This window comes from Hippocampus bargibanti, linkage group LG20, assembly GCF_051943395.1.
Source record: "Hippocampus bargibanti isolate YZ-2025 linkage group LG20, ASM5194339v1, whole genome shotgun sequence".
Classification (NCBI taxonomy): Eukaryota; Metazoa; Chordata; class Actinopteri; order Syngnathiformes; family Syngnathidae; genus Hippocampus; species Hippocampus bargibanti.
The window spans coordinates 5892757-6122652 of NC_142753.1; the positions used below are offsets into that span (position 1 = coordinate 5892757).

Genomic DNA, 229896 nt, shown 5'->3' on the forward strand with positions numbered 1-229896 from the left:
ATTAAAGAAATACAATCTAAATAAATAAATACATACATACATAAAGGGGACAGATAAATATACTAAACATGCAAATGAATAAATAAACACATTCATAAATAAAGCGGACAGATAAAGTAAATAAACAAATTAATAAATAAATAAATAAATAAAACTAATAAATCCAAAATAAAAATAAATACATAAATAGATACGTCTTTAATAAATAAATGACTAAATAAGGCAAATAATTGAAAAGCGCTGGTTGGCAGTATTTATGATCGTGCAGCAGGGGTACTAAAAAACAAATCTAAAAGGGGCTCCAAAAATTTTTTTGCATGACTCATAGATTAATTTATTGCGTTAATGATACCACTTTTTCCTAAACGACCTTTTCATTTGCAACAACAATATTATGTGCTGAAGTAAAATGCCATTTGCATGTCGACATTAATTATGATAAGCACTTGTACAAAAACAAAACATGACTGCCGTCATAAATGTTTAAGAAAATCAGAAGGAGGGGTAAGAACTTTTGAAAAGAAACACAAAGAAAGACAGGAGAGCAATTGCTGTGTCACAAGACCAATGTGTGTGTATGTGTGTGTGTTAGTGTGTTCACATTCGAGAGGGAGGGGGGAGGATTTAGTGGGACTCTCATGCAGACAGTGGAGCGGCTGTCAGTGTCCGACAGATACTCTCCGGCACCAGGCTGCTGGAGTCCACCTACGTTCCCTTCGCTGGCCACCTGCCTTTCCCAGAATAAAACAAGGCAGTTAAAAAAGGTCCATAGGAACTAAAGGAATACGGCTGACAGCAGTCCATCGCTTCAGGATCAAGTCTACTTCCTTTACCCCCCCCCCCCCTCCCTCTACTTGACGACGTTTGTTTGTTTGGGTTAGTTACCAGCAAATTGAGCAGCTCTCAGCAACCCCCGGGAAAGCTGGCTACCACTTGCATGGATGCACCATGGCCACGTTTGTGTGCAGGGTTCAGTTTTTAGACGACACCGATCCGTTCAACAGCACCAACTTCCCGGAACCCACCCGACCGCCTCTGTACACCTTCAGGGAGGACATCCCGCTCATCAACCAACTCCCTGGCATCCACCGGCTCCTCAAGGCTCCGCACAAGGTACCCTATACTTTTATTTGAGCAAAGTATACATAAGGTATCCTGTGCATATACATTATGTTATTAGCCTTGCCAGCATGCACTATTTTCCGGTCCAGGAAAAAAAAGTATATTCCGGTGTATAAGGTGCATCCGAAGGCCTGGATTATTTTCAAAAGATGGCCCTGCGCCTTATATGTGAAATAATATTGAGCCACAACAGGTCTCACAACTACTGTTAGCACCCACTGACTCCATTACCCCCCCGCCTACCCCCCAGAAGAAATAGTGCGTAACCCCAGTCTCTAATATAGCGCCTTACAGTATATGATAAAAGTTTGAAAATACAGCATTAATTGGGGGTGTGCTCTACTCTGGTGCGCCTTATACACTGGAAAATATGGTATATATTATATTAGAAATGTATTTTCATTCATTGAAGATTTGCCTTATAGTGCCGCTTATATGTGGAAAACGTTTGAAAAAACACCATTCATTGGGGGTGTGCCTTATACTCCAGTGCGCCTTATACACCGGAAAATACGGTAATTTTATTTGGATTGAGTATATTCCATTTTGCTGCTTATTTTTTTGAAAGTTCTACATGCGCGTGCAACATTCTCACCGTCCCCTTTCGAAACCGGCGGCGTTGTTTTCGCTGATATTTAGACCTGCATTTTGTCTTTCATCAATGCGGGCAAAAAAAAAAAACACAAAAAAAACAACGGTGAGATGAAGAAGAAATATTTACACCTGCACTTTTGTCATTTTCAGACGTTTATCTCAAAATATGCTGATGCATAAATATAGATTTGTAATTTGCCATTGACAGGTGCTAGGGCAGTCCTTATGAGTGTGACCACTTCACACCCCTGACCCCCACCTCGCCCCAGCTGCCTCGTTTAAACTGGACAGGACATGAGCCCAACAAATAGCCTGACACATTGGTGTGGAGTGGTCAATGTCAATTTATGACGGCCATGTGAAAAAAAGCAAAAATGCCAAGTTCAAGGTCCAAAAAGAAACCCGAGGGGGGAAAACTCCCAAAAAACAGCACATTCCTTCCCGGCCGCCCAAATATGTGACATTGTTTTTACTGGAAGACAAACATTTGAAGGTGTATATTTAAAAGCAAAAAAGTGAGGAGAGTCAAAAATGCCTGCACAAAACTCTGACAGCAAACCGACTTTGGACAGCAAAGTGGTTTTCCAGACCAACGGATCTTGAGCTGCCCCCCCCACCCCCCATATTTAAAAGCCGCAAAACAAATGAAAAATGGCCCACAGCGCAGAAAAGCTTATGATTACAACCTTTACATGGACAGATGGCAACAGCTTGTGTTCGTGTTTGCAATTTTGCTGCGCGATGGCAACTGGATACCGCCTTTAGATTATAGGGATGAAACTGAAAAGTTGAACTTTTTTTCTCTCACCCTCCCCCCACCCCTGTCCAATTGCATTGCTCGAGTATAAGAGCCTCTACTGGGATTAAGTTATTGAAAAATGACACAGTCACCAGTGGCTTTAACACTTTATAATGTTGATTTTAATTCATAACTGATAGACAGTGTTTTGTCAACACAAAATACCCCCCCCCCCCCCCCCCGTCCCTGACCCCTATCCCCTTTCTCTCAAAAAAGCTTCTTGTGTTATTATGTTGTGACAATGCTCACGGTCAACTGGGGTGCGCATAAAGTATAGGTCACTTGTCCCAAAATTCCTGCGTAGGCTGCATTAAGGCCTCAGGGGCAGGGGGTGTGTAGACTTTTGCTAAATGGGATTTTGTACTACAAGTGATTTATAATCTGCCATTACAATATCAAGCTGGGTAGTTACGTATAGTATTATATCATCTAATATTCAGTATTGAAGTGATGAATAATGAGATCCCCCACTTGTATTAATGCCGCACCGTTTTTTTGTCAGACGAGTGCATAGAAAGAATAGTCGGATTCACCTTTCGAAGGAGACTTCATAAAAGGAAATATAAGCATCATTTCATAGAGACGGTGTTAACGTTTTGAAGGAGATGCCCCCGCTGACCCCCCCCCCCCCACGAGTTATATAAGGAGGTCGTTTTCAGTGCGGGAAACACAAGCCCGCTTTGTGTTATTCTAACATGGAAATAATTACTCGTCTTTTTGGCTTTTTCTCCATTTTGGGGAAAGTTTGATTAAACGCATGTAAATAATACTTGCTCCCGTGTGTTTCTGGGCATGGCCCAGTAGCAACCTTCCAGTTGCTACTGGAACCGCATCCAGTCCACCCATTGGAGAGATTTCATAAGGTGAGACCCTTTGGATGGGGTTTAGTTCTGGGTTCAGTGTGCAAAACGAGTAGAGCGCAAAGAAAGACTCGCAGTTGGTGGTGTTCCGCCAGCGAGATTAAAGAAAGCTCCGCCCGTCTCTATTTCAAGGATTGAAACGCGGCCGCGAGGTATTTGCGGAATGACAGCGCGCGGTAAACGTGCTGAATCATTTTGGACATGGAATGGTGCACAAGAAACGCTTTTGTCTTATTTCAACTTCAAATTGGGGCAGTGGGGCAGGACGTGATTAACAGCCCCCTCTCTTCTCACCCCCCAAACCCCCTCACCCCCCTAGCTTGGTCAAACAATGCTGCATCTTAGCACACCTCACAAGGCGCGAACAATAACAGCACAAAGTTATGCAGTTTGGTTTCAATACAGGCGGGGCGGCACAATGGCTCTTATGTCACTCATGCACGGCAAGATTTGGATAATGGCCAACCGTCAGGTACTCACGAGCAAAAATTGCCTTCGGTTTGAAAAACTATGGCGGCAAACATGGAAACGCCGCCCAGCGTGCATTTTAACTCATTAATTGCCAGACTGTGCAAAAAACGTGTCTCTCACTCCAGTGCCAGGGTTTTTATCATTGTCACTCAAATTCCAGAACCCTCAGAAGATTGAGTTTTACGACTACAGCAACATTCAATGCAGCATAAGAAACCTTAGACTCTCTTATTTCATCAGAAAAAAATAATTTATTCCTAAATGATATGGGTCTGGAGTTATATGAGTGTGAAATGAGAGCTGGTGTCCAAAATAAAATGCAATACATACATATTGGTTTATATAGCGCGTGAACAACAACGGAAGCTGGAACAAAGCGCCAACATGGAAACAAAAATAGGGAAATGCTGCCCCCTTGTGGAAGGGAAAAACATTACCAGAGGTCTGGCCAGCGCTTTATCGGCACCCAAGCATGAAAAAAAAACAAACAAAACCTGAATAAATTCAGGAATGGCGCTCTACGTCATATTTTCAATTGCTGTATAAATATGTGAATGGCAGTGAATGAGGTATTCTGCTTGAACGATTAAAAATGAGTTTTTAATTGCGGTTGTGTCTGATTATGTTTTGCCTTTCCACTGTTGTTGGATTAGGATTTGGCTCAGATTAAAACGCAAGAGGAACTTGAACAAGGCCCAACGACGGCACCATTTTTCTCGCGGCCTGCTCTCAGTTCGGAATAATCTCTGACCACTAAATGCGACAATGTCCGGATAAAACTGCCCTTGGTTTCACGGACACACCTCCCCTTGAGCTCCCGGGTGGACGCAACCTCGAGTATATATAGCAGAGTTATATTTATGCTGTGAGGCCGACCGACGTGCCGTCTCTCTTTCCGAGTGCAAGGGGTGAAGGGGGCGAGACAAGAGGGTGCCCCAGAGTATTCACGACGGGTCTTGTGATCAACACCTGCCCGTCCCAGTGTGTCGTCATTCTCCTCAACTGTGCCGTGTTACATTTGGCATTGCAATTTCAGAGTTGCAGTCTCGTGTCTTAGTCATACAGGACTGGTTAATTGAGGAAAAGGTTTCTTCAACCATCATCTGGACTTCTTTGAAGGTGTCGGACGTCCCGCTCCTCATCCGAAGAGCTTCGTCAGAAATTAAAGTTGTGCGGCCCTATATCCCTAATGGATAGAGGTGGCTGTGCCAGATCTTTGCTCTCATTGGTCCCTGCTTTAAGGTTGGAGAATCAATGGAGCCAATCTGACTACCTCTATAATATTCTATCCCTGGCTCTGGTTTCACCTCATTAGCCAAACTTTAGTTTGCTGACGAATCTCTTCGGAAGAGGAGCGAAACGTCCTTTGCAACGGAGCGACTCTGACACATAAAGTACTCGGCGGTACTTCACATCAAGTAATAGCAGATGTCACAACTGCATTCAGCGTCTTTTTTACAGCGGGGGCAAACATTTCCGTACACACATTGACACCCGAGACACAGCCCGCATCTAATTCAAATTAAACATACCCCCCACCCCACCCCCTTTGTTCATTTCTGGTTTGTGTTTTATGGATGTACTGCCTGTAGTTGTACCCCCAACAAGTAAATTCCCCAGTACATAAAAACAAAGCCACATGAAAAAAAACAAAGCCCCCCGACCCCACCCCCCTGTTGTTTAGACCCCATCTGAAAAACACGCAACAATATAGTGGTGAGCGGGTATTATGTTCTCACATGAAAGCATTCTCTCTGCTGTTCGTACTGGGGCGGGTGGTGGGGGATGAGAACCACCCAAGACCGTGACCCAAACGGTTCAACACATTCTCCAATTGAATTTGAACTCATTCACTGCCATTGGAAATCTGTTCGGGTTTTGTTTTTTTCTTGTTTGAGTGCCGATAAAGCGCTGGCCATTTTTCATTTCCACAAGGGGGCAGCATTTCTCGTTTTTCCACATTAGTGCTTTGTTCCAGCTTCAGCTGTTGTTAAAGCGCTATATAAACCAATATGTATGCATTGCATTGTATTTTAGACAGACACCCTCATTTCAAAATCATATAACTCCAAACCCATATCATTTAGGAATTAACTCCAATTAACTTTTCTGATGAAAGAAGAGAGTCTAAGATTTCTTACACTGCATTGCATGTTTATGTAGTCCGAAAATTCAATATTCTCTGGGTCCTGGAATTCGAGTGACAATGACAAAAACCCTAGCACTGGAGTAGTAGACACATTTTTGCAAATTGTCTGGCAGTGAATGAGTTGATGTGACATTTAGTTTCCCTAAACCACCTTTGCTATTCTGATCTATTTCCATAGCTCGATGACTGCGCGCTGCAGCTTTCCCACAATGGAACCTATCTGGACCTGGAATCTTCCTTGGCGGAGCAAAGGGATGAGCTGGAAGGATTCCAGCAAGATGACACTGGGTGAGGCACTCTTTTGATCATAATCATCAATAATCGTTTGTCAACAAATCCTTTTAAAGTCGCTCACTAAAAGACGCGTGGATCAACTTGCAACATCACAATACAAAAATAGGAAATAATCATAAGCAGCTTCATACCGATTTCTTGGGAGGAGCAGTTGATGGAAACAATGAAGCACCGTGGAAAAACCTTCTTTCCAACCCAGCATGCACTAACTGTGCATTTGTAATATTGAAGCACCTGTCAGCCGTCTCTGCTAACGATGTGATTATTGACCTCATTAGTTGCTTTTTTGCTTCACCTTGATAAACCACTTCCATGCATAAATTAACTTATTCACTGCCAGACATGCAAAAATGTGTCCATTCCAGTGCCAGGGTTTTTGTCATTTTCACTCGAATTCCAGGACCCACAGAATATTGAGTTTTAGGACGACATAAACATACAATGCAGCGTTAGAGACATTTGACTCTCTTCTTTCATCAGAAAAAAAGTTAATTCCTAAATGATGTGTGTCTGGAGTTATATCAGCTTGAAATGAGGGCAGCTGTCCAAAATACTACACAATACATCCATATTGGATTATATAGCGCTTTGCTGAAGCTGGAACAAAGCGTTAACATGGAAACAAGGGAAAAGAAAAGGAAAAAAAAACATTGCCAGAGGCCATGGCCAGCGCTTTATCGGCACCCAAGCATGAAAAAACAAATCACGAAAAAATCTACATGGGTGAGATGTTATGTAATAAGGCAAATAGCATTCTTGCAGTGAGTGTTTGCAGCAGTTTGTGGTATGCCGGCGGCAACGCACAAAGCAAAGAGCAAATGACAAAACCCACGCCGACGTGTTCTTGTGTTTTCGTCTCGTGTGTCGCCTTTATCAGCCATGATTGCGGATGACAGACAGGTGAATCAAGGCGGGACATTTTATTTTTCTTAAGTGGCCGCGATCTGGAATAACTGGTTGGATGGGAACAACGTCGCGTTCAATCAATGCGGATTTCTTTTCATTTGAACAAAGGTCATGGTGAATTGATGACAGGCGATGAGTCATGCGACGGGGTTGGGTTGAAAGCAAAAATATATGTGACAGGTTTGGGGATGGCTTGATCGAAAGTAGCCTTTCACCTTCGAACTTTGTGTGGGTAAATCTTAAATTACAAAATAAAAAACTGAAATACGTTTGTATAGGCTCTCAGTGGTCCATCAAAGAAAATGGTTAGCAGCACAACTTTAGTTCACTGACGAAGCTCTTCAGCGAAACATCCAACACCTTCAAAGAAATACAGATGACGGCTGAAGAAACCTTTTCCGAAAAAAACCCCGAAATATTTGTTTCTCGTTCACTGTTTTATACACCAATTGATCAAAAGAAGCTACGTCGGTGCAGAAACATAAAATCATAAAATCTCCCACGTTTATTTTTAATCAGTTAAGTAGTTTCTGCCTAATCCCGATCATGTAATCCTCACGAGCAAAACAGAACCCAGGCAGAGTTTGTCGATCTCGCAGCTGAGTTGACAGTAAACAAAAGAAAAAGGGAGAAGGGCACAACATCCCCAGTGAAATGTTCCACAGTGGAAAAGAACGTCGGCTTGCAGAAGTGTCCATATTAATCGCAATGTGTATTCACATCTCTCAACAAAAATCGTCAGGTGTATTTTGGTTTGTGTTTTAACTCACAACGCCTTGTGGGTCAACAGGGGGGTTTTCTGAGCTCGCTGTTATCATAGCAATGGTTTCCCCGGGAATTCCCAGAGCGTGGAAATGATGCGAGTCAAAGATTAGCACCCGGTCGGATGATAACAGCCGGCCGGCTGGGATTACACCGGAGAGTTTGATTTGTTTGTGCAAAATATAACTGTTATGTACCCGTTTTGTTTTTTCTACAATATGTGACTATATATGTATGTCGACATGTCAAGTGGGTTGTGTTTACATCCTCTAATGTCTGATGGCTATCAACAAAATGACTAAATCCAGCAGTAAAAATATATTTCCATAACACACCAAAATATATAAAAATAAACAAATAATTCAATAAATAACAAAAAAACTAACTAAATACCCCTGTAATTAATTAAACAATTAATGAAAAAAATAATTACATAACAAACTAAACAAATAAATAAATAAAACAAATAATAAAATAAATCCAACTAATAAAATTAATGAAATAAAACTAAATAACTAATTAACTTTAATGAATAAATAACATTAATACGATAAATAAAACTAATAAAATTAAAAACATAAATAAATAAAATAAATACAATATATACAATAAATACAATAAATAAAATAAATACAATAAATCAAATCGATACAATAAATAAAATAAATACAATAAAAACAAACATTGAGATGAGATATCCTTTATTCATTTGTGTCTCATTGAAGAAATTCCCAATTCACAGCAGCAAATTTATGAAAGGTAGATCACAGCATTAGCAACACCACTCATGCTAAAATAGTACTCATGTCACAAAATATGGATAAAATGAATTCAAATACAATTTTCCAAAAACAAAGAATGTATTTCCAAAAGAGGCAAATAACAGGGAAAATTCAAATGAACATCATGCATAGTTGTTCAGCCACCAATTAAAAAAAAACTAAAACAAACAAAATCCAGGAAACAGGACATAAAAAAAACAACAACAATTGTGACAGTGGATGAAGTACACTTTCTGACAACAATATGAATGAAAAATTACAGGAAGGAACGCAGGTCCTTCAATACATACTGTGAGGGGATAATGAGGCACAGCTGGGCAAGACAAGAGAGAGACACAAGGAGGCCGATCAAAACAGATGAAAGTGAAAACCCAACATACGGGAAACAAAAAGCTAATTGCATCTCCACAACAACAACAAAAAACTCAGCGTGAAAACTCAATTTTTAATGACGCTACAGTGTTGATTAAAAAGTCTGCACACCCCTTCGCAAAAAATCTATTATTTTTGTTTCATTTTTTGTTGTTGTTCTTATCATCAGTTCACAAACCCCGAATGCCGTTGAAACGAACCAACAACGTATTAATGTGTGTTTTTATTCCCTGTCAGGTCCCGAGGAAAAAAGCACAGTGTCGTTTTACGAACCCAGCTGACCGTCCGCGTCCATGCCTGCATTGGTGAGCACCGTTGCAACACGCATTGATATAAACAAACGACCCGTATCCGTTCGACATGATGCTCAACGACACAAAATGACAAAAAGAAAACAAAAACAACAAAATAAAAAGAAGGAAGGCTCGTAAAAGCACATGCTGACGGCTGCCGACTCGGGCGCCATCTTGGACTCCTTGATGATGATGATGATGATGATGATGATGATGATGATGATGATGATGATGGGCAACAGATGCTTCCATATTGGTAGTTTCTACTCTGTGTTGTCCCCTTTTGGAAAATCCCATGCCTCTTGGCAGTTTCAGGGCTAATTTTTGATCGGAAAGAAATGCCGCGGCATCCGCTGCTGTGACTAAACTGGAAAAATGGTCGAATTGGAGAAGATAAAGTGTCTTGTGAAATGATAGCTTTCCGAGGAAAGTGGTCATTTCAACAACGCGGGGATCCTTTTTGGAATCGGGCTCTTGTCCATTTGTACGTCGCCAAGTGTCCATTGGTTTCTTTACCAAGGGTCCAACTTGCTCTTTTCATTTTTCAACATTGTGCCATGGAAAACGGTTCTTACGACGTTTGTGTAAGCTCTCAGTCGTACAGGAGTGGTCCATCGATGAAAAGGTTTCTTCAGCCGTCATTGTCGATACATTGTAAAAATGAAGATTGAAAAGAGTAATACATTGGGGAGATGAAAGAAATTCTCAAAAAACACTATCAGCATCGCATGGAGATTACTAGTGGGCCTCAATCTGCAGTACAAATGCACCTAAAAGCTAGCAACCACAAGTTAAAATCTTAGCGAAAGAAAATAGATGCTTTGAAATGGGAGTAAACAAAGCTATTTTTAGAAAACAGCAAAACCCAAAATCGCCATGGTGGTGTGAGGTTTAATTTGGATCGTGCTTCCAACACACTTCTGAGATCGTTACCACTACCACATAGGCTTAGTTATGCTGATGAGGTGATACCTTGTGCAAATGGGGCAATCAGGCCAGTTATAGACCATAATCAGTCAGGACAATAGAAGTAACCTCAGGAAATGGTCCTCTGCTCCCCCCAACCCGAGAGCAGAGACCTGTCATAGCAGAGGTCTGGCACCGCCACCCCTGGACAGTAGGGATATATATTTATAGGGCCAGAGCTACCAGCAACATTTTAGTTCGCTGACGTAGCCTCTTGGATAAGAAGCGAAAGATAATGGCTGAAGAAACCTTCTCATCGGTTCTTACGACGTTTAGTTTTCATTTTTATTTCCAAATACGTGGGACTCAGTCGTAGCCACTTAGGGGGAAAATTAAAAATCATTAGCATGATGATATATTTCCCTTGGTGCGTTTTACTTTTTTCTCACTCTCCGAAAGGAAATTCTCCATCGTCAAATTGCGTAAAGTAAACAAAGTGTATTTTAGCAGTGTCACGGAACTCTCCGCCGGCACACAGGCCATTTAAATATCTTATTACGGTACAAGGGCTTAAATCTCTTTTGCGCGGATTCTCCCGAGAGTATTTAGTTGCCGTTTCCTGCCCTCTTTCCAAAAGCATTAAATTAATCTCTATCGATGCTTTCCTTCACACAGCTGCTCTTCGTCAACCCGTCCACCACCAACGTCAGATACTTTAATGGAGACGGAAAGCTCCCCTTTGACAATTACTGTCATTGAAAAAGCAGAATCTTTTCGTTAGCAATTTATGTGTAAAAGCGGCCAGAAAATTCACTATAGAACAAAAGTAAGGCGCAAAATTTGACCGGTTTGGATAATTTTGGTTTAATTAAGATGTCCAAACACAGCATACTAAACATATTAACAACTAAAAATGACGATTATCATACTGCTCGATCACAGGTGTCCGAGTCAACGGCCAAGGGCTAAATATGGCCCACCACATCATTTTTTTTTCGGCCCGCGAAAGTAAATCAAGCGTGTCACGTGCCATGTTGCTTGCTAAAGTCTGAATCAAATTTTTAAATTGTCCCATGTAAGCCACAATAACAGTCCTTCAGGGTGCTGAATCCTATTTTTGTGCAACTCCCAAACCACAAATGTAAATTTTTCTCTTCTAAATAACAACAGATCAGAAACCTGTAGGCTGTTGTCCAAATATTCAACTAAAGCCTCCTAGTGAACAGGCCACATTTATATGACAGCCCCTTTGAGGGAGTTGATTGAGTGTAGGGATTGGCGTTGTTGGCTAAATCCTTTTCTTTCACCGCGACAGCGCGCATGCCCTGATGGGAGATTACGCAACGTACATTTCGGCTTTCCGAAAAGCGACATGGTGCTTGGAGTTTTTCAACATGACACAAACGCTTCCTCCAAGTGTTTTCAGATATCACATACTGGACAACAATCCTTCACTAGGACTTTGGATCCCATCTTGGTTTTAGCGGGAGAGATTTTTGACCAGCTGGAGTCAAATCTACAGAGTACAGCGTCCATTGCTAAAATCTGTCATGGCCAACAGGCTTCTAAGCAGCGCAATGAGGTCTGGTTACTTTGGAGTTCGATGGAGAAGTTAGCACGTCCACTCTTCTACTCCTTTAGCTCTCTGTAATCCTTCTGAGGTGTTGACCTTTAAATCGCTTGAGTAGTGGTCAGCATTTTATCCGCTAAATAAAAAAAATCTGTCACATTCAAAGAACGGCATTGCTTGTAGAATCAATATATGGTGTTTCCTGATGAAAGGATCATTTACGTTCAGATTTTTTTCTAAATGAGCAACGAAAATTGTATTTGCCGTGGATTCATTGGTCAGATCTGTTTTCCCAAATTATCTCTGGTAATCCCGTGGTGGGCACTGGCACTAGAGTGCCAGTTTTAAACCCCCGTTTAAAAAGTTAATTTTAGTTCTCCGGCAGGGTTGTTACAGGCCTAAAAACAGACCGGTAGAGAAGAGGTGGTTCCGGAACGGGGCTTGGAGTGGCTACGTTATCTTTAGAAAGCCACAGAAGCATGTGAAGAAGGTCACAGGGGTCGAAAGTACCTTGAGAAAACATGTCAATTCCACTCAGGATACCCAAGTAGAGTTATGAAAGTCCGGAACTCCACAGTTGTGACTCAGACTACCTACCATCCGCTGCCTTTATTGTGGGAAGTCGTACATGGTCTTTGATTTGCTCTGCATTTGCAAACAAATCAACAACTGAACAAAGAAATATACATTGGGAGAATTTAAAAAGATCAGTTATCACAAGGATATAAACTGCACAGGTCCAACTGAAACGGTGGTCCAATTCCAAGTGGCTGTTTGGTAGCGTCTTGTTGTCGAGTGCAGCCTGGCATTGAGCGACAAGGAGAGAAAACAGCTGGTTCTGACAGCGATTTATTGAGATAAGGCCTGGCAATGTCATGGTGTGACAGGGAGATAACGTTTGCCAATGGCTAAGCTAGGATAGGGGGCTGATGGGGAGGGGGGGGGGGATGGATGTTGTCGAACAGGACATCTGCGGCTTTGCGGTCAGACACATTACGGCAGAGCCGAATTGCTGCTTTGCAATAACGCCATTCCGAGGTTCGTTTGCATCATTCAGTCTACTTTGAGACAGTATGCAATTTGGTTCTGGGGTGGGGGTGCTTTTGTTGTCTGTGGAGAATTGTGGATTGTACCTCATCCATACATCCCATAGCAATTTCCACAACATAATGACGGGGTTCCAAATTCTGAACTTCCACTTCCCTGCTTCAATGGAAATTAGAACAAACTCCTGTCACGTTTCGGTTTGCGAGCAATGGGTGGCACTGTGCTGGTCGTATTTATCAGTGACAGTTAATAGGACTCCCGGGGCGACCATTCATTGTTGGGTTATTGTTTATTTCACCCTGCCAGATTTGTTTTGTCTTGCCATGGTTTTGTTTGCTACTTTGGACTTTTTTGTTCTGCTGACTTTGTCGTTTAAGATTTTGTTCCTGCTGACTTTATTAAATACAATTTGTCAAATACACCCCTCCTCCCTCCTGCCTGCTACGGTTGTCATTTTTATTTGCTATACTCTACTGTGTACCTCAAGTCATAAGTGGGGTATGTTAGTGTGATGCTATTTTAAGCGCGTAGCTTACGTAGATGTCACCATCTGCCTCACCCCCACCCCCCACAATCCACACACACATACAAATGCAAGCCGGATCAGGGTTTACCGAGCCAAAGAATTCCGTGTTTGAGCTAACATTTTACTATGATTCAAATCTGTCCAGTTTCAAGCCAGAGGGAAGATGATTTCAAGTATTTTCCAATATTGTTAGTAACTTTACTTCACTGGCTATATATTTGTACACTGTTTTGCATACTTCCGCCTTGCAAAGTAACGCCGTTGTGCGTCAACAAAGTTATTTTTGCTTGCATGACGTCTCTATCTGTTTTCCTACGAATGAGAATACAGGACGTCCTCGTCGACGTAGTGAAAAGGAAACACAGAGGGGGGAAAAATGTCTCGCATAGTTTCCCCTTCACCCTCACCGCCGAGCCGGGAGAGGCCACATGAGTCATGGTGAGGTATTATGGATGGAGGTGTAAAATGGTGGAAGTAGCGGAATCATTCAACGCTAGGCGGAAAGCTCCAAATATGTATCGGAACCGTTGCTGCTGGCTTGGTGCGTTCGTTTTCTGTCGTCGTTTTGCCATTCAAACAACTTCTCGGGCATGGCTGAAGTATTTTATTTTGTCATCTGCCTTTGGGTGGAATGACAATAACCCTTTTGGCTATACAAACATGTTGCATAACCAGGATACAGAATGAGAACGATTTGCTTCTACAATAGAAACTATTCCTGAAATCTGATTTAACTTGCCGTTAGAAGACAAATTGGATAAAAAAAAGTATACCACAAAGTTTGATGGAGGAGTATAATTTTTTCTCAGCAAATGTTTAAGTGTTGGGTGAGCCACCATTGTTTTCATCCAAAAAGTTGTAAAAATATATTTGTTAAAAAAAACACCACACTGGGTGTTTGTCTTTCACTGTCACTGCATGCAACATTTGAAATATCTCATCTCATCTCATTTTCCGTACCGCTTATTCCTGTTTTTTTTATATATAAAAATATTTTTAAATATATATTGGTTTTAAAAAAACCACCACTGTTGGGGTTTGTTTTTCACTGTCACTGCATGAAAAGTTTTTAAAGTAGTGTTGTTAAATATATTTGTTAAAAAATACATAAAAAAAATAATAAAACACCACAATTGTTTTTGTTTTTCTCTGTCACTGCATGCAGTGTTTAAAATATATTTGTTAACAAATAATAATACTAATAATAATAATAAAACCAACACACCATAGTGGGTGTGTGTTTTTCACTGTTGCTGCATGCAATTTTGAAGAAATATATTTGTCAAAAAAAAAAAAATAAAATGTCCTTTTGCACTATCGTAGCAGAGATTAATAACAATGAAAGCTAAAACTCCAAAACTTGAGGTTTTAAATCAGCGTCCGCATTGTATGGAAGAAGGACATATATCACTTCATGTGTAAAGTCTGCATTTTTACTCACAGCCACTGAGCGCGTCACTGCAAACCTCCGCCTCATCTGTTTTAATCATTTTCCAATGATTACATAATGCAATAAAACATCAGGATCACCACAAGATAAACAAAACCGAGCGCGCGCGGGACACGCTGCATGATTGGGGTCCAATCCAATAGTTGTTTTCTTTGTTTATTTATTTTTTTAAACTGATGATTGGGTTTAGGAGCTTTGCGAGAAGAGCAAAATGGATTGAGAGGGGTGAGGGGAGCTCGTTCTCAGAAAAACTGGTCAATCCGTCAGGAAAGGAAACACACATGAAAAGACAAAACAAGTACGAGACGCACCTGTTCGAACTTTGCAAAATTCGGGAATTGAAAAGCGCCATTTCCGAATTTCTTCGGTTTTTATTTTTTCTTGCTTGGGGGCCGATAAAGCGCTGGCCATGGCCTCTAGCAATGTTTTTTCTTTCCACAAGGAGGCACCATTTCTCTTTTTTTATGTGTTAGCGCTTTATTCCAGCTACAGGTGTTGTTAAAGCACTATATAAACCAATATTTGTGTATTGCATTGTATTTTGGACAGCCACCCTCATTACAAGCTCATATAACTCCAGACCCACATAATTTAGGCAATAACTCTTTTTTTCTAATGAAAGAAGACAGTCTAATGTTTCTAATGCGGTATTGAACATGTATGTCGTCCTAAAATTCAATATTCTCTTGGCCCTGGAATTTGAGTGACAATGACAAAAACCCTGGCATTGGAGTGGACACATTTTTGCACATCATCTGGCAGGGAATGAGTTAAAGATTAACGATTAAATTTAGATTAAAGAAAAACATGTATGTGCTCGTCATGTTATTTCCCCTCTGCTATTTGTCTGACATGCGACATCGATTTCCATGTAGGCCGAGGCCGGTCGATGAACAATGAGCGTGAGAAGTGCGACAGGGTGTGAGAGGCAATGACAAAAGGTGGGTGGGGGTTGTTTGAGCGACAACACTGGAGCGCTTGTTTCACACGTGGACACTAAAATCTGGGAGGGGAGCGTTTCCCACAATGAGTTGAGATTCAATTCTAATTAGGAGGCGAGACATGGGACGACGGTTTCGAATAACTTAGCGCGGCTTCGATTTCTATTTTAAAACAGGGGGATCTTGAAGGTTGACAAGAATTCATTCAAGGGAGATTTTGGTCCCTCCGCCCCTCTGCCTTCCCCCTTGGGGAAAGACTTCCAGAGTCTAAAATCGTAAACCACTTAAGCTGGATCCAATCGCAGGGTCGAAAGAAGCCTTACTGATTCAGTCCTGTCCACATTATGAACATTTGCATAGAAGCTTGCACATTTTTTATTTTATTTTGCATATGCCCTGTCGGAAAACTCCATCGCCATTTGCAAAATCAGCAACCTCCAGCTCTCCCCCTGATGGGCCAAGACCAACAGAGAGAAAATAGACGGTCGCAAAATAACACAGTTGTCCTCCCTCTCGTCGTCACGGCCTGCCAAATGTTCCTTTTCTGCCTGGCTTTGACATGAAAATGTCATCCAGCATTATGATCCACACTGAATTAGCCTCTGAGAGATGGATGGCTTATTTTTATTTCCCTGACTTCGAAACTACACGCTGGTGAACATTCGCTACTCGCTGGATGTTGACGCAACAATCCTCTGATCTCCTTTGGATTATTAAAACAAAAAAAATGTCATTTTAAAAATTAATGCAAGATGAGTTGCCGCAATAATTTGGACTCTCAAGTAAGTGGCATGAAAAGTGCAGTTGTTGGTTAAATATAGTCCAAATTATTTAGTCTTATAACTTCTTACATGCAAAATCAACTTTAATTTAATGTGGTGTACCTCTGGGCTCAATCTGTGATACACTTTCATTCACCTCATTGAACGAATGCTATTTTTTTTTCAATTTTAACAAAGAGACTAAAAAGGACACATATTTACCGTGACATCATAATTTAGATTCAGACTTTGAAGAATGCACAAATTTGGGCGCAACATTGGATCATTATTTTCCAGTGTATAAGAAGCATTGGAGTATAAGGCGCACCTTCAATGAATGAAGTTTTCCAAATATAATATAGAAATATATAAAAGTTTTTTTTAAATATAAGGTACAGCACATTATAAGGCACTAGAGTAGAGGCTGTGGTTACGCACTAGTTCTGCTGGCAGTAGTTGTGAAACCTGTTGTGGCTCTTTTGTGTTACTTCCCATTATAAGGCGTACCGGTGTATAAGGCACAGGGTCATCTTTTGAAGAATATCAACGCTTTTGGGTGTGCCTTATACACCGGAAAATACGGTATTTATGTATATTTTTTTTCTTTTATTTTGTCATTCCAGAACCTATAATGGGAACGGTGTGCCAACAATGTCAGCCTCAGTTGACTCGTGTGAGAAGTGTGAGTAGATGTGGTGTAAAATGCTGGGGGATTAGTCAAAGCTGAAGGGTCACCACGCTAATCTCATTAGGGTGGGAGAAGGAGGGATCTCAGCACTCCTGAGCGATTTACTGTGGCAGGGGCGGGGAAATCCCTCCCGCTGATCGTTCGGAGAGAGAATAAATCTTCTTTTGAAAATCAAACACAGGTAATAAGCAGAAGTGTTGCTAATTGTGCATCACTTCTGAATCCACTCAGCTGCCCAAGGTCACTTTGCTCGGCTTCTGTTTAGGAGTCACGTGACCAGTTTCTGGCAAACGGGCCTTGTTTTTATAGTTTGCCCCATGCTGAATATTCCGCTGTATCAATCAAAAGCTTTATCAATCATGCTTACATGAATTAATCACTGTCAGTAGGTACTATAGCTTTGATTGCATTTAACATTTATATGGTCAAAGGAATATATATTGCTGCATGAAAATAAAAAATAAAGTATAGCAAAATTACATTAGATATATTGTAATTGAATTGAATTGTATTTAATTTTATGTACTTTAATTAACAATATATTAATTTAATTAATAATAAAAAACAAAAAAATAATTTAATTTAATTAATACTAAAGACAAAATTTTAATTTAATTTAATTTAATTTAATTTAATTTAATTTAAAAACCAAAGGGGTTCTTGCTCAACCTCAGTTTAAAATGGATTACTATCCTATATTGGTTATTTTATACTCTGTGCAGTGGAGCATTAAAATACCCCCTGGTGCACATTTTTAAGGGAAAATGCCCCTTAAAAATCAACCACAGACGTTTATAATCAAACTCATTACAGCAATAGCAGCCCATTGTGGGGTTTTGTTTTTGTCTTGAAATTTGAAAATCTATTTTAAGATGGAATTTGGGATTAAATTATGTGATGAGGTTGCCACAATGCAGCCAGCGCCTGTGAGGTCGGGGTGAAGAACTACGTGTCCTTTCAGAGAGAAAAAAAAAAGACAGTCTGAGTTTGAACCCAAAACGTGTCATCCAGCCTGCATCCACATTCCGCACGCACATAAACGCCTCAAGTACAAGTACAAGTCACACTGACACATCGCAGCCAGTGTTTCAGGTTTCCTTAAGACAATAATAAAACGCGTGGCCGAGGGAAAAATGAGAGCCGGGTCTGTGTAGGCCACGTGGACAGTTTGTGTAGTTATTTTCTCTCTCTCTGTGTCTCTCTTTCCTGCCTCTTCTGTGTCTCCCTCCCCTCAGCATTTCTCATCTCATGCTCATCTCATGCGAGGGGAGAAACAAACTGTGCTTCCAGTTTAATTAAGTGTTGATCTGCAGGTATGTTGAGGAACCTGCATCGTCACACCTGTGATGTAAGGGGCAAAAGTAATGGGACACGTGGCCTTGAGCTTTCCCTGGCCTCCTTTTGCAGCTTTTTACAACCTCCGGGACGTTTACTTCCCATTATAAGGCGTACCGGTGTATAAGGCACAGGGTCATCTTTTGAAGAATATCAACGCTTTTGGGTGTGCCTTATACACCGGAAAATACAGTATTTATGTATATTTTTTTCTTTTATTTTGTCATTCCAGAACCTATAATGGGAACGGTGTGCCAACAATGTCAGCCTCAGTTGACTCGTGTGAGAAGTGTGAGTAGATGTGGTGTAAAATGCTGGGGGATTAGTCAAAGCTGAAGGGTCACCACGCTAATCTCATTAGGGTGGGAGAAGGAGGGATCTCAGCACTCCTGAGCGATTTACTGTGGCAGGGGCGGGGAAATCCCTCCCGCTGATCGTTCGGAGAGAGAATAAATCTTCTTTTGAAAATCAAACACAGGTAATAAGCAGAAGTGTTGCTAATTGTGCATCACTTCTGAATCCACTCAGCTGCCCAAGGTCACTTTGCTCGGCTTCTGTTTAGGAGTCACGTGACCAGTTTCTGGCAAACGGGCCTTGTTTTTATAGTTTGCCCCATGCTGAATATTCCGCTGTATCAATCAAAAGCTTTATCAATCATGCTTACATGAATTAATCACTGTCAGTAGGTACTATAGCTTTGATTGCATTTAACATTTATATGGTCAAAGGAATATATATTGCTGCATGAAAATAAAAAATAAAGTATAGCAAAATTACATTAGATATATTGTAATTGGGCACAAGGCGGGGGACACCCTGAATTGGTTGCCAGCCAATTGCAGGCACACAAAGACATACAACAGTCACTCTCACACTCACACCTAGGGACAATTTGGAGTGGAACGCGGGTCCGGGGAGAACATGCAAACTCCACACAGGGAGGCCGGACCGGGACGCGAACCGGCGACCTCTGAATTGTATTTAATTTTATGTACTTTAATTAACAATATATTAATTTAATTAATAATAAAAAACAAAAAAATAATTTAATTTAATTAATAATAAAGACAAAATTTTAATTTAATTTAATTTAATTTAATTTAATTTAATTTAAAAACCAAAGGGGTTCTTGCTCAACCTCAGTTTAAAATGGATTACTATCCTATATTGGGCATTTTATACTCTGTGCAGTGGAGCAATAGAATACCCCCTTGTGCACATTTTTAAGGGAAAATGCCCCTTAAAAATCAACCACAGACGTTTATAATCAAACTCATTACAGCAATAGCAGCCCATTGTGGGGTTTTGTTTTTGTCTTGAAATTTGAAATTCTATTTTAAGATGGAATTTGGGATTAAATTATGTGATGAGGTTGCCACAATGCAGCCAGCGCCTGTGAGGTCGGGGTGAAGAACTACGTGTCCTTTCAGAGAGAAAAAAAAAAAGACAGTCTGAGTTTGAACCCAAAACGTGTCATCCAGCCTGCATCCACATTCCGCACGCACATAAACGCCTGGCGTGCACACACGACGCTCCAAGTACAAGTACAAGTCACACTGACACATCGCAGCCAGTGTTTCAGGTTTCCTTAAGACAATAATAAAACGCGTGGCCGAGGGAAAAATGAGAGCCGGGTCTGTGTAGGCCACGTGGACAGTTTGTGTAGTTATTTTCTCTCTCTCTGTGTCTCTCTTTCCTGCCTCTTCTGTGTCTCCCTCCCCTCAGCATTTCTCATCTCATGCTCATCTCATGCGAGGGGAGAAACAAACTGTGCTTCCAGTTTAATTAAGTGTTGATCTGCAGGTATGTTGAGGAACCTGCATCGTCACACCTGTGATGTAAGGGGCAAAAGTAATGGGACACGTGGCCTTGAGCTTTCCCTGGCCTCCTTTTGCAGCTTTTTACAACCTCCGGGACGTGCGAAGTCTTGTTTTACCTCACAGGGAATCGGGCCACGCTTGAAATCTTATCACAACTGCTGACGTGCTTCTGATAGACGGCAGATGTTTCAGTCAAGGTTACCCTGACAGCTTTCGCTCACAATTGTCACCCCGACGGTCTTTGTGTGGGTGGCGAGTGAGATCCAGCGGCACAGACGAAGCGTTCCCGGATTCTGACTTGAAAGGGAACTCAGAAATGGTGGCAACAAAGTCATAAAAAGTGGTGCAGGCAAGCTTTTATGGTCCTCATAAGGAAATGATCACTATTCTAAAGTGCATAACAATTAGGGTAACGCTTTGACCTACAAGCCTGGCTGCCATCTGAGAGAGGAAAACAGTGTTTCGATGCTGCCGAATTTGACACGAACACAAACGGCATCCGACATGCATCTTTTTTGGGAAACGGGAATACAAAGCGATCCGCACAAACGAGACACAGGTTCAAATATCAAACCTCGGAACTACGAGGCAGATGTGCTAACAGCAAGTTTACCATGCTGCTTTTGTCCCCGACCGGTTTCATTTTGATCTTGATGCCTGGATCAATTATTTTTGTCAGCCGAGCGCCGCCTAGGCTTCATTCATTTCGAATGTTTGATGATTTTGGCTACCGTTGCCATCTCCGGCGGAGAACGTTGAGGCGGTTCAGTATCAGTATGTCAGAGTGTGTCAGGTGAGGGATCGAGTGTAAATCAGCATCAGCAATCAGCAGAAAAATATCATTTGTTTGATCAATAGTTTTTGTCTCCGCCACAACAGTGAAAGCAGTGTTGCTAACCAGGGAGTTAGCATGCTAGCAAAATAGGCTTTTTTTAACTAATAATAAGAGGTTTTATTGATAAGTGACCGGCTTTCAAAACCCGCAAGGACACTTTACAGTATCAGAATCAGAATCAGAATACCTTTATTCGTCCCGCAATGGGGAAATTTGTACATACATACATACATACATACATACATACATACATACATACATACATACATACATACATACATACATACATACATCTATCCATACATATGTACAGTACATAAATACCGTGCATACATACATACCGTACATACATACTGTACATACATACCGTACTTACATACTGTACATTCATTTTTTTGAAATGCTTGTCACAGAATACACAGTTTTCAACACCCGCGAGGAAATACAGGTCTCATGTCAAGTAGGCGTGTTATGCAAAGTGCCTCTTATCCAATCAAAATGTTTGATTGTGATTTGGTGCTTTTTTTGCAGACACACAGGCGCGTCATTCTTGGTGTGGAATGATAATGATTGTGACCCTGGCCGTGGGTGAACCTCACTTGGTTCAGTGATTCTTACCGCTCAGCTCCAGACGGACACACAGACGAGCGTCGCAACCTTGTGAACTTGTACACATACGGGATGGTGCTTTTTAATCTGCTTTTCGCAAAAAAAACTTTCCCTTTCTGATGTCCCAAAGTATCACATATGGTGTAACAAAGTCATCAATATCCTATTTTTGATTTCTTTTTTTAATTTAGGAAGATGGACAAGCTTAAGTAGCATTGGAGCGTTATCAGGACTGAATCCATTTCGTCCTGAGTACTTTCCATGTCGTGACCTGAATACCTCACTGCTGAAACCCAGCCTGCGGCTCATTAACATTCCATTACAACTCTAATCACTGCTGCAACGTGTACAAGTGCAAGTGTATGTGTATGTGTGTATGTGTGTGTGTACGTGTGCGTGACAGACTGGGGGGCGAGAGGTCATACATTGAGGCCACGGCGAAAGTGTGCGCCGTCGTATCGAGTGCCAGCGGCTACCGGGGCACTGACGTGTGCTGATGAATTCCATCCACTCACACTCAATTTATTGTCGAAATCTTTGAACATCTGAGCCTCATTTTTTTATTCCATTAAATATTTAAAGCCAGGGGAATAGTCGAAAGCTGCCAAAAAGAAAGCGCTATTTTTAGCTTTGTTGAATCATAACGCTTACTAAGCACATGTATGGTTTTTGCTCTGGCTGTGTCCCTGCAGAAAAACTGTACAACTCCAATGGACGTGACTTGAGGAGAGCGCTGTTTTCCCTCAAACAAATCTTCCAGGTAACGTGGACCGAAACTTGTTGTCGCGCCCATGACCTCTCGGTCGAATTGTTGGCAACGTTGCATAACATTTTGGTAACTGCGATGGCCGCGCTCCTCATCAACATGCTGTTTTTTTTAGTATTTCTTTTACTGCTTTGTGCTTTTCAGTTTACGTTTTATTTTTAATCCCGAACATTTGAAATGAGACATCTGTCCTGTCTGCTGTTAACATTTTTGAGAGTATAAAAGGTCAAGCTCTGGTGAGCTATTTATTTTATTTCTTTTCACAAGCCTGTGGGGAAAAAAATGCTTTGTTTTGATTGCATAAACGTCTCGTGAAGGCTCGCGAAGGCGATGGAAGTTGATAAGAGGGAAAAATAATGCTAGGGTAAATAACATAAGTCCCATCTCAAAACCCACCTATTTAAAATCACATTTTCTGTGTATCTCTCTATTTTGTTTCTATTTATAATTGTATTTTATTTATTGCATTCTATTTGTAATTGTATTTTATTTATTATAGTACCTATGCTTATCTGTGACTTTGAAGTGACCTTGAGAGCTTTGAAAGGCACTTAAAATGTAATGTATTATTATTATTATTATTTTATTATTAATAATCTGAAATAATATAAATAATTTATTACATATATATGTAATAATATAGAGGATTTTTTTTTATTTTACATATGTATATATATTATATTTACATTATTTTCAATGGATATATATATATATATATATTATTTTTCTTTTTAAAAGTATTATAATATATATTAATTTATAAATTGTTCTCTGGAAATAGCCTGTCTGTGGCGTATGTTGCTTTCCTGTTGGGTTTGAGAACTTCATGAACTTGTTGATCTTGTTTGAGTCATTAAGGTTGAAAAGGCAAGAACAAATTGTACAAATTGCCTTTGATTGGTACAAAAAAGAGTTTCTGCCCCCTGCTGGGATAGAGAAAAGCTGCAATTTGGAGAAAGAAGAAGCTTGTTTTGTGATGTTTTTCGTTTTTTTTTCTGTACATCAGGATGACAAAGACCTTGTCCACGAGTTTGTGATGGCCGAAGGTTTGACGTGTCTCATTAAAGTGGGCGCAGAGGCCGACCAGAACTACCAAAACTACATTTTAAGAGGTCCAGAAAACTGTTACATGGGGCTAAAATAAAAAGGACAAAGTCCACATGGTTTAATAGTTTTGAAATGGCTGCACTTGACTAACTTTATTTTTTTTATGGTATGTGTGTTGGTAGCTCTGGGACAGATCATGCTGTATGTTGACGGTATGAACGGCGTCATTGGTCATGCTGAGACCATCGAGTGGCTTTACACGCTAGTCGGGTCAAAGGTAATAAATAAAAACATTCCCCAAATCCAAAATGATTTGGTCCAGGACAAAAGTCATTTCCTGTCTTCTAGTTCCGCCTGGTGTTGAAAACGGCCATGAAACTGTTGCTGGTCTTTGTGGAGTACTCGGAATCCAATGCGCCGCTTCTGATCAAAGCCATCGCCACGGTGGATTCCAAGAGAGGTGAAAACAACCTTTTGGAATCTGGGTTGATTTTTTTTTTCGTAGGTTGATGATGTGAACGTATGTGTCTAGGTGTCACAGCGTGGTCAAATGCCATGGAGATCTTGCAGGAGAAAGACGGTGTGGATACCGAGCTGCTGGTCTACGCCATGACTCTCATCAATAAGGTTTTCCAAAGATCATTGGACACCGTTGAAGCGTCTTCTGAAAATATTTTGACTCGCAACGCTGTCCTTTTTTTTGTTTGGTTAGACTTTGGCCGCCTTACCAGACCAAGACTCCTTCTACGACATGGTGGACGGTCTAGAGGAACAAGGAATGGAGACAGTCACTCAAAGACACTTAAATCGGAAAGGCACCGATCTGGATTTGGTGGAGCAGCTTAACCTCTATGAGGTTTGTTTTTGAATCGTGTAAAAAAAAAAATTACAAAAATGAGCGGCGCTCCCCTTTTGTGAACAAATTGTTTCATTATTCACCCACCAGTCCACTCTCCGGCACGAGGATGGCGACGACGACGGCCAAACTCCGCCGACGGGTCGCCGAGACCGGCGGCGAACGAGCGTCGGGGGTGGAGATAAGCGATGCGGCTTAGAGAGGAGGCGAAGCCGCAGGGCTTCGTTGGTTCGATCCGGGCAGGCGTCCCCGTGCAGTCCTGCGTCTCCTCAGAGGATGGGTTTTCACCCCTTTAACGGACAGAGGCCTGAGGAGATCAGCGAGAGGTGAGGGAGATGCAGACAAAGGCGAATTTACCTCTTCCAAGACATGAGAAAAAGAAATCTAACTGTTTTAGCGAGTTATGTCAATCTTGTACAGGTGCATAACGATTTTCATTTTTTAAAGCAAACTCCCAGACTTAAAATGAGTTTTCCAAGATTTTCTATCGATGAGGAAGGCAGTGCGGAAAATGAGTTTTCCAAGATTTTCTATCGATGAGGAAGGCAGTGCGGGAGGTGTCCACCAATTAATGGTGTGTGATGGACGTCACAAAACGGAATGACTGGCGTCATATGTTCATGAAATCGCCGCTTCGTCGTCGTTTTATCTAACCCTGCCATGAAATGATTGCATCTTGAATGCATGGATGCTTCAATCAAGATCTGCCCAGATGTTGTTCTGTCACCCATCAAAAAATGCTAATTGCTCAGCATTTGTTATTTATTTATTTGTTGATTTGTTCATCTGTTTTTTTTTGTTTATTTATGTGCACATGTATTTATTTATTTATTTATTTATTTTAATTCATGAATGTTTATGTATTTGTTGTTTTTTATTTGTATTTATTTATTTACTTGTTTATTTTATCATTGTTTGAATAAGATAATTTATTTTATTTATTTGTTCATTTGTTTCTTTGTTTATCTGTTTTTTTTTTTTGTTCATTTATGTGCACATGTATTATTTTTTTATTGATGTAATATTTATGTTTTTTTTCATTGATTTACTCTTTGTTTTTATTTTTATTTATGTGTTTATTTATTTATTCATTTATCCATTGTTTTAATTCATGTATCAATTTATTTATATTTATTTATGATTGCATTTATTTATTTATTTATTTATTTATTTATTTATTTATTTATTTTTATTTATTTGTGTATGTGTTCGTGAATGTGATTATTTATTTATTTATTTATTTATTTATTTATTTATTTATTGATTGCAACTTTACCAATCCGACTGCCTCATGTCTTTACATATGCCTACCTATGCAGAGACCAGATTTGCATGACATGTAAAACCATCTGGTGGTACTCCGAATGGTGCTCGAATGATTTTTCCTTCATATTCTGTGATGTCACCATTTTTATCTCTTTGTTTTGAACCTTGCATCCACTCTCCCGCCATCCACCTGCGCATGTAATCAAACCTCCTGTCTGCCCCCCCCCCTGCTTCCTCCCTCCACCCGACTCCTTCCCCATAGAGATGAGGAATGTGAGGAAGCGGTGATCAAGCATTATCAAGAGGATGAACCTGCCTTGACCGAGACCGATTTTGATGAAAATGATGACGCTTTTTTGCCTAGTCAGAGTAGTTCCAGGTACAATGGGTCCAATTATGGAGTTAATCCAAATTAAGAAAAATTGGGAGCTTATCGAAAAAGGTTTTTCAGTTGGTTTGGGTTGCCATCGCCGCTGACCTCTTGTCCCAATTTTCTCTCCCTAGCCCGGTCAGGCATCTTCCGTCAATCGTTCAACGGACATTCCAGTCTATCACCATCACCTCAAAACCCGTACATGAGCGAGATGCCGGGTATTGGAACGCATCTCCACCGACGAGCACCCCCTCCACGCCGGTATCCCCTTCCCCGGCGCCTCCCCCCCCCGCGCCATCCCCCTTAAGCGCCCCCTCGCTTCTGGCCGCCCTGTTGGCCAGGAAGAGGGCGACCAGCACCGTGCCGGCCAGCAAAGAGATCGGCCCGCCATTGCGCGGCGGGTCCCGTTTCTCCCCCGAGCAGCTCCCCTACAAGCCCCACTCGCCCTTTCACCTCTTCTCCTACGATCTGGAGGACGAGACATTACCTCAATCTCCACCCAAAGCCTGCATGGAGACGGACAGTAGCACATTTCCAAGGTCAGAGGGACACCCGGATTGGAATTTCTCTTCCTGAGGCTTTTTCTTGGTCTTTTCTTCTTCACAATGTCCACTTTAGCGAGTGTCCACTGATCTTTTTTTGAGTCACCTCCTGTCACTGAAAATAAAATGGCTTCTGTACTTCTGCTCGAGGAATCACCTTCACTCCCATTCACTTTTTCCTCTTATTTTTTTCACTCTTCACTTGTGGGCCATTATGGATCTTCTCTTCACTTCTTAACATTTGCATTTGCACACCGTTTTTTTTTTCACTTTCTCCCTTTGCACTTGGATCTGCTTTTCAAAGCATTTTAAATACATATTCTGTCTTTTCTCGGAAAATGATGGATCGGTGCACCTGATTGGACACTCCAATGTGGAACGGCAAGAAACATAGCCACAGTGAAACTAATCTTGCACATGTATAGTAAAATGAAAGCAGAGACCCCCATAACCCCCCCCCCCCCCCCCCCGGCCTCCAATAACACTTTCTTGCATCGGACTGGTCAGTTGACATATTACTTTCAACGAATAACGTTTTTTTTTTTTTCTTTGTTTTATTGTCCCTCAGGCCTCCCCTGGGAGGGCTCCTGTCCTCCTCGTACCGGCAACATCAGGAGTCCTTGGCGGCCGAACGGGAGCGGCGGCGTGAGGAGAGGGAGGAGAGGTTACAAAAGATCGAGAGAGAGGAGAGGAATAAACACAGGTGATGTGCATACTTGTTGTTGTTTTTTTTGTTTGCCATTACCTTAATGTACAAGGGGGATATCGTACCACTTTATTATTTTATCATTTATTATTTACTTATTTTGCCATCCCACCCCTAAAAAAATACATACATACATACATACATACATACATACATACATACATACATACATACATACATACATACATACATACATACATACATACATACATACACACGTACGTACGTATGTAAATAAATAATAATCTGTGCATTTATGATAACATCAGAATTGATCACGATTTCCAAATTTTTAATTGTACTTTTTGTCACTGTGTGTGTCACAGCCGAGGTTATGTGGATAAAATGGAAGAGGCCAGGACGGCAAGGGAAGAACGGTAAGCAGCCAAAAAAAAAGAATAATAATGCAACATCCACAAGGAACTCACTCATGAGTTTTCCCATATAAGCACCGACAAGAATCCAAAACAAGTGCATGAACTTTGGGAGCTTTATGATCCTCAACTCCTTCCTGTTTATTTGCGGTATGCACAGATTCCCTTTCACAGCAGCATATTATTCGTCAGAAACATTTTAATAGGAAGTCGTACATAACGCAAGTGTTATTTTACACTCACAGCGGATTACTTCCCATTTATTTCTTTATTTATTCCGTTCATTAATTAGTTATTTAGCTATTAATGTATTTTTTTATTTTTTAGTAAAATACTTGTTTTGTTATTTATTTATATGTCGTATTTATTTATTATTTATTTGTTTGTTTGGTGTGAGCATCTTTTTTGTCCTTGTCAATTTGTAAATGCGTTAATCAAGGCCAATGTTATGCCAGCACAACACAAAAATTATTCTTTTTTGTATATGAATGAAATATCCTTGCAATACATCCATCACACAATATTTCATGACCCCTCATTTACATTGTGTACAATACGCTCCCTCTTTACTAAGACCCCCATGACTGCAATGAAACTCTGTGTGTGTGTTTGTGTCATTTTGCATGTATACGAATATTTAGCATACAATGCTACACCTTGCTAACAGGAAAAAACATACTGTATTCATGTATTGAAAGGGTTCTTTGCCGAGGTGTTGGTGGGGGGGGCAACTCGCGCTTCATCCACCACAATACAGTTGGCCACATTTCTTCCCTCACCGCACACTAATACACACACACACACACACACACACACACGCACACACGCACACACACACGCACACGCACACACACACACACACACACACACACACACACACTAAACAGTATCCAGTTCCCCCTGTCCTCTGAAATGGTCTGATGCTAATGAAGTCGAAACAGAAGCGCCACCTATTCATGGGAAAGAGAGGAGGGGTTAGTAGAAGGGGGCAGAGAGTGGAAGAGAATCCACTCAATCGCCAGGATGGTGCGGCAATTGGCGATCGGACGTTTGAATTTCTGATCAGTCTCCGCGATCATTCGAGTTTGACATCATCCTTAAAACGGATCTTCTGCGATCTTCCCTTGCAGGTATAAGAATGTAGAACGCCTGGCAGCCGAGGAATACGAAAAGGAACGTCTTCCCCGCGGGCCGAGGACTCGCCCCGACCTCGATCTGACCTTCGAACCCTCCGAGACGTGGCGGTCGTTGTCGTCGCGCAGCAGCACCCCGTCGTCGCGGGAGGACGCCGAGGCCGACGACGAAGCTGAACACACCGCCAAACCTTATCCGACTTCCCAAGCTGGTAAGAATCCCTTGTCAGGGGTCTAGAACCTTTAAAAAAATGCAAGATGGTCGAACTTCTGAATTTGCCTTGTTGGGGTGGGAGTGCACAACTGTCGGGTGTGTACAGTAGCTTGGTCGGGCAAACAGGGCCTCACAACATTGTTTTTCTAACCTCGCCCGCCATCACTACGCCGACTGTAGTCCGAGTTGTGTTTTGAAGCAAACAGGTTCTTCATTTCCTGTCCGTATTCCCGTTGCCGTTACAACCCGGCTTTGTGTGCCCGGGATGTGGTTTCGTATTAGCCAAAGTGCAAACAGAAGTCCCCTTGTAGCCCGCCAACGGGTTTCCGTGGCATTTTGATACGAGCGTTGCGGAAAATAAACGCAAGTGTTTTTCTCTGTGACAGAGGAGGCCAACGTCGGACCAGAAGACAAAGAGGCTGAAGAAGAAGAACCAGACGAGCAAGAAGAGGACGACAAAAAGGAGGAGGCCCGAGAAGAAGCGGAGACAGAAAGCGAGGAGGAAGAACCTCAAACGGCAAAGGAGAACGAGGAGGCAGAGGAGGACAGTGGCATCCTGAGCGACAAGGAGCGGCAGAATGAGGAGGTGAACGAGAAGGACAACTGCTCGGCCTCCAGCATCTCTTCAGCCAGCAGCACCCTGGAGAGAGAGGAGCGGGCGACCACTGAGAACAGTAAGGTTATTTTTATCATTCTCTTGTCCCCACGAGGGTCGCAGGTTTGCTGGGATGTTATCGCAGACGACTCCGGGTACACCCTTAATCTGTTTCCAGACCATTGCCAAGCGTACAAAAAAATAGGAACCTGTTCCAGGAACCCGCGATACATGTTTTCGGGGTGTGGGAGGAAACCACAATACCTGGAGAAAGGCCACACAGGCATGGGAAGAATGTGTAAACCCCACACTGGAAGTTTGCGGTCGGCATTGAACCCTGTGCCATCAGCGGGATGCTCTATTTGCATATAAACATCACAGAAAACAATAATATTTGAAAAAACTGTTACAAAACAACACACCGACAAATCAAGGACTGAAGTTTTGATACATTTTCACTTATGTACGACAGTTCGTTCATCGCCCTCCATCTTCTTTCCTTTCAGCAATCAAAGAAGACGACGTGAGCAAACAAAGCAGCAAGCTCAACAGTAAACTCTTCATGCTGGACATGTTGTACTCACAAAACACCAAACCCCGCGAGGAAGAGGAGGAGGCGGAGAAGGAGAAAGAAGAAGATGCAGAGGACAAAGAGGAGATGCTCAAGGACGGCGAGAGACAATCTGCTGATGAACCGGTGGACAACAAATCCGAGCAACGGGGGAGCATACGCCAGTTCGCCGAACGCTTCGGAGACTTGATCAAGGACATGAACTCCCCCCACCCCCTCTCGGACCCCCAAGGCGACGATGTGACGCAGCTTCTTCCTCCCAAAAAGGAGTCGGACACCATCTGGGACCAACTCTTAGCCAGCCCCCGAGAGCTACGAATCGGCGACATCAACTTCACAGACCTGACAGAGGACGACGATGTGGACATTCTGGACGCTAATTTGATGGGCAGCTGCGGCGATCTCCCACCGCCTCCTCCCCCGCCCCCTCCTCCACCTCCTACCCTCTCCTTCCCCTCCTTCCCTCCTCCCCCGCCTGTGCTGGGTACTTGCCCACCACCTCCTCCCTTGTCTGCATTGATGCTGCCTCCTCCACCACCCCCGTCATTCAACTGCCTAATACCCGGACCGCCTCCTCCTCCTCCCCAGCCACCTCTCTTCCACAAAAAGAAGAAAACCATCCGGTTGTTCTGGAATGAGGTGAGATACCACTAGTGGGGACAACAGGGACAAACAAAATGCAAGTAAAAGACGCTCTTGTTCAATTCATGGTATCTCGACTGTGTGCTCAGGTGCGTCCAGAATCGCCATGCAGGGACTACAAGAGAAACGGGGAGTCGGTTTGGTCCAAACTAGATTCAGTAAAATTAGACACAGCCCAACTGGAACATCTGTTTGAGTCCAAGTCCAAAGAAATACCCGTGACAAAGGTAAGCCTCCATGGTCTTCTCTGTGTTCTTTTAAGTTCAAGCCAAGTCGTGTGTGTTCTGATCCGATCAAACAAGTTAGTTTTTGAAGGTCTAATAAAGCCTACGTGATGATGTTTTAAATGTTTTAAAAAGTACACCTAAGTGTAACCGAGTGGACCGCAGGTGAACGAAAACCAGCGGTGAGCCTCTTGCTCTGCTTGCCTCCCTTAGAAAACGGCAGCGGATGGCAAACGGCAAGAGATTATCGTGCTGGATTCCAAAAGGAGCAATGCCATCAATATCGGGTTGACCGTCCTGCCCCCACCTCGCACCATAAAGACGGCGATCCTCAACTTTGACGAATATGCGCTTAACAAGGAAGGGATTGAGGTATGAACACTGAGATGGAAACCAAAGGAACCAGGCATCAGGTTGTGGTCTCCCCATCAAACAGAAAATTCTCACGATGATCCCCACGGAGGAGGAGACGCAGAAGATCCAGGAGGCTCAGCTGGTGAATCCTGACACCCCTTTGGGCTCAGCCGAGCAGTTCCTACTCACCTTGTCCTCCATCAGCGAGCTCTCCGCCCGACTCCAGCTGTGGGCCTTCAAGATGGACTACGAGGCGACGGAAAAGGTACTGTCGATGATAATCAACTCAGCCATTATCGACGTGCCCCAGGCCCCAATACCCTTGTCCGTCTGTCGTCAGGAAGTAGCTGAACCACTGCAGGATCTAAAGGAGGGGATGGAACAACTAGAGAAGAACAAGACCCTGCGCTATATTCTATCCACATTGCTCGCGATTGGGAACTTCCTCAATGGAACCAACGTGAGTCGAGGGTGGACCGCTGCCGTGTCTGGTCTATCTATTTTTTTACATTACATCCATTTTATGGTCCAGGCGAAAGGTTTCGAGCTGACATACTTACAGAAGGTTCCCGAAGTCAAAGACACGGTCCATAAACAGTCTTTGTTACAACATGCCTGTTCCGTGGTGGTGGAGAACTTTCCTCAAAGCACGGACCTCTACTCGGAAATCGGGGCCATCACACGTTCCGCCAAGGTGGACCACTCCTCGTGACGATTTGAGAAGATGACCCCATGTAAGATGATCATAACTTCTAAATAATATTTCTCATCGACGCATTGTTTTTGATGTCAGGTGGATTTCGACCTGCTGCAGGAGAACCTGGGTCAGATGGAACGTCGCTGCAAAGCCTCATGGGACCACCTGAAGGTGATCGCCAAGCACGAGATGAAACCACAGCTCAAGCAGAAGATGTCGGATTTCCTTAAAGACTGCGCGGAGCGAATTATCATCCTCAAGATTGTCCACCGTAGGATCATCAATAGGTGACGCCCTTCACATATTTTCTTAGAAGTATGACCCAGGTAAAACTTTCCGTTTTCATGTCTATGTCCTCGTCTTCTGACCAGGTTCCACTCATTCCTGTTGTTTCTGGGTCAGCCGGCGTACAGCGCGAGAGACATCAGCGTGCACAGGTTCAGTAAGATCCTTAGCGAGTTCGCTCTGGAATACCGGACGACCCGAGACCGGGTACTCCAGCAGAAACAGAAACGCGCCGACCACCGTGAGAGGAACAAAACGCGAGGAAAGATGATTGTGGACGTTGACGCGACAGTGAGTTGTCCCTCTAATGTCATCTCTTCGCCACACCCTCAGGTTCATTTCTCCTCTCTTTGTCTTCTAAAACGGATCTCGTGGCTTCAAACGCACCCCCTCTTCATCCTTTTTGTGCTCTTTGACTCTTTTTTCCCTTGTGTAGTCCGATGATGAAGACGAACGCGAGGTACCTACATGTGCATTTACGTGTGTGCATGAAATCACTTTCAATCTTCCCCATGTTCGATCGAAATTGATCTCACTGAAATATGATTGTATTTCCAAAATCACGTCGTCCCATCAATCCTCCTTGCATGGTCACCAGTCGATCTCATATCAGTCCCATGGACCAATCCGAGTCCTACGTGAAGCTAACATGCATGTGTGCATGTAACGTGAAAATTTAAAAGCAAAGATCCCAAAAGTCGTTCACAACTTCGTGAATGTTTAGCGACGAAAAGGTCCAAAGCGGAAGTACGTATGTCACTTCACTTCTGTCGGCATCTGATTCCATCGGCATGCAGTATAATAGATACATGCTAATACCCATTAGCATCCAAGTTTAAAGGTTTTCGGGACTTTGGTCATTCGGCAGAAGAATTTTCAAATTGATTCTACAGCTCCCTGTGCGAAAGGTTCACAACCGGAGCGATCTCCTGGTCCTGACCTTTACCCTCTTTGCATTTAGACTGGGAGATATGGTTCAAGCAACGCCCCTAGTGGCTGCCAGAGCGGACAGCAAGGTCTGGGCCACGCAGAGGATGCCGCGGAACACGAGCATATGAAAGCCGTGCTTCGGATGAGCCTCAGCTGTGGCGGTGAAAAGGATGGAAGCGGCGTACCGGGCCTGCGGACCCGCACACGATCACGACCGGGACGGGGAGGTGAGGGCCACTGCGAACCACGGACCAAGTCAATACAATTTTGAAATTGCAATTTGAGTACGTGTGTCTCCAGGTGGCAGCATGAGGGCGCGGACGCCGGCTGTGGAAGATGCTCAGGTGTGCGGGGATGACGCCGCCGATGAAATCATGGAGCGCATTGTGCGGTCCGCCACGCAGGCTCCAGGAAGTAGACCGCAACCTCGAGAGAGGAGGAGGTCGAGGGCCAACCGGAAATCACGTAAGCACCATCCAGTCGGAAAATAGCATTACCGGTGACACCCAAAGATTTTCTTGTGCTTCACTCGCAATCAGTAAGACACAGGAAAATAAATAAAAAAATAAATAAATAAATAAATAATACATTACCGAACAAAAATAAATAAATACACAACTAAATAAATGCACACATAAATAAACACATACATAAAAATATATATAAATAAACAAATAAATACCATAATATTGATGTTTCACAGGCGCTAAATAAATAAATAAATAACTAAATAAATAGATACATACATACATACATACATACATACATACATACATACATACATACATACATACATACATACATACATACATACATACATAGACAGACTGTTTACACTTGATGTGAATTTTCCTTCCTTTTCAGTGAGACGGACCCTGAAGAACGGTTTGACCGCAGAAGAAGCGTTGGCGTTAGGTTTGACCGATACCGGCGAGCCGCAGGTGTAATCCACGTCCCTCTGGCGGTCCGTCCTCGTCGTCCTCGGCAACCGGGGTCTCTGCCCTTCAGCCCGCCGGCTGCCTTTGCTACATGGTCTTCTTGTTGCACCAAGCCGAAGCTCAAGTTTCTGTCAGCTGCTAACCTTTGCCGGATGTGTCTGAGTGCTGAAGTCAGTGTTGTTGTTTTCTTTTGGGGTTGTCTTTTATTTTTTTCTGTTTAGTTTGTTTGAATGCTGCCCAAAGACAATTCTTCTTGATGGTGTTATGAACAAAGAAGAGGCATCGTGACCAGGAGGAAAAAGCCACGCTGCCACTTGCGCTCATTAAAAACAACTTTTATTTAATGACGTCACCATTACTCCCATTTAAGCTGTGAACGTATGACCCAAAGATGAACTGATCACTTGCACCCACTTCCAAAGTACCTTACGACAACGAAAATCAACACGAGACAGGCCAACCTGAAACGGTCGCTTGTGGCAACGAAAATGGTCTTCAATCGGCCGTGTGCCTTTCTCGGATGATAAAAAAAGGGACAATGCTGTATTGCTTTTGTTTAGTTCCTCGGAGTTGCGGGAAAATTTTTTGGGGCGAAAATATTCTCCGTATTTATTTGAAAGCATCAGTCTCATGCGCAAGCTTTTTGCACCCTTGCTGAGTCACTCTCACGGGAAAGGAAGTTTATATTTTTTGAGGAACTGTTTGTAAAGTGTAAAAAGTATTTTTTATTTACAATATTAAAGTATTTGAAAGATACGCAGCAAATATGTGTACATGTCATGTTACATTGTTCCAAGTTATGTGTAGTATATATAATATAATATATGTAGTATATAAATGGGGCCGATACGACCAGTCAGACTTTAGTTCGCTGACGAAGCCTCTTGGATAGGAGGCGAAACGTCCGAAACCTTCACTTTTGTACAGATGACGGCTGAAGAAACCTTCTCATCGATGGACCACTCCTGTACGACTGAGAGCTTACACAGACGTGTAGTATATATGTAAAATGTTGTACTATAGTTGGGGCAAAACAAACAGAAGAGCCTTATTTATTGAAACAGTTTAATTTTACTTTACTTTGTATGTTGCCAAATCAAATTGAACCCAATCTAATCGTTCTTTACGGCCGCCAGAGGGAGGTAATGCACTTACAATACATTCGTCCGCCAGGAGGCAGTGTCTTACCTGACGCCGTCATACCCAGGACGAATTAAATGTTGAGCAAGAAATTAATCTTATTAAGGCTATTTCGTGGGGTTTAATCGACGTGTTCTACGCATCAACTTTCGGAAAACAAGCCGACCATTCGTCAGTTCGTCATGGCCGCAGAGAACATGACTCTTTTTTGGGGCTCCGGCTCAGCTCCGTGCTGGAGGGTGATGATCGCTTTGGAGGAGAAAAAGCTGCAAGGCTACAAGCAAAAGTTGCTCTCCTTCGAGAAGCTGGAGCACAAATCACCAGAGGTTTTGGCTATAAATCCCAGGGGTCAGGTAAAAAATGGTTAAAAAATATTTGCGTGTGAAATCATAAAAGCAGAGCGATCATCATTCGTCATGGGTGGAGGTGCTTTTATGTGTTGTGAAACTCTGCAAATGTTATGTAATCGCCATCTTCAATCATAATTATTTCAGCTTCCTTCTTTCAAACACGGAGACAACATTTTGAACGAGTCTTACGCAGCCTGTTTTTACTTGGAGGTGCGTAAAAAAAACAAAAAAAAACACCATATGTCACTGTCGTTCTTGGAGCTTGTTTTGAAAATTTGCTTTGTTGACTGCAGAGCCAGTTTAAGAGTCAGGGGAGCAAACTGATCCCAGACGACCAATCAGAACAAGCCCTCGTGTACCAGCGCATGTTTGAGGGTCTGACCTTTTATGACAAATTGGGTAAGACGTTAAATCAGAGAGCAGTTGAAGACTTTGGACTTTTTTTTCCATGATTGCACATAGCTGTTAGCTGCTTTTTGAATTTAAAACAGATGATAAATTATTTTTAGTCTTAAATAGCCCCACGATGATGACACAAGCAGAAGAATTAGCCTGTTATTTGCAAATGTGTCTGTCTTTATTTTGTAGGAGCCGTTATCTACTACGAGTATTACGTGCCTGAAGGCGAGAGACATGCATCCACCATGAAAAGGAACTGCCAAGCTCTCGCCGTGGAGCTGCAGCTGTGGGAGGGTTACCTGGATAAGGTGAGCGCAGGCGGGAACACAAAAAAAAAAAAAAAACAGATTGTCTATCAATTTGCTCGTGGTTGCAGGCGGGACCTTACCTCGCCGGGACGTCCTTCACATTGGCTGATGTGATTGTATTCCCCACGGTCGCCAATCTTTTCAGATTCGGGTAAGTTGGCAGGCCACGGTATTTCACATAATCACCTCGAATGACCCCCCCACCCAATCCCAGACTGTCCTCAAAAGAGCATCAAACAGCTGCAGCGATTCCATTTGTTTATTTAAAAGTGACATTTGCGAACTTCTGCAATGGTTCGACCAACTGCAAAAACGAATTTCCACTTCTTAAATTCACATGTGAAATTTCTCCACGGTCAGCAGTTTTTTTTTCATTTTCTGAAATGGATTATTTATTTTTCCCAAATTTGAAGGTTGCCAGCTCTGCGTTACCCCAAAGTGGCGGCGTATTACGCTCTGCTGAAGGATCGAGCCAGCATCAAAGCCAGCTGGCCCCCTCACTGGCTGGAAAACCCCAAGGGCGAAGACACACTCAAAGATATCTGATGGCCCACGCGACACCCGCGTGCATCCACACGGGTTTTCCAAAACAAAAAAGAATTTTGCACTGTTAGAACGTCATCTGATCACATTTTCATTTCTGGGGGGTCAGGAGAAATATTTTATTTATTCAAAAGCAATTGAATCAAATTAAGCACTTAAAAAAAATAATTCATTCTTGTGCCGTTTTTCATTTTGTGCAAGTCACTGACTTCAATCGTCGCCCCGCCTAGTCTGGTTTTTTGTTGTGCAAACAATACTCGTTTTTTTTTTTTTCTGTCATGATGACTGTGTTTTTTTGTGTCACAAATATTGACACAAGCTCTACTTAATATTTCATACATGGGCACATGTTTGATTCTGCCGCTAGTGTCGAAATTGGATCGTCTTATGTCAGGCTAGCTTCAGAAGTATCCTAAAACTTCACCAGTGGACTCGCATCATGAATAACAAGCGTAACCCGATCCGATCTCGACAAAAGATACAAGAAAGTTAATCCGGGCGTGTATTGTAGCACGCTAGCATCGAGCCGTGAAAACATCGTATTCGGAGAAAAAAATCGTTCATGCTCGGCGAGGTTATTTTTGTCTTTAGCATGTGCAAAAAAAGTCATTTGATGCAACTTTGGGGGGGAGGGGAATGTGTGAAGTTTGTTTTTCAGTTATGCACAAATAACCGATTGTGCACGGCATCTGCAGAGCGGCTAAGGGACTGTTGGGGGAGGGGGGTGTTCAGGGATGCTGAGTCATCGTGATGTTCCATGAAAAAAGAAAAAACAGGACATGCAACTGCAATACAGACATAATAATCCTCTGCAACAATAATTGTCGTGATATAATCAATGGGAGTGATGTCAGGTTACTTTTTATTTTAATGTTTAACAGAAGCCCTGCCCCACCCCAGTCATAATCCCAACGGTTGAAAAACTAATCCATCCTATCAAAGGCACCCAAATACTTTTTTTTTTTTTACCGTATCTTCAAAAAGAAATAATGGAGTAGAATTCCAGGGGCGTGACTATGACAATGCACATCGGGACTCACCTCTGATCTACTACCCCCTCCCTCCCTCCTCCTTACCCAGCGCTTATTATATACATGCGTCAATTCAACTCAGCCCTCATTTTGAACACGCGATCCGGATTGTCGACCTCACTGCAAATCCAACCATGGCCAAGGATATGACTCTGTTCTGGGGTGCCGGTTCACCTCCCTGCTGGAGGGTGATGATCGCCCTGGAGGAGAAAGACCTCAAACAATACAACAGCATTCAACTCTCCTTTGAGAAGATGGAGCACAAATCCGAGAGGGTGTGCAAGATCAACCCCAGGGGCCAGGTAAGTTCGCTTGTAAAGAGCCGCCCAGATGGTGGTTTTATGTAACCTGTGACATGTTTTTTTTTTATGTTTTGCGAAAGCTCCCGACCTTCCATCACGGGGAACTGGTCATCAATGAGTCCTATGCTGCTTGCATCTACCTGGAGGTAAGGCAATCATTCTCACACGATGATTAATTCGCTGAAAATTGTATCCCTTCACACTTTAGAAAAATTTCAAAATAAAATTGCCTTTTTAAAGTGCATGTAGAAAAGTAAAATGTTTTTGCAATTTCAAATTAAAAGCAACTTTTCGAAGTGTGTACAAAAGTAAATATCCTGCAACTTCAAAATAAAATCACCCTCTGAAAGTGTGCATGTAGAAAAGTAAAATGTTTTTGCAATTTCAAATTAAAATCACCTTTTGAAAGTGTGCATGTATAAAAGTAAAAATCTTGCAATTTTAAAATAAAATCACCTTTTGCAAGTGTGCGTCTTCAAAAGTAAAAATATTGCTATGTATTTCAAAACAAAATCACCCTTTTAAAGTGTGCGCGTACAAAAGTAAAATGTTTTTGCAATTTCAAATTAAAATCGCCTTTTTCCGTGTGTGTGTGTAAAAAAGCCAAAGTCTTTTGCGATGTCAAATTAAAATGACCTTTTTAAAGTGCAAGTACCAAAATAAAACTCACTTTTAGGGGCAATAATTTCCAATCTTTATTTTTATGAATGATGGTGATGTAAATTCAAAGACTTTCAATCTTATTTTTTTCTGACAGTGCAAAATGACAGGAAAGATGCAAAATAAGAAATGTGGAAAAATAGGTACCTATACTGTCAGTATTTTTTCAGATTGGAATTTTTTTCAAGAGACAGGAAAAACAAAACACTTTCTGCAGCCGTTAAAATCAAATAATTGACATAAACGCTGCCAAATTAGGGGCCAACTATCTTTTGCTGCGTCATTGTTGAGAATGCTTGATGGTGCATGTTCCACCATGTTGTTCCCAACGCTGCCTCGGGATTTGCTGCTACAAGTCCTAAAACTCAACCGCCTTTGCCTTAACCCCCTCTTTATATAAATGTATGATTTCAAAAACATAACAAAAGCCATTTTGACAAAGAATTCAGAGATTAAGAAAAATACTCCAGTCAAGTACGTACTGACAAATAAAAAAGTTGTCGCTTCCCACCCACCCTGACTTTTCCTCAGATAAACCTGCGCTCAAAAAGGGGGGAATGTACTCCGCAACGCCCGAGGCAGCCAATGTTGCTCATGACAACAAGGGGGAAAAAAAACCAATAAACATTGCCTTTTTTTCCCCTTTCAGACTAAGTTCAAGGAGCAAGGAAACAAACTGATGCCAACATGCCCCAACGAACAAGGCTTGATGTACCAGCGCTTGTTTGAGACCGTCACACTGGGCCAGAAACTCGGTATGCAAAGAATTTGACTCATTTGACAGGTTGTCCCTGATCGCATCTTACGATTTTAGAGTTTTGTGCTCTCCCTCACCCGTATATGCTCACGACAAGAACACCACGAGACAGATTTGGGGCTGTTCAAACCTCAGAATTGCCTTTGTGGCGAGTCGCCATGCTGCTTTAAAAAATAATTAAGTAATTAAAAACAAAAAAGATCCCTGATGTTAATCCAACTCGGGATCACATGTGAGAATTGTTGAGTCAAATCACAAGACGTGGCATTTGGTCCACTTCAGGAATGAAAAAGACGGACATAATACCTCTTTGTATGAAACTGCCGCCTTGTGGTCGAGGCAGAAAATGTCAAAAAGTAAAAAAAAAAAAAAAAAAAAACACGTCAGTAAAATATGTTTGCAATACGTATTTCACAATGTATTTGTCATCACGATATACTTTGTGATGAAGAGCAATTGTTCATTGCATTTTTTCTCTTTCGTCAATAAAATAATAAATAAATAGATAATAAAATAAATACACAAATTAAGAAATAAAGAAAAAAATGCAAACTACCTAAAATAGCAGAAATTCATAAAATAAAAAAATACAAAAAACACAAACAAATCAAAAATACCCAAATTAAAAATGTGCTTTAATTTTGGGAGGCTGCTATAAATTAATGACATTTCCATCCAGCAAACAAAATACCCGTATGCCACAAATGCAGTACAAAAAAAATAAAATAAAATGCAGAAACGATTGTCGGCACCCATACGAGATCTCACCAATCTGGTTCGACCTGATTCTGTTTCTGATTTCGCAGGCGATGTCATCTACTACGAATGGAAGGTTCCGGAAGGGGAGAGGCACGACTCTGCAAAGCAGAGGAACATGAAAAATCTGGAGATCGAGCTCAGCCTGTGGGAGGACTACTTGAAGGTAAACCATGAGCACAAGATCATCTTGATCTTTCACCCTTGACACCCTTTTTCTTTTGCATAAAATGTTTTTTGAATGTGTACGATAATCTGCCGTTGTCGTTTTGCAGCGGAAGGGACCTTTTCTGGTAGGATCGAACTTCACTTTGGCTGATGTTGCCTTTTTTCCCAGCATCGCCTATGCCTTCCAGTTTGGGTGAGTGCGTCGAAGGCGTGATGGCAATCAGCACAGATAATCAAAATAAATAAATACAGACATACATACATGGATGGATGGATGGATGGATGGATGGATGGATGGATGGATGGATGGATGGATGGATGGATGGATGGATGGATGGATGGATGGATGGATGGATACTGGTAGCTAGGTAGCTAGATCCTGATGGATACAGGTAGCTAGGTAGCTAGATACTGATGGATACAGGTAGCTAGGTAGCTAGATACTGATGGATACAGGTAGCTAGGTAGCTAGATACTGATGGATACAGGTAGCTAGGTAGCTAGATACTGATGGGTACAGGGAGCTAGGTAGCTAGATACTGATGGGTACAGGTAGCTAGATACTGATGGATACAGGTAGCTAGATACTGATGGATACAGGTAGCTAGGTAGCTAGATACTGGTGGATACAGGTAGCTAGGTAGATAGATACTGATGGGTACAGGTAGCTAGATACTGATGGGTACAGGTAGCTAGATACTGATGGATACAGGTAGCTAGATACTGATGGATACAGGTAGCTAGGTAGCTAGATACTGGTGGATACAGGTAGCTAGGTAGATAGATACTGATGGATACAGGTAGCTAGGTCGCTAGATACTGATAGGTAGCTAGGTAGCAAGATACTGATAGGCAGATAGGTAGATACTTTTAGATTGATAGGTAGGCAGCTAGATACTGACAGATACCGATAGATAAATAAATAAATAAATAAACAGGTAAATATGTTTTGTCTTTCTATTGAAGGTTGACTCCTGGGCATTTCCCTAACGTGGCTCAATATTACAATTCGCTGAAGCAGCGGCCCAGCATCCAAGCAACATGGCCTCCTAACTGGGGAGTACAAAAACAGCTGCTCAGCAAGCTGAAATACAAAAGCCCGTGTTCTTCTGCAAAGCAGTGATCATGTGAAGAAGAGCCCACCCCCCAGTCATCTTGTGCCTCCCTTTAAAACGTGTGACTCTTGCGGTTTCCTGTACCTTGAAGCGGCAGCGTAGGCGCTGTGAAACTCAATAAAAGCTCTATTTCAAGTCAAGGCGCAGTCATCTGTTGCTCTTTTTCAAGGTCACCAGAGGTGACTTAGGTTTCTTAGCAACCGACTCGTACATCATTGCCGCGCCTCAGGGAGCCGCCGTCACAACGTAGGGGATTTGTTACGTCCCTCGAGGTACCTTGCAGCGAGCTCCGATCGTCACACCTTGAAAACGTGGATGCTTTTGTCCTCTTATATCACAAGTGATCCAATTTTTGTCCATCCAAGAATGGTTGTCAATATGAAGAATAAGTCACATTTTGACCCCCGACCCTTTACTTTTTGGTTGAGTTTGTGTATTTATTCATTTATTTATTCATATTTATGTTTATTCGGTTATTTTTTTTTTTGTTCATTTGTTTATCTACTTGTTATTTATTTATTTGGTTTTATTCATTTATTTATTCATGTGTTTACTCATCTATTTATTTATATTTGTGTTTATTTATTCCGTTATTTATTTATTTGCTCATTTATTCATTTATTTATGTATTTTAATTGCTTATTTATTCAGTTCTTTATTCATTTATTTATATTTGTGTTTATTTATTCAGCTATTTATTTGGTTATTTATTCATGTGGTTATCTAGTTTTTATTTATTTGTGTATTTATTCACTTATTTATATTTGTGTTTATTCGATTATGTATTTGCTTCTTAATTCATTTGTTTATGTAGTATTTATTTGGTTATGTATTTATACATTTTTTTTTTTCATATTTTTCTTCATTTGGTTATTCATGTATTTATATTTTTATGTATGTATGTATTCATTTATTTATTTATTTGGTTATTTATTTATTTAACATGGTAAGCCAACCGAGATGAATGTTCGAGTGCAGCTCTGCGCAAGTTGTCCCCAATGTTGTTTGGAATTGATTTTTGTGGTCTGTTAGCCAATCACGTTCGATAGGGAGGCCGCGAGCTATAAATGAAGCAAGAGAAAAATAAACACTTGCACAGTTAATGCTTTGACTCAAAACGGAACTATGGAAGCGCTTTTCGTCCTCATCACCGTCCTGGCGACAAGTCGTCTTTCATTAAGCCAAGGTAAAAAAAAATATCCTATTTTTTTATACGGTTTGTCGTCTCTATGTATTCTGCTTTTGTTGTCGACCCCCATTCTGACCCTTCCACTCCCATTCCCGTAGAATGTCTAAGAGAATTGCTGGAGAATATGGACTTTCCTGGAACAGATATCAAGTTTGAGTACTCTCCCAATGTGCACCACTGTCAGCAATTGTGCACGCACCACCCGTCTTGTCTCTTCTTTACTTTTATACGAGCTGACTGGACCGCTGATAAAAGGTGAGATTTTTGAAATGCATGGGGGGAGGAGTAGACCTTGCACAATTTCCTGTTTTGTCTTTTTTTAATTTAGGTAAATATATCTCACGGTGAGCTTCTCACTATTCCAGTGTCAGTTTAACAGCCATTTCCAATGTAGGACATGTTCTTGGAAGCATTTCAAAAGCGGGGGTGTGGGTTCGGGGGGTCTCTTGGTCAATTGTTAGGTTTGGCTTGATCTCGTGTCAAAAAATTGGATGTTTGAAGCGGCCATTTCATTGGTTCTTTCATGAGTCCAACACCTGTTTCCAATTTTGCCCTTTGACTCCCTTGTTGGAGAACAACATGTTGCGCAACGTGTCGGCCAATGTTGAGCGACCGCTCTGGCATTCAAAAGTTCACTCGGGAAGGTTGGCGACCTTTCATCCTCTAATTTCATCCGGGAATCCAATGTCTTAATTTGTTATAAATCGTGGAAAATAATCGTTTCCTGGACTTCTCTGCAGGAACTTCTACTGCTACCTTAAGTCTACACCATCAGGACAGCCCAAAGTTCAGAAGGTTCTCACTGGGGTCACCTCGGGGTATTCTCTGAAACCATGCGGCCCCAACCCACGTACGCCAACGCCCTGTTTTTACACAAAACTTGACTCATTTTAACTCATTGACTGCCAGACGTGCAAAAATGTGTCCACTCCAGTGCCAGGGTTTTTGTCATTGTCACTTGAATTCCAGGACCCACACAATATTGAGTTTTAGGACTACATAAACATTCAATGCAGCATAAGAAACCTTAGACTCTCTTCTTTGATCAGAAAAATGAGTTAATACCTAAATTTTATGGATCTGGAGTTATATGAGATTGAAATGAGGGTGGCTGTCCTAAAGACAATGCAATACACACATTGGTTTATATAGCGCTTTAACAACAGCTAAAAACGGAATAAAGGGCTAACATAGAAGAAAGGGAAATGCTGCCCCCCTGTGGAAGTGAAAAATATTGACAGAGGCCATGGCTAGCGCTTAATCGGCAAAAAAACAAACCCGAGCAAATTCGCGAGTGGCGCTCTATGTCATCTTTTCAATTCCCGAATAAATTTGTGAATGGCAGTGAATGAGTTAAAATACGCCGCTGCTTTATTTATTTATTTTCAAACCGTCTTTTCATGTACACAAGAGCCTTGCCTGTCCCGCGTCTACCCAAATGTGGACTTTTTTGGGGCCGACTACCGCACTTTGTTCACAAGCGACTATGAAGAGTGTCAGCGAGTGTGCACCAAAGACCCCTTTTGCCAGTTCTTTACTTTCGTCAATGGTGTCTTCATGCCCCAGAACATCAGGTAAAGAAATCGAGGTGAGACCATTGTTCTTTTTTTTTCACGTTTCAACCAAAGTGCTTTTTTAACAGGTTTAAATGCCACCTGAAATTCAGCTGGACTTTACCGAGGACCTTAAACGTAAACAGGAAGTCTGGTGTGACGTCCGGCTTCTCGCACAATGTGCAATTCAGTGAGCCCTCTAACACATGTAAGAAAGAGAAGAAAAAAAATATACAATCCACGATAATGCTCCATAAACCGGCACTGTCTTAACCAGAGTACTTTGTGGTGCCCTAGCGTGCTCCCCTAAACTTTTTCCCAGAACCAACATCATAGGGGGCGCCTTTGAGTCACATTCTGTCGGCACGCCGCAGCATTGTCTGGCATTGTGCTCTGCTAATCCACGCTGCACCTACTTCTCTTTTGAAAAGTTGTCAAATCGCAAGTCAATCTTTATTTTCTCATGATATCAAAAAGAAAAAAAAGACAAACATGTTTTTGTTTTCTGTGTATGTGCAGAAACTCCCTCATCTGTCACCTGAAAAATAATCCCAATGAACTTGTGATAGAGGCCAAAGAATTGGTAACATCGGGCCTTGCGACACACTTCTGTCAACAAGATTCAAGTGAGTCTTCTTAAGCAGAGATAGCTTCTTTCAATAAATACAATTTTCAATAAATACAGTAAATACATAAACAGATAAATAAAGAAACAAATAAAACAAATAAATAACAACATATTTAAAAATAAATAATACTAAATAAATAAATAAAAATATAACAAAATATATGAATAAAATATAAATCAATACATAAATACATAAATAAATACATAAATGAATATAATAATAATAATATATTTCATTTAAATACCAAATAAATAAATATATTAATACAAAATAAATATATAAGCAAATAGAAAAACACATATATAAATTAAATGATAAATAAATGAATGTAGGACTACATATATAAATACTAAATAAATAAATAGATAAATGGATGGATAAATACAAAAATGGATGGATACATAAATAAATATATGAATACATCTATAAATACAAAATAAATAAATACACAGATACATAAATAGATAAATAAATAAAAATATGAATCAATACACAAATACATAAATAATTACATACATAAATGAAATAAAGCCTTTAATAGTTCGACAATGGGGACATTTAGAAAATAGGCAAATCAATGTGCTGCTAGCAGAGCGCAAGCTTCCGGTTAGCCTCGGCAAGCTGCGTCCTTGCAGTTTTTATAAAACTGCAAGGACAATTATCGTAAAAGGGACATGCATCACTTGTGTGGCAACGCATACAGACGTGACAGCTTGGACACCATGTCTTTTCGCTTTGCAACAGACTGGGCAAAAGCGGCTCTGGACGGCGTCGATTTCCAAGGTTCGGACATTCGCTTCGAGCTGATGGACGACGTCCAAACGTGCCAGGAGACGTGCACGATCGACCAAAATTGTCAATTCTACACTTATGTCGATGAGAGCTTCCACGACTTGGCTTACCGGTACGCTATTACACTATTACGCTATCATGCTACTTTGACCGCCAATCTGTCTGCATGACATTGATGCATACGCGACTTCTTACCGACAGGCGTCGCTGTTATCTCAAGCGCTTCACCACCATACCAGCTCCCCCCAAAGTAACCACACTGGCCAATGTGGTGTCCGGGTTCACCAAGAGGGATTGTGTTTAAATAATTTTCATCCTGGCTAATCAGGACCGATGCATCAAAATTGTAATTTCTTCAATAATCCAAAATAAATGTCGCAGAAATGAAATGGTTTTATTTTGGGCGGTGTTTGATTTTCAGTCATGCCACTTCAGGAAGACAAAAAGTTGTCAATCATCTGAAGTTGCAAATGGCTGTGCTTTTTCTCTGCAGCAGAGGTTGCTCAACTCAAATCAACAGGTCTTGTGTTGTGTTTTGGGACTTTTGGATCTGCCATCTGCAAAACATCAGCCAAGTTTTTTTATTTATTTATTTGATTATGTATTTATGTATTTATTTACTTCTCTTTTTAAATTTATTTATGTATTTATTTTTGTCTGGTTATGTATTTATTTGTCTTCTTAAATGTATTTATTTGTGTGTTTATTTAGCTGCTTATTTATTTCTGTATGTTTTAATTTTTTTATTTCCATATTTTTTTATTGTAGTTGCCTATTGTTTATTTATTTATTCACACATTTTTCACACATTTATTGATTTTTCTGCATGTTTATTTATTTGTGTTTTTATTTATTTACATGTTTATTTATTTACAACATCGAGTGCAACTACAAATGGTAAGTATGCAACAGGCTTGGTTTATTTTCACGATGCAGCAAAAATGTGATACGTGTGTGTGTGTGTGTGTGTGTGTGTGTGTGTGTGTGTGTGTGTGTGTGTGTGTGTGTGTGTGTGTGTGTGTGTGTGTGTGTGTGTGTGCGCGCGCGCGCGCGCGTGTGTGTTTATTGCTATCCTTGTGCCTCGCATTTTAATTTGTTCTCACAGACACGCCCGACAGACACACAAATTATTGCTGCGTCTTCCTGACTCCCCTCCCCCGTGGGAACCTCCGTGCAGTGCGACTGTGGTGGCGCTCTCTGGAAGCTGCGGTGATGACTCTGGCTCCTCCAGTCCCAACGCTGCCAGCGACGCCGTGCGTGCGTGCTAGCTTGAGTGTGGCATGTGTGCGCCCTCGCGTCCTCCGCAAACATTCCGCCGCAATCCCATTGGAGCAACCGCCGTCCGTCCAACCTCGCACGAGAGCCGTGCCGCCACGGCGGTTCGGTCCTGACGCCAGCCAACCGAGACTCACATAATAGCCGCGCACGCACATGGCACGGCCTAAACAAAGCCCTCTGGAAGGCGTAAGAAGCGCACGGCGTCGACCTCCCCCCCCCTCGCCGCTAGCACACCGGCTCAAATAAACAAAATGCACATTGCGAAACACACACATTTGTGGACCGCAGACCACAGACATGGCATCCTGCGGGACATCAAAGCATTCTCCGGCAAGCACACAAGTCCCCCTCATCCCCCAGCGACTGTTTTCGTGAGGCACGACACAATTACGCTTGTCGACTGGAGAGGCGTCATCCATCACTGTCCGCGCTCAATCCCTGCGGGATTCACACTCTTCCTCTCATCTCGTCCTCGGATTTGTCATCGTCCCGCCGCACATGCCTGGCAAATGCGCGGAATCCTCTTCATTGTTTCAATTCGCACCGCCTTGCCTATTGTTGAGGAGACGGCGCCGCAGACAAACAGGGAGAGAAGATAGCTAGATGGTAAACCGCAGGATTGGATAAAAAGAAAAGTTACAAAACAAACAAACATGGAAACGGACAACAGGATACACGCTGATATGAGGGGAAATATAATTGCAGGATAATGCGGCGGCTTTGCACGCTACGGCATCCCCAAAATTTGTCCGGGGATATTTACTGTCCATCGCCGATCCGCTGTGAAAACTTCTGCCAGTGACATCGAGCCCGAACGTGATGACGTTTTTGATCAAATTGTGTGGACAAACCGCTAGGCTGATAGCGGCCTGATGCTAACCATTTGAACCGCTCATGGTTTTTATCATATGTGAGATATGTGTGAAAGAATCAAACATGAAACTAGGAGAAGTCAAAACACTGTGGAAACCAGTTCATCGTTTTTTATGGTGTTTTAAAAGACGTAGAGAGAAAAAAAACCAATACGATGAGAAAGAGGCCATCATAACACAAAAAGGGACAAGAAGGCTAAACATGAGGCTACAAAATGGCTCCTGAGGAGGGGCATCTCCAGTCTTCAATGGCTGCCGTCCCGCCTATTTTCAATGTGTCCCTCCTTTGATCACACCTGATTTCAGTCACCTGCTTCCCAGCGGCCTGATTCAGATCGTTTGAATCAGGTGTTTCGCAGAGAACCTAATTTGGGACTCCCCTGTCCACCAACCTCACCCGACAATTCTTCGAAACGGCAGCAAAATACACACCAAAAGGGTAAAGGCACTTATTTCATATGACGATGGCTCACCCCTGTCCATAATATTCTGTTTCCATCAACATTCATTTTCCGTATCATTGATTTGGAAACGAAAACATACAATACAACTGAAAAAATACATATGACTCTGTCGGATGTTTTTCTATTTGACAATCAAGGTCGTCCATTTGCTCACAAATGTTGTCTACCACCATTACCTGATTATCGGAAACTTTCAGTCTTATATGGCTCGTAGGGTTCTTGAAACAAAGAGGCGGATCTTAAATGTCATCGGGATCTGGTGTCCTTTGCATGGGTCATTTTGATTTTTTTTTCGTACAAAAGGGGGGGACTCAAAAAGCTCCGATTTCAGTGGCCCAACCTTGGGCTGACTTGCCCGATTCAACGATGCCCCGTCGCTGGACTGCAGAAGCCACCAGAGGCGCAAAAGGTCTAAAAGAGACAAGTGGCGGCGCACCGGTCGGGGAGGAAGCAGAAGGGGCGGGCGTAACGGGCGAGTTCCTGTTGCGCGGGGGACCAGAAGTCGAAGATGGCGCGGGGGCCGGCAGCCTGTGAACCGTGGCCAGAGCCGCTGGAGCCAGCAGGGGCGGCGCCCCCCGTTGGCAGCTGGCCAGCGGCGCGAGACGAAGGGCCGCTGCCGGTGGGTAGCTTCCCATCAGGGCGAGATCCCGTCGACCGCCAGGGAATGGCGGCGCGGAAGAGGACGACATCTGGGGGAAGGACACCCAGGGCCAAGGAGGGAAGGGTAAAGTGGAGCTCGGGGGTGACTGAAGAACCAGAGGGTCCAGCTCACTTGCGCAGTGGGACAGATGGGTTACCAGACGGGCACCTATCGGGTCTGGGGACTCTCCTTCCAGGGAGCTGAGGTACCGAACCACCTCTCCGACGCACTCCCTGAAACCCAGAGTCCTGTAATCCACCGCTAGTGCCCTGGCGTCAAAGTAACCTGGAACCATGTGGGGGAAGATTGTCAAAAGAGAAGAGAGTTCATAGAGCATTTGAAGGTCAATGAAGAAATCGCACCTTTGCCTCCCATGGCATGCAAAAGTTTGAGATGGTCCACGGTCATTTGCAGAATCTCGGCTTTCTCCAATTTTGAGGAACCCTGGAGGGAACAGAACGCAAAGTCCTCAGTGATTACATGGGATCAAGTACTTCAGACCTCCGACGACTTGCGTCGTGTAAAAATCAGCAGCTATAGATCTGGATGCCCCCCCCTATTTCACCCACGTATGTCAACAATCTACAAAACAGATCACCTGTTTCTCAAAGGCACTTGGTACTAGCCTTCTAAGCTCCGAAAGGCTGTGGTTGATGCGGTCCCTTCGCCGCTTCTCAATGATCTATCGGAGGGTAGAAGAAATTTTAGACCATTTGAACATCATTATATCATTTTGACCCCCCCAAAAAAAATAAAAAAAAATAAATATATATATATACCCTCTCATTTCACAGCAGTGGCACGGCAAGCAAAAATTTCTTGGCCTCAACATAGTTTTGCAGTCGGACAAGTGCTTGCCAAAATAAAAATAGTGCCATCTATAACTCACAACTCTGTGGCGTTTGAGTCAGTGTAAAACCTAAAGGAAGTCTTCTTTGGAGAAGACTGATGGAAACTAAATTAGGTAGACCGATGTCAATGGATAATTTATTTAATGGGGGATAAAAAAAACCTTAGTGGGCGTGTCCAAATGATTTGAAGGAAGACCTTCCACAACAACCCGGGCTAAATTTAGCTCCTCCCCCTCGATACACAAAGCTTGTCTCTCGGTTGCAAAGTTTCACCGCAACATCCGTCATTTCAATTGTGATCCTTCACTATTAAATTCACAGCGATGCCGCTAGTTTTTGGGAACTTTTGATGCTTAAAAAAGAAAAAGACCACCCAATAATATAAAAGCTATTTTTTTTTTTCAGGAGTTAAAAAAAATGCAAATTGGCCAATAGGGTAGTAATATGAAATTGAATGACCGCAGAGTTGGTATATGGGAAAAAGAGCTAAATCCAAAGCTGAATCTTTCTTTATTTTTGGGCGTTCAACCGCACTCACCCCTCTTCTCTTCTTTCGTGCCAGAATCTGTGATGTGCTGCCAGGGGACATGGACCCGGTGACTGGGCTGCATATCACAATATATGGTGAGTTGACATCTTGTTCCGGTTAGCATTCTTTCATGTAGCGCAAAACCGTCAGATGTCACGGGGGCCGTTTGCCGCGCGAGCGAGCGAGCATGCGTGCGTGCGTCCGCGAGCAGGCGCCATGACAGCTGGCAAGCCGGTTCGACTTGAATGCACTTCCCCCGAGATGAAGTTGCAGCCCGGAGGCCCCGAGCCGAGATGGTGACGCCGCGCCAATGTTTGTTTGCGCCCGGACCTGCCGCTGGGAGCGGCAACATTCCCCCAATTGTCTTTTTATTCGATTTGGAGGCTGCCAATTTGGGTGGTATGTTTTTGCTTAGGATGCCGTTTGATGGCTCCCACTTGAAAGGGCACGTCAGGCAGAGATTTGCTTAACCCCGGGGGCCCTTTCTCGTGCCACGTAATGCTTGCTGACGTCGTCAGAATTCCACCGATTTCAAACTGACAAAATAAACATGGGTGGGTTTGTGCGTGACGCCCCGGCGGTCTCGTTGCCTGATGTTTCTTTGTTTTTTTTTGTCTCTCCGATGGCGCTCGTGACTCGGCATCTTCAATCTCAGAGCCTTTGAGCCCTCACGTTGACAATTTGAACAACGCCTGTTAATGTCTGACAACATGCTTGCGTTGAGAATCCCTTCAGGCAGTTTCGCTTGGTGTGAAACTGATTTCAGAAGTTTTATTTGATCTCATCCTATGACTGCATTTTTATTTTTATGCACCGCATTCCGGCAGAAGAATTTTTGCCAACGTCCACAATCATCTTGCAATCTAAAACGATGTCACACTCTTTTTATAACGTTTGTGATAATAATAATGAAATAGTTAAATATTTGAAATATGTTGGACACCATATTGGATTTTATGTTGTGTTTTTTTGTGAGGGAATTTGAATATTATTTACCATTCAAAAGGACCATTACATCAATTAAACAATTGCCGTATTTTATCGTACAGCACGGTGGGAAAAGTGTCATAGCACCCCCCCACCCCCGTGATTTTTTTCAGTGAATTTTCAAGAGATGCACATTTGATTGTATGCAAACCACGACACATAGCGGTGATGCTAAATTGTTTGATGGAGGTCAGTCAGGCTTCTGCTTGCGTTGGCAAATCAGAAGTATTTCATCTTGTCAAGTGCATAAATAAAAAAGGGCTAATCCAAAAACGGGCAAAATTTACAATAACATTGTATTTATTTATTTGTTTGCACGTTTGTTTGTTTATTTTTATTGATGTGTTTCTTTATTTGTTTATGTATTTTCTTAATTAATTTATTTGTATGTGTTTATTCAGTTTTTTGGTATATTTATTTGGTAGTTTATGTATGTGTTTGTTTTTTATTGTTTTTTTTTATTGTATTCATTAGTTTTTATGTTATTTATTTCTTAGTTTATTTATTTATTTATGTACTTATTCATGGGTGTATTTATTTATTTATGATGCAAACATCCAATCTGGGCCACAAAAGTTTAAAATTATTTAGAGTAAGTGCCTGACAATAGCAAATTTTAAAGATGTTCAAGGCATGACAAGAAATCGTGATCCGTTCATTGCGATTTTTCACGTTCTTCGCTTTTGAATCCAAACGACATTGCATCACAACATATGTGTGATTAGGAGGCCTCCCCCCCCACCCCCGATACATTTTCTCTCAATTCCACATGCACTTGCGTTACCCCAATTTTGTGGACCCGCGACGGTGATGCTCACCAGTATCCGTCCTCTTGTCCCACATCGATCAGCTCGTCCGTGTCCGACTCGGAGCTGTAATCGTGAGGTCTCTTCATCTTGATCGGAAGCTGCTTGGTGGCAAGGGAAAAGGTTCCTCTTGCACCGTGGATGAGTCCGCCACGACACCCCCCCACCCACCCCTCCCCTCCTTCGCCTTCTCCTCCTCCCGTCTCCCTCCTGTTGCCTAGAAGAAGCCTGGTGGCTCGTGCTTGCGCTCCCAGCCGTTCTGTCTTCCCTACTCTAGTGGCGCCGGTGGCACTTGTTGGACCCCCAAGGTCCCATGACAAAGCGGGGAAAAATTCCCAAGCTCCTATTGGTCTCCCTCTAGCATGTCCTCTCCCTGTCACCGCCACCTCGAGACAGAGTTTGGCAGTTGAAGCGAGGTTGCCAGTTTTGGCTCAGTCCCCCCCCTCGTCCCCATGTCGCCTCCTCTTTGTGTCCCTCCTCCCTCCCTTTAATCTGCCCTTGTCACCCCCACTAACCACCAACGCCACCCTACCATTCCAGCCCCGAGCTCAGTCGGCCTCTGTCAATTAGACTCCAGTTTCATCCTGCTCTCCTTCCTTCCTTCAATCCTTCCTTTCCTTCCTTCTTTCTTCTTACACTCCTTTAATGGTGCGCTCATGTCGAACATAGGCCGGGTTAATTTGCGGCAGTCTGGGAATGATGAACAAGGATCTACTCCATCTTCATTTGTATGATGTAAGAGAAGCTCTTCGGAAAGGAAAGTTCAGAATCAAACAGTGAGAAAGTTTCGGACATTTTTGTTCTGACACATGAGACGGTTCCTGATCAATTATCTGTTCACATGAGGTGAGGGGATGACATAACACAAATGGTTTCCTTATGTTTTTTTTTTTTTTTGGGGTGGGGTGGGGGGTGGGGTGATTCAGCAAGGAATTGATAAGCAAGCGAGTGGTTCCAAGAATTAAATCACAGAGTCCATTTCAGATTTCCATCGCGGCGTTTCCGTCCAAGCGGCCCTTAAATCGAGTTGTTCACAAATCCAATGAATTAGTAAAATCTACCCAAGTACAAAAGTTATTTTGTACATTTGTCACAGAGAAAGAAAAATTGGAATTTTCACGTTACATGGTGGTGTTTTTCATCGCAATGGTTTTTAGGCTTACACCTCTTTTTCTAAATTAAGATTTACTTCTCAGAATATTACTTTTTTCTGATTCTCATCGTCCACAAAAAAAGGGGCCTATTTTGGAGTTCAAAAAAAATCGTCAGAAAACGTACACATACCTGAAAAGATACTCTTAAGTGTGCTAACTAAGTATTTGTACTTTGTTACTCGCCGTCAGCGAAGATAAGAGCCCGGTTGCCAAGTGTCAAAGCAAAGCGGCGTGACATGATAAGAGTCCCGGTCAAGGGCGCTATCAGCCCAGTGAGTGTCTGAACATCTGGCTTCTTCACTGGACAGGTTAGCACTTGTACATAAAATGCACGCACACGCAAGCTCACACACATGTTTGTTTTTCAACATAGTAAGGACTTAGTACTCCACACACACATACAGTAAAGTCTTGTTATATTGATATTGGTTATATCGATAGAACCGCTTATTACGATACTATTTCTATGAACGCAAGGAGAAAATTACAAGCGCGCAGGGTCGGATATATCGATAGTCCCGGTTATATCGATATTTTTTCCGACTCCCGAGAATATCGATATAACGAGACTTTACTGTATATGCATTTTTGCTGCATAGTGGGGACTTAGTGTGTGAAGAATTTGCACACACACACATGCACGCACACAGTAACCACACTCCATTCATTCACACACGCCGCTCTGTGCAACATTCAGTCATCAGTTCCACAGCCACCGTGGGAAGATCGCTAGCGCTGATTGCCATGGAAACACGAGAACCCGGCGCCGCGTGTATGTGTGCGTGTGTATGTGTTGTAAAAAAAGTGAGGCGAAGTGGCATGCCCCGTTGGACACAATGCCCAGCTGAGTGTGTTTCTTCCTGCTTGGCAGACTGGAAGGGTGTGTTCGTTTAAACATACAACGACGATTGTGTACGAGAGGTCGTCTTTGCATTTGTTTTAGGGGCTTTTCAGCACTAAATATCTCGCTGCAGATTGTGCGGCTATTCCGTTTTATGTTTTTTTTAACTGCTTCATCGGAACACTGAAGCACTTTTATCAAAGTCAACGTTCCAGGGCTATCTATTTATTTGAGGGGAAACAGGCACACAGAAGATCGTTTGTGTGTTCACAGGGGAAAATACAAAATCCCAAACGAAAACCACAGATGAATCTCCGTGACCTCTCTTTTTCTCTCATTCTCCCCCTCTCTCTCTCTCTCTCTCTCTCTCTCTCTCTCTCTCTCTCTCTCTGTACATTATGTACATAAAAGTACATAAATAAATAAATAGATAAATAGAGAAATAAATAGATACATAAAAAGATACATAAATACATATATACATAAATAAAAAGATACAGAAATAAATAGATACAGAAATAAATAGATAAATAAATACATAGATAAATATATAAATAAATGCAAAAATACATAACTAAATGCATAAATACATGAATAAATTAATAAAACACACACAAGTATATAAATAAATAAATAAATAAATAAATAAACAGATGCAGAGATAAATACTAAATAAATAACTACATAAATAAATAACTACATAAATAAATCAATAAATACATAAATGTGATGGAAAAAACAAACATAGGAATTTGTCCCAAAAAATATGGTCGTGCTTAATTCCATTTTTATCTACATCGACATATTAGGGACACCTTGCTAATAAATTAATAATCTCATCAAAATTTTCAACAATGATGAAAATAGTCCAAACATGATTCAAAATATGCCAGTTTATCAAGAATCAAATTATAATATGATGAGGGAAAAATAGTTGAAATAGAATGAGGGGAAAAGCTGCCATTATGCAAGAAAAAGTCACGTGGAAAAAAAAAAGTCATTGTAAAAGGTGAAATTTGAAATAAGGAAAAATGTAATTTCATGACAAGACAAGACGAATGGAAACATGCTGCGGCGAAGATCTCATTGGTTTTTATTCCCTCTTGAATTGCAATTCGACATGTTTTTTCTTTTAATATGCATGCACCCCCCGAATGTGCATTCGGGTTTTACTTATGGCTCTCGGCTGGCCACGCAGAATGACGCAACTCGCATGGAAAACATGCACAAGGACAGAAGTGATTAAGGAGATGAATGAAGAAAGTAAATGAGTTAAATATGAGAAGGGTTTCATCGCGTGGCGATTGGGGGTGCTGAAGACACACACGAGAGCCAAAACATCTGAGAGCTGATGAGATGGAATCCGGTGAGATTTCTGCTCGTCTTCATCTGCTATTTTAAGTACAAAAAGCCCGCCGCATCCCTCCAAAACCACAACAAGGCCACATTTCCACGCCCCCCCCCCCCCATCCAAATTAACAGGCTCATACATTTGCAATTTTCCACGCACGCAAACACACGCTCATACCTCACACGAATGGGGATACAATTCATCATGACAAACTCCCACCTTGATCAGAGATCAGAGCATTGTCATCAAGGTGAGTATAGTTTTTGCTTTTTTGAATGTTATGTACCGATTACCATTTTGTGTTTGGGAGGCTTTTACTGAGCGAGTCGCTTGGTCTGTAACCACAAAGGGACATATGTCTTCTTGTGCCGGTCCCAAGCCCGGATAAATACAGAGGGTTGTGTCAGGAAGGGCATCCGACGTAAAAGCTTGGCCAAAACAAACATGCGGATCAAACCTCTAAAGATGGAGGACACTGATTTGCTGTGGCGACCCCTTGAAGGAAAAAGCCAAAAGGAAAAGAAGATTATTATTATTATGATTACTATTATTATTATTATTATAGTGATGATGATGATGATGATGATGATGATTACTATTAATTTAGAGTCGAACCTTGTGATGAGGGACATAATAATTGATTTAAAAAGAAAATAGAACGAATATAGTCAATCGCATCTCATCAATTTAAATCTGGATAGATTTCGTAAATGAAGTTGCGCTGTTTCCTGACACATTAAAATGTTAAAAAAGCAGAAGATTCTCAATTACTTTTATGCGTTGCTATTGTATACTGGAGCATGTTTAGGCATCTAGACTTCAGAATTGAACGTCGTCATGTGGGACATAACGAGTCTGCATATTGGAACCGTTTCCGACAAAATGGCCACCGATTACGATAAAGTATTGACGCCTCGGATCAACTTCTGATTTGACGAGTTTGAGAATGATCAAAAATTATCAGCGATTTTAAGTCCAAAAGAAAGTTGGTCCGAGGCATCCATACTTGATCGTAATCGGCGGCCATTTTGTCGGAAACGTTTCCAATATGCAGACTCGTTATGTCCCACATAACGACGTTCAATTCTAAAGTCTAGATGCCTAAACATGCTCCAGTATACAATACCAACGCATAAAAGTAATTGAGAATCTTCTGCTGTTTTAACATTTAATGTGTCGCAACTTCATTTACGAAATCTATCCAGATTTAATTTGATGAGACCCCATTGACTATATTTGTTCTATTTTCTTTTTAAATCAATGTGAAGCTGGACTTTCTCCTGATACCTTGTCAGTATGTCATCATGTTCCGCATATGTGTCCAAAAATTGAAACATCAAAAACTAGCGTGTTATACTTACTCTTCATGCGCGAACATTGACACGGGAAATCAAAACGTTCTTGCTTCGAATCATCTCAGCGCTAACTTTTTTGACTCACTATATTTTAAAAACATTTTAGAAAATCCCACTATGCTCGGAGTGCCGCTGTCTGGAAATCCAGTTGTCAGTTTTTTTGACACCGATACGAACAAACAGAGCGCCAATGCGTATGTGGAACTGTCACGGCTTGGAATTGAAGGGGATTTATGTGGAACACGAGATGTGAGGCAATCTCTTTTTGTCAATGGATGCTACAGCTTCGTGTTTGCTTTCAATATTAAGCTTGTAGTTGACGTGCACATTCCACCATGACGTCCCTGATCCACTGCTGAAAAGGATGCTTTGATCCTCTCCTCGTTCATCTATAACTGCTTCATGTCACAAAGCGAGTACAGCAAGTGCTGAAGAATGAATGACTCCCTGTGTCTTTGTGTTGTCATATTATTTATTTAGTTTTTTTTGTTGTTTTTTTTAGTTCAAGATGGCGCCGCGAGAGTGGCTGCCTTTCCAGCAGCTCCTGCATTTTGTTTTTCTACTTCTTTCTCTCCTTTCCTCTTCCTTTCATAACTTTGCTGCTGTATTACTTACGGGTACAGTCAACGCTGGCGCGAATGGTTGCCGCTGTTCACCCGCACAAACAAAAAAGTTCTTATCCCGTTACTGTAAAGTGTCCTTGAAAGTTCTGATAGGCGCTTAGAAATTAAATGTATTATTATTATTATTATTATTATTATTATTATGAACTTGGCGAAAGTTGCCCTTCAATCCTATGAGGCCTTCAACTGTCAAGCAGTCGGGACCAACATGGGAACTGGCACCCGTGCCGGCTCGCTGATGTCCAAACTGGATCCACGAGGGAATGGATGTGTCTGTCGGGGCCGCTCGTCAATTCACTTTGTCCAGTTTGAGGCCATTATGTGAGATTTACACTTTGGCTGTCTTTCGGCCATGACGGGAGCGATTTTGGGATGGAGCAATACCGGCCCGAATGTGACGGCGAGATGTCACTCATAGAAAAGTTTCCTCACCCGGCTCCCCCTCGCGTAAAGATAAATCGAAAGGCTAAAAGGCGGCGAGGAGGCGCAGAAAGGAGCTTTTGTGGCTTCTGAGTGGGGTCTCTTTCATGGCCGTTCCCACAGCATTCAGCGGGATGACATTCACAATGTTTCACACACACACACACACACACACACACACACACACACACACACACACACACACACACACACACACACACACACACACACACACACACACACACACACACACACACACACACACACACACACACAATTTACTGATGGGACTGTGGTGACTTTCGCTGGTGCCGGGTCCCAGACGAGATGGCGAGGGCCTGAGGAGCCACAGGCAGCCATTGTGCTGTCGCCGCGGAAACCAGTCTCTTGATGTCAGACATGTTTTTCTGTTTGTTTTCTTTTTTTTGTAGCTTTAATGTGGGCAGGAGGGGGTGAATGTTTCCCCTCCCACCCCCCACTCACCGACCCTCATACACTTCACTGATCTGCGTCTCGCCCCCCCGTTCAAGTCCCCGTCTCACTCACGTTGTCCGTCATTGCTCCCCAGTGAAGAACAACATTTGCCCCGACAGTTTGTCATACAGTTTGTTTTGCGCCGTTGTGGCCCGTATCCTCATTGCAAGCTTCTTTATTTTTAATCTTGACAGCCTAACCAAAACACTAGCTTCGGATGTTGTTTGACTTCCAAGTACTTTTAATTCCAAACTTATTTTCCCACAGGAAATTATGAAGAGCCAATAGGGTTGTTCCAGGCCCGGTTTATCATCATCATAAATATTTTATGAACTTTGCGGGCCGAGGTTTAAGAATAGATGCCCAAAATCAAATCGGGGGGGGGTTATGATGTGTGGCTCGTTAACGGGAATCACAATATCATGCTCGTCATTGCTGCTATGTGGTTAATTCCTTGTCATAATCAATGTACGAGTTTAATTAATATTCCAATTTCTAATGGAACCTTGACTTACACACCAAATCAACATTCTCTGTTGAAATGAATTGCAATGCAATTAATCTGTTCACGCCTCAACAAAAATGTTTTTTTTGTTTGCATATTTGCATGTTTTTAATCATTACAATGGTAATAAGTGTTCCTTGAAGGCAACGCCATTTTTTTTGTCATTAGGGTTTCCTCTCAGGAGCTGTTATGAATTTGGGGAAGCCATTAGAATATTCAAACCCCTCCACCTTTTACATATAGAGTGTATGACAAATTAAAGAATAACTTGTTTTCAAATTTGAAGTCAAGAATAATGAGTGCTATTGCTGTTTACATAAGTCAATTTGAAATGTTGGTTCGTATTTAAGCTAGCATCATGAAATTTTCTTTCACAAGCCGAATAAAATGACATGGCAGGCCAGATTTAGCCCCCGAGCCTTGACTTTGAGAGGTGTGGCTTGCTGAGTGATAACTTTGGGGTGAAGGGGAAGTGGTGCTTCTGAGCTTGAGATTTCTCAACTGTGCACCAATCACCTAAAAGTTGTTTCTCTCTCTGTTATTTGCATAAATACTTTGGGAAAAGTTGCTTGAAAAAAAGTTTTCAGCCGAATTTTATTTAAACAACATTTCGTTCAGCTTCCGAGCTTCCACTAAACTTTTACACTAACAAGTGCCTTCCCCACGCCGTTCCTATCATAAAATCACAAGGACACACTGGAGAACATATGAAAGAATTGTATTTTTCAACTCATCAAAAAAAGGAGATGCCTAAATTTCCTCCAGTGAGCAAAATTATAAAAGGCAGAGGCTTTCTATTTTTAAGTGCGTGAAGAATGCCGCTCAGTGCCATGTCTCAAAGGCACGCCGGCCCCTAATCACTTCATTGTGACTTGCGCATCAACGTCCAAGATTGAAATCTTTTATGGGCCACACAGAACAAAGAATAAGTGAGAAAAGGAAAATGCCTGCGCTTAATTGAATGATTACTTACTTTTTTTACGACTTGGCTAATATTAAAAACGTTCACCATTGGATTTTGTTTTTCACGCAGTGCGCGGGATGGAAGAACTCAAAGGGGAAGTCCGCACTCATTGTCAGGAATGGATCCAGAATACACATTTGAAATGCCACGTGGAGGGTGGAAGCATCGTGGTTTTACAGCCCGTGCCGACACCCTTATTGCATCTCTGACAGCCTCTTTGTATCGCAAATCCTTCTTATAACAAAACACCTCCGATTATCAGGGAGGCATCCATCCACACGTCACCCTGCGTGGCATTTCAGAGGAGCTGCCATAAGCTCGGCTGAAAAAAATTGGCGTCCGAAAAAACTGAACTGCGCTGAAGGGCCATTTTTAGCTTTCCCAGAAAAGACACCACGTTCAGGGGACGTATTTTTGATCGTTTGGTGCTTTTGGGTTAAAATCGCTAACGCCGGACTGATTTTTACGCCGATGCGTATGTGGAACTGTCGCGGCTTGGAATTGAAGCGGATTTACGTGAAACAGGAGATGTGAGAAAATGTATTTTTGTCAATGGATGCTACAGCTTCGTGTTTTCTCTTAACATTTAGCTTGTTGTAGACGTGCACATTTCACCATGACGTCCCTGATCCACTGGTGAAAAGGAAACTTTGATCCTCTCCTCTTTCATTCTCTTCATACAACAAAGAGGGTGCAGAACGTGCTTAAGATTGAATGGCTGTCTGTGTCTTTTGGGTTGTCATTTATTTAGTTTTTTTGTTATTGTTTTGATTTCAAGATGGCGCCGCGATTGGCTGTCTTTACAGTAGCTCCTGTATTTTGTTTATCTACTTCTTGCTTTCCTTTCCTCTTCCTTTCATCACTTTACTGCAGTGAAATGTAAATGTATCCACTGCGAGACTAATGAAGGATAATCCAATCCAAACCATCTCCCTTTTTTTGCGCAAAATATGAATTTCAAACGTCGACACTCATGTGAAAAACAGACCTGTGGCAGACAAAAAAATATAATAATCCCGCTGAAAGGCAACACGTGTGCCACAAAGCCCGACGACACAATCTCGCTCACAAGGACCACAAACAGACAGTCAGTGTCGCATTCAGACAAGAGGCATGTTTGAGGTTAGCGTCTGAGGGCTTTTGGCTAACTGCATATAGCACAAAGGCGGCCTTTGATCGTCTCAATCCGCCTGTGGCATCACTTTTTTTTGGGGGGGGCCTTTGCTACCGGAAGTTTGTGGTGTGGGGAAGGCTCCGTCGTCCCCGCCGTGCTCGATATACCAATAATAAAAAGGCTGGCAGATGTATTTCAGTCGGGAATTCGTTTTTGTTTTATCCGGCGAGTGATGAAAAGAACGCGAGATGCGCCGGGGCCGTTGGTCTCACGACATGAAACGATAATTACAGAGAGAAAGGGAGAGAGAAGGAACGTTGGTGTCTCCCCCGAATAAAAAAAGGGGGCGCCTGCTGTATTAGAGTCCCAAATGATTGCTCATGAGAGATAAAAGGACAACACGCACCACATGCTTGTTGCTCAATGGCCAAAAATCACTCAAAAATATGTGGCGTGTGTATTTGTGTGCGTCTGTATATGTGTGTATGTGTGAGTGTGTGGTTCTACACCATCCCACCACAATCCGCTCTGGTGTTTTTGATCCCCGGTCGAGGGTCCTCGCTCGGAATTCCTGAGATTCTGGGATCATTCAAATGTTTCACGGCACATACTTCCTAACCAGCTGCCCCCTACCCCGGGACACTGCGCTACGAATGGAAAATGCCATGACGGCGGTCCCTCCATTGTCCCGAGCCTTTAATCAGGCTCCCAAATGTGGCTTGCGCTGCCACCGTGGTGTGTTGTCTCAGCCTGGGAAAAATGCAGCCCCGAGTATCGTCAGACCGCAAGCAGCGAGGGGGGTGATACGGGGCGGGGTGCTGCTGCTCCGGGGCTCGTCAGCGCCAGACTGCGGCCGCCAGTGCGGCTGGCGCACACAATGAGTGTGGATGCAAAGCGTACATGGAGGCTTTTTGGACATCACAGGCCGCGTGAGTCTGTCGTAAATCACAAGTATGTTTTTTTCTGTTCGGAAGAGGTTTCTCGGTATAACCGTAAAACATGTCAACAAATGAGCATTGAAAGATGCTATTTTAAGATACCTGGCAACAGCGCCCCCGCCCTCCCCGAAAACACTCCTGGAATGAATCAAAATACTATTGTATTGATTCCCTGAACGGCGTGGACATCAAGTGGATATTAAAATGCATACCATCACACTCTAAGCAACTGGTGTCAAAGTCAAGGCCCGGGGGCCAAATCGGGCCCACCACCTCATTTTATTCTGCCTGTAAAAGCAAATCAAATTTGTAAAATTCTGTGATGTTAATTAAAGTCCGAACCAAAATTTCAATTTGTCCCTTGTAAACCACAATAACATTCATTATTTTTTACTTAAAATGTGAAAACTAGTTATTGATGAATTTGTTGTGCTTGTATGTATATTTGGCATATGGAGGGGATGAAACACTCTAATGGCTTCCCCTAATTAATCACGGCCCCTGAGAGGAAACCGTATCTACAATGTGGCTCACGGCAAAAAAATGAGTTTGACATACTCGCTCTAAGCAATAACGTGTTTGCTACACGCCAATAAAAATATCTTCCAGATGAAAGGGAAGTCAAGTTTGAAGTAAAATGTTCAGTTTTATTTTGTTGATCATCAAGTTGGCACCACAATTTCTTGAATGTTGTCTTTTCATTTTATTACCTACTGTGTAACTTTATATGATACAAACGATTCATGTATTTTATTTAATTTAACTGGCGGAGAAGATCCAAACTTCTCTCCTGGGTCTTGAAGTTTGGGAAACCCCGGATTAGAGTTAAATGAGTTTTGGTTGTAATTTAGTGCTGATATTCATGATCATAGTTTTTAAAATGTATTTAGTATTTTTTTATTGAGCTGTTTTAACATCAATGCGGTTTTTTCATCAGTAGGCCATAGGAAACTTTTATGAAGTCAAGAACTGTGGGGAAGAGATGTGCGATTTATTGGCACAACCACGGGTTGTGCCAAATGAATGAATATTAGTTTGATAATTTGTTCCTTTAAACATGGAAAATTATTGTTGCCCTGAAATGGGAAACTATACTCATGCACAGATTTGTAGTTGATGTTTTTAAAGGGACCCCACTGTTTTATATAATTCAGAATGACTTTTCTTTATATGACTGCAAACAAATATTACGTGTGGACATAAAATTAGATTGCACATCTTGGCTGTCAGTGACTCACATGTTTTGATTTATTATTGATTGCATTCGCTTTATAAATTATTTCTAATTTGCTTCCGGGTGTTTTATTATTCGTTTTTATTATTTCATTGAAGGAAAAATCGAAGTTCTTCTTCCCTTTTTATTGGTCGGCATTTGTGGCACCGCCTACTTTAGTCCTAATTGGCTAATGTAAACGTCAATCTTAGAATCCCGGAAGTGTTTATGCTGTACTTTGCTGGAAAAAATATATATAAAACAATGCGATAGGGACAAGCACTTTATTGTTTTCAAGATCACGAACCGTCATCAAGATTTTTCTGGGTTTAGCGAGTAAGTTTTTTGACTTGATTGTGTTTTTATTGAACGCGATCTTGGAGGCGGTGCATGCGAGTATCCTAAATGGTTTTGTAACAAGCTAGTTAACCTTAGCCGCGGTAGAGAGCATCAAAACAAAAACGTCAGGAAGCAGCAACTCTTGTGTTATGCAGTTGCTCCTTCTGATGGCGTTCGACAATGTCTTATATTTGACTGCAATCTTTTTTCTGCAAGTTCACTTGGAAATGTGAAAACTTTTTGCCATAATTTGTAGACGATTTAGAATAGCTGCATAAAGCATCATGCACACGATATCTGGAGCTGTTTAAATACCAATACATGCTGTCTTGCAAAAAAAAGAGAACCAGGAAACAATCATTCTGCCACATTCATTGTTATTTTGCCACTTAATAGATTTGAACGTGGCTGCAGTTGTTTTTTGTTATTTTTTTTAACGCTTCCTCTCTCCTGGCAGAGCCCACTGAAGTTTCGTCATGGAGGTACCTTGCTACCTGCCCAAGCTCCTGTTTGAACTCAATGAGCAACGCAAGCGAGGCTATTTCTGTGACTGCAGCATCCTGGTGGAGGGCCGTGTCTTCAAAGCCCACCGCAATGTCCTGTTCGCGGGAAGTGGCTACTTTCGGGCTCTTTTGGTCCACTATTTACAGGTGCAGTTGTATTTTGGGGGCCGACCACACTCATTTCTGGAATATTTTAAATGTTGCTGTGTCTTTGTCTTCTAAACATGTTCACTGACAATAGCACTCACAATGCATTCAGCAAAAGGGGTTCAAATGATTGAAACGTTTGAAGCACCGACTCTGTCTTTTCATTCAATTTTCCTCATTATTGGTCGATGTCATTTTAGGATAATGGGCAGCGTCAAAGCACAGCATCATTAGACATCGTTACAGCTGATGCCTTCTCCATCATCCTGGATTTCCTCTACTCAGGCCGGTTAGCCTTGAGCAGCAGCAGTGTCATCGAAGTGATGTCGGCGGCCAGCTACTTGCAAATGACCGACCTGGTGAATCTTTGCAAAAAATACATTAGCTCCTCTTTGGAAATATGCAATAAAGACAAGGAGGGCATCGCCGAGGAGGAAAATCGAGGACAGGCAGGACGATACAGACCTGCGGACAGCGGCACTCCCGCTGCAGCCAAGTCGAGTAGCATCAGGGCCACGGAGCCTTGTTTACGGGTTACAGGAGCAGACGCGGCATCGATGAAGCCAGGTGGGAGCCCTTTGTACATGCCCGGCAATAGCCCGCCGGGCCTAAACCGAGAACCGGACTCTGACTACAGTTCTTTGAGTGACAAACCAAAAGCTCACACGGATCAGACGAACCTCTCCTCGACGCTGTGCTCCACTTTGACTCATGAGTTAGTGAACCCTAAGATAGAATATGACCCCGATGAGGAGCTTTTGGAATCCCCTGACACTAAAGACGTGGTATCAACATATCCTGGACCTCCAGTCCCTCATCACAGCAGATTCATCCCAACAAGTTTTTCCATGGAGCGATCCACCGTGGGTTACGGTTCTTCCTTGAGCGCCAGGCAGGTGATGGAGATGCTGGCTAGGGGTGAAGGTCCCAACCCTCTGGTGGAGCGAGCGGCCCAACGCATGACTCAGAGACCGCCGGGGAGCATTTTAGGAGTGAGCCGAATTGAGGACAGCTTGGGTTTTGTGGGATCGTCCGTGATGGAAATCCAGTCGGATTGGATTGGAGAGGATACAGGTACAGCAAACCAGATTTGTTCGGTGTAGTTTGTGAACTTGGTACCTGCCAAGTCGATTTTTTTTTTTTTAACGGCCTCTTGTGTCCTGCAGGTGACAGTTTACTGGTTCCGGTCAAACTGCATAAATGTCCCTTCTGTCCATACACGGCCAAGCAGAAGGGAATTATGAAGCGGCACCTTCGCTGTCACACGGGAGAGCGGCCCTTCCCCTGTCCCATGTGTGGAAAGAGGTTCACGAGGCAGGAGCACCTTCGCACCCACGCCCTGAGCGTAAGCGACAAATGGCACTTTGTACCTTCCGGCGCCATCTTTGGAGCGTTTTGACTGAGCGTGACAGCAAATAATGAAAAATTATGAAAAAGTGAAAAAAAGTCACACATAGGTCTGACTCAGTGGCGGCAAAGCACTGCTTTGATATTAGATGGGGTTATTGCTTGTCCCCCCCGCAAAAAAAATAAACCTCACTCAAATGTATTTATTTAGCATTTATATATCAAATAGCTTATATATGAAAATAATTAAAAAATATATTTAACAAAAATATATGATTCTTATATTTATATTTGCCCTTTTTTTAATAGTTGCCTTAAAGGACAACCAATGTCACTTTTTTTGTTTCTTAACTGATGTTAGAAAAACGTTTTATAGCATCTAAAATACCCAAAACAACAGTATGATATTTTTAGTCAAATGCAAAACACCAATAAAAATGACTTAAAGTGTCCAAAATCTGCAAAAAATTGAGCTGCGAATTGGGCATTTTCAGAAAGTCCCGCCCCCAGTTTGTGACGTCACGCCAAGACGTCTTGCATTGCTGGAGAATATAAAACAATGGCTTCAGATCCGGATAATATGCTTTCTTGTTACACATCCAGTTATGAATATGATTCAACTAGTTCTGAAGAGGAAAGCATACATGTTTGCAATCGATTAAAGAATTTATTCCATGCCATTTTGAGGCAACATTGGGGGGAAATCGATCACCAGAAAAGAGGCACAAAATGGTGACCTCCTGTGGCCACCTCCGTTTCCACAGGCTGATAAATTCCTTATATGGAGCTTGGACACCCTCTTCTGGTGCCTTTTGGGAGCAACAGCAAGGTTTTCAGACCAAACAATACAGCAAAATATATTGACGTGATGGAAGGACTGCTACAATGTTTCTTTTTTTCGGTCAGGGGGCGTTCCTTGAGTGACGTCACGTACGGACTCGTCACCAACTCAAAAACAAGACTTCCTGAATATTCAGCGCCAGTCTTAAAATGTAAAATATAGCTATATGCGGTGGAATCTTTTTAAAATATGAAGCCATTTTGTAAATTATGGACACAACTTGTCCTGAGAAAATGGCCAATATTCCGAAGAACCATTTCCACACATTTCCCATCCGCCGCCAATGTCTGTCAACCATCCAGGTTCATCGTCATGACTTGCCCATGTCATGTAAGAGCTGCAGGAGAATCTTCTCGGGATCCAGCGTATCTCCGGGTTTCCGACGCTACGGCATCTGCGACAGCTGCAACTGCGTGACCACCACTCACGCCGACTCCACCCCGCTACAACAAGCCAGCCAGCCAGAGCCCACAGAACGCGAAGAGGGCGGCGCCGATTGGGCCAGTTTCATGGACGAGGTGGACGAGGTGGACGTCGGTCGAGTGGAAGAATTGGCGGAGAAACAGATGCTGGAAAGACAGCTAGCCGCGTGCAATGACGTAGGTCACACTCTGTAAATCTTTCGAATTCCTCCCTGATCATCATGAAGTCTATTTGTATCATAATCTTCGTTAGTTTTTTAATTTAGGTTAGCATAAGCAGTGAACACACATTCAATGAACAGTTTAACTCATTGACTGCCTTCCACAAGGGGGAAGCATTTCCCATTTTACCATGTTAGCACTTTGTTACAGCTTCAGCTGTTGTTAAAGGACAACCGACGTCTCCGGACAAGTTGTGACCATAATTTGTAAAATGGCTTCAAATGACTTCTACTGAGCGTATTTTACAAAGATTCCACCGCATATAGCTATATTTTACGTTTTAAGACTCACGCTAAATATTCCGAAAGTCTAGTTTTTGAGTTGGTGACGAGTCCTCACCCCACGTCACTGAAGGAACGCCCCTCAGCGAGAAAGGACATACCTTGCGTCATCTCAATGCATTTTGCAATACTTTGTTTGGTCTGAAAACTTCGTGTTGATCTGTGTTGATGGCGAAATTAGAAGGAAAACACATAAATAATGCGATGGTGAATCCTTGTGTGTGGCACCGAGCATCTATTTGATATTCACTGACAAAAATTGTAACGAATTAATCAGCCCGTCTTTTCGGTGCTACATTTCCCCCCTCAAAATGACACGGAATAAATTCTTTAATCAATTGCAAACATGTATGCTTTCCTCTTCAGAACTATTTGAATCATATTCATAACTGGATGAGTAACAAGAAAGCATCTTCTCCGAATCTGAAGCCATTGTTTTGATTCTCGAGCAAGGCAAAGACCTCCTGGTGTGACGTCACTAAGAAGGGGGCGTGACCATCTAAAACTCTCAATTTCCGGGGTCATTTCGAAGTATTTTTTTAGAAACTTTAAGTCATTTTTATTGGTGTTTTGCATTTGACTAAAAATATCATACTGTGTGTTTTGGGTATTTTAGATGCTATAAAACATTTTTCTGATGTCAGTTAGGAAACAAAAAAGTGATGTCGGTTGTCCTTTAAAGCGCTATATAAACGAATATGTATGTATTGCATTGTATTTTGGACAGCCACCCTCATTCAGAATCAGAAAATCAGAAAACCTTCATTCGGCCCACAATGGGGAAAGTTCATATAAGCCCAGACCTGTATAATTTAGGAATTAACATTTTTTTCTGATGAAAGAAGAGTGTCTAAGATTTCTTAAACTGGATTGAATGTTTATGTAGTCCGAAAACTCCTGCAATTTGAGTGAAAATGGCAAAAATCCTGGCACTGGAGCGGATACATTTTTGCACATTGTCTATCAATGAATGAGTTCAGCAATTGGTAAAATCATGAACACGCACACTAAGGAAAAATAATGGCAATGAAGTGAGCATCTCATGGTACTTGTCACGTCACAAAAAAAGAAACAATATTTCCAAGGGCACCGACAATCGTCCTTTTGCTTACTTGGATTGAAAAAAGAAAAATGCTGAAATCAGGGCCAATTATCAGTGTTGTCTTTCCTTGCTTTCTGTTCATTCATACTATATTAATTCCATTTTCTCGCCCGCCACCCCACTTGCATATACTGACTTATTCTTGTTTTTTTTCTATTTTGAAAAGTCAAACAAGTAATAACCATTAAAGCCAGGTGCTTGCCTCTTGTGCTTGTTTCCAATGAGAAGCAAAGCGCTGCTCTCTAGTGGTGACTTCACACACTTGCCAACTCACTTTCGGAACTCACTGATGATACATGCAAGTAACATTTGATGTACTGTATTTGTATGTAGGTTCTCATGGGAGTACACAATGGTAGTGATGAAGAGGTATCAAATACAACGTAAAATTAAGTGTTTGTACTTTATTTGATTGTGTACTTTTCCAATTATGTTTTACTTCTTACTCCCTGCATTGGAAAACATTTATATGTACTTTTTATTCATGACTTTTGTTAAATGAGGCTTTATACTCTGAACCCTCCGTGTGAATGAACGATTATCGTAACAGATTCAAAGGATGATCCTTCACGGCTTCAGTGAAGAGATTTGTTTGTTGTTGCTTCCAAGAATGACGGCAATGAATGCGTTGCCTCATGGTCGCTAAAAACCACAAGCTTTAACGAATTACAAGTGTATCCGTCCAATCTGGGAGGTGGAAAAAAACAACATATCACACAAGTAAGGTCTATTTTTTTCCGGTTATCATGAGCTGTTAATTTTTATGACTCATTTAATGGGAATATTTGTTTGAAGGCCTCACAGTCCAGCTGGTTGTTTTTTCTGTTGTTATATTATTTTAAGTATAATAAATATATACTAATATAATTATTATACGACGGTATTAGGTAAATGGGTATTTTCCTTCATGCAATTGTCACCAAACTAACGGCAGAGGGCGACATTGAGTCCAATGTAGTAAATAATCGACCGTAGAAGAAGAACCCAACTTCGCCATTGTTAATACAGCACAGTATTAACGGAACATGTTGACCCATTGAAACAAAAGGAAGTGGAAATCGGTTGAAAGGGGGAATCGGAGCTCCTTCCTCCAAAGCATGGGCAAGTCGCGGGACTTGACCGAGTTCGAGCGAGGGCTGATCGTCGGCGCTCGAAGCGCAGGCTGCAGCATCTCGGAAACGGTCAACAGGTTGGGCTTCTCCAAGACGGCGGTGTCGAGGATCTACCGGGAATGGTGCGTGAAGAAGAAGACGAGCAGCCTGCGGGGGACCGGTGGCAGGAAACGCCTCGTCGATGAGGTTGGCGAGAGGCGGATGGAGCGTGTGGTGGAAGCCAACAACCGGGCGACAGTCACGGAGATCCAGACCATGTACAATTTCAGTGCCGAGACGCCCATCTCGCACAAAACGACCCAGAGGGCCTTGAAGCGGCTGGGCTACAGCCGCAAGCCTCCCCGGCGGGACCCGGGGTCACGGACCACTCGGAAGAATCCGGTACCCCGGACCAAGCAGCAGGACCCCGTCCAGGGATCTCCACAGAAAGAGCAGACTGTCGTGTCGACGGACCCGAGTGGAAGCAACAATGCTGAACAGGACACGGGGAGGAAAACACAGGAGACGTTACCATACGAAGATGCCCCCGTGAGTTGCAACGAGACGTTCCCGGTGGTCGAAGCCCCCCTACCGGGGTTTCAGTGTTGGTGAGTTCCACATCGCCTGGAGCCCTCAGATCACCAATGCCAGTGGCTCTGTTCTTGGAACTCTTAATTTCCATCTCTGGACATCAACCTCAAAATGCGGTAGCACAGTCAGCCCATGTGTTCATGCACAAAATGCGTTTATTATTGTTATGCATTGTAACATGATGCACAGTTGTGTATATTAACACCACGTTGAAATAGAACAACATATTAAGCTGCTATGTGATTAATTATTCATGCTTTATTGTGCATCGATTAAAAAAAACAATTTCTTTGGACAGAAACACACCAGTGCTTATCTTCGAAGTAAAATCTACCCGAGCGTTATTTGGCAAATATGCTTTGCTGGATGTACAACAAGCTGTTAACATATTGCACAATTTGAAAATGTACTTGTTTGTGTCACATTTGATTTAGTGAGTTATACGTACCTCGACTGTCCAAACTTTCTTTTCTTCCCAGTGAAGTCCTTAAATTATATTTTGATTTGTGTTGATAATTGAATGCTACTGGTCGTTTCAGGGGTTGTTGTGTGCCCAACCGGTTGACCGTGTGTGTTTGAATGTGATTTTGCACCTTACATGTTTACTTTCACTTGATTATATTCATGCTATGAAATCCACCCGTCTCTTAAAATGTGCATGCATTTGTGGCATTTTCCTATCAGGGTAACATTAATATGCCTGAATCTAACTAAATAATTGTTATTGTGCATTAAATGTCTATTTTAGTCACTTGTGTGCATCATCATTTATATGCTTATTTAAATTATGAGTGTTTCTTTACAATCTGTTTCACTATAGCTTCCTTCTCGCTAGAGGGCGCTAATCGACACTGAATTGGATTGGAGCTAACACTCATCTCAACGAAGAAGTTAAATGACTCCCAAATGTCACATGACACCCAAATGCCAAAAGGACTGTAAACGGACATAATTACTTCAACAGCAAGCCAGAAACATAAGTAAACGATCGGGCTTTTAATGATTTAATTTGCCGTGCAAGTAGATTAAATTTCACTATGATTTTCTGCACGTTTGTCCTTTTATTCGTCACGTGGGCGTCTGCATCTCGCTACACAGCAGACTGGACAAGTCTGGACGCCCGACCCCTGCCCTCCTGGTACGATGAGGCAAAAGTGGGCATCTTCATTCACTGGGGGGTATTTTCCGTGCCTGCTTTTGGTAGCGAGTGGTTCTGGTGGCACTGGCAAGGTCAGAAACCACCAGATCCCGATTGCGTGGCTTACATGAACAAGAATTATCCGCCTGGGTTCAGCTACCCGGAGTTTGCAACCCAGTTTCACGCTCAGTTCTTTGAGCCGGACGACTGGGCGAATATATTCAAAGCTTCTGGAGCAAAGTAAGTCTTTGGAACTGGGGTTGTATTCTGTGCACATCCTCACAATTGCAGCCCCAAAGTAAAATTGAATTCAGTGTTTAATTTGAGGCACACAAACCACTGTTGCATCCCTTCTGTCTTGTTGTTTGTTTATGTTTGTTCCCTGCAAGATATGTCGTCTTGACAGCCAAACATCACGAAGGTTTTACCAACTGGGGCTCTCCCAACTCTTGGAACTGGAATTCTGTTGATACCGGTCCACACAGAGACCTTGTTGGAGACTTGGGCGAAGCTGTGCGGAATCGGTGTGTTTATAACTACTTTGCTGTAAAATCGAGTTCCTTTCCAGCAACGATATTCACGGCTTGGATTGTCATTTGTCTGCACCTCATGCTACCTGCTTTCAGTGAAGAATTACATTTCCATCTGCAGGTCAATGCACTTTGGACTCTACAACTCTCTTTACGAGTGGTTCCACCCTCTTTACCAAGCGGACAAGAAGAATGGATTCAAAACACAAGAATTTGTGCTTCACAAGCTCATACCGGAGCTGTACAACATGGTTGTGAGGTGACTTCATTTTATTTTTCACTTGCCGATGACCGTGAATGCAACATTTTGTTAACGTCAGCATCGGTCTTGCAGGTACAGACCTGAAGTCATCTGGTCTGATGGAGACTGGGAGGCGCCTGATACATACTGGAACTCCACAGAATTTCTAGCCTGGCTTTACAACGATAGCCCTGTTAAAGTATGGGCCAGTATCTATCTATCTATCTATCTATCTATCTATCTATCTATCTATCTATCTATCTATCTATCTATCTATCTATCTATCTATCTATCTATCTATCTATCTATCTATCTATCTATCTATCTATCTATCTATCTATCTATCTATCTATCTATCTATCTATCTATCTATCTATCACGTGCGTATATGATTGGATGGATGTATAAAAAAAACCATTGTTTTTGTAGGATACAGTGGTAACCAATGACAGATGGGGAGCTGGCTGTGCATGTAAACATGGAGGCTACTACAACTGTGAAGACAAATATACTCCAGGCAAGCTGCCCCCACACAAGTGGGAAAAATGCACATCTGTAGACATGCTCTCCTGGGGCTATCGTAAGAACATGAAGATGAGTGACTTGATGGCCCTGTCCACCATCATAGAGGTGGTTTGATTCAAGCCAAGCATATAAACAGTTTTTCTAAAATGTCCTCTGACATCCTTGCTTGCTTGCTGCTCAGGATCTGGTTCACACAGTGGCAATGGGAGGGAACTATCTCCTTAACGTGGGCCCCACCCCTGATGGAATGATCCCGGCGCTTTTCGAAGAGCGACTGAGGGGAGTCGGTGCTTGGCTTGATGTCAACGGGGAAGCTATTTACGCTTCGAAACCTTGGAGGGTCCAGATGGAAAATGCCTCGGTGCCAGTGTGGTACGTAGAACGCAGAAACAGAATGGGCTTCGTTTTAGTTGTGGCGCAAAATTTCAATTCAATTAATTAATGAACAAAATACAGTGTGGTGTAAAGATACCGTCGCTATAAAGTCTGTGAAATTCAGATGTTATTGTGTTTTATGTACATGAGCAAGCTGACAAGACTCAAATGGGTTGAGGGAGCTGATTGGTTGACACAACAGGGAACAGATGCAAACAAAACCAAGCGAGGAAGGGAAAAAAGCACAACCAAAAGTAGAGAGTGTTAGCTTAACAAAAACAGAAATATGACAGCTGGCATTTGCATGGAAAGTTGTTGAGCGAATGTGTCCCAATGCACCAATTGAAGTCGAATATAAACAATGTAACTGTAAAGTGCCCTTGATAATTTTGAAAGGCGCTGATAAATGAAATGTATTATTATTATTACAAACAATGCATTTAATTATTATTATTAATTTTTTGGTTTAGGTATACATTCAAAGGGGACAGTATTTTCGCCATCTTGACAGAGAAGCCCCTCAAACCCACTGTGCAACTTTTAGAACCCAAAACATCAATCAACACCAAGGTAAACAAAAACAAAAAGTGAATATATTATTGTTGACGATGTTCGAGTGCGAGCAATAAATCAGTGAGCATGCTAACCAAGCCTTGTTTAACTTGCCCATTTTTTCCTCCGTCATCCAGGTGATGCTGTTGGGGAATCCAAATCCTCTATCTTGGTCACCTATTAAGCCCAATGCCGGTCTGAGCATTGTTTTACCTGAACTCCCCTGCACTGCAGGACAAGCCTGGACCCTCAAACTGGACGGCGCCAAGTGAACGTTCATCTCTGCAAGGTAAACATTTTCAAAATATAGCGATCCAAAAATCCGTTTGAGGACTACGAAAGACATGATGAACACTTTTTTCACTTTTTATTTGACTGCATAGTGACAAAATTGGTGGAAATATTTTAATAATTCAATAATTCATTAATTTTTTTGACTGTTTTGCAAAAAATGTTAAAATATGGAACAATTTCCAATCACGTTTATACAAGGAACAGATATTTACCTAACTGAGAAAACAACGCATTTGTGAAAGCAACCATGCTATAATTGTTTTCGAGAGATTTAAAATAAGGATAATGCCCTTTAGCGGTGAACTAAGACAATGCAAATATGCATTCTATTAGTTCCTCAAAATGTTTACATAAAAACATAATAATTTGGTTTAAGTATACATCCAAATAATGACATTTTGAACACTACTTTTCACTTATTACTTTGTTGCATGGTGACAACATTGCCAAAAACATTTTTATAATCCAACATTTTGAAGTGTAATTCTGTCTTTTTTTGGACTGTTTTGTAAAAGTGTTAAAATATGCAAATATTTAGGACCACAGTTTATTCAAGGAACAGATATATAACTGTGAAAATAATGCAGTTGTGAGACTAAACTTGAATTGTACAAGAATTGTTTTCATGGGATTTTTTTTAAGGATAATGCCCTTTACTGGTGAACTAATATAATGCAGAAATGCATTCTATTAATTCCTCAAAATATATAATCTTTTTTTTGTTTAAGTATACATTTAAAGAATGACATTATGAACACTACTTTTCACTTATTACTTTGTTGCATGGTGACACCATTTTCCAAAACATTTTAATAATTGAGCGTCTTGAAGTACAATGCTATCTATATTTTTTGACTGTTTTGCAAAAATGTTAAAATGTGGAAATGTTTATGCAATGAACTAATATAATGCAAAAAATGCATTTTGCAATTCTTGCATTCTATTAGTTCCTCCAAAATGCAGAAAGATTTTAAAGGGAAACAAAAAAGACACAGCAGGCTCATTTAACTGGCTAAAATAGCTTTATAGTAATCATTATATTAATAGTAATAATATTAGCCTTTAGAAAAGTTTTCGACAACATAGACCGTGTTACATTCTGTGTTGGGGGGGTAAACCACGTCACAGTGTGCCATCTCTCTGGGCTTTCAGATGTGCTCTTTAGACAGATCCAGAGCCATATATACTGTATATATATTTTTTAAACAGTAAATAGTACAAATTGGTATGTACATGAGACCAGCAAACTGAACCATGATCCCAACCAATAAATGTCCGGGTCTCAAGCATGCATCTTGTCGAGCCACCTTCTCCGTATTTTTGAGACATTTTTAAAAATTCTAATAGTATTGCTATGTGCTCCACCCATTTCTTTTCAAAATGACAACAACAAACATAAAGGAATGTCTCTAAATACACAATGTTGTCTTGGCACTGTATTCAACTGAAGAAGCCGAGCTGAAAGACAAAAAAAAAAAAAAGCTCGGTGTGTCAGACCCGTCTGGTGTTTGGGGCGAGATGATGGAAAAAGAGGATGTAGGGGGACAGGGGAGATTTTCGCTTTTGCTACATCATTTTCTCGCTTTTGCTACATCATATCGTGGACGACGGTAAGTAATCCATGAGTTTCACATGTTCCTCCTTTCCTGGATGGGAGTTGAAAAGGAAACAAAACTCTTCACTCCGCCCCCTTTTGTGATCCTTCACCCCTTTTATGTCCATCCTGGATCCCAGGAAGAAATGTCTTCCAAGAGTCCCTTTGTTGTCCATCTTAGCAGCGCTTTTTTTAAGACACATCCTAACACGTAAAGCTAATTATTGTACACAAAACTCGCCGCTCGCTAGATATCATAAGTTTCTAAGAATGAGAGCGGTGGCAAACATTTACCCCCCCCCCCCCCGCTACAACTAATAATCATATTGCAATAACAATGTGATATTGAGTAAAGCAATGTTTGTTGGCAACATGTATTTACATTTTTTTAAATAAAAAGCATTACAGTGTCTATACACACCAGTCAATAACACCGCAATGCAAAAGGCACATTGGAGTTTCAGTTTCATGTCTTTTGGCTGCTCTGTGGATCATAAAACGTCCAAAAAGGACACATCAACATGATTGTATAGCATATAATTAAGTTTACTTAGCCCAATTGTTTAATTCATACAATTTATGATAAAAATATCAAACGAAAATGGTACTTTTTGGCATAAATTATTAATGAGCCATGCAGGTCTCTTGCGATTTTTTTTTTTTCCATTTAAGAGGCGAAATAAATCAACATTTTGAGGGCACATCCAAAACGCATTTTGGTTTGAAATTGTCATTTTCAAGTCAATTTGATCTTATGCAGAGATACTTTGAAGCCAAAATCAAGTCCATTGTACGATATTTAAAAAAAAGGTCCTTTTGAACGATGACTATCATCAGAGCAGCCTCGTAGAAATGTCCACCTAAAACTCAAATCTGCAGCTGCAAGACCCCTCGTCCACTAAAAACATCATCCGCCACTTTGGCGCTATTCAGTCGCAGCAAATTGTCCGATATCATTTTGATAAAGCACTCAATTGTGTTCATCCTTGATTTTTTTTGTCAGTTGCGTTGTTGTTATGGAGAATCCCCCTGAGGACACAGTTGGCTGAGGTACTCTGGGTTTTTTTTTCATCTGGCTCTAAAAATGGGCTTTTTGCATTTTTAGGAAGAGGTGACGGGTGGTCTGTGGCATTGTCAGTTTGGCGTGTTTGGTGAGGCCTCGCATTTCAAGAGTCCTTGCACTGTTCATTGCGGAATTGCCAATATACAGTATAAAAATAAAATGCAAAAAAATACAGTAAAATACATTAAAATAGAATAACATACAATAAAATGAAATAATATAAAATAAATACAAAAATACATTAAAAAAAACAAATACACAAATAAATCCCAAAATAGATGAACAGACAAATAAACAAATTATCACATCAACAAACAAATACATGAATACATAACCAAATAGTTAAATAAGTAAAATAAATAAATACAACATAAATGCAAAAATAAATACAAAAATGCATGCACAAAAAATAGATAAAGAAACAAATAAATGAAAAAAATCACATGAATAAATAAAAAAATAATTAAGTGAATACATAACCAAAAACTGGTAGATAAATAAATAAATAATGCAAAATTACATACAAAGATAAATAAACAAAACAGATACACAAACATAGATAAACAAAAGCAAAAAATAATCAGATGAATAAATAAATAAATAATAAATACATCACCAGATAGATTAATAAAGACATAAATACCAACATACATACAAAAATAAATGCAAAACACAAATACACAAATAAATGCAAAAATAGCTAAACAAAGAAATAATCACACAACTAAAAAAATAAATGAATGCATAACCAAATAGATAAATAAATAACCAAATCGATAAATAAATAAATACATTTTCAAAAAGCTATATGTAAGGCTTAAGAAGTGAAGAAGACATTGCTACCGTGGATAAATACTTGTCGAGTCACTGTGATGAAAACACCTGTCAGGAGGCGTAAGTATATATATATATATATATATATATATATATATATATATATATATATATATATATATATATATATATATATATATATATATATATATATATATATAAAGAGCAGGTCTTTGTGCTTTGTTGGATTAGCCTCCACCAGCCAAGTTCAGGTTTTCAGGTCTCACCTTTTGTCCAGCACTAGTTTGTCCCTTGCCGTTTATGTTGTATCTTAAAGGACAACCGATGTCACTTTTTATTTCTTAACTGACATCAGAAAAACGTTTTATAGCTTCTAAAATACCCAAAACACGCAGTATAATATTTTTATTCAAATGCAAAACACCAATAAAAATTACTTAAAGTGTCCAAAATCTGCAAAAAAATGAGCTGTGAATTGGGCATTTTCAGACAGTCCCGCCCCCAGTTCGTGACGTCACGCAAGACGTCTTGCATTGCTGGAGAATCAAAACAATTGCTTTAGATTTGGAGAATATACTTTCTTGTTACACATCCAGTTATGAATATGATTCAAATAGTTCTGAAGAGGAAAGCATACATGTTTGGAATCGATTAAAGAATTTATTCCGTGCCATTTTGAGGCAACATTGGGGGGAAATGTATCACCCAAAAAGAGGCAGAAAATGGCGTCCAAGTTCCTGTGAGGAATTAATCAGCCCGTTTCCACAGGTTTATAAATTCCTTCCATGGAGCTTGGTCACCCTCTTCTGGCAGCTTTTTGGTGCAACACGAGGTTTTCAGGCCAAACAAGTACAGCAAAATACATTGACGTGATGGAAGGACTGCTACAATGTGTCTTTTTTTTCGGTCAGGGGCGTTCCTTCAGTGACGTCACGTACGGACTCGTCACCAACTCAAAAACAAGACTTCCTGAATATTCAGCGTGAGTCTTAAAACGTAAAATATAGCTATATGCGGTGCAATCTTTGTAAAATACGCTCAGTAGAAGTCATTTGAAGCCATTTTATAAATTATGTACACAACTTGTCCGGAGACGTCGGTTGTCCTTTAAGGATCTCCTTCACAAATATTTTTTTTCAAAGCTGCAAAAATGTTATCTGGTCTGCTGGCTTCTTTCTTTCCAAACATGCAGCGTCAACAGAAAATAGTCAAGGGATCATCCGAATGAATTGCGACAAAACAGGGGCCTGAAATTACAATGAAACATTTTTTTTCTTGACACTCATCTCTGATCATTTGCTCCTTTCATATGAACATATCTGTAAACTTGAACGTCTGTGCGTGGCTGGGTAGGCACATGTCGTTGGTTTCAGAAATAGAAATAGAGGGAAGATATGATTGACAGGTTAAGATATGTAATTCCAAGATGTAAAAGAGGATTCAACTTGGCAACTAACAATGTTTTTTTTGTGTGTATTTTTTTTAAACCCTGTGTACCTGACCCAGCACTTAGGTCACATCTTTTCACGACGTAAGCTGCGTCCGGATTTGCCACACAGCAGTCGTCTCAGAGATTTCGACTAAACTATATTATTCAGTATTTTTTTGTACACTGTACTCAATAGTCTCTATGTATCTATAAACGTAGATTATGTTATAAAATATACATCTGTTAAAATATTTACTGGGTTCCATTCAGATATTGTCAGGGGAAAAAAAGAAAATCATGCTCATGACTGAATTTCATCGGACTTTTCATTGCTTCTCTTTGCGTTCGCAGTGGTGTCGTGCAAAAAACAAACAAACAAAGAAACGTCCACACAAAATACTGACCATACAAACGCATCCTGACTTTCATTTCCATGTCAACAACCACAATTCAAATTCATGCTACGGCACACTTAAATTCATATTCTCTTTGGAAGAAATATCTCGTGTCCGAGACTCCTTGTGTTGATAAATAAAATAAGATATGGCATTTTCACAATCGAGCCGAGTCAATCTTCATGTTTGGATGGGCGAGAGAAATTTGTCAAGAGTAGGTCAAGCATTTTTTTTCCTCTCACGTCAAAATCTTATTGGGACCGATACTATTCTGAAAATTAACCATTAGGCGGCGCTCTAATCTCACAGTGAAAAGTACCTCTCCCAGTCTCCCGTCTGGAGTCCTGAGAAGCCACTTCAGACAACGGAACTTGACTATTTTTAACACCTGTGATGCGGTCACGGCTCTGATGCGACCCCACGAATGTTCCATTTTGGCAAGATTGAGCGTGAACGCTTTAGACAGGACAGAAAATGTCACTTGGGAAGAATTTGAGTGAAAATGACAAAAAACCTGGCACTGGAGTGGACATATTGTTGCACATCGTCTGGCAGTGAATGAGTTAAGGGGAATACTATTTTTATATTAGAAGTTAAAATTTGATAGGTGACGTTAAAAACTTTATCCGCACATTTTAATGCTGTTTCTTAAAATAAGACAATGCTCCTAAAATTCGGAAACAAAATTTCACATCATGTTTTTTTTCCGACCCCAAGTGTGGTGCAGATGCTCTTTTTCGTGAATGTGACCGATGCTAAACCTAACAAAATCCGGTGCGAATAATAGGCAGGGACGACGAATCGTTGGGCGTGCCTCGTTATCCACACTGGCATCGTCAGTAAAAATACATGTAGCTGAGGCAAATTGCGGTCAACGAATGTTCAGGAGTGGCAACAGGAATATGTCAAGTCTCGTCATCTCCCATCATGGAGTTTTTGTGCCTGTTAAGCCCTATATTTTTCGTGATGTACAAGTGCCAGAGAGGGTGAGCGTGACTGGGCGTGCTACGAACGAGTGTGTGTGTGTCTCGGAGATTCACCGTTACAAAAGGAGGGCTGTTCCTAGCAAAACAATAACGACATAAAATAATGTTATAAATAGGCGATAATTCATATTTGTTTGCTACTATTTTTTTAGGCCTCTGTGTCAGTCATATGTGCAATTTTCAAGACACCCAAACGGCTGTTACTGCTTGCGAACAGAATTCAGGGTAATTGGGAAGTGTATTTGTGGGAATGATCTCATCTTGGAGGAGTTAAAATGACCTGCGGATAATCCGGATCTGCAAAGGTCCGGATAGCTGGTCCTAGTGAAGTGGCTTGTGGGGGAAGTTTCAGAGTCGAGTCTGAGCTTCGGGAATGTAGATTTCGATACTGTCTGCGCTCTCCGTGGCCGAATTTTGCCTGAAGGAGGCAGTACGCTTGGTTTGGAGCAGCCTCCTCCTCGCTTCTGTCCTCTGACGCTCCACGAGGTCCAGAGACTTCTCTCGCAATGGTAGGGTGTGTCCCCCCACACGAGGCACCACCAGGCCTCCTGGTCCAGCGCCACCCCCTCCGTCACCGACGCTATCTGCCCGAAGGCTGCCACTCACCCCGCCCGCTGGCTTCTTTGGTAAGGGAGGAGGAAGCTTCTTGTCCTCCTGGAACCCGCCGACGTGCACATTTAAGATGGCAACGGGGGTGTGTGGTGACGTTTTTTTTGGTTACGTGAGAGGGATTGAAAGAATTCAGATTCATTGGGTCAGGGAAGGATGCGGTGAGAACACAAATGGTCAATGACATGATGTGAAGGAGAAAAGAGGAAAAGGAAATGATGGTTAGTTCTTGAGCAAAAATGGTGAATGAGCTACAGATTGCGAGGACATTTTAGGTTTGACCTTAGTTCAGTCCAGATTGTGATTTTTGCATTGTCGCAGCTTGTGGCGCGGTTGAGGACATCTGCAGCAGTCTACCTCACTTTAGCTCAGGGGGGAGCACCGAAAGAAACCAAGTTGGTTTGGCTCACCTTCTTCTCTAGGGGAAAATTCCATCCAGAGTCTTTCAGCCTCTGGAGGTCCTGAAACTTGATCCGGATGTCTTCTATGTTGAGCTGAAGTAGATCCCACAAGCCTGCGAGGTCCTGAGAGGTGGGCTGGGGGTAACATGACGGGTCCTAGGGTGGGTGGTTGTGACATGATTAGAGATGTGTAATGATTAATTACGATTAATTATGATCTAATTTACCAAAGATTTAAAAAAAAAGCAAGACAAAAGCTTGGGAACATGTCAAGTTGCCAATCCGTCATGCGCAATCTCTCACCACACTTTGTTGGCAGAGACGGAAGAACTGCTGAACCTTCTGAGACATGAGCATCTGGGCACTGCTGACCGCATTGCGAATCAACTGGAGAACTGGACATGATTTCCAAAAACAAAACAAAGACGTTGAATGCGAAAATTGATTGAAAATTGAAAATTGATTTCTGCGACTATCTCAAATCCCGCTCCCCACAAACTCACCCTCCTCCGGGAGTTCGTTCTCCTCAGCCTCCCTCTCCATGTTCTGACACCAGCCCTCCATCCTCTCCACTTCCGTCTGCAGGAGGCGTAAAAAGAATTCTCCATCCCTCATGCAGGGGGAGGCTCGACCCGAGTTGGGCAGGCTTCTGGGACCCTCCAAGGAAGGCGTCCCCGCCCACCCTCGTTCCGATGTGAGGGGGAGTGGAGAATGGGAACGTGGCGGAAGGTGCTGATGCTGGGGAGACCGTGGGTCTCCTGGGCAAGACTCTGTGGCGTAGCCACTCTGGATAAAGTCCTGGAACGATGATACCGATTAAATGGACCATCGATCAATTTCACGCTTGACATCGAGCAGTCAAGTGTTTCTTTGGACAGTCTTTGGATGAGAGTATTGTCTTGAAATCTATTTAGCTTATGAACCAGTCCATTGTTGTTGTTGGAAGGGCAGTCACCCAATCCGGTTTTAGCCGGGGCCGCCATTCTCTGTTGTACTAGTCGAGGTGGCCATTTTGAGACCCATTGATCATGATTGCCGATGTCTTCAGCTGCCTATCCTGATCGCCTTTGTCCGATTGGCGGTGGGGTCGGTTGCAAGATCATTGTGAGTCGTGATTTTGAATGACAAATAACGAAGAGAGCGCAGTGCATGCATCTCTGCCGGGAGGGTTGCTAAGACACTAGTTTATAATCCTCAAACCAGTTTTATCACACCGGCCATGTCTTGCATCTATCCAAGATTATAGCATGGGTCACTACTTGTCTTTATTCGCTCATGGCTTTTTTTCACATTCTGGAGTCGACAAACAGCGGGAAACAACATTCCAAATTATAGATTGCAATATATTATGACAAAATTACCTCTCGATAAGCCCACTGTCCCTGCGTATGCACGGTGCGGTGGCCTTCCGTGTACTGGCCAGCTGACTCCGGTTCCGATGAATGCCGTTGGAAGGAGCAACCGAATTGGAGACTCTTGTCCTGCGTTGGCACGGCAACGCTCAGGCCCGGGAAGCCCTCGGGGTCCAGGTCGGCCTGCACGCTCGCCGTCACACTGTTGGAGCGCTTGAAACGGGCCCGTCTGTGACACAGGGAAGTCGCAGCAGGCCCAGGGCCATCCGTTACGCATCGCCATCGCATGCAAACGACACATTTAAAGAAATTTTTTGAATCCCTTCCAGATGATTTGAGTAGTGAGCACTGTGATTGCCAGTACAGCTTCCTGGCTTGTCGCAACGTCCCGTTAAATCATCTGGCATATGACAAATGAGTCCACGTCAATAGATGTCATTTACATCTCAACCCCCCCCCTTCGTCCGTGCCGTGTGACAGTTTGAGGTAGGTGTGACGCCATCATACTCGATAACAACAGGACACATGCACCGCTCAGTTGCTAACGTGGGATGCCGCGTTGACGTGTGAATCTGACCAAAGGGCTTCGAGGGCCACGGCACACGCAAAACTGTTGCAGCAGAGAGCGCACGCTCGCAGTTAGAAAAAGCAACAAGGCATTATCGACCTCAAGCTGTGACGTCTGATGAAATGTTAAATAGAATCTTTTGGTGAAATCAACCCAAAGGTGTTTGCGCCGTTGGGGGGCCCTGACGAAAATAAAGGCTTTGTAAATCATGCATTAAAACGATGATGATGCTGAGGGACAAAGCTGCATATTTTCTGAGACTTGATATGAGTAGATGATACGCTTTCACTTGTGTTCGCTGTGTACCGAGCGTCGGCAATCAGTGAGGTGGTGAATAATTTAACATTACCTTTTGTCATCTTCCACTTGTACTCCTATCGAATGAACTTCTGTCACAGCTTTGCCATCAGCGTCTGAATCCGACAGAGTTTCTGAGCTGTCAACCTGGAATGAAAGTGCACAATCACATACTGGAAATGCCACTCGGTGCAAAAACCTTCTGTGGATTTCATATTTTGAATCAGTTCGTATTTTTCTTTCAAGCGAATGTCAGGGAATGTTCTTCGAATATAAAATCAGGCAACGAGTTACGAATTTGAGTGTTTTTGCTGTAGTCTTTTTTTTTGGGCGATCTAACACTTTTTCCTGTGGCACTTCGAGAAAAAGACACGCAGTAATACATCCATAAAATGGCGTCCGTGGCAACTCACTGAATTTATTCACCAATACAAAGCAGACTTTATTCATCCGTCATCTTTAGTGCCAAAGCGGAAAATGACTGACAACTGGAAACTTTAGTGGCATCGGTACTGACATTTATTCAGACTGCAAGACGTTCGTTTGTAGCGTATATTGACTCTGGTGTGATCATGACGACATTTGCAGGTATGTTCATAGGGGGCAGTACCCCAGAGAAGGCCCAGGTGTGTTGCAATCACGGGTTATGCTCATGAGGACATGTGTTCTAAAAAAAGGTTGGATATGACTCAGCCAGAAATGTGCACTTGGTATGCATCATAAGTAAACTCCGATCTGGGGATGACAAACACAGCTGCCGAGCCAGACGCCGATTTAATCACTTATCTCATTTCACTCTTGGCAAAGAAAGCAACAGCATGTTTCCCTCTTGTCTGAGGTCAAGGCATTTGGATGTCATGCATGTCATGTTTCCAGCAATTACATATAAGGAAGCCAATTAACTAAGACATGACACGTTTGTGTAATTGATCGATTCTCTTTAGTCTGACTTAGTATGTATGTCTCAAATAGAACTCCTCATTCTCAATTTAATACCGCCACTGTTCCAAAACATGCCAGATATGAAGGACAAGTAAGAAGGAAGAGGCAGACAAGGCCCCCTCTTCAGTTCCACTTAGTCATTGCTCCCACAGACATTAGAATTTAGCGTGAAGATTTATGAGATCAGTTTTTGTGCCTTCCAGATCATAAATGAGTTCAACGGTTTTGGTAGTACTAGCTCTAGTTTCACCTCTGGAACGTATCTGACTTAAGGAACCGGATCTCCCAGCTGGAAACTTGAACCCAGGGCCAAATTTCTTCCTCACCTGCACGGCGATGGACGGCCTCCATTTCCTGCCACCGCATCCGTCGTCCTGCCCTCCAGCTTTACTCAAAACAATGCTGTTCTGCGGCAGGGAGACCGACTTCCCAAGGGTTCCCCCGACCCGCCCGGCCCTCTCTCGGGTCGCCCTCAGCGGCCCCTCCAGCAAATTGTCGGCGGAGCTGCTGTGTTTGGCCCGCACGGCGACTCCCGGACCGCCTCCGTAGGGCACCATCTCCCGCGAGCCCCTCATGCCGCCATCCAGGCTCTCTGCTGAGTTACTGTGCTGCCGGGAACGCCCCGGGCCCGTGGCGGTGTAGTACCCCACTCTGGAAGAGCGTCCCGACGTTCCGTCGGCGCAGCCCAGGTCCACTGAGTTACTATGTGGTTTGGAGCGCCCATGGCTGCTCTGGTAGTAGGCGTCCTGGGTTGACTCTGTGCTGCTCTGGGCTCTCACAGACAGCGAAGACTTGGACATGCGAGGTGGGAGCGGGGGAGGAGCACCTTTGCGATAAGGAAATACTAAAGTGTCAGAGAAGTGGAGAAAGGGAAACAGAGGCAGAAGAGGAGTTGGGTTGTTTCTCAAAAAGGGACCAGGGATGGATACTTACAAAAGGGACAGCCTAGAAAAATGACGGGATGGAAATATGGTTGAATATGGATGACGTGAATGGGAGTTGAATTTGGAGAGGAGGGAGGATAAGAAAACCATTGAGAAATGACTCCTAGAATGGCCTGTACTCTCAATAAATTGTTTTTTTTTTGTGTGCATGAAATTAAATACGTAGGACTTGACTTTTCCCTTCAGGAAACTGAAGCTTACCTCTTTAGAAGATGAAGCAATTTCCTTGAAGATATTAAAATGAGCACCCCCACACCCTTATACCGCCCACCTGTCTTTTTCTTCCACTTTAATGGCTTTGTTGAAAGGATGCACTCAAATATGGTGAGCATGCATTGTTATAAGCAAAGGTGGGGTTGTGTTTATCAGGTGAAGGGCTCGGCAGAGGCTTAAATTCATCCAGTCAGATTTGTTTGTCTTAGCTTTTGGATATTTGTCGCTTTCCATTCAAGAGTGCACAGACGACTGCAAAAATCGAGAAGCAAAAGCATATTTCTGAGGCATTCTGAACATGATGAAAAGCCATCTTTCGATAGTGGAAATTTTAAGGTTGAACACAATGCCTTCCGGGACTTGTTTAACCTACAATTTGTACGTTTCAAAATAAACGTTCCCAGTCATGGCCGCAAGAATCTTCCTGTTGGAGTGAATTGCATAGAAACTCACCAGCTCCCAGCTTGATGCTTCCCTGGGGGCCAGACAGAGAGAATACGGAGAGACAGTCATCGTCCTGGGAACAACCGGCCTGGATGGCACGGACATAGCTATGGCTACGTGTGCGGAAAACCCCCGGGAGATCCAGAGCCTCGACTGCTTGGGACTCCACCTCCCCGAACATGGTGTCACACACGGCCTCAAACTGTCTGTCCAAGACGTCTCCCAACTAAATTCGAGATCCGGATAAGTCAAAGCTTCAATAGAACACCCGTCCTCAAAATAACCCACACAGTCATCGTTACCTGAGAACTGGTTAGCGAGCGAGTGTAACTGCGTGAACGCGCATGGGACTTGGGTGTTGTCCGGCTGTTCGGATAGGACTCCGTACACTGCTTGCATGAGTACCTGAAGTTAAAGACACGCATTTTGGGAGTCGTTCCAAAGATGGAGCAGAAATGACACAACAAGCTAATTGTCCTCAAGCAAGCCCCCCCCCCCCCCCCCCCCCCCCCCCCCCCCCCGCTCATGTTCAGTTTTGAGCTCACGATGATGTTGAACAAATATTCAAATACAATTAGACAGTATATATTTTTTTGTAGTTCTGGAATCACCCTCCTGTATTACTAAACAGAGTTTTCTTCTGAGTTTATGTAATGCCATCTTTTGGTTTATTGTCTCCTAACCACAATTCATACGCTTATCTCGAAATATGACAATGACACGTTAAAATTTCACAAACAAATGTCAGAACAGAGTTTGGCAAAAACAGGGCGGCATAACCAAACGGCGAGCGGGGAAAGCGGACTAAACAGATTGCATTGTAAATCTGCGGCGTCAGTGTTGCGCTAAACAGCGCGTTGGCGGACTTTGACCTTTGATCCATGCTGATGGATCGTCTGAAGGCTTCCCTCTGAGCGATCAGGGCAGACTTGGGCGAGGCTTTGGGGCTGCAATCTGAATCGGCGCTGTCGTCGTCGCCCATGGCCTTGATGTAACTGCCGCTGCGCATGCGACGGCACGGAATCTCACCGCTGCCGCCCTCCGTACAACCGTATCCGCCCGCCCAGTCTTCAGAAGGAACCTGCAAGGCCGTCACATTCACTTGAAAATCAACACCTTCCAAGGTTCTGACATTATGACAGTTGTGAGTAGAGTACAAGATTGTTTCCACGAGACAAGGCGGTCTTTTTTGTCGAGGGGTTAAACAGAGGTCGGATTAGTAATTGACACTAGTCTCTGTTATTGTGGTTGCAAAAGCTTTCCCTGCATGCAGTTCAAACAAACATCTATCCCAAGCGTGACCGTACATGCATGTCACGTGCCAGCATGATCTCAGGACAATTTAGTAAAAAATGTTTGAAGTCACTACGTCACTTTGAAAAACATGCCCCCCACCTTTCTAATTACAATCTATACGCTTCCGCATGAAATCCTTAACAATTGCTTTAAGATTAAACTGAACGTGCACACCAGAGAGAGATAGAGAGTGATGATGCTACAAAGACTGCGACAGAGACTTACAGAAAGAGAGAAACTCTGACAGCTGGAGAAACACTTGACACGCGAGAAAGGAAAAAAAATGAAGCATCAGTCCAAGATGACAGCATCAAAGAGAGGCAGGTGGCCAAGCAGAGCGAATGACGGACACAAACGTAGAGAGACGCACGGGCGGGGGTGGGGGGGGGTTGACTAGCGCGAGGTGAAAGATGCAGAAAAACGGGTAGGCGAGACAGATGGGAGAATCAATGGGAATCAGATGAGGAAACAAACATCCAATCCAGGATTGAAGATGATCACACAACACAGAACGATGAGACAAACAATGACATGGACCTGTTCCTCCTGTGAAAAACACAACACCAGGTCCTACTGACGTCGTCTTGCGCTGAGGTTTTGGTATCTGCCCGAGTGCCCCTTTTTAAGGTCATCGTTTCAAACCTTTGCCGTTATCGCTTGCCTCATCTTGGATTCCTATCTCGCCACCCATATATTTGCCTGCCCTGACACTTCATCGCCGTTTTTGTGTCACTCTTTCTCTCTGATGTCGGTTTTTGTCATTGCTTATTGCCAGCTCAAGATAAACCGGAATGGCTCAGGCAGCATCAAGAGAAGGAGTCACATATTATTGATACATTTGGCCCAACGACAGAAAGACAGTGTGGCTCATGACTAACTGGACTTAATTTACTGTAAGTAATTAAAATGCAGATATAAATGCAGGAAATGACATACATGCTCTCATGAGAGTCAAAATTAGTTGACGTCCCCACATGCTTCCATGAATGTGAAAAAGCATGCGACCTATAGAACCCGCTGGGTTGTGGAAGATGAGTCACGACGACCATGCTGAGACGTGATGGCATCTTATTTTCAGAATGTTCTTTTTCTGCTTTTGTCAGATCTAACTGTGACTTTGAAAAGTCATGCTGGTTTTGCAGAGTCTACCACCTTCACATGTTTTTGTTGGTTGTGCTTCTGTTGCCCATGGAAAAATGCAATTCATAGCCAATCTGTCGTACTTGTGAGTAGTAACAGATGTTAGCATACATTTCAAATCGACACTTGAGGGGTTATGACTGAACGGGTTGCTGCGAAAACATTAAGCGCCGTCCTTGCGTGGGGAATCATTGCATAGCTGATTTTTGAAAGTCTAACCAAACGTTTGGCCTCATACAGTTGCGCTCACCTGCAGATAATGGAGAGTCCTCTCCTTGAGTTTGTTCTCAACGGGCACTAGAGCTTTGTCATAGCCACCTCCTCCTCCTCCTCCCCCCCGAGAAGGGTACACCTCCCTGGCTTGACTGACTGTCATGGCCGACCACGTGCTCCTTTTCAGGGAGTGACCGGAGTGACTGCTGTGACCCAGGTGTCCACCCCCTTCACTTCCTGCCAGCGCAATGGTGGTACAGGCCATGCACTCGACAGGCCCTGGCCCACCGCCTCGCTCTTTGGGCCTCTTCATGGTGAGTTCCTGGATGGCGGCATCCAGGCTCTCGTGCCCGCTGGGGTAGCCTCTCCTGCTGCCACTCACCAGGAAGCTGCTGTCGCTGTCTAAGTTGTCATCCGAGCTCCACCAACCCGCCGTCCTGCTGCGGTGTCGTCTGCCCGACTCATGCCGAGAGTCCCCGCTCTTACTGCGCTCTCGAGATTTGTTTCTCCGAGCAGAACGAGACTGATGGCCGGAGTAGTGACCACCGGTGTCCTCCCCTCCGCTCCTGTGACCTCCTCCCCTCTCACCTCGGTAGTCCCCGCCTCCTCTTGTGCCGTTGTATTCCCGTTTGGAAGGAGCCTCCAAGGAATGGGACTTGGCAAAAAGTCGTTGCACCGAGTTAACCAGGTGGCGGATACGCGAGGGGCTCTCGCTGCGTTGCTCAGTGCCCCCACTCGTGGTGCGCTGATACTGCAGTGTGTGGAAGCCGTCAGGATGGAAGGGTACCTGCTTTTCAAACTGATCCATCAGGTTCGGAGGGATGCGGTGCATCTTCCCTCCGTGACCCGTCGACAAGCATTCCTCACACGAGTCAAATGATTGCAAAGGCGGATGCTGGCTCGGGTGCGAGCGAGGGAAGGTTCCCCCACCCGAGTGGCTGTGCGAATGGGAGTGGGAATGGTGTCTCTCCAGCGCCAAAGCCTCTGCCGGGCCCCCCACAGGGTAGTAGTGGCCTTCATGACCATGATAGTAGTCTCTGCCTGGGCCGTCACAGTCCTCAGGTGGGCAGTGACAAGGCCCTCCTCCGCCACCACCAGAGGAATGCTGGGACAAACTGCGACTGACATGGTACCCTTTCATATGCACCGGGGCGTGGTGGGCCGTCCGGGCAGAAAGGGGGCGCTGCGGGCGTGACAGGGCTGCACAAGTCTCACCTGCGGGCATACAACGAAAATTAAGAATGAAACGGAGAAAAAATAGATGACAATGAAACGTGATGAAGCGTCTGGGTTACATTCCAGACCATCTGCGATAGAATCAGAAGCTAGGTCATTTATATTATCTGTATATACATTTTTGCCCATTAGGGGCACTCTTGTTCCACAATTCTAACAAATAGTACATATTAATTAAGCCGTCAGTATTTTTCCCTTACCTTGCATACTGTAATAAGCAAACGTTTGTTACAACTAAATTACTAACTCCAGAGAAACTAATCTCTGAAAAATTTCCTATTTGTGGCACATAAATATACTTGCGTAAAGGTACGACACGGACAATTGACGTATCGATCTCGGTAAGCCATTTGTGAAGTGGCTTTGTGGATTGAAAGTGCAAACTTTTTTTTCCCCAGATAAACTTCTATTCATTTTTCTTAAAACGTCAAGGCGAGATTTGTATTTGTCTTTTATCTCAATGGCCGCCATCAACAGTCTTTCGCTTTACTTTCTACATCAGCTCTTGTGCGGAGCAGCTTCCTCTTTCTCCCTCCATTTATTGTTATATTCATCACTTCCGCACTCCCGTGTTATCTGCCACAATTCTCCATCCACACCCGCAGGGGTTCATGACACATTTACACAAACATGATTTACAGCGGAGGCAAACGGCGTGTTTATTGATCAGGTGAGTCTTACAGAGACGATAGATGTGGATCTGTTATTTTTTTTTAAAGTATTTTTCCGGCAATCAATTTTAGCTTTGTTTTAGTGTTTGCGTCTTTCCGATCAAACCGGGAAACCTTGATGTCGGAAATGATAGAAAAACTCAACAATCGCAAAAACTGAAATCCGTAAACTTTGAGTCGCTAGATTAAAAGTAAAGAAAATGGTGAACGTGACATTCTTTCACATAAGGGAACGTCTTGCTCTGTAGTCAACCAACATCACAGAATGGATTGCGTTCATGGTTGGGGGTTTTACCACAGTTGTCACCAAAATGGTCAACCGCTGGTGATTCCCTTCTAAATGGAACCAAATTGATTTTATTGACTGTCGTTAATATAATCACCTCTTTATTTACCGCCATCCTCTCTAATTCCTGCACACATACACCTTGCGTCATTTTCAAATTTAATTAGAGTTAAATTGGCTCGGCGGCGCGGAATTCGGCCGGCATGCGTGTATCCGTGTTCGTGCACACATGAGAGATAATCATGCAGTGTAGAGTGGGCCCCGGTGGTTTTGATTGGCTTAAATGATAAGTGTCGATAAGAAGGTTAACCCTCATTCAAGCAGCTAATCCACAGACATGAACAGGGAAAAAAATGAAATCAAGAGACTGACCTGCTTTTGAAAAGCAAACGGACGACACCTAAACGCTTTCAGAATTCTAATTGGCAGCTTGCATCATTTGTGGGTGTTCCTCTATAATAGATGACAAGTGTGCCGCGTTGTTCTGCCTGAAGGAGTAAATTAAACCACGTGTTTATCAAGAAGCCTGCGGCGGCATGACAGGCTACCGAGTTTCGTAGCTGCCCATCATTGTGACAAATGCGCGTGCAACCATGACGACAAAGCCGGGAGAGAAAATGCCACAATTGCCATGATTTCTTTTTCGCATTACGGCACCTGTTCCTCTGCCTTTTCCTCCTGACCTACTTCCCTTCGCCCTGGCAGTAGCGTGCCACTGTTGCCTCCGTAACTCTGCCCGTCTGGTTCGCTGCCTTATAGCAGCTGTTTATTTCCTTTCCTGACATCTCGATCTGGGCATTGGTCTCTCATGAGATCGCTAAGTCCTCCTTACAATCTTGATCAGGCGATCTTCAAACTTAAAACTGAAGCCCAAATTGCTGCTTTGACCACAAATTGTTTGGACGGATTCCGCTGGAATTTTTGATTCACAGTTGGATTCTCGGTTCTTGGTGATCGTTTGGATTTGTTCCATAACTTTTCTCGCCGACAGTCGTACCATAGCTGAAGCTCCAGAGTTGAAACCAGAACTTGGTCAAATTTGGAGTTCAGCTTGGGTCCAAAAGCTTCTCTATTGCTTTATCACACCGCTCACCCGTATTTGAAGTCACAACAATTCAGCAGGGAAGTCAGCGACGTGCTGTCATACCGCTGATGTTTAACACTGCTTAGCATCAACTGGACTGCTGCAGAGGCTTTACTCTGGAGCTCTTTTCATGAAATATTCATGCGATCACGCCAGTTTGCTTTGACCCACTTTGCTAACAGCTGAGTCGGGCCGCTCTTTGCTGTCTTGGTGAGTGGCTCGGGTCAAGGGGTGGGGGTGGGGGGGCTTGACAACGCCAGTATATGGTACGATAACATCAAGACCTTGACTACCTTATTCATATACTGTATTAGCTTGATGTCAAATGGGTAACTTGTACTTATTGCCTTTTTTTAAAAGGTTTGTAAGGCAGCAACTGCACACAATAGTGGTTAATCCCATCTGGCTGCTCTAATGGCTTTCATTGCAATAGCATTGTGTCCCCGAACACAGGCTTTGTTGGACCGCTGTTACAATAAACCGAGAACTTCATGCTGATTCGTCGATACATTTGAGCGCGGGTGCATGAGCGGCTTCATTAAATGTCGCCAAACGTTTGTTTGTTTGTTTACCGTGCAGCTATCATGAATGGTCTCAGTTGTGTCTTCTTGGCAAACACGTCATCGTCGGTAGGCAGTGAAACGGACATTTTGAGACAGATGATGAATTGACGTAAGGTCATTTTTCTTTCATATGTGTACGGACACACACACACACACACACATACACTCATACACACACTCATACACACATTATGCTCAATGGTGGTGACTAGTGTGAGGCAGTTAACTCGTACTCGTTTTGCTTTATGGTGGGGACCTAGTGCGTGAAGCTTTTGCCACACACATTTTTTGTCGTTTCACAGCGAGATCCAGGAAGACTTGAAGATGATAGGAAACATTTTGAGAGCGGGGGAGAAGCTTGTCATTTCCGTCCATACGGAGGGAAATGTCAGCATAAATCGTGAAGTGAAAAGACGTGGAAGATAGGAATGGAAGTCATGTCTTGGGGTTTTAAAAAATGTAGAGCACCTGCAAGGCGGGTTAATGCTTTCATATCTATTTTAGATGAATACTTTGTAGCTGGGGACTTTCAAAGGAGAAAAGGGAGAAGCCAGCACAAAACGACGACACTGCGGATGGTGACAGTCGCGTCGACACCCGTTGCGCTTTCTAGCCATTTTAGCCGATACGGCGGACATAAAAAAATAAAAAATAATTCCCAAGAGGTGAGCAGTGTCTGAAGTACCTTCTCTTATATACAAGACGAGATGGGAGAGCTATTTGAAATGCAAAGCTAATTTTAAACCAACCAACACTACAAGTTCGTAATAATACCTTCTTTTATTTTATTTGTTTATTTTGTATTGGACAGTAAAGGGCACCATGTTTCATTGGGATGCGAATAGTGAGACATTTGGCTAGGTGAGTGATTGTGTGTTTTTGTGCACGCGTAGAGAAAAAAATAATCGCCACAACGTAAGGGAAATATGCCACCATCAGAAGGGCAAAATAGAAGAGAGCCTTGGGGCCATTTTCCTTCTGTCTTACCGTCCTCCTCGTCTTGCCCTGCTTTTCCATCTCCAAGATTCCAGGCTCCCACCGACATATTTTCCCATTTTCTCAAGCATGCATTCCGGCGCGTTTCATTTTTCTTTTGCCGTTAAAAAGCTCAAAGGGTCGGTCGGTCGGACGAGTAGGACACACTTGGTTTTGAGATGCCTTAATTCACCGTGTCAAAGTCAAGGCCCGGGGGCCGAATATGGCCCACCGCATCATTTTATTCGCCCCATGTGAAATTCCATGATGCTTGCTAAAGTCCGAACCAAAATTTCAAATGGTCGCATGTAAACCACAATAACAGTCATTATTTATGACTTCAAATTTAAAAACTAGTTATTCTTTAACTCTTTCACCGATAGACGATGCAGAAATATGTGTCCACTCCAGGTTTTTGTCATTGTCCCTTGAATTCCAGGACCCACAGAATATTGAGTTTTAGGACTACATAAAAATTTGATGCAGCGTTAGAAACCTTAGACTCTATTCTTTCATCAGAAAAAAAGTTAATTCCCAAATTATATGGGTATCTAATTATTTAAGCTTGAAATGAGGGTGGCTGTCCAAAATACAATGCAATACATACATCTTTATATTTTTATATAGTGCTTTAACAACAGCTGAAGCTGTAACAAAGCACTTAGCATGGGCAGCTACCATATACAAGAAATAAAGCAGTCACAAAGATAGTAGAAAGCACCAGGGAGTGAAATCAAGATCAGTTCTGAAGTCAAGTCATATCTTAAATCTAATGGCCGACGAGTGTGAGGACCAAAAATTGCATGCAGTCAATGTGTTCATCACAAAAAAGAGTTAATTCCTAAATTATGAGTCTGGAGTTATATAAGCTTGAAATGAGGGAGGCTATCCAAAATGCAACGCAATACATATTGGTTTGATGAGTGGGTTGACTCGCTGCTTTTTCAAGATTCAAGTTCCTTTCCTTGGAGCACCTTTTGACCATCACACTATCGGTTCATGGCAGAATGAATCTTCAAAATCTCAACCTTGTATTCTTGTAAATTGTCTAATTCATTTTGAAGAGACGAGGGGTAGTTTTCTTCTGTGTAAACCCATCACTCATGTTCCGTGACACCGAAAAACGCCCAATCAGTGTTATCATCTGCATGACATGCATCCTATCTCCAAAACGCATCCCCCCCTAACATGATCGCCAAACCATTTACAGCGTAAAACCTTGCCCGAGAGAGTTTCGGGACTGCGACTTAATGAGAAAGAAAACACACTCACCACTCAGACCGCGTCGCCTGCTCGTAATTGCCTTACATTCTCGCTTTCTACCCCCCCCCCCCCTCTGATAACACAAGGGGGTGGGGAGTTGCTGAGGACATGAGATGACCGTCTAACAGGAGATTAAAGGTAATCAGAGAAGAGCACAGTAGGCTCATTTTGAGCTTCAGCTCATTAGATGTGGAGGCACCGGCCGGCCAGCCGGGGCCTCGTTCGGGAGAGGACTCGCCTCTTTGCACGCACGCATGTAAACACAGCTTTCTTGGTTTATTACAACCCACTCTCGCCTCTCGCTTTGTCTTAATCGACTCCACCACTACCCACTCCTCCACCCCTCCCCCCCATTTTTTGATGTGCTCTCGCTTCTCGCTTTGCTCATTTCCATCACCAACTCCTCCTTCTTAATTCAACGTCCCGAAACATTTTGTCCTGATATTTTCTCAAATATGAATACATGTGGACGCAGAAATGAACCTTTTTTGCATCCGTTTCTGAAGGACAGCCAATGAACTTTTCAACTCCCTTTTACTTTTTGTTCTCAATCCACCCCATCCCCTCCCAAACCCCCTACACTCTGGTCGAGGTTGTGTTGCTGTATTACAAGCTCTCCTGACGGCTAAATCAAAGGCAGATGAAGGTAGATGCAGCTGGGAGAAGCCTCACGTCATATTTTGCTTGCAGGCTGAGTTGCTTAAAATTCATCAGAAATACCCGTGCAATGTTATCACTCTTGTTTTTGCGATGGAGAAAACATCAAAATTCTTTTTTCAAGAAAGACCCAACGTCCGTGTCATTGTGCGATGTCGCCAAAGAAACTTAACTCATTCGCTGCCATTCTCAAATTTATTCGGTAATTGAAAATTGACATGAAAAATGATGTGGAGCGCCATCCCAGAATTGGTTTGGGTTTTGTTTTTGTTTTCTTGCACGGGTGTGTGTTTAATGCTTTGGCAATGTAAATGCTGCCCCCTCTCATGAAGGGGCAGCATTTACATTTTGTACAGCCACCCCCATTTCAAGCTCAGATAACTCCTGACTCATATAACTATTTTTTTTTCGGGTGAAAGAAGCGAGTCGAAGGTTCCTTATGTTGCATTGAATGAATGTTTATGTATTCCTGAAATTGACTATTCTGCGGGTCCGGCAATTTGAGTGAAAATTACAAAAACCCTGGCACTGGAATGGACCCATTTTTGCACACGTCTGGCAGTGAATGAGTTAATGGACTCCTCTGGAGAAGTGAATCGTGCTAGCGGGTAACTCCGGGTAGCGGGGACGCAGCTGGGCAGTCGGTTCGTGGTGATGGGGGGTGGAGATGTATGCTTTTGCACATGCTGAGCGCCCCCTTGCAGCTAGAGAGGCTAACAAGGCCGCTTACGGAGCTGCACGTCGAGGTTCCGCTTTTGTGATAAACGGCTTCTTCCCGTTATCTTCTTTTGACCAAGATGAGAACGGTGGAATTGTATAATTGAAAAGCGGGCCCTCCTCGCACATTCAGAAGCTGCGCTGTATGGATATTTGCTCAATTCATATTCGACACAGTGCGCTGCACCTCATATCCTATTCCTCTATTAGACCAATATTATCCAAATCAAATTAACAGCAGGTAATTTCAGTTCTGCAACGGATACAATCTAATGGGATATTCAAAGTGTCGCATTCCAGCGTACGTTTCGTCAAACAAAAAGAGATTAGTCATCCCAGCGTGGCAAGCATGTCAGGGGCGGCAATCACCCGTAAGCGCGGGGGTGGTTTGAAATGAACAAATTGGTATTTGGGGTGAGATGGGCCACATAAAAAAATACTCAGCAGTGCAACAAATGAAAAGGTCTCCTCATTCATTCTAGTCAACATTCAAAATCAATGAGAATTGCTTGCAGAAAATGAGGGAGGAGAGATAAAACAAAGTAGCTGGTGACATTCAGGAGACAATCACTGCGAGACGCAGAAAAAAGAATAAGTATTGCCGAGGATGGAACAAAAGGGTGGTAGTGGGAGAACATCGCTATTGTGCCCGTTCTCATTAGGAAATACAAAAAGCGATGCAATCTAAGCAGGAAAAACTCAGTGTAGACCTTCGTGAGGATGAGAGAAAGGGGGGCAGGTAGGAGATAATCAAGACTTAATTAATTGTCGCTGCTTCTGCACACCCTCCTTTATCATGTCATCATTGTAAGCCCATACATTCCACTTCGGTGACTCCTTCACTGGCTGTTATGCAAAATCTGTCAGATGTCATGCGCACAGGATTTTCATTTATTTATTTTAAACAGCAGTGCTGCTCATTTTGATTAAAAAAATAAATCAATTGTGATTAAATTGTAGTAAATCGACACTCTACATGGTGAAATTAACTAGCATGTGCGCCTCATTCCTCGTCCACCGGGGGCAGTGTAGTTAGCAAACGTCCTACACGTTGACTTGATGATGAGGATAAATAATATATACAACCGAGAGTGTTGCGTAGCTACCATTCCTCATCCACTAGGGGCAGTGTAATATTACCAAATGTGCTACACGTTGATTTGATGATGAGAATAAAGAATATATACGCCAAAAAGTGGTATTTAGATACAATTTATATTTTAAATTGACTGAATTTCAAATGGGGAAGTTGCAGTTCACCGGCAATGGCGAGCGGTTGAAATTGAAAGAACGAAAGGGATGAGATCTTTTGCGAAACCGTTCCTCCTCCCTTTTCGAGTTAGTAACACTGCATTTTCATTTACATCGTCGGGGTGATGTATTTTGTTCACTGAAGCGTCACTTCATCATTTGGGAAAATAGTCTGCCAATTTGATGGAGACCAATAAGCCGCTCCTCACTACTGCAAATTACAAACACTTGAAAAGGCATATTATCAAAAAAAAAATAATAATAATAATAATTAAAAATAATCAGAATGTATCTCTGCATTTTTTTTTTTAAAGACTACTAATTTTAAGTTAATTTTGCAGTAGCTGAAGATGTGAATTCTGGTATAATAGTAATTCTAATCATAATAACAATAATAATAAGCATTCATCACTAGTTTGGGCCAGAGGAGGCTTTCTGTTCATAAAATGTCCAATCGCATTCTACATTCATCATGCGGCCGTTTTAAAATACCAATTGCCAAAATGTCAGTCAACTGTATGAAATGAGCTGGCGGGGCCACGGGGGTCACAGTGGGTTCTTTTAATGAGGAAAAAAAAAAGATTTGTGAAGATTGGAAATGTAAAAAGGATGATGAATAATATATATATATATATATATATATATATATATATATATATATATATATACTTTCTAAAAAAATTAAAAAAAAAAAAAAAACTTTTTTTTTTTGTACAAATATTGGATTGGACACCAAAATCAGAAAAAATGAGACAGGACTAAATAGTTCAGGATTAATTTTGGCAGTTAAATGTCCGTAACTTACTGCATCAATGTTTTGGTCCCGTTCTGAACTGTATTTATGTATTTTTTTTTCAGTTTAGAGCATTAAAAAAGTAATTTTCAGTAGACAGTGTTGATCACATGGAAGATGGAAATAATGGGGTGGAAAGGAAATTCAAATGACGAGGGGCTAACAAGGAGTGAACTCATAGAAACTCTCTGACGCTTGATTACCTGTCTGACTTGGCGCTAATGGAAAACAATGGGAGCGTGATTAGTATTTCCGACGGACGTAAAACATTGCCAAAGTGGATGAAAGGGAGTGCACTTCCATTTTTGCCAGGCGCTCCTTTCATCAGTATTTTTATGTATTTATTTATTTATTCATTTATTATCTCCGTGTAAGATCTACCATGTGCAATGGGAATTATTTTTACGGCCTGTGAGGATGTCCGTCATCTTGCAGTGCAGACAAGTGAGGCCTCCCGAGAAATATTCATTATCAAAGAAAAACAGTCACAGGGACAATCTTTGCAAAAGTTTTGGAGGAGTTTTTTGTCTGGGGAATTATGTGTGATTTAAAAGCTATCTGCGGGAAACAGACAAGGGAAAATCCTGACCACAGAGAACGTCCATCTTAGTCTTTGCACACATTTTCAAAAGCAATCTATATTTTTTTGTCTGTAAAGACACATTTCACAAATTTTGCCGCCACGTTTGTTCTCGTCATTTAATAGTCCTTGCGATCTATTCGGAACAACCGACACATTCTCGTCCTTTTGGATCAAGGCCGTGTTTTGGGGAGCAGGCTTATGTCAGAACAACAAAATGGACAGCAAAGGATTCACATCTATTCAGCGGTCAAATGTTTTACAATTAAACCGCAAACAAAGCAGCTCCCATTTTTTTTTTTTTTTTTTTTTGAAGTGCCGCAAATGCTGAAATGCGTCAGATATGACTGTCAATTTTTAATGCAGCGTTTGAATATGCAAAGGTTGTGCAGCAGCGGCTCACGGCAATTAGCGTAGATGAGGTTATGGCGTGCTGAATTTCCCCTAATTTCACCGTTGGTTGCCTTAAATGCTGTCCTCCTCAAAAAACATCGAGGAAAACAATCGATCTAAAATATAACAGCGGCTTATCTTCAGGAAGGTTGCTTCTCCTTTGTAATTTGCAGATATTGGACAGAGAGTTCAGCTGAGCGGCAGTGGTTGGCTTCCCCTTGTTACGACTCCTCATCTGCTAGGAAACTAGCGATAAATCTAGTCGAGAGTGTTAACATCCCGAAAAAGCTTTACGTCAAGCTTGGCAAGCTGTGTTAAATTCTGCTTGTCACAGGAAGCTGAGCTGTCTAATCAGACTAAGCAGCTTGTCATTGCACACTTCTCATCATCTAATTTTACACCATCGGTCCGAATCGTGTGCTAGCCCAACCTAACATTGGAAGCGTTTACTCATCTGGACACGGTGGTATTAATATGACTTTGAACTTGCTATATGAGCGGTTAGCATCTGTGAGCGTGCAACCTCACTCGACTCCAAGGGCGCCGTTAAAGAGGAACCATTTGGGCTCATCACATCGATGCTAACCTTTAACAGCCTTATCTTCTCAGCCAGCTGTGGCAGACAGTTAAACTGTGATTCACTACGATAACCGAACTAGAGGAGACAGTTCGGGGAGGGTTTCAGGCTTCTTCTTGTAGTTTGTATGCAAGGGTTGAGAATGAGCCCTTTGGAATTGCTTCGTTAGGGACCACCGACTCTGTGAAGTGAAGGCTAAGGCCACGTGAACGAGGTCACAATTGAACCTGGCAACACATTGCATCACTAGAGACGCCTCTCATATCCCATAAGACCTTCGTCTCACGGCCATCAACCATTTTCCTTGTTTTCCCGAAGCGCTGTTGGGAGAAGAATCTACGTCGACGCTGGTGCTCAGGAACCACACTATGAGACCAACAGCTTTGAAGTCCGACAGTTCGTCCAAAGCCACAACCACGTCAAATGTGACACAATGTCTGCAAAACATTGCCGGAATGGGAAAGGGCAAGGGTGGTGGATCAATTGTGACAGGCCCGCCGGGGGTATAAACGCAGATGGCGCATAATCTCCCATTCCCTCTGAATAATGCAACGCGGATCCTGTGCATGTTCGTCGCCTGTCAAAATTTTCGTCAAAACATTCGTTCGGACCTATTTACGACATATAGATGAACGATGAGACGACAAGTAGCGCTTTCAGTTTTTCAGCAATAGTAATCTTTCGTCAACAAAATGTTTTGTGTCCCCAAAAAAGTCTGAAGAAATCTAGGCTGAAGCAGAATGCCGATTTACTTTTGTGGCGCATTCTGTGGCAAACAATAGGTGACCAAAAGTACCTCCCGGCAACAATCACAACTACGAGAGGCATACAAACAAACAAAAAAGGACAGCGGATGAGCCTCTGCGCCTTTCAATTATCCCCCCCCTCCCCTCAATCCAGCCGCCCATCCGGCTCTCTTGTGAGATGAAGCTGTGAAATTGAATTGCCGAGCACATCTCTGCAAACAGAGCGGCTCGCCTGCAACCTTGGCACTAACGAAGGGAAAGGTCCAGCACCGTGACGGTTGCGGCGTATCACGGCGATTTGGCTAACGGACGGGAAAGAAAACAAATCGTCGACCTCAATCGGTAGTGAAGAAAACGGAATGACCAAATCAATGAGAATTTGCCAGTACGGTTTGACTGCTGCCAGCTTGATAGTTTGAAACGCTTACTTAAAGTGGAAACTATCAAGTCATCTTTACCGATCTATGCACGTCTATCCACTGTACTTTTGCGAGAGATCCGTTGTTTCCTCTTTCTCATTTATTTGGTGTATTCTGCATTTTTTATGATCACAGCAGCACACCAGGTTTTATTCGGGGAGGCGAGCAAACTTTGCTCTCGACATCCCCGTTAATTCAAAGATCGGTGCTAACTCGGTGTCCTGGAAGAATAGAACGCAGTATCTGTCAGACTCTCTTTGGTGTTGAAATACACATGCTACTACTTACCCTTATGAATAATAAAGTACACATGAATGCCGAATTAGGCATGTAATAAATCCAAAATTGAATCTGACTTTTAATAATCTCATTCGAAAGAGAGATGGCTTTTAATTGCTGTTGGAAACGACGCTTCATCATCAGTCACCTATGATGATGATATAGGCTATGGCGGTTTCGTTTTGATTCAATGATGGCAAGCGTGAATGGGTGTCCAATTTTTTCGCTGCATCCATTCAGATGCGATTCACTCCTGTTCATCGGTAGAAACAGTAAAAAAATACTTATGTTGTATCATTTTTTTCCACAAGTCTGTTTCATGACTGGACTTTTATGTGTGGATTGATCAATTGCATGTATTTGATGCCTCCATTTAATTTTTTTTATTGACGGATGCACCAATAGTAGTTGTATGCTCCGTCTTACGCGTACCAGTTGAGAAGCGAGCAGCAGCATTGTGGATTGGTCCATCCTAGGTATAGCAAAAGTCTCCATCTGACCCTAGATGTTAATTTATCCCATTTCTGGTATTGATGCATGCATGTGCGCGTCAACGTACACGCGTGAGTCGCCTAAAGGTACGGACGGTCTGTATAGCCCACGTTGACGTGAACCCGTAAGGCCCTTGGGGCTGCCCTCGCCCTCCTTAGCGCTTCCTCGGGCCCACAGTTGGTGCTCTAGTTTCACAGCCAAACACATATGGGATGCTTCTATTATTCATAAAGTGAGAGCTAGGAAGCTTGGAGACTTTGATCGGGGGGGGGGGGATCAGGTGGATGGAGAGTCTCCCTGTTGGGGGAAAAAATATGTGTGAATGGTCTCAGGTGGGAAGGTCAGTTTGTTTTTGATGATAAAGATTTCATAATTCATCAGATGACCTCCGAACTGTTTTGCCAATGGAGACACTCGGGTTCCTTTCACTGACTTGAACATGAGTTCGGATAATCAGTACGTTGAAATATAAAGTTGAAACGGAAATTCAAGAAATTCAGCTTGAAAGATTGAAATGAAGAATCTTATCGAGATTGTCGTTGTCCATCTCCTCATCCTCCATCTGCCCCATTTCGCTCTCTCACTTGTGGTTTTAACAATATCTCATTTGTCACATCTTCTTATCAAACATCATGACCGTTTCTCCAGGACCAGGTATCTGCATAAGTGTCAGTAATGCCATCGGATTTGGCAACTCGTCTCTCAACTCTGTGAGAAAAGGAACGTTAAGTGGAAGTTAATGAATAATGGAGGTTAAAATAAGAACCCTGGAATTAAATATGAAACGAAAGATTGGGCAAAAAACAGGGCAAAAACTAACCAACCCCCATGGTGGGAAAGACGAGGACAAGAAACCGACGGGCCGGTTCGGGGAGGGTATGGCTGCGACAGTGGGGATGAGCCTGGGATAAGCCTTGTCTCCCATTGTCTACTGTTTCCCAAACCAGTTATTGTCAACTGCAGCCACATGAAAGAGAGTTAATGAGGGAAAAAGAGCTTTGGAGTGTCTCGGCGCAGTCAGGGGAATGGCGATAAGAACAGTCAGAGGGGTGGAATGAGGACTGCTCTATGAAAACTTTGCTGGTGGAAGGGGGTGACATTGGAGTTAGCCACCTCACGGGTTCACTTTGAAATTCTTTCTGACTCTTTGGGGGAAATTGTGTTTTCAAAAATATATTTTTCCAGACTTTTCTTTTCAAGTACAGTGATGTATTAGGTCTAAAAACAGAAAACGACCACCCACCCAAACCCGTCAGTCTGCTTTTTTCACTCTAGTACTAACAGTATCACTGTACTCATGGTCGTACATATATTAGTGTCATACTGATGAGATGAGGGTTGTTCAGAATCAATGGTCAAGTGGAACTGTGCCCGTCTCAAGTGGGCATTAAGGATGACAGAAAATGATGATAAAAATGACAGGAATAATTTATTTTATTGAATAATGTTTCTATAAAGTCCCCTTTAACTTTAGTTTTATTTTCTTTCTATTTGCCCAGAAGTAATACGTTAGTCCATTTAAAACATTGTTGCTATCAACGACGTTGACAATTCCAGAAGCTTGAGGGGTTAATTTCCAGAAAATCTATTTTGTATGATAATTCCTGAATATTGCTTTGCAGATGATGGATTAGTTGCAATGTGAAAAAAAAAACAAAAAAATCCCTTAAAAAATCACATTGCACAGTCACCAAACACATCCAACATTTATTTTATTATTTGCATGGCTGTACTTTCTCCTCAAGGCTGTAGGTCACGTTCACCATGGCAACCATACCGTCAACGTAACCCGTTCATATCCCGCCTGCCCATTCCACCGTCTCGTCACAGATGTGTGACTCTGCTTCCGGTGTGTCATTTCCCAGTGAGAAAACATCATCAATAAAATATTGCCTGAGTGTATATTCGTGCACGGCGTGTCTCTCGAGTCCCGCTGACATCGCTGTTCATGCTGTCAAATCACTAACATGGTTCTCGTGTTGCTTGGACTCGATCGTTAAACTTAGTTTCTACTTTTGTTTCCCAAAATGAAATACACTACTAGTACTACGACGACTACTACTACTACTACTAATACTATTAATACTATCAATACTACTACTACAACAAATACTACCTATACTACGACTACTTCTACTACTACTAATTTTACTAATACTATCAATATTACTACTGCTTTACTAATACTACTATTACTATTACTAGTAGTACTTCTACTACTAATACTACCAATACTACTGCTACTACTAATACTACTACTGTACTACTACTACTACTATCACTACTACTAAAGTTTCCCGTGACTTTGTTTGTACTTTTGATTCCAAAAATAAACACAATGGAAAAATAGAGCCACCTGTCACCGTAAGTGTGTGTCCTGACTATTTCAATGCACTCGTGGCGGTTTGTGCGATTCAGGATTCAGACCTTTAGGATTTTCTTTAAGAACCAGTCAAAAAATATAGAAAAAATAAATAACAAAAATCAAATTTGAACCAGATCATAAGCCTTTGCAGAGTTTTGAAAATGGATACCGTCTGAAACTTCCATTCAAGTGCAAAAGTAAGACAACAAATCCCGGTGTGTTAAAATGTGTGTGTGTTCACGCAGACCCCCATTCCATCCCATTTTTATAATACTGTTTGTCTTTTAACAGTGTTTTGTTCCGCGAGGATTTGTTTTCGGCTCTTACTGTCTCTTTACCTGCAATGACTTAGTCACAACTGAGAATTAAATGCGGCAAGGCGAACTGCAAGCGGAAGAACCAACGTGGTGATTATGACACATTGAGCAAGGAGGGGGTGAGGTGTGTGTGGGGGGGATGCTTTTCATTTGTCAGGCCCTCGTTTCTAGTGATTGTGTGCGGGCTGGTGTTGCCCGGATGATAAATCAAAGATGGGAGAAAAACAAATCCTGGGGAATTTTGACCTTCCCCGGAACACATCCATGCCACGTCCTCGCCGCTGGGCTGTGATCAATCACGGGGTGTGTGAGGACGCAGCGGAGGAAGGACAACTGATCTTAGTCAGCAGACGCGTCACCGGTTGCCTCACCGTGACTTGATTCGCGATGCTTTGTGGACACACTCATCAACATGATAATGAAAGCGCAATTAAAATTAGAGTAGCATTGTCGCTCGACGATGCGCGAACATCGTACGAAAAGACGCTTTGGATGGATTAGCGCTAATCTGCGTTCGCGATATTTATCGTGCACGAATGCAATTTAATTGGAATTGTTAATAGCATCTTGATTGTCCATAAAAAAGATAATACATACATGAGTAAACGAATAAATAAATACATCAATAAATACAGAAACAAATTCATAAATACATACATAAATAAATACATAAATACATAAATAAATACAGAAATAAATAATTTCAGGGTCACTTCGAGCCCCGATCACCACTCTGCTGATTTAAGTTTGCAAGCTTGTCTAGATATTGACATTTTGAGTATTATTGCATTGGTATGGGGGGGGGGGTGACACGGTTTATTTTTGCCGAAACTAATTTGAAAAATCACACACTGACTGTCTTATGGGAAACACCTTTACCTCAATTTTTCAACCATATTGTTTTAAATGTGCATCGTTCCCCAATTAACCCCCCCATTGCCCCTCAAAAAAATAAAATAAAATGAAGATGCAAATGTGTGAGCAAATATCAAACATCTTGACTTCAATTTGCCATTTGCCGCAGTGAGTCCAAGTCAGCAAAGTTTCTGGATCAGCAGTGTTTATCCTTCACTTAATTGGTCAGAGTGTCCTACTGGCACTGGTGTCACTATGGCGACCGAATAGAAAATGTTACTTTTCTGTTTCCATCTGCTAAGACAAAAAAAAGTGTGTGTTCGTGATGGTGCACGCGGGATGTAAGTGACGTGACATAGCAGCGAGAAGCTCTGCTGCTGTCTAATTATCCGCATGTGATGGATGGCTTTGATTAAAGCACATTAAGGAAGCGCCAGTCGTCCCCCCATACTATTTTTTTCTACGAGACTCGAGTAGTTAAAAAAAAAGATGAGCTCTCCTTTCAACGCTGATAAAAGATATCCATAAATCATCATGAGGTCACAAGAGGAGGGCCGTGAGGATGAATTACATCGAAAAGATGGACAACGGCTGGTGCTGATGGAATATTTGTTTTGATTGCATTCGATGGTTTGGGATGAGTGGTGATTTTTCATTTGGGCCGCAGTTATTTGCTCCTCAACAGAGTCAAAGTTTATGGACGTTTTCTATTCTTTTTTTTTTTTTTTTTTTGCAAAAGGTATGATTTTAGGATTGCATACAATTTATCACGTTGGTCTTTTTTCCAATCTCATTACTGTGTAGTTCAGGACCATCCATTGTTTCTAAAAGCATTTTTGTTCCATTTCTGTTGCTCGATTTTACATAGAGTGGTATGTGTTACGATAGTTGTCAATGTTAAGTGTTTCATTTCAGCATCAGTGGTTGTTAAAGCACTATATAAATAAATAAATAAAGATGTATTGTTTCAAATCTCCTACTTGGTGGAGACTTAGTGTGTGAAGTATCTGTTGATGGATGCGATGAAAGAATGGCAGAATGAAATTACACATGAGCCGATGGAGCCAGTACGCTTCCAGGCAGCAGATTTCCACGTTCTGACGTCAGCAAAAGGCTCCGTGGCAAAGCTGGGAATGAATAGGGGGAAGGGGTGGAAGGCTGGAAATAGGGGGAGGGGGTGCTAATGGCTAAGAATAGCGCTACAACCCCGGGCCAGTGGCGCTTGCTACTGTTTTTCAATTTACGTCTGTGCTCGCTCCAACTTGTCAGATACGCTTCTCTCTCTTCTCCGTCAACCTGGGCCATTGGAGAATAACGCTTATGTGACCGCTGACCCGAGGAATCTGACTTACAGCCGGTTTGGGACCAGAAAAGCACCAAGTACAACCCCGCGTTAGCGCCCGCCATGTGAAAAATAAAAACTGAGGAGAGTGATTGGCGCATACTTTCTTTGAGCTCCTTGACTGACTGTGGGTTAATCCTTGAGAGGTCCCACCAGGCGCTCTCGCACGCTCCTCCAGGAGATGATTTTTCAAGGACACGACAAGCCGAAGTGGGATTTATATGTGCTGGGTGACGACTGGAATAGCGGGAATGACACTAGAGGGCTGGGGTGTTTGTGTGCGTGTGTCTGCGTGTGTGTGCTCATACAGGCCACTCACCACAATCTCACCGGGAACTGGTGCTCCATGTTGTTTTTGGGAGGGTGTGGCGGGGGGCGGTAGAATCAGCTGGCTTTATACTTCACTCACAATCCCTCCGCTGTACAACGAGAGTGAAAAAAGACAAATCAGGGAGGCTGCCCATCAACCAATACGTGCTCACAGAGCATCTCTCTTTCTGATGGTAAATACACCCCCCTTCCCGCCCTCCATGAAGTGACCTGTAAATGGGTCCCCCGTGATGCCTGAAAATGTACTGTGGTCGAAAGAAGAGAAGATCAGTCCCCACTATGTTGGGGAAACGTGCGTATGTGTGTGTATGTTTGTGTGTGTATAAACTTGAGGACAGCATTAGTGATTGAAAACATACAGGGAGGTGACGGGGAGGTTAGAGGTAATTGCTGCCGCTAAATGCTGCTAAAATGTTTGCCTCCCTCCTGTCAGAAAGGTGAGGGGTGAACTCACTTTGGTGAGATTCCCTATCGACGCCTTAGTGTCAGCGGCTGGTATGAGTTGCCCGTGATTTTCTTCATCGCTCTGCCTCTAGTTATCCGACATACGGCTTTTGTAAGTAGGGGCATGCGTCTCCATGGCAACAGGGGCCCGACGACAAGCACCATAGCGGGTTTTGCCTATACGACTATCGTACAATCAAACCGCAAAGTTCTTCGCGCTTGATTTTCAAACGCTGCAAGGTGAAAAAGGTCTGAGCGTGCAAATACGGCAGATTCTTTCATTGATTTGCCGGCGTTTGTCTGCGTGCATAGTCATGTGACTGCGAACCGCACCGTTGCTATCTGCCGAGATAATTGGAGCACAACTCTTTTGCCGTCCCTGCGGGCCACTGATCCAGCTGCTTTCATCTAATATAGGTCAGCTGTGACAAAGCCCGGCTGGCATGGACACAGATCAGCTTGGCCTCGTCGCGAATACTGCCCCTTGCATATATTACGTGCCTATTTATCCCTCGCATGCCGTAAATAAAAGAATACCGTCTACGGAGCCAGCGTGAATCACATCTTTTGCCTTGAACATCTGTGATAGTGTGTCGTTTCCATGACAATGCGTACTTGATGTATGTCATGCTCCAAATATGCATACATTGATGTATTTTTTCTGTCACGTTTGCCCTGGCAGAGTGACAGATTTGCATGACAAAGGTGCACTCTGCCGATATGTCAATGAAACAAACAGGTGATCTTTAACTCATTCACCGCCAGACGATGTGCAAAAATGTGGCACTTCAGTGCTTGGCTTTTTGTCATTTTCGCGGAAATTGCAGGACCCACAGAATATTGAGTTTTAGGACTACATAAGCATTCAATGCAGCGTAAGCAACCTTAGACTCTCTTCTTTTAGCAGAAAGAAAGTGTTAATTCCATATGTGTCTGGAGTAATATGAGGTGCAAGAACTGCATTTGCTCCGATATCTGATGGCTTCAACTGGACAGCAGCCAAGGTGAAGACAGCCGAGTGGAGAGCTAGAGAGGAAAGTAATTATCCTGTCTATTCTTCTGTCTGTCGGTCATTATGTCAAAGTAGCACAGAGTAACATTACGGTAAGTCTACTTGGGTTCTTTGGGTTCTTGTGGCGACCCGTTCTTCCGATCGCTCACCTGATAACCTACGTTAGATGCTGCGATCTAATGGGCCAATAATTGGTCCAAAAGACTTGTCAGCCTCTGTGATGGTTTGAGGAAGACGGGTCAGCAATGTGTCGCATTGCGGGAGCTGTGTGCTATCTTCTCCCGCTTCTTTGAGCCAAGAATGTTGCCACAGCCAGCAAGTGGGGTCACACAGGGCTTAAAGCTGCGGGTATTTATACAAATAAAATCAATATTTAATGGGACCCTTTGCGACTGACTCTTTCTATCTCTCGCTCTCACTCTCTCTCATTCTCTTTCTCTCGCTCATCTACTCAAACAAGATGCTGCAGTGAGGGACATTAATTAGGGCCAGACATGCATCAAGTATTTCCCACAGGCCCGAGCATTAAGTCCAGTTCATACCAGGCGACAGCAGAGGACCGGTTTGTTCAAACAACTGCGGTCAGGTCGCATTGGTCTGCTTTCTGTCCGACGTGGAACATTTTTAGGGAACGATTTAAGAGAAAACAGGGTGGGGGGGGGGCATATTGGATTTCATCAAAGCGAATATGCAGGGATTTTTTTTCGCATTAATGTGTTATCACACAGAAGCTGGAGTATCTTCACTTGTAGCCTGATGTGCACATTAGTCATGTGTTTGAACTGGAGATCCCCCCATCCCCACCCCTCACTTCCAAATATTCTATGTCAAGTCATCCTTCAAGTTGAAGTGAAATTCCTCTATGTACTTCTAGTCCGTCAAATTTGGTTGTTTATTCCTTCAAATGCATCCTACTGGGAGGATGCTTCATTTTTAGACGTGGCGAAATATTAACTACCACAACTATGCAAGCTAATTGGTTTGCTCTGAAACAATTTGTAGTTTCTTTTAATTAAAAAAACACATTAATGGTAAAACATAATTCATATTTCACTGTTGAGTTAATTTTTGCTTTAGATGTTGCTCTTTCTGTCATACCATCGAATGCATTTTGACAACGTGAGTGTACTTTGATGCTGCTCCTAATATTAAAATAAATACGGAAAAATAAACACGTCCAAAACAGTCACCCAAATATGAACTGTGTCAACAGTGCACCCCCAGAAATTTGCATTCAGATGACTTTTCTTCATTGGGATTATGACAAATTGTGATAAGCGTACAAAAGGCCCAAAGTGTATCAAGTTACAGCTCCTAGAAAAGCGACTGTCAGGGGAACTCTGGTGTTTAAATAAATGAATACATAAATGAATACATAAATAAAGACATAAATAAACATATAAATATATAAACAAATACATGCATACATGCTTACATGAATAAACAAATGATAAATAAATAAACAAACAAACAAATAAAGAGAATATCTAAAAAATAGTTACATGATCTATAAATACACAAATAAATAAATAAAAATAAATATACATAAAAATAGATACATAATTCATATATCTACAAATAAATAGATACATATAAAAAATACATACATCAAGAAATAAATGGAAGAATAAATGACTAAACGAATGAGCAAATAAGTGAACATACAAATAAATACATAAATACACGCCTATACACCTACACACATACACACAGAAATAAATACATAAATGGAAGAATTGTTAATGACATCTTGATTGTCCATAAAAAAGATAATAAATACATAAACAAATACATAAATGCATACATAATTAAATACATAAATAAAGAGCTTTCTACATGATAGGAGTGGCAGGTTTTAAATTGTGTTCTATCTGCCAAAGGTCTCTTCAACGATGCGAGAAATTCGCACCAGCACCAACAAAGCTGTTCACTCGATTGAAGTGATTCCCCATAGCGTTGCATATGTGGCGTGTATACCCCGAGCTGGTTGTCGTGGTAGTTTCGAAAAATAAGCTCCACGCAGCAGCACCTTTCATCTATACGACTGCAAACTCCAGCCATAAATATAGTGGTAAACAAACACCTCTTCCAGAGCGGGCAGCGCTATCTGGTTTGATTGGATCTCGCGCGTATTGTCTCCGTTCCACATCAGCTCAGCCCGAACGCAAAGCAGCCAGCTGTGTCAATGACCTCATCGTAAACCTCAATTGTGGAAGTGAACGTTCTAAAGCGCCACATCATTATGCCACTGCTGTCACCTACTTTACATAGACACCTCCATTAATTTCCCCGAGCCTCTTTATGCCGCATCTGCTTTCTGGCACGTTTGACCTACAATGAGCGCCGCATCATAGGATCACTGACGACATACCCGAGGAGCACTTGCTTGCGTGTGTTTGTTTAGCTCGGACAAATCTGGGAGTTTGCCTTCAGTGTGTGATATTCGATGTGCAATTGTCATGACTTAACGTGATCTGCTTCAAATATTTTTTTTTCTCATCTCGAGCAACCATTTTTTTGTCCCATCGGACACAAATCAAGCGAATATACCAGCTAACTCCATGGATGCGCACACGCAGCACATTACAGGAAGGTAGAAGCACAGAAATGCATGCTTAAGTCATAGATATGCCGAAAAGGAGCACGTCATGAGCAGCTTCGTCCTCCTTCTTTCAGAATTGCCAAGGTGTGCGTGAAGTTGTACACGTCTTCGGTCAGGGTAAATCACTATTGCCTACCTCTTTGCGTTATAACCTGACAATGTGACAAATGGTAAGAGCGTCTCTGCTTTCAGTACCGTTATAGGCAGCACAGGTCTTTATGGCGCAATGCAATTAGGCTAGCAGCTAAGAGGGGACATTTTTTTTCAAAGCAGGGGATGAATGTGACATCGTCGCGATTGGTCTAATGGAATTACGATGTTGTGCGAGCCGCACCCGCTAGTCAAGAACAGAAACTCAAACGATCGCCTGATTGCATGGCAGAAATCAGGAGTCCAAATCCCATTCCGGCAATAGGCCGATCGTAAAGAAATATGAGAGAGTCACGACAGAGAGTCAAATATTTGCATAGTCACTTGTTGCTTGGCATATTTTGGAACATTCACAACTGCTAAATCGGCCAGAAACGTGTCATCCATCGCATTATCACAGAGGAAAAATATTTTTGTGTTTTTATTTAATCAACAAATCACAACATGCTAGGCACTTTACATATTCATTCCACTGCAAGGCCATACCAAAACCATTTAACAGAGCAACAAATATTGCCTCGTGTTTGTCGCTAATAAGAAGCGGGTAACTTGAAGTGTGTCTAAACTGATGATTAATTCATTCCGCTACTGCTGTTCAATACAGAAGTCCCAACGACCCCGAACCCCCCTCCCCCGGAACATACGCGTATAATCAGTAGCGTTAACATTTCTTGCAGTGTGACCTGTGAAATATTTTTCTTTTTCAAAACACCCCTGCTGGTGTGATCCTCCGAATGTAATTTAATGCCCCCCCCCGCAGGCAAATCCCTTGCTTGCCTAATGCATTACAGATCATTAGACAAACATACTGGCTGAGCACTGATTACAAAACCGAATGATGCATACACACTCCTTACCCCCCATGTCCCTGTGTTTATGTGTGTGTAAATGTGTGCTTTAGTTGTGTGCCAGTTCAAGCGGCGGGGTCATTTCAGATAGACTGTGTCAAGGTAATGAAGAGGATGTCCATTAGAGGCAAGCTATTGGTAATGTGACACCAGGGTTACCACGGAGGTTAAGGCGCCATTCAAGACCACGTCATCGGCCTTCACTCAAGGTCACTAGCCATGTGGCTAGACGTGTAGCGGTGATTTAATCAATTTCCTGTTTATCGGATCTCTCAAACAAACACTTGGGCTTGGGTTGGGCAATTGAGGTGGAAATGACAGCACTCGTCAATAGGGATAACGAAAGCCGATTGACAATGGAGTGATCGCTCGTCAAGTAAAATACAAACATGTACATGTCCAAAGTCCGGTCCGGAGGCCAAACTCGGCCCTTGGCCAATTTTCATCCGGCCCACAGCCTCTGTCATAAAATGAATAACGTATGTTCCTCATGTAGAATGAATACATTGGGCAGTAGCGCTGTTACCTGTGTGTGCTAAGTGCTGCCATTTAAAGGCTCAATTAGGAAAAGCAAATTAATATAGGACTCATTGACTGAGTGGACCTCTAATTTTCTAACATGGCATATTTCTACTTTTTTCATTTTTTTATTTTGTAGTTCTAATTCAGGGACAAGGAGCAGCATTTCGAAGGTGGGCTGTTTTAATGACCAAAAGAAAAATACATAAATCAGTGCTAATTCCAAAACGTACTTTCTGCTTAATTCTGTTAATCTGGAGTACCACAAATAAAGCGCTAACTGTCTCTCGCTGTTGCTTTGGCTTATTTAGGTGCGTTAGCCTTCATGATTTCATTTTTACCAGTTGACTGTGTTTGCACCTGCAATATTCACTCGTCACTCAAGCGTACTCACTCACATTTTCTCCCCCACAAAGTCACTTTTGAAAGTACTTTCCATTGCGTGATTCAAAGGAGAACAAGTGAAGCTTTTACCGCTAAGCTAATTTGCACCAGTAAGAAGCGCGACTGATGCGCGAGTTGCATTCAGTTGCCTTTTAAGTTGTTTTATTGGGGAGGAGGGTTTCTTTTTTAACTAAGAAATCCAAACGTTTCCGAACCCTCGGTTGACTGCAATATATGTATCGTGGACTCAGAGTGCCTTCACAAGTCACCATGACAACCATTTTTATTTAATTCATTTATTTGGAAAGTTCACATTGCTAAGCGAATTTGAACTTAGATGTGCGGGTCCTCTACTGTGCTTGAAGTTCAGCCAGTGAAATAAATGCACAAGTCAATTTAAGGTTCTTGTTGACACTTTTGTTTTATTTTATTAGCTAAAAAGCACAAAATCAGATTTTTTTTCTTTCTGTACAATTATCGGGCATTTTTTAAATGTATTTTTTTTTGGCCTCGGCTGTGGTCTGTACCCGTTGCCATCTTCAATTTGCAATGTCCTGGTGACCTTTTAGGCAGGAAATAGGCAAACTAAACACATGCAGACACGCAAACCTTTCTCTGAGTTCATGTGTTGCATGGGCAAGCCGTCAGATTGGCTGCTTGTAAAAAAAATAAAATAAATACAAAATGCTGCCTTCCCTTTGTAGGCTGCAATTGTCAGAGCCATTTTGTATCTTGATACGCAAAATCAGTTTGGCTTTTTCGTCCAACCGACACACAAATCCCTCTTTTTCTGAGATTTAATCACTTTGATAACGCCCCTGCTGCTTTTGGATTCTCATTTTCCCCAAACACCAATTACCAAGACAAAATGCTTTCTTTCCCAGAGACCTTGTCAATTTGAAAACTTACCTACACGAGCGCAAGGCAGAGAAACAAGAAAGTGAGCGATGGCCTGGCCGGACGCTAATTAGGAGACGGAGTGGAAAGAAAAGCGGGAGCTTTGAGGTTTGATGGGGAGGAATGTCGCCTTTTCGAATTTTCTGTCCCTTCTCCTTTCCTTTGATGAATTGGCTTGGAAATGCCATCATGCAAGCGTGCGGGTCACGTGCATGCGCCTGTGGTGATTTGTTAGCATAAGGCTAGTGTGAGCTGCGTTGGCCCAATGTGGCGTGACCGGATCTTTAGAGATGTGATTATGCGATTGCGTGTGATGGTGCCAACTCTCCTGGTGTGCCCCCCCACGCTGCCTCGGAAAAGTTTTTTCCCTGACTAAGGTATTACAACTTTTTACAGGAAAAAGGGAGTTTGCTTCCAAAAAGTATACATATCACACAGTCATAATGAACTGTAACAGTGGCGGAGTGAATTTTTTTTTGGGGGGGCATCATTGATTAAATGCCGTCCATCTTAAAATCACTTCAGGTTTGTTGACCCACAAATGTGATTAAACGCATGTAAATCCTAGTGTGTGTGTATGTGTGTGTGTTGTGTGTGTGTGTTTGTGTGTGTGTCTGGGGGCCAAATGCTTCACACATCAAGTCCCCACAACAGGAAAAAACGAGTGCGCGTGTGTTTATGTGTGTGTGTGTGTGTGGGTTATAGTCTTTCCCAAGCATTCAGCAGTGACGGTGTAAAATGTTTTACACACACGCTGCCATAATAATGCAAATAAATCTCATCAGTAATTATTCACTCTCTAATTACATGCATTAAATATGCACCCGTTTTAATTTGCATGCTTTCTTGTGTACTTATGTACATGTGTGTGCACACTTGTAGACGACACAAAGGTTTGATTATTAAAACAAAAAAAGAAAAATGAAATGCGACAGTCATTTTCTCTCCTCCCCAGAAGTGGCATGACGGCGCGATGCCACCTCGCTTCCGCTTGTAGCCCTCAAGCAATACAGGGATTAGCGGAGAATTTGGTCTGTGAAGCTCCCGTTGTTATGGAGCGCCCGTCTGATCCAATGGAATCCATCTCGCTGAATTAAGACTTCTTGCTTGCAGTGAAAAGGAAAAAAGGAATTCATTGACAAACAGGATTCTGTCCATTAAGCAAGGTTGTTTGTCAGTGTCACAGGAATCAATCGGACGGGAGAAAAGGTTAGCAAAATGTTACCTAGCAGCTTGCGGAAAATGACAAAAGACGCTTGAAATATCACACAAGGGGAGGATGAGATGAAATGGAGAAAAAAGACTGGTGTGGGGGGGCTTTTTGGATGACCTGGAGAGTGTTTGACTGATGAACATACAGAGACAGTATTTTTCTTTTAAATGAATATTTCAACAGCCTATTCCGTTTTGCAACTTTGAAAGAGTTGACTACAGATGCTCCCCAACTTACGAACAAGCAGTGGTGGGCCGTCAGGGCCAGCAATGATAAAATTAACCTGTATAGGTTTGTACTGAAAAATATACATTTAATAAAATATATGCCCTATCAAGGTATGTACATGTACAACTGGAGACAATACTACATATGGTACGGCAAAAATGTTCATATGTACCGTTGTTCGTAACTCGAATGTTCGTAAGTAGGGGAGCATCTGTAAAATGACAGAGCAGCCTCTTCCTTTTAATGTACTGTCAACATCTCACGGGATTCAACCTTGCGTAACATTGCTGTCGCTTTGGCTCGGACGCCATCCCCTCGCCGCCATCCCTTCTTGTCCGGTGGCGGCTGCACTTAGTGACATGCATTTTGCATGAGAACGTCGCCGCACGCGCATCTTCACATGATCGAAAAACAAACACGCCCCGCTCCGTCGGTCAGCACCTCGAATCGCGCATGCGAGTAACACGTCATTTTATGAAGCGCGAGGTCATGAGTTCAGAACTCTTCCTCTTCGTGCCGCATGATTATTTCATATAGCGGGAGTTGTGGCAGGGCAAGTTGCGCACACCGCCATTTCCTATGCACCGCTCCCCAAATGTGTTCGCTCACCTTATGACAGCAGAGTTTGCCGCCATGATTGTTTGCACGACAGCACGGCTTCCGTCGCCAACTTGAATCGGAGGTGATTTCATGCAACCCGTGAACAGCTTTTCTTTATCTTTCTTATCTTTTGTGGTGAAGCTGAATCAATCCATTGGTGTGAAGGTGAGCGGGCGCTCATCGCTGTTTCAAAATGATATCCGTGTCCTGTGATTGACGGGTCGGTATGGAGTCCAACTCACCCGGGATACTGAAAAGGTTAAGAAGGATCATTGGTGTTGCTTACTTTAGAATGCGAGCTACCCGAGATAAAAGTCACCTTTGTATCTTCAAAGCCCCAAATTCTATTTTTGCACAATTTTACATCATGAAGCCACAAGATAAGTTTACACCCAATGATACAAATTAAATCGCCAAGTCTCAAAGTCGTTCTTTGTTGTGCCACTGTGTTCTGTCACTGTTAACTTGGAGGGGCGGGGTGTTTAAAAAAAACAAGGCAGTGAGTAAATCCTATTTCAGAGTCTGCATCCAAGTAGCAGCGTGACACAATTTCAAAAAGCAGATATCAGGATCACTTCACCAGCATTGCTTTGTTGGTATTTATACGCATGCCCCCTGAACGCACCATGGCAACTGTAATCCAGTCAGCTCCCTTTCCGCTTGAAGTGACCTTGTTGCCTTCTGAATATCTTTTTCTGTACAACGAATTAGAATAATTGTCCCCAAAATATTTGTATTTGATGTTGGTGATGATATTGATTGGATTGGATTGGATTGGATATGCCTTTATTAGTCTCACAGTGGAGAAATTTACATTGATGATGATGATTGTTATTATTATTTATGTTTTTAATATTTAATTATTAGTATATTTAAAATATGTATTTGTTTGTTTATTTATTCATTTATTTTGTGTATTATTAATTAATTTATCATTTAAGTCATTCACTGCCATTCACGAATTTATTCAGGAATTAATATAATGACATACAGCAGCATTGCCGAATTTGTTCGGGTTTTGTTTTTTTCTTGTTTGGGTACCGATAAAGCGCTGGCAATGTTTTGTCCCTTCCAAAAGGGGGCAGCATTTCCTTTTTTCCATGTTACCTCTTTGTTCCTGCTCCAGCTGTTGTTAAAGCGCTATATAAACAAATATGTATGTATTACATTATATTTTGGAAATCCACCCTCATTTCAAGCTCATATAACTCTAGACCTATATCATTTAGGAATTATCTCTTTTTTCTGATGAAAGAAGATAGCCTAAGGTTTCTTACGCTGCATTGAATGTTTTTGTAGTCCTAAAACATATTCTGTGGGTCCTGGAATTTGAGTGACAATGACAAAAACCCTGGCACTGGAGTGGACAAATTTTTGCAACTCTCTAGCCGTAAATGAGTTAACATGACCAAACTCTATGTTGGGGTAAAATAAATAATTTTCAAGCCGAACGGTGAAGAGCAGTAAGCGATAATAGGTGCAAATATTTGAATAAATCTATTCTCTCCGGATGAAAAGCTGGCATTTCCAGGCCGTGTGTACGTGTGAGGCACCCAGTGAGAATAAAAGGCCTTGACGCAGACACACTCTTAGGTCAATCCGTTGCCATACTCATCGTCTTTAATTGGCACCAATTCTTTGTTGTAAAGGGCAAAACTATCGGCCGCACAACAATCCTCCGTTAACCTTCCGGACACTCAAGCAGGAGACATGAGAGGATGAGCCAGCTGCCATTGCAACATATGACGAACGCGCATTTTGTTTGAATCAGACGGGTCTGTGACGTGGCATTTACAGGTGCCTGCCACGCCGGAATCGACTTGACGAAAACTAAGATTTCCCATGTTGTCGCATAAAATCCTAGCATACCTTTTTTCCCCTCCACATTTATGCGTCACAGTCCCTCCGGCAGATCAAGCGAGTGCAGTCGTTTCTCTCTCTGGATAAACCTCGCAAGTGAAGTAAAAGCGTGTCCTGAAATTGGTTTCGAGTGGCTACGGTTAGCTTGGAGATTGTCCGTTTGCATAAGGACACGGCGCGGCAATTAAAGTGACAGGGTGAGGGCAGTTGAAAACGAAAAAAAAAAGATTTGGAGCTTTGGAAACTAGCAGCTAATATTTATCGCTGTCTGGAATGAAAATCTCAGTAGAGGTCGTGTTAATAAAGTCCACCTTCTTCTCTGTCAACTGTATTCAAATGCCATCATGGACTCGGAGCTCGCACTCTTCCACCGCCTCTCAGGTCGGTTTCGCCCACCGCAGGTGGCCGTACGGCAAAACTTCGCGTATATCCCTCAATCAATATGCATTTCACCTGGCTGTGCATCATCGGCGTGCTCGTGCGTCCGTGGTGAAGTGCTAGAGGGGAAATAAAACTATTTACCGCTACTCCATTGTAGGACTTCAAGCTAGTGATGGTTCTGTTTGAGTAGTTTGATACTGTGTACTGCAACAGGGAGGAGGAATGGTCTTTTCTTGTTCTGTACCCTGCGACAGACTGGCGACCAGTCCAGGGTGGATGTCAGTGGTGTCCAAACTTGTCAGTGGTGTCCAAATTTGCCATTCCTAATTGAGTATCTAGATGAAACACTCATTCCCAGCAGATAACAGTGCTACTGCCCAATGTATTCATTCTACATGCGGGTTAGATGTTAGTGATTTTAATTATGTAGGCTGCGGGGCAGATGAAAATTGACCACAGGCCGTATTTGACCCCCAGGCTGGACTTTGGACATATCTGGTGTATGTCGTCATTATTCTGCTCCAACATCTCCCCGCAACACTCTTGGGAGTTCAGCTCCCATTTTCCATTGTTATGACCTTGAGCGCCATTTAGTCAGTCGCGCATCCACTTGGCTCACTTCCTAAACGAGAACACACTCATTCGGCTGTTCCGTCCACTCAGCCGTGCATCCATTCAAGTGAACCATCTCCATTCATTCGCTAATTAGAACAAATGGCTCTTGAACCAAATCAATTCTAAGAAGAGCGCCTTGCCACCAAAGCCCGGCGCCGTCGTCGCGGATCAAAGCCTCCTTGGAGCTGGAGGCAGACAAAGGTCAGATTTGACCCCGAGAGACTTCCGGGTCAGCATTGGCGGATCTCTTCTTTTTAATACCTTCAACTCTGCAGGGCTGTTTTAAATTTGTCAAAGGCCGAGCACACTCCGAATAGAGAAGTAATAATATATTCATTAAAAAGTAATGAAGACGTTCTTAGGACGGTATCACAGGCTTCTGTCAACAAACCGGCAACGATTTCGTTTCAACCGCTGAATTATTCCGTTGGTAAAATTGTCTTTATTAAACTGCGGGAAGTGGCAAAGAGGGAAACATTGCGAGGCATGCATAACAATTCAAAGTTTTTGAAAGTGGGCAGACAACACGGTGGTCTCTCTATGTAAATGTGAATTCATCACGGGGAACAAATAAAGATGGGATAAGGGGGACGATCGAGGCTGAGCAAAAACTCTGAAAGTATTCGTTTAGTTCAAGTCCCGGAATGCCATACTCCCTCCCTGCAAAACATTAATCAAGAGAACCGTGATGTAGTCCTAAATGAGTACTTGCCTTGTCTCTGTGTATTGTAGTCAAGCAGGTATATAGAGATGTCACGATTGAAAAATCTAGTCACAGGTGGATGTCTGACACAGCGCGATGAACACAACTGTGAGTGCAACCTCGTCTGGCACCCTCACCAATCGTCCGGTTACATTAACACCACTGGTGGTAGGACTCGGTCGATCTCTCGCTATCCTTCACTCTCTGTCGGTTTTTCCACTTCCACAATTTCAGAGGTCTCGCGCCGGTCTGACAGATAAATACTACTCACCAAGATCTGGCTTTTGAGTCCTTTGATTTGGTTTTTGATAAGAATCAAGAAGCTATTGCTTCGAAACTAATACATCCCCACAACGTACTGAGTTTGTATCACCTGAGCTGGTACACTCATCTACATATCATGCGCATGCTCAGTAATTCAGAGAGCCTTCCAATGGCTCTCGTGTCGTGTCAGGGGAGCAGTATCAGGCAGATTGGTCATAATTCCCTTGTCCGGCAGAGTCTACGAGTGTGTATTTGCCCGCGTGTGTGTTTGTATGTTGAGTATTGGCCTCTCTCAGCAGTGGGGAGCCCTGATTTGTAGCAGTAATATCGGTGGGCAAGGCTACGGAATGAGGTCTTTCCTTCAGGGAGCCTCCCTGCCCTTTTTTTTTGCGGCTGCACAGAAATGCTCCCATACAGAAAAACACGCAAACTAGGTCGGAATGCTCAACACGTTTTGTGGACTCGATTCTGGGCCCTTGGTATTGCCACCTCTCTGGAAGGAAACACTTTGGTTTTTGACGGGCTTCGGTAGGTGTCGTACTGTCAAGGAAATGGATCATAGCAGGGTAATGAGAGGGGGAAATAGCAGATACCTTCGAGAGAAGTCCAAGGGTAGCATTCCATCACGACAGGAAGATTGCATGGTGTCTTGCGGACGGTCATAAAATTGTCTCGACAAACTAGAAACCGAGTATAGGATACTGTGAAGAAAAACGGTACCTTTGACTCAATGAGTTTTAATTCCAAGTGTATCTGACACAAAAAGATTCAATGATCTCAAACACGAATGAGTGAACATTCGAAGTCCAGTTTTTATTTTGCATCGGGCTAAGTTTGGGTTCTCTTAATCTCACTGCTCACCTGATCTCGCAAGCTTGACCGTGGGTTTGTCTTGAATCGTTTTCTCTGGACTCTCGTTTGAGTCATTTTTGCTAGCCGCTGTGTTTCTTTCGTTGAACTCGACTCGCGACAACTATTTTCGGATTGTAAAGTGTGAAATGACACTCACAAAATGCACCGTGCGTTCTTGCACCACGAGCATCCTGCCGCACCTTTCTCACTTCCTCCAGTGCGATTCCTGACACTTGAATCGCACAAGGAGACATTGCAAAGATGAGAAAAGACAATTGAATTGTGTTTTTTTTCCCACATTGCCTGCTTGTTTGGAGTTTTAAATTTCACGCTAGGTCCTAAAGTACGCTTCTCTGACATTTGGTGCACGTTTGATATTGTGTCAGTGATTTCACTGTAAACAAACGGACACACATACAAAAGCATTTTATAAATATAAATAAATGAAACGGGGCCACTGTGACGGAACTGGCAAGATGATTTTAACACTTTCCATGAAACCCTGCGGCTTGTTTCCAGTACATGTCTGAGTACGCGTGTGTGAGTGACTATATGTGGATTTGAATATGCATGACGTGTGCAAATGTGTGCTGATAGTTTGAGTGCATCCATCTACGCGGGATTACAGAAACAGTGGATTATTTCTTCCACGCCTTGAAGAAGCTCTTCTTTTTTTAAATCCTTAAATGGGCAGTCAGGGAAAGGACACCATCCCGAAGGAAGGGAAAGACTAGGAGGGGGATTAGCTTGCTAGCTCTGTGGTATTATGTGCGTTTTGTAGTTCAGAATTTGTTCCCACCAAAAATGAATTGAAGAAGAAAACGTGCAGATTCATCAATATCTATTTGGGAAAACTAAAAGGAAAACAATAAGGCGAAAAAACTTTTCTTCCTTGGCGGTTTCGAATGCAAAAGACGCATTGAGTTGAATCGCCCCTATCACACTTTAATGTGAGGAAAGAGAGCTAAAAGCCCCGCACTTGGTTAAACGTTGTTAAAAAAAAATGGGTGAGATGGGCTAATGAGAGCTACGTGGCGGTGCCATCGAGTGGCCGCGAGGGGGGCCGACGCAGCGGGGCAGAAAAGCACTTCAACTCCAACTCATTTGTGGCAAATCGGGTTGGGCCAACACACGCGTGCACACGATAGCGATGTCACGCACCAAAGAGGGAAAAATGATACGGTTTGCTTGATTTCAAAATCACATCTCGTTCCGCACGTAGCGGCCGTTTTCTCGCTACGGACTCTGCTCAGCTGCTCTAAGTAGGCCACATCAATTTTTCATACTCTCTTTCACTTTGTGACCGAAGCACCTGCTTGCTCGGGCCACGTGTGTCACACTCTGAACAGTGTGTGTGCATGTGTGTGTATACCATCGTATCTCAGCTGCAAAAAGACAGCCCTCCTATATTTCCCATCCCCTCTGTCCTCCCATTGTTGGTGTCGTCACATTGCCTGACCATCTATCTCACCAACTTTTTTTTCTTTTTTTTTTTTTTTTTTTTTTTGAGGATGGCCGTTGCTTCATCTGGACATTTATCACAGTGAGACGCCAGTCATTGGCTTAAATGTCAGCAATATGGAATACCGATAGAGACAAAGACACCACAAAGGGTGGGTGGCAGGATACTGCTGATGCTTTTTTGAAGCAGTAGACACAAGTAAAGAAAATGAAAGAAAACAGGATGTCAAATGGATGACATTAGAAATTTGATGCATTCAATTATGCATGTGGCTATTTAGCATGCAGCGCACGATCCATAATCAAGTGCAGTAATCAAACACAAACCCCGGAAAATAAATAAATAAATAAATAAATAAATAAATAAGTGAATGGATCACTTTTACCCAGTGTTAATAAAAGTAGTGAAGGTTAATGATGTATTTGTTTATTTTTTTCGAGATAGGTAGAGGCAGTTCCAGAATGACTCACAAGAGTGCCGAAATGTTGAAAGGGTGCAAATTGAGAAATCGTTTTCTGGCTAAACGTGATGAACTGCGATGCTAATCATAGAAAGGCTTAATTGAAAAAACAAAATGTGACGGCAGCCTATTTAGCACCGTTCACAGCTCTATTTTTTTTAAAACTCAAACTGAAATGTGGGCCAAGTGTGACAGGCTTTCACTGTGGAAACACTCCATAATTCACCTCAAAAGGGCACGTCTGAAAGCTTTGCCAGTCTGAGCCGACCAAATCTAGACGGGTGGAAGCGAATGCCCCTGATGTTGTTCAAAATGTACTCTCAAAATGTACTTGTGTGCGATATCTCGACATACCACACAAGGAGGTCGGCCAGACACGTTCATTAACTTCCCTGACGATAACTAAGCTTCTGATTTCGCTTATTTTATTTTACATTTACCTATCAGCAAAGCCCATGTTGGTTTCTCCCACCGCCAACTCTTTCCTACCCTTTATTATGGCGCACCTGGAGATTGCAATGTGGGGTCACCTAGTTGGCAAACGTGTTATACTCAGCTTTGTCCATTGCGAATGAGTGATAGCAGTCATGGCTAACTTATTCCTAGGGCTAATGCTATTGTACTACTGCTATTTTGGTCAACTAGATACGACTTCCTGGTAACTAGTTATCACGCTGTTGCCCTTTAACAATCATAAACCACTTGATCATGCAAATGTGATGTCGTTAACGTCACAGGTTGCCCGTCTCCCATAGGTAGCTCCCGTTTGAACTTTTTTGACACACTGCGCATAAGCGCTCGAGACCTATAAGGAATTTAAAAAAAATCAACTGCCGCAAAAGCCTTGAAAAAAGGTGTCTGTTGCGAATTGAAAATATGAGCTGTGGCGTCTTTGGAGATCTAATCTATCTGTCAACCGGGCTGCCGGCTAAAAACGGGGCCCGGTACACAGCGACAGACGGAGAAGTGGAGGAAGTGATAACACTTGGCAGAAGCGGTGCAAACAGAGTGGGATGAAGAGGAGTGGGGGGTGGAATTAGGAAAAAGAGGCAAAGGAAAGAAACGATTGGGTGATTAAACAGATGGCGGGTTGTAAACACAAGGGCAGTGAAAAAAAAAAAGAAAAGACCAAGGCGAGGCCACGACGCTGAGCGGAGTTCGCAATGGGAAAGTAGTTGGCGGTGTTTAGACCCTGAGATATGAGGGGTTCGGGTGAAGCAGGCATGACAAGAGAGCCAAGGGGCAACAAAGGGGGGACAAATAGAAGTGAAGGATGAGATGACTACGAATTATAAATACATTGGCGTGAGAGGTAAAGAGATGTCGACATTAAGAGGACAAACGAGTATGAAGATAGATATGTGAAAAGGCAGCAGGAATCAATTCCCCATGGAGGGGTTTGGATGGGGGATTGCGGGATCTGGGCAGTGGATTGCAAATGTGATACATTATAAACATTCAATGGCGATGTGAGCGCGACTCAAGTCATCGACGTGCCCTCGATGCGCAATGAAAAATAATCCTGGTCTGCGCTTCCTGTCTTAACGTTTTTCCGCCTGGATGCCAGCACAGTTGAGTCACCGCGTGACACGGCGAGGAAGAGAATAGAAAGGGGGTGGGGGGTGTCATCTGGGTGCACATTTTCACACCACCATTCATTCTTTGACCGTTAGCATCGGTGGAAAATTTGACGGAAAATCAAATAAGCAGGACTTTGAAATAAATCAAGCTAGTCTGTCGCTTCTCTCTTTTGGGTAATGGCATTTAATTTAAGAGTGCCTCATTGTTACGACGTAAAAATTCCAGACAGTTTGCACTTGCATTTCAGCTTCAACGTGGCATACCACACAGACATAAGAAAATGGCCGCCGAAGCAGCTTCCGATTTTCCACGTCGACATTTCCGAAAACGCATCATCTCGTATTCAGCCTCTAGCGATAATGATGATGGTGTAGGGTCCTTGTTGCCATTATTTATGACCATCCAAGCCCCGTTGACTGCCTGCATCAAAAGCGCTCTAATTGCATTGGTGACGAGTCCTCCATAAAGGGTTGCCATGGTGACGAGTGGAACCTTCCCCGCTGGTTCGCCGACAAAAGCATCATTGCTTGCCATTTCCCCTCCATTTCCCCTCACGTATGCCACGCCGCTTCCTCCCTATATTTTCCCACTTCACGCTAATTAATTACAAGCCACAGATGAAAAGCAGCAAAGGCGAAAACAACAAACGAGCGATTGGATGGAGGAAGAATACCTCGCCAACAACAGCCATGCGGGGGGCGCGTGCACAACCGTACGCCACTCTCATTAGCAAACCCTGAAAATGCTTTCAAAGTGCCCCCGCGCCGGATTGGCAACAAGTACTTTAAGCAGTGCCCGAACGGAATACAAAGCACATGTGTTCGGGCATCAAACGCTTACGAAAGCGGCAGCTGTCCCGAGCGTGGCAATGCGAGCAAAACGCATACGTTTGTCGTCTTTAGCGAAACGGGTGAAGCGACGAGAAAAGGAGGCGCTGGAAGCCCTACAAAGAGCAACTCGAGAGGAAGCTTTCACTGGCTTTCATCACTTTTCGTAGCCCCGGGAAGTGGAAGAGGAAAGCTGCCGTTGAAGCTAGCTGCTCGGAGAACAGCTGCTTGAACAGAAGGGAGGGTGACGCGGTCGAGGGTTGTTTTATTTCCGGAGTACGTCACCAAAATGTGTTCTTTGAAATTTCCAGACTCTCTAGTCTACTCAGCTTTGTTTTGTTTTTGTCTGAATGATGAGCTGGGATATTGATCGATTGAGCTTTCGGCGACTTCCGAGGTGGAACATGATCATTCACGACATCTGCACGGTTTCGGACTGTAAATTTTGCTACAGTAGTCGATTGTCATTGTGGTGTTGAAAGTGATTCCATTTTTCAATAAATGTTGATTTCTTTGCCCCTTCGATGGAAACTTAAAAACAGACGCAATCTTGATAAATCACAGTGCATATGTTATTTTAATCTATTTCCATTTCCTCCTCCAAGTATCTGCGAAATAGTTTGTAAATGCCATATCTTGCATATTCCTTGAGACAAATTTATTAACTGATCAGGGATATTTTTCACATTTGAAAGACAGTTAATAAATTGGGTTGTAGTGTTTTTACTGTGCTATGAGGTTTGTACATACTACATTTAAAGGACAACCGGCACCATTTTTTGTTTTTGTTTCCCACTGACATCAGAAAAACGTTTTATAGCATCTAAAATACCCAAATCAGGCAGGCTGATATTTTTAGTTAAATGAAAAACACCAATAAAAATGACTTCAAAATGAATCCGGAAATGGCCAGTTTCAGAAGGTTGCTCGATAATCAAAACAATGGCTTCAGGTTCGGAGAAGATGTTTTCTTAAGCTAGCGCCTTGTTTTAAGGGGGAATGTTTGATCTTATCAGCTCTAAGAATGAAGAAACGATTCTCTGGTTAGATTCCAGAACGGAGCGTCCCAAACATCCTTCGGCGCTTTTGAGGTCAATCTGATCAGTCGGAGTGAATCACTTCACACCGCTAATAAGCATACGGGATCGCAATTTAAACCACCTCACCACCGATTTTGTTTTTCCATCTCAGTGCAAGCAAGTTAAATAAAAATACGGACCGAAACTATTTCTTTTTTCGTCAAGACTTTGTTTCACTCTAATTTTTAGTCCTCTGGGAAGCTACATTTGCAACCAGTCTTCATAGAACTTTTACGGTTCAAGGAATTACCTGATGGGCTTGTTTGTTTACGAGTGTGAAATATTCTGCCTGCCTTTTGAGTCGATCGCACATTTTGTTTATGGTTAAACAAAAAAGGATGTGCTCATTAAATTTGTTCCCGTGCATCGGGAATAACCATCTGCTTTTGGTGAGTTGTCCACATACACTATTTGGAGGGTGCCAAATGTTTCGGCCTTGGTGAATGCTGTTGTGAAAAAAATGGTCGATATTTAACAGAAAGTGGCTTCGAGAGTTTGTCTTTGATGTTGGGTAAATGACACGTTTGGACTTTTGGTCAATCTAGGGAAATATTTTGAGTTTTTGACTGCCATTGAAGTGAGTTTTCAAAATACCCTCCAACCTGCCACCCCGGTTGGCAGCAGCATTCCGGAAAGGAGAAACACATTTTTGGGTGTTGCATTCAGTCATCCAAATGGCTGCGGATTAAGTGCTTGTTATCGGTGCCACCTGCTGTTTCAACTGTAAGCAAGCCCAAGTGTGTGTGTGAGAGCACGTGTGCAATGCGTACTAGCGTGTGTTTCGATGCCATTGATCGGCAAAAATGTTCAGCTGGGGTCTGATACCAAGCCAACAGTAGGGAGGGGAATTGAGGTGCGGGGTGGAAGGGGGTGTAACCAGCCTCACAATTAAACCCGTTCATTACATACAGATGACACTCTACGGACACTTGGTTAGGGACACTTGCACTGTTACACGCCGTTAGTGTATCACGACGCAGTCATTTCCTCTAAGCGTCAATAAAAATAAATACAGGCTACAAACTACACACTTGCCTTCCGCCGGTTTGATAATACCGCCCAATCAGTCTATCCATGAACAAACTTCCCCACGTCATCCTCTGACCGTGTTAAATTTTGAGTTTGAGTCTGGTGAATTTAAAGCGGTCAAAAAAATGGCAAAATACAGTCACAATCTATGTTAGTTTGAGCTGCAGCTGCTGCTTTAAAGATCATCATCCATAATCCGCCTTGCTTGTCACTTGACAACGATCCCCCTGACAGAAGACGACCCATCATGTCTCACCGCAGCCTGGCACATGTCAACGTCCATGAATGTAAATTGATTGGTCAACTGGCGGCGTATTGTCTGCATCCAGTCACTTCGATATCTCCTCCATGGCCGCGAATAAGCTAAACTGATCCTCGCAGTTCGTAAACTGTTCCTCAAACCAAGTGGTCGATTGGCAAATGACTTCTTTCCAGCGTCGTGACTTCGTGTTTTTTCAATCCGAACGTTGATTTTGAAAATGTCTGAGGAAACCAATGAGCCATCACTTGTTCAGTGACACTGACATTTAACAAGACTAAAATATTACCCCCGAAATGACCTCCTGGTATTTCTGCATCAGTCACTTATTAAGGCCACTTTCATTAATTAGAGCCAAGTCCATTGTGAGTGGCCAATGAGTCATTTTATTTACCATATTTTGCAAATACAGGGGGGTAGCGGGGAGCCTCATTTAAATGAAGGACACTATTAAAAATCTGGAGGGGGGGTTTTATGTGGTGTGCGTCGCGTGAATGTTAAACCGTGGCTGCCACAGCTCGACGGCGTCGCTGTAGAAAGCAGAAGGAGACGTTGCTCGATCCGTTTGTAGCATTCCATACCATGCCCAACTTCAAAAGAAGTGTCTCCGCTCTACTCTTTCCCCGCACTGCGGACCCGAGCAACAATGTGACTCGTGGGGACCTGGGCGACTCCCGAGGTGGTTGCGCACACACCCAATAAACACATCCTCGTGAACATGCACTCTGACTGACCTTACAGAGACTTAAAAATAATACCCCCCCAACCACCACCTAGCGTCTTTCGCCACCTAACTCCGTGCTCGCGGTCACGCTGCGCCGCGCGAAAGCTTTGGCGCAGTGAGGTGAATGTCTCAAGCATATTAAGTTCACGCTGCCAGAGACGAGAGGCCTGGCACGTTTGTGATTTTCCACCACTGCGGTGTCAAAAATTGAAAAGTCAATTCCAATTGGACCCCGATAATTAGAACTGACCTGGATGGCTGCGCTGAATATGGAATGAGTACAAAAAAAAGGGAAGAGCTAAGTAGAAGGTCAAGGTGGAGACAAAGGCAGCACGGCCCACCGTTAATGTGTTGGGTGGGCAAGCGGTACATGTGACACATACGGCGTCTCGTAGGCGGTACATGTGGAATACTAAAGTTGTTTCCTTATTTGTCGTTTGCTTCAGTTTGGGTGCAGAGGCTCGGAGTATTTTCATCCAGTCCAGTGAGTTCCAACCAGGGAACACCCGAGCGGAATGGGAGGTACTCAGTGACTATTTAACTCATTCACTAGCAGACGATGTGCAAAAATGTGTCCACTCCAGTGCCAGGGTTTTTGTCATTTTCACTCGAATTGAAGGACCCACAAAATATTGAGTGTTAGGACTACATAAACATTCAGTTCAACTTTGACTCCCTTCTTTCATGAGAAAAAAGAGTTAATTCCTAAATTATATGGGTATGGAGTTATTTGAGCTTGAAATGGGGTGGTTGTACAAAATACATTGCAATACATGCATCGTTATTTCTATAGTGCTTTAACAACAGCTGAAGCTGTGACAAAGCGCTAACGTGGACAAACGGCAAATGCTGCCCCCTCGTGGAAGGGAAGAAAACTAGAAGTGCCAGAAGTCTAAACATCACTTTATCGGCCCCCCCCCCCCCCCCCCCGCATTAAAAAAAAAACAATTTTCAAAATTTGTGTCTGTCTTTTATTACGATTTGTGGATGACGATGCATCTGTTTTGGGAGTCAAATGTAATATCCCCCATGAGTGTGACACATTTGTAGCCCCCGACCCCCCCTCCCCTTTCACCACTGTCCCTGCCCCTTCCACTACACTATCATTGCACTGTACCTTGCTCACTTCAATCATCTCGTCCTTCAAGTCACCTCCCCTTCACCCCATCCCTATGCGCCTACTTTGTTTTCTTCACCTCCATCCCAACTGCTCCTGCGCTGACCCCCCCCGCACCCCCCATCGTTCTCCATCATCACTGACTCTTGAACTTAAGACACCTACGATCCTCAGCTCACTCAGCCATTTTCCTATTGGCTTTATCTTAAACACATCAACCGCTGCCTCTGCCCAACACCCCCCACCCCCATTCCAGATGCACCACATTAAAACTCAACCGGCCAACTTAAAGTTAGCATGAGCAGTGTTCGCACATCTTGGGACAATACACCCAAGCATGGACAAGGAAATAAGGGGGTGTTTCTTCTCAATCTGTACGAGGGTGTCAGTATCTTGAGTGCATCCAAACAAATTGCCACTTTTCAAAACTTAATATGTTGCAACTTGGAAATTAAAAAAAAAAAAAAAAAAAAAGAAAGAAACAATCAAACTGCCGTCCTCCCGTCTCTTTGGGTATCAATATTGCAAAGCTTTTCCTAGCTTCTGCATCAGCGACGCCTAGCAACAATAGCTCCGGGACCGTCATGCATTATTCAGAAGGCCCAACAAGCACTCGGGCGAAGCTATTATTTATTTAAACCTCAGCGCTGGCATGTCCCACTGAAAGTGTGCCCCCCACTCCCGCCCCCCTCTGCCTACCGACTCTGTTGATGAGAGCTTCGGTTGGCCTGTGTGGTACCTTCATGACTTCATGGCAAGAGAATAGTGTCATGATCTGGTTGGCGACCAACTGGTGGCGCTGTCGGCCCCGCCTGCACCTGCACAGGTGCTGGTCGTCCCAAGCCTTGGCGGACTGCCACGTTCGGATTGGCGACCACCGGGTAGCGCTGTCAGCCCTGCCTGTTGCCTCGCAGGTGCTAGTCGTTACAATTAGTGACACTTAAAAGGACTGCCGGCACGAGCATCCGGTGTCGGGTAATTGTTGAATGTCATTGTTGTTTGTTGCATGCTTTGTCTGCAATTGCATGCAGTGTATGCTGTGCATGTGTTTGTTTAACATTGGCGGACTTTTACACTTGGTTTTCTTTTGATACTTTTTTTCTGTTCAGATGATTTTGATGTTTTACATTTTGTTTCTGCTGACCTTTATTTTAATACAATTTATCAAACACAACCTCTTGCTCCCTCCTACCTGCTTTTTGGGATCCGCACCCGCCATCACCACCTTGCAAACGTGACAAATAGCGCTTCACGCTGACAGACACTGACGGGCTTCCATAGTAGTGTGTGAAGCCTAGCATTTCAAATCACCCCCAACGCTCCACCCCCCACCCTCCACCCATCAAATGACAGCTTTTCATCATGACTCATCCATTGCTCATTGCTTCATCTCAGATACCACCACCTTTGCTCTTTAATGGCTCACATGCACCTTGATATCGTATCGCATGGGAGAAGTTTTATCTGTCCGCAAAGAAGAAGGAAAAAACTAACTAATTCAATCTTAGTTCTCTCCCTGCCTTTTACTTAACCGCTAATGACTTGAGAGTATTTTATATCCAATAAATCGTCATTTTTTTAAATGAATGACACTTTGGAGTGCGGGAGCTGCCATTTCCATCCTTCTCATATGACATTGCATCTAATGGGATGGAAATACAGTGATACCTCGGCTTACGAACGTTTTAGCTAACAAACTTTTCGCTTTACCAACGTTAAATTCGCGAGAATATAATCTTGGCATACAAACTATTTTTCGGGAAACGCACGGAGCGCCACACTGAGTGATGTGTCATTCGCGAACGAGCCGGTTCTTGGAGCTCCTGAAATGGCAGCCGACTTTTTTTCCCTCTATTCCCCGCCCCAGTCTTCGGTTAAAGCCGCAATTGGTCAAGATCTGTGGTAGAGGAAGGAGGGGACACATGCAGCAGTAAGCAGGGGGCTGGGTTACAGGAACACACACGCACACACGTGCACACACACAAACACACACACACACACACACATACGAAAGGGAGATGATAGAGCTTGAAACAAAAAAAAAACAAAAGTGAAATGGTGATGTATAGAAAACACAGTGACATTTGGACTCGTTTGAACTTTATTGATAGTTCAAAGGCAGAGTGTAGACTCCAAGGTTAAAATATCCCATCAATCAAGCTCCACAAATAACCTGCACAAGCCATCTGTACAATTTGAAGAGAACATACAAGCAAGGGAAGCAGCTATTAATGAAGTTTGTAGTGTGTCTGCCTGCATCTGTTGCTGTTGCAATATCACAACTTCTAAGATGACACTTGACACTTGCAAACAGCAATACATTCCATCAAGCCATCAACCACCATCACAAAGATAAATAAAACAACTTTATTATATAGTACAGTTCATTCCTTTAATTACGATACCATAGCACATTTATTATACATAGAATAAAGTATATTGTGTGTAGTTTAAAGGCTTATTTCGTTGAAAATTATGTTTTATGGGGACCTGGGAACTGATTATTCCATGACGTTGAGCGCCATACCTGAATTTGTTCAGGTTTTTTTTTTTTTTTTTGCTTGACCGGGGGTCATTGGATTACATTGGCCCCGACGCCAACATCAAATAAACAGTCACGAGAGGAGCCGAGCCAACAAACAGGCACGGCGTTGGAAAAAAAAGGGTGCATGCATGCAGAAAGGCCATCTCATCTGATGGCCAATTGACTTGGAGGCTCAGGGCTGGCAAGGATGGAAAGGGGAACAATTTCATGCCCAAGTGCATCAGAGAAGAGTGCGCCGGGAACACAGGCAAACTTTATTTTTTTTTTATTTTTTATTTTTTTACACAACCCAGATAGGTTACAGCAATTACCCTCGCCTCTTTAACCTTAGTGCTCGCTTGAAAGCTCCGTTTCAGTTCCCCTTCACAAAAGCATCGACGTGCGCTTTGTATTGGGGAAAAAGCGGAAGAAAACGCTTTTTTCCCCTCAATCGGAACATTTTGAGCGCCACGATGTACTACCAACGAGGTTATCGCCATGCCGGGTGACTGGTCTTTGTCCCGTGGATTGAAACGAGCAAGGCCGATAGAAACGCAATGGATTTGCCAACGGTTAACCGGGAACACCGGCTTGAATGATATCATGCGAAACCAGCCGTGAACGAAATGAGGCCTAACAATACGGTGCCAGTTGCACAAATGAAAACATGAAACAAGTCAATGTCGGGCAGGAAGACAAGAGAGTGTCGTGCAGACTCTTTAAAAGATGCCCGCTTCGTTTTTCAACGTACTGCACTCACTCAGTGTGAAAAGGTTCTCTCGCATAGCAGCTGTTTCGCATTTGTCCTGCACTATTTCATTTTTTTTGCTCTGACAACCAAAGTACAATAACATCATAGCCTTTACTAAGTTGGCTGTGGATATAATAATAATAATAATAATAGGCATAATAATACTACTAATACTACTAGTACTAATACTATTAATAATGATCATAATAATCATAATAATCATAATGGTGGTGGTGATGATGATGATGATACTAGTAATAATAATAACTACAGCAGCAACAATAAAAACAATAATAACACTAATACTACTACTACTGCCTCTTCTACTACCACTACCATTACTACTACTACTACTACTACTACTACTACTACTACTACTAATAATAATAATAATAATAATAATAATAATAATAATTATAGCAGCAACAATAAACAATAACACTGCTACTACTACTACTACTACTACTACTACTACTACTACTACTACTACTACTACACTCGCTGCTCACCCACAGAAACTTATCCTGTGACTGTAAAGTCACCTTGAGAGTTTTGAAAGGTGCTTATAAATGAAATTTTTATTATTATTAGTAGTAGTAGTAGTAATAGTAGTAGTAATAGTAGTAGTATTGTTAGTATTATTAGTATTATTATTGTTATTACTACCACTGCTACGACTACTTCTTTTCCTTTCGGCTTTTCCCTTCAAGGGGTCGCCACAGCGAATCAGTGTCCTCCATCTTCAGAGGTTTGATTCCCATGTTTGTTTTGACCAAGCTTTTACTACTACTACTACTACTACTACTACTACTAATAATAATAATTAGAGCAGCAACAATTACAACAATATATCATGACTCTGCCGATGTGTTTTATCAACCATATTACAGGCCTTTATTCATATCTTTGCTTGAGCTCGATGATAACCTTTTTTCCTCATCTTTTCACACGCAATTGATGATTTAATATCAGTGATGCAACATCTGCAAGTCTTTCATTTGAGAGTCTTTGAAATGATGTGAAAACCCATCCCAAAACATGAAAGGAGGCGGCTTATAGAATAGCGCCTTGGCGCTTTCAGGTATTGGTTTTTTGTTTTGTTTTTTTTTTTCTTGGAGGGGAAGCATTTATGGAAAAAATGTAATTTTTCAAATTGCGAACGATAACAGTTGTTTGCTGTTGATTCAAGATGCTAAATGGCTAATGAAGTGAATAATATTTGTGATTTGTTGAACTCATTTTCTTTTTTTCCTCCCTTAATATCCAAACATAATGTCAAAAACCAATATTGACACGTAAAAATAGGGAACTTTAAAAAAAGGACATTGTGTGTAAGGATCACTGACGCCACAGTGGTGCTCTGTTTATCCAAGGGAAAAAAATCACCTGTCTTAATTTGTATTTATGAAAAGAATTAACAAGATTTATATGACACGTCATAATTCAAGCTATTGTCATCATTTTAATCCCTGAAGGGCGGAATGCAATTTGCAAACTGAGAATCAGGCGTGCAGGGTGAAGTAATGGCATGATGGTGAAATGATGTTTACTGTTGAGGGTTGTCGATGCCTTGCCAAGGAGCACCTTGACAAAAGTGCGGACAGAAGCCCCATTTTTGCAATTTCCTTTTTCTTTTTTTTTTTCTTTTGCCCACTTCAACATCGTTTCAGATGAGCCAAACTTCCACCCCCACTCACGTTAGTCCCCGCTGGTTTGTTGGCATTTTCCGGTGGATGAAGATCAAACTGTTTGGTGAAAAAAAAAAAAGCGAGACGTTTGGAACACTTCCAAGATCTTGACCCCAAAAAAAAAGCAATCGGGGTGGATTGGAGTTTGCCGTTTTTTAATTCATGAGCGGCCTAAACCTGTTCTCTCTTCCGGTGAGTGCTGTTTAGTGTTAATTAGGAAATTAGATGCTATTGCTTTGTCCTAATGTGCTATTGAGAGAGTGTCGGCCATACTCTCTCAATAGGAATGATTCATTCTTGATACTCTTTTGTCTGTAAAAAGCATTCCTACCACCATTTTTTTTCTCCGATCCGCTAGCTAGCACGGCTAGATTGCGTTTGTGGTTTCCCGCCGCCTCTTACGTTGTTGACATTTGTATTCCGTGTCAATTGCACACCTATTGGTGTCTGAAACCAGGTCGGGTGGGTCGGTGGCGATCACTGGCGTACGAACCTGACAAATCCAATTTTCGTGTAGAGATCCCATTTGAGTGACCAAGCAAATTGGCTTGTGCAAAGTAACGTATTTTCCGGTATATAAGGCGCACACAAAAGCCTTCATTGTCTTCCAAAGATGATCCTGTGCCTTATACGCCGGTGTGCATTATATGTGAAGTATTAGTGAATACTCCATTTCCCCCCTATAGAAGTTTTGCGTAACGGTAAACAAAGTTTTGCCGCGAATCATCCGGAATGTTTTCTACTGGCGGCGTTTCAAACAACCTAACCGGTTTCGCTGCATCTGAAAGCGTCGTGGTCTCATTTTTGAACATCGTCCATCTTTAGAAACATCCGACCACGTGGGTGACGTCACATGACATGACTCACACCAACCACAACACCCCCCCCCCCCCCCCCCCCCATGAGCTTTGCTGTTTTGGTCACACTGCACTCCCATCTGACGCATTCCAAGGAAGAAAATTGCACATGATTGAGGTGGTCTCCAATGGAAACCACCTCTTGGGGCAAACTGGGCATGCGAGCTAGAAAAACAAGTGGGGGTTGGGGGATTGTGACAAAATCATCTGTACTGGAATTGTTGGGGTTCTCAAGATGCACAGTTTTTGTCACACGCTCAACCACGCGTCAATCATTAAAGTCCGATATGACTCCGCCCCCATAAACTCACCCACATTTTCTGACGTTGTCATTGAGTTTGTTTATGGCACTAAAACAATAACGGATAAAAAAATGTAACAAAAAAATGCTAATTTTTGGGATTGTTTAGCAATTTGCTCGCTCCAATGAACATTGATGAGCTATGTTTGTGCCCGTTAAAAAAGATGTTTAATAAATGAATAAATAGATAAATAAATAATTAGATAAAGAAATAGACAGATAAATCGATAAATCGATACATTGGTACATAGATAAATCAATAAATAGATAAATTGACAAATCGATGAATAGATACATAGGTATATAGATATATAGATAAATAGACAAAAAATACATACATAAATAAATGAATACATGAATAAACAAACAAACAACCAGATCAATGGAGTTGGGAACGCTCTTCTCAACCAGGAAGTGTCAGATGCTCGGGTTATTATGCGCAGCAGTTTTTTTTAATTTCACGGTGAAGCAATTGTGCTGACACAACTCTTGCCTCTTCTCGCGCACTGAACAAAGCAAACGTAATATGGCAGGACCACTTTGAGGATGTGCCGCTTGATCGATAAAAGAGGGGATTTTTTATTTCCCCCAAATATTCCTCATGATAGCAATCCTGTAACGCTCCCAACACACCTGACATGACAAAAGCGCCTCTTTTTCTTCAACGCCTTCTGAAAGTCCCGCCAACTAAAAAAGTGGAAAAGCTCCATGAGACAAATCGCACGATACCAACTGCAAGTAAATTGCTCGCCGTTCCCCAAACCTGCCCTAAAGGTTGCGCCGGGACAGCTTCTTAATAAGTGTACACATTCATCCGCACCCCCCCCCCCCCCCCCCCCCCCCCCCCCCCCCCAGCACAACATCCGCTATGAGCGACGCCCCTGGAGGATACGCCATACATACCGAGAATGTTAATGTGATTGATTTTCAACCCTTCCCATCGCGCAGTGCAGTGTAAATAATTGCCATAGCTCCGACCGCCGCCTCCTGTGCCCCCCACCCCCGCCCCCTCCCCACCTGCCTCCATGACTTTAAACGCAAGCCGCATTGAAGCAAGCGCACGCTTTCACGGTCAGCGAACAGATACGCACGGATGGAATGTGTGTGTTTTCAGGTCAGCTCCAACTCCTATTCCCCCCCCCCCCTTGTTTTCAAGTTGGCACAGCTGCAAGAAACGCAATCAACGCGCCGCCGCCGCCACTCAGGGTACGCCAAACAGCCCATATGCACCAAATCTCATCCGACCATCTCTGCCGCTGATCGTAAAAAAATCTGTCTGCAAATGAGTAACTTTCACCTCAGCTTCCTCTTACCTGGCTTGGAATGCTCAGTGGGGTGTCACCAACGTCCGCCTCTTCGTGCAGGTCCCCCCCCCCCCCCCGAACGCTGCGCAAGGCAAGGATTGAGACGCGGCAGTGAAAGGCAGCGCTGCTACATCCCCGCGCTCTTCTTCTTCTTCTCTCTCTCTCTTTCTCTCTCTGTCAACCATACACACCCCTCCTCCTTCGCTCTCCCCCTCTAACACATGCCAAGCTCCCCAAAGACTTGTCTGAAGCATCCGATTGGAAAGCCGACTCTTTATCTACCAACTTCAACATTGCATATGTATTTATTTTTCACATATAACGACCGCATTCTAAATGTAAGTGCATCCTCGGGGGTTATATACTGAGACGACATGGCCAGAGAACAAAAACAGCATTTTATCTGAGCGAGCAGCGATTAAATAAATAAATAGATACACAGATACACTGATACACTAATACTCAAATATACTAATACACAAATATACTAATACACAAATATACTAACACACAAATAAATAAATACACAAATATGGATAAATGGATAAAAAATGGATAAATGGATAAATACATGGAAAAATATATGAATAAAAAAATAGATAAAAAATGGACGAATACATGAATGAATACATGGATTAATCAATAGATAAATAAACAAAATAAATACACAAATTGATGAATAAATAAATAAATAAATAATGAAAAAAGGAAAACAATTGGTAAATAAATGGATACATAAATAGATAAATAAATTCAAAGGGAAAAATATGACAAATAAAATGAAACAAACAACTCCCAGAGCCTTTTCAGTATGCAATGCTCGTTGTAACCAAGCGCAAAGTGTCGTAAAATATGTACATTTACGCATTTTTCCCCTTTTCAAGTTGCAGGCAGCACCACTTAGTGTCTATGTGTAATGAGACCGATTCAACCCCATGTGAATATTAACACGGAACATATAAACATCATGTGTCCTTCACACAGGGACTTATACGATGTCTCGCATTGCTATATTCACCAGCATCTCCAAATTTTTCCCTGAATCCATTCCCATGCGATGACATCTGTCGGTATCTCCTGTAACTTTGAATAATTCAACTGGACATGATTGTGTCTCCGTTCGCTACATTAATATCCAAAACGATGTCACACTGGTTTTTTTTCTTCCTCCAGCTTTCCAAGTCACCACACCGAGCACTTAACTTAGACACGACTCTAAATGGGTCATCGAGATGGAGTGAGTGAGAGAGCGGCTGTTCTAACAATAGGCCAATATGGCCATTTGATAAATGTTTTTCAACGTGTTACACGTGCTCCTTGCCTGATGACATCACTGAAACAGTAAAGTGTTCCCAAGAAAAAAAACTAAAACAACTACATAGCGCTTGTTTTCTGAACTCAAGCATCAACATAATCATGACCTACATTTCCTCTCCTTCCACTTCAGACACTCGACAGGCTCAGAGGGCGTCGCCAAACTTTTGAGAACCACTCAGCTGCGTCGTCAGCCTTTTAACCAAATCTAGAAAATTAGATCAAAACCTGGGCGAGGCCAGGCCATTTCCGACATTGCGTCTATGAATCCAATTCAAGATGCGCCCAGTGAGACCTCAGGTCATCTGTTTGCGTGTGTGAGCATGTGAGAGATGATGTAATTGTCAGCAAAATGTGTTCAGTCGTAGTTGATCGGCAATCCTGATCTTTTATGCAGGTCTTATAGGAAACAATGAAATCCGAAATGGTTGGTTTCAGCACCACGGCCAGTGACCTAAGCAATGGTGCATAATGGGACAGTATATGTGTCCCATTATAGCTTCGTTATATTACATTCAATTGTATATAATGGTGTGATGTAAGCGATCCCGTTGACTTCTCGGCATTATTGACTGGTGGATGACTCGGGGAAATTTGTGGCATGCTCTAACCGCGTTCGCCTCCTCGCATGTGGATACGAAATCAAAGTTGAAGGCCAATGGGAGATCACGTTAACTTTTATTGGGTTGGCATCGTCTTCTAAACTGGATTATCGGCAATTGCCTCCATAAAAAAGCTGTAGCGATGAAAAATAAAACAAAAAAACTTTTGTCAGTATAAATTAAATGTATTATTATTATTATTCTTCATTGAGTAGTCGATTTTTATTTAGTTAGTTTTTTTTTTTGCTTTTTGCAGATAATCCCACAAAAGTTCTGATTGGTTCCACACCAGGTCAAGTTAGCATATATATATATATATATATATATATATATATATATATATATGCTTGTGTATTTGTATATATTTGTGTGTGTATATCTACGCCGCGATTGTGTTTGTAGCAATATGAATAAAGGCCGGTTTTGTGGACCCGTCGGTGAGGGACTTGCTGGGCTGAGCAGGACAATTAGTTTAATTGCAAAACTGCACCGGCGCACAGGGAGGAGGACTGCAAACACGAAAAAAGCGAAATGCATCCCCCACTTGGATACAACCCCTTGTATTACGCCAACTCAACGCTTTCTTTGCCGCCGATGGAATGAGGCCAAGAATGGAATAAGACAGTGATCTGTCAAGATGATTTACTTTCAATTAGATTTTGACAGCGCACCTTCCCTTTACCGCCTTTCCAATCTCCATTTTGGGACACGGTGGTTCAGCGTTGATTGCGTTGAACCTTGAGGAGATGACCCGTGGCTAAACACTTTAATTTCACTGAGTACCGTGGCCAGCTGATGGCAGAGTCAGCCATTTTTAGGTGTCACGGTCACGCGGGAATATATTTACAACTTTGCACGCTCGTGTTGAAACGTCTGTTTGTATGCACCCGATATTTTTGCATTTTATCACAAAACGTTCCGCTGTTGCACTTGCTCAAAACAGAAATGTGCGCTGATATGGGAATATCTTGGCCTGCGGAAATGTTTTTTATTGCTGTATTGAGTTTACATATTCATTAGGTGCTAGCTTTTGAAAAATAATCCGAAAAAAAGGCTTCTGCCTAAGCTCAACATCAAAACAAAGTCGTTACGGTCCACTATTTATTTATTTATTTATTTATTTATTTATTTATGTTTGTGTATTTGTTGTTTGTGTGTGTGTGTGGAGGGATCATTGAACTCTAACAAGTTAATAACAACTCCATTGTTACAAAACAAACAAAATAAGTCATCCCGCATAAAACAGTGTTGTGTTTAGGTGAGTATCGCCTTCTTGTGGTGTAATGGAAAACTGCACCAGTGTTCACATAATCTTGATTAGGAATTTGTTGCTGAATGAAGTCAAACAAGTGAAGAATTGTGTGATGGATCAAGCATTTCTGAGTTTCAAATGGAGATAATGAATTTGACGCATTATAATTATTGTATTTTTTTAAAGCAAGATTCCTCCCCTGTACTGTTCATTAAAAATTGAAATTATTAAAGAAAAACATGCGTCCAATCTACCCCGAGGGAAGTCCTTTCAAGCATTTTATTTGATATTGTAGAATATATATATGTACTATATACTTCTTTTTATGTACCCATGAACCCACCCCCCTTACCCCTTGCCTCGGGAAAGAAAAAAAAACGGTCTATTGAGTGAGCATGACGTAAACAACATCATCCAAAAATAAGAAAATAAATAAAATATTGTAGTAAAGTGCTGCCAAATTTGGAGCGCAAATGAGGGGGCATATACTCATACTTGAGAGTGGCTCCGTCCCATTTCCTGGACACAGTTCCTGAGGGAGGGCCAAATAGTGAACTCGGAAGCATGGGAAAGTTCTCCTCACTTTATTTTTCCGATGACACGGAATCTTTTCAAAGAAGGGAGAAAATATTCAGAGGAGCGTTGACGGGAGCTTGCTGGGAAGACTGAGACGTTCCACGAGTGAGCAAGGTAAAACTTGTTGTTGGGAACATATTTGGATTGGGATAAACTTTGTATTTGTTTTTGCTTTTTTTGTTGTTGTTATTCTTGTTTTTATGGGGGGAAATAATACTTTAAATATTAGTTTGGATTTAACTGGCTTCAATGTGTTTGGTATCAAGTCACATAGATACAAATAAATGGTTCCACTTGATAAAATAAAGTACAATTAAACTCAATTTAAATAAATACATCCATTAATTGAGAAATAAATAAATAATAAAGACATTAACTCATAAATAAATACATTAGTAAATAAATGGAAAAATAAACGAATACATAAATAGAGAAATAAATAGATAGTAATGTTGATAATCCATCGTATTTCCGGATTACATTTTAAAATCAATTATTTTAAATTTAGTAAAATATTCCCATTTACTAATCATGACAATTTCCTCTCGTTGCATATTTTAAGCCTGTTCACCCTTACTTGGTCTTTCTTTTTTATTGTTTCGATGTTTCGATTGTCTTTCCTATCCAGAATCAGAAAGCATTTAATAGTCCCACATTGGGGAAATTTGCAATCTACAGCAGCAAAATTGAAAGTGGTGGTGGGGGGGGGGGGGGGGGGGTTGAAAAAAAAAAAAAAAAAAGTATTCTATGCACAAAAGAAAATGTCAGAAGACTATGATTTATTGTACCCCCCTGTTTATATGTCCCTTTTCAGAAGAAAAAAAAAACATCAAGTAGTCTACATACGTCAACTAGTGTCACAGCGGGACCCCCCAGTCTCCCCTCACAGGATGTTTACTCAGATGCATCTAAGTTGCATTTGTATGTACGTGCAGCTTCCCGACAAACTACTGTGTCATTAACGCTAAAATACCACCACCCCTCCCCGCTCTCTTGTGAATCATTTTACGGCAATCATTTTATCCCCAAAATGTCTCTCCAGTCCTGGCACTGGCGAAGAATTTGCCAGGGTTTTTGTCGTTGTCACTCAAATTCCAGGACCCACAGAATATTGAGTTCGAGGACTACATGAACATTTAAATGACCTTTAGAAACCTTAGAATCTCTTCTTGCATCAGAAAAAAAGAGTTAATTCCTAAATGATATGGGTCCGGAGTTATATGAGTTTGAAATGAGGGCAGCTGTCCAAAATACAGTGCAATACATATATATTGGTTTATATAGCGCTTTAACAACAGCTGAAGCTGGAACAAAGCGCTAACATGGATAAAAAGGGAAATGCTGCACCCTTGTGGAAAAGACAAAAACATTGCCAGAGGCCATGGCCAGCGCTCGATCGGCACCGAAACAAGAAAAAACAAAACCCGAACAAATTCAGGAATGACACTCTACGTCATATTTTTAATTCCCGAATAAATGTGGGAATTTGAGTTAAATACATCAGCTAATCCTAACTTGTTTTTGTTGAGTGAGCAAGGAGTTGTTTTCATGCCCGTTGTAACAACACTGAGCTCATGGAAGACGCCATGGGGGGGGGGGGGTAGCCAAAACCACCAAGCGGTCTTTTTTTTATATGCCGCCACACAATAAAGCGCTGACCCATTAGCTTGTGTGCTCATTAAAGCGCCTGGTGCCGAAATCAAATAGTGGTTAGGTGTTAAGTGCTGTTTAAAAGTGAGCCCTTTCCAATGCGAACACAAAGAACTGATTATTATAAGAAAAACAAGAAGGGGCCTAGCAGTATGGTGGGGGGTGTTTTGGGGTTGTTGTAGCTTATTTTAGCTCCTTTATATCGTTACTGTTCTCATATGAGTTGATGGTGTCAAACATTTGGATTTCTTTTCTTCTTTTTTTTTTTACTGGTTTTCTTTGCTGGTTCTTGTCCCCAAAAGGATCAAAGGATGTCCAGAGCTGACTGGTCCTTTCTGGAGCACTTGTTGGAGGAGGGCCAAGAATATTCGACGGGAATCGGACGGGTCTGGCTGACCGTTCTCTTCCTGTTTCGCATGCTGGTGCTGGGCACGGCGGTGGAATCAGCTTGGGACGACGAGCAAGCCGATTTTGTGTGTAACACGCGTCAACCGGGCTGCACCGCCGTGTGTTACGACAAAGCTTTCCCCATCTCCCATTTTCGCTATTTCGTCCTTCAAGTCATTTTCGTCTCCACGCCGACCATCTTCTACTTTGGCTACGTGGCCATTCGCTCGGGGAAGGAAGACGTTGGGAAAGAGGGGGGCAAGACGGCGGAAGAAAGCCCCCATGGAGGTCCTAAACTGAAGGGTAAATTATTATGCGCCTACGCGTTGAGCATCGTTCTCAAAGTCCTCCTGGAAGTGGGCTTCATCCTGGGCCTGTGGTTCCTCTACGACGGCTTCCTGATCCACGCCAAATTCGAATGCGTGGGTTTCCCCTGCCCTCACACGGTGGACTGCTTCGTCTCCCGCCCCACCGAGAAAACCATTTTCACCATCTACACCCAAGCCATCGCCGCCATTTCTCTGCTGCTCAACCTGATCGAGCTCCTCCACCTGCTTCAACTCGCCGTTTCCCACCGGCTGGAAAGACGCTACCAAACGGGCCCGCCGAGGTCCCGAACGCTCACGCCGGCGGCCCGGCAGGATACGGCGGAGACTTACGACAACGCGGCAGAGAGCTTTAGCGACGTGGCCGTGACGATCCAGTGGGAACCGGCGGCGGCCGCTAGCGACTTGCTTCCTAGCTACACCAACTGCATGGAGGCTAGCAGGACGTCACGCACGCCACGGAACCACTACGTGCCAAAAACAAAAAACAACCACAGAGGAGCTTCGAAACAAAAACACTATGTCTGACTGTGACTTGGGGAATTTTCATTTTGATTTTTTTACCGCAGATATGCTTGTTTGCACATGATGCCCGAGTCAAAGAATGGCCAGTTTAGAACTTGTAATAACAAACAAGTGCCGCACTGTGAGCTCGGTGACGCCCGGAGGCGGCCAGTCACACTTGAAAACCACTTGAAAACGGACCTCATTTGGCGTAGGCTCCCGAGGCGAGCGAAAAAATTGAAGGTCATGAGATATGGAACAGTTTGAGGAGCAGTTGAAAAGACTGGCGACAATCCTGATTGTGTATTGGGCGTATTGGAGTGTGTTAGCCTCCCGTTGGAAGAATTGGGTCTGGCAAGCAAACGAGATCGGCTAACGGTGGTACCGAAGGTGATGAAATCAGCAGAATATGTATTTATATTCACTTTTTTATTTATTGTATTGGACGAAATAAAGTTATGATCAACACAAATGAATGACTGGATCATCTCCCTGATATGTTTGCATAACCCTGTTATTGTTCAGGTGGCGGTTTTCGCAGTTAACGTCGCCATTTTTGGATTTTTTTTTTCAAAATCGCTGAATTTTCACATTTACCGTTCAAATACTAAGTGGAGACGAGCGGTGAGGCAACAGCCGGCTGAGCCTCACCATGGATTGCGCAATGACTATGCTAACTGTGCTGGCTTGCTCTGCAGTGAGACCGCATTGCTATCCCTCTGCATATCGCTATTAAAGTGTTCAAACACTTTTAGTATGTGAACTAACTTTCTACACTTTAGCTGGTGTATATAATGTACAGTCACTGTACAGTATAAACACTGTACTACAGTGTTTATTTTATTTTATTTTTATCAAAACTGTGTGCATAGGTGAGGCACACAGTTCTCCTGCCTCATGACAGGGGGCGCTGGTGATTACAGAGATTCTTCTTGCGCCTCCTCGGCTGCATATTCATAGAATTAGTGAGCGCAAGCTACAATAAACAGTTATCAAGTTAAGTGCAACCATCCAGTCATTTTTTGTTGTTGCTTGGCCTTATTTTCAGAATGGAGGATTGCATATCTAAATTGAAAGAAATAGAGATACTTAAAACTGAGGAAAGATAAGGAAGGCTTCTACACAGAAGGTACAGTTGCCTTTCTTCAGAAGAAGCAGCGCATAGACTTCATTTACAATTAAAGCTAACACGATAATAACATTCTTTTTTTAATTATTTTCTTCTACGCTCCAGTTTATATAAAGAATGCTGACATGACATTTTAAACAAAACACGTTAACTGTTGCCAATCAAATGGTGATTAAGCTACTCTGTAGAGTTCATTCTGTTTGTAAATCTGACTGATGATGTCAGTGCCTCACCAGCCATGAACCTCACTGCACGTCACTGGGTTTTTGCCAAGGCAAACAGGGAGGTGCTGGCGATTGGGAGGAGGGCATTCAAAGGATTGCCGAGGGGGTCGACCCGCAGTGTCGTTTGAGTTGGGTGTTTGGTTTCCTGGAAGGGGGGGGGTGCCACTGGTGCTTTTTTTTTTTTTTTTGAAGAGCGATGATTTCATCCGACACGGGTTATAAGACTTTGTCGGGAAAGTAGCTTCATGAGAGTAAGATGAAGATTGATGGGCAGGGTTTGGATAGTGTGGGGGATTTTTCATTGTAGTAGTTTTTTTTTCTTATGTTTTATTTTTTTAGTTCATTTCATCAAGCTTTTGTTAGCTTCAGTGTTTGATTTTTTTTTAATATTTATTTATTATTTTATGTGACATTTTATTAGATTTATTGTTAGATTACCTTTTGTGTTAGCTTTATTTATTTATTTATTTATTATACTTGAGCTTTTATTAGCTTTATTGTTAAATGTATTCATTTTTATTCATTTAGTTTAGTTGAGCTTTTATTAATTTTCTTGTGTGGTGTATTTATTTATTTATTTTAGTTGGACTTTTACTAGTTGCAGTGTTAGATTTATTTATTTAGTTAGTTAGTTTAGTTGAGTTTTCTCAGTTATTGTGTTAGATGTATTTATTTGTTGTGTTAGTTATTTAATTACATTAGTTGAGCTCTCGTTCGCTTTAGATGTATTTTTATTTATTTGTTGATTTATTTTAGTTGGACTTTTACTAGTTTTACTGTTAAATTTATATATTTTTTTTATTTAGCTACTTAGTTATTTTAGTTGAGCTTTTGTCAGGTTTTAATTTCGTATGTTTTAAACCATTTTTATTTTATTTTGAAAACAAAAGCGTGTTTTTCTTTCAATTGTATGGTTTTATATTTTTTTTCTTGAGTTTTCCTCCACCTTGATCACCTCGGCCGCTGTGTGGGAAGATGTGAGTGACAGGTCACCCTTAACCATCCCACATCAAACCTTTTGGGATCGACTGCCATTGTGAGCGTGTTTTCCTGAGATTGTTGAAGCCGATGCTGATGCATTTCCTCACTCTGTTCGTAAGCCGCAGGTTGCTGATAACACCAAGAAAGTTCCGACACAGCCACAAGGCCGCCACAAGTCACTCAGCAAGCTCCCGATTCACAACACTCATCAGCGTGAGCATGTCTTTCAATTCAAGGTAATGTAATCCCCTCAAGAAAACCGGAATCTGGCGTGTTTGAGACCTTTGCCGAAGTATCCTCGGCTGAGCTCAGCCGCCGCTAATCATTTTAATGAAGGCACATAAACGCAAGAGCGCAACTAGCTGTTTGCACGGCAATGTTATATAAGCACCCAGCACACCAAACGAAATAAATGAAGTGATTGTGATTCTTTAACTCATTCACTGCCATTCACGAATTTATTGAGGAATTGAAAATACAATGCACATTTTTCCATTGTGGGACGATTAAAGGTTCTCTGATTCGGAGGTTTTCTGAAAATATGACGTAGAGCACCATTCCCGAATTTGTTCGGGCTTTGTTGTTTGGTTGCTGATAAAGAGCTGGCCGTGGCCTCTGGCAATGTTTTCTTTTCCACAAGGGGGCATCATTTCCCTTTTTTCCATGTTAGCACTTTGTTCCAGCTTCAGCTGTTAAAGGACAACCAATGTCTCCCGACAAGTTGTGTCCATAATTTGTAAAATGACTTCTACTGAGCGTATTTTACAAAGATTCCACCGCATATAGCTATATTTTACGTTTTAAGACTCGCGCTGAATATTCCGGAAGTCTTGTTTTTGAGTTGGTGACGAGTCCGTACGTTGCGTCACTGAAGGAACTTCCGCCCCTGACCGAAAAAAGGACACATTGTAGCAGTCCTTCCATCACGTCAATGCATTTTGCTGTACTTTGGTCTGAAAACGTCGTGTAGGACCAAAAACAGGCAGATGAGGGCGACAAAGCTCCATGTAAGGAATTAATCAGCCTGTGGAAACGTGCGGATTAATTCCTTACACGACTTTGTCGCCATTTTCTGCCTTTTTTGGGTGCGACATTTCCCACCCCTGATGCCTCAAAATGACACGGAATAAATTCTTTAATCGATTGCAAACATGTATGCTTTCTTCTTCAGAACTATTTGAATCATATTCATAACTGGATGAGTAACACGAAAGCATATTCTCCGAATCTGAATCCATTGTTTTGATTCTCGAGCAAGGCAAGATGTCTTGTCGCGACACCGCGAACATGGGGGCGGGACCTTCTGAAATTGGCCACTTCCGGTTTCAAATTGAAGGACTTTTTAGACACTTTAAGTCATTTTTATTGGTGTTTCGCCTTTGACTCAAAATATCATACTGCGTGTTTTGGGTATTTTAGGTGCTATAAAACATTTTTCTGATGTCAGTTAGGAAACAAAAAAGTGACGTCGGTTGTCCTTTAAAGCGCTATAGAAACCAATATATATGTACTGTTTTGCATTTGATTTTGTACACCCGCCCTCATTTCAAGCTCATATAACTCCAGACCCACATAATTTAGTAATGAACTATTCTTTCTGATGAAAGAAGAGAGTCTAAGGATTCTTGCGCTGCATTGAATGTTTATATAGGTCCTAAAACTCAATATTCTGTGGGTCCTGGAATTTGAGTGAAAATGACAAAAACCCTGGCACTGGAGTGGACGCATTTTTGCACGTCTGGCAGTTAAAATGTGCTAATTTCAATTGTTTTTCTGGATTTTTATCCTACCTGTATCCGTAACAATGACCAGTCTGAGCAGCCGGTCCTCAATTTGGACATTTTTGCTCCTCAACAAAAGTATGTCCAAACACCAAATTTAGATTCTGTATAGGAAGTTGGTCTGTATCTGTTTCCTCTTCCACTATTGTTTCCCCCCTGAGACCGGTCCACTGAGGAACATTCACCCTGACAATGGGGAAGGGGCAGAGGGGGGGTGTAGTGGGCATTGTTCGACACTGCCCATCAAAAGTCAAGACTAGAGGATACCGATGCAACCATGTATATGTGACTGCACCCCTTAAAAAAGCAACACAAAAAAAACATCAGCCATTATCCATCTTCATGCAGCAGGAACAATCACCCGCCTCAACGCCCCCCCCCCCCATGCTACTTTCCCAGGAGCCTCATTGTTTAATTCCCACCGCGTTTGGAGGAGTCACTCCATTGTTACCTGTCCTCGAATTGTTTCCCACAAAGACGGAAACCTATACACTCCCTCTTCCTCTCGATGCAAAGTCACCTCCATCCTTGAGCTTGATTTTATTGATTCATTTTTATTCTCCCCTGAAAGTTGCAACAATGTTAAATTTCATCCGTATCATATGTTGGCTGCTTTCCCTCCTTTTTGTGAACTTGGAAGTCATGTTCATCAACAATAGCCTCCCGCGTCAGGAGTGATTAACTCCCCAGAGGTCAGAGTTGAACAATTCACTTTATTCGACCACAATTCGTAGACAGGAAAGGCTCATTGTGCAAAGTAGATAATGTTCCATTATGAAAATGTTGCTGTTTCATACAATAACAAGGCTATGCAGCTAATAACAGACCTCCGACATTGTTGGTTGATTCCCTGAATGCCATCAAAAAGCTCCCACCAAATTACATTACTCAATAAATTACTCTTTGGTGACACAATTAGAGACAATGACAAAAGATCAGAGCACAAGTATGACACTGTGTGGACTTATAATGTACTTCATCCGTCCCTTGTCTGTATTTGAAAGGCGCTAGCTCTTTTCAGGACGATTCCTGTTCAGAGCGGCTTTCGGCGTGAACTCCAGTTTCTCTTTGAGGCTCAGCACTTGGGTGCCGTCCATCCCGGCTTGTTCCAGCAATTTCCTCTCCTCTCTCAGTTCAAGAATGCTCTTCTCCTCGCGGGGTTTGGGTGTCCCCCTGATGAACCACTCCAGGTGGTAACCCACCGCTCCCACCACGAAGGCCACTGGGAAGGTGACGTATGGGGCGTAGGTCCGCATGGCTGTCCAAACTACAGGCCACATGGCTGCTTTGGATGCACGGATTGGGGGTGGGGGTCTGGGGGATAAAAGTACATTTGAATATGTGTATGTTTCAACCCAATTTCAAATACCATTACTGCAGTGATAGCTTGGTTAATTATTTCCCCTACTTGAATGAGTTTTGTAACACAGTACAGTAATAACATTATACCTTACTGAATTCCTTCAAAGGTGGCTCCCCCTGGTGGTACCACGATAAAATTTATGATTTAATAAATGAATAAAATGTATAATTTATGTTAATTTACTTTTACATTTTTTTTGATCAGCTATATCTTTGTGTATTCTATAATTACACCGTCGATAAATAACCTTGCCATTAAACAACTGGGCACGATTCACGTTTACAGAATGAGCAGGTGAAAACTAAAATATTGCGATAGAATTTAAACCACTTATTAAATAGTTCAGCCGCGCCAGGGAACGTCTATTGTTTATTGATTATTATTGCGCTTGTCGAATATACCCCGTTGCTTCTGTCATTAGACTAACCTTAAACGCTTCGCTTTGTTGACGCAGTCAGTCAACTTCCTGATTGTGATTTGATTGGTTGAATTGTCTTGTTCGTTTCGACCTTAGCGGTTGTTACGCCGTTTTAGCTCTTCTCTACCACCCTCCAGCGGCCAAAGTGAGAACACATTGAAAAGGGAAAACAAAACATTGCGATTGTATCTCATAGCTTTAATCGTGGTATTAAACGTAATACAAGACAAAAAGAAGCTAAATATTGAGTTTGTATATGTTTATTTATTTGAAAAGTTTTATTAAAGTACTTTAAAAGTGCCATCTCCACATGTTAATATGCTGATTGTTTTTCATTATACTGTACCATAAAAGAAACATCAGTATTTCACACCATCACCATCATTTTGGCAGTCTGTAGAACATAAACGTCAATGGAATACAAGTTTCATTAAAACAGGTATAGGGTAAATTTGTTGGAAACCCTCTTGTTTTGATCAACATTTTTAGAATGGTGGTATCAAGGTGCAAAAATGCATTTTGTGGTATCAGGGAACACACTAAAGCCCATGATCACAAATTATTCACAGGTGGGAATTGATAACAACAACTTTGATCCAACTTTACTATCTACATGTAAAACATTTGCACATGCTAAATACTACAGAGTTTATTAGGAATGAGGGGAGGATAGTTCATGGCTATCAGGAATACGAGACTGCGATGGTCAATAGACATCTTTGAGGCTTAAGATCGGATGCTAAAGCAAAAAAATGCGGCCAGAAATAGTAAACAGAAAGGCACCTGTGGTGATACCGCAAGCATCATAGCAATCAAACACATTGTTAGTTCTTTGAATGTTATTACTTAAAGTGATAGCCACGTCGCGAGAGCAACGAGTCACAAGAGGTACTGGCTGATATGTCAAATGCCGAACTGCCGTCGAAGAGGCATGGGGGGGTTACATTTACATGAGCCTGGTAATGGCGCCCGAGAGGAAGTCCTCATAGCTAAGGCGGATGTTGCCCACCATGGTGGTGTCTCTTTCCCTGAAAACCTGCGTCATGCTCTGCAGTTGGGTGCAGACCTGGATGAAGCGATCCAACTGAATGCCGGGACGCGCTGGATGCACGCTGAAGCGCCGCACCAGTGACTCAGAGAACTGGGGACTCAGGTTGTAGCCCATCTGTGCGAGGGCTAAGGGGGGTAGATGACAGAATGCCAGGGTGAGATGAGATAGTTTTTGAGTTGATACACCATTTCATGAGAGGGTTACCTTGGTGTAGCTCTGTGCCGTTGATAGATCCAGAGCGGTCCTTGTCATACTGCTGAAAGAGTGCCCTCCACCTCTGCATGAAGTCCCACAGCGCCGAGAAGCCGAAAAGGTCGATACGGCCCGACTTTGTCTTGTCAAACATGTCTAAAAAGGACATTCGGGGATGTTTGAAACCCATGTGATTGTAGTTTAATGTTGATTGTGATGTTGAAGGACGGACGACTCACTGATCATCATCAGGCAAGTCTCATCATTAAAAGTGGACCAGTTGGAGTTGACGAGCGCCTGCTTGAGCTCTTTCAGGTTGATGAAGCCGCTGTGGTCCGTGTCGACGCTCTGAAACCACTGGTATGCCTCTGGATTGACACCTGGGGGGACGCCTCCTAAAGACAGAATAAGGTCCATGAAACTGAAGAACAAGTGAGTAGGAAAATGGAGGTGCGGCATTTCAAATGGAATGGTACTCATTTCACTTCCATCATTTCAGAGAACAAAGGAGGACTGATGAACAAATGGGGCCTGTAAAATGATGGCCGCAGCACCTGAAGGAGAAGGATTGCGATATGGTGCTCCATGAGGTTGGCCTCCATAACCCACACCCCCTTGTCCTGGCCCATAGTAGCCTCCTGGTGGAACTGTTGCACCCCCATATGGAGCTGAGGGTGCAGATCCATACGGAGCTCCAGCTCCACCATAGAAGGAATTTGGTGCTGGGTGTCTTGCCCCTGGATGTCCCTACAAGAAAGTACAAGGCAGAATTCATGGGACGAATAAAATGCAACAAAGAGAGACGCGACGGATTAATGGAGGTAATGCACTACTAATCGAATGCAGGAGTCACATGTCAGATATCCAAACCTTACTGGACATACAATATATAATTTCCAACATTACAGATGAAATGATCAATGTTTTTGTTTTCTATTTTTTTCTTATTCTACTTATTCTTCTGAGCGCAAATCTTCGACCATAGTTTGTCTGACGTGTAGCTACAAGCTAACGTTACATTTGACACTTCCTTCAAAAGAATTAACATGGGAGCAAAAAATGTTAAAATGTACAAGTAAAAACGTAAGATTACGTTAGTTTCGCGCACAGACAATAAAAAAAAGATTAAAAAATGTAGTACCTCACCGTAGTGGTAACTCATTTTTATTTCCTATCCCAAAAAAAGGTGGGTCCTAATCGCCTTTAGAGGCGCTTATTGGTGCATTTTACAAAACACACCCGTCCTTTTCGCATTTGATTGGACAATCAAGCGCAACATTTTCTCGATTTTGATTGGACAATCGAAGCGGACGTGTGATGACGTTTCTTTTTCTTTAAGTGCACTTTCAAAAACAAAACAAACAATACACTATTGCGCTTTCGAAAACCATTATTTACATTATTTTCCATTGCTTTTCTGTGTTAAAAAATACAACAAAATGTTTTTTTTTGAAATGACTCATTTCTCATGTGACCGACGCACCGATACTGAAGCACAAAGGCCCCAGTGACGCTCTTTATACCGTCTATCCCTCCAGCGTTATTTGTCATCGGATTGTCGTTTATTTCACTTTTGCAATTAACATCGGACAATCTGCAGCAAATTACCCCCCCCCACACACACATATTCACTTTCATTAAATAAAGTAGAAAAAAATGAAAACAATAATGTGACTGACATGACATTTATTGTAGTCACATTAGCTTTATTTTAATTTTTTTATGTCTGTGTAAGCTCTCAGTCGTACAGGAGTGGTCCATCGATGAGAAGGTTTCTTCAGCCGTCATCTGTACAAATTTGAAGGTTTCGGACGTTTAGCCTCCTATCCAAGAGGCTTCGTCAGCGATGTTTATATTATTATGTTAATATTATTATATATTACATATTTATGTCCATAAATATGTTTTTGCTTACACATTGTAAAAAAACAATAGAGTAAAAAAAAAGTAAGGCCACTGGTCATTGTGTTGTTCTCTTAACAGTGGCCATATGAAACATTCTTGGCTCCCAAGTTTTGAACACAACTCACAAACACAAAATGCAGTGTTCACACGAACCTTACCTTGAGGGAAATTTTCCAGATGTTGCGAAAATGAAACAAGAAGAGGTACGGGCATCTCCTGTGACCATGCTGAAGTCTCCTTGAGCCCCCAGTTGCGGAATGAGACAGACTTAGAGTGCATTCCAGGTATTTACAAGTCATCTGTGCATTGATCAATGTCTTTATGCTTTGAAGAAGCTGCCAGGACGAGTCTCTCAGAGATTTTGAGCTCCTTAAATATTTGCAACTTTTCCGTTTTCACGCGCTGACTCATTTCGGGGTTCTTTGTCTTTCTCCTCAGCTTGCGTGTTGTTGAGATTCTGGATGGAGGTGGTGGGATCGAGTCGGATGGAACTTTTGGATCTAATTTCTGACATGGGTATCGCCAGCGGTCTCATTTCGTGATTTTCGGCGAATGATTTCCTGCGTATCTGATTCATCTTCCTTTTATGTTTCTGCACGCGCTTGCAGATGAAGTAGATCATCTCGCAGATGCACATGACGATGCAGATCACCGAGGAGACCACCATGAAGAGGGTGAAGATTTTTTTCTCGGTGGGCCGGGAAATGAAGCAGTCCACCGTGTTGGGGCAGGGCTCCAGAGAACATTTGGACACTCGAGGCAAGTCAAATCCGTTGTAAATATTGTGGAGGATGTACAGAAAGCCGGCGTCAAAGCACGCCTTGAAAATCAGGCTCACCTAATTGGAGATAGAGAGACAGTTTTTGCGCCATCGGCTTGAAAAACTACATATTGCCGCCGCCCATCCTTACCAAGTAGGTCCACCAGAGACCGCCGCGTTTCTTCCCGGGGTTGGCGTACAGATGAGCTCCCTTGTGCAAGTTGGTGTACGCCAGGTCTTTCTTCTCACGATATTTGACGTGACAGGACACCATTAAGGAGGGACAAGTGACAAAGATGAGCTGGAGGGCCCACAGGCGGATGTGTGAGATGGGGAAGACTGAGTCATAGCAAACGTTGGTGCACCCGGGCTGGGCGGTGTTGCATACAAAGTCTTTGCTCTCGTCGCCCCACACCCGCTGAGCCGCCACCACGAACACCAGCACCCGGAACACAAACACCACCGAGAGCCAGACCTGACCGAATGCCGTGGAGTATTTGTTGACCCCGCTCAGGAGGACCTCCAATGCCGACCAGTTCATGGTTGTCACTTGCCTGATCGACTGATGGAAATTTTCTCAAGGGAAATCTTAAATGGAGGGGAGGGGGTGGTGTAGGATGAGCACTGCTGGTTTTGGTTTGAAAATGAAAGCAAAAGCGAGGCACAGCAAAATAAACGGAAAAAAAAATAATCACAGATCGATAACGAAACAAACGAGAAATGCTAGCATACGCTTTTTTTTTTTTACTTTTTACAAAGTGTAAGACTAAAAAAGTGATTTTATTCCGCAAACAGCTGATGGGGGATTGTTCTCATGTGGTTTTTTTACGATCCTGTGACGTGAAATGATCATATGCAAAGCACACATTGGTTTTCTGTGACTCGTCGGGCTGGTCGAGCAACTTGCTTTCTCGTCACCGCGACAAGGTGTGGTCTCGTGTTTGTTGCCAGTTTGTTGTTTTTTTTTTAATCTCCACTTGGACTTGGACTAGGACAAGATATGCCCCATAAACATTTTTTTTGTTTTTTAACATTATAATATTCTTCATTCTAATATATTACAATAATGGCTTGTTTTTCTGTTTTATAAATATATATATATATATACATATATATATTATACGGGGCAGAGTTTCATTCATCACATCTGAATGAGAACAACCGTCGGCGTATTTTATTGAATTGAGACACTATACCTTCAACCGTGCAGTTTTTTGCAACATCCAAATTAGGATTTACATGCATCACGTTCAAGAACTCGAGGACAAAAAAAGTCACCTTTTTTTTGTTGTTTTTGTTACGATCGTAAATATGCCATCAAAGTATTTGTTCCCAACAAACAGACACGCTTGGAGAAATTTACATCATCTTTCTCAACGAGGACCTTTCGAGACAAAGAATTTATTGTGCAGTGTCAATATGGATCTTACCTTACTTTGCGGAGAAGCTCGTCAAATGAGATGACGGCTTGCTGGTTGCTATGAGAGGCTTGACGACAGCTTTCCAAGGATGTCGTAGGAGGAGCTTCAACTTCCGTGTGAGAGAAGTTTTACATATTTGTAAAGTAGATCCAGTTCAGGGACTCAAGTTGTCGTTGGACTTCACCATTAATGGACCCAAGGGGGGTCAAAATATGGATCAGCAATAGTCAGGAGAAAGTTCTCAATATTTGCTCCTCCCATCTATTCATCATACTGTGATGTTATTTTATATTTAATTCAGCGTTCAGTCACAAAAATAATGGCACGTGTTATTTGTGTATTTATTTATTTGTCTGGTTGTTTATTTGTTAGTGGCCCCCAACTTTAAAAAAACTATTTATTTATCTATTTATTTATTTATTTATGTTTGGTTTTTGAGTGATTTAATGCAGTGACCCCAACTTAAAAATACTTATTTATGTGTTTATTTATTATTAGTTATTAGTTATTTAGAGGACAACCAACGTCACTTTTTTGTTTCTGAACTGACATCTGAAAAAATGTTTTATAGCATCTAAAATACCCAAAACACGCAGTATGATATTTTTAGTCAAATGCAAAACACAAATAAAAATGACTTAATGTGTCCAAAATCTGCAAAAAAATTGAGCATTTTCAGAAAGTCCGGCCACCAGTTCGTGACGTCACGCCAAGACGTCTTGCATTGCTGCAGAATCAAAACAATGGCTTCAGATTCGGAGAATCTGCTTTCTTGTTACACATCCAGTTATGAATATGATTCAAATAGTTCTGAAGAGGAAAGCATACATGTTTGTAATCGATTAAAGAAGCCCCTCCGTGTCATTTTGAGGCATCTGGACTGCAATGTAGCGTCCCAGAAAAGAGGCAGAAAATGGCGACCAAGCTCCCTGTGAGGAATTTATCAGCCTGTGGAAACGGGCTGATTATATGGAGCTTGGTCACCCTCTTCTGGCTCTTTTTTGGTGCAACATGACGTTTTCAGACGACATTGACGTGATGGAAGGACTGCTACAATGTGTCCTTTTTTTGGTCAGGTGCGTTCTTTCAGTGACGTCACATACGGACTCGTCACCAACTCAAAAACAAGACTTCCGGAATATTCAGCGTGAGTATTAAAACGTAAAATATAGCTATATGCGGTGGAATCTTTGTAACATACGCTCAGTAGAAATCATTTGAAGCCATTTTACAAATTATGGACACAACTTGTCCGGAGACGTCGGTTGTCCTTTAAATAGTTATTTATTATTTTTTGAGTGGTTTAATGCAGTAACCCCGACTTAAATAATCCATATTTATTTATTTATTTAAATAAACAATGCCGGAACGTGCGTCTTGTACTGCGTTTCATAAATGTATTCAATATTTATTCCAGTCGTAAAACTTTTATATGAAATTACATGCATCCATTTTCGATGTATCTCTGCAAAATAAACGTGAAGAAATAAAAATGCATTTGACCGTAAATGCCACTGCTGATAGTATACTTCAAAGTCTATTATCATAAACTGAGAGGTGGGTAAGTTTAGCCTGGGGAAGATATCAAATCTTTACTCCAAGGCATCCCACTTTATCACCTACAATAAAATTACACGTTATACTTGAACTGCATCAAAGTTTGGGCAAACAATTCAGAGGTACGAATGGGTGAATCTTTCAAATGAAAATTAAATCAACTCCAAGAACAATATCATCATTTTGTTCATATTTGATTTGCTTGCGTTAGTTTCCTCCCGTGAGTCAACAAAAACTTTGATATTGATTTTGCACGACATTGTTTGTATTCATTCCTTTTGGTGTCGCTTGAATTACAGACACTCACAGGGCATCATTCCCACTAATACAAAGAAGTGAAAAAAAAAACCAAGATATTTTTGGAACGTGCATGCAGGTCAATAAAGTCATGAAAGTCATGTTCGCTTTAGCTTAAGTTGCATTGACTACTTTGTTGGTTAAGTCACAAAGCGATATTTGCCACATTGTTACTCTGCCTGACTGCTGCATCTTGTTTGATCGTGTTTTTGCAATTAAATGAGAAAGTGTAATTCCACCTTGAGAAAAAGCAACTTTTACTAATGGCCGATAGAGGCCGCTAATGATCCATACTTGGCCACGACGCGTAAACACAACTCGGAGGAAAACAAATGGCAAAAATAAATAAATAGACACAAATAAAGAAACACACAATAGATGAATTGAATAACAAATAAACAAACAAACAAATAAAGGAAGAAAGAACGACACAAATAAAAATAAATACGCAAATAAATAAATAGATACATTTATAAACAAATGAATACACTAATAAAAATAAATAAATAATCACACACACAAGTAAAACGATAAATAGAAAAATAGAAAAACAAATAACTAAATACATAAATAAAAACACTAGTAAATAGATACATAGAAACATTAACACAAATACATGCATAAGAAAGGATGCTCTTTAAAACAAGAGGGACTATCTGAAATATGAACAAATACATTTTCTGCCTATTGTATGTTGCTCCAAAAAAATAATAACATTAAAACAACACTTTTAACTTGATCAAAACAGTGTTTTGGGTTTCCTATCCTAACATGTACATATGAGGCGTCATGTCCACACTGGTTTCCGAAGACTGGGAGGCACCACCGGGCGAGTGGCGCCACAATTCGTGCATGGATTCCAAGCGCTCTGGCTAACGTGTCTGCCTGCTTTGTTGTTTGAGTTAACGCAAAAGTCGCACTTAAAGTCTCCCATTTGTCAAACCTCCACACAATACCATGACCGTGCCGGCACAGAACAACTCATTTCTTTCCTCTCCGCCGTTTTCCTCACCAATACCCAATCTTCCGATTACACCGCTCACCCCAATCCTGGTCTCCGGCACTGCTGTTGTCACCCTCATTAGAGCCGGTGACACGGAGCCAACCGCTTTCTGCGATGTTGTTGACAAAGTCACGTCTTCATTGCCTTTTTGGATGATGGCTGCGTGCCCCCCCTGGAGAAGGTCAACCGCCGCCTTCTCTTGGCTTCTGTCTCGATGTCACCGTGTTCTAATCGGTTTGTCAAACGATTTATGGTGTTAATTAGTAGTCTGAGACAATTTATGCATGCATGGCGGAATCTTTGTATCAATCTGTAATGGGAGTAATTTTAGTAAAATAGTAGACAACAATGGCTCAGGGTGTGCTACAACTCCTTCCAGCTAAGAATACGACCTTAAAACAACGACGAGCGGAATGTAAAATTGATGCATATTAATGTTTATTATTGCTGATGAATAAGTGTTATATTCAGATTTTTGTTTAGCGATCCTTTGTACTAAATTATAGGGCCGTCGGTCATCGGCCTCCAGCATTTTATTATTTACTTTTATTTAAATCATGTTTCCTGAGTTCAATATATCAAAAGAAACGTTTGAAAATGTTCATTTTTATTATAAATAAGTTCACTTTTGACGTTCATTATTGAGTGCAAAACTGGTTAGGAACAAAAATGTCAGAGGGAGATATCACTGTAATGTGGATTGGATGAATGCAAGGGTATCTGTTGTTAATAGTGGATCTTTGACAAAGGTCACATGTTTCAAACAATTTGGCGTTGAACTTGCTTCAGAATTGCCCACAGAAGCCGGTGAGTGTACCCCAAACACTTTGTTCTTTTGATCACACTCATGCATCCCTTTTTATTATTTTATTGACAAAATTGAACTTTATAAAAGCAAGAAAGTAAGTGTCGCGTATGGAGTGTTCTTTACTGGACACCAGGTGCACTTCTTTCAATTGGTTCAACGGGAAAGGAATTGAAGCACCATAATAAGTACACCATCGTGCAATTCTGGCTTGTTGCTTTACAAGGTTAGACATTTTTGTAAATGGATTTTCTTGTTTGCAATTTGGAACATATTGCAGGATGCTATGCCAAGTTGAAGAGACTCTTGCTTTGTGATGAAATGAACCTGCAGCAAAACACAATTTGTGCTCAGAACATTCCCACTTTGCATCTCTGGTTCTGTGCGCTTTTTAGCTAAAAATGATTCAGAACATAATAGAGCGGCCCGGTAGTCGAGTGGTTAGCCCGCCGGTTTCACAGTGCAGAGGTCCCCCTGTACTCCCTGCATGGAGTTTGCATGTTCTCCCCGGGCCCGCGGGGCTTTTCTCCGGGTCCTCCGGTTTCCTCCCACATTCCAAAAACATGCAGATTGAACACTCCAAAATTGTCCTTAGGTGTGAGTGGAAGAGTGGCTGTTGTTTGTCTCTGTGTACCCTGCGATTGGCTGGCAACCAGTTCAGGGTGTCCCCCACCTCATGCCCGAAGACAGCTGGGATAGGCTCCAGCACCCCCCGCGACCCTAGTGAGGATTAAGCGGTACAGAAACTGGATGGATGGATGATTCAGAACACATTAAGTAAATTGAGCGTTTTTTTTTTTTGGGTGAGATACCCCCCGCAAGAATAAATGAAAGAATAAAACTCCCTCGCCTGCAACCAGTTTTTACCATTTTAGTCTTTTTGTATAACACTGCTGTGATTATGTTTGCCTTAGAATGAGTCAACCATATGCGCACTCGAGTGTCATGAAAAAAGAACATTATCGAATTTTACCGATGTGCTCAATGACTTAAGAGTGCTCTCTGCTTACCATCGGTAATACAGCACTTTATCGAAGAGCACGGTTGATATTGATATTCTGCATTGGAGCGGTCGCGGTTACTGAATACATCTTGAGCTGATACTTTCGCGAAATAACACCTAACATATTTTTTTCTGCAACTGTGAAAAATCTTGCAAGTTCCTAATTCCGTAGTTGTCACAATGTTAATTGAAATGTTTATGATTCACCATGTTTGATGTTCGTAAAACTGCGACTTGAAGTCGCAATGCAAGTCAAAGTCAACTTTATTGTCAAATATGCTAATATGCATGACATACAGCACAGATGAAATTAACGTCCTCTCGGACCAGCGTGCAAGGCACTTCTAACGTGGCTAAAAAGACATGCAATTGACAACAGACAATACATGCAATTTCTGAATGTAAGGTGAGGTAGTGTCGTCTGGAAAGTGAGGTAGTGACGTATGTAAAGTGAGGTAATGATATATGTAAAGTGAGGAAGTGACGTATATAAAGTGACATAACGTAGTAATGCAAAAACAAACAACAAGAAAGGGTTGAAGTGAGGTCTTGCAGAAAAAAATAAGAACAAAAAAAATCGAGTTCAGGATGATAGTACAGCATGTAGCGTTTTTTATTAAGTTGTCAACTTCTAGTAAAACATATTTTATTTTACACATACAGTAAAGTCTCGTTATATCGATATCGGATATATCGATAGTCCCGGTTATATCGATACTATTTCTATGCACGCACGGAGAAAATTACATGCAAACAGGGTCGGATATATCGATAGTCCCGGTTATATCGATATTTTTTCGGACTCCCTTGAATATCGATATAACGAGACTTTACTGTATATATATATATATATATATATATATATATATATATATATATATATATATATATATATATATATATATATATATATATATATATATATATATATATATATATATATATATATTATACAGTATTTAATGTAATGTATAAATGTATGACTTAAGTGACTGAATAATATTATGTCATAATTTATTTATTTATTTATTTATGTGTGCGCATGTATTTATGTATTTATAATAAATGTATATATTTGTTTTATTTATTTGTCCTTTGTTAGTCGTTTGTCTTTAAAAAAACAGCTTCTGATTACTTTAGGAAAAAAATGGAGCAATGAAAACTTTTCAGGACAGAAACAAGGACATGTTGACGAAAATTACCCCCCTCTACATTATGAGGTCCAGACATGCATCGTATGGTATATTCCAAACAAGCTTCCATTTACAGTAAATTCATCGATATTTTTGCGCTTACGAATACCAATCATGCGACATTGAACATTCCGTGAGAGAGGGTCAATCATGCATTGTCTTGCTTTCTAAAGCAAATTCCATAGGGAAGGCGTGCGTCCCCCAATGTCTCTGCACTGCTCAGACGATGTGATGCATTTTTATCTTGAACCTAAGCCCCTTTTTCTGAAAAGTGTGTCAGCGATGGGGGAGCCTTTAACCTTGTGCTTTATTGTCACGGGGCTTGAAAATAGGTTTTATTCCAGGGCGAAGATGAGATAAGGCTTTGCCAAGGATACCGACCCCTCGGCCGATTTCCACTCGCCTGTACAGGCTCATTGCTGCCCAGACGGCGGACATTACATATTTCCCTCCCCCCACAACCCCCTCTCCCCATTGTCACTTTCATTACAACGGAGACTTTTTTTTGCGATTGACTTTCATGTTCTGTCCACCGCCTCCATCCAAAGCGCCCTTACGGTCACCCATCTTCATTATTTTTGTCATTTAACCATTTCGCCTTTTCAGTGTGATCATTTATCACCCGGCCGAGGTTGAGATTGGCCGTCCTTTTGATAACCCGAGCCGTTTGCCCTCTTTGCTTTTTGTTCAGAGCACAAACCATCTCGCGTTATTTTGCTGTTCCATACAAGTCATGTTTTTGCACATGGGATGAAACCAGAGTACCCGGAGAAAACCCACGCAGGTGCGAGAATAACATGCATACTGGACTCGGGAATCGAACCCTGGACCTATTCAGTGTTAAAGGACAACCGACGTCACTTTTTTGTTTCTTAACTGACATCAGAAAAACGTTTTATAGCATCTAAAATACCCAAAACATGCAGTATGATATTTTTATTCAAATGCAAAACACCAATAAAAATGACTTAAAGTGTCCAAAATCTGCACAAAATTGATCTGCGAATTGGGCATTTTCAGAAAGTCCCGCCCCCAGATTGTGACATCACGGCAAGACGTCTTGCATTGCTTGAGAATCAAAACAATGGCTCCAGATTCGGAGAATATGCTTTCTTGTTACACCTCCAGTTATGAATATGATTCAAATAGTTCTGAAGAGGAAAGCATACATGTTTGCAATCGATTAAAGAATTTATTCCATGCCATTTTGAGGCAACATTGGGGAGAAACGATAACCAGAAAAGAGGCACAAAATGGCGACCTCCTGTGGCCACCCCCGTTTCCGCAGGCTGATAAATTCCTTATGGAGCTTGGACACCCTCTTCTGGTGGCTTTTGGATGCAACACAAGGTTTTCAGACCAAACAATAAAGCAAAATACATTGACTTGATGGAAGGACTGCTACAATGTCTTTTTTTCGGTCAGGGGGTCTTCCTTTAGTGACGTCACATACGGACTCGTCACCAACTCAAAAACAAGACTTCCTGAATATTCAGAGCGAGTCTTAAAACGTAAAATATAGCTATATGCGGTGGAATCATATTAAAATACGCTCAGTAGAAGTCATTTGAAGCTATTTTACAAATTATGGACACAACTTGTCCTTAGACGTCGGTTGTCCTTTAAGCGCAGATGCTAATCAGTAAAGCTAACCCCCTCAGACTGGATCACGCATGATCTTCTGCGATTCTCCTGCCATGTGAGCACAACGTGAACTCAAATGTGGAGCTCGCTGTAAGTAATTAATGTGCTGAACATATTTAGCGAGCATTTATGTCACATCCCCAATTCAAGTATGCAAAGGTTACAGATCCTCCAGATAATTAAGTACAACGCAGCTCAGCCACGTGATTGGAGGAGCTTGGCACTGAAGGTTTTGCATGCGAGTACAGCTTGGTAGCATCACGTAGCTCGTCAATCACCGTGTCCGATAAAATGGCCTCCATTGACGTTGCACAACACTGTGAAAGGTGTCAATGTGAAAACATGGACATGTAATCCGGTACAAACATGTCCATCACAAGTTCATATGAAGAAAAAAATACAGGACTGCAACAATGTACGCGTCGATCAGTAGTGTTGCTAAGCAACAGAGGAGAATCCCGCGCATTTTTGTTCATAAGCGAGTTGCCTCTTTTTTCTTGTTGCAGTGGAACCTGTTGCTTGCTTTATTGGAAATTCTATTTTGTGGATAACTTACCGAAAAAAAATACAAATTTGTGTAATTTGGAGTTTTTGCATGTTTTTGTCAGATGCTATTCGATTTACTTGTGTATTTATTTATTTATTTCCACATTTTTATGTATTTTTTTTCTGCATTTATTGCTGTATGTATTGATGCATTAATTGCTGCATTTCTTTATATTTTTTATTTATTCGTGTATTATGTATTTCTTTATTGCTGCATGTATTGATACATGTATTTATTTATGTATGTATGTATTTATTTATTTATTGCTACATTTATTCATATATTTAATTATTTTGATCTAAATTCGGTTAGCTCCGCACAGTTGGATTGTGCCTTTTTCATCCCCTCAAACCAAAATTGGGCAAAAACTTTTGAATGAATCCTCTGAGCTGAAAACAGGACATGACATACTCTGAAATGTCCTTTAAAAATCAATCTCTCTCGATATTTTTTTAAGGTGCTATTTCCAGAAACCACCTATTGGAGATGTACTCTCACTCTAGAAGATCCAACCATCAAATGCACTTGACATTATGACAAGTGGATGAGTCCGGAAGACCTCGAGCTGGATGTTGACATTCGCTGTGATTGCCACGTCCGCTTGGAGGATCCTCCAAACGTAAAACCCACCTGAGCTCTCCTCCCATATAAGACGAGGGCGGCCGCGTGACCAGTCGTGCATATGCATAATGTTTCATGTTTGCTGGATTATTATTATTTTCAAGTCAGCCTATATGTTCCATTTATTGAAAAAAAGTTGTCTTTCTTCACTGCAAGCTTTTGGTAAGCTTACTTCTTGGCTGCGGCTTAATGTTGTGGGTGACTAATCTATTGTGTATCTGGGAAGGGCCCCGTCAATGACAACCCTTCCCTCCGTCTGTCTCTGTTGCCAAGATACGTCACAGATGTGCTTCCTCATCCTCGTCGGCGCGACGGCTACCCAATGCTACCAATGAAAGCGCCGTTTGAAAATGAAATGTCTTCACTTTAGGATTTATTTATGAGTTCTGTCTTGGCGGAATGTCATCCTTACTGAGAAAGCGATTCTATCAATTTTTCAGAATTGTAGGTTTGAAAGTCACTTCTACATTTTGGATTATTGCTTGATTTATTTATTTATTTATTTATTTATTTATTTATTTATTAGTTCATGTCTTTATTTATTTATACATCCATTTTTTAAATTTATCTGTCCATTTATTTATTTATTCGTGATTTCATTCATTCCGTTATTCATTTATTTATTGATTGATTTATTGTTTTATTTTTTGTGTTTGTTCCATAAAGAGGCACTTCTTAACTTGGATTTATTTATATATATATATATATATATATTATATATATATATATATATATATATATATATATATATATATATATATATATATATATATGTATGTATATATGTATATATATATATATATATATATATATATATATGTGTATGTATATATATATATATATATATATATATATGTATGTATATATATATATATATATATATATATATATATGTATGTATATATATATGTGTATGTATATATATATATATATATATATATATATGTATGTATATATATATATATATATGTTCATATTTATGTATTTATACATCCATTTATTTATTCGTTTATTCATTCATTCAGTTATTTATTGATTGATTTATTGTTTTATTTTTTATTTTTTGTGTTTGTTCCATAAAGAGGCACTTCTTAACTTGGATTTATTTATTTGTTTGTTTATTTATTTATAAGTTTATTGAGAAGTTTATTCATTTGTTTGTTTGTTTGTCCTATATTGATCATTTTGATACCTTGTGACGAACCGTTCATCATGACAAACCCGCCACATCTGGAAATTATTGATACCTCAGCTCCCCACATCGACCCCAAAACCGTTTTTGGAAACACCTGGAACCGACCTTTATTTTTATTATTATTATTATTATTTTTTTTCAATTCCAATGGCGCTGTAGTCCTTGATGAAGAACACAAAGTGTGACGCCAGCCTTTTCCAAATAATCTAAAATGAAATTCCCTGAAGACGTGGTGGTGCTTTCTGGTTGACGGATGGCCGATCCTTCTTGCGGAACACCGACGTTTCCACGACGCCACTCCAGTCGGGATGAGACAAAGCCGTTGACGGCGTGAGACTGCGGGTTGGCTCAGTGAAGCTCACCCCCCCCCCCATCCACACCCTCTCATTCTGCCTCCCACTTACCGCCACTGCGTGGAGACTCCCCGATCTCACTCTCTATGCTTTTCTAGGTCAGCACGATCACGCATTCACGCACATCCGCCGGGGTGTGTGAACGCTGACAGGTTTTTAAACACACATGAGTGAAAAACGCCCGTGTCCGAATTGATCCACGGGAAACTGGATGCAATGCATTTTATTTAAATATTTATTTTTTCCCCAACATGAAACGACATCACAGTGGATGGGGCGACAGGAAATGTGCCCGAGCGACAATGGCACCGTAACCCCCTTCCTTCCATAGAGTCTTACTTTTCGCAGCTGTGACAGTTCCCAAGTCCCCCCCCCAGCCCCCAGCCCCCATCTTCCAACACCCCCACCCACCCACACAATTCAAATGGATAGAAATGCCACCTCAGCGAGCCACGAGGAAGAACCTCTCGGATGAGATGTTCCACCGAGAAGGAAACAGCCACCCCCAAATAAAAAAAGAACCAAACAAACAAACAAAATGCAATAATGAGCATCCCCTTGACTGCTTTGATTACGTAACTCATCAGCGTCTCCCCAGCGCTCCCTCTGGAGATGCTCTTGGAATGTTTTCAGGCAAGTGGTGGGCTTGCTCTGTTGACTGTTTCCTTCATACTGGAAGGAAGGGTATTTAGGGTGAATGGAGATGTTGGCGGGTGTAACACAGTTTGTGGATTATAATCCTGAGCATTTTAATGTGTTCTGACAAAAGTGCCAGAAAGGGATGGGAATTTATGGCGAGACAATCATAGTTGACTACGAGTGGAAGGGTGAAAGGCCGAGAGGAAAAGACACGCCATTTTAAATGAAGCAAATGCATTCCAGTGGTGAATTTTTTCCATGTTGACCCTTCCCACCCTTTATTTATTTATTTTTAGTAGTTGTATTCCTTCCATCGGTGCGCTTGTTCTTCTGCCGAGGCCCAAAAATCATGGAGCAAAGTAGGATAGGATTGGATTAGCCTTTATTAGTCTCTCAGTGGAAAAAAAAAAAATACAGCAGCATAGTGATGAAAGGAAAGAAAGAAGTAGAAAAACAAAATACTGGTGCTGCTGTAAAGGCAGCCACTCTCGAGTCAAATTTGAAACATAATGACGGATGCTGCACGTGGTAGTTTCTCCTGCGATTCCCGAATCCCTTCACGGGTACTATTCACATGTTCAGTTTTCACTTTAACGACGGACACCCAAACTGCACGCCGTAGCTCGATTGCATGGACGGTTTTCTTAATTCTGTTAAGCTTGAAATGCAAAGATCTGTTTTTGCACAGCTGGTTTTGCTTGCAGCAGCAGTCCAGACACTTAACTGAGCAGCGGGTGTGAAATGATCTCTCCTTGGCCTGATTGTCCACTTGTTGCGGCCATTATTCCCTCTGTAACGCTACCCACACTTTTTTTTTTCACACCAGCTATACCATCCAAATATTTTCTCCCATTTTTATAATAATAATTTCCACTCGTTAGCATGAATGCAGTATGCAGGTTTTTGATGATATTGAATATTGCCAAGCGTCAGCTTTCAAATGCTTGTATAAGGCAGGAAGGTTCATGCAGTCTTTGCAAGGTTGGATTTTATTACGTTTGCTGTATTGGTCTGTTCAGTTAAAAACATATTTGAAAATAATTTGTTTTTATGATAAACCACATATTTAGTCAATGTTTTTTTCCCAAGGTGAGGTCTTTTATTGCTCTATCAAATACACCAATTGATAGTTGGTGCAACACTTTAGTTTAAAAGTAAAATAAAAATAAAGAAAAGAGAGGAGGTTTGATTGCCACATTGTGCAGCTGCCTTTTGACAAAGTCAGACTTCCTGAACTGTCTTTTCCCCATCTTTTCTTTTCTTTTTTTTCCTTCTTTTTTTGACACGCCTTTTTTTGGGTAATGACGACATGGGATCACGGAGCAAATACGGGTAAAAATACAGCAGAAGATGGGAAAATCTCAGTTTGATAGCAAGGGACTTTGGTGGAACCACCATTTTGTCTTTGTCATTGTTGATCGTCATACCTCAGACCAATATAAACCCTGTATATGGGCAAAGGGCCACGTGGTTTGTATTTTCAGAATAAATCCATTTCCTCCCTGCACGCTTCATTGTTGTCGTCGCCATCAAATGAGAAGCGATCGTAAAGAAATGCGACTATAAAAAATATAGAGCTGACTTGACTTTGACTGTTTACAAATTGCCCCATTTTGGATCAAACCACTGTTTGAGTTTATTTATGGTATACTATTAATGTCATATTTCAAAGAGATTTGTCACCATTTATGTGACATAGACTTAGCATGTTTTTTTTTTCTTCCCGAATCGCACCCACCGTTCATTTCACCTCTAATGGGCCAACGATAACGGAGAGAGAAAGAGGAACTATTTATTGGGAGCAATTATCGAGGGACAAAATTAGACGAGTTACAGGGGGCAACATTTGCCTTTTTTCCATGTCATCACATTGTGGCAGCTTCAGCTGTTGTTAAAGCACTATATAAATCCATATGTATTGTATTGTATTGTATTTTGTACAGCCCAGGCCCAAGCTCAGATAACTCCAGACGCATATACCTTTGGAATTAATTCTTTTTTTTTTTCTGATGAAAAAATAATAATCTTAGCTTTCTTATGCAGCATTTAATGTTTATGTCATCCTAAAAGTCAATATTTTGTGGGTCCTGCAATTTGAGTGAAACATCCAAAAACCCTGGCACTGTAGAGGACACATTTTTGCACATTGTTTGGCAGTGAATGAGTTAATACATGGTACAAATTGAGCGTACAATTTTTCCTAAAGATAATACCGCTAAGCCTTGCATATAAAAATCTCTAAGAATAAAGACATTGGTGAAGGCACGTTAGCGACATAGCTTAGATTCCATCTCCGACGGTTCGGTCCAATCGTCCTCTGTTGCTTTGCAGTGTCAGTGAGGTCAGAGTTTGTTTGGCGTGTCCTCCAGCAATATGTCGTCTCGCATTGGGCTCACCGTCCTTCCCGACGAGTGTTCGTCATGCATTGGCGCAGAAGTGTGTTGTCTCCAAGGCCGTCGGCAGCGTACGAGGCGTATTGATGAAGACATAGACAAACCTGGTGGACATAAAGTCTCGTTATAAAAAAGTGTGTTATATCGATACTATTTCTATATATATATATATATATATATATATATATATATATATATATATATATATATATATATATATATATATATATATATATATATATATATATATAAAGAGGACATGAAGGTAGCTGGTGTGAGGGAAGAGGATGCACAAAACCGGGATAGATGGAGGACATTGATTCGCTGTGGCGACCCCTGAGGGGAAAAGCCGAAAGGAAAAGAAGAGATATATATATATATATATATATATATATATATATATATATATATATATATATATATATATATATATATATATATATATATACACACGCTATGTAAATTTAGCTTCTCCAGTAAAATACAATACATGGGGTTGACAGTCGACTTTTATTCAGCATTCATACCTTGTTTAAAGTAAATGCAAAACCACCGCTTACGCAGCAGCGAGTGAAAAGCCCAACGTAGCAGTCGTCGAGTCTCTATTCCATCTTATCTACCTGCAAATGCGATTTCTTACGAAGCACCTGAATGCCGTTTCTGCCCATTACCCGAAAGCAAATCCGGTAACCATTTTCATGCAGCATTTGTTTTTTTTTATTATTAGGTTTAATTTTTTTTGTATTTACTCTTGATTGTAAATTTCTCCATTGTCAGACGAACAAACATTATCTAATCTAATATTTAGGGTTTTTTTTTTCTGAAACAATTTTCTGTCGTTGTACAGTTCTCTTCGGAAACATTTTTGGACATGCATGTAGTTTGCAAATTTCCCCATTTGGGGACTGTTAATGGCTTTCTTATCTTATCGTACCTTATCGTATCTTACGTATTATCGTATCCTGTTACCGTATCGTATTATCGTACCGTATTATCATATTATCGTATCGTATCGTATCGTATTATCGTATAGTATTAATGTATTATGGTAATGTATTATCTTATCGTTTGGTATTGTTTGGTATCATTTGTTATCGTGCCCTATCGTATCATATGTATCTTATCGAGCAGCCCTTCAACAATTTCAACGCCAGGGAAATTATTTCGGTTGAACACTTCGATACTTTAGACTTCTTACAACAGTTTTCTGAAATAAAAAGTGTAGTGTTTCCACCTACGCGGCACATGTTCACCATCATTTTTCAAGTAGTATACATGACTGAAAGACTGATTATAACGCGCACTAGCTAGCTAGCTAGCTTGTAACTCAGAAACCCGAATTGAAATGGGGAAACCGCTCTTTGATTTATACAAGTGTCAAACACATGCCGGCTCTTGGCACCGCCGCTCACGAACAAAGATGGAAATGATGCGAGATGTAATTCATACGAACGGAACGGACGGCGATGAATGAGTCCCATGGCGACCGCTCGGTGCATTGAGCGGGCCTTAAGGGAAAGACGTATAGGGGACGGGGGGTAATATCACCTGCCGCCATGTTGTATTTCATTGACATCATGTATTCAAATGCTTCGAATCTGCAGGGGTGGGCGATATATCGTCCATAACAATGGCATCGTCACAGCTCAAGTCGACTTTGGGCATTTTAGGAAGTGATCCGGCACCCTTCGTGCTTCGCCGTTACGGTCGGCCATTTTTTTGTATCATCGTTGATCATGCTTAAGAAAAAAAAATAAGCAATCGTTTTTTTGATGGACTGTTTATGAGGGCAATTTCGGTGATTTTTGATGCCGCTGTCGCATCGAGCTTGACGTTCTGCCAACTGTATTGAGTCATCAGCGGCTCGGTCGGACTGCAATTGCCTCCAGAATCAATGACTCAACGACCACGTCCGAAAAAATCTACCCCGAGCGAGCATCATTAAGCAAATCCGAATTTGCCGATCACCAAATCCTGCGAAATTACTCAAATAGAACGAAAACGGTTCATGAAAAAGAAGAAACGTACGTAAGATTGAGACTTGTCGTCACAGATGATGCGACAGGCAACCGATACTCGAACGGGAATCCATCAAGTACTGCAAATTATAGAAATTGACCAAAGCTGACTTTTTCCCCCTCGACATTTGCATCACAAATTTGTTAACAGCTTCTCCCTCCCTTTATTCCCGACACGCCTGAAGAGCCCCACTGTGACCACTTGCTGCTTTAGTTATATTGACCAATATCTGCACTTCACAGAAAAATCTATTTATTTTTCTCTCTCCCATCTTAACTTTTGTTCCTCCTCTCCAAAGGGATGCTTTTGGATTTTAATAGGGACCCCGAAGCTTCGCATTATTTTCTGCTCCGATCATGTCGTTTCACGGCGGATTTTTATTTCGTGAACCAAATGAAGCATATTTTCCTCGGACTTTAATACGATTTACTTCCGAATGTAATAAATATGCAATATTTTATTTATTTTGATGTAAAAGGATTCATTAATCCCGGTGCTTATAAGCCTCACCACTATAAAAGATCTTGCACAATTTAACATTGGAACGCTCAGTATTTGCAACATTTACGGGGACGTGGGGAGGGGGGTGAATTTGTAATAATCTTGTCCGGAATTGATTTTTGGGGGAGCAATTAACCTTTTTTAATTCCCATTGTGAGTAAGAAGTCCTTAAAATAGGAATAAAATTACACCCCCACCGCCACCCACAGGGACAGCCATTTTTCAGAACATTGCTGCGACACCTCCAAGATGTTATTTGATTTTTTTTCCTTTCCTGGTGTCTTTATGTCAAAAGGCAAGACGAGGCCTTGACAGGAATCGGAGCACAATGTCATCTTCCATTGTTAAGAGCGGCATTTCATATCGACTTGTCAGCCGCTGTAAGTGACAACAGAGACAAGCCCAGGCCATTATTGTTGTTTTGACAGTTGCAGACACTTCTGGATTTCGTGGCGACGTTTTGGTTTGATTGCCTTAAAGCGTAATTGACACAGATCCCGTTTCGTTGCGTTGCAGGCCTGCCAAGAAAAATCTCTGCACATGGACACCTGCGCAGTGGAGAGATCCCAGATCTTCACCGGAGGATAAAGAAGATATGACCATCAGTACAATTTTCTCAACTGGGTTTTTCCAATTTTGTTTCTAAAGTTCGACTTTCTGGATTCAAGGTAAGAGTGCGTTAAATACTTTACGTGGAAAGTCTGTGTACATTTTCATTGCCATTTGGGTTTTATGCGGGTGAAAGCGTTTTTCAGTTTCGAAAAGTGAACCAACTTGGTTAACTGGTGTAATTATTTGCTAAAACTTATGTAACGGTCTTTGCGCGTATGTGAAGTTTTCCGAAAAGTTGCCGTCTTCACACTTTCTATCTATCTATCTATCTATCTATCTATCTATCTATCTATCTATCTATCTATCTATCTATCTATCTATCTATCTATCTATCTATCTATCTATCTATCTATCTATCTATCTATCTATCTATCTATCTATCTATCTATCTATCTATCTATCTATCTATCTATCTATCTATCTATCTATCTATCTATCCATACACACGGCTCAGGTGAACTTCAGAAAATAAAATTAAATGTCTGTTTAACTCATTCACTGCCATTCCCGAATGTATTTGGGAATTGAAAATATGACCTAGAGCGCCATTCCCAAATTTGTTGTTGTTGTTGTTTTTTCGCTGTGGTGGATACATTTTTGCACATCTGGGGGTGAATGAGTTAAAAATAACAACAAAACAGTTTACACTGTGGATTTAAAAAAATATATTTTATCAGCCGGTGCCTTTTCTAATTATCTGATTGACAAAAAAAGGCCATCATGACAACTGATTGCAGTACATGATCCCCATTATTTCTCCACGAGACATCATGTTTATAATTGAAAGCATTATCCCGCTGATCACAGCTGCTTTCCCTCTCATCATAATTACCCCCGCTGTGTTATCCAAATGCTAATTTGGGGGCCATTGTTACCCAATATAAAATAATTTATCATTTTAACGCCATCCTATGGGATTTGAATGTTGTTGAAGATTTTTGATGGCGGCCTTATTGCACCTTCGAGTTTAGCTTGAGCAGCCGTGCTCCGACGGAATCATGCGGAATGAGGCGTTTATTGAGCTTTTAGTTCAACAATATTTCATTTTTTTTCTTCATTTGTGCTTTCTACTAACCTGAAGCTTGTTGGCAAGCCCACTCGCAGAAAAAAAATGTTACCATCAATCTGAATGTTGTCTCTCAAGGCTGCTCGCCAATTTCAGATTTTTTCCGACTGGTTGGTGCTAAACAAAAACATGGCTGTAACCTTGGTCGACATCCAAGGCTGGTGGCCACTATTGATTGCATTTTTTGGGGGGGTGACCTTTATTCATTTCTTCTTTATTAAATTCCAAATTACGTTTATGATGAAATAATTCATGTTTTGTCAGCCATGCAAACGTGCTTGCAATCAAACATGGTCATACGAGTCCTTAAATAACTAATCGTAAATAATAAAATCAATATTGATCATTTTAAATACATAGCAGGGATTCGTGTGGCTACTCGACCTTGAGTGATTTGCAGAAGAAAATTGAAAATGTTGAAAACATATTCATGAGCACGTAGGCAGAATTAGACCCGTTCTGACTCCACAAAACGAAACTGCACGGATGCGGCTACACGCATGTCATCACGGAGATGTTATTCTCAATTGGAATTGTCAAGAGGAACAGAATACAGTCTTCAGAATTCTGATTTCTTTTTGGACAGATTTTACAAACAGCTACTGAATGAGCAAGCAAGAAAATAAATGGGGTCAAGCGCATGCGGATTTGACTTTGCGGGCCGTCATTTCAGTTCATCAACTCCCGTTAGCGAAACGCCTGTGACATATAAGCACCTCTCTGAAAATAAAGTACATTATAATGATGGCTATATTTATTATTTTTCGGAAAAAAAAATATCTAGAAACAATCGCCAACTTGAAAATGATGCGCAGTGCCATCGGTGTGCCACATTTGCATCACCGTGTGAAATGAGGTGAAAGTATAATGTAAACAGACACGGTGCGGCTGAGCTTTGTCAGTAGCACGTCGGCTTCAATTGCAATCCATGTACATGACCACCGGCTACGTGCGGAAAAACACAGCTGCTGTTTTGACCCACCTGGATTTTTTTCCTTTCTAGGGAAAAAGAAAGTCGACGAACGCCCACCAAACAACATAAACATCATAATTATCGTAATAGTAGCATCTCTCTATTGACATTCTACAACAATAATTACTTACAAGAGGGTGTTCAGCGTCTGTGACAATTTCGACTTGTTCATCTGAACACCTTTGCGAGGAGAGAAGAAAACAAGCAGGGAAAACATAAATAAATACATAAACAAGAGAGCTGGATGGATGGATAAATGGGTAGAAATACGATAATAAATAATAAATCCATAAAAAAAGTCCAATGCTAAATCTCAAATGCTTTATCGTTTGTATGGTTATGACACATAAACGATAAATAGTAATCATCAGATAAGAAATGGATCTCCTCAAAGTTTCTTAATCGGCACCTCGAGCACAGGAAGCAATTAACTCATTCACTGCCAGATGATGTGCAGAAAATGTATTCACTCCAGTGCCAGGGTTTTTGTCTTTTCCACTGAAATTCCAGGACTCACAAAATATTTAGTTTTAGGACGACATAAACATTCAATGCAGCGTTAGATACTTTAGACTCTCTTTTTTTCATCAGAGAAAAATAGTTATTTCCTAAATTCTATGGGTCTGGAGTTATATGAGTTTGAAATAAGATTGGCTGTCCAAAATACAATGCAATACATACATATTGGTTTATATAGCACTTTAACAACAGAACATGGAAAATAGGGAAATGCTGCCCCTTGTGGAATGGAAAAAAATCACCAAACACAATGGCCTGCACTTTATCGGCACCCAAAGAAGAAAAAGCTAAACCCGAACAAATTCGGGAATGCCGCTCGAGGTCATATTTTCAATTCCCAAATACATTTGTGAATGCTTAGAAATGAAATGGATTATTATTATTATTATTATTATTATTATTATTATTATTATTATTATTATTAGTGAATGAATTAATATATGTCCCTTCCGAGATTTTTTTTTTATAACGGAGTCAGCGACAAAACATCACTTTGTCAACACAAACCCTGTGTTGTGCGCGCAGGAGCTAGAAAAAAAATATAAACCTCCTCCCCATGTCGCAAAAGTTAAACAGATGGAGAAAACTTATTCAGCCTCGGGCACATCACCACATTCACTCTCCACTGTTGTCTTTTGCAATATTTACAAATAACTTTCCTTCTATGCACTAAACCGGTCCTTTTATCCAAATATTTCCAATGTGATTCTGTTTCTATGGTAACCGTTTTTGGGGGAAAAAAAATCAAGAAATACTGGAATTTGACGCTCACAAGCAGAACGCCTAATTCGGGCACCTATTCTTCCCGAATTGAGAGCTGCACAACATGACACAGTTTGCCCCCCCCCCCCCCCCCTGTTTATTGTCTCCTCTTCTCATTCGCAAATCTCGGCCGTTCTGTTTGCTGCCTTGTGATTTTTTTTTGTGATAAATGTGTGATGTTCCTCGAAGAGGAACACGAAAGGCCACTTTGCAGTTGCTTAGCCAACGAGCTAACGGTTAGCCTGGCTTTTTCTGCTTCCTCCCGGACGACTACTTGTTCGTTTTGCAAAAAAAAATCATGTTGATTGGTTGCCGTTTGTTTTTAACACGTGCATTCGATACATAATTCTGTCACCATTTGCATGTTGGGAGTTGGAAATGTCATCCCGTCGTTGGATTCACATGAGATGTCGAAGCCAGACATTGACCTTTCAGACCCTGCTGGTGTCGGGGCTTGCAGTGGGGGCGATCCCGCGACTGTTAATCCAAGGCCAACATCATGTTGACATTTTTGGTGTTTGGTGACACGCCCACCCACCTTATTCATTTTTCCGAATTACAATTTTGAACTGCCTTGATTCCGATGATGTTGCGACTAGTAAACAAACGGCTTGTAACATATCCCAAAACGCTCCAAAGTTTCGCAATTGCTGTCACTGTTAAATTATTCTTTTTGGAGAAACATAACATCCTTTGCTCTGAAAAAAATACTAAAAGTTTAACTAAACCTCATTCAAGTCACTCCACCACTATTCACAGCACGCTATTTTTCGTACAGAACTCCACCAAACTATCCAAGACCATTTATGACATACGTTTTTGCCTCTCCGTGTTGGCGCCAAGATGGGCTGATGCAAGCGGCGGAAATGCCAATCTCCAAAGTAAAGGACATGTTGTCGATCTCATTTGCTATGCTTCGTCCAAGAAATTCAACTTTCTTCGGCTACCGGTAGGACCATTGCATCGCCGTTGATCACGCCGAGATGGCATCACTCTGCCAAAAAGAAAAAAAAACACATTTCACATGCGCGAGGAAGCATTTGGACCTCATAAGAGTTTCTGTCTGATGTCCAATGGTGCACTTCCTTTAGTTTTATTAAAGATGCGAATCTGTAGAAGTATAGTCAAACCTCATTTTTCAACCATAATCTATTCCACAAATCTGTTTGAAAAACGATTAGGCCAAAAACCAAAACATTTGCCATTTTATTATATTAAATATTCTTAACGTCTGCTTTTTTAAAAATGTATTTTTTTTATCGCGATTGAACTATACCAACACTCAATGAGACGCTACACTAGGATAATGCGTCGGTCAAAATGACACTTGAGACAAGGAAGTGAGACAAGGAAGTGACACATGGGGAAGCGAAGGGGAGTCGAGTGGTGCATTCAGGTCTAGAACCCATTTTCGGTTGTAGCCCAAGGCATAAAAAAACTAAATTTTTGGTCAAAACCCAAATTGTTCGAGAACCGTTTGCACCTTTTGTCTAATTTTGTTGTATTGCTAGATAGCATACGTCCGATTTTGAAAAACATTGCGACTTTGAACAGTAAACTTGATAATGAATACAATTTTCTCAGGAGCGCTCTGACTGTAATTTGTCCCAAAATCCTCATTTTGTGTATTGCGAATGGTAAGCAAATAAAAATATTAAAACAATCACGACTCTTTCATTATCGCAAATATCGTCCACCAAGCTCAGGGGTGTCAAACTCGTTTTTTGCCACGGGCCACATTGTAATTACGGTTTCCTCTTGACGGCCGTTACGAATTTGGCGAAGCCATTAAAATGTTTAACCCCCTCCAGATATTACATAAGAACGCACAATTAATGAATAACTACTAGTTTTCACATTTAAAACCCCCTCCACATATTACATAAGAACGCACAATTAATGAATAACTAGTTTTCACATTTAGAGTAAAAAATAATGACTGTTATTATGGTTTATATATGGAAATTTGAAAATTTGGTTTGGACTTTAGCAAAAATTATGTAATTTCACAAGTTTGATTTGCTTTCACGGGCCGAATAAAATGATGTGGCTGGCCAGATTTGGCCCCCTGGCCTTGACTTTGAGACCTGTGACCTAGTTGAATGTCTCTTTTCCTATTTCTTGTCCCCAAAGGTTTTGAGCAAAAAAAATACATTGACGGGCAATTTGTCCAAATTATCTGCCATCTCAATTAGAGATCATTTTTAATTAGCTCTCTGTACCCAAGTTTTTTTGGGGGCGTCATGGGGGTTACAATATGGGCTAACTCTGATAGATATACGTGTTTATGGGACTTGACACGGCACGTTTCAAAAAGGACATTAGACGTGGCAGCTTGTCAGAGAGAACAAAAAAAGCAATGGGTAGAGGGGGTGGGGCATTAAAAGGGGAACTCCAAGGTCATCCGACTGGTCATCAAATAAGTGAAGTTTTCATTCTGCTTTACTTTTACCTTTTCTTCATTCTACCTATCATCTGCGCGATTAATCTCGGCGGGGGGTGGGGGAGATGAGAGGCGTTGAAGAGCATGCAGACGATGGATGGAGATATTGTTACGTTTCGCGCTAAGTAGAGTCTCGCACCAAAAAAAAAAAAAAATCGAAGGACGGGAAATCATTTGGATCCAATTCAGGGACACCCTGAATTGGTTGCCAGCGAATCGCATGGCACACAGAGACAAACAACAGTCACTCTCCCACTCACACCTAAGGACAATTTGGAGTGTTCGATCTGTCTGCCATTCATGTTTTTGGAATGTGGGAGGAAACCAGAATACCCGGAGAAAACCCACGCGGCAAACTCCACACTGGGAGGCCGGAGCGGGACCTCTGCACTGTGAAGCCGGCATGCTAACACTCGACTACTGGGCCGCCCCAACATTTGGAAATAATATTTATTATTTGTGGACTAGTCGGTTACACTTGACCTTGAGGTTGTTTTGAATTAATTTCAGATGATCTGCGTTAACAGCCCCCCCCCCCCCCCCCCCGGATGTGTTGTGCATCAGGCTGCCATGCTTCTTTCCCCTCTTTGGCGGGCTGAGGGCAGCCCCCGTTTAACACTAATGTACTATGAAGGCTGTGAAATGGCATTCCTGCTTGAAAAAAAAAGAAGTTGCGCTCAGCCTTATTCGCCGCTGGATGCCATTGGCGCCATGTAAGCACACCACGGTGCACCCCAATGGATCGTTTTAATTAGTTTGTCATTGGAAAATGCGCACAAACAATAACTTTGTTGGAGCAGATTTGCTCTTTGTCCGCGCGGGAGTAAATCAGATATTGTCGTCGATAAATGAAATGAATCAAATGAATACAAAGGAGCAACTAAAAGAGGTTAGAGCAGGTGTGGCGTAACGTTTTGTCTATTGTTGCCATTTTAGAAAAATCAGGGCCCTTTTTCAGTCAATGGTTCCTGATTGAGCCTCTAGATGGCAGCACTTAGCACAGGCAGCTAACCGTGCTACTGCTTAATTTCTTCATTCTACATGCCGACCCGACGTGATTGATTTTATGACGGAGGCTGCAGGCCGGATGGAAATTGACCAAGGGCCGCATTTGGCCCTTGGGCCGCACTTTGGAATATCCCAAATGGGTTGTCGCTCACAACTTTGCCAATGAGGCTAAATGTTTCCTCTTGCAGAATACAAAAAAAACTAAATATTTGAGAATATTTAAAATATTTTAGATGCAAACAAAAATATGGGAGGGTCTGAAATGTTTCTTTCTTTTATACCTTTCCAGCCGCTGTGGCGCACCAAGTTGCAAAGAATGTTTTTACCATCTTTGTCCATTTTTGCACCAAAATTAACCAATGAGAAGTTGTCCACGTGACAATTGTTCCTCCCCTTCTTTGCTGCCTCGCTGTGATAGTCCTATCACTGCCCCAGCTTGACTCTAACATTCGATGGGCGCAGCAGAGGCCAGTTGGCTGAGATCTACCCCCACCCCAGACCTTCCCCGGGCCACAATAACAGGCAAATCGTTGAGTATTGTTTTATCGCATCTCACGCCGAAGCTTAGCGGCAGTTGTCTCCCCGCTCGCCACTCTCAAATGTGTCTAAGAATCAAATAGGGTTGAATTACTCTCGTGCGGCGACTATTAGTACGTGAGCCGGGCCCAGACAAGGTCGGAGTCCTCCCCGCTCCCTAAGACTCTGTTCAGTGTACAAATTTAACATATCGACGGGATTTTCACAAGTGACCTTAGTTTCGCATCGAATCCGTTACGTTGGATATGATGAACGTTACTTTGTCTTCTTCTCTCGTACACTCCGAAAGACAGGAACCTTCTTGATTGTTGTTGTTGTTTTTTTTTTTTGTCAAATAAATCAATCTTATATGCGATAACTAAGCGGGGCTAAACAAGCTCGCCGGTGTGCTTGCAAACATTTGAATTAATTTATTAGCGAGGTTTGTGGACTTGCATGATTGAAGACCAACAAAAACAACAATGACTCATCGGGGGTTGGTGTTTTTTTTAATACCAAGAAACTGGAATGAAGCGAAATTGCGGTCTTCTCCGAGTCAACCTGTTTAATTCTTGAAGTTGAAGAACTTGTTAGGAATTCACTCATTGTACCTTATTGTAAGTGAAGGGAAACATCCGATAAATGAATAAAATACCGGAGGACACATGTAGCAAACGGCACACTACAGTCGAACCTCGTTTCAAACGTTTTCCGATTTTGGCTTCCAACAAACACCAACTTCATTCTAACGACCAGAGTTTGTGAAAAAGGCCTGTCATGTTTGGCCAAAACAAAAAAAATACAACATTAGAGGTAGCAGAGACGTTTGTGCTTTCTCAAATTGGAAAGACTGTCATTATTTTCAGTTTGCCAGCAAAAGGAAAATAAATTCTTAATGAAGGCGCATTCCTCTGTGCGTCTTCTCGCTACTTCCCCAAGAAAAAAAATGCTATTACAAATTAAATTAAATAAATAAATAAAAACACCCTGTCAAAAAGATTAACTGTGAAAACACCGTTTTTCTTTTTGAACTCATTCATTGCCAGACGTGCAAAAATGTGCCCACTCCTTTGCCAGGGCTTTTGTCATTGTCAATCAAATTCCAGGACCCACAGAAACCTTAGACTCCTTTCTTTCATCACACTAAAACAGTTATTTCCTAAATTACGTATTTGGGTCCTGAGTTATATGAAATGAATATTGGTTTATATAGCGCTTTATCACCAGCTGAAGCTGGAACAAAGCGCTGACATGGAAAAAAGGTAAATGCTACCCCCTTGTGGGAAAGAAAAAAAAACATTGCCAGAAGCCATGGCCAGTGCTTTTTTGGCACCCAAGCAAGAAAAAAACAAAACCTGAATTAATTTGGGAATGGCGCTCTGTCATATTTTCAATTTCCGAATACATTCGTGAACGGCAGTGAATGAGTTAACTGCACAACCAAGCAAAAAACAGACTGCAGTTAAACACAATCCCGAATCCGAAATGGTAACTTAACTATTAATATGCGCATATGCAAATTTAACATAAGCATATGCACGACATCGTTCGACCCGCGAATCTCACGCGTGAAGCGAACATGTTCCCAAGTGACTGCATATTCTCACATAATCCCATCGCTTCCGATTTGTGAGCACACACTTACACACACACCCACCCACCCACACACACACACACACACAAACACATTTTTGATACATAGTGGGGACTTAGAGTGTGACGCATTTGGCACATACACACACGCACAAACACACACATATAGCACTCCATTTTTGCTCTCCCATCTGGATTATGATGTTTGACATCTCTCAGATTGAATGGCTTCCATTTGACAGGCTGGTGATCTGTCTGTGTTGACACTTGCAGACACGCCCCATCCTCTCCCCACATTCCCATACACACACACAGAAACACACACTCGCTCACATCCTTTTGTGTATGCTAATCTCTCAATATGTGACGCAGGAATAGAAAGTGAAGCAGAGGAAATTGGAATTGTTTGCGTGAAAGAAGGCAAAATCCGGGTCACAGCGGGGATTATTTATTCAAAAGTGTTCTTCCTTGCAGATGGTCTTGGACATTTTGAGGAAGAGAGGCCCACTTTCATGTTGTCGTCTTCTGATCCATCGGTCTGCTTTTCGTTCTTGTCATACGGTGAGCTGCAGTCGATATTCTCGCTCATCGGTGGAGATGCTGGTTGAGTTTATGTATTAAATAAACAGGATTGTACCGTAGGGCAGAGTGTAATTATTTTTTAGCGAGTGAAGCCAATTATTCTCTCCTTAAAATAATATTGCCCACAGTATGAAGCCTATTGATTTTGAATACCGTCTGAGCGCAGTGATAAATGAGGTCAACATTAAAATGGACCCCCCCTCCACCACCGCCCATTCAAATGGCCGATCTTCCCAACAGACTGTCACTTTGTAGCTCAGCCAAGTGTACTCCCCGATGCCAAAAGGCCACTGGCCTTTATTTTACCTCACACCGCAAAGATCTTTTGAACCGTTTTGGCTTTCATTGGTCGTTCATTAGAAGCAGTGAATGCAAACAGGCCCCAAGATGCGCGAGTCCGTTGACATTTGGGTCATCTCTGTGGGAGCCGCTGCCTCTCCGACTATCCAAGGAAATGGCCCATTGATGACCTCGCTGTGATGTTTAGACACAAAAAAAAAAACAACGTGGCACAATATCGTTTTGATTGAAGCCGAATTGATTCGTTCACATTTTGAAAATCTGCCATCTTTAAATCGTTTTCCTTCTAATGTTGGGAAAAAAAATCATTGGGTGCACACCCCTGGTGTCTATAAATAGGTTTATAAGATGGGTTTCGGACACAGTTGTCAAACCTAAGGCCCAGGGGCCAGATCTGGCTCGGTATATCAGATCTGTCTCGGTATATCGGTATTTGGCCTGCGAAATCAATAGACCGATTGTGAGAATTTGGACCCAATTTTTGACTTTTTATTTTCTCGTAAAAAAACATTTTCCAGTTACCAAATCCCCTGATGTAATTCAGCAATGGCGCTCAACGTCATACTTTCATTTCCCGAATAAATTCAGGAATGAGTTAAATACTTTCACAGTCGTAATGGTCCGAAAAGGGAAAGGGTCACTTCCATGTCGTCTGCGACGAAGATGAGTTTTTGTCACACTTTTTTAGGATACATTTCCTATTACAATCTATTGATTCAATTCAACGGATTAATTTTACAGACTAAAGTCCAGTCCGCATACCGTCTATTCATGTGGCATTACCATGTCAGGTTCGTCACAACCACTCATCGGTTCGGGTTTACCTCATGACCGAGGTAAATCCTCTGGCGCTTTTGCTGCTGAATGACAGAAGATGGTAATGACACTTCAATGGCCGTCCCCCAGGCCCGGTGTTCCCAGCCCCAGACCCCCATTTGACGACCAGGCTCCCACTGATCCACGTCGATGAATAGACAAACAAGCATGGTTATAGATCCGCCATTGAAATGAAATCACAACACCCGTAATCCACTTCTCGGCACTCAGGAGTTTTGTCTCATTTCAGCTCATCTGTTGCTCTGGCAATAAAGCTCCCCCACTGCATCTTTCTTTGCTGACTTTTCAGCGCTCTCTTGTTTGTCTTTTGTCTCTCCAAATCAAGCCTCATTTTTTTTTCAGTTCCCGTGCTTCAAAACGCTTCGGCATATTGGATTCATTTTTTTTATTGCCTTTCAGAGAGGGTGACACAATGTGAGTTTAGAAAGTGGCGCGAGCAAACAATGCAACGCGATGCTGCGAGGTGCCGCGGTGCTACCGTGTGCTTTTCAAGATTGTGCGGCGGCGGTGTGAGGATTGATAAGGACTTGGCAAAAATGAAGAAAACTCCTTTTCCTCGGCATCTGGTTGGGTCCCCTATATATTGTTGATGAGATTTTCGAGGGATTAGGATGCCACCCAAAATAGCGAAAATGCAGGACGGGATCTTTTGATCACACAAAGCTCAGCTACTGAGCACGCGAGCATCGTTGTCGAAGAGCTGATAGTTAAGCAACCAAGACACAAGAGGAAGAATTATACAACACAGAACGACATTAGTTGTGTTTGATAGGTATGCATCGCAAATGTTGGTTAGGTATAACGAACCACAAAAAATGAAAATGCTGCCCATTACAGGTGCAAAAAAAGCAAAATGGTCCGGCGATGACAGTCAAAACCACTGACATTCCTCCAATCAAAAACAGTGCTGGCCGAAATGGCGCGACCGCTCAAGAGAATCTTCTCATTGATGAATTCTAAACAAACAATCCGTATCTGTTCCTCATGACGCACAAATACACAGAGTTACAAACGAAAACACAAAGATAACACAAAAATCAACCAAAAAAAGCAAGGATCCTGAGTGCACTTGCCAACGGCTGCCTTCTCGGGCGCCATCTTGAACTTCAATCCTCAAAGCTTTCTTCAAATTGATGCTAAACAAAGCAACACATTACTTTGGGACCCTTTTCTCGACTGTACGATTGCATGTGCGTGTTATGTAGCAGGTTAGGGACTTTTTCCGTATATAGGATTCTTTCAGCCAGGTCCTGTCGTAAGGCAAAAAGCGCGAGGGGAAGTACATCACGTTAAAAAATTGATATCAGCGCCATATAGTATAGGCAGAGGTTAAACATTCATGGGCAAAAACAAAACTTGCTTTCCTGTCGTGAACTTTGATGCTTCCATCATTTCCATTTGGTGTTCTCTGATGGTTCGTTCGGTTTAGCCTCTGCTATTTTTGCGCCACACATTCGTCACAATAAAATAAACGCAAAAATGAACAACGTTGGAGTGGTTAGCGGCTAAATAATGACTCGGGGAACTGAGTTCTTATTTTTCTCTTCTTCCGCTGATTGACACTTCATCTTTTGTCTCGCTTGCCAATCAGTGGTACTCAATGGCAATTTACCTCGCGGTGACGTGCGGCTCCCAGTATTCTACTTTCCTTTTTGTTTATTTCTTTCTAAACTGTGGTTTACTTTCAAGGTAATCGGAGCATTGTTTGGCTGCCCATTGTGTGTCAGGTGTACAAAGCAAGTCTTTGTGAAAATGGGCAGCGCAAAAACCCTTTCTCCCATCCTTGTCAAAATTTACTCGTAACATTTTTGAAAAATAGGGTTTGCACTTGTATGAACGAGAGCAAACTTAATGGCTCATGCAAACTGATCCACAAATTCGGCTGTATTGGTAAAGTGTGCAAATTATGGCGATTTGCAAGGTGCAACCAATATAAAATTCTGCCAATTTTTTTGCGAACTTGTGGCAAGAGAGAAGCGATTTGAATGTAGAAAGGCTTTGTGTGTATCATTTGACTGAACTTACCTGAGGAAAATCGATGAAAAGGTTTCTTCAGCCGTCATCTGTACTTCTTTGAAGGTGTAGGACGTTTCGCTTCTTATCCATGAAACTTCGTCAGCAAACTAAAGTATTACTGGCAGTTTAGGCCCTATATATATATATCCCTACTGTCCAATACTTACTTTTCGATTCTAACCACCCTTTACAACACAAACTAGGAGTTATCAGAACCCTCCAGCATAGGGCTAAACTAATACCAACAAGCGTTGAAGGTAGAGAAAATGAGTCAAAACATATCAGGAGAGCAGTCACAAACTGTGGGTACCCTCCGTTGTCATTTAACAAATGTCAGAAAGAAAGAATCGGGAATGAAACCAAAAATTCTGAAGATACAAAAAGGAGAGGAGTAGCAGTACCTTACATTGCAGCAGTTTCTGAAAAACTACAAAGAGTCCTTTGGCAACACAAAATTCTTACTTATTTCAAACCGATAAACACTTTAAGGCAAAAATTAGTGCATCCAAAAGATAGGCTGCCAAATGAAAAATAAAGTAATGTAGTTTATTCAATACATTGTAAGAATCAAAATTGTAAAGAGCAGTACATTGGGGAGACTAAACAAAAAAAGACTATCAACATCGCAGGGATAATACTAGTGGGCCTCAATCGGCAGTACATATGCACCTAAAAGCTAGCAACCACTCATATGACGACAATGAGGTTAAAATCTTAGCGAAAGAACATAGATGGTTTGAAAGGGGAGTAAAAGAAGCAATTTTCATAAAACAACTAAATCCTTCATTAAACCGGTTTGGTGGGATGAGGTTCAATTTGGATCATTCATACAATAGCCTTCTTAGGCAACATAGGATTAGTAATACTGATGAGGTGATACCGGTCGAAGTGGGGCAATCAGGCCAGTCGTTAGTCAGAACGATAGGAACTATCAGTGGGGTAGCTGCAGGGAGTAGTCCTCTGCTCCCCCCGACCTGAGAGCAGGGACCTTTCATAGCAGAGTCCGGCACCGCCATGCCTAGACAGTACGGATATATATAGGGCCTAAACTGCCAGTAATAGTTTCGTTTGCTGACGAAGTTTCTTTGATAAGAAGCGAAACATCCGACACCTTCAAAGAAGTACAGATGGCGGCTGAAGAAACCTTTTCATCGATGGACCACTCCAGATGTTCGGGGTCACAAATAATTTACCCTGCCCTGTTTTGCATATTTATTTATTTATTTATTTATTTACTTATTCTTCAGCCGTCCTAGTTAGGGATGTAGGGGTGGTCACAAGAGGAAGTAATCACCTGAGTAAATGGCATTCAATCAACACGTGGCTAATCCTGTTTTAGAAAATCAGACCCAGAAGCCCCTTGCATTTGGAAGATTTGGTTATGGTTCTGCAAAATAGTTTGTTGTTATTGTACAGTGTGGTCTTATACACCCATCAAATTCTAAAGACTTCCCAAGAGTTTGCAGTCACGCAACGAATCCTCTTCCAACTCATCCTTGAAGCCTTATCCTCAACATTGACTTCTCGGCGGTGTCATCTCATTTGCTCTTGGTTTTGCCCAGTGGCCTGCCGCACTCTGTCCCCCATTCTGAATCGGCCTCCTCCCATCATGTTATCCCTTTAGACCTGTGAAACCTAGAAGATGAAATCACTCCCCCTTTATGTGATGAAATTGCACAGAGGCCAAAGCTGAGCGTCTAAGCTTGGCAAGGCTTGAAAGTAGAAGAGTATTGGGGTGGGGGGTTAAAAAGCCACACCGTATGAAAGTCAAACACCTCCGTTGTTTATCTGTTTTAAAGAAGATTAACATGGCTGATGAGAAATTGGATGAGCAGAGAGACTAATTAAAAAAAATTGGGCTCTTTGCTGTTTTTAATGAGTTGGATCTTCGTATTTTGCATTTAACTCTTTTCCTAGTTGCAGGATCGGGAAATGACCTGTATTTTATCCATCCATCTATCCACTTTCAGATCCGCTTTATCCTCACAAGGGTCGCGGGGGTTTCTGAAGCCTTCTAGCAGTAGGTGAGGGACACCCTGAACTGATTTCCAGCCAATCCAGGGCACACAGAGATAAACAAACCGATGCTCATACTCACACTTGTGATCAATTTAGTGTTCAATCGGCCTGCTTGTTTATGGAATATGGGAGGAAACCGGTGAAAACCCACATAGGCGCGGCGAGAACACTGTCTTGCAAACACAATTCAAACAATGCCGCAGACTATTCAATGCTCAAGTTGGACATGTCAAACTGTGTTAAATATTGATTCCGAAGACCTTGAAGATCACAACCCTTTTATTTTTGAAGAATTGCCACTGCCTGAAGACCCCGTAAGAGCTAACAAACAGAATGCACGTATAAACATCGTTAAAACGTATTGACTCAGCTTGGAATAAATAATGCATTTGAATCTAGTTGCGATGACTTGTAAAAAGTTCCTTAGGGAAGCTTCGGTGTTTTCATTCCTGGCACTTGCTGCTCAATTTTTTGCTCGGAAAACAAATAAACAAACAAAACCAAATGGCAGCCGATTAGACAGCCACCAATTGTGCTGAAAACCAAAGAGTGACTTCTCTGTGCTAGCAGCTATGCTAATTGAGGCTTTAGTCTCAAAATGCTCCTTTTTATTTGCTTTAAGAAAACACCATTAATGTCTCATTAAGTAAGACAAAGTATAGAAGGTCATACGTTGCGGAGGGAAGTTGAAGGCAACTTTAAATGGGCAAACAAAAGAATGATGGCCCTGAATGAAGGCACGGACGGCGCGCTTGAGTAATGTATGGCGCTGGCGGAGGTCAGCCAAGAGCAAGCTGGATAATTAACCACAAGGAGCTCAGCCATCGCACCAGGAATGTAGCGTTTGGCTGTCAGATAGCTAGCATGTATGATGCTACGACTTGACGCAACTGCTTGTGCACGTTGGACACATGTTATCTTTATGGTCGCGCCAAAGTAGAGCTCTTTTTTTTGCCGCAGGCCACACTGTAGTTGCCTCTCAGGGGCCATTATGAAATCCATTAGAATGTTTCATCCCTTCTACAATTACTTATAGATCGCACAACAAATTAATGAATAACTAGTTTTCATATTTGAATTCAAACATAATGACTGTTATTGTGGTTTACATGGCACAATTTGTGGACTAATGAGATTAAAAAAGTATTTTTTTTTTAATGTTGGATCAAATGGGCATATTTCCAATCATTAGTCAGCAGCTTGTTTTCACCATTGGATATGAAATTGCTGGGAAGTGGGAAGCATAACAAAAATGGCAATCACCTTCCTTTAAATAACACGCTGTGCTTTGATTCCTCATTATTTCCAACATGGGCAGCGGAGCCAAGTAAATGTCAGGCAACACCAAGGCATAGAATTTTTTTTCGGATTTGTATTTCTTTGCATTAATCAGTGAAATGCTACTCGTGTGGAGTGTCTTCAAACCATTGTGTCAAGCTTGTCCAACTTAATTCCTCCTGTGGGGGCTGTGGAAAAAATATGTAAATATATTGGCTGGCCAAATGAAGCCCACATTTCAGTGAATTACTGCTGCCATTTTTTTCTTTTACAAGCCTTTGATGAAACCACACAGTCCGAACATCTATTGTGAAAAATTTAAGTACTGTATTTTCCGGTGTATAAGGCAAACCCACACACTTTTAAGTGACCATTACAAAAACCCTGGCACTGGAGTGGACACATTTTAGCACATCTGGAAGTGAATGAGTTAAAATGAGTTCGCCATACGGATTTTTTTTTTACTCAATTTCACCATAATTTTCGTTTTTTTTGCCCAATTATTAGATATTAGATACGTTTTGAAACATGTCATTCATCGAAGGTGGGCCTTATAATCCCATGCGCCTTATATATGGAGAAAAATTGAAAATGCACAAATATGGTAAATATCATTTGGGGGAAAATGTAAGCTCAGAGACGCCATAGCAACACATTCTCAATCATTTATTTGACTTTTGGGCCACTAAGATCGAATTTAAATGCGCTGCTTTTGCTTTTTCACAGACTCCATCTTTTAATTCTGCAGCCTGATTAGCCACATCAAAAATGAAAAATAAATTATCGGGGCTGCGCCGCACGACAGGACGAATAACCCAAACAAATGGAAATGTGTTATCTTGCGCCGGTTATGGGCAAATAGTCAACGTTATCAACAGTTTTCCGTCCCCCGAATACTCTGAGGAGATTGCGGTTTCCCCTGCAATCATTTCGAATTGTCTAAATACTGATGCCCATTGTAATATATTCTCGCGGTTGTCAAAACCGATCCCGTTGTTGCCTAAGCGTCCCGTTTTAAATTTGGTCAGCTCCCTCGCCGTGACGTCCGTGTTCGGCGGCACTGCGAAGACACATTTACAAGCTACTTTTTTTGCGATGAATAAAACATTAGTCTGTACAAAGGGCGCTGTGGCATTTCCCCGCGGCTCGGCTAAGCTTAGGCAGGAGATTACATTTCATGTTTGATACATGTTCGACACACTGGCTTGACTCACGCGGGGATTACACCTTAATGGTTTCGCACCGTCTTAGACTCAACATGTAAAAGTAGGAATGAGGTTCTCGAAGTTTTGGTTGTCGATTTTGTGACATTTCGTTTGGAGGACCACTGGCGGGAAGATGTGGGCGTCGACCAGTTGGTTGACGGTCATTGATGCTTTCCATTTTCTGAAGCGATTTTCATCATGCCAAGACGGATTTCTCGCCGGTTGCTTTTCAGGTTGAAATTAATTCGAGAGCGCGAGAGATTATTAAACAACGTCGCCCTTCATCGTTACATCGTTACCTCATCGTTTCTCGTGAAGACTAGCGGCCTCACCGAACACCCCCCTAGCCCTCGCACCCTTTTTCTCGCCTAACGGCCTTTCCATCATGCTCGGCAACTGCTGCCATCGCAGTTGCTCCTTCTGCTCCCCTGAGAGTGGGGACAAGTGTTCTGTATCATTAGAGAATTTGACCTTGATCCGAAAAAGTAGTTTTTTTTTATTTACAGTAAATTCTCGTTATATCGATATCGGATATATCGATAGACCCGGTTATATCGATACTATTTCTATGCACGCACGGAGAAAATTACATGCAAACAGGGTCGGATATATCGATAGTCCCGGTTATATCGATATTTTTTCGGACTCCCTTGAATATCGATATAACGAGACTTTACTGTATTTTGACAATGTCGAATGAACACATTTGGCTGCTGTTTTTCGTATGGATTTTCTTGTTTCATCATACGACAAAATTCAAACAAAGGATTTTGTTTTTCTCCTGCTGTGAGTGCATACAGAGCCCCGTTTGCATTCCCTGTCTTTTTTGTTTGTTTTATTTTCTTTTGGATGATTCACACACACAAAAAAAGATCATTTGCGGTACGGCTTGTGCAATGCCTTCAGCCTTTGTTGCCCTCCGCTCATATATTGTTGTTGTTGTTGTTCAGGCAAAAAAAGCTTGCAACAAAATCCTGCCATGGAAATTAAAATGCCGTATGACTCCGAGCAACTTTGTTCTCTCAGAGGCACCCAGGCGGCTTTTGTATCTCACCTAGGAGAAGATGAAACATTTGTTTATTTTTTTTGCTTGACTTTATGATGAGTATTGACAGCCCGGAAAATAATCCGTAGGACAAATCTCCCCCGCGAAGTTTCAAAGTTGAATCGGCTGCCCTTGAGATTGCAAACAACCACCAAATCAGAAGATGCCAACTTGTGATGATGATTGATAAGCTTCTCAAAGAATTCTGGTATTAACATTCATCTTGTCCTGATCCACCTGTAGAGTTATGAACCGCTAAAGTAGGCGATGATTCATATCTGTGACGATGAAAGCAATACTATTCAATGTCAAGTTTTTTTCAGTGTTTTTTTTTTTTAGTCTGCTCCCCCGTTACATAAATGAATCGGATGCACCGATGCAGAAACACAAAACTGTAAACACACCGGCAGCTAAAGGAAAACAAACATATTGAGATGATGCAGCTAGCATAAGAACGCTGCAGGCGTCCCAACGGATTCGATTTATGGGCACTTTATGGCTAGGGAACTCCGTCGATTCATATTCACTAAATGGCAACGGTGACACTGGATTAACATTCGGCGTTAACTCCTGTGGGCATCGGAAGAATGTGAGCGTCGTGTATCGTGCACATCCAGCTAGACGAGATAAATAAGGATCATTAGGGTAGCCAAGGATGTCTGCAAGGCTGCGCATGGCGAGCAATCGGTCCTCCCTCAAGATAATTTGGATATATCAAGCCCTCAGGGGTTCAGGGTACCCTCCTACGTTGAAAAAAAATAACATATGACAGTCTTATCATGACTCAATAGATGTCTCGATACAGTCGAATAATGCACAATCGCCGTCATTGGAAAGATTATTCCTCAACGGGGCACTCTCGCTACGTTGGCTATCGAAAGAGTCTGACATTTTGCTTGAAGTCTATATTTTCCCCCAGATATACAAATACAAAAAAAAATCATACGACCAAGTCAATTGAAAATATTCACTAAGGCCACATAGGTTGACATGACTGCAATTGACAGGCTGGTCTTTGTCGTGACATTCAGAAAGCCAATACTACAAACGGAAATACAAAAGAAAAGAACAAGTGACTCCTCTGTTGAACCAAATAATATGAATAAATAAACAAATACATACTGTGAATACATGTATCCATAAATAAATAAATAAATACATGAATAAATACATATTAGGAATACGTATTAGGAAATAAACATCTAAACAAATGAATGAATAAATAAATAAATAAATAAATAAATAACCAAATAAATAAACTAAAAAAATAATAATACATAAACAAACAAATAAATAAAGAGAAGATGATGCACAAAACCGGGTTATACGGAGGACACTGAATCGATGTGGCTACCCCTTTGTAGGGAAAAGCCGAAAGGAAAAGAAAATACATGAATGAATGAATGAATACAGAAATGCATAAATGCATCAATACATCAATACACGCATACACACATACATACACACATACATACACAGACACACACACACACATACATACTTACATACATACACACACATATATATACATACATACATACATACATACATACATACATGCAGGCAGGCAGGCACGCACGCACGCATGCACACACACACACACACACACACACACACACACACACACACACACACACACACACACACACACACACACACACACACACACACACACACACACACACACACATGCATGCAGTCGGGGCTATTTCAAGGACAGTTTTATGTCATGGACCAGTTCAGACAAACTCATACATTTCATGGATTGGGGGAAAAATAAAAAATAAATGCTAGTTTTAAAGTGCAGATAAACATTTATTCAACATATTTTCATTCCTTTTAGTGAAAAAAACATGTTTATTGGTAGGCATTTTGTTTTGATGATGCAAGACTCCAATCGAACGTTTGCCACATCTGAAAGGCGGACCTTTTGTGTTCTTGTTTACGGCTAAAATGGAATTCATGGTAATTACAGTCTCTGGAAATGCCTTCACCGCAATTAGTGGGAGGCGACGTGCATTGAGAAAACGGTCGATCGTTTAATAGCCAATCTTCCATCTGCATTTTATTTATTTCTTCATTGACTTTTATTTTTATTTTTTTACTTATGGACAGGGTTTCTCAAAATCACCGGTTTGTGATTTAAATTCCACACGAATAATTATGTAAATGTAATACAATTTCTAATGTATATTTCTCCAAAGTGAGACTAATACAGAAAAATCTAATCTAATGTAATCTAATGTACTTAAATATGCACTTCACTTCATTATTTCTATGATTATCTTAAATTATTTTAAATTATTAAATTGTAAATTGTCTCATTGGTCTAAAACCTCGTCTTTCCAGACGTTAGGCGTAGTTATCAGGCTGACCGTGTTTCCACGTGGTGAATGTTAGATTATCCAAGCCTTTCGAGGATTTGTCGTTTGCTAGCACGAGGCTTCTATTGTTTGTAAATGACTTTTTCGTTGATTCGTATAGTTCAGATAACTGGCCTGTATTTCCAAATATGTCCGAATGCTCACGCCAACCTCATTTCACCTCATTTTTAAGCGGAAAAGAAAAGCGCTGCTGGTTGATAACAATTGAGCATTACGCAATGAGCATGAATTTCTTCAAATGGAGACATTTATCCATTTTGACAAAGTATCCGCTTCCATTAATCCTGGCGAAGCCATAGTTGATGCTCACAGCTCCGTAATGAGAGAATAAGCACAGCGACGTGGCCGAGTGAACGAGGGAGAACGTCGGCGGGGCGCTAACATGACATGACTTTAAGTAGGGCGATTGCATGCTCATAGCCGACTTTTAAAGCGATCGCTCCGATAAATACTCTTGATGAGGCTGGATGGGTTGAGCGTTCACGGCATGGGGTAAGCGAGCCGAGCCGTCGTGGTGGCGCTTGCCCGGCTCTTATGAAGTGGAAGCGATTATGACATTAGGTGCTTGAAGCCTCTTTGATTTCTGTCGTGTTTTTTTTATGCACGTTTCAAGTTACCAGAACCGTTTTATGCCCCATACCGGTTTCTAAAATCATGCATTATTTAATGTCAAGGAATTTCAAGCCTTACTATGCAAAGGAAAGCTCAAGATTATTTTATTTTATTTTATTTTATTTTATTTTATTTTATTATTTTTTATGCTATTTTATATTGTTTAATATTTTCTATTTTATTGTTTATTTTATTTATTGTTTTGTACCAATGACGAGAAAAAAAAGAATTGCCCTCAAATGCCACGTCATCGCGACAGCTCAATGGACATTCAGAATCGAGTCAAGCCTCCGTTCGTTATCCATAATTTGCTCCCGGTTAAATATGCGACCCGAAGGGCCTTATTTGTAACGATGGCGATTCCATGCTGACACCAGGCATTTGCCATGTGTAATTGCTTTTGCACTGAGAAGCGTCTTTGGGGTCAAACGAGGAGACGCCGGCTCATATTGGCAAGTCATGCATCATCGCGCCACTATTTTATTGCACTCTTTGTAAGTGTCGCTTTGGCAGTTCATTTGCAAGTAAAATATCTCAATTTGGATGGATCTTTAATTACCTCGCCTTTTATGGACGACTCTTCACTTGTAGCGTCTTTCTATAAACGGCGAGTCGGTTGATGGCTACGGAGTGATAAAAATTCAACGATGAAATCATAACATGTTTCACAGTAAAAGCGCACCCTCTTTCAATATTAGCATTTTTTAACTCGGATTTATATGCTTTTGTAACCATCCCGTAAAAGTCCATCGTTTGCATGTTCTCCTCCGTGCCTGAGTGGCTTTTCTCTGGGTAAAATGATTAATGGATGGAGACCAAAGTTTTCCATTGATAAAATCCGGCCCCTGTTTTTTGTTTTGTTTGTTTAAGAAACATGATGAAGACTAGATGAGTCAGCATCGCGATTGCCCATTGAGGCGGGCGTGGGGCCGGGGGGGGGGGGGTGTGTCTGTGACTGTTTCGCAGTATTAGTCGTATCAGTGACAGGATCGCTTCCTCCCTGGAGAAAAGCCATGAAAGAAGAGTGGTACTAAATTAGTAGTTGCGCTGACAATGAGCCTGATTTGCATCTCGGCAAATGGGCTCTCTGTTGTTGAGCCAAGAACAAAATAGGAAAAGAGATTCACAAGATGGTTTCCAAATGCCACAATCGTATTTTTTACGCCTTTTTAATTATCTTCTGGATGAAATTGTATATTTGATTCAAAAAATAGAAATAGATGGGTATCAAAAACAAAAGTTTGTTATCCGTGTCTGTCCACACCTATAGTGTCAAAGTCAAGGCCCGGGGGCTAAATCTGGCCCACCTCATTATTTTATTGAGCCCGCGAAAGCAAAACAAGCTTTCATCAAAATTCAATAATGCTTACTAAAGTCTGAACCAAAACTTCAAATTGTCATATATAAACCACAATAACAGTGATTATTTTTTTTTTACTTCCAATTTGAAAACTTGTCATTCATTAATTTGTTGTGCGCTCTACATGTATTATGTGATTTTTTTGCAGATTTTCCAGCACAGGAAGTCCAGGGACACAACATAAAAACTGTCCATTAAGTCTGAAATTGGGCGACCGTAAAATTCAATCACCCAGTCGGTCGTATCGCAACCTGGGTTCCTCCGGCGGCCATGAATTTTGACATCCGCCGATTTTTGTCTGCTCGGCGACTGGAGCGGTTGCAAAACAAGTTGTGATGAGGGATGTAGGGGGGCGCGGGGGTCCAGACACGACCCAGGATCCCCCCACCCCCTTCCCCCGCAAGTCTGTTACCCACTTGGCGGCCAAAAGGATAATTATGATCCAAATCGGCAAGAGCCGCATCAAAGTCCCCCCTCCCTTACCACCCCCGCCCCGTTTTTGACGCCAACCCATTGATAAGACGAATCGAGGAGTGAAAAGAGAGGCAACTTCCCTTGATGACAGCATGCCGAGGGTAGGATCATTTTTCTCATTCATGCGGCGGCAGATTAAGCAGCAGGCAATGCAATGGCTGTCAGCACCCGCTTTTCATAACCCCCCTTTGTGCCCTTCTTACTATTTACCCATCAAAAGACTGCAAAACATCACCAGTAATGAGCTGCTGCTCCCCTCCCCCACCCTCAGCTGTCATGGCGACTTTCGCCTGCCTCCAGTACGGCGGGGCTGATGTGCGGATGATAATAGCATCAAGAAGATTAGAGTCTCCGTGTTATTTGTTGTGCCGGGCATAGCAAGTTAAAACGAAGCCTCAACGTGGCGGAGATGTCTCCGGTCGCTAATTTAGCAACGCGTTCAGGTCGACTTGCTCCATTGGCCGAAACAGATTCCAGATATATTTGATTTTTTTGTGTTCTTTCATGTTGTTTTTATGATCCAACTCTTTTTGTTTTCTTGGATTTCACTTCTTGGCAGTGTAGCACTCGGAAGGTTCGGCATCGTTATCAGATGGTTTGCTTTTCACAGGAGGCCCAGGGAGAATTAGGTTAGACATAAATGAATTTGCTACTGCTCAGATCATAATTTAGATACTCTCTCAATCAGAACGTATTTTCACGTTGCCAAGATGCGCTGTTGAATAACCAAATGAACTCATCATTCTATGATTTTGGTGCCAAGCGTAGCCACATGGGAGGAAAAAAAAAACACATTCATTCAGATCTTGTATGTTTGTTGCTTTCTTGTACCATAACAATCATTGTGTGTGTGTGTGTGTGTGTGTGTGTGTGTGTGTGTGTGTGTGTGTGTGTGTGTGTGTGTGTGTGTGTGTGTTTGTACACGGTTGGATAGCAAATTGTTTTTAAGTTGCATGCATAAATAAATAAATACACACATAAATACATCAAGAAACATACACGCAAATACAAATAAATAAATAAATACAAAACAGATAAAAAATAAATACATAAATAATTACATACATAACTAGACAAATAAGTCAATAAATAAGTAATCAAAAATAAATACACAAATAGATACATACATAAGTAACACATAGATAAATAGATGAATAGATAAATAAATGGATAAATAGATATACATACTTAAAGGACAACCGACGTCTCCGGACAAGTTGTGTCCATAATTTGTAAAATGGCTTCAAATGACTTCTACTGAGCGTATTTTACAAAGATTCCACGGCATATAGCTATATTTTACTGAGAATAGGACCTGTCACATTTACCTTTTAAGACTTGCGCTGAATATTCAGCACGTCTTGTTTTTGAGTTGGTGACGAGTCCGTACGTGACGTCATGAAAGGACCCCCCCTGACCGACAAAAAGACACATTGTAGTAGTCCTTCATCACGTCAATGTATTTTGCTGTACTGTTTGTCTGTAAACCTTGATGTCGCCAGAAGAGGGCGTCCAAGCTCCATGGATGGAATTTATCAGCCTGTGGAAACGGGCTGATTCATTCCTCACGGGAGCTGGTCGCCATTTTTGGGTGCGACATTCCCCCTCGCCCGTTTGCCTCAAAATGACGCGGAAATAATTATTTAATCGATTGCAAACATGTATGCTTTCCTCTTCAGAACTATTTGAATTGTATTCATAACTGGATGTGTAACAAGAAAGCATATTCTCCGAATCTGAAGCCATTGTTTTGATTTTTCAGCAATGCAAGACGTCTTGGCGTGACGTTACGAACTGGGGGCGGGACTTTCTGAAAATGCCCAATTCGCAGCTCAGATTTTGGACACTTTAAGTCATTTTTATTGGTGTTTTGCATTTGAATAAAAATATCATACTGCGTGTTTTGGGTATTTTAGATGCTATAAAACGTTTTTCTGATGTCAGTTAGGAAACAAAAATTAATACATAAATAGAGAAGCATTAAATGTTAAAGATTTTACCCGTATATGTGCCGAAACCCTGGCACTGCATCATATCATAAAACAATTACAGATTGTTTTTTTTAATCCACCAACTTTGATAAGTGTAGCTTTCCACAAAACTGCAAAATCAAACTAAAGTCGGAGCTCGGCAGGTTGCCATGGCAACGGAAGAACGCGTTTCGTCTCTTGGATATGCGTACTCGCAAAATAAGATCTTTGATGTTGAGGTAAATTTACAACATATTGTCGCTCCGAGTCTATTCACCTCAAAGCTTCGTCAACAATTCTTCTCCCTTGCATTGTTCTTCCACTCGTGCACATGATGTGATGGATGAGTCCTTTTACCCAGCCGGTCCTGTTTCCCACTCATCCGTTAAGCCCCCATAACCCCCCTAGCCTGACTGCTCCCTTACCTTGCCATTCGTTATTAATGTCTCTTTCGGTGACGCGGCGTCGTCGGCGCAAGATTAGATGTAATTAACCTTTTAAAAGACAAATGCCCAACAGCCTCGGCGGGGCTTTTGCGACCGTGCCATCGCCTTCACCTTGACGCCGCCTTCGGAATCTCTGCGTTTCATGTGGCAAACACAATTACTCCAGTCTTGATTCCTCCCAACTATGTTACACACACGTCTGCTCTGTTACCAGAGTGCTCACTCATGTCTGTCTCTGCAGTTCCCAACTAGATTTTTTTTTCTATACATCCCTCACATGCCACAAGGCGAGACACACGTGGTTGAAACAAGCTCAGAGAGGCCCTGCGATGGGCGCACGGTGATGGATAGATGTGGGAGACACTCCAATTTCCTGCCTGGCGGATAAACGTGCCAAAGCTCGTCGTGGAGTAATTGTTGATAGCCATTGACCTCTAGAGGCCCAACACAGATCAAAACATCAACTCTGACCTCCCGACGTCACCTTTTGGTGGCCATCTCTTGTAGCTCAATCACCACAGTCGAGGAACACCGATAAAATGACACACGATATCCCAATGATGTGTGTGTGTGTGTGTGCGTGTGCGTGTGCGTGTGCGTGTGTGTGTGTGTGTGTGTGTGTGTGTGTGTGTGTGTGCGTGTGTGTGTGTGCGTGTGCGTGCGTGTGTGTGTGTGTGTGTGTGTGTGTGTGAGAGAGACTATGTTATTAAGAACCTGAATAAATACATAGATTAAAAAAATACTAGATTAATAGATTAACAATTAACATATTTATAGATTCCTAAATTCATTTTTTCAAACATTCATAGATTCATAGATTAATAGATTAATAAATTAATAGAGTATTTAATAGAATAATCAATTAAAGATTCATAGATTCATAAATAAATGTATTGAATTGGATTGGATTTGCCTTTATTAGTTTCGCAGTAGAGAAATTTACATTTCACAGAAGCAAAGATTAATAGATTCCTGAATTAATATATGTAAATACAGTATGTTGTTAAATAAATAGTTAAATACATACTTACATACGTAAATAAATACATAAATACAGTGCGCATAAATACATGAATTGATTAATGGATACATACAATCGATAAATAGATGAATAGAAACATAAATAAATAAATAGAAATCTTGATAAATAAATACATTGATTGATTGATTGGGCGATTGATTGATTGATTGATTGATGGATAAATACAGTGCTAGATGAATACAAACAATTAAATAAATGTAAATATTGATAATTAAATAGAAATATTGATAAATAGATAAACTGATAAATCGGTGAACAGATAAATGAATAAATGAATAAATAATAAATAAATAGATAAATTTAAAATAAATAAATAAATAAATAAATAAATAAAAAACACCCTCCGACACCCAAATGAAAGCATACGTAACTCTTCTGTGGCCTTTCTGGCTCCCAAGTAGCCACTAGGTGAGTACTCCTGACCACCACCCACTCTGCCCTCCCCCCTCCCTCGAAGCACCTCATTTCACACCACGGAGCTGAAAGACAGTGTGCCCTTGTAGGGCAATTATATTCAGTTTGGCGGAAGGGGATCATAAAAGCTCTAGCATTTTCATATCTGGGATTGGCTTCCAGGTTTGGCAGCGAGTCGCGCCGCCGTGTTTCACGTTGTATCAGGCCTGCAAAGACCCCTCGCCCTTCATTGTCTCGGGATATTGCTCCATCTTGCAAAATAAATAGGCCGGCCAAGCAAATGGCCTTAAATCAGCATCCTTTAGTGAGAAGATGTGCTGCTTAGCTTATTTCCAGGTATACTCCCCAGACAGCTGGTCAGGGTGATAATATTGAACTTTATGGCAACATTAAGCCTCCTTGCTCGCCTTGGTGGCCATAGAGACCCCCTCCCATCCCCCTCTTATTTTTTCAACCGTCTTGTCGCACCACCTTCCTTGTTAACCACCCAGCCAAGCACAAACAAAGAAAAGTGACCCTCTCTCCATCATTAATGGAGAATCGATCAATGTTCAAATTGTCTTTCGGATATAATTTCCCTTCACCATCGACGACCTCGCATCTCTTGAACCTACAATGGCCATTTCTGCAGCAAAGTTGTAGGCAAGTAGTAAAATGATTCATACTGTTTAGTGCTCACTCCCGCCATCACGACGACAATAACAAATCAAACAAAAATGGTCTCTTGGTAAATTTATGAAAAAAAAAAACAACAAACAAAGGTCACAAGGTCACCATCACCCTCCCCCCCCAAAAATAAATACATTCCCCCCCACTGGGATTTATTTGACGAAAATGACGTTAACAATAACAAATCCACAAAAATGGTTTCTTAGTAAATATATGCAACTTTATAGTGACCAAAAAATAATCAATATTAACATTTAAAAAAGGTCAAAAGCTCAACATAATCTCCCCAACAGTCATCTTAAAATTGTCACCACAATCACCCCCCCCCCCCCTTATCCCCACCAGGATTTCTTAGTTGAACAGAATAACGAGTAAATGACTGATTAGTATGCCGGGCTGCTGTTTGACTAAGCACGCCGAGCCACATCAACACCAACATATTTGTTGGCCACCCCCTGAGAACACGCCCGTCGAGGCATACATCTTTGGCATCAACACCTAAAAATTAAAGCTGCAGAAGCCCTTTTGGTTTTCGACAAACAGGAACAACACCATGATTATTGCATTAGCAAGCCGCAGTTAGCCGTTGCGCCTCAACGTTTATTGCAAAAATATACTTTCGTCGTGATCCAAAGTCATTCGACTAAAGTATCCTCATATGACTCCATCCAGATTGATTAATTTTGAGTTGGATTTGTCACGAATTGAGACTTGTGCAATTCTCTCCATTGTATTTGTTTTATTGCTTTGTGTTTTTTTTTTAATATCCCATCGCAGAATATCAGTCACGAAAGTGTGTTTGGAAGAATTGCAAAAAATATAAGAGTATACGGCTGTTTTGTTTGTAAGTATATAAACATTGTTTGTTTCATAGTGGGAGTAATTCGTGCTTTTTGTTTCTGGATTTTGGTGCAGTAGTTTTTATTTAAAAGAAGCTGTCGACTTTGATAGCAGTGGCCCTTGAACATCCCAGCCTCCAGATTTGGGGCACCTTGGCTTGATTATAGTCAGCCATCAGTCTCAAATTTGAGTCTTAGACCGGACAGTGATTCACAATTCAATCGGCAAAATGGTGGCATTTGTCCAATCCACCTTCTTTCATCTTAGACAGCTGGCTCAATCATAGCGACTTCTTTCTCAAAAAGCACTTTTGAAACTGTCAATCATTTATTTCTCACATACTGGCTGGATTTCTGTGGATAAATGAACCGATACATTGATAAATGACTCCATCAAACATGTCCAGTTGGTCCACAATGCTGCCACTCACCTCTTGGTTGGTATTCAAAATGACATCTACCTGTAATTTTTCGTAGCCATTGGGACTGAAGAGTGACACAACAGACGTAGTTTCGGTTGTCAGCAGCTGTGCTGTAAAATCCAATCTTAGCAGATGTCTTTTAAAAACACCTTGTGTGACAGTTCAGGAGGGAGAGGTAGATATCAAAACAAGATTTTCTGCTGACAGGCCATCGGGCGATTCGCTGTAGACGTTTGGACACCTGCAAACATTATGAAAGCTGTGACAATATTAAAGTGTAAATATTACTTTTCCCTCGGAGACCTTGGTTTAATAAAAAAAGTCCCCAAAAATGTTCTGGGATGTTAGATTTTGTCTTGCCTGTGGTGTAGTTTATTTAGGAGGTATTACGACGTGAAGCTGAAGGCCATCGTCAGAAATTCTGCTGTTGTCTTGCAAGTCTCATCTCAAGAGCAAAATTATGAAAAAAAAAACTTGGTTTCTCACTATGTAATTAATTCCTGCTCTTTGTTTGCAGAAATAACCAATTATTGAAAAAAAAAACAATAGATGCAGAACAGCGCCCAATCCCATTTTTATTCCAGAGGGGAGTAGTTAGTAGTAGTAGTAGTAGTAGTAGTAGTAGTCGTCGTAGTATTTGTAGTAGTAGTAGTAGTATTTGTTCTAGTAGTATTTGTAGTAGTAGTAGTAGTATTTGTAGTACTAGTAGTAGTATTTGTAGTAGTAGTAGTATTTGTAGTACTAGTAGTAGTATTTGTAGTAGTGGTAGTATTTGTAATAGTAGTAGTATTTGTAGTAGTAGTATATGTAGTATTATCCATATGATGATGATGTTTCTGATGATTAGTAGTTGTAGTAGTAGTCGTCGTAGTAGTATCCTGATGATGATGATGATTACAGTAAAGTCTCGTTATATCGATATTCAAGGGAGTCCGAAAAAATATCGATATAACCGGGACTATCGATATATCCGACCCTGTTTGCATGTAATTTTCTCCGTGCGTGCATAGAAATAGTATCGATATAACCGGGACTATCGATATATCCGATATCGATATAACGAGACTTTACTGTATTATTATTATTATTATTAGTAGTAGTAGTATCCATATGATGATAATGATTAATAGTAGTACTTTAGTAGTAGTATCCATGTTATGAAGATGATGATGAAGATGATTAGTAGTAATTCAAAACAGATTCTTTACTTACAGACAGTGTATTGTAGGTGTTCAAATACCTGACATGTGACATGAAGGCGGAAGTATACGCCGAAACATGTCAGGTATTTGAACACCTACAGTACACTGTCTGTAAGTAAAGATTCTGTTTTAAATTATATATCAAGTAGACAGGATGAACTTAATACATACAACGATGATTAGTAGTAGTAGTACTCGTAGTAATAGTAGTTGTATCCTGATGATGATTATTAGTATTTGTAGTAGTAGTAGTACTATCCATGTGATGATGATGATGATGATTATTATTATTAGTAGTAGTGGTATCCTATCCTATATGTTTTATGAGTCAACGGTTGCACTTCCGAAATGATTTAATCCCAGCGGCCCTTTTAGCTCATTTAGCATTCTTGGATCCATGACACGACACACGTGTGAATGTCTCATTTCGAGGAACTGCTCCTTCCAGCATTTAACTTGACTTTTTACTAAGCTTTTCATTGCCTTGCTAAAATCATCTGAAATTGACATTCTCGCCTGTGGTCGTCAATCTTGACTTGCGGTCGTGGGGGCCATTGAGGTTTGGATCCAAGCGACCTGTCACCTCAAGCAATCTTTGAACCGTTCGCCCTCTCTGATGTCTTCTTTAATGTTTTATCTCCGATGTGATTGTAATAAAATGTGAGCGCCGCCGTGCCGAGCGCAGTCGGCTGCAAAGTGGTTCATTCTCTCCAGGTGGCTGGCGCTCGGTCACATAAAGCCGAATCTTTATTGCGTTACAATGCGACTGTGGCATGTGGTCGCCGTGAATTCAGAATACAGTATTCGCTGTTGACTCGCCAGGAAGGTCACTTAGGGCAGAAACGAGGGGCTATGTTGCGGCTAATGCTAATGATTTCCTGTTAAAGGTTGCCTGATGCAACCTTCCGATAATGCTGTTGCGCCGTGATGAGTTCCCAGAGAGAGTGTGTGGAGGGCAAGGCAATGTGCTGCAAATACAAAATGCATATTCGCCTCCGTGTGCCTCGCCTTTCATATTTTTTTTTTGGGAGGATAGACTTTGTGACATTATCTATTGTGTGCAAGAGAATTTACAGAAACACAACAAAACAAAATCCGATTAGCTGGATTTATTGACCGATGGATGGATGGATAATTACTCACTTTTCGACCAGTTGCACCTTGATGTCCTGAAATGATCCTGAAGATGCTTGTTTCATGTAGATGGATCGAAAATATGTGAATCTCCCTCTGCACACGTCTCCAATATGAAAGCAATTCAAGACACGTATGCTAATAATCAACCAGAACAATTCACGAATATGCCTTTAACCTTCCGAGAAACAAATTTAGAAAATGAAAACCATACGCGTCAATCATGTCCATTGTGTATTATTATTAAAAAAAATGGGTGCAATAAAATATCTTCCTCTGCCTTACTCGTCTTAAGTGAAAATATTAATATCCAAGACGTGTTCGGTTTGGACAAATGAATACAAGGCGGTACTGGCTAATACATGCAATGCAACACACATGCACATGGAAGTGTACCATAGGGCCCAATCATTCATTGCTTGATACATTAAACGCAGTTATAAGATTAACTCAGTTTATTAAACACAATTTATGACATTGCCCTTGACAGTTAATTCACAAATCAGACTCATTATTTCACTCACCATCCACAATAAACCCGTCAGGAGATGGGGACTTTTTTTTTTGCAACTAGCAGACACAATAGTCCTCGTCAGTCATTTCTCTTCTTTAACAGCCTCAATTTGGTGCGCTGTGCATGCCAACAAAAAAGTTGTCGTAAATTTCTTCTTCACAGGAAGTCAGAATCTGCAAGTCGTGCCGGGCATAAGGAGAAGCTTCCTGATGCTTTTAATTTAAACATAAATGGATCAAGGTTGGGGCATAACATTAATGATAATCCACTTTATGATAATGCGCAGCCTCGCTTGGTTTCCCCCACTCTGCATTGCTGACTCATTGCTCACAGCCTCCATGTTCTTCAATGCAGCTCACATTCTCACTTTGCTTCCATTTTCTTCTTCCTTGGATGTTTCAGGCCGCTGCCAGTACTTCGCTCATAATAAAGTTAAGATGGAAAAAACAAGCCCGTGCATTGTTAAATTGGAACAAGAAATTAAAAGAAGATATATATATATATATATATATATATATATATATATATATATATATGCGTGTGTGTGCGTGTGCGTGCGTGTGTGTGTGTGTGTGTACTTTTTACTTAGCACTAAACCTGACTGAACACAATATTTTCCAGCCGCATATTTTTTCTGTTTTTTTTTCTGTCTGCGTATAACACAGAGGAGCCGACCCTAATGAGACACTTTGAGTTTCTGAATCTACCCAGACTGCTACTCTAATGAGTAGCGACTTACCCACCCGCACCCAACCAAAAAAAAAGTCCCATCATTTGAGGGTATGACTGGTGAATATGTGACATTTGCGAAATGAATCATTGTTCCAAATTGGCAAATATTGCTTCACCCTAGACAAAACGCTGCGCCGCAGTCATCGCATCAACGCCGGAATTAGCTTTCTCCGCACATGGTGTCGAGAGCTGTTATTTTCACAACAGTTGGTTGAATTTCACAAATCAGAATACGAAATAAATTAGAGCTTCAAACACCTCATTGTGACCAAATCCAAGATCGGCCCGAGCCGCACTGAAAGGCCCTTGCCAATAGATGGATTCTGACTCCAATTATATAACTCTTAGTGCTGTCCTACCAGCTACCAAATGGTGATTCAGCAAAACTTGTCATAAAATGAGCTTGGAATCTTCTTGGAGATAATTTTCTCTCATTTTCCATGTGTATGAAAAATCTCCCAGCCATCTGCTCTGCTGAAATATTTAGTCATGCTCCGTTGCACCATCCATCTCTTGAGCTCCGTTACCACGTACAAAAGGCTCTTGTGTGGCGGTCGTGCAGGCAAGCGCAAAAAACAAAAACCAAACAAAAAAAGCTATATCTGTGCACGCCAATATACAAATACACGCGTGTTCCCCAATTTACTTTGCGATCAATTGCTGAAATCAAAACCATGTGCTATGATCCCAGTCATGAGGTCTTATGTGAAATATTTAATTATTATTTATTTATTATTACATGCACATATATGTGTCATGAGAAATCCGCAGCCCCGCCATATTGTGCCTGTGTGTGTGAATATGTGTGCGTATGCAAATCATAAACAAACCCAATCGAGCTCTCATTTGCAAAAGTAGCGCACCGGTTGCCCGCGTTAATATTAATAAGGGTGAAAGTGCCGAAAGCCTACACACTCGTATGTAAGTGGGGTCTCACAGTAAATCGGGGGCCAAGTCCGAAGTTGAGAGGAGATTATTTCAAACTTTCATATGGAATATTTGCATAGAGACCTAAGAATAATAATAATTATAATAAAAAAGGAAAATATGTCACAATAAAAATTCCAGGCTCACTTGTGTTCATTTGCTTCCAGTTGACCCACTCTGAATGTCCTTCATTGTTTCCTTGGGGGGGTTGCTTAAGTGCTGCCTTCGAGTAAATGTCAACAGCGACTCATTTCGCCTCTCTCGTCTTAATCCGGCCATTGTGTGTCTCTCCGGGGTAGGGGTGGGGGGGGGGGTGTTGCAAAACATGCTGCGAATTCCATCATCAAGGTGCTCATTAATTAGATCCCCATGTGGTCTAATGACTTTGACTTCCAGTAAAACTGTCGCCGAGCCAACTTCACAGTCTATTTGGAGCTTACTTCCTGTTTGCGGTTTGAATGGTGGATTCATGTGGCATCGAGGAAAAAAAAATGTCAATAACGGTCAAAGCAGAGGAGCAGCAAGATGGCTGGAGAGACATATTACTTCCCAGATTAGCTCTGTTTTCCAATCAGCTTCTGGCCATATCCCATATTGATTAAAAGCTAATCACCTCATAAGATGCCGTCGCCCGACTTGCTATTGCCTTGCCATCACTCAATTCGCCTCCTATTCCTCCTTTTACTCATCCCCGAAGAGAAATGAGTCTGTTTTTGATCACACTGTCATAGACGCAACACTCCTGCCCACCCTAAAAAAATAAAAAAATATAGTCATTCCTCATTTTGACCTTAACTTTGAAACATTCCTCTCAAAATCAATCATGAAAAATGATTGAAGATTAATCACCTTTCATCCGTCCGAGAGTAGAAGTGTGACGCTCAAAAGGAGAGTGAAAATTTGGTGCACATTATTTAATTATTTATTCATTTTGGAGGTGCAGCGGGGCGGGCATTTAAAGATTTATTAAAAAAATAGGATCTAAAAAAAATGTATATGCTCCCTCTTACGAGTACCAGTTAAGAGGCGACCAGCAGCATTGTGGACCAATTGGAGACACTTCATGGAGGATTGGCTGACTCCAAAATGCATGACAGTGTCCAAAACATCCAGCCAGGACATAACGAAGGCCTGAATGACTGTTGCAAAGCTTTGTGTTCATGTAAGGCCAAACATCGTTCTCCAAATTTGATGCCTGCTCAAAGTTTCATGAAGATGCTCGGCTGCCGAATATGTTTGCGTTTGTCGCTTCTCTCGAGCACTCAGTTGGTGTTCACCTCATTGCCTCTCTGTTTTTTCCAGGTTGCGATGACACTTGACAACTTTGTTCATTTTTTTCAATATGCATGTCAATTAATCCAAGTACACGGAAAACGGCGACATAAATAGTTGCGTCGCAATCAAAACGTTCGCCTGCAAGACGCAAATATTCTTTCAGCTTTGTAAAATCCACCACTCCACCGTCGCCGCCACATAGTCTATTCTCGTGTCAGATATCAGCTTCACTGAGATATACCCGGTTTTCCATTTTTTAAAAACGGGTCAATATTTTCGAGTGCTTCCAGTTCAGTGCGATGGCAACGGGGAGAGAAAGTGAGAGATTGGCACATTAGAAAATGAGCTTAATCATCCTGCTGGCTCTATTTTACTGCTTATGAACCTCGCTCGGTTTTTAACTGCCCATAATGATGACCTCTGCCCAGTTTTCGTCTTCTGCGAAGTGAGCAGACCTTCTGACAATTTGTAGGGCGGCACAGGGTACCGAGACGGAAACGCCAGACATTAAGCAAGGTGAGCGTGGGATCCGTGGGATCAATACAAGCCAATGATTGCTTGCAATCAGTCAGCCCCAGTTGGGAAGCCAAGGCCAAATGTGCACGGGTGCTTTGGCGCAACTAATCCCGACGCCTAAAAAAACGTAGTTGACTAAACTGCACGGCAGATGTATTTGCTTGTCAGCGCATTCGAAATTAAACAAAGTGATAAGCTAACTGGAACTTGGTCAAAGAGCGTTTGTAAGAAAGACAAGCTGGCCATTCATGATTTCATTAACCGAGGGCTGAGTTGATTTTGGCTCGTCTTGGCACTGACTGGATTTTTTTTTAAGTGAGTAAAAAGGTTTCCTCCCTTGATGGAAAATGAAAGCAAACTGTCCTTCGCAAAGCAGACTCTGTCCTTCCAGAAATTGGATTGCTCACTTCCCTTCAATCCTTCAGTGGCTGTCTCACTTAAAATAGGGGAGCTAATATTTATTCTTTAAGACTCCCCCACCTGCTCCCATACACACTATAGAACTATTGATCTATCGATCTACCCATCTATCCATCAACCGATTTATCGATTTATCAATCTATCTTGCGATCTCTTTAGCTATCTATCAATTCAGCTGGCTATCTAGCTTGCTATCATCTTTCCATCTATCCATCTATCTCTCTTTATTTCTCTCTCTCTCTCCCTCTATCCACAAACACACTCACACATACATAAAATGCTGACTGAGATGCGCTGAAACAGCCGTGTCTTTGGAAGGAGCACGAAACGGCAATAAAGCGGCGCTCCTAAAAGAGCCATAAAGGCACGGACTGATCAAGCATCCCTTTTATCAAAATGAAATTAAAAGCGCTAGAAGGGCATAATCAAACAGGACCATTACAAAGCTTAGGTGAGAGGGAAAAAAGGCAACCATGTTGGTCCCAGGCCTATTTGAGCTCACGAAGCATTACGAGAGCAGGGAGGTGACCAAGAGAGTGAGAGTAGTGGCATTTTTTTTCTTGCCTCAGATTTTTCGATTGCCAAATTTCATTTAAAGAATAAAGACACTGAAAACTGAAAGTTACTTTTGATCAAAATAGTTTGAAATTCACCTTTTTGAATTTGGGTAGTCTGGACGATTTGAATTGCTACGTTTAATATATCAGAGGCGATTAATATGGCCGTTTGTGTCACTGTGACGTTCATCATGCGACAGGAGTCAAAGTAGTGAGGTTGTGGGGTGTGTTAATCTACTCAATTACTATTTCATCGCGCCATTACAATGGTTAAATTCACTTATGGCCCAATTGCAAACATGTTTTGATTGCTTACCCTGACTCGTTTCTCTCCTCAACACCCACCATGCACAACGCTCCCCCCACCTCCCACCCCCATGTTATTATGCAAAGGCCAAGCTGTAGAATTAGCAAAGTAATAGATGTGATCGGCGTGCTAACCTCATCCAGCAGCCCTTGTGCGGAATACCAATGAGGGTCTTTCACACAAGTGAGCAGCATATTCCTACGTGGCGCTCGCCAATTGTCGTTGTCGCTGAGCGGGCAGGCGGGCACGGATGCGAGCAAACATCTGTTGCGTTTTGGAGAGAAATTAGCTCATGGGAACGGGAGATATAAAACTATTAAAAGGAAGCCAATTGAACTCAAATGCAATTTCGCTGAAGTGAGAATAACAATAACATCAGCTCTCTTAAAAGTGACAAACGATCTCCTTTTGGCAGCTGACGCCGGTTTACTCTCCTTCCTCATCCTTCTTGACCTCACCGCAGCTTTTGACATCATTTCTCATCCCACCCTCCTTGACAGACTTTCCTCCAAAGGGATCACCGGCACGCCCCTACGCTAGTTCCACTCTTATCTCACTGGCCGCTGTCAGTTCATCCAAATTAACTCCTTCATTTCACAGTCCTTTCCTGTATCTTCTGCTGTGCCCCAAGGCTCTGTCCTGGGACCCGTCCTCGTTCTCAACTATATTCTTCCCCTTGACAATATTCTCTGTAAATTTGGTATACACTTTCATTGCTTTGTGGATGACACCCAGCTATATCTCTCCAGCAAACCTGACGCCTCTCTTCCACCTTCATCCCTTTCACTCTGCCTCTCTGAAATTATTCCTGGTTTACCCATAACTTCCTCAAACCTAGCAGCGAAAAAACTGAAATTCTCCTCGTTGGTGCGAAATCCACCTTAGGCAAAGCTGACAGTTTTTCTCTCATTATTGACAATTCTACTGTTTCTCGCTCCCATCAAGTGAAAAGCCTGGGTGTCATCCTTGACAGCACACTATCTTTCCACTCCCATATAAATAACCTAACCCGATCTGCGTACTTCCACCGACGCAATATCAATACTGTCCCCACAATGGGGGACAACGCTTTCAGCTGCTCTGCCCCCAAACTCTGGAACTCACTTCCTCCCAACATTCGTACCATCGATTCTCTTCCCACCTTCAAGTCCCATCTCAAAACTCACCTATTTAAAATTGCATTTTCTGTGTAGCTCTTTATTATTATTATTATTATTATTATTATTATTATTATGTGTGATGAGCCAATCTGCACATTTCAAAGACCAGATTTTTTTTATTGGCCTGACAAGCCTTTTAAAAAGGCCTGTCAGTCATTACAAACCACAGAAAAAATACATAATTATTTTGAGACTAATTAGTGTCTAATACAATTACATGAAATGACATTCCCTTGATAACCCCCTTGGGGTGTGGGGGGTGTCTTGTAGGTTGGGGGGCACATAGACTTTTCTCAGTACAAACCCTGGCCTATAAGAACCCAAGCGTCCCTCCATCTTGTTTTAAATTGCGACCCCAACACAATGCCTCGGTGATGAATCGTGCACCTAAAGTGTTGATTAATTGGTGCCTTGTGTCGCAAGGAAAAAGACTGCTGACACGGTAAAGTTTTTTTTTTTTTGGGGTGTGTCTGTGTGTGTAAAGGGCAAACACACACGCACATGCACATATCCCGCGTCGCGGGAAGGACGGATGCCCTTATTCAGCATCACTTAACAGGCCATGTGTGAAGGGCCTCACATTTAACATCCTCACCTTGTCTCTCAGCCTTTCCAAAGTTGTTTATCTCCCCAGTTGAATAGAAGTGAAGGGATTGTGACCGTGTGTGTGGGTCTATGTGTGTGTGTGCACGTCACAAGCAATCAGTTGAAACATTTCCCACAGTCTCAAACATGATCAATTGACCTTCCGAAGGACGTGTGACTAATATTCTGCTGATATTCAAAGCAGGTAGGATGATTGGATATGCGACAAACATCAGGAGGGAACGGAAACAAAAATGATTGATTTGACCAACTGGAAATTTGATCGGTCGGATGCGACGACATTTTGAATCCACCCAGTTACCGCGCTACCGTCACCGTAAAATCTTATGGCACCATACAGGCAATCATGCGGTTCAGCATTGGGCCAATAAAGAGATGAGTGTTTCTCGTTAACGGCCGCAAATGAAGCTTCTGTCACGTAATAAACGACAGCATGACATCGATTTTGCTGACAAATGACAAGCATATGGAGAATGCACACCGGTGGTCACAAAAAAGCCACATTTATTTATTTACTTATTTATTTAGTTTCTATTTGTATTTCTGTATTTATTTATACATTTATGTATTCATTTAATCTATTTACTCGTTTTTGCGTGTATTTTGTATTATTTATTTATCCATTTATTTAGTCTCTATTTATTTATTTATTTGGTTGTTTGTTGGTTTATTTTCTCCCAAAAACATGATTTTATAAAAACAAAAATAATATAAAATAAATGTGAGCCGACAAGAATGGGAACAAAACAGAATCCGGATACCTAAAAAAAATGCTTTTGTTGAAATTCGGATGCTTTTGTTCTCGCCTTTTGTAGCACAATCGATACATGTTGCAAAAATACTTTATTTTGTATAATACACAATTTTTTTATTGCCGGATGACCAAAAATGGTGTCTGAAGCACACGGGCGCAAACCAGCAGGAGCTTGCATTGGACTGTGCAGACGCACAGTCATGGCTGACAGTAGGCTGACTTTTATTTATTTATTTTTGTGTTTTTTGGGGGGGAGGACGACACGAGACGTGAGTCCTCGCATTCACCTTGGAATATTGTTTCGGCAGCGGGACAGCGTCACGCACGATGCTAGGCGACCAGTATCGGTCTCGTCTTCTGCCTGCCTACACCATTTTGTGTTTTAGTCGGGGGAAGCTTCTGTCTCTTCCGCTTTGGGATTTGCATCTCGGACCCAGATCTGAACTCCCAGAGTTTAAAGATGGGAAGTTGCATAAAAAAAAATGTCTGCAGTTCATCTCTTCACATGAATATTTTCGGCCAATGGGTGGAGCAAAGCAATTGTCGTCACTTCCCTCCCGATGTTTGGTGTGGAGTCTTTTTGCAGCTTTCGCAGGCCTGAAAGGGAATTTTATGACTCAGTTGTGAAAGGGAAGCGATAAAACATATAAGTTGGACCACTTTAAAGGGTTTTAAGAGGGAGCCGATCATTTAAAAGAAAAAAAAGAGTAACTCTGATTAAAATCAAACATCATCAAACAAATAATATCAAGCATATTATACATGTTATCTATTTATTTATTTTACAAGTCAGAGACATTTTCTGATATCGTCCTTTTGACAGCAACTCCCCTATGTTTTATAAGGAAATAAAGGACTTGTTTGTCCCAAATTATAGCAGCCATCTCAATAGAATCTGTTTTTTTTGTTTGTTTTTCTGTTTTTTTACTACAATATCAACAATATCAAAGTGAGTCTCCTCTCTGCGATTAAAAATAGCCCAAATGTCCATTCATAATTTCTGTTTATCTGGGTAAATTGGAGACCAATCCCAGGTCTCTTTTGTCCTAACGCAGCATATGAACACGATTGGCTCTTTTTGATTTATTTGACTTTTTCATGACATATTGAGAGATGACATATTCGAAACACCCAACTTGGTCCTCTTGTCACTGGCCAGACACTTTTTTTAATACTCTGGGGAACGTCAACTTGACCAGACATTTTCTGCTGCCGAGCAGGGCACATGACAACATGACAGGAGTCGGACTCGCCAGTCGGTGTAAAATGTCCTTCTCCGAAGCGAATGCCCTCCAGACCCTCCTTTGGGACAAAGAACTGTTCCCAGACCAGATGGATGCTATCATCTCTGGGCTAGACCGAGGTCTTCAAAATATATAAAAAGACAGAAAGGGAGAAAACAATAAGCTGGAAGGATGTGTAGAACAAACTTAACTTAGGTGGGCCCACTGCCCGGAGACAGTTGGGGTCGGATCCAGCGCACTTGTGACCCTCGTGAGGAGATTCAAAAATACTCATGTGGGTGCAAAATGGGCGTGCTTCTGTTGACGAAGGGGAAATTCTCACCAACACAAATTTGAGAGAAATCGGACTTTATGTGCCTTTAACTTCAGCTTATGGAAAAAAAAAATACAAGCTAAAATCAACACTGTAATTTCTGCGCTGAGTTTTGTGTGTGTTTTGTATGTGTGTGTGTGTGTGCTCACATTCATAGGAGAGGCAGCTGACGTGAAATAAATGTCTCTTTGGCTTAATCCTGATGTTGTTGGGGATGTTCACACTATTCGTCAGACACGCGTGCACAATTTAGCCACACATGCACAGACACACACACACACACACGCACACACTTAGCCACCCCGTCGTATGCTTGATATGAGTTATTCATAAAAGGGAGGTTGTCGTCAATTAGTAGCGCTTCACTATCTCCTTGAGTGCCGCTTCACTGTCGCTGGTTTGATCATTAAACTCTGCTAAGTACAGTTCAAGTGTCATGCAATGTATTAAACCCCTTCCCCCCACCTCACCTTCCATTTAAATTTTTGCACTCGGCACTCTTAAACATGACTATCTCTCTTTCTGAAAAAATGTTTGTTGTGGGCGAAAAAATTGAGGATAAAGCATCCAAAAGATGACTTAATGGATTAATGGTTTGGCTGAATAAATAGACTAAATGAATAGATAAATAAATACAGAAATACAAATATTAAAAAAACAAAATAAACACACAAATAATAAATAAAAAAATACAAATAAATACATTGATAAATAAATTACATCTACATTTTAAACCAAACATATTGTAACCATATCGGTCTTGATCTAAATTCCTTCCACGCGCATGTTGTGTTTCTCATCTTGGAAAAACGTGCCTGCTAACAATTCGACGATGGCCTTTCTCTCTCCGACTCCTTGGCCGGCGGAGCCCCCTCCCCGCATATTTCGACATTTCCAAGTTCCACTTGATGTATATCTGGCCTTTTGATGTTGTCACTGCTTGTCCCTAAACCCAAGGCCCAATTAAGACTAACGAGCCCTGCGGTACTCCACCACGACTACCCCATGACTTTGGCTTCTATTTTGCCGAGTGTTGCCTCAGCCTGGATTTTTTTATCACCTTCTCCCCCCCCCCAATCTCCCCTTACCTATGCTGCCCCACTTTCCCTTTACTTGTGAGCTATGAATATTGATTAGGGTTTTATTTTTAACCGCACCCCGTTATGCTGAGGCAGACAAATTGACGTTGTTCGTCCAAATAGTCCCCCCATCTTCCTTTTTGTGGTACTGTATCTGGAAAAAAAATCTTGTATCATGTCGCGCATGTGAAGGGAGAAGTTTGGCGCGCGCTAGCCGACATGCTAATATATTTGGACGGAAATGTCGGAAAAGAAAGGTGACGGTTTGTATTTCCCAAATTGATGTTGAGACTTGGATGCGAAAAAAAACAATAGTAACACAAGCTAGTCGGTGTCAAAGACGTTTAATGATTTTGAGGCCTTTACCGCATAGGGGCTTGGATATTGCACCTGTACCAAGCGCTGATGGTGGGACGCTGTGCGATTTGTCTAATTTCCCAAGATGTCAAACAAACTCGACGCTCCGCAGAGATCGTCCTTGCAAGCCACGGGCAGTTGACATAGCAACCGTCACTATACTCCGACAAAATGAGAGTCTGCTCTATTCGGGCAAACACCGTAGATCACGGGTCCCCAACCGCCTCTTCGTTTGGCAGACTTGCCAGCTGCGAGCACATTTACTCCGCCAGATGTGGCGGAAATGTGCGTGACTCTCACCGATCCGAGATCCGTGACTTCGGAAGATGAAGCTATTTTGACAGGTTCCTCCCTTAGTGGTATCTCCCGAGCGACGGTAGGGGGGAGAAGCAATCAATCATGTCATCTTTTGTTAGTAGCATTATGCTAAAGTCATATGCGGGACTACTATCAAACTGTTGTGTTTACATTATAGGTTATTATTATTCCTGATTTCATTTTTTTTGCAGTTGAATAACCTCGCAAGGAGTGAACGCTCATAAAATGTTGACTGACTTTTTTAATATACCATCAACGTCAGTACATTGTGCGTTAATTTAAAAGCCACAAAATGATGTTTTTGCTAGCTCACAACTGCATGTACTTGTCTCGACTTGACACAAAAAGGGTTTGGGGGCCCTGCGATTGACGAATGCCTACTAGGGGGGTGAAATCAGTCTTTCCAATCGATAATTACAACCATACCAACCGTGTATTTCGCGATTGTAAGCTACCTAGCTAATTTTACAGGGTCATGACATCAAGCAATATTTTGTACGTCAATCGTGACAGCCTTCCCATAAACCAGGGGCGTCAAAGTCATTTTTTGCTATTGGCCACATTGTAGTTATGGCTTCCTGTCGGTGGCCGTTATGAATTTGAGGAAATTTAGAGTACACAACAAATTAATGAATAACTACTTTTCAAATTTGAAGTCAAAAATAATGATCGTTATTGTGGTTTACATACGACAATTTGAAATCTTGGTTTGGACATTAGCAAGTGTCATAAAATTTCACAAGTTTGATTTGCTTTTGAGCCCCGAATAAAGAGGCCCGGGCCGGATTTGGCCCCCGGGCCTCGACTGCGACACCAGTGCCATAAATGAATGCATAATGTTCCATGTCAGCCACCCGCAGTGTGGAAATCGTGGAATCCCACGCGTAGGCTCATTTGCACGACCTTCGTTTTCGTTCCATTATTCGTCCGTGTTGCCAAGCTTTGAAATTCTGATGCCTGTGTGAGTGAGGAGGGGTCTTTTGATGCCGTTGCGAAACTTCAAAGCTTTGCATTTAATCGACCTTCAAGTAATTAGGTGGCGAAATGTTGATCCTGACATTATTATGTAGTTTTTTTTGACATGATGAGGTCCTGCTGGCAAACGCGTCATTTGGAGTCACGCGGCGTCCCTGCGCCGGCGTGGGTGCCGGAAGGAAAGCAAAATAAAAAATCGCTACATGCCAGTTGAATCAAAGATATTTCTATACGTGGGGATAGACTGCCGCGCATGTATAGAATCATCAAAGCGTGTCGAGAACGGTGTGGCCAAAGTGCATCGCCCATTCAAGTAACTTCAGTGTCACTAATGAACCTCGAGGCGCAATGGCGGGGGCGAGCGCCGACCGCATTGTGGGGGGAATCGCCTCCCGGCGTGGACGGGAGGTCATCTCCGAGAACAGAAAGGATTCTGCACGTGCCGATTGGTGTGAGATTGCGTCGCCTTGCGTGGCCACCGGGAGTCAAAATGGAGGCTGGGAGATGGCGATAGCGCCGGCCCCAGTTGTGCTCCAGTTAATCAAGTGAACTACGAGGCGCATGGCGAGGTCAAGGAGAGGTCTTGTCCTCTCGGGCAGCTCTTCGCGACGATCGAAATCGCTCCTGAACTTGTGGCCCCCTCCTCTTCTGATTCTCCTCCTGCATTGGCTGCTTACAAAACAGAGGTTGATGCGCAAAAGATACACAAGGAGGGCAGAGAGAAAAAGTCAACACATGAGAATGAGTTATACTTAGGCAAATCAGTTTTAGGATGGGATTGGTCCCTTTGAGCAGTAATCAGTAACTGTTGGCCCCCTTTAGTCCGCAAGTGGTCCACGTTGACCCTAAAGGTATACCGTATGACTCACTGTTCTAATTATAGACACATTGTTCCAAAAGTAGGGGGATGTACACCCTGAACTGGTTGCCAGACAATCGCAGTGCACAATTCGAACAACCATTCGCGCTCACAATCACACCTCAGGATTATTTAGTGTTCTGTCAGCCTATCGTGCATGTTTTTGTGAAGTGGTAGTATAGGGGAATACCCGGAGAAAAGCCACGCAGGCACACGGTGAACATGGAAATTCCACACAGGGAGGCCGTCATCGGAAACATGGTCACGTTGTGTCAAAACCGCTTGTTTGTGTCAGCACACATTATGACCCCCCCCTCCCCGTGCCTGGCTTCGCTTGTCTGGTAAACTAAAATTATCCCCAACAGCTGTGCGTACGCGTGGCAAGCAAAGAAACGCAGTTTCCTTAAATCAAAGCGACGCACCGAGTGTCATGATGAGCGGTTATCACGACGCTACATCGTCACCCTTGGCTCGCAGGCGTTTGTTTGAGTGGCACGGCGGCAATATCCGCCATCCAAACGCCTCATTTACATAAGGCGGCTATAATGCGCATCCGCTCGGCACGGCGGCAGGTGTGTGAAGTCTTTAGCGGCGGGAGCGTTAAACGACTTGCGCGGTGACTCACAAACGGAGATACCTGCTGGCTCTTTCTTGCGCTTTGTGCTGTTTGTTTAGAGACGTGACACAGCATGCAAGATGGTGGTTGGCGTTATTGAAATAGCTCCCTTCCGAATGCACCTGTCGCATTTTAATTTTCTTCAGAGCCATGTCAAATGTTTATTGCCTGTCTTTTACCTTTTTGGTCAACTCATCTGAAACCACCTCAAGAGGCTTTGAGTCTGGAGAATGATGCCACGTTGTTCTTGTTTTGGATCTATCTATCTATCTATCTATCTATCTATCTATCTATCTATCTATCTATCTATCTATCTATCTATCTATCTATCTATCTATCTATCTATCTATCTATCTATCTATCTATCTATCTATCCATCCGCCTATTCATCTATTTATTTATTAGTCTGTTTATTATTTATGCATTTATGTATGTATTTATTCCTCTATTTATTATATTTACTTATTAATTTATATATTTAGGTGTTCGGGTATGTGTTTATATATTTGTGTATTTATGCATACATATAATTACAGTATTTATTTGTTTATTTATATAATTTGGTTTAATTTATTAATTAAAAATACATAGCGAAACTGATAAATAGATACATAAATACACAAACAAATAAAATAAACAAATACATACAAAATAAATACGCAAATACATACATAAATACATAAAATCTTCAACACTGGCTTGCAATTATGCCAAAATGGCTTATGAGTTTTTGCGACATACTGGCTTGCATACCTCCTCGAGATGTTTGATTCACAAGCAGAACACCCGGAAAAAAAAATTAATAAATAAAAAATATAAGGATATGAGAGCCGAATGAGATTGCGCTTGCACTGTCTGAAATTTCGGGAGCATTATTGACAAGGGGAAATGAACGAGAAAGTCCTATTGAGTTTTGCGAAGCCGATTAAAAAAAAAAAGAGCTGCACTGCTCATACAAACAGATAACGATGACAATACTTCGGAGCGCTGCACTGTTTGCATCATAATCAAAGTCAACAAATATGGGAAAGATAAAAATATGGCTGCAACCGGCCAAGAATCAGAAGCAATACAATCAGGCAAAATGTATTGATATTGATATCACCCGCGCCATCGGGGCCTCCGTTTTGTTTTTGTTCTTTTCTACACTTGCAGGCTCGGAACAGCAAGTTGTCTTTTGCACAGGATTCCAATTGACTTTTTAACGTCACTTTCCATCCGTTTTCCTGTCAACGCGCGGCATCTAATAATGCTATTTTTCTGCACAATCCGATCACTTTCACACATCGCCGTGCATGTCTAAATTACATCACAGCGTTCCAGCTCTCTTTTTTTATTGTTTTCATTCTCATGATCTGCGACGAGTTGCTCAAATAGATAAAGAAACAAGACAAGTACTGGATAAAACCACGATGCAATCATGCAGAATAAAAAAAATGTTCCTGCCATATTGTGTTGGTGAAATGGAGATAAAGTCAGTTTAAAATACTGATTAAAAAAATCCTGTATCCAAAGATCGATGAGAAGGTTTCTTCAGCCGTCATCTGTACAAAAGTGAAGGTTTCGGACGTTTCGCCTCCTATCCAAGAGGCTTCGTCAGCGAACTAAAGTCTGACTGGTCGTATCGGCCCCATTTATATATCCCTAATGTCCAGACCTGGTGGCGCCGGACACAGCTATGATAGGTCCCTACTCTCAGGTTGGGGGGGGGGGCGCGGGACCCCCCCCCTGTGGCCCCACTGATTGTTCCTACATTCCTGACTAACGATTGGCCTATTACACCCACTCCCCCCGGTTGACGACAATGAGGTTAAAATCTTAGCGAAAGAACATAGATGGTTTGAAAGGGGGGTGAAAGAGGCGATTCTTATAAAACAACAAAATCCTTCATTAAACCGGTCTGGTGGTGTGAGGTTCAATTTGGATCGTTCATACAATAGCCTGCTCAGGCAAAACAGGTTAGGCAACTTTCGCAATGCTGATGAGGGTCGTTATGCTGATGAGGTGATACCGGGGGGAGTGGGTGTAATAGGCCAATCGTTAGTCAGGAATGTAGGAACAATCAGTGGGGCCACAGGGGGGGGGTCCCGCGCCCCCCCCCCAACCTGAGAGTAGGGACCTATCATAGCTGTGTCCGGCGCCACCAGGTCTGGACATTAGGGATATATAAATGGGGCCGATACGACCAGTCAGACTTTAGTTCGCTGACGAAGCCTCTTGGATAGGAGGCGAAACGTCCGAAACCTTCACTTTTGTACAGATGACGGCTGAAGAAACCTTCTCATCGATGGACCACTCCTGTACGACTGAGAGCTTACACAGACGTGTATCCAAAGATGCATATTTTTATTGTTATGGTTGTATGCTACTTACTAATGTCCTCATTTATTCACGCTAACGTTATTAGCTTCATGCTTTGAAGGACATTGGCAACGTTTCCCTCCCTCGCTTGTGAAGCTTCACTGTCACGGTTCCACCATTTTTCCCCTTACTTTCTCCGATGCGCCATCAACCTTTTACACCCTCCCTTTCATCTCACGCGGCCTCTATTTTCCCTCTCCTGATTTCATTGACTCCCACGCCTTTTTTTTTCATCCCCTTCCTCCTCATTAGGATAATTTCCGAGTTTTGCGCCGCGGAAGGAACACAGGGGGAACATTTAACTAGTGACCGGCAGCAATTATCGCTGCTGACCTCTGACGACACGCTCTGCCCTTGACCAGATTTGAGCACGATGCATGGCACATTACAAACAAACAGCGGACAGAGACGACATGTTAGCCATTGAATGTAATGTACCGAGATAAGCATTTTTTCCCCTCTCAGACTTATTTGGAGGACTTTAAGGAAGCACACATCAACACACGCACGTAGACATTTAGCAGACGTGCGCTCGATGCGAGTCGCCCGAGCCACCAGCGTTGCATTAGCGAGCTGACAAAGCTCATTTAGGTCTGCTGGTGATGAAAGGACTGCATAGCCCCCATCCCACTGAGCTTCATGAAAAACGTTGTGACAACGCAGAGTGATCCACTTAAGAGGTACATAGTGCCCCTCGGGTGTGGGAGGGTGCTGGCCCTCTTTGGTCACTCTCTCTCAACCAATGTGAATGCGAGTGGAGGAACACTCGACACTCGAGTCAGGTCCTTCCGTGCTTGTACGGAGGACTTTGTGGAGTGGGCTGAGGTTGCTGGGCGGAAAACCAAGTTCGAAGGAGGAGGGGAAAAGAAGGGGCTAATCTGAGAAATGTTTGCATTGGAGTTATGCATTTAGATGCTATTGCTGTGCAATGCTAAAAACAAATGGAACAGCTCAAACTCCTGGAGACACTTGGTATCTTATGCTTGAGTCCAGGAACACTTTAAAACAGTCATTACTGTCACACGCTGTATTTTAGAGTCAGACAATCCTCCATGAAGCATTTTCAGTTGCTCCAGAATGCTGCTGCTCACTTCCTGACTGATACTCGTAAGAGGGAGCACATAACTTCAAATCAGGCATTTCGACTCAGCATGTGACTAGTTTGACTGTTTTTATGTTTTCTACCGTCCTCACTATTGCCGTATTCTCAGTTGCATAAGGCAAACCCCAAAGCCTTCAAAAGATGACCCTGCGCCTAATATGCCGATGCGCCTTATATGTAAAGTCATATTGAGCCAGAATAGTTCTCGCAAATACTGTCAGTAGCCAATCCCCGCCTCGATTGTCACACCTTATAATCCGGTGCGCCTTATACTGTATATGGATTTCTTTTAACATGTCCCTCATTGAAGGTGCGCCTTATAGTCTGGTGCACCTTACGTATGGAAAAAGTTTGAAAATACACCATTCATTGGGGGTGTGCCCTATCGTCCGGTTCGCCTTATACACCGGAAAATACGGAAATTCGTTTTTTTCTGATTTTCTATTAATTTTTTGCTCCATGCATAGTGCTTTGTATACAGCGGCGGCAATTTTCAAGTGCTCAATAAATACAGTTGAGCCAAGTTGAGGTGACGCTTGACTCTTCATTAAAGAAATGAAGACTTGTTTTGTAACGTGTTGACTGACAGAATTGGCAGCATTTATGAAACACCATCTTGGCTTGATTACCTGAAAGGAGTGCTCTTCAGGCTCAATCACTACGGCAACCGGGTGAGCCGGCTCATAATGAGACTCGCTCGCAAACAATGACAAACCTCCCCGTACCTCATCATGACGACTTTGAAGAGGCTAATTAAAGTGCGGCGTCTGCTCTCAAACGTGAATCTGTGTTACCGATATCATGGGAAAGTTTCAGATTGCAAACCGTCATTGATTATTTTCAATCTTGCAATCTGAAAATTGCATTTGGATTAGCCTTTAAGCATCCATTGACAAATAGAGATTGTCTGTACCACATAAATCCGCATTAATTCCAAGCCGCGAGCATTTCACAGATGCATCGGCGCTCTGCTCTGACACTCCTCAAGCCATGCATCCATCCAGCTGCAGACTCAATATTATATTATATTGCATTACATTACATTACATTATATTATATATTTTATATTATATTATAATACTGTAATATGCTTATTGTTATTGTTGTTATTGTAGTTGTTATTTTTGTTACAATTATAATATTGGAAAACAAATGGTGCAGCGACACACACTGACAAATAGTCACTCTTAAATTTTGCAATCCAAAACCCGCATTTGAAGCCAGATTACGCCACGTGAAAGCTGTCGGAAATAAGTTGCATCTTGAATTGGTTTATTTTATTAGTTTTTTTTAGGACTTTGTTTTTTCCTCTATCCTCCATTATCGCAGAAGTGGACAGACGGCAAGCTAAATTATAAACTCATTTTCAAAATAGTTCCCCTTGTTAGCATGTACCGTTCCCCGCTCAAGCTACTTCACTGCCGAACAACATATGAAAATAAATAAATATAGCTCCCGTTATATTAATTGCCTATAGTCGCTGAACATGGATGGTAAAGATGATTGTTACCGCTGTTTTTCGCTCAGCCTCTATCGACTTTGTACCACAGGGCTTTCAACCCCCTCACTTTAGTCTCTATGCTTCATCTCCTGGGTGCTCGTCTCCGCTCCATCTGCGTCTTCGTGTACGTAGCGTAGCGTACGGTTAGGCCATGCATATTTCGCATTTGCGCGGGGGGGGGGGGCATTTGCTTCCTTGTGCTTATAAGATACACTAAATTATATTCTGGATCCGACAAAAGTACTTCTCCTGCACTTGTCTTCAAAATGGCACCCTGCAAAGCCAGGAACTGTCAGAATGTTATGGGGTGTCGGCGCAAATTGAAAATGCTATTTTTTATTGTTTAATAGGTTAGTACGAGAGCGCCATGAAATGAGAAATTTCTGAAAAAGGGGGAAACATTTCCCACCTGCTTCTCTGTAATGTGTCAGGGGATAAATGGGGGGTTCTTGAGCAGGCAGGCAGTACACACCAGGCTCTAATTGCGACATCTAATTTGGCTTCATTTACGCTAATTCTATATCGAGATGTAAGGGTGTGTCTTCATCTTCAATGTATCGTCATTGTGATGGCGATTGCGTCACGTCATTGCGATGGCTCGTCTTTGGTTTGTGTGGATTCAAAGATGCTGATGAGCGAGAGAGCATTATTACATAATCTGGTGTTCAACTGTTTAAACAATAGCCTGAGTGTTCACTTAAAGGACAACCAACATCACTTTTTTGTTTCCCAACTAACATCAGAAAAACGTTTTATAGCACCTAAAATGCCCAAAACAGACATTATGATATTTTTAGTCAAATGCAAAACACCAATAAAAATGACTTAAAGTGTCTAAAAAGTACTTCAATTTGAAACTGGAAGTGGCTAGTTTCAGAAGGTCCCTCCCCCTTGTACGTGGTGTCATGCCAAGACGTCTTGCCCTGCTCTAAAATCAAAACAACGGCTTCAGATTCGAAAAAGATGCTTTCTTGTTACTGATCCAGTGATGAATATGATTCAAATAGGTCTTAAGAGGAAAGCATGTTTGCAATCGATTAAATAATTTATTCCGGTCATTTTGATGCATCTGGAGAGATATGTAGTGACGAACTCTTTAGTACTCACAGTACCCAAAAAGGCAGAAGAGGGCGACAAAGCTCTATGGAAATTGTCTCCTGGGACATTTTGTCAGCGAATGTCAAATACCCTGTAGAAGTCTTGATGCAACACACAACGATTCACCATTGTGTTATTTATGTTTTCCTTCTAATTTCACCATCAACACGGATCAACACGAAGTTTTCAGACCAAACAAAGTACCGCAAAATGCATTGAGGTGATGCAAGGTATGTCATTTCTCGGTTAGGGTCCTTCAGTGACATAGGGTGAGGACTCGTCTGAAGAGGAAAGCATACATGTTTGCAATCGATTAAATAATTTATTCCATGCCATTTTGAGGCAACATTGGGGGGAAATCGATCACCAGAAAAGAGGCACAAAATGGCGACCTCCTGTGGCCACCTCCGTTTCCACAGGCTGATAAATTCCTTATATGGAGCTTGGATGCCCTCTTCTGCCGGCTTTTGGGTGCAACACGGTTTTCAGACCAAACATGTACAGCAAAATACATTGAAGTGATGGAAGGACTGCTACAATGTGTCTTTTTTTCGGTTAGGGGCGTTCCTTTAGTGACGTCACGTACGGACTCGTCACCAACTCAAAAACAAGACTTCCGGAATATTCAGCGCAAGTCTTAAAACGTAAAAAATAGCTATATGCGGTGGGATCTTTGTAAAATACGCTCAGTAGAAGTCATTTGAAGCGATTTTACAAATTATTGACACAACTTGTCCGGAGACGTCGGTTGTCCTTTAAGGGACTTTTCTTTGGGAATGGACCTGTGGGACATTGGACAAACTCATTTTATCTATTTGGAGGAGTGAGGGTGGGGATCCGGTGGGGTCATGCTGTGCTCACACAGTCCAAAGTAATTACCTTTGGGATGATGCGCAGTGTCATAAACGCTGAGCTTGTTAATCTTTCCATCCACGCTTTGCAAAAGCAATCGGCTAACAAATAGCCAACTGCGCGTTAGCCCGAAAACTCCCGCTCGCTTTGATTGACATGCTGAATACCAGTCAGTCTCCAATATACCCAGACATGCGTTTTCTTTCACCACAGTTGTTGCCGCTTGACTTATTCCAAGCGCCTCGTATCTTTTATCCTTGTCATTTTTTGGCTCTTGTTGACCTATCGTATCGTTTTCATACACGGGTGAGAACGAGCAAGCAACTTACAATATTTGCTGCGGGATCATTCGGCCGCCGTTCTGTTTACATAAAGGACAGTGAATGTTTAAATCATTGATTTCATTTTATATCAGGTTCAAAATCCAAAATGTCAAAAACCAAAGTGCCTGAATCCCGTTGTGCGTAAAGCTAAAGGGAATTCAAACTTTCTATTTATTTTACACATATATATATATATATATATATATATATATATATATATATATATATCTTGCAACTAGATTAAGCACAAAAAACTCAATGTTTCTTTCAGTGTGACAAAATGTTGAGATTCTTCATTTTTCTGTCACTTTATCTTATTATGCCTTAGGGGTCAATGTGCCCGAGAAGTTTTTATTTTTGAGAGAAATAAATCAAAGAAGAACTTTGCTCACAGCGGGAACACTGAGTCTGTGCAAATGAAGATTTTTTTTTTGATTGTTAGTTTCTTCAGGTGAAAAAAAACAGCAATTGCGGGAGCTCAAAACGTTGTATACAATTGTCTTAAAGGACAACCGACGTCACTTTTTTGTTTTTTAACTGACACCAGAAAAACGTTTTATAGCATCTAAAATACCCAATTTTATATTTTTAGTCAAATGCAAAACACCAATAAAAATGACTTGTGTCCAAAATCTGCAAAAAATTGAGCTGTGAATTGGGCATTTTCAGAAAGTCCCCCCCCCAGTTCGTGACGCCACGCCAAGACGTCTTACATTGCTAGTGAATCAAAACAATGGCTTCAGATTCGGAGAATATGCTTTCTTGTTACACATCCAGTTATGAAGATGATTCAAATAGTTCTGAAGAGGAAAGCATACATGTTTGCAATCAATTAAAACATTTATTTGTGCCATTTTGAGGCAACATTGGGGAGAAATCTCTCACACAAAAAAGAGGCACAAAATGGCGACCTCCTGTGGCCACCTCCGTTTCCACAGGCTGATAAATTCCTTATGTGGCGCTTGTACGCCCTCCTCTGGCCTTCTGGCGGCTTTTGGGTGCAACACGAGGTCCCCAGACCAAACAAGTCCAGCAAAGTACATTGACGTGATGGAAGGACCGCTACAATGTGTCTTTTTTACGGTCGAGGGCGGTCCTTTAGTGACGTCACGTACGGACTCGTCACCAACGAAAAAACAAGACTTCCTGAATATTCAGCGCGAGTCTTAAAACGTAAAATATATCTATATGCGGTGGAATCCTATCAATCATTTGAAGCCATTTTACAAATTATGGACACAAAATACCAAATAAATAAATAAATAAATAAATAAATACATGAATACATAATTCAATAAACCAACTAACAATCAAATAAATAGCGACATAAATGAATGAATAAACGAATGGATGGATGGATGGATGGATACAGTAAACAAACTATCAAATAAATAAATAAATAGCTACATAAATGAATGAACGAATACATGAACAAATACATGAACTAATGAATGAACAAATACATGAACAAATGAATAAATAAATACATAAATACATTAATAAATAAATAAGTAAATGAATAGATGAATAGATGAATAAATAAATACATAAATAGCCTGCATCAGCACTAGTGTATGTTTCTTTTTTTGCATTTGCTTTTAGGAGCGAAAGTTTCACGTCCTTCACTTTGTCTCAATCACTTCACAAATGAGATATTTGCTGCATGCATCATTAAGTTAATTGACTGCTAAAACATGATTATTTGTCAACATGCAGTCACAAAAATGGAGTGGAGAAATTGGCTGTGAGCTCGATGCATTAGAGCGCTCTTGCAAATCACGCTAATTACAGGGCATTATGCCATTAAGCAACTCGGCTCTCAAAAGAATGACTAAAATGGGCCACTTTGGAGTTCCCGCTAGGTTGGGCCGAGTTTCTGATAAGAGTGAAGGCATGATCCGTAATGAGAAGAAAAAAAAAGACACGCAACCATGTTGACGTGTGTTAATTGAGCGTGCACTCACAAGATCCCAGGTGATCACAAACATCATGGGCCTCCATTAAATAAAATTAGACGTCGCTCCATTCCCTTTCACGTGGTCACATTTTTTTTATGACGCCGGGCGAGTTGATTTCATTGAAGTGCCATTTTCTCACGAGAATTTAGCAAAAAGTCATAGAAAAAAAAAAGCAATTGCAGTTTGAATGTGTGGCAACGCAGCAACATCGGGTTTAAAGCATACTATGTTAATATCATTTAAAGGCATCTAAAAAACATGCAGTATGATATTTTTATTCAAATGCAAAACACCAATAAAAATGACTTAAAGTGTCCAAAATCCGCAAAAAATTGAGCTGCGAATTGGGCATTTTCAGAAAGTCCCGCCCCCAGTTCGTTACGTCTTGCATTGCTGGAGAATAAAACAAAATGGCTTCAAATTCGGAGAATATGCTTTCTTGTTACACATCCAGTTATGAATATAATTCAAATAGTTCTGAAGAGGAAAGCATACATGTTTGCAATCGATTAAAGAATTTATTCCGTGTCATTTTGAGGCATCTGGACTGCAATGTAGCGTCCCAGAAAAGAGGCAGAAAATGGCGACCTCTTGTAGACATGACGGTGTATTGCGTTTCCACAGGCTGATAAATTTCTTAACGGAGCTTGGACGCCCTCTACTGGCGCAACACGAGGTTTTCAGACCAAACAAGCATTGACGTGATGGAAGGACTGCTGCAATGTGTCCTTTTTTTCGGTCAGGGGCGTTCCTTCAGTGACGTCACGTACGGACTCGTCACCAACTCAAAAACAAGACTTCCGGAATATTTAGCATAAGTCTTAAAACGTAAAATATAGCTATATGCGGTGGAATCTTTGTAAAATACGCTCAGTAGAAGTCATTTGAAACCATTTTACAAATTATGGACACAACTTGTCCAGAGACGTCGGTCTCCGGAAATAACAGTAATTATGATGATGATATTTTTCACCTCTTGTCTACTTGTTAGGCTTCCACTCTCATGACCTTATTTCTAAGTGATAAACTTTCCAAAAGTTCCAATGCTTACTTTTTAGTTTTGATCCTCTACCTTGCACAAAGCAAGCGTGAAGAACTTGCGGCGACTGTCATTCAACGGCAACGCCCTCGAGTCATTTGTGTCTTTTTTGGTAAATATTTGCCGAAATAACTTCTATTTTAAATAGCGTCAGCATTAAGCATTTCGCTTTACTATGTGTTTATGCATGCAGAGATCCACGCTAGCTTCAGTTCTGACCCAATGACCACCTGCCCTTATATGGAGCTTTCTAATTTCCATCAAACACAGTTTAGTGCTCGATCGCAGCAATGACCCCCAAACTTTGGTAATCTTTGCCGTTGATGGCCCACCTCATCGATCATTATGCCAGCAGCATAAACTCATCAAACATAACTGCGGTAAACAAACCCAAAATAAAGACATCCTGGGAAGTTTGGTCCCTCAGGAAAGAGCCAAAATGAGTGAAGAAAAAGATATCAACTGAAATCCTCTTTGGAAGAGAATATCAAATCATAAGATTGCTTAATATTTCACTGGCTTGATGAAATATGCATTGTAGCCCAGAATGGAGAAGGGAGGAAAAATGCAATGATTTGAATGCATTATGTATGAGAGAGGTCCGCTGGCAAAAAAAAAAAAAAAAAAAAATGACACTGCACTGTTGAATAATCACGACTTCACCGTCACTGCAGCACAGTAAGATGTCATTGTGGGTGCACATTGCTCCATCTGTTTTTATTTTTCAATTATTATTCTTTTCATGTATCATCCAGATGCTTTGAAATGTGTTAGCATTTATTTATTTATATATATATATATATATATATATATATATATATATATATATATATATATATATATATATATATATATATATATATATATATAAATAATTTATTTATTTGCTCCGAGCCCCTTCTTATTTGCTATGGTGGTGGACAGGCTGACAGACGATGTTAGACAAGAATCTCCTTGGACCATGATGTTTGCAGATGACATTGTGATCTGTAGCGAGAACAGGGAACAGGTGGCGGAAAAATTAGAGATGTGGAGATATGCCCTGGAAAGGAGAGCAATGAAGATCAGTCGCAGCAAGACAGAATATGTGTGTGTGAATGAGAGGGATCCAAGTGCAAGAGTGATGCTACAGGGAGAAGAGATAAAGAAGGTGGAGGATTTTAAGTACTTGGGGTCAACTGTCCAGAGTAATGGAGAGTGTGGAAAAGAGGTGAAGAAGCATGTCCAGACAGGCTGGAGCGGCTGGAGAAAAATATCAGGTGCGATGTGTGATAGAAGGGTTTCAGCTAGGATGAAAGGAAAAGTGTATAAGTGTTTATGGATGTGGTCAAGGAGGACATGAAGGTGGCTGGTGTGAGAGAAGAGGATGCACAAAACCGGGATAGATGGAGGACATTGATTCGCTGTGGCGACCCCTGAAGGGAAAAGCCGAAAGGAAAAGATTTATTTATTTAATGCACTTATTTATTTAGTTATTTGTTGTTTATTTATTCATGCATTTAGTTATTCTTGTATTTATTTAATTATTTTGTGTGTGTGTATTCATGTATTTATTTCGTGTAATTTATTTATTAATGTATTTATTTATTTGTGTATGTATGCATTTATTTATTTGTTTAATTTTTTTATGTATTTGTTTTTTTTTTCTTTTCTCCTATCATCGATTAAGGATATGCAATTAAATGCCATCAATCTTCAATCAACAATTTCAATTTTATACACCAAGTTCCAATAAACCGATGCCAGATTTACATGCTTCAAAAACCAAAGGCGGAGCTCCAACTTTTCTCCCGCAGAGGGCAGCGTCGAGCCAATTTGTTGTGGCGAGTCTACAGCATAAATTAGTCTGCGCTATTCAGAATTGAACAAACCCAACAGCATGACCTGCAAAGGGCCGGCGTTCTGGAACATTTATATCGTATATCAGTTTGGAACATGTACAAACAGAAAACCGAACTTGTCGCCGAACTCGCGAATCAGCCACCAACGTCGACATCTAGGGTCCATCGTCATTCTGTTGACAAACAAGGGACTGCAGGTTTTTTATTAATGCGGTTTTCTCTGAAAAAAAAATAGTTTGTCTGTATAATAAACGCGCAAACGTGTGCGTCTGAGGGGAATGATGTGTGACTTGTGTTCCATGCCAGCTCTCTGACTGATATTTTTGGTGGCTATCGTGGTATGTGTGACATTTGCGGGACAGACTTGTGCCTCATTGACATTTATGTATGCAGTTGATGTCACGCCGTCAGAAAATTCCAAGCGCTTGAAGGCAAACGCAAGGAAAAAAAAGAGTGAGAAATGAGAGGGTGCCGGATTATTGATTGATTATCCTCACCAATGCCAATTTGCTTTGTAGTGCCACTTGGCACACGTCTGTGGGAGTGATTCAGCTCGACGTGTATGCACTTGTGATCACATGCCCGGGTGTGTGTTTGAGTATGTGTTTTCCTACACGACAGCGCTTGCTGCATGGCTGCCGTTCCAAAAAAAAAACAAAAATGATAACAGTAATGTCAGGATTACATTTGGATGCTGTTTGGATGACAGAAAAATATTGGCCTGGCAATAATTGGCCTTTTACGCTGCCAGTGTGATCTTTGGCAAAAAAAAAAAACGAACTCTCTTGTTCGCAATTTATCATATCAAGTTAAAAATGTACTTATTATGAAGAAAAATTATAAACATATGTACTGTATTTATTTATTTATATATTTATTTATGTAGTTGTCTCATTAGATGTTTCTTTTTTTATTTAGCTATGTAATTCACCATTTATTTAGCTATTTATGTATTTATGCACATATGTACGTATTTATTTATTGGTCTATTCATTTAGCTATTAATTTAACTGTTCAATTCGCTGTTTATTTCGCAATGTATTTATTACTTCCTCTATTTACTTTGCCATTTAATTGGCTATTTATTAATTAATAATTTATTTAGATATTTATTTAGTTGGCGGCTCGGTCGTCGAGTGGTTAGCACACCGGCTTCACAGTGCAGAGGTCGCCGGGTCCTCCGGTTTCCTCCCACATTCCAAAAACATGCATGGCAGGCAGATTGAACACTCCAAATTGTCCCTAGGTGTGAGTATGAGAGTGATTGTTGTACGTCTTTGTGTGCCCTGCAATTGGCTGGCAACCAATTCAGGGTGTCCCCCGCCTCGTGCCCAAAGACAGCTGAGATAGGCTCCAGCACCCCCCGCGACCCTACTGAGGAATAAGCGGTAAGGAAAATGGATGGATGGATTTATTTAGTTATTTAGCTGTTTAATTGTCTTTATTCATTTAGCTATTTATTTCATCACTTATTTGTGTTTGGGAGCCTTTTACTGAGCGAGTTGCTTGTTCTATAGCCACAAAGGGACATAAGTCTTCTTGTTCCGGTCCCAAGCCCGGATAAATACAGAGGGTTGTGTCAGGAAGGGCATCCGACGTAAAAGCTTGGCCAAAACAAACATGCGTATCATACCTCTGAAGATGGAGGTTACTGATTCGCTGAGGCGACCCCTTGAAGGGAAAAGCCCAAAGGAAAAGAAAAAGATTTCATCACTTATTTCGCTATTTATTTATTTATTTATTTTTTTATTTCACCATTAATTTAACTGATTAAGTGTTTATTTTTTTTTTAAATAGCTATTTATTTGGTTTGCTATCTATTTTGCCATTTTTTTATTTATGTATGTATTTTCTTCTTTATCTTTTTTTTATGTATTTCTTTATTGTGGAGAGAAAGCCGTTTCAAATTTTAGCCCTGTTTTTTTCTGCATGCCAATACAAACTGTCTCAGCCTCATCCTTGCGGCAATGATGTTCGAATATTCCAAAACATATTTAACTTTACCTTTGGGAAAAGTGGACATCTTGCCAGTTTATTCTCAGCAATCATCCAATCCCACCCCCGCAAAGAAAGCTAAACACCTTGAAACGATGCCAACGTTGCGTTTAGCTGGCTAATGCCATCCCTGCGTGTCGTTCCCAACCTGCTCTGTTAGTTCGACTCGCATCTTAAATCGCGGCCAAAAATGTCCCTCACCTTTCCTCGTCCTCCATTTTGTTCCATGCGTAGCGCTATTTTAGCACTGCGTTACGTAAAGGCTTGGCCAAAACAAACATGCGGATCAAACCTCTAAAGATGTGCTGATTTTCTGCGGCGACCCCTTAAAGGGAAAAGCCAAAAGGAAAAGAAGAAGTTACTATCCATAAGTGCGAGGAAAAGAAATGCTTTTATTGGCGGCAGCTTGGGGGAAGGTTTATAATATGAAGGCCATTTTATTATACTCTTCGTGCATATGCTTTTTTTCCCCTCCAAACTCCCATTTTTAGTGAAATAACATCCGGTTGCCCCTTTTACTTTTCT

General features: G+C 41.7%; 13 protein-coding genes and 2 long non-coding RNA genes across 30 annotated transcripts; 9 read left to right on the forward strand and 6 right to left on the reverse strand.

Annotated features, from left to right (window-relative positions):
* The first annotated feature begins 654 nt into the window (after positions 1–654).
* fhod3a (formin homology 2 domain containing 3a) lies at positions 655–35164 on the forward strand. 6 transcript variants are annotated; one of them, XM_089023237.1, is made up of 28 exons: positions 656–1113; positions 6174–6283; positions 9349–9416; positions 22585–22652; positions 23665–23770; positions 23888–23982; positions 24054–24165; positions 24238–24332; positions 24418–24561; positions 24652–24887; positions 26090–26206; positions 26332–26739; positions 27311–27445; positions 27775–27825; positions 28953–29167; positions 29556–29843; positions 30271–30974; positions 31067–31204; positions 31415–31573; positions 31638–31820; positions 31896–32015; positions 32088–32249; positions 32349–32539; positions 32624–32870; positions 32974–32997; positions 33499–33694; positions 33768–33932; positions 34332–35164. In XM_089023237.1, exons 1-28 carry the CDS (start codon positions 949–951, stop codon positions 34412–34414), a joined length of 4785 nt encoding a protein of 1594 aa, XP_088879363.1. In that variant the 5' UTR covers positions 656–948; the 3' UTR covers positions 34415–35164. The 6 variants fall into 6 exon arrangements, with proteins under 6 accessions (XP_088879368.1, XP_088879367.1, XP_088879363.1 ...); XM_089023238.1 differs by lacking the exon at positions 32974–32997 and having other exon boundaries at positions 32624–32828; XM_089023239.1 differs by lacking the exon at positions 26090–26206.
* Positions 35165–35601: 437 nt separating this feature from the next.
* Positions 35602–37318, forward strand: LOC148882825 (glutathione S-transferase A-like). Its single transcript, XM_089022951.1, has 6 exons — positions 35602–35898; positions 36040–36105; positions 36189–36294; positions 36484–36602; positions 36671–36753; positions 37016–37318. Exons 1-6 carry the CDS (start codon positions 35728–35730, stop codon positions 37146–37148), a joined length of 678 nt encoding a protein of 225 aa, XP_088879077.1. The 5' UTR covers positions 35602–35727; the 3' UTR covers positions 37149–37318.
* A 931-nt stretch (positions 37319–38249) lies between these two features.
* LOC148882826 (glutathione S-transferase A-like) lies at positions 38250–42074 on the forward strand. Its single transcript, XM_089022950.1, has 6 exons — positions 38250–38478; positions 38559–38624; positions 39788–39893; positions 40702–40817; positions 40927–41012; positions 41786–42074. The coding sequence occupies exons 1-6, from the start codon at positions 38311–38313 to the stop codon at positions 41940–41942; spliced, it is 699 nt and encodes a 232-aa protein (XP_088879076.1). The 5' UTR covers positions 38250–38310; the 3' UTR covers positions 41943–42074.
* An 835-nt stretch (positions 42075–42909) lies between these two features.
* Positions 42910–46486, forward strand: LOC148882827 (coagulation factor XI-like). The gene is made up of 9 exons (XM_089023086.1): positions 42910–43120; positions 43222–43378; positions 43864–43973; positions 44535–44697; positions 44766–44884; positions 44974–45106; positions 45196–45302; positions 46050–46209; positions 46299–46486. Exons 1-9 carry the CDS (start codon positions 43060–43062, stop codon positions 46399–46401), a joined length of 1113 nt encoding a protein of 370 aa, XP_088879212.1. The 5' UTR covers positions 42910–43059; the 3' UTR covers positions 46402–46486.
* Positions 46487–48343: 1857 nt separating this feature from the next.
* heyl (hes related family bHLH transcription factor with YRPW motif like) lies at positions 48344–53028 on the reverse strand. 2 transcript variants are annotated; one of them, XM_089023090.1, is made up of 6 exons: positions 52537–53028; positions 50741–50807; positions 49950–50033; positions 49714–49795; positions 49484–49636; positions 48344–49400 (listed from the first exon to the last, which is right to left on the reverse strand). In XM_089023090.1, the coding sequence occupies exons 1-6, from the start codon at positions 52611–52613 to the stop codon at positions 49123–49125; spliced, it is 741 nt and encodes a 246-aa protein (XP_088879216.1). In that variant the 5' UTR covers positions 52614–53028; the 3' UTR covers positions 48344–49122. The 2 variants fall into 2 exon arrangements, with proteins under 2 accessions (XP_088879216.1, XP_088879215.1); XM_089023089.1 differs by having other exon boundaries at positions 48344–49636; positions 52537–52985.
* On the forward strand, positions 50688–67923 carry zbtb8b (zinc finger and BTB domain containing 8B). 2 transcript variants are annotated; one of them, XM_089023083.1, is made up of 5 exons: positions 50688–50826; positions 64273–64465; positions 64666–65539; positions 65632–65810; positions 66956–67923. In XM_089023083.1, the coding sequence occupies exons 2-5, from the start codon at positions 64292–64294 to the stop codon at positions 67268–67270; spliced, it is 1542 nt and encodes a 513-aa protein (XP_088879209.1). In that variant the 5' UTR covers positions 50688–50826; positions 64273–64291; the 3' UTR covers positions 67271–67923. The 2 variants fall into 2 exon arrangements, with proteins under 2 accessions (XP_088879209.1, XP_088879207.1); XM_089023081.1 differs by lacking the exon at positions 50688–50826 and adding an exon at positions 63694–63812.
* Positions 67924–69633: 1710 nt separating this feature from the next.
* LOC148882830 (uncharacterized) lies at positions 69634–71113 on the forward strand. Its single transcript, XM_089023095.1, has one exon. It carries the CDS (start codon positions 69778–69780, stop codon positions 70381–70383), a length of 606 nt encoding a protein of 201 aa, XP_088879221.1. The 5' UTR covers positions 69634–69777; the 3' UTR covers positions 70384–71113.
* Positions 71114–71244: 131 nt separating this feature from the next.
* On the forward strand, positions 71245–145993 carry LOC148882831 (tissue alpha-L-fucosidase-like). 3 transcript variants are annotated; one of them, XR_016118593.1, is made up of 10 exons: positions 71246–71740; positions 71890–72024; positions 72152–72289; positions 72365–72470; positions 72701–72901; positions 72978–73168; positions 73642–73741; positions 73861–74012; positions 128329–128404; positions 145489–145993. XR_016118593.1 is itself a non-coding variant. In XM_089023085.1 (9 exons), exons 1-8 carry the CDS (start codon positions 71400–71402, stop codon positions 73993–73995), a joined length of 1347 nt encoding a protein of 448 aa, XP_088879211.1. In that variant the 5' UTR covers positions 71245–71399; the 3' UTR covers positions 73996–74012; positions 145495–145993. The 3 variants fall into 3 exon arrangements, 2 of the variants coding, with proteins under 2 accessions (XP_088879211.1, XP_088879210.1); XM_089023085.1 differs by lacking the exon at positions 128329–128404 and having other exon boundaries at positions 71245–71740; positions 145495–145993; XM_089023084.1 differs by lacking the exon at positions 128329–128404.
* Positions 73885–143567, forward strand: gja4 (gap junction protein alpha 4). Of its 2 annotated transcripts, none has more exons than XM_089023088.1 (2): positions 73885–74012; positions 142121–143567. In XM_089023088.1, exon 2 carries the CDS (start codon positions 142130–142132, stop codon positions 143057–143059), a length of 930 nt encoding a protein of 309 aa, XP_088879214.1. In that variant the 5' UTR covers positions 73885–74012; positions 142121–142129; the 3' UTR covers positions 143060–143567. The 2 variants fall into 2 exon arrangements, with proteins under 2 accessions (XP_088879214.1, XP_088879213.1); XM_089023087.1 differs by lacking the exon at positions 73885–74012 and adding an exon at positions 139532–140282 and having other exon boundaries at positions 142121–143562.
* dlgap3 (DLG associated protein 3) lies at positions 80624–136790 on the reverse strand. 5 transcript variants are annotated; one of them, XM_089023080.1, is made up of 13 exons: positions 136434–136790; positions 106879–106978; positions 88736–89913; positions 86922–87130; positions 86352–86454; positions 86059–86275; positions 84775–85274; positions 83559–83653; positions 82651–82870; positions 81793–82087; positions 81593–81684; positions 81299–81445; positions 80624–80933 (listed from the first exon to the last, which is right to left on the reverse strand). In XM_089023080.1, exons 3-13 carry the CDS (start codon positions 89837–89839, stop codon positions 80628–80630), a joined length of 3288 nt encoding a protein of 1095 aa, XP_088879206.1. In that variant the 5' UTR covers positions 89840–89913; positions 106879–106978; positions 136434–136790; the 3' UTR covers positions 80624–80627. The 5 variants fall into 5 exon arrangements, with proteins under 5 accessions (XP_088879206.1, XP_088879203.1, XP_088879202.1 ...); XM_089023077.1 differs by having other exon boundaries at positions 84775–85292; positions 106890–106978; positions 136434–136789; XM_089023076.1 differs by having other exon boundaries at positions 84775–85292; positions 136434–136789.
* Positions 145994–147795: 1802 nt separating the features above from the next.
* smim12 (small integral membrane protein 12) lies at positions 147796–149027 on the reverse strand. Its single transcript, XM_089023096.1, has 2 exons — positions 148941–149027; positions 147796–148464 (listed from the first exon to the last, which is right to left on the reverse strand). The coding sequence occupies exon 2, from the start codon at positions 148428–148430 to the stop codon at positions 148158–148160; it is 273 nt and encodes a 90-aa protein (XP_088879222.1). The 5' UTR covers positions 148431–148464; positions 148941–149027; the 3' UTR covers positions 147796–148157.
* A 148-nt stretch (positions 149028–149175) lies between these two features.
* Positions 149176–152378, reverse strand: pef1 (penta-EF-hand domain containing 1). 2 transcript variants are annotated; one of them, XM_089023091.1, is made up of 5 exons: positions 152238–152378; positions 150729–150921; positions 150414–150569; positions 150187–150330; positions 149176–150107 (listed from the first exon to the last, which is right to left on the reverse strand). In XM_089023091.1, the coding sequence occupies exons 1-5, from the start codon at positions 152376–152378 to the stop codon at positions 149878–149880; spliced, it is 864 nt and encodes a 287-aa protein (XP_088879217.1). In that variant the 3' UTR covers positions 149176–149877. The 2 variants fall into 2 exon arrangements, with proteins under 2 accessions (XP_088879217.1, XP_088879218.1); XM_089023092.1 differs by lacking the exon at positions 152238–152378 and adding an exon at positions 151316–151375.
* On the forward strand, positions 150469–152826 carry LOC148882836 (uncharacterized). Its single transcript, XR_016118594.1, has 5 exons — positions 150469–150606; positions 150674–150995; positions 152257–152363; positions 152518–152595; positions 152688–152826. It is a non-coding gene; the product is annotated as an uncharacterized LOC148882836 (long non-coding RNA).
* gjb9b (gap junction protein beta 9b) lies at positions 152450–155184 on the reverse strand. Its single transcript, XM_089023093.1, has 3 exons — positions 154270–155184; positions 152991–153427; positions 152450–152917 (listed from the first exon to the last, which is right to left on the reverse strand). Exons 2-3 carry the CDS (start codon positions 153378–153380, stop codon positions 152450–152452), a joined length of 858 nt encoding a protein of 285 aa, XP_088879219.1. The 5' UTR covers positions 153381–153427; positions 154270–155184.
* A 12352-nt stretch (positions 155185–167536) lies between these two features.
* Positions 167537–174904, reverse strand: LOC148882838 (uncharacterized). The gene is made up of 3 exons (XR_016118648.1): positions 174778–174904; positions 172813–172861; positions 167537–167614 (listed from the first exon to the last, which is right to left on the reverse strand). It is a non-coding gene; the product is annotated as an uncharacterized LOC148882838 (long non-coding RNA).
* Between the last annotated feature and the right edge of the window lie 54992 nt (positions 174905–229896).

Excerpts from the sequence above, each read along its gene's own strand:
- LOC148882826 (XM_089022950.1), top strand. The coding sequence starts at position 38,311 with ATGGCCAAGGATATGACTCTGTTCTGGGGTGCCGGTTCACCTCCCTGC. Across the intron at positions 38,479-38,558 it reads AGATCAACCCCAGGGGCCAG|CTCCCGACCTTCCATCACGG; the intron begins GTAAGTTCGCTT and ends GTTTTGCGAAAG. Across the intron at positions 41,013-41,785 it reads GCCTATGCCTTCCAGTTTGG|GTTGACTCCTGGGCATTTCC; the intron begins GTGAGTGCGTCG and ends TTTCTATTGAAG.
- zbtb8b (XM_089023083.1), top strand. The coding sequence starts at position 64,292 with ATGGAGGTACCTTGCTACCTGCCCAAGCTCCTGTTTGAACTCAATGAG. Across the intron at positions 65,540-65,631 it reads TTGGATTGGAGAGGATACAG|GTGACAGTTTACTGGTTCCG; the intron begins GTACAGCAAACC and ends TGTGTCCTGCAG. Across the intron at positions 65,811-66,955 it reads TTCGCACCCACGCCCTGAGC|GTTCATCGTCATGACTTGCC; the intron begins GTAAGCGACAAA and ends TCAACCATCCAG.
- pef1 (XM_089023091.1), bottom strand. The coding sequence starts at position 152,378 with ATGACTTGTAAATACCTGGAATGCACTCTAAGTCTGTCTCATTCCGCA. Across the intron at positions 150,570-150,728 it reads TCGCAATCCTTCTCCTTCAG|GAGGCGTCCCCCCAGGTGTC; the intron begins GTGCTGCGGCCA and ends TTCTGTCTTTAG. Across the intron at positions 150,331-150,413 it reads GACTTGCCTGATGATGATCA|ACATGTTTGACAAGACAAAG; the intron begins GTGAGTCGTCCG and ends TGTCCTTTTTAG.
- LOC148882831 (XM_089023085.1), top strand. The coding sequence starts at position 71,400 with ATGATTTTCTGCACGTTTGTCCTTTTATTCGTCACGTGGGCGTCTGCA. Across the intron at positions 72,025-72,151 it reads GGCGAAGCTGTGCGGAATCG|GTCAATGCACTTTGGACTCT; the intron begins GTGTGTTTATAA and ends TTCCATCTGCAG. Across the intron at positions 73,742-73,860 it reads AAACATCAATCAACACCAAG|GTGATGCTGTTGGGGAATCC; the intron begins GTAAACAAAAAC and ends TCCGTCATCCAG.
- gjb9b (XM_089023093.1), bottom strand. The coding sequence starts at position 153,380 with ATGAACTGGTCGGCATTGGAGGTCCTCCTGAGCGGGGTCAACAAATAC. Across the intron at positions 152,918-152,990 it reads GTCTCTGGTGGACCTACTTG|GTGAGCCTGATTTTCAAGGC; the intron begins GTAAGGATGGGC and ends ATCTCCAATTAG.
- LOC148882830 (XM_089023095.1), top strand. The coding sequence starts at position 69,778 with ATGGGCAAGTCGCGGGACTTGACCGAGTTCGAGCGAGGGCTGATCGTC.
- LOC148882827 (XM_089023086.1), top strand. The coding sequence starts at position 43,060 with ATGGAAGCGCTTTTCGTCCTCATCACCGTCCTGGCGACAAGTCGTCTT. Across the intron at positions 43,121-43,221 it reads TCGTCTTTCATTAAGCCAAG|AATGTCTAAGAGAATTGCTG; the intron begins GTAAAAAAAAAT and ends CCATTCCCGTAG. Across the intron at positions 45,107-45,195 it reads ACCTACTTCTCTTTTGAAAA|AAACTCCCTCATCTGTCACC; the intron begins GTTGTCAAATCG and ends GTGTATGTGCAG.
- gja4 (XM_089023088.1), top strand. The coding sequence starts at position 142,130 with ATGTCCAGAGCTGACTGGTCCTTTCTGGAGCACTTGTTGGAGGAGGGC.
- heyl (XM_089023089.1), bottom strand. The coding sequence starts at position 52,613 with ATGAAGAGACCTCACGATTACAGCTCCGAGTCGGACACGGACGAGCTG. Across the intron at positions 49,796-49,949 it reads CAAGTGCCTTTGAGAAACAG|GGTTCCTCAAAATTGGAGAA; the intron begins GTGATCTGTTTT and ends TGTTCCCTCCAG. Across the intron at positions 49,637-49,713 it reads GCATGCCATGGGAGGCAAAG|GTTACTTTGACGCCAGGGCA; the intron begins GTGCGATTTCTT and ends ACATGGTTCCAG.
- smim12 (XM_089023096.1), bottom strand. The coding sequence starts at position 148,430 with ATGTGGCCTGTAGTTTGGACAGCCATGCGGACCTACGCCCCATACGTC.
- LOC148882825 (XM_089022951.1), top strand. The coding sequence starts at position 35,728 with ATGGCCGCAGAGAACATGACTCTTTTTTGGGGCTCCGGCTCAGCTCCG. Across the intron at positions 36,295-36,483 it reads GACCTTTTATGACAAATTGG|GAGCCGTTATCTACTACGAG; the intron begins GTAAGACGTTAA and ends TTTATTTTGTAG. Across the intron at positions 36,603-36,670 it reads GGGAGGGTTACCTGGATAAG|GCGGGACCTTACCTCGCCGG; the intron begins GTGAGCGCAGGC and ends TCGTGGTTGCAG.
- dlgap3 (XM_089023078.1), bottom strand. The coding sequence starts at position 89,839 with ATGAAAGGGTACCATGTCAGTCGCAGTTTGTCCCAGCATTCCTCTGGT. Across the intron at positions 82,871-83,558 it reads CAAGTGGAAGATGACAAAAG|ACGGGCCCGTTTCAAGCGCT; the intron begins GTAATGTTAAAT and ends CCTGTGTCACAG. Across the intron at positions 81,685-81,792 it reads GAACGAACTCCCGGAGGAGG|TTCTCCAGTTGATTCGCAAT; the intron begins GTGAGTTTGTGG and ends AATCATGTCCAG.
- fhod3a (XM_089023237.1), top strand. The coding sequence starts at position 949 with ATGGCCACGTTTGTGTGCAGGGTTCAGTTTTTAGACGACACCGATCCG. Across the intron at positions 26,207-26,331 it reads CCTAGTCAGAGTAGTTCCAG|CCCGGTCAGGCATCTTCCGT; the intron begins GTACAATGGGTC and ends TTCTCTCCCTAG. Across the intron at positions 33,933-34,331 it reads GAGGGCCAACCGGAAATCAC|TGAGACGGACCCTGAAGAAC; the intron begins GTAAGCACCATC and ends CTTCCTTTTCAG.